At 35.4% G+C, this 288,358-nt stretch overlaps 1 protein-coding gene and 1 long non-coding RNA gene across 2 annotated transcripts; both read left to right on the forward strand.

Moving 5' to 3' along the window:
* The first annotated feature begins 47,799 nt into the window (after positions 1 to 47,799).
* On the forward strand, positions 47,800 to 211,485 carry LOC145662819 (uncharacterized). Its single transcript, XM_081728715.1, has 2 exons — positions 47,800 to 47,903; positions 207,325 to 211,485. The coding sequence occupies exons 1-2, from the start codon at positions 47,868 to 47,870 to the stop codon at positions 209,818 to 209,820; spliced, it is 2,532 nt and encodes an 843-aa protein (XP_081584841.1). The 5' UTR covers positions 47,800 to 47,867; the 3' UTR covers positions 209,821 to 211,485.
* A 9,024-nt stretch (positions 211,486 to 220,509) lies between these two features.
* LOC145662106 (uncharacterized) lies at positions 220,510 to 260,764 on the forward strand. The gene is made up of 3 exons (XR_014126983.1): positions 220,510 to 220,652; positions 247,829 to 247,991; positions 260,262 to 260,764. It is a non-coding gene; the product is annotated as an uncharacterized LOC145662106 (long non-coding RNA).
* The last annotated feature ends 27,594 nt before the right edge of the window (positions 260,765 to 288,358 follow it).

Genomic DNA, 288,358 nt, shown 5'->3' on the forward strand with positions numbered 1-288,358 from the left:
GAGATGAGCGCGAGCCCGAGTGAGTGCAAGCCCAGATAAGATTAGTGAGTGCGAGCGCGAGTGAGCGCGAGCCCAGTTGGGAGAAGTGATCGCGAGCGCTAGTGATCGCGAGTCCAGTTGAGACTGGTGAGCGCGAGAGCGAGTGAGTGCGAGCCCAGTCCAGAGAGATGAGCGCGAGCCCGAGTGAGTGCGAGCTCAGTTGAGAGGAGTGAGCGCGAGCGCGAGTGAGAGCGAGCCCAGCTGAGACAGGTGAGCGCGAGCCCGAGCGAGCCCAGTGGAAAATGGCCACCTTTGGTAAATAGTGCTATTAAGGCTGTGTCCAACACTTGGAATGCGTTGAGATTTTCCTATATAATAACATTGCATATTTCTTTCCAAAATATTATGAAAACTATTTACTTGATACATTTCAAAATTCGCTCAAATATTTGTTAGTATTAATATTGCAGTTCACTTTTTACTTTTTCTTGCTATGGTAATATTAGAGCGCGCTAATTAAAAAAATAATTTTCTTCCATTTAAAAGCTGTTTAAAATACGGCTCTACATTTGGCAACAATGCAGAACAGCAGATAGGAGGCTAACCAGGTAGGTATCTTTCATTCTTTGCCTCCCGCTAGGTCACGTGCGCGAACTTCGGGTTGTATCCGGAGATAAAGAAGCCGATGGAATGCAAATTGACACCAAATAAGAGCAAAGTGTTTCTTCTTTCTTCATAGATCTTTAAGATTTCATTGATTCAACATCTTCGCGAATAATTACCTGTAGGGGCATATTGGAGCTAACGATGTACAATAGTTTCACAAAATCTGTCTATGTTGCTTTCAAGTGAGGGAAGTGTTTATCTTATAAAAGTAGTTTCGAATTGTATAGTGTGCAGTAAACTAGCTTGTTTGTCTCATCAACTGACAAACGTTTACATAGAGTTCAAAAATGATGTTATGTTGTATGGCGAACTGCAAAAGAGTTAATATATGTGTAAGAAAAAAAGACCTAGAACTGGGTTTCAATATATATCGTATCGTTTTTATCAATTTGTAGTTTTTTTATATATGAATCATGTAACACTAAAACAGTGTTTGAGATCAAGATAAAACAAAAAAAGGAGGAAAAGGAAAAAGAAAGAAAGAAAAAAGAAAGAAAGAAAAAAGAAAGAAAGAAAGCTCTGTAACATATGAGATGCATGGAATAAATCGTGAGTGGGAACCCTTCGCCCCTGGTGGGGGGGGGGATATTCATGAAGCTATAGGCTTATGTCTAATTATATTGGAATATATTATCCATTTCTTAATTTCGAACATAGTAGGTTCGATCGAAATGAGAAAACTTTTTATCGGACTTCTGAAAAAAAATTAAAATAAATACATGACCGTGTTTATTACATATAGAATTCCCAGTCACGACCCCCTTTTCAGTTTTATTAAAAATAGAAGAAGAAGAGAAGAGAAAATTGGGATAAAAGAGAAGAAAAATAGGGAAAGTAAGAGGATGAAAAAAAACACTGTTACTGGATAATTTTGAGAAATATGGTAAAGGAAAGTGAATAATTATGGAATTGGGATCATTTCCAATAGCTAGTGGGTGAATGTTTGGTATTAAGGTGATCAAAGGTAGACACATGTAACCCATACATCCCAGACCTAGATCCATTTAACCCCAACTACCGAATTATCCCAATCTAGCTCTGAGATAGATGAGAAGGTTTAATTTAACCGTTTATTCAATATTTCCAGAAGTTCTAGACTAATATCCAATATTTGAAAAATAAACGACGAAGTTGATGGCATGTTAGAATCGACCACAGAAAAAAAAAAATTAGAGCAACACACGTTTGTCGAAGATTCTGACTCTCCAAGTTCTCCCATAATGATCGTTCGTTCAGGTTACTTCAGTCCTTTTTGCTTCCTTCATAGAGCCAACTTAAATTAAGTTAGTATTGACTTTCAACGACTTTAATTGCCAACTACCATTAATTATAGTTGTCACACATATATGTAAAAAAAATTGGTGCACTTAATATTAACCTACATTTCACTCACACACACATTCATACAGTACAATGTATACTTCAGGTTGTATTTAGTTGAATTAAACTAACCTAACTACATTTCTATAGACATTTATTACATTTCAGTAAAAGAAAACTTAGTTTGACATAACAGGAAAAATTTGATACATGAAAAAAAAACGTTTCATAAGCATGCACAGAAATCTGCTACTTTCAACAATCTTCTATATATATAAAAGAGAACGTACAAATCCTTTGTCCGCTCATCACGCTAATACGGCTGAACCAATTTCTTTTATTTTTGGGGGGTTATTAGGATTTGGACCCTAGATGGTTTTTATCATATCACTTTAATTTTCAATTACCAGTGTCTTGAGATAATTGACCATTCAGGTGTCCATTACGTACAAATCCTTTGTTAGTTCATCATAGGTATAAAAATAAACGTATGTATATGCAACCCGCATGACCGTGTCACTCGGCGGGTTAACATAAATGACAGGCGTTATAATGGTTTTTATCATATCACTTGAAAGCGAAAAAGTAAAAATTATCTAAGTAACAAAGTTTATTGCGTTCGGGGGTGACCGCAGCGAAGCGGGGCGGGTTAACATAAATGACAGGCGATATAATGTTAACATTTACTGCAATCTTCTATGGTTTTTATCATATCACTTGAAAGCGAAAAAGTAAAAATTATCTAAGTAACAAAGTTTATTGCGTTCCGGGGTGACCGCAGCGAAGCGGGGTGAACGCTGCTAGTATCAAATAACACATTTCTCTTTCTAGAGATATTAAAAATTGGATTACATTAAAAAAATAATATTCGACAAAAGACGAAAGACAAAAAATTAAGGAAAAAAATTCAAAGGTCAACATATTTAAGATTCAGTGCAACGAATACATATCATTGTGAAAAAAAATATAATTGGTTAATAATTCTTTTTTTTTAAAAAAAGCACTTTAGTAGCATTTTATTGAGTCACTGTCCCAAGAGAAGAAATTTCGACAATTTTATGTCTTTGTTCTCACGTCGATAATAACTCCTTTTTCAACTCTCTTTATTCACTATGATTGGTGTCCATGAGAGTATTTAATCGTTTGTCTTAACGACAGACAAACATTTTAGTTCCTTCGTATTATATATATATATATATATATATATATATATATATATATATAAATTTCTCATTTCGTCACTTGACGCACTAGATATAAAATTTCAAAATTTATTAAGATTTAAAAAAAATATTATCGGATCCAGTCACAGACATTGAGAACTTATTTCCATTATACTATATCTAAATGGAGCTATGTCTTTGGACCTGTCTAGGTCCTGTATTCACATTACTAAATTATTAACCAAAATCAGTTCAACTTAAGATCACTAAATTTTTATTTCCAGTATAGATCGTGGAGTCAAGAGATTGTAGTCACTGAACTGACGAAAGCCAAATAGTTATGTTTCCAGTCGTAGGAGAGTATTTGTTTCATAGATTACTGATAGAAGGATTCGTTGGTGGGGCGCACTTTTTCGTAGTTTACTGATTTCACTATGATCTCGCAAAATAAATTTGGATTAGGATTAGGGTTATTTTTACTTTTCTTACGACCTGCTACTTGTCCTATTTACATGCAGTATTTAACATGATATTCAACTTTAATAGTCACAAACATTAATAACAACTCAATAAGGAGTCATTTATTACAATTTACGCGGTAATACTGTATATCACAAATAGTTAGTCAGTGTCGGGTGTCAAAAATCTATGGCAACCTAAAACAACCAGGGTAAATACCGAGCCCTTTACATACATACTCGTATATATATATATATATATATATATATATATATATATATATATATATTCATATTCCTCAATATAATCAATTTCACTCTAATATCAATCTCAGTATTTCGTCGACGTTTAAATTCTACATAACCTTTTTATATTCAATAAGTATTCACATTTTATTGGCTCAAAGACAAAACAAAAACCCTGACTAACAAAGTTCCTTTTCTTTTCATAAGGTTGCAACATTGAAATGTATATGAATAAACCCGATAATTAATAATAATTCTCAATTTACTAAGATCCGCGTATAAAGGAATGGTTGATATTATTTAGTAAGTTGACACAAGAGGTGGAAATACAACAAATAGAGCAGGCACGTAACCCTTTAAACTATGTAAGTACATATATAGATGTATATACAGAGAAAGAAAAAAATCAATGTTATTCGAAACTAATGGGCCCAAACTACTAATACATACACCATATAACCAATCAATAGAAAGAAAACCAGAAATCAGTAATCAGCGGGTATAAGTTGTACGATCAATGAATAACAAGTAAGTTTTTCGGAATCTGAAAGCATAGTGTACATTCTCGTCAGTTTCTCCCGTGGTGGGTTGAGTATCGTGAAAAACGGTAGTAGGTTGTTCTGAAATACCTCCACGAATTGTATCCCTCGATGTCTCAGTTAGTACATACGATCGAAATAAGTGATATGAACATTGGATGTTTTCATGAGTTTCAGAAACCGGTGGGGGGGGGAAGGTTGAAATTAAAAAAAAATCTCGAAGTAAGAAGGAAGAAAGAGACAAGAGAGAGAAAGCGGCGCCAACGAAAGCAGAAAGATTAAAGTACTACTCAGTACACAGAAGAGTGATCGAATTTAAATATATAACAACTCATAGCCAAAAATATTCACATATGCCGAAAGAGGGTGGTTTACTTAAATACGTAAACTAGGAGGGGGTCCTGCTGCCAAGGATGCAAGTCTGTGTCCATCAGATCCCAATCCCACAAGAGTTTGCTTGTAAGATTGAAATCCGAGCCCCGTATCCGGCCCAGACCAGCAGGATAAAAAGAGAGGGGGAAGGGACCAGGTAACTGCGTCCCCAATTTTGAAATCTCTAAGTAAAAAAATATTCGACCCCTCAGAAGAACTAAGAAGGTTCAAGGACAGTAAAGAAACTAGAGTAAAAGTAATAGCTAAGATATCCCTAACTAATGATTTGCCAAAAAAAATAAACTAAATTTTGGATCGGTGATTTCAATGACCAAACATCACCGATGGCTACCCTGCGCAGACATGCCAAAGTCTGGGACGTTGTTAATTTCCATCAACTAATTAAACTGAGAAAAGAAACGAAAGTACTTAAGAGGACTAGGGGTCGACATCCGGGTACGCGAATGACATAAATATTAATTTAGTAGCGGTTGATTTAATCGGATAGTCCGAACTAGGCTGTTAGCTATATGAACACTGCACAATAAATAAGGTAAGCAACGAAGAAGAAAAAAATCTCGGAGAGTCAATGAATGTTAAAGGTACAAATGACCGAACCTGTACTTTTCGATGATCACAGGATATAGCAGTTAGTTTTCTTAATTATCATTTCTGTCAACCTTTAGAAGTAATTCCCACATGATGCTACCCTATCTGATGAAAGGCTTAAGATCCAGGGCTGTTAGTATGAGGTACTTAAATGCGAAGTAACACACAATTCCCAACTACAATTTACTATCCAAGTAGCAAACTTGGTTGGATGAATGTACTGGTGTAGAAGTCAAAACGCGAGAGATTTTTTTTAGTAAACATATTCATATTCTCACTATATAATATACACTAGGCCTATCCATTTAAATATAGGTGTCATACCATCTCATTCATATTTTATATCATATTATTAATATATCATTACATTCATTCATTATTTACTCATTTTCGCGCGAAGTAATATTTTACAGACACCCTATTTCATACATTTTACACGCAGGCCATACACATATTTATATTACACACTAATAAATATACCAGGTGCGTCATTTATAATGTCAAACCTTGATGACGGAGAAACCAAAAGAGAGAGAGAAGCGAAACTTTGCACGAAGCAACTATACAAAGGGGCACATTGATAGACGTATTATTTGACATCACCGGATGAACAGTGTTGCCAACCCAATATAAAGTTATGATTTTTTAAATAGAACGACCTAAATTGTATTTCATAATTGAATTCAACATTAAAAAGGAAGACGAAAGATATGCCACCCGCAGGTCAGTGTTGCAAACTTCTCGAGAAATAACGTTAAATATGTGTCACATTTAAACGCCTTTTGCACACACAGGAAGTGAGGTATACACTAGTTTTGCACAATAATTTAAATATTGGCCAGAACGGTTTAAATTGACAGCAAGTTTAGATGGGTCCGTTAAACAGTGTTGACATAACAGAAAAGACAAAAGTCGAGTTTGGATATTGTGCAATAACTCGAAAAAGGCCATAAGTACATTACGGTTTAAAATTTATAGGACAATTTGTTATGTCATAATAAGCATTCTCAAGTTTATTTGAAGTCGATAAGTCAAGTACTTACCGAGATATTCGGAATTTTGTAAAAGCTGAGAATTTTGCGCTGTAGAAGTTGGTAACGCTGTCTCAAATTCCCACTTTTTCCCTCAACGTTGAGGAATTCGTAAAGAAGTGATCGAAACAAAATATAAACATTAATAAACACACACACGATGAAAATTAAACTTTTTCAGTACTTGAAATGACTAATTAAGCGTAATTTACTGGATATAAAAAAAACGTAAGGAAGTAATAGGACTTCATATGACAAGATAATACAAAGACGTAGAAGACATGTTGGTACCTAGTAGCTACTTTCGCACGATGAAAATATTTATCATCTTATAAGTTTGGGACACCAAAATCAAAACAATCCAATACTCGCACCACTAAACGATACGACAGGTCAAGCTGCTTTACTGTGACAAATCTGGATTGAGCTACGAAGGTATGTATCATATGTTTGAAAGATTTGCACATACTGATATGTAGGGTTACCAGACGTGTCCTTTTATGAGTACATGTACTCTTTTTCAAGGTATTCACTTTTCTACCCTCTCATTTTGAAGTGGAATATTCTTTTGTACTTTTTTTTTAAATAATGTGTGACTCCTAACATGCTGAATACTTTTTCCATGTATCTGTTAACAGGAATTGGTAACATGCTGGTAATGTACACAGTGAGTATTGGATTGTTTTGATATTGGTCCCAAACTTATAAGAGGATAAATATTTTCATCGTGCGAAAGTAGCTACTAGGTACCTACATGTCTTCTACGTCTTTGTATTATCTTGTCATATGAAGTCCTATTACTTCCTTACGTTTTTTTTTTCATATCCAGTAAATTACGCTTAATTAATCATTTCAAGTACTGAAAAAGTTTCATTTTCATCGTGTGTGTGTTTATTAATGTTTATATTTTCTTTCAACCACTTCTTTACGAATTCCTCAACGTTGAGGGAAAAAGTGGGAATTTGAGACAGCGTTACCAACTTCTACAGCGCAAAATTCTCAGCTTTTACAAAATTCCGAATATCTCGGTAAGTACTTGACTTATCGACTTCAAATAAACGTGAGAATGCTTATTATGACATAACAAATCGTCCTATAAATTTTAAACCGTAATGTACTTATGGCCTTTTTCGAGTTATTACACAATATCCAAACTCGATTTTTGTCTTTTCTGTTATGTCAACACTGTTTAACGGACCCATTTAAACTTGGTGTCAATTTAAACCGTTCTGGCCAATATTTAAATTATTGTGCAAAACTAGTGTGTACCTCACTTCCTGTGTGTGCAAAAGGCGTTTAAATGTGACACATATTTAACGTTATTTCTCGAGAAGTTTGCAACACTGACTTGCGGGTGGCATATCTTTCGTCTTCCTTTTGAATGTTGAATTCAATTATGAAATACAATTTAGGTCGTTCCATTTAAAAAATCATAACTTTATATTGGGTTTGGCAACACTGTTCATCCGGTGATGTCAAATAATACGTCTACCAATGTGCCCCTTTGTATAGTTGCTTCGTGCAAAGTTTCGCTTCTCTCTCTCTTTTGGTTTCTCCGTCATCAAGGTTTGACATTATAAATGACGCACCCGGTATAATTATCACAATCTATCACGCTCAAACTACTACACGATAACATTCATCGAACCACGGACTCTTTGTTTCGAAGCACCCAAATCGTATTTACTTCGCAGTTAAAAAAAATCATACGTGTATTTACTGAAAGTTAAATTGTCAACGATGAATTTATTTCTGATTTGCTGATAAAACTAAAGCAACAATGGAAATTTTCTACAGCCACGGGAAAAGAGAATTTAAAACTACATTTTGAAACAAACAGTAGCAGCATATGGACTTTACCTCTATTAAGAAAATAGGCATTCTTTATTTCAGTGGATATTTCGATTGCTACTTGACCTAGCAAGCTGTAATTTTCAGTACAGTAAGATCTCATGCTATCTTATATGAATGTATACTCATCTGAACCGAAAACCATGTCCACGGGATGTAATTTGAGAATGAATGGCCAAAATCAAACAATCTAGATCACTAAGTCATGCGACATCGTAATGTCAACAAACAATTGACTACCGAAAACGGACACGATGGCGCTGTAGTGGAGGCATAATTTACCGTGTACGGAAATATATACTTGTACTTATTAATCAGAAATCTAATATTTACTCTCGTTTAGTGTGCTTTGAGTTAGACAAATGGTATTAAACTAATGCATGTGAACTAAACTGTCCTAATAGTAGAAATCACGCACTCACACAGAACTACTAACTACACACACCACTATAAATACTACACATAAAAACTATTAACTAAACAAGCATCATTTAATTACATGCATATTAAAGGCAAGCACCTTTAAACATATTACTCCTTGTCGGTATATAGAGTTGGCTCTATTAAACTTTAAGGGACAAAATGAGAAGAGTTAAACCTAGGTCAAATTGACCTGACCAACTGTTTAGAACATATTTACTAGAATTTGAAGCCCTGGGGGGCACCTTGACGAGGTTTATTGAGGGACCCTTCCCCTGAGAGGGGAAAAGGCCCTAAAACAAACAATAACTAACCCATCCTCCCGCTAGAAATGGTTCAATTTGGAAAGAGAAATAGGAGCCCCTTTTTGCTAAATTAAGCTGCCATTCCGAAAGTTAACATTGCAACTATGAAACCTACTGTGCACATGCAATTACTGATTAGAAAAAAAAAGAAATCACATTTACAATATACACTATAAAATGTACGAAACCAGGCCGTATTTCCCTAATCCCTAACTGAATTTTACTGTTTGAAAGAAAAGGAAAGTAAAATCACTCTTATAAACTGTCTATGCTTCGGCTTGGATGATGAGAAATATGGCGTCTGTAAAGCTGGTTCCTATTTCTCCTTTATTTTACAGTTCACTTAACGAAAAATGGAAGTTTGTCAGCTCCTAAATCATTGTCAGTCTTTAACTATTAAATTACATTAAATTTTACCTGGATTTAATGAAAATGTCCGTCCTTTTAAGCGGAAATTGAACAATGGATGAACAGTGGTGTTCCTCTTAATGTGTCTTCAATTATTATCATAACATTGCGCCGAAAGCGACAAGGGTTGGAAAATTCCACCAATCAGGACGAAACCTTTATCCGCGGAAATTACAAAACAAATAGAAATTTGGCAAATCCAGATATAACCGGATCTGAAAGTGACTATGGACTAGTGAGAGGGGGTGAGGGAAAGATTAGGTACCTGACTGAATTCTACATTGGTCTGAAATTAAGAAAATTTATATCCAATGACGGAATTATTTTTTGGTATGACGTCGAACTGATAAACCTTGTTACTATTCAACTTGTATATGCGAAAATGGGATTTACACTTAATCAAAATATAAATAAATATATTATTCAGTGGGAATATGGTTACTAATGCAACCTTTCGATTCATTACATTTAATTTGAAGTAAAAAGAGTAAATAAATTGTGTATATAAACCGAAATCGAATAATAAAAATTACTAGGTACAGGGTGCGTAAAAAAAAGTTGCCATTACTTTCAACTGTAATGGTACATTACAGTTTTCCCCGGCCCATTAACATAATTTTGTTAGAATAACAAAATTTTGCTAATTGGGAATACTAACTACTGATGCTTGTTAAGTTAACACACTCATTCATCCCATTCAAACGTTACCAGTCACACTAGGATAATATATTACATCTACTTGGGGTATTGTGCGAGTAATCCGCTACGTTTATCTTCTGTACAATTGAAAATCTTTAAATTTCGAAAATTGTGAGTTCACCTTTTAGGTCGCAGGAAAACACGAGGTAACCCGTTAGCAATGTTCCCATCGAAAGTGGGAAAACGTTCAATATCCCGGAGGGAAACTTTAGAGCTCATGCTATACGGGGCAGGAAAAGAATCTATTGGAATGAACGCGTTATCCTGACCGGTTGGGGTTGTCACCGGATTTGCCACCGACGGAGTGGTCACCGAACTGAACGCTCCCATATGACCAAGAGAGGTTTTATAATTACTGTTGACCATGTGAGGTTGGAACTTAGGACCCACCAAGGCAGTAACCGACGGTCCGGCACATCTTTCTCCCCTTCCAGGCAGCACGCTGTAAGATTGTACCATTCCAACGGTAGAGTGAGCATTTACGCTAGTGACTGTTGTAGTCACAACACTCGACTGCATCGGTACATCGAAATTACTCAACCATGATTTCGAGGTTGGCTGATGCGGGGGACAATACATTGCTGTGTCCCGTGCATCAGGAACACTTGACATTTTCCCGGTGGGACGTTACTTGTTTCTGGGAAAATTTTCCCTGGAGAATCGCTATCAGGAAACGGATAGGAGATATCAGACTTGACGAGTTCCAATTTAGTAATATTCCCCTTAAGACTGCCTACTTCGGTTTGAATTTGACTAATTCTTTGATCAACCGACTCTAGTTTAGTTTCTATTGATAGGTTGGATATTTCAACATTTAATTTACTTATTTCAGCCTGCTGCTGTTCAACCTTTTGTTCGATGTTACAGAATCTTGTGTTCATGCTCTCGAACCTTACATCTATTTCATTTAATTTTTCATTTGTTTCGTCTCTGAGCTGCTCGGTAGAATATATTATTCAGTGGGAATATGGTTACTAATGAAACCTTTCGATTCATTACATTTAATTTGAAGTAAAGAGAGTAAATAAATTGTGTAATTAAACCGAAATCGAATAAAAAAAATTTACTAGGTACAGGGTGCGTAAAAAAAATGTGCCATTACTTTCAACTGTAATGGTACATTACAAAGACGGGTGAATTAGTATGCGCGAATGTGGATATATAGACCAATGCAGGCTTTCTCGTCTCGAAAACGAGACAATAATTGTTTTTCTTGCCTCGTCTCGAATTTAGAAATGTACTTCTCGTGTGGTTTTCGAGATTTTAAGCATGAAAAGACGAGAAATTTCTGATCTCGTGGACAAGACTACGTTCAGAATAGAACAGCTGGTGGACTTGCGCGGGGGTGCGTTTATAGGGAGCAGGTGCGTTAGCAACGGTGAGTATGCGCGTAAACTAGAAATTTATCCAATCATTATGTGAACTAGAAATTTAAAAATAAATACGTTTCGAATTGCTAAAATTTAAATACATCACGAATTTCGATCAATATCCAGTTTTTGTTTTTCTTACGCCACAGTGAAATATTTTCCAGTATAAACTGCCAAGGCTCTTGTAGAGATTTAAGTTTCAAGTGCAAATTAACAAGTATCTCTGACACTTTCATTGAAGAGCTCAATCCTATAGAAGTTCGTTCGACAATACGACTTCAGTTACTAACATTTTTTTTTATTTCTGTGATAATTCAGGTTTGAACTTCCTATAAAGTATTTCTGCTTATAATATCGATTGAAACGTTATCAATACCAATGGCGTATTTAGGATCTTGTTTTGGAGGAAGAGGCTTGAGATCCAGTAAGAAGCATTTCTGTTCTACGTATAATGTGAAAAAAGTAATAATAAAGTTTTTCGGGAGGGCTTGAGTCCAATAGCCTCCTAATTGCACCACAATCAAAACATATTTGTAATTATTAGAGCATAAATGTAATTACCCTTCAAAATATTACTAAATACTTATGTTCATTGCATTGTTCACATAGAGCAATGTCATGCTGATGGAGCAAACTTTCCAGTGCTGTATCTCAGTTACATAAGTTACACGTTATTTTCCTACATAAATAAGCTCTTCCTTTCTGAGTTAACAAATTTTACCCGTAAATCCCCCCCCCCAAGAAACAAGTCGCACCTCATTCTAGCTCTGCATCTCTATTTAATTAAATTATATGTTGAGTATGAACTGTGAAGAAATGTTTTCGACGCAAGTGTTATATTAATAAGCCGCGAACTAACTGCTTATCTATCTTTCTTTTCCTCTTTTAAAAATTAATAAAATCACTCATTATGTTTTGTCTTGTCATATATTTATAACAATAATTTTTTTAAGTGTTCAGTGAATAAGATAAATATATATTTTAAACATTCTATACAGAAGAAATCGCTAATCCAAGGTTTGGTAACGCGAGATTTTAGATAGCTACGTTTTATCCCGCGAGGTTTTAGCCAGGCTAGATTTCGTCCAGCAAGACTGTCTTGTCTCGATCCTCGAAGGCTTCTTTCGCTCTTGCATCGAAACTTTATTCTTCCGTTTTGTTAATTTATGTAAAAAAAAAAATAAATAAATAAATAAAAAAATGCCCTAATTGTTTTTCTTAATTTCAACTGGAAGTTATCACAACCTTTCTGCATCACGATTGATCCACGAATAGTGTGATATAACAACATTTAAACCATACTTATTATTGGAGTAAATTGTGTAACGACTTGTATATTTTAAACGTAGATAAATGCTTTTTTTTTTTTTTTTTTTTTTTTTTTTACATATGAATGATGTGACACTAAAATAGTGTTTGAGATCCAGGACTTGGGTGAATTAATGTTGCCCACAGGACTCGAGGAATTTCTCGTCTCAAAAATGAGACTTTAATTGTGTTTCTTGCCTCGTCTCGAATTTAAAAAGGTAAAAAGATACAATATCCAGTTTTTGTTTTCTTGCGCCACAGTGAAATATTTTCCAGTATAAACTGCCAATGCACTTGTAGAGATGTTAGTGTCAAATGCAAATTAACAAGTATCTCTGACATTTTCATTCAAGAGATCAACCCTTTGAAACTTCGTTCGACAATACGACTACAGTTATTAAGATCTTACGTGTTCTTATTTCTGTGATAATTCAGGTTTGAACTTCCTATATAGTATTACTGCTTATAATACCAATTCAAATATTATCAAAACCGGTGGCAAATTTAGGATCTTGTTTCGGCGGAGTTGGGACTCGAGAATCAGTAAGATGTATTTGGGTTGTGCAAAAAATAATAATGAAATTATTTCGGGGGGGGGGGAGCTTCGAGTTCGATAGTCTACCTAAATATGCCACTGATCAGAATATATTTGTTATAATTATTAGTGCATAAATGTAAATTAACCTTCATAATATTACTAAATACTTATGTTCATTGCATTGTTCACATAGAACAATATCATGGTGATGGGGCAAACTGTTTAGCGCTGTATCTCAGTCGCTGAGTTATATGTTATTCGCCTACATATATAAATTCTTCGTTTCTGAATTAACAGATTTTACACGTAAATTTTCCAATAAATAAATAAATAAATAAATAAATAAATAAAATGGTACTCCATTCTTGTTCTGCACTTTTATCTAATTAAATTATATGATGAGCGAACTGTGAAAATCTCTCTTCGACGCAAGTGTTATATTAATAAGCCAAGAACTAACTGCTTAAATATCTTTCCTTTCCTCTTTCAAAATTAATGAAATCACTTATTATATTCTGTCTTGTCCTTTATTTATTATAAATATTATTATTTTCCAAGTGTATAGTGAATATTTTATGGGATAACTGGGAAAGGATATAACAAAGTTTGTCCTCTAAAAGTTGCATGACATTTAACGTCCTTTCGAACGATTCCAACAGTTATAGCTACCACTTTCTATTTCAAATTTTGAAGTTGTCCCCCGTTGAAGGTCTTCACGAGACGCCACTTGTCTCGCTACTATTTTCATTGCATTCTGCACATACGATTTGGTAATGCAATTTTTTGTTTGAAGGCTCTACGTGCAGTATTAGCTGCGATATAGGCCTGGTACGTTCTTATTGAAGTACCCCGTATATATATCATATGAGCGTCGAAAGAGTTCAAGTTTGAAACAACAGCATATTCAGTATGCTTTTTTTTTTTTTAATCTTGAATTCTTTCAGCAATTCAGCTCACATGATTGTTATTATTGTTTTCTGTAATCCTGTAACCAACTCACGCGGTTTTAAAATTAGAGTTATCCTTGTTTTCCCCCGAACTTTTCAATCAATTCTGTAAATAAGGTTTTCAGTCAAAGTCAAGTGAAAAAATATTTCACTTGCTTATCCTTGGAATGCCAATGTCGGGTCCAAATGATCTAGATCCGCAGAAATATTGTAATATTTATTTATTTATTTTGTATATTACTCTTAGGCACACGCCTGAAATTCCGTGATTTGTTTTCATCTTCCCAGATATTTCTTTTAAAGTTATAAGTTTTATTTTTTGAAGTTACATTCCTTATTTTGGAAAGCAAAATATTGATAATAATACTTTTAGTTTTGGGTTTCTTCTGTTGTGTCATCGTTTTCACCGCGCAAAAATCAAGATAAATGGTCGAAAAATGAAAATAGAGAAAGTGCATCCTGTTTGACAAGGCTTGTCATAAAATACAAGTAAAAAGATGTGTAGGCAGATAAGGTTGTCTCATTTCTGACAGCAGCCAGTCTTGTCTTCCGCAACCCTTTCTTCTTCCGAACCATATGATCAGATTGTCAACTAACATACCTTCGAAGATATACACTCTCGACATTATTAGATGAACAATCTTGTCTCATTTCATAACTTGTTACCCTCCCCTACCAACTTTTTGAAGATCAGGGAGGAACAATGGTGTAAATGAATGAGGAGAGATTGTATCTGTAACTTCACGAGCAGGAAAAGAAAGCCTGGTGATTCTCCAATACCTGAATTTGTGTTTATTTTTATATTATTTCCAGCGTTGTCAGATTTATTTTTAGAATGTAATATTAATGAACTATAAGAGCTAGATTAAAAATAAAAAAGTGAACATGTAGTATTGGGGTAGGTTAACATCTAGAGAAAGTTTGAACTGCATAAGACAAATAGTTTTCATAATATTTTGGAAAGAAGTTCACCATGTTATTATATAGGGATTGATGATCTTAGCTCAAAACGTTAGACACGGCCTTAAGGCGAGTGTACATTTTTGAACAGTCTGTATAACATGTTCAGGATGTCTCATCGATGCCATGTGGGGAACAGTACCACCTAGAATCATTTTCTTCTTGTCTAGTACAACCTTGAGCCAGTGTTCTTAAGCGCATTTGCAGCAATGCAGTTCTATTGTCCTCATACAAAATCATGACTCTCTAAAAGAAGTCTTATGATGACACTATTGATTTGATTACAAATTTCGAGTATATCGTTTTCCTTCTTCTGTATTCTTAATGAAGTGGTGTATACTGCCCACCTTTACGTCTTTAATTTCGCATATGCTTTTGAACTTGTCCATTAGCATTCCACTTCCTTTGCTACTCCCATTTACTTACTTTTCCTTTTTAATACCTAAAGTATAAAATTCATTCTTGCTATCAGCCGGCTCCTCAATGTATTCTTTCCATCTTTCTCAAGTTGTAATTCCCTCATTAAAAGTTCGTTTCTAACTTTAGTTTTTATAAAGGTAATCAAGAAAGTTCTGTCGCTTTTTGTGGAGGTCTGTGTTCAATTGGATCTCACACAGTGAATTGAATGCGAATGGAAATAAGGCAAAGGTCAGTTGTTGGTATGGGTATATCCTACATACTACCTGGTTGTGGCAGTTCAGTTTCAGAGTAGAAATGGGACCCCGTGGGCGTATAGTCTGTAAGGGCATGCTGTACAAGTTCAAACTGGGGTCAAACGCTGCTCCAGCGGGGCGCAAGATATGCCAGGCCTTTGGTGAGGGTGTCGTGACTATGTGGACAAAGCAGCGGTGGTTTAACAAGTTTAAGAACAGTGACGAAATGCTCGAAGACACACCACGTGCCGGAAGACCAATACATGTACAAAATTAAGATCTTCAGGCAGCAATTGAGGCGAACATGGCCAGACATGTGAGGAACTGAGACTACAATTCGGTGTGAGTGGAGAAACCATTCGGCAGCACTTCCATCAATTTGGGAAGTAACACAAGTTGGGTCGATGGGTCCCACATGATTTGACTGTGGGGCAGAAGGCTATGCGAGCAGACACCTGTGTGTCTTTGCTGTATCGTTTGAGGAAGGTGTTATATCTGATCAGAGTGTTGAACTGTGATGGGTCCTGTACGAAGCTCCATTGTGCCATCATCATTAGTTAGCATCCCATAAACCGGTTCCGAAACAACCGAAACTAGCACTGCACTGGAAGAAGGTCCTCGTGTGTATTTGGTGGGTTGCTCGTGGCCTCGTTCATCGGGAACTTCTACCAGCTGGTCAGAGCATCAATGTAACTGTTTACTGTCAGCAGTTGAAACGTGTTCAAGAAAACCTTAAAACTCTGGATCCAGCACTTCTGAATCGCAAAGGGGTCCTACTGTTACAGGGCAACGCTAAGCCCCAAGTGGCTAATATGACCCGGGATACCATTCCACGCCTTGGATGAGAAACACTATTGCACCCCCTATACTCTCCGGCATTGTACCGTCCGATTATCACCTTTTTCATTCCTTGGGCAATCATCTTGAAGGACCCAAGTTCAAATCCTATTAGAGGTGCAAAATTGCACTTGATACTTTCTTCGCTTAATATTTGTCCTGTATACGGACGATCTCTACTCTCACCTATCAGTTAATCCTAGTGGCCTTTTGCTTTTTGCTGACGATTGCAAATTATATAGACAAATATCATGTTTCCATGACACAATTGCCCTACAGGAAGACATAAATTATCTTGTAGACTGGTGTGAAATATGGCAATTGAAACTTAACAGTAAGAAATGTGACGCTATTACAATTACTCTGAAAAAGTCTCCTGTTCCCTCCAAATACCATATTAACGATTCCCCTATAACACATTCTGCCAGTCATAATGATCTTTGTGTCATCTTTGATTCGAAACTCTCGTTCTCTGACCACATCTCCTCAATAGTTAAGAAATCAATGCGTATGCTGGGGCTTCTTTACCGATTCACTGAACTAAGTACTGTGGCATCATTAACAACATTCTATAAAACACTAATAGCACCCAAGATCGAATACTGCTCTCCCATATGGGCCATGGCCGCACCTACACATCTTTCTAGACTTGAATCTGTTCTCAATTTCTTTATTGCAATAGTACGTTTTCGTGTTCCCGCACTTCGAATATTACCTAAGGACGAAATTTTGCGATATCTTAATATCCAGACGCCGGAAGTACGCAGAAATAACTCTGATTTGAAGTTTCTTCATAAGATTGTAAATGGGAACCTAAGATCAGAAACCCTAATTCAACAACTATCCTTACATGCCCCTTCCCGCAAAACCCGGAATACCCACTTATTCCATCTTGCACGCCCTAGGTTGACAATTATACAGAGGTCTCTTTTTCACCGAGTACCCAACTATTATAATAATCTAACAAGTGAGGTGGACATTTTTTCGAGCTACCCGGTGTTTGAAAGAGCAATAAAACGCGTGCTGGCTAAATAATATTACTTGTGCACTCTTTGTTAATACTATTAATGTTATTGTTGTTGTTTATTTTTAAAATTCTTTTTCTTTTCTTTCACGCTTGTTGACATTTCCCTGTGTAAAATGGCACAATTATGCTGTATCTGGGAATTTGTTCAGTTAATAAATAAATAAATAAATATAGTCCACCAAGTTCTACTGCGATGGAATCCATGGCCTTCCAGAACATTGGCAGAAGGTCGTCGATGCTGATGGGGACTGTTTTTGATATTCCAGGTACGACTTAGGTTCAAAGGTGGTGGGTGGAAAAGTGACAGAAATTTCTTGGGTACCTTTATATACTGTCATAATTTTTCCTTGCTACCTTCTATTTCCATGAAATTTACCTTCATATACATTATTAAAATTTCTCTAACTTTTAAATTCTCCTTGTCATCTTTACTTCTATTTTACATTTCTCTGTCTTTGTAGATTTTTTTTCTTAATTCGCAGATCAAATTTATATTTTCTTCTCTGGTAGTTTTTGTCAGAAAATCCAATCGTTACTAGTTAAGCAATGACAAAAGTGTATGGTTGAAGCCGAGACTACTTTCACAAACCAAGAGATGTAGCTGTATATATATTTCCTTGAAAGAGACACACATCATATCTAAATTTCAATCACACCAACCTAATATTTAACAACACACATAAATTCATTTGTTCTACCTTTGTAATTCTTCCATATAGTTCAGCATTAATCAATTTTATCTCGTCAACAAAATATTAGGGAGGACACGTCCTCCTCCCCCCAGAGACACCCGTGGCTAGACGTAATCTGTCCAATCAACACAAGGAGAAGAGTATAGGACAAGTCTGCAACTATTAGAACGGTTCTCCACGGAAGGAAAATGCTTTCTGCACCGCACTGTCAAGGGTGACGAAACATAAATCCCTATTACACCCCCAGCAGTAATTGGTAATCATAGAAATGGAAACACTCGTCCTCTCCAAAGACAAAGAAGTTTAAGGTGACGCCATCTGCTGGGAAGATGATAGCCACAATATTTTGGGACAGCGCCGGTGTCACACTCGTGGAGTTTTTGGAAAGAGAGCACACAGTGACTGCTGACCGATACTGTGAGACCTTGACACGATTGCGCGAAGCAATCAGGAGGAAAGGGCCAGGACTTCTCACTAAGGGCATCATCTTTTACGACAACGTGTGCACACATACAGCCCAGAAGACCCCACGCTATTGAAGCAGTTTCGCTGGGGCGTCACCCGACCACCCTCCCTACAGCTAGAACCTCGCTAAAAGCGACTTTGATCTGTTCCTGCACTTGAAGGAGCACCTAGGAAGTAGAGACCTGCACGGGCCAAATTTTTCGGCCCGAGCCCAATCCAGCCCGAACGTACCTAGGCCCGGCCCAGCCCGGGCCCGAAAAGTTTTGGAGATTTTCGGCCCGAGCCCGGCCCGGCCCGATAAGTATTTTAAAATTCTTGGCCCAAGCCCGGCCCGATAAATTTTAAAAGTTTTTGGCCCGACCCCGGCCCAATAATTTTTTAAAAAAATATTAGCTCGAGCCCCAATCTTTCTCAAAATTTAGTACTAAATTTGACCTAACCTCAGAAACATTTACTAAACTCTGGTTTACAACCTGGCGCTTGCAACCTGGTACCATTGCCTCCTAGAACTTTGCCTGTCATCGAGAGAACAAAAACTCCACTCCCTGTAACAAAAATCTAACTTAATTGATTTTTAGCATAAAGTGAAGATGGCAATATTGTTTAGCGACAGGCAAAACATTCCCACCCCTTCTTGTTATATTTTGAGTTCAGTGAAGGTCAAGGTCAGAGCTCAATTTACCGCATAATGCCTGCAATCCTCTATAGTGAAAGTGGAGCAACACAAACTGTAAATAGCTATTGCATTCTTTGTAACATTTTTCACGGACACACTTCTTCAACGTTTGGTTTTATTCCAATTATCGTTTAACGAGAGTCAATAATTATTAAAGAATTGCAATTGATCGGCCCCAGCCCGGCCCGACCTGAAGAGAAATCAGTGTCGGCCAGCCCGGCCCGGCCCAAAGAAATAACAGTGTCGGCCCGCCCAAGCCCGGCCCGGCCCAAAGAAATAACAGAGTCGGCCCGCCCAAGCCCGGCCCGCGGGCTTCGGGCCTCGGGCCAGGCCCGGCCCGTGCAGGTCTCTACTAGGAAGTCGTCGCTTCGCTTCAGACGAGGAGGTGAAACATTTCGTAACAACGTGGCTGAACACACAAGGACAGGATTTTTACCAGAAGGGAATCTTCAAATTTATCCCACGATGCGACAAGTGTCTCAACCGATATTGAGACTATATCGAAAAATAACCTGATGTATGTACTATATGATACCTGTAATAATGTATACACAATGAAATAAACACGTTATAGGAAATAATGTATACACGTTTCACTGCAGGCTTTGTAACCTTACTTTCTGATCAAACCTCGTATTATTTCATTACATACTGCATATGAGAAAAAAGAAAAAACACATCATAGTGAATTTAAAAAAATGAAATAAACTGAAAATATCAAATCTTTAACAAATTAAAGGAAATAAGTTTATAAATCTTTGTCTCATTTCATTGTCTTACTTCAATTCACAGCCATATCCCCCATTGAAATATCTCTTCGCTTCGCCAGGGGAGAAAATCTTGCTTTTCACACTGAGTATGAGTTAAAATTGAAGCATGTTTAATACTTCAAAACTTCGGAACTGGAATCCGGACTTCCTGCTGAGATTTGCAATGCATTAACCACTCAAGTATGCTAATCATTAGGGGAAGTTTACACCAAAATTGTTGGCTAGCTTAAATCCCTATATGTATGCCTAGACGACTCACTAAGAACCATTGTAAACCTGCTCCCCCCACCTCTCGGTAAAAACGATTTGCGCATATCAATAAAAAGTACCGGTTTGTACTGCAAATATTTTTGTTTATACAGCACTGCAGTATGAGAAATTAAGAAAAAAGTGGGGACCAGATTCATGCAGCCCCCCCCACAATATCTTAATCGATTTAATTGGCTCGTTTGAAAGAGTTTTGTTTGTACCGGATTGTGCCGTAATTTATTTTGTTTTTACCGCCTTAGATTATGAGCAATTAACGGAACAAAATGGGGGTCCACTTCAAGCAGGCCCTCAAATCAGGACTTAATGCACCGGGTACGCATGACTTTTGTGTTATATGAAAGTACTTGGTTAGCATTTGATTGTACCGCAATGAGTTTTAGTTTAACTATAATAGATTATGAGAAATTACGAGAACAAAATTGGGGGGGCTGCGTGAACCTAGCTCACCCGCCTCCCGGTACAGTCTTATTCGCAAACGTTTCTTTGCAGTCCTACAATCTTATTTCTTGGTAAATTATTTACTACAGCTGCAACTTTGATTACTTTGGTCATGACATTTATCTGCGTCATACCCGAGTCCTGGACTGCTTTTCAGTTCCAGTCTTACTAGGAGTTCGGGTAATCCAAATAAACCTAGCTATTCGTACAGCCCCAATGGACTGGAAGTAACCGAAATATCAAGTCTACAGCATTTATAGTATTAGTGATGTCCACAATTCTAGCTCGAATACTCACATGTTTGAATTCCGGTGTGACGTTCCTTAACCTACCAAGTCTCCTCTATTTCAAATATAATTATACGTTTATTGGCTTCTTATACTAAAAGTTTTGCAGCGGTTCTGGACACACATTTCACAAGAAGATTTAACAAAACACTGTTTAATCTGAGTGGTATCTCTTGTATTCTAGACGACATGTTTTACGGGCTTCCTTGATTAACCTTTGACGATCCTTTACAAGAAAGTAATATAACTTGTCTTTTCTGTTCACGGGTTTATACTCTTATAGATCTTGTTGTCCTTCAGTTATAGTTTTATATATAAGTGCAATGTTTTGACACATACAGACTAACACATCAAGAGAAAAAGACAATTACATATGTAGTGTGAAGGGCAAGGGAGGGCGGAAGCGTGTTTCCTAGAGTAATGTTTAAAAAAGAAATTAACGTTAATGAAAAATTAGTTTAACTTCCCACGGTTAAGCATTTTAGGCTAGGGATTCTCAACTTGGGGGTCACGACCCCTAGGGAGATAGCGAGATGGTTTCATGGGGGCCACGGAGATAAGGGGAAGACATAAATATAATTAGAATCTAATAGCGGAAAATATTTTTAAACATTATTTTGAATTTTGTTCTGGAAGGCCTATTTTTATTTTTATACATATTCTTAAGAACATTAAAAATATGTCTACTAAACATTTTCAACAGGTGCAGAGAGTTGTTTAATAAGCAATTTAAATGAAAGAGGTACGATATGAAACTCATGAGAACTACATACTGAAATACAAGTACCAGAAAAATACAAATGCAACAAAACTTGCATATTGAAATTAAATTAAAATTGAAAGTTAATGAGATACCTGAGTAATTGTGATTTCACTAGTGCAGCAACGTTCGGTTCAATCTTCGTCACGCACATTATCAAGTATTAATACTCAAAAACTTTTTAAATAACTGCTCAAGTTTTTAAACCAAAATTAGAATCATTTTATTTGTTTATTATATGATCCAAAGTTAAAAGAATTATGAAGTTCTAAAATTTTCAAATGGCTTCCATTTTGAAACAGTATGACGGATCGGATTCGATATTTGTAATGCGAATGAACGGACCAAATTTTGTTTTAATTCATTCGCTTTTAGGGAAGTTAGTGTATCCACAATATACAAGAAATGGATTCTACTATTATAGAAATAAGATGGATATCGTGAAATCTCCGCAATAGGTATATTAAAAATCCCACGCAAACATATTACAAACGAGAAATTATAAGAGGATCACTGGCAAGAGGAAGTGATAAAATAGGGGGTCGTGATAGAAATTAGGTTGAGAACCACTGCTTTAGGGTAAAGAAAACGTATGATTAATGAAAGTAAGTGCTAGTTACAATAAACTTTTAGTGATCTAACGAGAATCAAACCCGTGATTTTAAACATAAAGGGCGCACGCGCCAGCCTTTAGACCAGCAGGAAGGGTTAGAACAGCGTTAACAGTGTCATAGGAATTCTCCACGTGTATGACGATGTATCGTCATCTCCAGGTCTCTTTGGGTCATTCCAGGTCACAGATATGACTGCTTCTAGGTCACAAAATTTGAAACCACCGTCATTACTGCTTCCCAACACCAAGTATAACATATGTTTGTTCCAACCCGAACTGACTGTAGTCAGATACTTCTTTCGATACACGGAGTTCAATCTTAAGCTGAGTTCATGTAGTTCAGATCCTAAGTTAAGCTGTATATCCATGTCCCATATAGTCTCGCTGCTGAACGGAACGCTAAGCTAAATTCAATGACAACAACTGATAACAGAAATGTTGACATTACTTGTTCTTCCTGAAATATATGTCAAGAAAACATATACAGTATTTTGACCTAAATTCCGGCATGTAGTCGGATTCTTAGATTATTATTTTTTTTTTTTTTACTTTAACGTTTTTGACTCTGCACCAAAGATAGCTATATCAAAAGCATGGAATATCTGTCACATTCAAAGCCAACCAAACCTCTGGCTAGTATTGGAACGGGTAACTAACTTCGTGAATCACAACTTGACCCGGAAGCAGTTAGACCAATAGCCACCAGAATTACTAAAAAGAAAAGCTATATATTTTTTCTTATAAGAACTCATCAAAATTTAATGAAGTAATGAGCCCAAACATTGTTTGTAAAATCTTTTTGTATAGTCTGTGTTCAAAATCACTGTTATTTTTCAGCGTGGGACGGCAAATAAACATTAAATTATATCAGAATTAGTTAATGTATGGCATCTTGATTAAGAAATGTCACAGCGCGAGTCAAACGAATCAATATTCGAGCTCGAGTAGGGGACTCTTTAATCTAACATAAAATTCTGCAGTAATGCTATAGAACTGATATTTCGCCTGACTGTTCAAAGTGACTATTTAAATCGTTGTGTGTGTTCGGGTCACCAAGCCTATATGGATCGCTGGGTCCTCTCGCTCATCGGTTCAAACCAGGGTGAGAAGCGACACTCGGACCCAGTGCATAGGCAAAAGTCGATATCGAAGTGATTCAGGTGATCTATTATGACTATCACCATCACTGGTACATACATCAATAATAACATTTTAATCTTAACATATCCTATTCTACCAATTCCCTTCTCTGGAAGACTTTCCTACTAAGAGTTGCTGGTATGATGGCTCCTAATGATATGATAACGTTCAACCAATCTTCTAAATGGTAAAGTAACAAGTAATTTTTTTCATTGGCCAAAATCTAAATATTTCTGTAAACATTATGTAGACATTCGCCTCAGAAAGGACTTTATTATTAGTCATTGGAAGACAATATTGAAACTCTATTAACTTAATAAATGTGTACGTTAATTTATTGTTCCGAAGTACATCCAAAAGAATTAACCATTTTATATTAATTTTATCTTCTATTTATTATAAATGCTTTTATCTGGAAAGTAATAAAGAAAAAAATAGGTCATATTCCTTGTTTACAAAACTAAATGTATATATGAATTTGATTTCCTATTGTTGTTAGCAGCCACTGATATGCATGAATGCTAAGTAACGTCTTACTTTATTTTCACATTGATTGGGAAGTAAGGAAGCACATTTTTCCAAAGGTTATTTGGTTTATTATGGATATGTAACTTTCTCTTAATTGGATCATAAGACAATCATATGACAATTTAATATGTCAAAACATAATATGTTGTATATTATGGATTTCCAGCCAGAGCACACATAATTTTTGTTTTGCGAAACCTTGGTTGTTCTCTGCCGTAATTGAGGTGTTACATGGTTTAAGTTTAGGGCCTGACAGCTGGCTCGAATCATTTACAAATACGAGAGGCAATGAGATCAGGACCTTAAAAGCCATTGCAAGCTATAAATTTTATGTTTGATTTTCGTAATACATGCAAACTCCAGAACAGGATCAACACATCTTTTAGTGAATGGTCTTCAAGCAGCAGTCAACAATGACACAGATAGAAGGGGTTCTTGCTTCAGTGCAAGCTATCTAGTCTCATAGACTCCATTTTGGTTTTGAGTACAGTTTCATAGTTTATGTTGAAATACATATGCATTTTTCAACACCATTGCCTAGGGACAACAGAGAGAAGACGCCGTTTTGATAAACTAGTCTTTGGATTAGATAACTCTACTCTTGTTTGATTTGGCTTTTGTCTCCTTAGCACTTTTAGGAGATGAAATTGTTAAAGTATTCCATAGGCTATATTTTGGCTTCCGTCTCCTCGGCTTATCCAGGAAGATGAAATTCTTAGTGCAGATGGTGGTCATTGCGGCAGTCACGGAGGTCGGAGGTGGTGGGGGCTGTTGCTCCATTTAATCTTTTTAAAATCTGTCTTCACAGTATCAGTTACAAGAATAACACCGAAGAGAGCGAGTGCCCCGTGGAAGCTCAACATCTCATATTTATTATTTCAATCCACATTTCTACAATAGATTAACACGTGTCCAATCTTCAGTTCTGATGGTGGGTATTGAAGAGGCCAGAATGGTGAAAGGAACTGGTACTAAGTACGCAGCTTTGCGTCTTTTCCATGAAACATCAATTCAGATTATATGTTTCAATTATGATCCAGCTATATATCGTGAGGGAAGAAAGTTGCAACTATCTCTTCGACTAATGGTTGTTAGTCATGGATGAATTTATTATTTGATTTATTTGTACTTGTCTATTTATTGTGTTTTCTATTAGTTTTCATATTATTTGATTCAATATTATATATATTGATTTGTATGTATTTCGGTATCCGTTTTAATAAATGCAACTCTATATTATTTATTTTCTTCATTACAAAAGGAAATACAACTTAGCTTTATAAGAAATGATCCAGTTGAAAATTAGAGATTAAATAAATATGAAAAAGAGAGGTTATTCTACTAAATTGTGTTAAGTGAAACAAGCATTTCTGGGAAAATTTTATGAAATATAATTTTGTAAACTTAGGATAATATTAAGAGTACATCTTAGGAAATTCCTCTGAGATGAATAATAAGTTACAATTAAACTCCCTAACATGTTCTGAGAATATTAGAAGTCTTTATAGGGCAGGTGCGTTAAAATTCGTAACGAGTGAGTTAGAGAAATACAGGATGAACCTAGTAGGAGTTCAGGAAGTTAGGTGGGAAGGAAATGGATCTGTGAATTCCCGAAATTTTACGTTCTTTTACAGGTAAGGAAATAAAACTCACCAGTTAGAAACAGGGTTTTTCATTCACAAACGAATATTACCAGTAATTAAACGGGTTGAATTTGTTACTGACAGACTTTCTTTTATTACCCTTAAAGGACGGTGGTGTGATATTATTGTTTTAAATGTACATGGCCCAACTGAAGCTAAAGATGATAATATAAAAAACAGTTTTTACGAAGATGTGGAACGGATATTTGACCAACTCCCGCGATACCATATGAAAATTCTATTAGGGGATTTCAATGCGAAGGTAGGACGAGAGGATATTTTCACACCGATTATAGGGAACGAAAGTCTGCATAAGGAAAGTAATGACAACGGTATTAGACTCGCGAATTTTGCAACATCCAAAAACCTTATCGTGAAGAGTACAAAATTCCCACATCGCGACGTTCATAAATACACTTGGACATCACCAGACGGAAAAACACATAATAAAATTGATCACGTTTTAGCAGATAGAAAAAGGCAATCTAGCATAATTTATGACCGGTCGTTTAGAGGGGCTGATTGTGACACTGATCACTACCTGGTAGCAGCGATAACACGAGAGAGATTATCGTTGAATAAAGGTAATATTCATTGTCCGAAAACAGAGAGATTCAATTAAAAAAAAAATTAGAAGAGAGCCAGGTAAGAGAAAATACCAGATTGAAGTTTCGAATAGATTCTCGGCTTTAGAAGATTCGGAGTGCACTAGTGTTCAGGATACCTGGATTGAAATTAGAGATAGCATTAAAATTTCAGCAATAGAAAAACTGGGACACGCGGAAATACATAAGAACAAACCATGGTTCGACCAGGAAGGCATGAAACCAGAAAGAAAGGAAAACAGGAAAAATTACGTTGACTACAAAATCCGAATGAAAAACTACACAAAATTTCTTAGACATTAGGCGGGAAGCTTCCAAAATTTTTAGAACAAAAAAACGCGATTTTTTTAAAGCTAAAATTAAGGAACTTGAAGATAATAGTAAAAATAAAAGCATCCGGGACATGTATAAGGGGATCAGCGAATTTAAGAAAGGCTATCATCCTCGTTCTCATATGAAAGAAATCTGACGGTACAGTTCTTACTGATATGGGTAGCATCTTAAATAGATGGAAAGATTTCTTTGATTATTTGCTTAACACGCAGCCCAAAATTAGTGTGCGTAAAGAAAAGGAGATACACACCGAAGAACCGTATATTCCAGAACCCAACCGAATAGAAGTAGAAACCGATATAAAGAAATTAAAGAAGCACAAATCTCCGGGTGTAGATGAAATTCCGGCTGAGTTAATTTTAGCTGGAGGCGAAAAATTGTGGAAGAAGGTACACAAAAACATTCTCCTTATCTGGAACAAGGAAGAATTGCCAAAAGAGTGGAAAGAATTAGTCATTGTTCCAATTCACAAGAAAGGCGACAAAACTGACTGTAATAATTATCGAGGCATTTCTCTTCTGTCAACATCCTATAAAATCCTTTCAAATATTCTATTAGCAAGATTGACCCAATACGCAGATGAAATTATTGGAGATTATCAGTGCGGATTTAGACGAAATCGATCAACTATCGACCAAATATTTACCATTCGCCAAATACTAGAAAAAAGTGAGAATACAATACCCCGGTACATCAACTATTTATTAATTTTAGAAAGGCGTACGACTCGGTCAGGAGAGAAACATTATACAACGTTCTTACATAACTTGGAATACCGAGAAAGCTAATTAGATTAATTAAGATATGTTTAAATGAATCCCAAAATAAAGTGCGGGTAGGAAAATTTTTGTCCACGAGCTTTCACGTCGAAAATGGCCTGAAACAAGGATATGCGTTGTCGCCATTATTATTTAACTTTGTTCTGGAATACGCTATAAGGAAAATCAAAGATAGCAATCAGGGCCTAGAGTTGAACGGTATTCACCAGGTTATGGCATATGTTGACGATGTAAATTTAATAGGGGTGGTTAAAGTTATAGGTTAATAAATTTAAAGAATATATAACACGAGGTGCTACTCAAAATATCCGAGAATGTCATTGTAAAAGTCACGAAACTATACTTACGTCCTAATGCCATCCATGCAATGATTCAGCGTTGTTCCCACATTTGGAAGCACTTTTGGAAGTCCTGAGGGTGAAGGGTGTTCAGGATCCTTTTCGATCCCACTTGGATGTCGTCAACCCTTTCGGATCCAGGTCATTTTTTTTCCGTTTTCCTACATTTTCAGTTAGTGACTTATTGCTCAAAAACTGTTAACCCGATTAATATGGTTAAGGTATTGCTTTTAAGAAGAGGGATGTGGCTATTTTATGGTGTAAATTACATTACAGTGTTACCAACGGAATGGAAATTATTGAGGGAAATGTAGGGGTAAAAATTTACAAAAAATTCCCTAACCGAAATTCAAGACTTTTTTAGCTGGCACCACTATTGTTACATGCGCCCAAGCAACCTAAAAAATCTTTGGTGTGTTGTCAAGGTACAGTGGAAACCTAAAGTGGCTGCCGTACAAAGAGAGAAAGAAAAATCTCTTTCATCACATACATGAAATTTTGTGAAATAATGAAGTGTGACAGTTTCGCCAACTAACTGTCACACAGTTATTTTATAAATAAACGTTGTTTTGCTCAGCGATTTGTATTTGTAATCTTAAGTTATTCAAGATAGCAAAGCTAGTATGAATGAGTTAGTTAATGAATTTTTGACACTTTTTACGTCTCACAAGCAAGAATCAACAGATATGCCGGGGCTAGAGCTTCTCTAATTATCGTATTGAAAATTTTTATGGTGCGTTCTGTAGGCTAAAGAGGAGGCTTTTAGATAATGGTACGTTTGTTCGATTGTAATTGAAAAAAGAAAATTTTATAAAAATTCCCCTTAAAATTAGGAATTTTCTCTAGCTTGCAACAGTGTTGTTACCAGACAGACACAAACTATCTTAAGATAAACATTGGTACACCACTAATATATCCTACAAGTATCATGGCGATATTTAAAAAACAAAGATTCTAATTACAAAAAAAAATAGATTACGGTAAACAGAAGAGTATGGAAAAACTAGAAAAATCATGGGTTAGAACCTAAATACGAAATTTTCGTGCGCCACATAATTACCCCGTTGCAACGGCCTGTACTCAATATTCGACTGGCGTAAGTTGATTTGCGCTCTGACTTATAGGTACGGATTTATAAACAAAAATTTCGAACTTTTTGGCCGAAATTTAGGGAAATTTTAATTTCCCTAGTTGCCAACACTGCTCGCAGGCTGGTCCAATTGATGTCTGCAATTAGGTATAGATTTGAAGTATCTACCTGACAAGTCTTAAAGAGATCTCTCTACAATGAAGGAAGCTACAAGGAAAACAGAAAAAAAAATCGAAATTCGAAAATTCTCGAATTTTTTACTTTGGGCTGAAATTTGAGAAAGCAATTCGACACCCAGAAGAAAAGGAAACTAATAATAGAAACTAGTCTAACCATATTTGGTCCAAAACTTTTAGAACAAAGCAACGCCATTTTTTCAAAGCTAAAATTAAGGAACTTGAAGATAATAGTAAAAATAAAAACATTCGGGACATGTATAAAGGGATCAACGAATTTGAAATGAAATGAAATCTTTGAGTTTTACGTCCCACGGTTATGCCGGTTAGGCTAAAGGAGACGGTGATAATGAGAGATGAGTGAAATGGTGGAATGAAGAAAATGGTAGGAAACGGGAGTACCCCGAGAAAACCCACGAGCACGGTGTTTGTCCACCACAAAGTTCACTTGGCGAAGGCTGGGATCGAACCCGGGACCCCAAGCACCAGAGGTGAACGCTCTACCACTGAGCCACCGCGCCCCCCTGATCATCGAATTTAAGAAAGGCCTACCTCGTGCTTATATTAAAGAAAGCTGATGAAACAGTTCTCCCTGACACAGATAGCATTTTAAATAGATGGAAAGACTTCTTTGATGATTTGCTTAACACGCAGCCCAAAACTAGTGTGCGTGGAGAAAGGGCGATACACACTGCAGAACCATATATTCCAGAACCCAACCGAATAAAAGTAGAAATCGATATAAAAAAAAAAAATTAAAGAAACACGAATCTCCGGGCATAGACGAAACTCCGGCTGAGTTAATTTTAGCTGGAGGCGAAAAATTGTGGAAGAAGATACACAAACTCATCCTCCTTATCTGGTACAAGGAAGAATTGCTACAAGAGTGGAAAGAATCAAACATTGTTCCAATCCACAAGAAAGGCGACAAAACTGATATCGAGGCATGTTGAAGCTTCTGTCAACATCCTACAAAATCCTTTCAAACATTCTATTAGCAAGATTGACCCCATAAGCAGATGAAATTATTCGGGATTATTAGTGCGGATTTAGACGAAATTGATCAACTATCGACCAAATATTTATCATTCGCCAAATACTCGAAAAGAAGTGGAAATACAATACCCCGGTACATCAACTATTTATTGATTTTAGAAAGTCGTACCATTCGGTTAGAAGAGAAATATTGTACAACGTTCTTACAGAATTTGAAATACCCAAAAAGATAATTAGATTAATTAAGGCATGTTTGAATGAATCCCAAAGTAAATTCCGGTTAGGAAAATTTTTGTCCACGAGCTTTCACGTCGAAAATGACCTGAAACAAGGAGATGCGTTGTCGCCATTATTATTCAACTTTGTTCTGGAATATGCTATAAGGAAAATCAAAGATAGCAATCAGGGCCTAGAGTTGAACGGTGTTCACCATGTTATGTCGTACGCTGATGATGTATATTTAATACGGTATGATAGGAGAACAATAGAAAGAAATGCAGAGATCTTATTAAGCACTTGCAGGGACATGGGTTTAGAAGTAAATGCAGAGAAAACTAAATACATGGAATTGCGTCGGGACCGTAATACGGCAAATTATGAATGCGTTAAAATATTAAATAATACTTTTGATAAAGTGGATACTTTCAAATATCTAGGATCAATATTAACAAACGAAAATCATATTCAAAAAGAAATTAAATGTCTACTAAAAGCAGGGAATTCGTGTTATTATTCAGTTCAAAATCTCTTGTTGTCGCGAATTCTGTCGAGAAATTTGAAGCTTAAAATATATAAAACGATAATCATGCCTGTTGTTCTGTGTTCGTTGCGAAACATGGTCGCTTACTCTGAGGGAAGAACATAGACTGAAAGTATTTGAGAACAAGGTTCTGAGACGAATATTCGGACCCAAGAGGAACGAGAATGGGGAATGGCGGAAACTTCATAACGAGGAACTACATAATTTATACTTTTTACCCAACATTGTTAGGGTCATAAAGTCTAGGAGGCTGAGGTGGGCAGGTCATGTAGCTAGAATGAAAGAAAGTAGAAATGCTATCAAAGTTTTAAGTGGAAGACCAATCGGAAAACGACCATTAGGAAGACCAAGACACAGATGAAAGGGTAACATTAAGATGGATCTCGCAGAAATTGGAATCCAAAGTAGAAACTGGATCCAGTTGGCTAAGGATAGAAGTTAGTGGAGAGCCTTTGTGAACGTTGCATTGAACTTCCGGGTTCAATAGGCCATATAGTTAATTAGCTTACGAATCATGAGTAGATGCCTATGCTGCACTTTTAGTGAAAAGACGGATTCTACTGACATTGGGTAGTCTATGTACTCTTCGTATGCTAGGGCCTAGGGGAGAGGAGGAGATAACATTTCACATGAGGTTACGTCACACACACTTGGACGCCTTCATTTTCATTTTCATTAGAAATGGAAAAGCCAAGAGAAACCAATTTCATCTATCTTTCCTTTGTGGCAGTCGGACACAAATCATCACATTTATCTGCAAAAAGCACTTTTCAAATCAGATTATTGGGAGAGCCTTCAGTTCCAATGTTGGGGGCACATATGGAAGGATATGGAATTTGTGCCCGTACCTACAGCTGAGACAACTTTCCAGCATGAGGAGAGGGGCATATCCTCCTCTGGCATTTCTTGCAATTTGTGACCAAGTAGCGGAAGTGGAATTAATACATATTGATGAGACTACTAAACGCACTACAGCACGAAGTTCAGTTTGAAATACTTCAGAATACGATTCTTTTTAAAAGATGGTAAAGAAAAGAGAAATCAATTTCATCTTACATTCCTTTGTGACAGTCGGACACAAATTATCACACTTATCCCAAAAAGCACTTTTCACGTCAGATTATTGGGGGGGACAGTCCCCCCAGGTACAAGATTGGGGGGACATGTCCTCCTCGTCCCCTGGGATTTGCGCCATTGCTTCTTAATATAAAAACGTGGTTTCAGTAAATACGCCAATACAGAAGGCGATGAGCTCAAGTATCTACTTTCTTAATGTAAAAACGTGGTTTCAATAAATACGGCAATGCAGAAGGCGACCACCACTAGAAACTACCTTCTTAATATAAAAAGTTTTTTCAACAAATGCGCCAGCATAAGTATCTAACTTCTTAATATGAAAGGATGGTTTGAATATACACGGCGATTAAAGGGGTGACCAGAACCAGAAATGACCCATTTCATATAGAAACGTGGTTTCAATGCGTTTGCCGATACAAGAGGAGATCAATGAAACAAAGTGTTACTTAATGAAATAATGTGGTTTGAATAAACACGCAGATATAGAGGGCGACCAGCACAATAGATGATCAATTTAATGTGAAAATATCGTTTCATAAACTCATCGATTCTCGTGACGATTAGCGCAAAAATTGACACACTTAAGGTGAAAACTTTTTTGAATGTATTTTAGAGAAGAAATCCCTTTTGAAAAGTGATTTTTATTTGTGAATTGATTTTGCTAAGTTCTTTCAAAACTAAAATAAAAATATAAAAATTGGAATTTTTAATGTCTTTTCTGCAACTTTACTACTACATTCCATAGCGAATTCGTGAAAAAAAAAATATTTCGGACGGAAGTATGTTTCGAGCATCCACACTCAAATTCCACTGAAATCAAGCTGAAAGCATATATCTAAGTGATGGATATTTAAGGGTTTGAGGAGGAAATGTTTGTTAGTACTAGTCTAGCAGAAATTGGTCAAATTTGGGCCGCACCTTGCATGGAGGTTTGCCCATTTATTATTATTATTATTATTATTATTATTATTATTATTATTATTATTATTATTATTATTATTATTATTATTATTATTATTATTATTTGCGTTTTCTGATAGTTAAAAAGTTCATAGAATCGAAATTCGGAAGGTGCCCGCTCAGTAGTGTTGGGCATTTTGATTTACGCCATCTTTTCCAATATGGCTACCTGCGCATCATATTTGTTATGGAAAGTTCATACTTGCTAACGTAACTCACTTACTATTCAGGCAATTGCAGTGATTGTTTGCATCTAAGTTAAGATTGACTAAATAAAGTTTTATACCACATTATTATCATCCTGATACAAGAAGTAGACAATATTTTCAACCTAAAATCTTGTAAAAAAAAATCGAGTTTTGTAAAGTTGAATCATAATCCAAGGTAATGCTAAAACAGGATATTGTCAAAATTGTCTACTACATTTGGTTTATTTCTTACACAAAAATCAAAATATGTATAACATCACTCAGTGCAGTTAAGTTGGAATACGGACAAAATCTCGCGGCCGAAACATCGCCGCCCAAAATCTCGCGTGGCCAAAACCTCGCCGCCCAAAACCTCGCTACCCAAAACCTCGCCGCCCAAAACCTCGCGGGACAAAATCTCGCCAGGCCAAAACCTCGCCGGACCAAAACCTCGCCACCCAAAACATCGCGTGGCCAAAACTTCGCCGCCCAAAACCTCGCGGGACAAAATCTCGCGTGCACCTTAATAAAAATGCAGTGTAGTATAACAATATCTGCTGCTTTTCTTATAAGTAAAAAGAAAAAAAGAAAGGAAGAGTTTGGTGTGGTGAGAGTAGGGGCGCCGAATTCTACTTCTCCCCGGGCGCCGAAATCTCTAGCTACGGCTCTGTATATATATATATATATATATATATATATATATATATATATATATATATATATCCCACTCCCTTTTGTTGTACCGACAAAGTGAAATTATAAAAGACATCCTAGGCTCGAACATCATCTATGCTGAAAATTTGATTGAGATCGGTAGGATGGCTCAAGAGGTATAATGTAACAAACATAGTCATTTAATTTTTATATATATAGATTTCCAAAGCATGCATTAGAATTTTTCTTGTCATTATTTTAATGTAATTATGTGCTATTACTAAATATATACATATAGTAATATATAGAACTCTACATTGAAGAAATCGTCGTGAAGAGGTTTTATCCTGACGACATTTCTTCCCAGGCGACACTACGTCTCGCTTAATTTAGACCAGGCGAGAATCTGTGTCGCGAGATCATTACAACAAGGTCAGGCAAGATTTTGGGTATGGCGATATTTTGGGGCGCGAGGTTTTGGCAAGGCGAGGTTTTGGCCCGGCGAGATTTTGGCCCGCGAGGTTTTGGGTGGCGAGGTTTTGGCCAGGCGAGGTTATGGCCCCGCGAGATTTTGGCCCGCGACGTTTTGAGCGGCGAGGTTTTGGCCGGGCGAGATTTTGTCCCGCGAGGTTTTGGGCGGCGAGGTTTTGGCCAGGCGATGTTTCGGCCCGGCGAGATTTTGGGCCGCGAGGTTTTGGGAGGCGAGGTTTTGGCCAGGCGAGGTTTTGGTCCGTGAAGTTGTCGCTGCGAGGTTCTGGCCGCGAGGTTTCCAGGCTGCTCTGCCCATTTTAAATAACGTTCACATACTAATTATTATACCTATAAACTGAACTCAATATAAATTTGAGTATAAATTAAAAGCTCCTTGACAAATAAGAAAGCTCTATCCTTTTCATAAAATGGGTTCATTTTTCGTCAGTTAAGTATTATTTAGTCTATAGAGTAGCCTTCGTCAGTTAGAATGAGTAAGAGTTAACAACACTAAAAAAGACAGTTCATTCTCATTGAAGATGTAGTCCTTATCAGTGACAAAACTAGAGAGGAATAGGAGGATGACGTCTCATCCCCGCAAACAAATTGTGTTATGCTATAGGTAAAGTAATATAAAATTGTCGTTTTCGTATATAAAAATTTGCTGCTCCCAATTGTTTTCTGTCCTTCCGCTTACCACCACCCGATTAATTAAAACTCGCGTCATCACTGTTAATTATCTTTCAATGAGTTCCTGTATTAATTTCACCCGAGTTTGAAACACTTTTCACTGAATATTTTGTAGGTTAAGAAAAAGTTACACGGTAGTTACTTATTCAATGAAGCAATCGATGCGATTTAGTTCACAGTGTTGACTACGTAGTTCTTGTAGAAATGACATTGAAACACCTATTTAATCGTAATGTGAAATATCCTAATAGGAAGGGTGCTCAATACATATCCTCACATACACTTTATCAAATATGAATTGAAGTAACTCGTGTTATCGTTCACACTATCCTGCCACTACATTTTTCTTTTTTCTTTTTTTTCACCTGGCTATAAACCTCTTTCCTCAGTTATTGTAGAATTATTTGCCCCGTTCCTCCACCAATAGAAAATTGTTTGAACTGTTTCTTTTCGAAAATACGATTAATAATGCTAAAAGACTCACACTTCGAATTTAGTTCGTACCTTTAGCATTTCTTACAATCAACCTGCAACTGTAGTTCTCAGTCTTTCAAAAATTATGAGCCCCATAGATCTCTTGTTCCTTAAAAATAATATCAACAATAATACAAGGTATTAAAAACTATTTCAACAGTGACCCATCGACAAACTGTAAGCAGCCGCTGAAAAATAAAATGAAATATTTCAGTGTTACGATCCATGATTATGCTCCTTAGGCTACGAGAGACAGTGATTAAGGCAAGTGAATGATGATGAAAATATGGTGGAATTAGAATGTGCAAAGAAATTGGAGTATCCCGAGAAAACTCAGAGACGATACGATGGTGTCCATCACAAAGTTACTTCGCTGGGGTTCGAACCAGAGGCCCCACGTACCAGAGGTAAGCTGTTTACAACTGAGTCACCATGTCCCCCACAATACCTGAGAGACGCAGGCAACCAGTTAAGAATAACACTTAGAAAAATGTACTTACCGTTTCTGAATAAAGGAAACTCTACGAATTCCATATTCTGACCGTTTGTAGGCCTACTTCTTGTATATTGGTTTATCATGCACAATGGGTCAGAATCATAGTGCCCCAAAGTAGGGGCATGGTGGCTAACTGATAGAGCGCTTACTTATGTTGCGGGATGGACCTCGTCCGATCCCAGAATATAAAAGTCCTTGATGGATACCATCGTACCCGTGGGTTTTCCCTGGACTATCCTGTTTTCTCCTACATTTTCATTGTACGAATTATTTTCCAATAATCAGCTTCCATCTATTGTCTGTTTCCATTATTGGATCGAATTTGAGTTTAGCATTCCTTTGGTAGCAAAGTTACATCAAACACGAAGCTACCGATTAATGTGAGATCCGTACCGCTTGCGCTCCCGCAAGGAATTGGAGCCGCTTCTCTTATGCCAAAATCGCGTAGGCTACCCACATAGCCATGAGCGATCTCTGTCTTCATTAGCCCAGAAGACATAACATTTAAATGTTATGGACTTCATATAATTTCAGTTCTTCCTCGATAGGCAATTCTAGACTGAGACAAAGGAGATCGATCAAATATGTGTATCTTTCCTTTTTCGAATTCTAACGATGTTCTTGTAACTTGGACCACATTCTAACTAGTAAAACTTTTGTTAGTTGAAATATTGTATTTAATTGTAGTTAATATGTCTCAGTCAAAGTTTCATAAAATATTCCAGGAATTTTTAAATTTCGTTGGGGACTCTTGCGCCGCCCCTGTACCACATCGTGTTGTGCATTAAAGGAAGCTACGGCTAAAAATAATAGACATTCCCTTTCCCCGTTCTTTAATCCGAATTTTGTTCTCGAGTTATGGCTGTTTTTTTTTTTTTTTTTTTGTGCATTTTTCCGACAGATTTTCGGCTGGTCATAGCGCCGAAAGGAAGCATTTGTGCACCCAGATTGGTCTACACTATTTGTCCTATCTTGCTGTCAGGAATCAGCTCCCAAACATTGTCGGTGTCGTTTTGAAATACCTTGTATATTTCTATCCTGTTTCTGATTAGCCCCTGTCTGCCAATCACCCTCCAGTATTCCTAAAACAAGCCAAAAGTGAACTAAATTCACTAAATCGCCTTTCCCCTTGTGCTTTCTTGTTGTGTAGTGCTTGTTATATATTTGTATTGTGTTATATATTTGCGTTGTAGTATATATACGCCCGTCATGTTTTGTTACGTTGGTACGTCTTTCTGAGTCTACAAAAACGGGTAGAATACAACAGAAAGAGTTTCACTTCGAGGGGGGGGTTAGTGTGTACCTAAAATATATTTGTACTAGGAGAGTACTCTTGCAGACTAGGGGGTAATTTCTCAACGCATTCGAAAAGAAACTTTTACTCGTGGGAATATACCCCTGTATAGGGTTGCCATATTTCAAAATTGAACATCCGGGATGCTACTAAATTACGAGAATCTTTGAAATGCTTAAAATGAACAGAGGTGTTATAGACACTATACTAATTTACTTTCTTCCATTAGATGGAGTTGTTCAAGTATTACGCAATCGCATTATTAGTCATTTTAGTAGACCTTCTCCTCCCTGTAAGCATTTTTTTAAAAAAAATTCTCAGGACCTGTTATGTTTCATGCAGGGACGGCACTAAGGGTGGGCGGGGGTGGGCAACCGCCCACTCGATGAATGGCCTTGCCCACCCATCCGCCCACCCCAACAGAAGTAGAATAATGAAGGTGACATCGTGTACTTCAAAAGCAATAGGTATTACTATTGATTGTAATGTAATAGGTTCTAGGACCCTGTTTAACTCTGCAATGAACAGTGATTTTATTTACAAACATAATTCCAGAGATACAGCTGAACGCCAATTTACACTGGAATAAGCAGTCTTCACCCTAAAAGTGAACATTTCCTCTCATTTGAGAAAATTGAACCACTTGCACGTCATTATGGATGTGATGTCGATAGTGTAGAGGTGGAAATGAAACTTCTCCCGAAAGTTTTGAAATGTTATGAGGAGGAAAAGCAATGCAAAATTACCTCCGTTTCTCAGTTTACTGAAGTGATGGATCGTTTCAAAATTGCTTTTCATGAAATTCACAAATTAGCCGTAATTGCTGTCACCATTCCTGTATCTAGTTCACCATGTGAACGTTCTTTTTCGTGTCTTAGACGAGTTAAAACATATCTAAGAAATCGAATGGCAAACTGTAGCCTAAGCGATCTTTGTTTCCTTTCAGTAGAAAGAAAACTTGTAATGACTATTGCTGTAGAGAATGTGGTAAAATTATTCGATGTTGGACATAACAATCAACGCAATGTACTCCATTAAAGTGCAGGTATAAAAGTTTATTGTAAGCTTATTCGTACCATGTGATCAGCGCTTCATAGTTTAAAATACGTTGTTGTTTCTGTGGATTATGATGAAGTTTTGTTAATTGCTATTTACTTCTTTATCCAATTTATAATTGTTTTATTTTTTTTTTTTTCAACTTGAGTATCAATTTCAAAGATTTCTGTGTAAGGTATGATCAAACAATTATGCTGTCGAATTTCCCTATTCTTTTAGTACCATAGATCTTTGCTGTTGCATATAGAGATCACGTCAAAAAATCTAATGTGCACAAATTAAAAATATACGAGAGAAAATATAAATGATTTATATTTTTTTTCCCTTGCTTTTTTGTAAAAAATGCTTCAATGATAAAAATGTTTGCAATAGCCTATTTTATTCTTGTTTTACTTTACTTACTTATTGTGTCTTTTATGTTATTAACGAAAGGTAGAGTATTATATGTTAGTCTGTGTTGTTTGAACCTTCTTTTATTTCTATGCATTCATGTGCATTCTTGGAGGGATAGAAGGTAAAGCTGTCTTGAACTTCATCGACTACACAGTACACACCGTTATTATTGTTAAAAAAAACTGGAAGTAGAGGTAGTATGTCTGCTACGCGGAATTCGGTAGGTCGAGCATATAGCCGCGAACTCCCGCAGCCCATCCTAAGTCCTGCATTTCTTCAGTCCTACCAGGCGAATGCCGGAATTGTACCTTCTATAAGGCCAAGACAGCTGTTTTCTACATCCTTGTCCCTCCCCTATTTCGGTCTGAGCCTTAGCTAACTAAAGAGTTTAAAGATTGAAACTTAATTATTGTCCAAAAAAATGTCTACATTGCCCAGTTCTTATTTTCATTGTCCGCCCACCCAGCAACTAGATCCGCCCTTTTTCGCCCACCTCATCAAACTTTTCTGGCGCCGTCCCTGGTTTCATGGCTTTCAAAGTCTGTTTTAGCTCATTCAAGATACAAACGCCTTGTTCAATATCAAAGTAGTTAAATCGTGAATTAAATTCATGTTTTACGTATTCAAGTGCTTTTTTTCAACTTTTGAATAGCCATACTCAGAAGTTGAAAAGAATAATTACCATATATACATAATCCTATTAAAAAAAGAAGAAAAAAGCAAACTAATATTCCCTTCCTTTCTTCTTCGCTGAAATCCAGGACATTTAACCGTACCGAGAAATATTTTCGGGACGTTCACCTCGATTCCGTGGCGGTCCCGGGTTTTCGGAGACGAATGATAACCCTACTCCTGTACCATTGGCGTATTTAGTGGGGCTATCGGGCTCAAGGTCCTCCGAAATAAATTTCTTAGTTTTTTGCATCCCACTTATCTACGACAATAATCCTTCTTAATATTTCTAAAAATTTCATTGACTTTTACTATTCTTATGTTCTTTGTTCAGAAATGATGCTGAATTTGTCTAATTTCATTCCATGTAAGAACTGCGTTCTTTTATCTTTCTTTCGTGAATTTTACTCTTCTCTTTCTTTTTCTTAGTTGTTACTTTCTTTCGTTTCTCTTCATAATTTCGACCGTTGTTAGTTGTGATTCAAGTCGGCCGTCGTCAGTAACACCAAAACTAAGAGGAGCTGACATGCGAAACTGGTGTTCCACACCAACTTGCATGGATATCAACATAATGAGACTTTAGTTTTTATAGCAAAGGAATATTTACATCCTTTAGTTATAAAGAAAGGTAAATATTTGAATTAAAGAAAGTCAAGAGCGGGGAAATAAGTAAGCCAAGAGAATGTTTCCTTTTCTGCTATGAATAGAATAAAAGGTTAGATTCACTGCTAAATTTTTGTATCATATCACATAAGATTCACCAATCTGCAATTCTCGCCATTAAAACTGCAATCAGTATATTTCAGCTTCAACTTGTCTCAACATTTTCTTTCAGGTAAAAATGTACATATATAAAAATGAATATTTCCATTAAAAAAAAAATAAAATCAGTTGAAATGAGATTACAAATATTCAACGTGTGTTTGCAGGAACTTGATTTCAGATTTGCCTGGGGAGGGGGTAGATGCTCCACTGACATACGAGTTTCACATTTTTTTCTTAGTACATACATTAGTAGACAATCGATTAAAATATAATTCTTATTTAATTCTCAAACTCAGATGGGCAATTGCGCCCGAAACAAAATCTTAAATAGCCTATGCCACTGCCCTGTACAAAATGGAAAAGGTTATGATTTCTCAGTTCATAGTATTTTTCTCACAAAAGACTTGAAAAATCAGTTTTTCTAATGTACATAGCGTATAAAGGTGTTTCGTTATCCTCTGTGAGATCGTTTCCATAAAGTATGTTCATAATTGTAATTTTGTAATTGTAATTGTAATTTTGTACTCTGTCTTCTCGGAGTATATTTCATTTTGACACAGATTTCTTATTAATAAGTTGAAAATTGATTATTTGTTATTTGTTTATACATTTAATTTTTGTAACTACACATGAAAGTTTGATGTTATTACGAAGTCCCCCCTCCCCTAGAAAGTACAAAGGGAACGATGTTCCGGGGAAGTGTTCAGAGATGTCCGAGAATTTCCCCCTTTCCCTCCTTCAATTACCACACTGTCTTTGCTCCACGTTTTAGTTATTGGAGGGATCGGTATGAAGTCATTAGGGAGACAAGGCCCAAGAAATGATAATGATACACGTGAAATGTGAAGATAGAAATTAATTATTAACATACTACCTAATTATCATACATCCGATCGCTTCTACTCTCCACACCCACACTTCTCAATTAATAAAATTAATTAATGTCTCTTTTGCATTATTTTTCTTATTTACATGTTTTCTCCCTTCAATAGACGTGAACTTTAAACTTATATATTGTTCAACTCAGTAAAACAAAAACAAAAAATAAATAAATAAAGTAAAATGTAGAACATTTTAATATAAGTGACGAGTATGAGTATTATTTTCTTTCTTTTTTTGAGATTTACTAACCACCTCCTTAACCTGCACTGGGTAGCATCCTTTTAGACCTGGCATCACTTAGTCTCCGTCTGCACTACATTTCAGCTCGATTGGTTGAGTACTTTCTTTTCCTGAAGCAAACCACTATTGTTATATTTGTTGTCGCTTTATGAGTTACGTGTCAATATGAATTTACCCGAAATCTTGCAATAATTTTGCTACAATCCAGTACATTGAAAGCAGTGACGATGTTAGAGGTGAGCAAGAGGCGAATGCACCCCAAATCGCATCATCCGTCCCCCGACTGCTCTGAAATTGGGTGTTCGATTTGGTTTCAATAAACCATGCCAGACATTATACTTTTTTCCTGTGAAGAATCATATTTTTTAAATATGTTACTCATGTCTCCTGAAAATATAAGGAAGATATTCATAACTGAACAGATGAAACCTTTTGAGTTGGTACATCACTTAAAATTCACTTTACCACTCTATGTCAATAACAAGTCCGCCACATTCCAGTGAAGCTGTGAAGTGCCTTTTAGCACAGAGTATACATCTGTTTGCCCTTGTCACTACTCCTCCTCCTCTACAACTTTGGATACTTTTGGTTTGTTACTGGAGGAAGAGAGAATAGTATTGACAAGACATTCTGAATGATTCATCTTGCAATTAAGAGGGTTGAGTTTAGTCTAATTGCACTCCATTACAAATTGAACCGTCGTGTTACCAGGAAATTTAATTACTAATTTATCATAACTGTAGTTCCAAATATGTCTATGAATCCATCTTGTACTGACACGGAACAACGGCAATAAGTTTAATGTATTTCCGCCAGTTCATATATTAAAGGTCCAGTTCCTACATATGATATTAAAGGAAACTATTGCGGGTTTGAATCCTAAGGGTCTTAAGGAGTGTTTAGAGCTCATCTTTCCATTCGGATTCCATTTCATTTCGTTGCATAATCTTCCAGTACAATCAAGATGGTAATTGATTTAAACACAGCGACTGGGATTAATATGAACAATATTATAATGAATACCGTATTTTTTTCTGTTTACATTCTTTCACTGACGTCATTGTTAATAGGAAATGTTTTTGTCATTGTTATTATCTGTTAGAGAACAAAGATTTCAATTTGCAGTAAATAAAAACTAGGAAGATTTAGATTTCCATAGTTCTATTGGTTTGTTAGAAAATCATAATCGGAATGTGTTAGTTAGTTTCATCCTCTACCCAGATGAAATAAAAAATTAACTGGCTAACTTTAAACTACTTTAAAATTATGACAACTACGACGTATTATAGAATGGCTATATATCTATTCCGGAATTAGAGTTGCCAACTCTGAACTACCGGCAGCCGCTCATAATCCTCGAAACAGACGAAGAATACTTGTATCTTATACGTTAAAATATATAGTTGATCCTGATAAATTACCAGTCAGCCGGTATAATACCGGTCAGTTGGTAAGCCTAGTTGTAACGAACTGGCAGAAATTTTTAATTAGTACTATGAGTTCTTACAATATTTCGTAAGTGAGTATTACTATATGATTGAACATACCGCATATTTCTGAATTCAAGACGATTCTGAATCCAAGATTATCTCCCGTTCTTTTTTACAAAGAATTTTAAAAGCTGCAGGATATTGGGTACGTTTTCGGAACTTACAATAAAACTATAGTAAAAATCAAGTAAATACAGGACTCTTCTTTTCTTTTCTTTTCTTTTTTTTCTTTTTCTTTTTTTTTTTTTTTTAAACTAAGCGTCCACTGAATCTTTAGTGTCACTGCTCTCAGTCCTACATTATACGTCACAAAACCAGGAAGATTCCATACTTCAAGGCACGAAATTGCGGGGGAAAAAGTCTTGGATTCGGAAATATACGGTATTATAAAAATATATAAAATAAAAACCTTTTCGCTCGTCTTCAAAGAGAAAAGATTATTGAAATGACACGAAGTGCTTCTGCTTTCCTCAAGTATTTATTAATGCTATATGTTAATACCGTCGATGATGTATGGGAAATTTATTGCATATTCCAAGATGAAGGACGTACTTTTAACAGCAGCAATATTCTTTAGTTATTTGTATTTCAGTAGCTAAATGGGAGTCGTTTTAAATTGTTATGAATATAAATCATACTTCTCATTAATCGGTCGGTTATTAATAATAAGCGGCTTTATTGCAGCAGTGAAGTTTGAGACTATTGTTTCCTTATTATCTACTGAAGAGTTCCGAGTGCAGGAGTAAAATAAACATATCCTTATGCTGATGCTTCATTAGAAAAGGAGACGAAGAAAGAAAAAAAACATGAAATGAAACAGTAGTAATTGGGGAACTCCAGATATGATGTCATGTTGGTATCCACATTTTTTTTTTTTAATTTACGTCATTTATCAGCTACCTTCATTATCCTAGTGAGTCACCGAAAATCTGAACGCATAAATCAGGAGGCTAACCCACTAAAATTTAGTGCTCTACTGTAATATTCCATTTTGATACATCACGCAGTTACGAATTGAAGACAAAAAGCTTAATAATTATTATACAATTGGTTGATCACTTTCAGTCAGATGTTTGTGGTGAGAAATAAGAAAAGCAAATAAATGAGTTAATGAAGGGTTCCCGTTACAACTTAGGTGCGTAACTCACCCTTCCTAAGTTCTCCTTATACTATTATTATTATTTTGAAAGATTTCCGACAAATTCTAACATATCACACCACTAAAGTCTGTTTTAGGCAACCTGATAAGTAACTCCCCTTCCTCCCATTACTTGCACTACAGCAAGTCGTTGACTTTCACAGGGAGTGAAGCTTTTCTAATAAACACAATAGTGTAAACTCTAAATTCCTACATCAATTCGCTCACATCTGATGTTGAGAAAGCACCGTTGTTCCTTTTGGCTATCAACACCAAGTAAGAAACCATTACTGTATATAATATTTGTTTGTAAGAAAAGTATTGCTTATTATTTATGTACTAAAGTTTACCCTATTGTAAAACATTTTATTGTCTTAACAAATATTGAAGACATTAAAATAAATAAGAGCTCAATTCGTTCATTATTTTGTATGATTATGGAAGTTGATCCCTAAAACGAATATAAGAACGGGAACTGCAGGGTTTCGAAAATAAAATGTTGATAAAAATATTTGGAGCAAAAGAGACAAACATTCAAGTGAATTAGAAAGCTATACAAGCTTTTATTTCACAACAACTACAGGTCACCGAGTATTATAGAAATAGTAAAGTTAATACCTATAAGATAAGCATGACACGTTGCTTGTATAGGAAATACGCACTAATTGGAAGTAACCAAGTCCTATTGAAAAAGTCTAGGAGAAAGAGACTATTAGGTGGGCAAAGGAGAAGGCTTCCGGACAATGTAAAGCAGGATCTTTGAAGGATGGTTGATAACAATCATGGTATATTTACTTTTCACTAATGGAAAAAAATTGTTTCTGCTGCGATGAGCCTTTGAGCTCTATAAGCCAAAGCGTTTGTTATTTTTGAATAATTGAACAAACTCGTATTTATCTTTACTATTTCTTTCTTGTACAGTAATCAACTCTTGTTACAACATTAGACTACCCTGCAGACCATAAAAGTCTCTCTCTTGCAAGTTAATTACTGCAAATGATTATTAATATTGATGGAGACCGATAATCTTTCTAAGACAATAAAAAGTAATTTTTGCCTTTCTTCTGCAAGAGAGGCTCAGTAAACAAACACTATTATCAGTATATAGGGTCTATAGTTCTTTTTATTCTTGTTCCTTTTAATATAAGAAATCTTTTTCAACAGAGGAAACGAGCTGAAATTCACTATATTAACTTTTTATTAAAAATAAACAGAACCTGTCCTGGCATTTATTTAAAATTCTCTTTTATTTGGGAGGGGTGACTTTCCCTATATGGGAAATTAGTAGTGGTTTGATTTGTAAAAATAATCGAAAACGATCGATATTAGTTGAGAAACAAATTCAGAAACAATTATTAATTGAGAAACAAAAATACAGTGCTTCGTTTTATATATTCAATGTTTTCTATTTTAATAATTGCTGAAGCTTGTGTTTATTAAATGGAGCGTCCAGAGCACAAAGCAATCAATCCATAAAGCTGTGAGAAAAAAATGGACAAGATTTGTACTGTAAGCTTAATTACATGGAAAATTTTACAGTTTTTCCCTTTACACTGGTCCACTTACCTCGATTTGGGACTTTCAAATTTCATCCTTTTTCTACTGTAAAGTATCGGTAATTCAACAAGGAAATCATTATACCATGATGATTTAATTGAAATTCATCGTAATTTGGACGGTGACAAATATTTTTCCATTTTATATCGTAAAGGTCAGATACACCATTATTGTATCAGAGCGGTGCTTGAGCGATTGACCGCAGAAATTAAAAACTCTGATTAGTGAGAATTTCACAGCCTTGTTTTATTACAAGTTTTAATTCTTTAGTCAATGGAGAGGAGGGCATGGATCATGGATCAGAACTGATGATGTTCGGTTTTGGTGGGTCAGAGTGGGTCATGGTGGATGGTGGGTCAGATTGGGTCGTGATGGGTCGTGGATTTTGTGAACATACTTTTGTACCAAAACAAAACAAAGAAATGGTTTAATATCTGTTTATTGGTTCAAGGAACTTTTACTTGCCTTTTACTTCCAGACACTTCATTAAATGCTTAGGCAACTAAAACTCCACCTGTGATATGTTGGAAATGAATTTTTCCTGTTTTACGTCCCACGATTAGGCTAAAGGAGACGGTGGTGATGAGAAATGAATAAAATGGTGGAATGAAAAAAGTGGGAGGAAACGAGAGAACCCCGAGAAAACCCACGAGCACGGTGTTTGTCCACCACACAGTCCACACGCCATTAGCTGGAATCGAACCAGGGACCCGAAGCAGCGGAGGTGAACGTTCTACCACTGAGCCACCGAACCGCCCTTCTGTGATATGTTAGACTGAATAAGTTGCACTTGCTGATAGGGAATGCCAGTTTGAAAACCAATCAAGACAGCCAATCCTGTACTGAACAGAAAACTTCCAAGTACTGAATACTGTAAACGCGCTTTCTTAACTATAGAATCCTCCACAGGAAAAAAGTGCTAATTGAATTTTAAAAGATCATAAAACAATCACCCGAAAACGCAAAAAAAAAAAAAAAAAAAAAACTTCCTCTCTCCCTCCTCTGAAGCCAGCTTTTTATATAAAAAGCCTCCAATTTCAAAAAATCCTGCTTCTTTGTACAGGGTGTCTATCGATCACGAAAGTCACGAAAGTCATGAAAAAGTCACGAAATCAGAAAACGGTCATAAAAGTCAAGAAAAAGTCACGAAATTTAGCTTTCGGGTCACGATTTTTTTATCTGTACAATTATAAGTATATACTGGAAAATTTTGTTCTATAAAACGTCAAAATTCACCACCAAAAATGTGTATGATCAGCTTTAAACGACACCAAATCGCAAGCAAAGCACGCTTATAGCGCATGCATGAAAATACGGCCTAATCCGCACCCAAATTTTCTCTTGTGAATGTTGTGGAATTTTGTTGTTTGGTAAAGTAAAGGTTACGAAAAAGTCACGAAATTTCATTTTGGAAATATAGTAGACACTCTCTTGTAACTCTTCCTCGTATAAGTTATAAGGGATCATGGTACATCAGGTTGTATGGTAGTGCAATCTCCAAATTTTTAACACAAACATTTTATATTAGAATAGTGTTTGTAACAGAATTCGTCGAATCGATTAATACTTTTGTCAGTTCGTTTTATTTTCGTTATTGATAGTTGGCTGATACGTTCTGTCGATGATTTCTGTATTGTATCACAGTGTGATATCCTGTTTACTATAGTATTACTATTTACACTCTATAAATTACTTTGTTGAATTGTATAATTCAGAAATAATTCCTGTATACTACAGTATTTACAAAAGTAAATTAAGTATTTTTGTTTATAGTATTTTTCTCAAATTGCGTTTGTGAAAATTTGTTTACTACGCTCTGTATTTCTTTAATCTGTTTGTGAAAAAAAATGAAGGTAGAGTTGACTTACATATAACCTAATAAGCACGCTTTTATGTACACCTTATGAACAACGCCCTGAACATTACCGTCAACAAAGACAACTGCACTGAAGCGTGGTGACCCCAAGAGGTCAGTCCAAGCAACTTCAATTGCAGACATTGTAAGGAAGATCGTGTATCTTACGGGAATATATGTATATGTGAATATGTGTGTGGTACAGAATTGATGCTGGTTGGAACGTCGCCACGAGAAAGTCTGCGACTCCTTCTATCCTTTACCTCCTCACCTCACGAGTTCCCTCCTTCCTCTCTACCGATTCCCCCCCACCCTTCTCTCTTAGATGAAATGTCTTCAGCCGGGAGTCACCTCTTTTACTTACTCTCTTGCTTCTCCCACTTGCTTTAGATATATAAATGTATGCAAGAGGGAAAGTTGATCCTTGTTTCTTAAGTAACCACTTGTTTGATGAACCATGTGAAAAATAGTGTAACATTAAAAATGGTAAGTACAAGGCTAATTTTTAAGTATCAATTTTAATTGCCATAGTTTTATTACGGTCATCTGAATAATTAATTAAACCTATGACACTTCCACTATGGTTTCATACGAAGGCAAAGGAAGCGGACTGGCCTTTAATTTGAGATACCATGTAATACTTCCCTGGTCGGACGGACTACATATATGAAATTCTGCTGAAATTAGTTTTAGACATGCAGAATCAGTAAGACTTATCTACTTATTCATGCAAGTATATCTTACATGATCAATGGTACAATTGCTTTTAAAGAAGTTTGGAGCTAATGTGATACACCGGTTACTTCTTATGCGAAGGGTCTATGGTTCCAAGCCAGGTCATGTAAGTTTGCTGTAGACAACGTCATTTTCACAAATATTTTTGGATTCTTCTCTTTCCTTTCAGGATTTTCATTCTATCAATTCATTCATCATCATTTACTTTCATTCGTCATTTATCACATATAGTCTGCAGGGGTGACTGTCATAATGAACATGTTTCACTATAGGCTAACTGCTTGTTTGATTAGTTTATGTTCAGCATTTAGGCTAGGGAAGTTGATGAGCATTAGATTTCGACGTACAACTTGATACCACATGCATTACAGTGAAGTTCACTAAATATTTGAATTCAAACAATCTTAATAGGGCTTCAATATTATGATTGATTTTGTTTAAATAAAAGAAACCAACAGGAGGAGATAAATGAGATGACACAGTGAAAAGTGTTATGTTGAACGCCAGACAAAGAAGCACTGTAAAGTGCAGTAAGAGGGACAATTAATATTAACTCCTCTCTGGTCTACCGGGTAGGGTGCTCTTCTCTGGTACAGTCAGCGACAAAACTTCTTTCCTCTTGGTAAAATATACTTTGGGAATGACGGCAGTTTCACCGAGTTTCAAGGCTGGAAAGTACAATTACATTCTTTTTAATTTACTAAAAACTGAATTCAAATTGTCCTCCCATTTTGAAGTTATTTAGGAAACTAATTTCATCAAACGGAAAGAAGTTTTGTCGCTGACTGTACAAGAATCCTGAATTCGAATCCTGGTGAAAGAATATTGAAATTTGAACGCATTTGACTGGGATTGCACCTTAACTGTAGATCCTAATCTCCTGAAAGAGGATACTACACTTGGACAACAACACAGAGTTTCAATTGCTTCGAATAATTTAATTAAATATAATTTGTCTTTAGAAGCACGTTCGTTACATAATTTATTGATTCTATATGATTCTATACTTGGAGTTACTATTTGCAGACGATTTCAGTTTAAAAAATTATAATAACCTAACCTTATTTCATATATGAAATATCCTAAATTTTATAGTCCTTAAAGAATATCACGTGCATATTGGACAAATTGTGCAAATTGTGGCACTTAACTATGTTAGGATTTACCTAGTATAGGATGATCAGATTTAGAAAATGATAAAGCCGGAAACTCGGCAAACGCATATTAGGAAAAAAACACTACTGAGGAGAAAATAAGCTTCGATTATCCGTGGAAAGTTATGGAGAAAAGATGGAGTTTACTACCCAGTGATCTATTCGAAAAATATGAAACTGTTTCACAGGACTTTCAAATCTTTCTGAAACTCAATTAGGGAGTTTAAGCATGTTAAACTTATAGTACGTAACTATGAGCCAGAAAAGAGAGATATTTTTAAAATAATAAAAAAAAATATCTTACGCCCCTTTTCATTTTTTGGGGGGCTTATTGGGGACACTTGAAGACTTGCTGAAAGAAGAGACAATTCAATTAAAAATGGGATGTTTGATCGCCCTAACATAGTAGTCATACTGAGGATCTTAACTAATATCCCTATCTTTTTTTTTTTTTTTTTTTTGTTTATTTCAGTTTTGTTTCTTTTCCTTTGGTTTTGTAAATAGTTGAATAACAACAGAGAATGTGAAGAGAAGTGAATGTGAATCATTTAATAATTGCAAACTCCAATTATTAAATTTACGTTTTCAAGGTTTCGCATAATACAGAAGTTCGAGAGCCCGACAATTACATCATAAACTATTCACCCAGATAAGATATTGAAAGCTATTACCAATTCACAGTTCTATAGCATTATGAAAATATTACCTGGTCAATATTTAAGTAGTTTGGTTTACAAAAATTTATTTATATATACAGGGTGGTCCTGTAAAACCTCCCACATTTTAAAGGTTAATAAAACAAAAACTATTGGAGATAGACACTTGTTCATTCAAAAATATAACATGTTATTGAAAATACAGTAGTTCATAATTAGTTTGTTCTGTTGTGTGTTGAAGTTAGACAGCAATTGACAACACAATTATTGTAAATAACACTCAATAAAACCATCCACTTTTTGATCGTCTGTAGCGCTTTCAGTGGAGGGGTAAACAGAATAGGAGACAATCGCTTCCGCTCACCTCTCCTGCCATTTTCAGTTTCCATTATAGTTTGGCTAAGAGGTCAGTCTAGGTATTTTTCAAAAACAGCAATTCTGTGATATACAGATTCCTATATATAGGGAATGAAAGTACTACTGTGAAAATATTAGTAGTCCAAGTTGAGCACGATTGGAGCTCCGGGGACTATTATTATTATTATTATTATTATTATTATTATTATTATTATTATTATTATTATTATTATTATTATTATTATTATTATTATTATTATTATTATTATGTTAAATGTATGTATGACTCTTCAATTTGATGTTTTAGTTCAGCACATCTATTTGTGTTTCCCTTTGATCGCGATTCGTTTTTGTACCTACCAATTTCCTGTGAAGGTCGTTATTCTCTCTAACTATTATATGAGGACTTATGTTCCCTTTCCATACTAAAGAGTGGGTGTGTTTGTTTAGTCAGCTGCTATGTGAGTGCGAGGTAATAATACACCAAGGTAATGGAGCTAATGCTTTCAGTCTCGAAGATTTTCGACATGAAACCAACAAGCCCGTGCTTGATTTTCCACGTGCTCACGAAGAGTATGTCACAATTGACTTCTTTCTTTCACAATACTGAATGACACTGATCATGATGCTGCAATGAATTATTTTAAACCATTGCTTAGTGATCTGATGTTCAGTGGCGGCTTTATCAGCTAGACCGGGTATTCACGGGCCTATCTAAAAATTTTGAAAAATATACATATAAACGCTTAAAGATATAATAAAGAGTAAATATATTTTCCACTATTTATATTGATGGTAAATAATTATTTCACAAATAGCATCAACCACTACTGTAAAAATAATTTCCTACTGTCATTAATCAATCAAATGTGCATATGTATCCATAAGAGAGGGAGCGACCTACCCAAAATTAAAATTCTAAAGCCACTTCTGCTGATCTTCTCAGAACTTTAAAGTTTTATTGTGTAATTCTCTTTCTAACATGCTTCACTCAACTTTATACCTCCTTTCCCTCTTTTCCCACAGTTTTCCAAGGTTCTCCATTTTACAGAGATTGAGTGAGACATTGAACCATATTGGAATGAGATTAAAACGAGAACAATTCCCGAACGGGGATCGAGTCCGGGTCGTCCAGTTCATAGGTTCACTCACTATCGTTACCAACGTTCTCATAACGTCAGGTATGCTATTTATATTTTGGGAGTTCGAGTAAAAATTAATTAAAATACTTAAAATAATAATTTAAAACTTTGCATTTGAAAAGTCTACAATTTATACATGTGAATCAACTTTTAACCTAGTGGAGGACTGAGAAAAATTGAATGTTCGATCCGCTGGGTACATAAAACCGATATTGACATGTTTGTGTGAAGCGTTCCGGAGAATTTAATGGGAACAGAACATGGACTATGAGAAAAGTAATGAGACCATGAGGCACCCTATCAAGGGACCATTGACTATGAAAGGTGTCATGACACTGTTAGATACCCCTAATCAATGTATATCTGAAACAAATTCAATTTTAAAAATCATTTGTCTGTAGAAAAGTAACATATTTAACGAGTATATTTCTTTCGACAAATAACCTGGTAATAGCTTCTAAAACGGAATAATTCTTGTAATGCATAGATTATGCTATCCCCACCATATGCAATGTATTTTTAAGGATAGATAGCATTATCCTGATTAATGAAATAAAATACTGCTATATTATTTTAAATGGTATCTTTAGTGCCTTTTCCAAAAATTATTATTTCTGGCGACTACACAGAGATACTTTCATTCAAGCATAATTTTTCATATTTAATACGACATTCTCTCAGAACACTATCTGACATATCACACTGTCCACAATGTAGCAAATGAGTTATAGAAAATAGTATCAGTGTTTGTCTACATGATTTACTATCATTTTTATCTACTTAGCAAGTAAAATTAAGCCAGAAATTTATTATACTAGTATGAATACTTTCTTTTATAAATAAATTTCTATAAGTACATTTCTATAGTTCTTTTTTTCTTAGATGATTTTGATATTTGTACGTGAGATACGTCCACTGAAAGCTGAATTATTTGCTAACTGCCATTTCCCAAATTATACACACATTAAAATCATGATTAAAATCATTAGTAGTAAGTACTACTACTACTACTACTACTACTACTACTACTACTACTACTACTACTACTAATAATAATAATAATAATAATAATAACAAAAATAATAATAATAGACTAATAAATTTATAGTAACTAAATTTACAAAAAATCTTTCTATATAAAAGAAGTCCTGACTGACTTGTGGAATCTGGGCATAATGTTTGTGACGTAAGGTATCACTAAGAAAGAATTTGGGGGGCGCTGTGGCTCAGTGGTAGAGCGTTCGTCTCCGGTGCTTGGAGTCCCTGGTTCGATCCCAGCTCGCGCCGTGTAAATTTTGTGGTGGACAAACACCTTGCTCGTGGGTTTTCTTGGGGTTCTCCCGTTTCCTCTCACTTTCTTCATTCCACAATTTCACATACCTCTCATCATCACCGTCTGCTTTAGCCTAACCGTCATAACCGTGGGACGTAAAACTTAACGATTTCATTTCATTTTTAAGGAAGAATTTTTGAAAATTTGACAGGAGAGGGAGGAATATTGGTGGCATTATTATATTAAAATGCCCATATATCTAAGTTCCTAAAATTAAAGATGTGGAATTTTGTATATTGGCTTTTTATTTAAAGTAACAAGAGACGTGTTTGGACGTCTTTTTTAATATTTGACCTAGAAGGTTAGAAAAGTGGAGGAGAGGGAAAATGCGGTGGGGTTACAATTATTGTGAACCATTTATCTTCATACTCCCATGTAACTTTTAAATTAATAAACAAAAGTGACTTAAATTTTATACAACGCAAATATTGGCATGTGGACATTGTTTGATTATTCTGTGATACTCCAAGATTAACAGTGTTCCCAACCCAAAATAAAGATATATTTTTCAAATAGCTTTATTTCAAGTTATTGCATATTTTAAAACTACATTTATTCAGTGTAACAAACTAAGTATCCTACAGTACCACGAACATCCACATTTTTGTTGCCTCTATAGCAGTAACAATGCATGTGATACACGAGCCAACGCAGATCCGAAGTACATTCTCGTTTAATATTATGATCATAATATGATGGTATTCAAATGAATAGGAACAAAGATAGAAGGAATTGAAAATTTAACATTTTTTTTTTCAAAATTCTTTATTTCTGAAAACTCTTTTGATAAATACCTCATTCAATTTCATTTATATAGCTTTCAATAGATGTGAAAATCATTATGCTGTTTACAGTTACTTCAAGTTTCAAATCATTCTAGAGATAAGGCAAATACTGGTAAAGTTTGAACGCTGATTAAAATTACGTAACCGAGAAGCATACTTGTAATGCCATAAACGCATAGTAAATCAGAAAGTGTATTTTTTTTTTAATTCAAACAAATTTTCCACTTTAAGCAATATATCAAATTAACCAATTTTCCATTTACTCAGAATGATTTGAATTATCAGATTGCAGTAAATTTCTTTATAATAATTATACTGAACTGGATGTGATACTTTTTAAAAATCTTTTTCGCAGTAAGTTTAACTACTTTAAAAAAATCACAAATTTTCAGTTCCTTGAACTTTTGTTTCTACTTATTCGAAATACATCATGTAGTGACTGTAATATTCGTCTCTAAGTACTTTAGACATGTATTACTCCTTCCGTGTCATTTGCGCAATTACTATTACAGAACCCTCCCAAATTTTGTTGTTTTTCGACGACTCTGATACTGCAGCGTCCTCAGTTTGCAACACTATCAACGTTTCTTTTTTTATTTATTTTCCTTTTCTTGTTTTAGATTTTCGTTTTTGTGTAACGATTTGCGAAACAACTTTAAATTTACATCGCCATTTCTAAATGGAATTTATTTATTTATTTTAGTGTTTTACGTGAATATGAGGTAATGACAATAAACAATTTTAGTATATAACAAACGTGTATGAAAATGAAAACGAAAGCAGAGGAAATGTAATGGAAATATAATTAAATGCTAAATTTTTCATTCTACAGATTCCCAAAAATGTGGGCCTATCTGGTTTAGAATGTTCGCATGAAACTTTTTATTACGTGCTGAAACTGTAATGTCGTCAAGAAACAAAGAATTGACGTTACGCAGTGCACGTAGTGTGTCTATATTTTTATGACAAATACGAAATAACTTAATTTCGCAAAAATATTAATTTTCTAATCCATATTGTAGCCAAATGATGGCTGGATCAACTTTGCTTCTTCTATATTTAAAAATAATAATAATAATAAATCGAACACTACATTTTTCATCAATTCATTGAAAATAAGAATACGTAACAAAAGAATGATTTTGGGTCAATGCTATGAAATAACTAGCAGGTGTGTGATTTATAAACATTTTACTAAAGAGTTTGAAACAACAGGACAGAAAAGGAAGTACTGCTAAAATCTTGTATTTTCGCTAGTTATTTAATTTACGAAAAGTGACCTGAAATCTTGCATTTCGAAAGAACATTGAGGCATTTTTTTTTCCATGTGCAAAAAATGTCGAAGTGCATATGATTTCTTTATTGTTAATTTCTACGGCTAGCTCTCCAGTGATATATACGAGGTACACACCAAAACTACGTGCTAATTCGTCCTAATTTCCAACAACAATGGAATACAGAAGAATAATCTGTGTCTATTTCTCAACAAACTCTACCTCTTTATTGATTCACAGTTACCATCGCTCCGCCCATTTTATGGCATAATCATGTTTTGTGACATAAACATATGACATAGTTATCTTTGGGGGTATGTTTTAGAAACCGGAAAATAGCACTTCCCAGGGATGATCTGCTGCAAATTAACGTCTACAAAGAGAATCCATGAGGTTTGGAAGCAACTAGAAGTAACTCAGCTAATTCTAGTGAGTAAGGTGGGAGTGGCGGAAGTTCAATATCGTGGTCAGCCAAGATGAGGTCACAGTGTTAGTACGGTGTGGCAGCGCATTGTCCACGTGGAGGACAAAATTACCATTTGTAATCGTTTCTCAGTCAATTCTGGCAGAAATTCTGTATCCAAAAGTGTACGAGAATACTCGCCTGTAATCGAAAAAAATGAAATCTTTCTCTTTAAATTATACGATTATGCAATTTAGGCTAAGGAAGGCAGATGATTAGGGTAAGTGAGCTATGATACAATTGGTGAAATGAGAGTATGGGAGTACCCCGGGAGTGAAACGGGACTAACCCGAGAAAACGCACAAACACGATGTTTTCCATCCCAAATTTACTTGGACGGGGATCGAACCAGTGACCTCACGCACTAGAGTTAAAGCGCTCTACCACTGACTCACTGTGCCCACCTCTCACGTAGTTATATGACTTTTCGGAACAGAGTGGAATTAAAATCACTCCACGGGTCTCTCAGTTGATAGTGTACAGCACCTTCTCATTGGATGCTGCTTGATGAAATTTCTGATGGGCTGATGAATCTGTGTGTTTCCACTGCATCGACTACCTTTTTGTTTCTAGGTTGAATAATAGAATATGTGATTCATCCATTGTCACAATACTTTCCAAGAAATTGCGTCCCTCTGTTCTGAAGTGTGTCAAATTTGCAATCCTTGTCTCTTTTAGATCATCGTTAAGCATTCTTGGAACCCAGCGAGAAGAAACTTTTCTTATAGCCAGTTCGTTTGTAATTACTTGTTCTACTGCTCGAATTATTAGCCCCAGTGTATCGCAAATTTCCTTCATGGTGACCCGGCTACTTTATACGAAGAAATGATCAACATAGGCAGTGTTAGCATTCGTTAATGCTGTTTATTAACCTCCAGACCTCTACTCAACTTTCACACTTGTTCACCATGCTTTGAGCTTACGCACAATCTTTCTAACAGTGTTTTCTGCAAGAGCACTATCACCACACACACCCTGCAATTGGTGATGATGACTACTGGCTGCACAACGTCCAGCTGCGGTGAGAAATTTCACAATTATCCGTTGATCTTCAATCGAAAGTTCTAAATTAAGCTCAAGATTTCATTGCAATATCGGCCTGGAGGGTCAGAGAGAATGGATGAGAGATGGGGATGAGAAGGCAGTGGCATGTAAAAATTATAAGAAAACACCGATAGTGTCTACGCCATAGTTTTCGGAGTCACTGAGATGAATAGTGACACCCCAGATGTCATTTAAGACTAAATTCATCTCCTATCGGTATGGGAATGAGAAGGGTTGAGAGGTGATGTTGGGAAGAAGTGACTTACGGATTTTTATTATTACACTTTCATTGAAATGCGTATCCTTAAAGGAAAAAAGTATTTGAACTTTCCATAAACTTTTCTTCCCGTGCGAGAAATGTGCACTTCAGCTAGTTCCCAATAAATACAAATTAAAAGTCCAGAATCTAATGAACGAGTTATTTCTTTCCTAGTTTTCTGTTTAATATCTTTTTAATTTTTCTTCTTAGTTAGCAAGGAAATATTTTATTTTCCTTTAGAGAATGAAATCTTTCAGTTTTACGTCCCACGATTATGCCGGCTAGGCTAAAGGAGACGGTGATGATGAGAAATGAATTAAATGGTGGAATGAAGAAAGTAGAAGGAAACGGGAGAACCGCGGGAAAACCTATGAACACGATGTTTGTCCACTACAAAGCCCACTTGGCTCGAGCTGCGATCGAATCAAGGACCCCATGCACCAGAGTTGAATGCTCTACCATTAAGCCACCGGGGTCCTATTTTCCTTTTATTGATTCATTTATTTATTCCTTGCTTTCAACGATTTCAAGAAACGTGCAAGAAGAAATGTAACTGCACTAATGCATAAAAGTGGCACAGTTATAAAAAAAAAAGATGAAAATCATTTTGTCAGTTTTAGGATAAGAATTTGAGGATGAATTATTTTTCAATTACTGTAATCGTGTTTCGTGAAGACAGAAGCGCTAGTCACTCTTTGAACAATAGTCTTGAGGAGAAAATGTATGATTATATCAGGGAATAGTTCAGATAATAGATTTTTTGTTTTACTTTGTGGCACAATTTAACTTTATCAACATTAGAGGTAAATATACACACAAACATAAAGTAATTTACTATTAATTTGGACGTAGTACTAATTCCTATTTTAATTAGAAGAAGATAGAAAGGAATTGTTAAGAATCACTTTGAAAGTTTCCGACATTGTGTTTAGAATGTAAAGAAACAAAAAAAAAAAAAAAAAAGTATTAATGCTTGCGAATAATATACGCTGTACGTCAAGTGTAATGCAGAGCTACAACTTTGTTGTGTTCACGTAATGGACAATCGATGTACCTACAGCTGCTGGCAACCTTGTAAAGCGAGAAGTGTCAAAATCTGAAGAAAGAAGAGGGGCAGATAAAAAGGCACGTTTCTTGTTTATCTTCTCTGAATTGTGTAATCCTTTGTACAGTACGTGTAGATACAAAGACAAATTGTCCAATCATTGAAGAGAAAGCAGAACTGTTCTGTGTTGAAGGTGACAGCAGTTATTTGTCAGTGGATCTTCTCTTAAATTAAAAATCATTGCGTCAGTTGACAAAGAGTTTCGCGGTGTAAAGTAAAATAAACTTGGATGGGCACACTTCAGGACGTCGAGGAGAGAGAAAAATATCTCTTACTTGTAGTCAGTCAATCTTGGTAAATTCTCTTAAAAACATTTAGCATATCACTTTTGCTTATTTCTCACCCGTTTTAGTGCCGAGGTTTGGCATATGAGAAGTGGAATATGTTTGCATATTCAATTTAACCTGGAAAACACATATGCTAAGCACTAGCTTACACAAGACAATGATACAAAATACTTACTGTATTAACGACTATATAGGAATAATCCAGTTCTTAACGTTTCACAAATATACGGTATTTTGTAGGGGCATTATGGCTCAGTGGTAGGGTGTTCAGTTCTAAAGAAAAAAGCTCCTGGTTCGATCAATGGTCATGTAAGGTTTTGTAAACAACATTATGTTCCTGAGTTTTCTCGACATTCTCCCGCTTTCTCCAATATACTCATTCCATTAGTTATCTCATAACCAATCATTTCCTTTAATTATCCCTCTCCTTTAGCCTACAGAGCTACTACAAATTTCATTTATTTTTTTTCTACGACAATAGTATTCCTATAATCCTAGTGACAACTTTTTTGTTAACATATTGCTTATTTCATTCAAATGAACTTCGTTACGTAATATAAATATGTTCTATATTTTAATTTCCGAGTGATACAAGTTCGTAAATTCATTCAAATGAATGCGATATTTGTATTTTTTTGTTGCAAATGTCCATTTGTGCCTGTTTGACCACGATACATTTCAGAAGTTTTCATTCTCCCCTGTGTCAGCATATTAAATTCTCCCCAGGATTGGAAATTTCCATATTCGTCTAACTGAATATGATATTCATATTTTCTGTGTCATAAGTTATCATATCCCACATCCACCTTCTTTACGTGCAATAATTAAGAAAAACGTATAATAATAGTTACATCTTAGGCCTACAGTTCCTCAAACCTATCGGGGTGGAATTTAGGCTCTATTCTTGCAAATTCGATACCTCTGTTCTGTGTGTCAAAACGCACCACATAGAAATTCCGTGCCTCTATTTCAAATAGTTCTTAAAAAACGAATCTCTTCATCTGCATCATATCAACTCCCAAATTTCAGGAAGAAATATCTGAAATTCGTGTGTTGAATGGGGTATTTGAATTTTTCGAAAAGCCTACATATACTAAATCTTGTTCCTTTATATCTAAGTGATCAGGAAAAGCTTAGCCCTCCTCCCTACTTTACCATATCCGTTTGTTTCTTTTGTCATATCTGTTCGGGGCAAAATTTCTAAAATTCAATTAAGTAAATGTGATGTTCGTTCATCTTAAAGATGCATTTATGCGGTACGAAATTTCGTATCTATGCATTGAGCGACTGAGAAAAAACCCCCATGTTGCTTCTGTGTCTTCCATATATAATTCTCTACGTTTTATGTTCCAAACAGGGGCGTTATTTCATGGAAGACAGATACAATTGCTTCGGGGTAGGGATATATATATATATATATATATATATATATATATATATATATATATATATATATATAAGTATATTAATTTAAAGGTGACCCTACTCAATACCTTGGCGCTCCTGAGGCATAATCTGAAGTTACGTTGCTGAATCAAAAGATATTATATTAATATTTCCTGCATTTATGTTCAAAGATGTGAAAGATATAGCCTACTCAATAATAGTACAAGTTAGTATGCTTTGTTTTGTTTTATACTATTGCTTCGTTTCATGGAGTCGAAACATAATACATAACTTACACCCATTCTGAGATTTCAATGAAGCCATTGTAATAATCTTGGTTACATTCAGCTTAGTATTGAGCCATTGATTGCTAAACAAACATACATAGATTCACGTATACAATTACACTCCCTACCCATCAAAATGTTATTATATTAATACACACTACGAATCGACAATCTTATTAATTTTGGTTTATATTTATCATCATCTGACAATAGTATAGACTAATTTATTAAAGAAAATTATATGGCTAAATACTATTTTATACATTTATTAGAAGATAAGCTATAGTGCCTCCAAAAATAATTCAACATAATTAAATAGTGATATTCTTCCTGTGAATAAACACGGATAATTGACTAAAAATTTATTTTGTTCAGCGGTGGCATTTCCAACGTTTTTGAATTAAAATTCACATTTTTGCGTAACGCGAAGGGTGATGCATACGTTCTTCTAAAATGTCAATTTAATCACCAATTACCTCTAGACTCTAGTACTGGACAAAGATTTGTTCCAAGTAACGATGAACAGTTTTTTTGTTTTTTTTCGTTAGCTTCTCATTTGTTTTTCAAAATAACGAATATACGTATAAAGTTTGCTGTAAGCAACTAAAATGAACGTATTGTATTAAATTTATATTACATACATCAAATGAAATTTATGGTGCCACAGAGTAGAAGAGAAGTGAGTAGAAAGATGGTTTTTTTGTGAATAGGTATTAACGAAAATGAAGAGTAGTAGGTAATAACGAGAAATAATACAAGCACACGGATGGACAAAGAATCTTAGAAAGAAGAAAAATTCTTCAGATGATACGTATGGAATACTTTGCGATATTCCTCAAAACATGTGGTCACTATATAAAAGCAATAAATGAAAAATTAGAAGGTATAGAAACTGCATGTAGTGAAGAACTGAAAAAAATAGTTATGCGAAACGGAAAACTAAACAGAAGGCATTGTGAACAGTAGAAGAAGAAAAGAATAAGTTATAATTAAAAGACCTTATTAGAATATTAAAAACAGTCGTATTCTGATGACCATGACAGGAGGTGAGTTGTAAGAAAAAAATGAATGAAACAGAAAAATTGCATATGGTATAATATATTAAAGGGAATTATTCTTCTTTCATTATGACATTGCGAACCCTAGTACGTAAAAAACTTCTCCGCTGCTCTGGTTGCTAGCACGCTCTCCTCAGAGTTTGATTCTTGGAATAACAGACTAGTAATTTGAGATCATTGTAGTGGTTTGGATTCCATTTTAAGCCTGAACTATACAGATCCTAGGATTGCAGCATTAATAATGCAGTATTAATGAAGGGCAGTTGAGACCAGAGCCATAGCCATTGGATTTGGGCGCCCGGGGTGAAGTAGAATTCGGCGCCCCCTACACTCACTTTACCAATCTTTTCCCTTTTTTTTTTTTTTTTTTTAACTTATAAGGGAAGTTAGGGATGGGCACGAGACAGTTCAAGCGAGTTTTCATTGACTCGGCTCGAAAAATTTCCTCCAACTCGACTCGAATACGGGTCGAGTTTTGATTCGAGTAGAGCCAAATCGAGCCAAATCCTGTATGTAGTTTCAAGAACTCTTTTCAAGTATCCTATATAAATAATAAAACTATAAATGATACATTATTATTATTATTATTATTATTATTATTATTATTATTATTATTATTATTATTATTATTATTATTATTATTATTATTATTATTATTTAACACTGTGTATAAACATGAAAGATAGGTGACTGGTATCTAAATACTAAAAGCTAGTTGACTGCCAGCCTCGGTCGTCGCGGAGTCTTCAGGAGGCAAAACATCGTTCACGAGGTTCTGGGATTGATTTTCGGTGGAGTAAGTATTCGGGATCGAGCCAAAAATTGTTAAAAATTATAGAGCGCCGGCCAACATGTTCAAAACTGCTCTGCCTGGGTTTAGGGTTGTTAATGGCTCGGCTCACAGCACAATCACTATCTAGCCGAACCGACAAGTGAGCCGAGCCAACATCTCACCCAACCGATCCAGCTGCAGCCGATGTCTCATCCCAACCGAGCCGAGCCGGTTGACATCACTACCAAGTTGGCTTCTTGTTTGGCTCAAATATTCGACCGTGCAGATCTCAGCCTTGATAGTAAGAACTACAGTGTATACTTATATTAATGTTCACGATATTTAAGGCTGTCTCGTTATAAAAATCTATTGTCTAATTATCGAGACCAGATGAGATGCGAGTAGTGTCCCCTCTCGTGAGCAACACTAAAAGTATTCCACATTACAGCTTACATTTTTCATGGCTTGCGATTTCCAGTCTAATCAGGTCATGATTTCAAAACGAGTTAAGATGAGCTGAACGAGGGAGCCATTTATCAAACTCGACTCGATTCGAAACTCGACTTCAAAAACAATGACTTTGCTCGGTACTCGACTCTAGAAAATTATGTTTGACTCGACTTCCCCGAGTCGAGTCGAGTTTTAGCTTGACCCGTGCCCATCCCTAGAGGGAGTAGCTTTTGTTGTTATGCTACGCTGAATTTTTATTAAGCTATTTGGGCAGACCATTGCAACAGCCAAAAGCGATCATGTATTCTTTTACAAATAGCTGTTTTTAAGAGGCTTATTTTGGACTTTTTGTTAAACTTGACAAAACTAACTTTGGTTCTATACAAATCCTCTTGGAGAACACTTATGGAAATTTACGTTTCATACTATCGATAAGAAATGAAATTTCAATACATTAGAAACTATGTGCTTTAAAATGTTCGAAATGGGTGACTGCATTAATTTCCAGTAATTATTGTAAACTTTTGTGATTTTACTCTGTATGTGACTACATAAAAAGCATTTTAATTTTGATTCTTTTACGGTAAAAAATATTTTGTGAAATGTAACGGAATTTCAGAAGAAGCGTTCTTTGCGAATTTCTCAATATTGATCGATGGAGGTGAAGAATATGTTTAATCATGTATTTAAAATCCAAAACAACTCCGATACTACATATTTGAAATTATATGAAATTATGGGGAAATAATTCCAATAAATTCATTCAAATTGAAAGCATTTCGTATGTCAATGGAATAAAAGAAATTGCTGTGATCAGTCTTTGAAAAAGACAGATTTCTTTGGGTTAAGCTCTGACTTAAGGCCCAGTTCTACAACTACTTGAACTTCGAAAATGTTATTACATTTGTTTACCTTCATTTTTAATATTCCCCGCAAACAGCAGCTTGCTTGTGTCTCTTCACTCCTGTCATTTTTCATACTTTCAGTCTCACCGTCGTCGTCATGATCAATCTGATTCGGCAAAAAAAAAAAAAAAAAAAAGCGTGATTAACTAACCAAACTCACCATCACAATTAAAACGCCGAACACTTACTTCAGACTTCGACCGTTTCTGATTTTGAAAACGCGTACACAATAAGTCATTACTTGACACCTTGTATCTCACATCGTCATTAACAAATAATATATAAAACTGTTTTTAAAGTAATAAGTAAAAACTTGTTGTGACTCTCATTGAAACGTCTGGGTTGTGAGCGGAGCGAGCAAGAAAATTTTTAAATCTCTTTCTTTGCAAACCGACAACAATATTGATTTAACCCTAGAATGGCAGGCATTCGTAAATTTTACGAAGGGCTTTAAACTTTTGGCGGGTACTAATTAATTGTTGCGTTGGCAACTCTGACAGTCCGGCTATTCCCGCCCCGTGCTGTCTCAAGGTCAGTGTGGTGGCGGCATCCGCTGGAGTCCGTTCCTTAACCCTGATCTGAGGGCGTAGTCGTCAAAATTACGAATGCTTGCCAGTAGTGTTACTTTTTTCTTAACTAACTTTTTATTTTGTTTTGGTGGTTGTGCAGTGAAAACGTTTTAAATATCCCATATTTTTAGTCAGGACATGGCGTTAAGTTCATCTGAAATAGCCAAATTGTTAAACGATGAGTCTCTAATAACATCTAGTGATTAATCCGAGGAAAGTGGCAGTGAATTACATGATAACATTTTGTCTTATTCTTGGTCAGATGATTACGAACCGTCCTCAGATGAACTGATATCTGACGATGAGTTTGAAGACACTTGGCCAAAAAGGAAAAAAATAGAAAAAGACCAGCAAAAGTGCATGATGAATCATATGTGGGGTTGAAAATATCTATTTCTGATTTACTACATGTTATGGATGACCAGCAGCCAGTAAATTCAAAGTCATCACAAGGGTCATTCTCGTTATCATGTTTTCAGCAACAAAGCACTTCAGTTTCGTCCGTGCAGTTACAACGTTCATCTACAATTCAGCAGCTAAGCCCTTCAATTTTGTCCCAGCAGTTACAGCTTTCATCTTCAGATCAGAATCTTAACATTATGACAATGATAACCAATGTTCTGCGCCTTCCAGAAGAGGTCCCTGCTATTCCCTGGCAAGAAAACAAAAGGACAATATGCAAGATTTTTCCTTATCAAAAAAGACGCATGACTGCAAACTATTGTGATCAATGCCGACATCCGTTTTGCGCCGAGCATCGAGGTATGGTGTGTGTCGCATGCACGGAAGAAAGTTAAATTTCAAATGTAGACTTTGCGTACTCTGTTTCCAAGTTATATCACAAATTTATATGTAAGCTTTAGTATTATTACTCTACTTAGTAATTTTGAGCAAATTACGCTTATTTTGTCAAGTTAAACATATATTTAGTTTATATATATTTTCATTTACATTTTTCTTTATCATTATGCAATACCTTTTATATTGAAATATTTGTATAATGTATTCTTTTACTTAGGTCATATAGCAACGATATCTTATTGAGTACTAAATAAACTTTCAGAATATGTATAAAATATTTAGTTATTTTTTCATAATCTTACCCAAGTTTGACTTTATATTATAGTCGTAATATTTACTAATGCTTGCCAATAGTGCTTCTCTTAACATGCTTGCCATTCTAGGGTTAATAGGGCGCCAATACTTTTTCGGGGAGAATCGTTGTTTACTCATTTCCAACACTTTTCCTTTCTTCTTGCTCGTTCGGCGCCCCCTTCAATAGTATAGCCATTGCCCCCCTCCCACTAGGCTACGGCTTTGGTTGAGGCAATGGCTATACTATTGAATTGATTGTTTTCAATGCGGAGCGATAACGCGATAACCAAGCATTGAGAACTTGAGAATATTCAACACGTATGGGAACGTTAACAATGCGGCATTTGAAGTGTGTACGTGCACGAAGTAGAGAAAATTCACTAATATTGAATGGCGTGACCAAGGGTAGGTAGCAAAAGAGTTTAGTAGAAGAGGGAGGAAAAATTAGTTTTATGAAAAATACAATCCACGCGACTAGCATCACCATTGTTACATACGAAGTATTTCTCGAAACTTGGAAGCAGTAAGAAGCATGCTCCTGGTGTAAAGTTTAGTGTACTACTTGGCAAATATAAAATTGAAAAAGGGTCTAATTTAAGCTATTAAAAAGAGGCTTTGATACACTTGGAATACGGTGCATATTTAGCAACCTTATAATACGAAAAAAATAATGCCCACTTTCCGTGTTACTAACTCCGCGTTAACAGTGTCCGTATAGTCCAGGTCTTAAGCTGTAGGTTCGGGTCTAGTATAGCCTTGATTTTGGAATAGGACCTAAACTCCAACCGCCAATGACAGATTTTAAATTTACACGGTAAGTAACCTGTCGTGATGAGTGTTGATGATTAGTTGATGAGTGTTTTTATTTTTATTGCAAACAAACATTGATGCAGTTTAGATAAATCAGAGTCAGTCTTCGAAACAGGGACGATCACAGGATGTTTCCAAGGGAGGCAACAGATCGGTTCCAAATGGGACAAGAGACCAATATATAAGCACATTCGCGAATATACACACACTTTGAAGCACGAGTGCACATAATATAGGTACATCATATAAAACAATTATTTACGCACATATCGTTATTAAAGGCACTAAATAAAGTACTATAGCATTGAATGCAAATATATTTAGTACTCTAGTACTGTATGTGATAACAAATTAGTATATTTTGACATGCATTCCCAAGAACTGAACACCCCTCAAAAATCCTGGGGGCAGCTTCCCGCTTTCTCCCCGCTGCGGACGGTCATACTTTGAAAGAAAACTTATTATTTCTTAACAACTTAACTTTCAGTGTAATTGTTGAAATTTACAGAAGCATTCGATTAAATCAGGGCGCAAAACTTCCTGTCGCCAGGTCGCCATTGGTGACTAAAAATTTAGAGCTGGCGACCAGTATTCAGTGGGTCACTGGATGATTTGCTGACAATTTCTGTCAATGGCCCTTCACTTAAGGACTTTGATCCGAGAACTGCAATCGACAACTGGTACTTCACTGCAGAGATAGAGAGCGTTACACAAAGGTGAAGTCGTAAGGTAGTACGATATTTTTTTAACATGTATATGAATTGTCCAATTCAAAATTGATTATCCTGAATCTAATTGTCTGGTTTTGAAATTTCATGCCCTGATGTAATCACTTTGTCAAGCTAAGACCAGGGGGAAAATGCCATAATTTGTTCGTGAGAGATATTGGCGACCATCATTTTTGGATTGGCGAGTGCGTCTGAGTTTGAAATTTTGCGCCCTGGATTAAATTATATAATCACAGCACACTTTTTATTTCAACAACATAATATGCGTAACATCAAATAATATATACACTGAAATAATTTCTATGAATTAAGTTTTGTCTTGTCTGAGTATTCTACCAGAAAGTAGATCTACTCCATTTAAATAAAGTTGGTTGATTGGGTTAGGAGGCTAGAAGAGTAATGCTCAGTTTCTTTCCTTGTGGCTACTACTGAACGGATATATGATAAACTGGAAATTAGGAAGTTGGAGTCAAGAAAATATTGAGAATTAAGATTATGAATATTTCTGTACCCACTATATAATAACTGAATACAGTGGATTCTTTACACAGAAATTTACTTGTCTACTCAATATTTCTCCGAAACAAGATACGCTGACTTTTTTACGTGACATGAACCAATATACTATTAACATGGCTATGAATTATTACATGTTGCTTGAATTGGATTGATTTTAGTTTACCTCCTCTTTTCAGCACGGATGCCATATGAGTATAACTTTTTTTTTGATTGTGATCCGAATACCTACTTGGGTTTGCATTCTAAACAAATACCTCCACTAGGAATCGAAGTCAGGACCACGCGCACAGAAAGAATAAGTGTAAGCCACGTAACCACAGTGGTACACGTTTTAAACCTAAATTCAAAATGACGAATTTCAAGGTAGCTGCCATGATGTTACTAGATAAAATGAGGTATAGTTCTACTCCAGTACTTCTATCCAAGATATGGTGCTATTCCCTGCAGCCGTTTCTAAATTACAAGGGTGTATTCCAGATTTTTGCCATATACTTCAAAACTTCAAGTTGTTTAAGGCATATTTTAATATTATTCAATGAAGCTAAATTCCTTCATGGTTTACTTTGTCCTAATGTAGAACCATTTTATGAAGCACGTGTAAAAAAAAAAAAAAAAAAAAAAAACTTATTTTTCTAAATATAAATAAGGGTGAAACCCTAATAAGTATGTTCAAATGTTCAGCATTAAAAAAAAAAAAAGTGCCATCTCCGCCCTTAACTCTCTACTAAACCTTCAGCTGGTATAAATTTACTAATACTTTTCGTTTCAATACTGGTTCTCATAGAGTGTAAATGATAATACAGTGTGTCCGTAAAGTCGCGCAACCCAAAGTTTGATTGGGTATATCTTTTGATCTAAGAATGATAAAGACTTGATACTTGAAACAAATGTAAGCATGTTCTATATAGATATTTTCGAGATTATGACTAATGCTGGAACTTGTAACGTTTTTGTGTAGTAACAAAAGAAGTTACCGTAAGTGTAAAATTTAAAAAATGTGCAAAATGAAGAAAATCAATATTCAGTTGCAGAAATCTGATTTCCTGCGGGTTAATTCCTGGGTACGTGTACAGTATGCATCAACATTTATCCATTGGTGATATCGCAAATTTTTTAATAAAAATTCATTTTATCAATTATGTGCAAATTTTCATTGCTTATCATTAATTAACCTAAAACACACCTGTTGCAGTAATTTTACGACAACAGTGTTGCCAGGGGCCTCGTTTCTGTCCAAAATCTCCCATTTTACGGACTTGCATTAAATAGCCTGTTTATATGGCAATACTGCATCAACCTTGTCATATGTTCGCAACAATGGATAAATGTTGAAGCATACTGTACATATACACAGGAATTCACCTGCAGGAAATCAGTTTTCTGCAACTGATTATTGATTTTCTTCATGTTGCACATTCGTTATTTTACACTTACGGTAACTTCTTTTGTTACTACACAAAAATGTTACAAGTTCCTGCATTGGTCATGATCTTGAAAATATCTACATAGAACATGCTTACATTTGTTTCAAGTCTCAAGTCTATCATTCTTAGATCAAAAGGTTGTTCGACTTTACGGACACACTGTAGATAGCGTGGAAGTTATTTGGTATAAATTCATTGTCCTAGGAATAGATTCAATTTAGGCTTCAATACCTCTATTGAAACCTGAATTTGTAGACTATTTTTTCCAGACTCACTTCCTGAGAGCAGTGTTTCTTCCAGACCTTTTCTTGGAGGGCACTACCCCCGGGAGCTCTGACCTAATACATCTATCACAAGTTATAATAATAAATACAGTGTGTTCAGGAAGTAACTATGAAGTTCATAACTTGCCGTATTTTATTTTCCATAAACAACTTTAAACAACTGAAATTAAGTTGAAGCTAACTTTAATGTCATGGAAGTTATAAGAGATGCTGGAAGTGATCCCCTTGCACTCGAAGGCACAGTTGCACACGTTTCTGCATGTTCTTGAAGACGTTGTGCAGAACATCGGGAGTCATGTTCCGAATGTGACGTGTCAGTGCAGCTTGGAGTTCTTGCCTTCATGGGCCTTTCCCTTCAACGTACCCCATAGAAAGTAATCCGGTGGAATCAAGTCGGGTGAACACGAAGGCCAGAGTCCTCGAGAGATGATGCGGCCATCGAAGATGTCCTGTAAAAAGCTCATTGCCTTGTGGGTGGTATGTCCAGTCGCCCCATCCTGTTGGAACCAGAATTCTCAATTTCGTCCTCATTCAGTTCACCTAGGAAGAGCTCCAGAATGCAGGTGCAGTACCGTTCTGCATTATGGTTTCCTGAAAGAAGATGGGCCCACATGATGCGTTTACGAGTCACGGCGCACCAAACACCGACCTTTTGATCATACAGTGGGGACACATGAAATTCTTGCGGATTCTCCGTACTCCATTCACGACTATTCTGGCTATTCACGTATCCGGAGAGGTGAAACCGTGCTTCATCCGTGAAAAACGTTTTGTCAAGAATCCTCTTACCAATGTCCTGCAGGAAGGACAGAAACCAGTTGCAAAAGTTCACACGCGCCTGGCAATCGGTGTCTCTCAATTCATGCACGACCGTAATTTTGTACGGATACATGGACAGTGACTTCCGGAGAATCTTGTAAGCGGAACCCATGGACACGTGGGCCTGCTGAGCTAGTCATCTAACCGATTTCTTTGGACTTTGCAGCATCACGTCTTGCAACTCCACCACCTTCTCTGTGGATGTGGATGGCCTACCTGATTTTGGAGCATTATGAACGCTTCCGGTCTTTCGAAACTTAGTGATGAAGTTCAGTAAAGCATTGCGGTTAGGCATCTTCACTCCTGGGAACTTTGCTGCAAATGCAGTTTCTACTGCTGAGGTAAATTTGTCTCCACTGCGGAACGCATGCTCCACAAGAAACACTCTTTGTTCAATCGTCAGCATGATGACCTGGATCACAATGATGTCACACAAGACGTTGGTCTTCAATCAAACTGGACCTATGAACAAATACAAATACCTGGTCAAATAGGGTTCAAATATGGTTCAAATATGTTAAACAAATGGAAAATGTTGAATTACTAATTGCAATCATATCAGTCATCACTTAGCACACCAAACATAGTACTACATAGTTACTTTCTGAACACCCGGTAGAATAGTACCCCGTGAAAATAACATGTGTCCTTCCGAATACTGAGTGTGTCTTCCGGCACATTTTTCATAAAGAAACACTGCCCGAGAGGTTTCCCTTCCCCTCTTCCAGAGCTAAGATGAATATAATTGCGATCACATATCACTCTTGTATATATCACATTCTTTAGCAAAAAGTGTCCCAGTGCATCCAGTTTATTTTACATTTTGATCTTAACCAACTGGACATTTTCTTCTGGAAGATAGCCTGGTTGTAGAAATTTGTCGCTTCCGGATTCAATATTGAATATTCATAGAGCAAAAGCGGTAAGAAATAGCAGGGGCGGATCCAGGGCGGACTTTCGGCGGGCGGTGAGTTGTAATACTGCTACTTAGAGTTACTTTTAAGAGGAAAAACTCTGGGATGTGTTTTATTTATATATAAAATAAGAAAGGTTCCTCTTCTGGGGGGGGGGCGATCGTCCCGATCACCGCCCTGGATCCGCCCCTGAGAAATAGTGAGGTAGTCTTTTTTAAAAAATATATATGCTTCGAAAAATTGTTTGTTAATACAGCTTCATTACCCCAATAGCAGATTTCATTTCTTCCCTCATCCGTCCGTTAAAATTGAACTGACAAATGCATCTCTTCTGGTTTAAGCATTTCACGCCAACGCTTTCGAAGTCTACTATAGTTTCATAATATGAACCGAAACACATTTGTTTTAAACCATCAACCAAGAAACAATTTTTGAAAGAAAAAAGTTTGCTAAAATGGAAAAAAATAGAATCTGTCTATTTGCTACCCAAGCCATAACAAAACCCTCTATGAGATGGTGCTACGGTTGAATACCATTCCCCTATCACTTTCCCGCTGTCTGTCTATATACAGACAGAATCACTAGAGCGTTAAATAAATCTTTCAGTCAGTGATGATAAATTGAGAGAAAATCTTCATTGCGTAGCGAAAATTTAAGAGGAGAAAATAAGTGAATGTGCGTAATTTCATAAAAATGAGTGGGAAACGTAGAATATTTGTTTTATTTCTCCCCCTTCTGTTTAAGTGACTAGCGCTCGCGCCTTTTGTACATTTGGTCTTGGATTTGAATCCCAGTGCAAGAAGATTGATCGCATTACGATGGTTTGAATTCCACATTAAACAGTTGATTCACAGTAAGTCTCATAGAGTTTTCGCAATGAAAAAGGACGCTAAACTTCAACAAATATTATTTTTCTCCTTTGAAGTCGAAAGTAAAGGAAAATACACTAATAGTTCATATTCATTAAATGAGATTATAAGTCACTGTAGTTCTCAAAATGACCGTATTGTTCTTATTTGCTTTATTTTCGAAGTGTAAAGTTAGCTTATTAGGAAGAAGTAAGCAGGTCCATCAAAGAACTATCAAAGCCACAGGCAAGTTTGGTTTTACTGTTTGTGCAATAGAACACCTTTATTGCATTAGCATGTTCTGTTTAAAACCATTCGTGCAAGGCATCTAATGTATAGTAAACATCTTATTCCGATATGGTAGCTTGTTTTGAAGTCAAATAAAAGGCACCATCATTAATTCTCTACGTGAGATATCCTATGTTGGAAAAATTTACAGCTTAATTTTTCTTTGCTTTTCTCTTTATTCTTTCTTTTTGAATGAAAATAAATGGATCATAAACAGTAAGAAGACTAAAGTTAATTTCTTCATTATTGATTGTGTCCTAGTAGTACAAATTCTTAAATATGCAGTCTCAAAATAATAATAATAATAATAATAATAATAATAATAATAATAATAATAATAATAATAATAATAATAATAAGAAGAAGAAGAAGAAGAAGAAGAAGAATAAGAATAATAAACGTTTCTTTTGTTACATCAACGGATAAGAATTCAAGGATTTTTAAAAAGATATAAATAGACACTTTTTAATAAGATTATACATAAAAGAAAAAATGCAGTAGTTGGATAGCTACAGGTGAGTCATATTTTGGCTATCTGAATTATCGAGCGCTAAGTTCGTGGTATGTACTTATACTTATTTATAAATCTATATAGACCTATTTATTTTTAAGATACCTACATTCCATGTTTCTGCTCTTTACGCTAAAGGTCAATACATATGAATTTTTCCGTTAGAGTAATTAGTATATATTCCGTTATAATATATATAATTAGGCCTAGTAATAATACCAACATAATATACTTTACTTTGTTTTATGGAGAAGAAAGTTTATGCAATTATTTCGAACATTTTATGCGAGTCTTGGTTAGATAACGGGTGTTTCTAGTTTGAGTCCGGCATAACACAGAGTTAAGACACAATTGGGGAGGTACTTGAGCTAAGAACTAGCAAATTTGCGACCAGAAACGAAATATAATTGCGACAACTGATAATATTCTGCGTTCTAACCACATTCCAGCTAAACACAATCTGATCCTTGTTTGTCCTTCCTGGGGAATATGCCAAGAAGTGTTGTTTAAGTTTATAGGTACAGTAGAAAGACGTTTTATCTTGCCGCGAAACATCATCGAATATGTAATATTGCAGGTATAAACATGTCCCATGAAGTCTAGCTGAAGTGCCAATTTATTTTATGCGTTCTCAATCTAGTAGCTCTGCAGTCTTCAAATTTTCTGAGTTTGCAGCCATTTTCCTTAAAGAAACGTTTTCATCGAGTTCTTGGACTATGTGGAGTTTTTTTTAAGTCTTAAAATGGAGGTACAGTACTCTGAACTGCAATTCATAACACTGTGTATGTTATACGATCAAATTGAGAAAATTTCCTCTAACTAGACTATAATATTAGGGTAACTGGCTACAATGTCAGGGATATAAAACGCCGTTTGTTTTTCAATTGTTTATAGCACAGAAAATAAGCAGGTGGCAACACTCTGCAATGTGCCAATGCATGGGAGGCAAATCTATTGCTCTCGCGCACGAGTTGATTTCCTATTGTGTAACGTGTGTGTTGTGCAGTTTGTGATATCGACTCAACAAAGAAAATTGAAAACAGAAAACGTACGTAAAGTTTTTGAAGTCCTTTATATTAATATCACTACAGGCACGTAATGTGTAACAATTTAAATGTTTTTTTTTTCTTTTTTAAATAAAACACGATGGTCAATAACGAGTATGTCAACTGTGTTTAGATGAGTCAATGTATTTGTAGAGAGCAATGGAACGATGGTATGTTAATTGTGTTGTATGGTTGCAATAACGCCAAACGCAACGGATGCAATGGCGTTACTATCTGGATTAAAGCAGCCACACCTCAGAATGCAATATCTGCTTGCATTTTTGCCGATCCCAAACGTTTCAGCATTCTTGCCAATTTGATGTCGAGAACATAATCCAAACAACCCCTGCGGGGCTTCTAACCCGTTCCTACTACTACTACTACAACTACTACTACATTAGCTGTGGATCTATATAGTACAAGGGCAAACGTACTACTACTACTACTACATTTGCTGTGGATCTATATAGTACAAGGGCAAACTTATTTTAATGAAAGAGGTTTAATGATAATTTTAAAACAATGATTGTTAAATCACTTTTTGAATATTATTTTTAATCTTATTTTAACGAAAGAAGTGTTATAAACATTTTTAAAAGTAGTAAAAAAAACTGTCCATGGGCAGGATTCGAACCCTCGCCAAAAACATTTTCGTTACTAGCATGTTACGCTAGACCACTTTTTTTTTAATAGTCACTTTATTTTCCTATATACATGGTATTACAGAGTAGATTTACAATGGAGAACAAACATGTCTGATCAGCAAAGTGAAGAAATAAAGTGATGGTTTTATCCTACTTGTCCAATACCACCTTAAGAAAGTTTTCAAACGTTTTGTTTTCCTCCAAACACTGACACGTCTTCCATCTTGTTCTTCTCAAAAAATCCATGTAATCTTCCACTGTGAGGAAAGATCTATAGCTGCCAATATACCAAAGAGTATTGGCTATTAGCCATGATACAGCGTTATTTTTAGATTTCGGATAGTACTTGTAATCAGTGTAAATTATTATTTCAGGCAAGATAGCATTGGGGGATGTACGACATATTAACGCTAGCATCGTTACAAGTTGTATCCAAATGTCCTTAACGGTAGTACACGTTGTAAGTCTATGTATCAATGTATCATCATCTCCACATTTTGCACAGGCACTTGAATCGGAACGTTGTATCTCGGATAGGCGTTTGTTTGTCGGGAATAAATCATGTATAACCATATACCAAAAACTTTTCACCTGAGATGTCAAAAAGGTACAATGCAAATTAGACCATATTTGGGACCAATGTCTGCATGGATTTTTTGTGACTACTCTTGGTATATATTTGGTAGTAGATCTGTCCAAGAGAAACTTATATAAAATTTTTGAAGTCTGACATATTCCAGGCACTTCCGTGGGTAAATAACTCCATTCAAGTATAATTGTTTGCATATATTTTGGGCTATGTTTTATGTAATCATAATTTGGTGGATTTGGGGCAGGTAATTGTGGTGTCCAGCAACGTAGCCATTGACTTGTATGTGTATCATCAAGATGAAACAAGGTGTAGGTGCGCATGAGAAGTAAAGCTTTACATTTAAGATCTATATTATTTAGTTTTAATCCTCCTAGATTGTAATCATTCATCATAACTTCTTTTGCATTTCTAAAATAGCACCCTGTCCAAACAAACCAGTCGATTACTGACTGGAGTTTCTTAACATGTATCTGAAATTTGATAAATTTGTGCAGCATACCATAGCTTTGAACAGAGATACGTGTTCACGTACCAAATACGCTGAACAAGATTTAAATTTCGATACCGAACTATTGCACTATCATATCTAATTGCATTCACAATTGGAGTCCAAATTGCATTCTCTTGATCGTCTTCTCCACAAGTGAACGTAATTCCTAGAATTTTCAGTTTTTGTTCCGAATCATATTGCACAAGATTTGATGACATAGCTCTCCATGACCAATTATTAAATATCATGCATTTACTTTTGTTAAAATTTATTTTAGCGCCACTCGCAGAACAATATCTTGTTAAAGTACGTTGTACATGTATCATTTGTTCATTAGTAGTACATGTTACCGTGACATCATCTGCAAAGGCCACCACAGTTATAGTGCGGAAATCATGAAGATTGCCTTCCTTGTAGCAAATTAGTGTTCGTAATAATGGTTCTATTGCTAGTCCAAAAAGTAGCATAGACAAAGGACATCCTTGACGGATCCCTCTCTGAATTTTGATTGGTGTGCTTAAGTGGCAATTAATTTGTAACTGAGAGGTAGCGTTTGTATATAGATCTTGTATGTTTTTAATGAATCGTGGTGCGATGTTATAAGCAGCTAAAACGGCGTACAAATAATTATGTTCCAATAAGTCCAACGCATTTTGAAAATCTACAGAGAGTAAACATGCTGGCACTTTCCGAAAACGAAAATATGCAATAATGTCACGGATTGTACTTAGTGCATAATAAATATTCTTTTCTCGAGAGAAGGCTGTTTGATTGTCGCCTATTATTTTGTCGACAAAGAGGCTGATGCGACGTTTATAAATTTTAGTGATTATCTTGATGTCTGTGTTTAAAAGCGTAATAGGTCTAAAATTTTGAATGTGTCCAGACGTTCCCTTTTTGGGAATCATAATTATTACCCCGTTGTTTTGAAGTACATTGCCGTGTTCGAATATTTCGTTACTAATTTTTGTGAAGACGTCTCCAATGATATCCCAATATTTTTCGTAAAACATATAAATAATTCCATCTTTACCAGGGCTGGTATGCTTACTTGTAGATTTAATTTCAGTGAACAATTCTTCTTTTGAAATGGGTGCAATCAAACTGTTATTATCAATATCTGACAATGAACCTGTTAAGTTATCAAAAAGGAAAGGCCATTCATCATCTTTCGCCTGGTTGGCTGTAAAAAGATCTCTATAATATTCCTGAAATTGAGTCATAAGCTCCGAAAACGCTGTTATTTTTCTCCCATCAACTGTGGTTATATAGTCTATAAAATTATTGTTTTTCCGTTTGAGTGTTCGAACTACATGATAGAGTGTCATGCGTTCATTCGTCAATAAATCGACAGTTTGAATATTATGTTTATAGGTATCAAAGTATTGCCTTTGTTTTATTAAAATTTTTGCTTTTATTTCTTTTACACGCCAATAGTTCTGGGGAGTCGCATTAGCTTTCCACAAATCATTTAATACACTATATAAAAATTCTAAAGTATTTCTACTGTCCCGTTGTTTTTCGGCACTCATCCATTGAAAAAACTTCTAATTTTTTCTTTTGTATAGCGCACCCACCAAGCGTTTAATGTAGGAAAATATTTTTGTTGTGTACACCAATACTTCCATTTTTCATTAAATAGCAGCTTTGTATCGTCGGAAAACAAAAGCTGTTCATTCAGTTTCCAATACGAGCGTCCATATGTCTTACGTGTAATACCTTGAACTTTTAATATTAGGGAGACCGCTGCATGATCAGAAAAGGAGGTCGGAACAATTGAAAGTGAGCATACATTATGTAATATTTGTTGAGAGACATACATTCGATCAAGCCGTGATTTAACTGTCGAAGTTAGTACGTATATTCAATATGTGTATATTGAGTAATCCAAACATCGTGTAGCTTTAGTTGTCGCACTATATTGTCCAATGCATGACATTTATTAAAATGTCCTGTTGTATCTTCTTTTCTCAAGACACTGTTAAAATCGCCACATAACACAATATTGGTCGTTGTTGGTGGTATTAGGGGTATAAGGTCTTCATTAAAAAAGATTTCACGTTCAATCCGTTTCGTCGTTCCAGAAGGACTATATACATTAATATACAGGACATTATCACACACCACACTGATACCTCTCCCTGATATAATTCGATGCACTTGGTCTACCGATATTCCTTTTTTTATTACAAAAGCAGTACCTCTCCCATCTAACCCGATATTCACATATGCATTGTAATTTTGTAAAAATTCGAATTCCGAAAACACAACTTCCTGTAAACTCAGAATGTCGAAATCATGGATTTTAATAAAATCCACCAGTGCTCGTTTTCTTATAGGACTTGTAAAAGCATTGATATTTAATGTACCTATACGCCTGGCATTGGGAACTACAATATTCATTACTTCTTAGTTAGTAAATATAGCTGCATATATATGGGTGCATACATACGTTCAGATTTAATTTGACCTAGTAGATCCAGAAATATCAACACTTTTCATGTTTTCTGCGCATGTAAATGGACGGAAGTAGAAACGAACATTATAGATGCATGTCATGGAACCACAGTAAATATACAAAAGTAAGAAAAAACTATGTTGAAGGCTCGTTCATATTAAAATCATCCTGTACTTTTTCTGATTCTTTGCTCTGTAAGAGGTGTTGATTGCCAGTCTGACCTTGTCTTTGGCTGAGCTTCCTTTTCTTTTTCTTCGTTGAACATGATGACGGTGTACCGTTTTCTTCCCCATCCCGTAGCGTGGAGACAACACCAGTTTCGTTCATATTTCCCGCACTTATAGTCGCCTCGGGCACATTTGCTGACTTTGCGTCAGCTGAACCGGGTTGTTCCTGTGAAACTTTCTCGGCAAAAGCATCACTTTGATTGGAGACCTCAGTGTTAGAACAAACGGCAGTATGTACGTGTTTGGTCCTTGTGCTTGTACTCTGTTCATGTATTTGTTCTTGAAGGGTTAATGCTTGTTGGTTCGATAAGGTACTGAGCAAAGTCGGAAATTCAGTTTCAAACACTGAGTCAGCAAGGACAGGATCTTGATTTATTGGATGTGCCTGTGCTAGAGGAAGTCTATCTTTTTCGTTAGCACTAATGCAAGCACTTACAGAGCTGGATGCACCAGTCGGCTCTTTTTTGAAGGGTGTAATATTGCTTTTACTACTTGGTATCGTTTGCTCTGGTAATAAATCATGTAATGTCGTATTGTGGGACGGTTCCCTTTTTTGACGGTTTTTGTTCAATAAACAACTATGCACAAGATGTTGGTCTGAGCCACACAAAAAACATGTTGGTGGCTGGCCATAGTAAGATACTGTTGCACGATAACCATTGATTAAGAGTCGGGAGGGGATATGCTGTTTGATTTCCATGTAGACTAGTCTATTCCCATTATTTACAGGAAATAGAAATTTTTCTGACCACTGTTCTTCCACAATTTTTTTAATGTTTCCGTACTTACGTAATTCAGCACTGATTGATGGATTTTCAACTTCCATAGGCAAATTGACTATTTTAACTTTTGTTACATCCTCATTTGCACTCGTTATGAACACGTCACTTACAGTGCCGTCTTCATGCTTGAAAGGTAACTTATCCGGCAAAGTCCGTAAAATATTGTCCATGGCACTTTGGGATATAAAGTTGACATATATACAATACTCATCACTATTTAACTGCAAGCCCTCGATTTGATCAATATGTAACTTGACAACATCTGCTAACCAAACATGAACTTCAAAAGGTTTTGGTCGAACACTCATTGTCTGTCTATCAAATGAAAATTTAACTGTATTTTGCTTTACCTTTTTATTCATAACTGTGTTTCTCTTCTACTGGTGCAAAACAAGAGTTTATGCAAATAAACAGATTTTCTGTCGATATATCTATTAAAGAAGATAATGTGATATGTTTACAGCACGAAACTCACAGAAAAGCCTGCCCTATTGCACAGCGCGCAGAGGCATCCACACACTTCAGCAACCACACACAGACTGACCACTCGGCTACCACAGCCGACAGCAATACTCGTTTACTTTGTGCTATATGTAGATCATGTCATGTGATATCGCATCTGTATCGACCAATCAGATCAGAGGATATGCTGAAACGTTTGGGATCCGCAAATATGCTATCTGGTTTTGAAGCTACTGGCATATACCCATAGTGTTGCCAGACACGGCAAGCAAAATTACACACACCTTCTGTCCAAATTGCACAATTTTACACACAAGCTGGAAGACAGTGCACACAGCATTACACAATACATAACTACCTATCTATATGTATATTATGTCTAATAACATACATGCCTATACGTACACTCATGTCCAAAATGATTGTTGCATATCTATAACAGGCTTGTTGTGCGAATAAATTTGGATACTGATATCGCAGGGTACATTTAACACTCTTATTATGTGTATAATCGGCAGAGACATTATTATTATTATTATTATTATTATTATTATTATTATTATTATTATTATTATTATTATTATTATTATTATTATTATTATTATTATTATTATTGTAAAACCGTAACCTTCTCGCCCATTGTCACTTTCATTTTACTTTCAACTATGCGCGCTGACTACATGGGTACTCCAGGGCTTCGGTACCCTCATTAAAAATTATTGTGGGTACGGCGCACCCACAAGATTTTTAGCTTGAACCCGGGTTTGAACCAGTTTCTCTTGCGTTTAAATCAGTCGTGTTACCGACTGAGCCAGGGCAGCCCCAATTTATCCTTATAGTACCAATATATTTTACTTTCTCACAGCACAGGCCTTTATGACAATGCTCATAAAATATTTTAACTTAAAGTAAATCAATCAAACATCGAGACTTCCCTGAAAACATATAGGCTAATATGACCCGCCATTGGTATGCATCCACATAAATCTTGGAAAGTCTGCGCCCCACTCTGTCGTTCATCTGTTTGCAAAATGGCATTTTCTTAACAAGTGGTGAGAAGACAAGACTTCTTACCACCTCCGCCTCATGTTTTAGCCAACATTGAGGGTCAACATTCATTCACATTGCTTGCTTGAACAAAGCGTCTTTGCTTGGGGATGTCATGACACCCGCCTCTGAAAAACAAGATACCAAGGAGCGTACCAAGGTACCAAGGAGGAGGAGGTGAGGTACCAAGGAAGCAAGATAGGTTTTATCATAATGTAGAGAAAATAACAAGAGATTAACAATAATAACAAATAACTTGTTATTTTCTCTGTGGTTTTATTGCACTGGCCTGGAGTCAGGCGTTGGAGCTCGTAGTTTTTAGAAGGCGATTTTCAGAAAAAAATTTGGAAATAATTAATATTTGAATGAAAAGAACTTCGTAGAAATCATCAATGATCAAAATTTTTAATTGTGCCAAATTACACACAAAATGCACACAGATTGGCATTACACACAAAATGCACAAACAGGCCAAAATTGCACACATTTTGTGCAATTACACACACATTGGCAACGCTGCGACCCTACATTTAATCTTTTAGTACTCCCAGAAGCAACCTTTGTTCCAAATACCATGTCAAGTTTCCGACATAAGCTCCTACTGGAACTGCATTGGACAACAATAACTAGCCATCCGCTGAAGATATCAACAGTTCCCAGCTGTCAACATCATCTGCATGTATCCGTGATCCTGTAGCTAATGCTTCATCTCAGTCTTCTCATTCTACAGCTATTTCAACTCCAAAAATTAACAGATCTCTTCCTGATCAAAAAACGTCCAAGCAGTTATAGCGACTAGAAGACTGTTTAACGAACGTCCGTCCTAACATGAAGGATAAAGGGTCAACTTCGCAAGCGGGTGGACGAAAGAAAGAGAGTACTTATAAAAAAAATGGCGAGAGTAAAAGTTAAAAAAAAAATGTCATCGCAAAGACAGTTAGCTTCTACTATTGCGTTACTTGGAAAGGGCGCTAATACGACGATACTTGTAAAACTATTGCTTGGTTGTAATGTAGAGTCTGTATGGTATGGAATCGCGAAACTTGTGATGACATATTGCCTTTTACGGGACACTGCTCTTCTTGTTCCAACTAATTGTACTTGTTCCAGCGTATCTCAGTTAATTGGTTTCATGCTAATATGAATAATAACTTGGCGTTATTGTATCTAAAGTGTATGCAATACCGCCGTTTCACTTTGCGCGACATTTTTGTTTATTACTTGTACTTCATATATTTCTCCAGGTTGTTTGCACTTGTTGTAATCAGTGAACACCAAGCTGCAATATTTAGTTTTTTTCGTCAAATATTAAATGTGAAATCCTCGAAAAACTAACAATGGTGGCGTTATTATAGCCATTTATCCTAAGTTTCACTAGATTGTATTCGTTTACATAAATACAAGGCTTAAATGTATTCGTTTACATAAATACTTTCGTTGTAGGAACAATACTAAATCCCATTCAACACCTGAAATCGGCGATTTAAATGATGGATAAAGATAAACTCTGTAACTTGTAAATTAATCTGAAAGTTCAACAGGCTAGGTTAAAGTTATACTTTTTCTTCTGGACTGTTACACACATGATATTATTGCTTTTCATTTTGGTTTACATTTTTGCTTTGCTTTTCGTTTTCGTTCTTTTTTTTGTTTGTTTGTTTGTTTAAAGAATAAATAGCAATTGACATTTTCCACTCTCTTTTGAAGACACTGCTACACGTAAAGAACGAAAAAACAAAGCGCTGCATTTGGGATATCATACATTTAATTTGACACTAGTTAAAAATAAACATTCTGCTATAAACTTTTTGTGTTTTCAATTATTGTTTGTATTATGAAAGTAATTAACCCCCGTGACCTGAGCATTTATTGAGTATGCATTTATGTATTTTGCCTTGAAGGCGCAATTAGTTACCGAGTATACATTTTTTTTTATTCTTAAATTACATGTATCATTTTTCAACTTCAAAAGGAAGTCAGAGAGAGAAAGGTGGCTATTATTTTAATGTTGTTTTATTACAAACACTGGCTGAAGTAGCAATTGTTTGCATTTAATAACGGTCTAGAACCTTTAGGGTCTCCCACGCATGTTCTATAAATCAAACGTTGATAGTTACTTGTGTTTCTCAGTTGCCTATCTTCTGTTGATAACATTTTATCAAGTAGGGACTACATAGTAGTTAGAATCATGAGAATGCCATTATGAGCAAATAAATATATATATAATAGTAAGCTTCTTGATGTCGTACATTACCACTTTCACAGTTACAACATCCTTCTTATTTATTTATTTATTTATTTAGATATATGATTTTATCTCGATCGATTTTCCTATTTTGGAACTTTTAGAAAGAATTATTTTATCTGCTGAATGGTCGTATACAAAAAAACACAGACATTACAATGAAGTGAAAAACTGCATCTGGAGAAAAGTACTATTTCTGCTGTGTTTCAAAAAGGCGCATATCTATCTGAAATAGTTTTTGGCAATATGAAAAAAAAAATAACAGCCATTAAGTAATTTCATGCAAACTACAATTTTTCAGGTGGGAAAATTAAGGAACAATTATTTGTCTAGTCGAAATCGCGTTTTGTAATCGATAGAGATGCATACGGAAAACAATATTCTATTGAAATTTTAATTTTGAATTTTTAGTGATATCCAACTTTTTTTGCTTGGCACCTCCTCCTATACATTAGGACCAGGGCCGGATTAAGGGAGGGGCTTTGGGGGGCTATAGCCCCGGGCCTCTAAGTGGACAGTTCCCTCCACTTTTATCAAAATCTCAACTGGCTTTCTAAAAAGAATTATGAAGATACAATCATCATCATAAAATAAAATATGACACAAAAAAAAAAAAGAAACATATTCCCGTAACTTTCCTATTGTACTTTCAGAGAAATGTATTCGGGGAAGTCAGTAGGAGCCACATATTTTTTTCAGCCCCGGGCCTCCAGTTGGGTTAATCCAGTTGGTTAGGACTCCAAAAGATATGTTCGAATGATTTTTTATTAATATCCATTTTAAACAGTATAGTCAAAGCTCTTCATTCATAGTTTCGTGATTTTCCTTTTCAACATTCACGGAGGAAAAACTGTTGATCAATTTGTACAGCCACAGATAAAAATTTCACTACTCGTGGACCAAAACTATCTCAAAAGCACTGATTGTCACTCATGTGATTATTGATGTTTTACGGAAATAGACATCAATAAAACAGTTGTTACCGATTTACGTACGATGTACTACATTATTAAAAGGAAATTGTTCTTTTACTTATCGCCTGTTGATGCCGAATTCAAGTTTCGGCGAATACACGTGCCTCTTCATTCTTTGATAAAAATCACGTCTGTTTTGTGTTTTGGCAAAGACAAAGAAGAAGTGCTGGAGAAAACATCAGGGGAAGGACCATCAAAACAGAAGGAAATTTGGTGGTGGAACGATTAATTGCAAGTAGCAATAAAATATAAGGGATGAAGAAGGGATGAGATGAAACATGTAACACAGAAAAACAAAGAAGCATACAAAATAGCAAAAAAGAAAGCCAAAAGAGCTATAGCAATACCAAAAAATAGGACAATAGATTAGGCTTACTTAAAATTGAAAAAAAAAAAGACGGATGTAGGTGAATAATGAGAATAACCAAAGCAAGAGATAAAGCATTCAGACATCACATCAATCGAGCAGATAAATGGTGTCGAAGGTAAAGTGCTTACAAGACCAGAAGTTGATCAAGGACAGGGTGGAGCCTATTTTAAGAAGATACTGAATAAGGAGGACCAGAGGGAAACATGTGACAATGGAGTGGTAACAAAAAGAATGGTAGAAGAAATAAGCAGGATAGAGGTTGAATATGCAATTAGGAAAATGAAAAATGAGAAAGCAGTAGGTGCTGATCAGATGCCTAGCCTTGACATTCCTGGACAAAGAAGGGATAAATATGTTATGATTATCATGAAAAAAGAATAGTTCTGAAAGCAGGGTAAGATATTGAGTGAATGGAGGAAAAGTCTGCTAGTAAAAATTTATAAAGGTAAAGGTATGTGCGAGACTGGAAATCACAGGGGAACTAATGTCTCATATTTCCTTGTAATTCTACTATTATTTCCATGAAGATTTTGGAAATAATAATTGAAGGGAGGATGAGAATATAGACGACTATGGAGAGGAATAGTTTGATTTCATGCCAGAAAGAGGAACAACTGGCGCAATCTTTGCACTGAGATAGTTGGTGATCAATAAATCGAAATGGAAGCGGAGTTGCACCTCATTTTCATAGAATTGAAAAAGGCATATGACAGAGGGTCCAAACAAGAACTATGTCAGAGAGAATAGGGTTTCTGAAAAATGTGTCCGGCTGGCAAGGGACATGCAAATGAGCAAAGACCCAAGTGAAGAGTAGTATGGGCAGGATATAGGGTTCCCTGTGGAGGTTGGTCTCAATTCAGGATCAACTCTCAACCCATATTTGTTCAAATTGATAATGGATGTATTGACGAGGGAGCTAGAATGCAATGGAGTATGCTGTTTGCGGTTGATATCGTTATATGCCAAACACCTAAAGATAAGGCAGAGAAGAAACTGGAAGAATGGTGAAGGGTGTTGGAAAAAAGTTTCATGAGGATAAGTAGAAGAAAGACAGAATATATGTTACTCAACAAAGAAGACAGAAGTTTTCTACGACTACAAGGAGAAAGACTATTACCCATCTCGAAATTTAAGTATCTTGGATCGTTCCTCGATTAGAGAGGCGAATTATACAGGGTGATTTTAAAAAGAACTCACTTGGGTCTAGAATTTCTAACTGAAGTCCGATTTTTGTGCGGTTTGTGGCAAATGATCAGGGAGGAATGGGAGATTTACGGGACTATGTTTATTGGTTTAAATTCATCAGGGGTAATATAGACCGCGCCTCAAGAGAAACTGCAAATATTTTCGAGTCATTTTTTATATATTGAGAAAAAATACAAAGGGAAGAATTTTCTCGCTAAAAGCGGAATTTCTAGAAACGTTGTGGTATATCTCAATTTGTTTTGAATCAAATTCCTTATCCCTTATCGTTTCCAATTTTAAGGGTTTTCGAGATATGCCCATCTTATCATAATAATTGCACCCTCCATCTTGTTTTCCTACTTTTTCCTCCCCTTTTAAAGGAAACATCAAAAGACGCTGAAACATTTCTTTAATTATTTTAAACTAAAACCTTAACATCAATAATTCTCTCTCCAACCTTAAGAGATTTCTGAGATATGGGTGTCATCATATTATAACAATTGTAACTCTCATCCTTTTACTTCCCACTTCTTCTCGTCTCTTGTAAAGGAAATATATAAAAAAACACTGAAACACGTCTTTATTATTTTAAAAGAAAAGCTTAAATTCCAAATGTCATGTCTCGAGCCTTAAAGGATTTCGAGATATGTTCATCTTGTTATAACAATTTTAGCATTATTGTTTTTTCTTCCCTCTTGTAAGATATAAACGTTCAAATACGTATCTAATTATTTTATATGAAGCGTTCATATGTCAAATTTCATGTCTCTACGCTTCAGAAATGCAAAAATATGGACATTTCACTGTAATAATTGCAACTTCTGTTTCTCCCCTTCCTCCTCGAATTATCAAAAGTCCGTTCTTAGTGGTATTTTACGTCACAAATAATATGCATTGTAAAAAACTCGTTTATAGCTTAAGCTTTTGGTGTGGACGTTGATCAGTCAACCACTCATTCAATTGAAACTTCTTTTATATATCGAGACTAGCCTTTGGCTAGCTGGTAACTTCGCCCCCAGAACGCCGCGTTTGCTTGACCTATGACCTGTCACATTTCAGCGGAGTTTTGCACCCACAAGAATACGTTTATGGCATTTTTTCTGCGAAAAATTTAAACCCCTTTCCCCGTTAGAGTATCAATCAAAGTGAAATGGTAAAAGTCCATGTCATGCTAGTTGTGTTCAAAAATTATTTTCAAGTAGTTTCGTCTCTCTCCACTAATGATGAGGCTGACAACCTCGACGTTATTTTTATGTACTGAAAACAAAATAGAAATTGCCTTCTACTTCTGTCGTTAAAAGCGGAATTTTCGGAAACACTATGACATATGTCGACTTCTTTTGAACAAGCAGTTTATAATCAAGTTCCATATCACTAACATGTCTCTTAAAGAATTTCGAGATATGGCCATCCTATTATTACAATTGAACTCGACCATTTTTTTCTTCCTATCCTTTATCGTCCCTTCTAGAGGAACATCAAAAACCGATGAAACGTATGTCTAATTGTTTTAAATAGAATGTCCATATACGAAATTTCATTTTTCTACCCCGCAGGGACTCAGAGAGATGGGCATTTTACTATCATAATTAAGACCCTTATCTTCCCCTCTTGGTCGTTGAATTTCCAGAAGTCATTCCTTAGTGGTACCTTACGTCATAAATCCTATGCACATATCGTCCAAATTTGAAGTTCCTAGATTAAGCGATTTGGCCTGAATGTTGACCAGTTAGTCATTCAGGAATTCTTACAGATATATAGATTATTGTTATGAATGATCGAGTGTGTTCTTAGAGTTCATTCAGAGTTTCTCTATGAGCTGATTTCCTCAAGACAGCTTTGAACTATAATTACTAAACTTAAATGTTGATGGTGATCGTAATGTGGATAGCTTTGAAGCGAAATAGTGATGATCGATCACGTTTTTAAGATTTGTACCACATCAGCATAGATATCCTAAAGAGTGCTTGAGATGACTAACTTCTCACCTTGATAGTAGTCATAGTATACAATGTTTCAAAGCGAAATGGTTTTAATGGATCGTGTCCCTAAGGAACGTTGAACGAAAATTGTCGTATTATACTAAAAACATATCAGTTGTTTTCTGATCGAACTCTTCGACAATTGAAGTGACACTGATTAATTTTCGTACAGTGCTACTTGAAAGCGAACTTTGCTTACTTAGCTCAATTTTACATTATAAATATGTTTATAATCTTGATATTATGAGCAGAATCGGATTTAGATTTCATGAGACCTAAGCTATTGAAGGTAATGGGGCCCTTATATGTCCAGCTGTCCATTGGCCGTTGTCAATAACAAATTGTCTGCATGTTGCCATGCAACCAGTTCGTGAAGAATGTATTCACCCTAGGTACAGAAATGAGCAAACTAGTGATATGTTTGGAAGCAGGCTAGGAGGAGAGGCCTCATTACTTACATTATAGGTGCCTACTCAACACAAAATATTGCTGATGTATTCTATGTAAGTTTTATAACTTGCTTTATCCTATGTTTGGAAATGTACATAAATATTTATCTGTAAATATTTGGGGCCCCCAAGAAAGTAGGGCCCTAAGCTATAGCTTGTTTAGCTTATACGTAAATCCGGTACTGATTATAAATTCAATAGTACAAAATAGGGCCTATATGCACAAGAAAATCGTATTTTCTTTTCATTCACCTTGTATCCTTAGACTGGACTTTAATTAGCTTGTTTCTATCTTTGGAAGTCATAAGTCGTTAGTGAATACGGAATGTGTAATCATAATACATAACGTATAAAACGAACGTTTTCATTGATGAGAATAATTATTGATAGAACATTATTCTGACCGTCATGTTATAAAATATAGAAATTTCTGGAAGTGTCAGAAAAAGAAAGAAGTACAAAAAAACTATACTTCTGTGTAAATCACTTATATCCAAGTCGTATAAATGTATATTGACAGTAGTAAGTCTAAAAGGAATGTGTTACGTAAGTAAATCCTATAAGATACCCCATGATAAATATACACGCATTCATGATTTATTTTCTAAAGAAAATCTCATTCAAAAATTTAGTTACGTCGTATGCACGAAATAAATACAAAAAGAAAAATATAAATTAGCACGAAAGTACCGAATATTACTTTCTGCGTAGAACCTGAACAAGAATGCTGCCTCCACATTATGTCATAGTCTCGTGGCAAGTTTTCCGCATGAGATGAAAAACTTGTTTTGTGTTAACGACGAAAGCACCACACCATCAACTTGCACACCACACGACTGCCTTGCGTGCGTGATGTGATATTTATAATCACCCACATCAAGAACCAGTTGGATGAGCAGGAAGCCCAAAAGAGGACTGAATATTTGCACAGAAGTAAGGATTCCTCAGTAGGATTCCTAGCAACTTTTCTATAAGGATACTTAAGTGTATGAGCATAAATGTGAATTATGCGATGTTAGCTGGCTTCAGAGTCATCACATGTGCTGAAGGACGCAATTATGAACATCAGGAGCCTAAAAGACATATGCAAGGACTCGATACAGATGATAGCTTAAAGTTTTAAATGTAGACAATATAAGAAGGTTATAAATTTAGAAAATAGTTCCTACTTCTGAAGGAAAATATATATATATATATATATATATATATATATATATATATATATATATATATATATATATATATATATATATATATATATATAAAGTGTTGATTGATTTCAACATTCTAAAGCCCAGACACAAAATATCTATATATATAAAAGAGAACGCACAAATCCTTTGTGAACTCATCACGCTAATACGGCTGAACCAATTTCTTTCATTTTTGGGGGGTTATTAGGATTTGGACCCTAGATGGTTTTTATCATATCACTTTAATTTTTAATTACCAGTGTCTTGAGATAATTGACCATTCAAGTGTCCATACGTACAAATCCTTTGTTATTAGTTCATCATAGGTAAAAATAAACGTATTTATATGCAACCCGCATGACCATGTGACTCGGCGGGTTAACATAAATGACAGGCGATATAATGTTAACATTTACTGGAATCTACTATGGTTTTTATCATATCACTTGAAAGCGAAAAAGTAAAAATTATCTAATTAACAAGGTTTATTGCGTTCCGGGGTGACCGCAGCGAAGCGGGGTGAACGCTGCTAGTACTTTCTAAATATTGTTTATATTATAACTGCAAACAAAAGCAATTAGTCAGCGTTCGAAAAACCAGGCTTTGAAGAAAATAATATTGATTTGTTTAGAAGAAATAACACGTTTTATTTTTGTGTTTACATATAACATAATATTGGAACTACTTTAAAGGAAATAGATATAAGGAAGTCCGCGAGAAGATTTAAAACTTGAACAAGTATTATTATTATTATCATCATTATTAAGATTTGACAACGTACTCATGTATCACAAGAGATGCTAAAACTAATGTATTTCTTATTACGTGTGGGTATATTATCAAATATTTAATGTAATCTACAATGCAATTATTCTAATACAACTACGTTATTTGCTTGTGCTACTTCTCGCAGTCCACATTAAAAAAACTTCTAAAAAGAGTCAATACAGGAATAAAGACAATGCCAATTACAGCCAGGACCAAATCTAATAATAAAATTGAAGAGTTCGGGGGAAAACGATGATAATCCTCATTTTAAAACAAAGTGAGTTAGTTGCAGAAAAACAATGATAGCACTCATATGAGCTGAATTGCGGAAACAATTCAAGATGGTAAAAATAGCGCACTGAATATGCTGTTGTTTTAAACTTGAACTCTTTCAACAATCCAGCTCACATGAGTGTTATGGAGTTTTTTTTTTTTTTTTTTTTTTTTTTGTAACCAACTCACGTGGTTTTAAAATGAGGGTTATCATTGTTTTCCCCCGAATTCTTCAATTGACGAAAAGAATAGAACATATTTTGAGTTCTAATAGGCCTATGTTGGATAAAACAGGATGGGAAATGTGAGAACTATTAACCCACATAGGTTGTAAATGAAGTAGTACGCTGAGTACGCAACTAGCAATTAGCACTGCCGAGAACAAGACTATTCTTACAACGAACACTGATTGAATGATGCTCTTTTTGTATTTTTTTAATTTCCTGGTATTTTTCTTTTTATAATTTCTGATACGTGAGAATGCATAGAATTTTCGCTCAGTGCGCATTTAAATAGTTAGCCAGCAGATTACACAAATGTTCGCTTCGGTAAAATTAGTATGATACTTCAATTATTTATATTTGATTCTCCAAACCGTGAGAATAGTTAAGGAATAAGTAAAAATCTATTGAAAAGAAATTAAATGCTTTCTAAGGTGAAATAGTACATTAAGTAATAAACTTAATCATTTTATGGTGCATACATATTGAAATGAAATCTTTTAAGTTTTACATTCCACGATTATGCCGGCTATAGTAAAGGATACGGCGATGAGGAGAAATGAATGAAATTGTGGAATGACGGAAGTGGAAGAAAACGGGAAAGCTACGAGAAAACCCACGCACACGATGTTTGTCCACAACAAAGTTCACTTAGCGCAAGCTGGAATCGAATCAAGGACCCAAAGCACAAGAGGTGAAGCTCTACCACTGAGTCACTGCGGCCCCTATGCGTGCATATTGAATAAAGTTGTATTAATATATCACCAAACAAAATATAGCGGTACATAATCTGATATTGTGAAGTACTATCTTGATAATAACGTAGGTAGAAGGAGAAGCTTGCACGTATGTCTACTAAACTTGCTTTTGTTTATTTGTTTCTTTAATTTATTGTTTCACTTTATATGCATCCTTGGTGCTTAAGCGAGCTATGCAGAATAAACAGTAAAAACCACAACGTTAAATTTATGAAATGGGAATAATGCTATGTGTTTCGGGAAATTGTCTGAAGAAAACTTACCCACAAGAGTAAACTATTTTTAGTGATTTTTTTAAAAAGAAGCGACATAGTATCTTTATTAAATATTTACGAAATACGAATAAAATCGAATGAAGTGTACTCCAGAAAATGTTCAGTCCCCTTCTTACCCAAAGAAACGACTAAAGTGACCTTTGTGGATCGTTTCATAATAAAACGACTTAACCCATGTTACAGGGTTGTTAATGAAAATGTAGTAATGAAATGTGAAATCAAATCGCTGAATAACTTTTGAGAAAATTATCCAAAAGATTCTCCACCAAGAATCAACTATATCGTCTCGAATTTTCTAGAAAATTGATTTATATCATATTTTGAGAAAGTTATTGAATATTTACTTACGAAATATAAAAAAAAAATTGATATTTTTTTTTATTTTCAACTCTTATAAATTATTCTAATTTTGGGGGACAGGAAGAAAATTAAGACAAAAAAAGGATAGATAGATAGAGAAATAGACTGTTTAGGTTTAAATTTGATACAGATAAATTGGGTTGAACAGACATAAAGACTCCAAAAATTACTTTCTTTCTTAAATTAGGGACCATGAAAGGCATTAATCCGTTGAAATCTGGAATTCGACCTTGTCCCTTCGATCACCTAATTTCCTCTCTCCTACTGTTACTCGAAAGTAAAAATGATGTTCATAATCTTTGTGGCAGCACACGAGAAGAAAGCAAGCTAGACTTCTCAAGAAAGTGAAACCACTCACCCACAATTGGAGAATATGAAAGAAAGGTTTAGTTGATGAGTGGTTAGTGGAAATGGAATCCAAAGGTTGAGAAGTCAAGGGAGGTTCTTTACTTTGTGTCAGTTTCACATGGCAATGTTTGCAGTCTAGCTGGTTTTTTGCGGTTGACAAATGGGTAGAGTTGCCAGCAACGGAAGTGAAGAAAAAAAAATATTTCATAGAACATACAATATGAACATTTGGAATAACATGTCGCCTGTTTATTTCAAGAACGACATAACTCAAAAATCGCTCTTATTGACTTATTGGCAAAAAATGAAAGCCAATCTTAATGTCTACTTCTGGTAAAAATTTCACAGATGTGATTCCAAAATTGGGCGCTAGAGAGCACTTTGTGTCGTTCTTGCGCCCATTTGTTTTCATTGCGTTTCGAAATGTTAAACGCTTCTCCTGAAAAGTTAGGAATTCTGAATTATGTTGTTCTTGAAATAAACAGGCGATGTATACTTGTGTGCGGACAAGAAGTTAACCTAATTTTTAATACTGAATTTCATGAATCAATTAATTGTACTGAGGATCACTTTTATAATACAGTTCTTGATGTTTCTTTCTTAGAATTTAGATAAATTTATCTATAACGCAGTGTAATAATTGATCGTGGAGGTAAAGCAAACAGCTTATTATTTTGTGTAAAAAGGATTTTTAGTTTTAATCCACCATTTTGTTTTATCTATTCCTTACATTTTAAAACCAATTTGCTGCTTTTATCCTGAGGTCAATCAACTACAGTGTTGTACGATAATTGTTATTATATAAGATTATAACATTAAACAACAACAAAATAGATCATTTCAACGTTAAATCCTAGAAACTAAATTACTGAAAAGAAAAATAATACCTTAATTCAACTTTCAGTATGTTTCCGCAGCACATTATTTCAGAATCAGTCAATTTCAATCCCTTCTTATTAATCTTGTTGGTACTAACTTTATTTCAACCGTCTTCCTTATTAACTACAAGACATTGTTGTTAGGAACTTAAAAGCGTTTGTCTTAACCATAAATACCTATATAGGTATATATATGTTAAAAGTATGTTGACAAAGCCAGGGGTTAAACTTGAGTTAAAAATTTGAGATTTTTATTTTGGTAAAAATTAGGGAAAACATTTTCATAATTTTCGAACTAAGTTAATCAAAATAATTTTTATCATTGCGTAGTATTGCAAAGCATGTGTGTGTCACTGTTAGGAGTATATGTGTCACCACCCTTAGATATAATCTGATGCTGACCAATGTACCTTTTTCACATTTGCAGTAAGTAAATAAAGAAATAAAAACTGTACCAGCGGAGTAAATACTATGACTTACACAGCCACACAGAAAATAAACGTTCTGTACAGCGGACCCCAGGATATTGATTCGATGTATTTTATTATACAGAATTGAAATTTCGAATCTCCAGGACGATGACCGTGCATTTATTTTGTGGGTGAAACACTTGACGAATTTTAGATAGGAATGATACACGTAACACAGCCATATATATATATATATATATATATATATATATATATATATATATATATATATATATATATATATATATAAAACAAAAGTTCTGTGCAGCGGACTCCAGGGTATGGATTCGATGTATTTTGTTACACAGAACCCAAACTTCGAAACCCCAGGACGATTGACCATGCCAATTTTTTATGGGCGAAAAACTTGAGCGATTTTTTATAGTAATGACACACGTTTCTGGCCAATGAAACGAAATTGACCCAGTCAATTATCCTGGGGTTTCGAAATTTGGTTTCTGTGTATCCGTATCCTGGAGTCCGTTGCACAGATTTTTGTGTGTGTGTGTGTGTGTGTGTATGTATGGCAGTGTTATCATTGGCAACGAATGACGCATTTTAAACACCATTAAAATATGTTTCTCTCAATATTCTCCAAATCAATGCATGATATTATGTCCTCAGACATTTCATTTTGTTTAGTTCAATATAATTTAATGATTGATATTGGTCTTACGATCAAACAATATTATAGTTAATTATAAGTTAAAGCAGAGGAGTTAATGTTAGTTTTGTAGCACACTTCATTAGTCACACTGTATATTGCAGTTTTGCTAGAGTCATAATGAAAAAGAAAAGCCTGATCAGTGTATAACTTTTATGTAAGTTTTGCCTTAATAGCTGGTGTGGTTATTGTACAGTTTCAGTTTGTAGCTGGAGGACCAGAGACTAAGTTTACAAGACCGATATTTCCGGAGTTTCTTATGTTAGAGAAATGAGAAGTGTGCAGTAATTTTAATACATAGAGTTGGCAACTGTGCAGAGTTTCAGCCATCCACCATCTACGGCACTAATTGTACGTAAACACAAATGGCGACTCGTTTGGAAAACTGGCCTCGCGACGAAGTCCGCTCAGTTACTCTATTTCTGTGGGCGAGATATGTAACTACGCCTGAAATTCACCGGCGTCTGGTGGAGGTTTACCGAGAGACTGTAATGTCTCGTCAGCATGTCACAGGATAGTATCGAAAGTTTACGGCTGGTAGAGAAAACGTTACCGACGAAAAGCGTCCGCATAAAGCTGTTACGCTGTTAAAGCAGAGCCCCCCTCCGGGTACATCACCGACCACCCTCCGTACAGTCCGCACCTCGTTCCAAGCGACTTTCACTTGAAGAAGCACGTAGGAAGCCATCGCTTCGCTTCAGACGAGGAGGTGAAACACTTCGTGATAACGAGGCTGAACACGCAAGGATAGGATTTTTTTTTAAACCAGGAGGGAATTTTCAAACTCATCTCCCGATGCGACAAGTGTCTCCACCGCTATGGAGACTACGTAGGAAAATAACCTAATGTATGTACTATCTATTGGCTGTATTGGTTGTATGAAATAGTATATACACGTTTTACTACAGGCTTTGAAACGTTACTTTTTGATCATTCCTCGTGCAAAAGAAAATAGTTTTCTATATTTTTTTTCGAAAATTGCGCATGGGAATTTACATTCATCCATATCACTTTTTCTAGCTTAATAAGACCTATTGATTTGTGTATTTCTCATTTTTGGATATTGTTATTCTCGTTGTACATTAATAATGTTGTAAAATTATTATTTAAGAGAATTGAGTAACGTAGATATTGGGATGTTATGAGAAAATTAAACATATGGTTAAGTTGAATTATGCAAAAGAGAATCACTATACTATATATTTGGTACTAAATATTTACACTGCGACAGTGATAAATCTATTAAATGAAATTAAAAAGAAACATAATTTTTACTCAACATTTGTGTTATCAAGTGTAAATGTCGATGACTATATTTAGTATCCATTCATCAGATTATTTTTGGCTTACAGAGACCGGTTCATTTACATTGTCAAAGGTAAAACCTTTCTTAAAGATTACGAATATGATTACAACGTATTGAACCCTGCGGTTGAATCTAGCGACATTGCAGTAAAAATGTCTTGTGGTACATAAGTACAACTGCTTCGTGTCAACCGTGTAATTTATTGTTAACCAGAAAATGGACACAGTTGGTAATTGGAAATTTACAACCACAGATGGTACCTTGAGATGAAAATCCAGCTTTTGGTTCGTAATCACCTTATGACTTCTTGTCTTTCCAGCAGAGATGGTTCGACAGGCATCACAGAAAAGTGGTTGTGAAGCAGATCCCTTTCGCATATTAAACAAGATTTTCTTTTTATCGTTTTGTTTTAATGAGGACATGAACAAGGAAGCCTATTGCGAGAGAATGTCTGTGATCGTGATAACTTCATCTTTTCGTATTCTCTTGCCAGGATTAATACCTGAATTTATATCTTACTTTCTACTAGTGAGAGCAAGTTTATCTTGCTCCAGCGAATTAAAGCAAATCTTACTGATTTTAATTTAAAATGCAATAAATAATCCGACTGTACGAATATAGAATGCCTGTTCTTCGTACGGGAGAATACGCTTCATTTTGGACATAAAGGGCACCAATCAACTGTCTCCAATCAACTTAGGGACCCCCAAAACTATGAATTAGACACTAATATCAATCATAGCCAATTTTTACATGCCACCCCCCCTAAGGAGCACTAATAGGGACTGAATTTGGATTTAAACCGCATCGGAAGTGTCACTGTTCGTTTCAATAACCCCGAAAACCATGAATTCGACACTACTATTGGTAATTTTCCGATCATTTTTATATATATCTTCCCCTCCCCCTCCCAGAAATTGCACTTTCAAGTTAACTGATAGAAACCATCCCTGTTTTGAACTTCATCTATGCTGAAAATTTGATCGAAATTGGTCGGGTAGTTCAAGAGTTATTAAGTCACAAACATAGTCACTTTCATTTATATAGACTTATATATCCGGACCTTAAAGGCAGAGGGGAGTAAGTTATTTTTATTAAATTTTCAAGAGAGACAGAAAACAGTGACTTAGTTCTTTTTGTCTTTAAGTGGCTTCGGAGTTTCTCCAATTTTATTGTTGCTATTTGATAAAGTATTCATAATACAACTACAAGCTTTCTAAGAGATATCAGAACACGCGTTTCAAATCTGGCAATAACTCATTTTCAGAAAAAAAATGACTTACTCCCCTCTGCCTTTAAGGTCCGGATATAGATAGATTGTTGTGATTTTCTTTCGAGGTTAATGAGACTGTAATCACATGTAGTCCACATAGAGTTACATTTATTAAAGGTATATGCATATATTGAATCATTTATTTATTAGGATCAAACAAGAGAAGCTGATGTTAGTACATCTGTTACTTGAAAGGATAACTCTTAAACAGAAGTGCAATGTTTGGTGATGTATTTTAAGATAAATATCTAATCCGAGTATTGCGGTAGACTTTGTTAATGGATTCAATCCATTAACATCCTAACGGATGAAGATTACTTCCATCCGTCCGTTACTCAACACGATAATTCTTGACGAAAGCGACGTTTCTTGCAACAGATAGGTAGAATAATCACCTTGGTTGATTTTATCCCAGTCAATCCGTTACAATTTCATGGGTAACAGAGATTGTAACAGCCATATCTCATTTTCTCCGTAGGTAGTATTGAAACAAAATTGTATAATTCTAGAATGTTAGAAATTATACATCGTGCAGTTACGTGGCAGCTAACATATTGCCATATAATGGCATCTAGTGGACGATCTAGGTCTAATCATCTTTAGTCAGTTTATTTAGAGATACAATCGAAAATCCATTTTAAGCTGCAAACGTTATAAATAAGAACTCAGCAAGATATATGAGAAGAACTTTGTCCAAGAACTTAGATGCCATCACGATATTTGCGTTTATTTCATTTATTTATTTGATTATTTACACATATTTCTGGGTATTACTGGCGTTTATGGACTTTAACTCTGTCGCGTATGAGGAATGACGCCTTCGGGAGCACACTATCCGGGGAACGGGAAGGGAAGAAGGGAACGGGGAAGGAAGGATTCGGCCTAGGATCTGTATGTTAGATATCATCCTGGCATAAATGAGGAAAACCCAGAGAAAAAGTCACTCAGAATGTTTAATGTGATAAAACTTTTACACCTTTTCAACAGAGTACCCTCCACCTGAAATCGAGCCCGGTACTGCTCTCACCAAAGGTGAAAACATTAGGAACTATACTACACGAGGCCACTCTGGCGTTTACGTGACGAAAATGGTGAAAATCATTTTGAAACATCAGAAATATCAACTAAGATCTCCGCCATCTGATTTCAGCTCAGGACATTATAATAAATAGACAAGGTTTCTTCAAGTATACCTAATATAATAACATTAAAAATTAAATAATAATAATAATATTAATAATAACGATATTAAAATAATAATGTTAATTAATATTAAATAATTCGTGCCACTCGAAACAAATAGTCAAACGGTGAGTATGAATGGATAAATTATAATGAAAAGACAGCAAAATATAAACTAAACTTTATAATAATCTTGTTTGTCGATTTTACAGGTTATTTCAAATCGATTTGAATGACAAACCGATTCATGAGGTTTACAAAATTAGAAGCGATCGAAAAACCCAAGATGTACAAGCGAACACATCTTTAAAATTTTTTCAACATATCTAATAAATTTTAATTCTACCATCAGGTAGTAGAATAACTAGCAGTGCTAGGAAACATTTTGCGTCTAACAATTCCACGTTTAGTCCAGGAGCATATGTAATTCAGTGGAATTTTAAATAAAGGAAGTGTAGAAATGGTGAGGTGTGTTAGAAATAAAGCACACAGTAGTATACAACTAAGTCATTTTTTTGAATGAGGATTTCAAATAAAATTTGAAATTAATATTTAAACTCAAAATTAAATATAAAACATCGATTTAAAACGTCCATTGAAATATTACTTCAAATATTTTCCAACTCTTAAAGCACTGGCGTTGTTAGCTTTTTAAATCGGGGGGAAGGGGAAGAGGTTCGGATGTATCAAAATTAAAATCCTCTTTCCTATAAAAGATATATTCAAAGTATTATAGTTTCATTAAATATATTAGATTAAAATCTGGGGGGACGCGTTCCTCGATCCCCCTGCTAACGATGCCCATGCTTGGAGGTATCAAGGAAAGAAAATCCGCCCAAATTCTAAAAAAAAAAAAAAAAGCAATTGTATGGTTCCCTGCAAATGACTTCTGCTTGTGCTCAGCATAGATAGTGTGCGGAATTGGATAATTATATCTTTATTTCATGCTGTACACAGCGGACATTTATATAGTTAAGGAAGAAGGATTTCTGAAAACTGATTCATCGCAATACCGATCTAAAGAGGTATATTGACTTCCTTATTCACACCAAGAACCTCTCACAATGAGAAGGAATGAACTGAACATGGTTATCACGTTTCCACGTGGTCCTGGGTTCGAATCCTGGTGGAAGAGCACAAAATTTAATTTCATCATCATTCACTTAAATTAATCATCCTTTTCCTCTACACTAAAGGCATAACCATAAGACATTAAACTAGAAAGTTTCATTTTGGATTTTACGAAGAGATAAGTGAACTAGCTATATGTGTAGAATTTGTTCAAAGACAACCTCAAATATTTTATTATTTCATTATCTATTTTATTTATTTCGACAAACAGCTTTTCGGAATCAATTCAGCATCTCAAGTAAAAATACTATGTCCACCCATGTTAATGTACTAAAACTGCAAGTGGTAGAAATGTATTACTACTTTGGAAATGAAATGAAATGAAATCTTTAAGTTTTACGTCCCACGGTTATGCCGGTTAGGCTAAAGGAGACGGCGATAATGAGAGATGAGTGAAATGGTGGAATGAAGAAAGTGGGAGGAAACGGGAGAACCCCAAGAAAACCCACGAGCACGGTGTTTGTCCACCACAAAGTCCACACGGCGCGAGCTGGGATCGAACCAGGGACCCCAAGCACCGGAGGTGAACGCTCTACCACTGAGCCACCGCGCCCCCCTATTACTACTTTGGATTTCAATATTTATTTCCATAGTAAAACAGGCAAGAGATAACAACAAGCGGCTTCTTGAAATTGATTCAACGTTTCAAGAAAGGATACCACCTCTACCAATAATATTCTATTAAAACCGGAAATGGAAAAACATCTACTACTACTTATTTCAATACTGATCTCCATAGACTAAAAACGGTAAGAGATATCTAAAAACGTTGTCTTGGAATCGATTCATTATCCATGGAATAGGTTTCAACTCCTCTCTTAGTCATCTATTCAAACTGAAAGTGGTGAAAACCAACCATTTCCGGTTTCAGAATTGATCACCATAGAAGAAAAATGGTAATATATATCGACAAGTGTCTCTCTGAATCGATTAAGCGCCTCAAGCAGGGGTGCCCACAAAGGGGGGCTATGACGCAAACTGCGTCATTGAAATATTTGGGGGGGGGTTAAAAATCTATATAAATATGTTTGAGGGGGTGTAAAATTAATCGAAAAGATTTTTTTCATGGAAGAACACCTACGGATAGACAATTGAGGGGGGGTGCGTCATGGACATGGGGGGGCACCACTGGTCTCAAGAAAGTATATCATCTTTACCTGTATTTGTCTACTAAATCCGGAAGTGGTAAAATTTACTCGTATTTCCAGTTTTAACATTGATTGATATAACAAAAACGATAATTAATAGTGAGAAACTGTTTTTGGAATCGATTCAGAATATTAAGAAAAGATATCGTCTGCACTCATCTCTAAATGTTTGCTAGTACCTCTGGTTTTAATATTGATTTACATTACATACACAGTAATAAGCGTCTATCAGCGTGCTAAGTTTGGTTGAGATTGGCCAAACGGTCTAGGAGGAGGCGTTTTTCGGTGATTATTCCTCGATGGTACATCGGATTTTTGATTTCGACCTATGTTGTCACTCAGCACGACATACTTACTCTATCAGCGTGCTAAGTTTGGTTGAGATGGGCCAAACAGTCTAGGAGGAGTTCGCGGACAACCAAACGGCTAACCCGAGTATAAGAGCTTCGCTTCGCTCAGCTCAATCAATAATAATAATAATAATAATAATAATAATAATAATAATAATAATAATAATAATAATAATAATAATAATAATAATAATAATAATAATAAAGAAAACAGTTGTACATTTGAATGAAATCGTAAATTGTAACAATATTTGATCGTTTCATTTTGAAAAATAAAATTAAAAATATGTAACAATTACAACTTATTATAATAATGTACAATTTTACAAATTAGTAGAAATCGTATGATGAACGCAGTCAGTGCATTTAAATCATTAAGATAAAATATAATAAATAAAACATGAAAGGAGTACTTCCCAAAATAATGCTATTTAATTACAAATATCTACGTGAAAATGATGTGGAACATATAATTTTCTGTAAGTTCGCTTAGTACCCTATATTCGAGAAAGCCACGGAAAGAGAAATAGTATTATTTACCGACAATATATTTTAAAACTCCTGAACATAGATTTTAAACACCGACTTAGATGTCCAGTTAAATAGATACAATTCACTGAAGCTTGCAACATTGATACTCTGAAAGGTGTTCGTGGGATATAATGTTAGGAAAGCTGCTTGTCAGGTACATCGTTTTCATATTGAATCCTCCTACCAAAATAAAATAAAACAAACGACAAAAAGTTAATAAAAAAAAGACGACAATAAATGCCATTTCACAATCCGACAGTCAGTCGTACACCACCATTTGACTCCTTCAGAACATCGACAATAGGACCTCTCATTGGTGGAGTATTCAGAAAACGCAGCCTATTGTAGTCTGCTAACAAAGTGTGAAGTAGAAAGTGAATAAATTGATGAGGAAGGTAGGAATGAGGTCAGAAGGAGACCAAAAAGAGAATCATGATAAAAGAAAAGAACATTTTTTTCTCACGTTAATGTGTTGTGGAAAGGGCACAACTGGAGAACCATGATTCAACTCATGGCAGGAACACAAGCATTAGATTCAATCACATTTCGCTCTCTTCTATTCATGAAAGGGATGAGTTACATCTAATACACAAAAGGAGGAGAAAGAGAAATGGATGAAAGGAATCAACTACATAAGCTCAGAATGGATAGTCTTCTATAATTTCACTGAAAGGTGAATCAAAATAGAAATGCATATTTATAAAAATTGAATTTGTTAAAGCATGCGGTAAAAGCGGGCAGTATGCTTCAACAAACACAATTGATTCTAAGGGGCCGCGGTGACTCAGTGGTAGAGCGTTCACCTCTGGTGTATGGGGCCCCGGCTTCAAACCATGCTCCCACCAACTTTGTGGTGTGCTCTAACTTTGTGGTGCACAAACACCGTATGCGTGGGTTTCCTCGGGGTTCTTCCGTTTTCTTCCACTTTCTTAATTCCACCATTTCATTCATTTCTCATCATCACCGTCTCCTTTAGCCTAGGCGGCATAACCGTGGAACGTAAAACTCAAAAGTTTCATTTCAGTTCATTTACAATCGATTCTAGAACTTCGTTCCCAGGTCTTTTGTGGATAAATTCTAATGCATAAGTTTCGAGAAAATCGTAAAAACGAACTTTTATGGCACTTAAAGATATATCGTTTGTTGCCCTTAATAATTGACAGTATTTATTTTGCTGGAAGAAATTGTTATTTAGTTATGTACAATACAGCGAAATTCAGTCAACTATCAAATTGTGGTTAGTTATTTCATAACGGTGAAATATTCATACTATTTACTATATATACAACTTTTACAGTTTGACTTAGATTTTACTTTAGTCTTTGTTTTTTACAATTTGATTTTAAAACAATTTATTCTAAATTTTTGGTAGAAATGTTAAATTGACTTATGATGCTTTAAGGTAAACAAACAAATGATTGGTTTCTACAACCTACTTTTGTTGTTACTATTCTAATTACTTTTTTCAATACTTTAACTTAAAAAAAAATTACTAAGGATTTCTGGGTACTTTTTGTTTGGCAAGGATATGTTCTGATATAGAATTGTCGATCCGTTAATGTATTTTAAAAGTGGATTAACACGATTAAGGACACTGTTTAGCTTAATGGAATACTACTTATTTGTACACTAAGAAGTGTAAACTCATTGAATTGCATAAAGCAGCAGTTTTTGAACTTCATTATTTCGAGGACCCCGTAAATATGATGTGTATTTTGTGAAATCTTAACCATGCTTTACCACCGAGGTTAGTGTAATACTTGACGTTGTTGCTCCTCACTCGAAATGTTCCCAGCTCGTATCCCTGGCTGGATATCATGATTAATCTATTTTTCTTCAGATAAATCAAGAAATGTTGGGACAGTACTTCAAGTATGTAGACCTTGATGTACTTTCTTCTATATTTTTTCTCTTAGTTATTGTTAATTATTAATGATTCTAATCTGAAACGACCATATACAGGTGATATCTCAAAGCTTAAATGCGCACACACATATACAGAGATATACAAACTGGTAATGTATTCGTCGCAAATTACATCAGACGATTTCTTTAAGAAATCACGCATAAGTACTTTTATATTATTCATAATACAAGCGCTTGCGGATGAAACTTTCTGAAAGCAAGATGTTCACTTGGACAGTAAAATTGCTCTCTTGTCAGCTACTTCTCATTCTTGCTTCCCAGCAGTTCTTCCTTAAGTAGTCAACATTTTAACTCAACGCCTTCGTGGTGTCACGGACGGTGATTCCAGATGACAAGTCGTAAAGAGTGACTAAAACATAGATATAAACCTTGCATAGCTGAGTTATAACCGCAGAAGAGCTTTTAACAGAGTATCATTCGACCTTTTCTCTATTTCTTTAATTAAAACGCACTTATTTTGAATTTTATATGCATTAACATACATTTATAATGTTAATATTTTTAGAAATAGTATCTTCTTTTTATTTTACATCCTTCAACCTGAAGGACATAAAAGGTTTAACGGGAGATGTAGTTCAGGGTTTATAATTACATATATATGATGTTCTAGGACTAAAATGGAATGCTTTTGGAACAACCAGCTTCCTGTTAATTGCAGTAGCAGTGTGCATACAAAGCCTAAATTCAATAATAAACATTCTAACACTCTACGATGAAAAAAAAACACGTTCCATACAAAGAAAAAGTGGAAAATAGACAAATGTATAAAATGTTAATGAAAGAATGAATCGCATTATGTAAAACTCAAATACAAATCGTACATATACGTAATAGGCCTACAATTGTAAAAAATAAAAAAAAATAATAATAAAACTGTAAACCATTCAAGGAAATAGAGAACAGCTAAGAATAAGTGAATATTTTCTGGATACAAACATCCAGATACAAACCCAGACAATGATTCTTGAACAGAATTAATTAGTGATCTGTAAACTGTCAGTCATTGAATATTATCAGATATTATTTGGTAATTAACTCTCACTTGGATATTATCTGTAATCTAATATCTTTAGGTAGAAATATCTATATGCATGCCTACTTTGAATACAAACTACAAATGTACTTAAATTACAAGAATATCCTCAAAAGGTATTTTGATGCATATATTAAGGTGGACTTCAAGATACAAAATAAATAAGTAAATAAAATAAAATAGCAACTAAAATTCTTATACATACAAGAACATGATTGGAACATTATCGTACCTGGGTAAAGGTGCTGGAATAAGGATTGCAATGTATACGTTTAAGAGTACATATTTCTTTCGTGATGGGCTTGTCAATTGAGTATAGGATGCTATAGGAATTATAGAATACCTCGTGCTCTTTGAAATCAGTAGGTATATTATGAATTATACTCGGATATAATTATACAAAGTACACGAACCAGGCTATATATTTTATGAGCTTGGTGCGAATGAAATGTCCATCTTTGCCTTCTCGGGACCAGTTCCATAATGATTTGCGTCAGTGCAACATAAAATTTGCACTTTAGTTTGCAATAATGAGTATGACAATTATAATTGATTTATGCAAGTTTTGCGAAGACCGGCAAAGAATTCCGCCACTGGTGGGAACTTCATGTAAGCAATACAACACAGGAATCGATTAAGGTCACGTGTCTAACGTTATAAAATTAATACACTTCCAGCAAAGAGGTTAGGGTATCCAGATAGTCAGGAGCAAATGCAATGTTGAACACACTCATACGGAAGTGCACAATGAAGAACACACAATTGCAAGAGATTCTTCTTTATGACTTCAAACTGAAACATTCAGCACAGCATTTTTCAAATTTCGTTCCGGTGATTCGGATGAGCTTCTTAGGAACACCGTTATAGCAAATTCTAGAAAAAGTGTTCCATTTACTGCGTCATCCCAAAAAAGTTATGCGTACACCACACCATGTCGTTCCGGGTCCCTGTCCAATTGGAAGATGAAAAGATTGAACTCATGAGTGTCACATGACCTGATATCGGCTAACAAAGATTATTGATGGTGTTAAGTTCTCTGATTTACGGAATAACCAGGAAAGTTTCTTGTCATTTCTGGTAAAAAGTAGGTTTGGTATGTCAATCGTAAACAGTCAGGACAATGGTTGAGCTGTGTTCAACGTCCGGAACATTTTTCGAAACCAGAAGAATGATTTGTTGAGTGTCTGGTGGTCTATGATAGGCATAACCCATTATCTCCCTCTTCGTAGAGGTGAAACTATCACTGTACATAGCTACAGCGCTGAACTCAATGAAATGCACCGCAAACTTGTACTCAAGCATCCAGCAATGATCAACAGATATTGTATCCTCATGTTACACAAAAAGGCATACTCACATGTCGCTCAAGGACGGCGCACTCTCTCCAGGCGTTGCATTATGAAGTCTTCCTCACCCACCGTGTTTTCCCTATATATATGTTTTTCCCTACCATCTCTTCTGACATCTCGATCATTTCTTGCGTGGAAGACGTTCCCTAATAATTATAATCAGGCGATGTAATGTACTGTTGAGGATTTCTTCCGATGCCCGACTCAGAACTCTTTCGCTACAGAATCCAATTGTTGCCGAGCGATGACAAAACTATTTAGATGCATATGACAACTAATTTGATCAACTACAATTTCACTTTTTCCTTTGCAAATGACCCACCTATTTGTAAATTTCATTCGCACCATCTTAATATGAATACACAAACTTTAAAGTTCACGTGTATAATTGACTTACTAACCCATCAATTAACTTGCAAAATAACTCCCAGCAAAGAAAGAAACAGATTGTGGTGTATCATCAACAATGAGAAGAATCAAGTATAAGTTATAATAGTCTCATTTTTCTATATGAACAAAAGGTTCGTACCTCATTATCTCAAAACTGAATTTACCTTAGTTAAGTCAAACACAAATTCATTAAGTCATTTGTCCGTCGTAAGTTCCAGCGATTGATAATAGAATCTCTTCAATGACAAAGATTATTATTATTATTATTATTATTATTATTATTATTATTATTATTATTATTATTATTATTATTATTATTATTATTATTATTATTATTATTATTATCGTACAGGCAATACTAGATACTATACTGAAACTAAATAATTCGTGAGCCAATAAAATCAGACAAGACACGTCCCGAATGAAATTAAATGAAATTTCTAGTTTGAGATCAATGTTAAAGAAGACAGATGATTAATAAAACTGGAAAATTATGAAATGATTAGCAGAATGGTAATAAGGGAAGAAAAAAACTGGGAGAAAATGCAAGTACGCAATGTCGTTCTCAACAAGCTCATTGGTTTTTGATAGAAATACGGACTTCTCGCATCCGAGATGAGCGCTGCACCACTTTTAAATTACTTCAACCAGGACTAGGGATGCTCACGAGACAAGATTTGAGGCTGTCTCGTCTCGAAAATGTACTGTAAAAGTGATGTCTCGACTCGAAAAATGTATATTTTTCTATTGGAGGAGCTGTGTCTCGACTCGAATTTTCTCAGGAAAATTCTGTCTCGACTCGTCTCGTGCGCATCCCTAACCAGGACACTTGTCTTCATGATCTTTAAAGAATCCAACACAACACAACAGAAACAAACACAGAAACTTCAGGAATAAGTGAAATGTCCATTCACTTCAACGTGACTCGAACTAATGACGGATTGTGGCTTTGAAAAAAAATAAACAAATAAAACATTTATTATACCTAAGAACCAATTACAAGAAATGTTTCTTAAGGAACATTTCGGCAAAGCATAGAAGGAGACAGCATAGAACTATATTTTTCATTTGTTCCTCATGATGCGAAGCCAAACGCCGGAATCTACTCGGCCATTACCTTGCTAACCACTAAACCACAGTAATCCTCAAGGCTAGAGATGCAAAAAAGCCGGCTTTTTTGAATCGATGGTTTTTTCACATAAAAAACCGGCTTTTTTGGGAAAAAACGAGAATTTTGGAAATTTTGGCTTTTTTCAACTTCATGATTTTTCTATCTAAATAGCTTTCTTATAGTATATTCTATAGTTAGATAAGAATTTCATGACCTGAATGTGATATTTCGCTCTGAAATTCACCATCAAGATGGATGGAGCACATGTTTTACGAATTAAAGCTAACATGAAGAATGTAGTATTTGAGGGTAATTTTAGAGGCTATTTAACTTTATTTTAACTTTTGAGTTATCGACATTTTTTTTTCTTCTTTAGTTTGTCATCCGTGTTTCATTTCTAAGAGCTTTTAGTACTCTAGCTTCTAGCGCAAAAGCTAAACTTGCCCGTTTTCCTATTTATCCGTCAAAGCGTACGTTTTTCAATATATCCGTCAAACCGTACTTCCACATATCTGTTATACTGTAGCTGTGAAGTGATTTAGCAATAATTTTCCGGACACAACCTTGAATACCAATTTATACAAATAATCAGTAGCGGATTTAGAAAAGTACTTTAGGAGGGGTTTTTCTGATTGTTTCGTTTCCTAAAAAAGTCCTAATTTTATTTGGGAAGTGCTTGAAGTTTATGAGTACAGGCATAACTAATATTTCGTTTCGTTTATATGTTTAGCAATAATCTTCCGGATACAACTTTAAAAATCATTTTATACTGAGAATCAGTGGCGGATTTAGAAAAGTATTTTGGGAAGGGTTTCTTACTAATGTTTAGTTTTTTTTAAACATTCGTAATTTTTATTTGACGGGAGCTTAAAGTTTATGAGTAAAGGCATAAATAATAGATATTTCGTTTGTTGCAGACATTCCGTAACTTTGGGGAACGGGCTTCAGTCCGAAAGACCGCCCCCCTAACCTTCGCAAAACCGTCACTGCTGGTAATTAGTAATAATAACTATTTAAAAACAATAAGAAAGGAAGTCGGCCAACTCACAGTATACGCACTATTTCTACATTCATAGATGGAACAAAGAAAAGCTTTGTCAGAATGGTCGAATGCTGGTTGAATCCCGGACTTCCCGATAGAAGCTCAAAAGCTAATCACTCAGTCATGTTTGTTGTGCAGTTGTATTTAGCTTAACTTAAATATATTCCGTAGTCTTTTTTTTGGGGGGGGAGGGGGGAGTTCCGTAATGATATGTTGAATCCCTCTTGTTAAAAATTCAGAAAACTTGAGGATTGGGTAAACTGTGATGGTGGTTCTATAAAACTTAACTGTAGAATTTCAAGAATATACAGAACCAAAAGCTCTAGATGTGCAGCCTTTAAGTGTATCATATAAATCTAAGTATTTCTCTTATGTTTTATTTTAATTTTATTTTGTTTCAAAAAGAGGGTATGGAATATTTTGAAGTAAAAATACTACATACTATTTTGCTAGTTATTTGTGTTCTTTAAAAAGAAGTGTTTACTTTTAGGGTTGGTTGGTTTACATCAACTTTTTTTTTTTTTAATAACTGGTTTAAACCACAAAAATAAAAAAGAATGAAAAATACGAATCGTGTGAACTTCATGGTGACGTTTCCAGATATCAAACCACCTGCAATAGTTTTATTTCCCTTTCACCTTTTAATCAAGGTGTCCCATGTTCAATTCTCGGTCGACCCACAAACCTTCTTTCATGCGTAACCCAAGTAGCGGTTCGGATGTGAGTTTAAGCGAAAGTCTTCTCCTTGATAACCTCGGTATTTCGTAAGGATGTTAAGCCTAAATATACGAAACAAACCAAATTGTATATTTCTGCATGCCTAAATGCGTGTTGTTTTATAAAGAAGCCAATATTGCTTAAATATATTGATAGAAATTGGCAAAATTTATCGATGGCCTACGTAGCTTCCAACATTAGCTTGGATTGGACTTTCAATTATATCTACGTACCGGTACTAAATTTGTAATTTAATACCTCAGTTTTAGCGTACTGATTATGGTACGTTGACCTTTAAATTTTACATGTAAAGCAATAACAGGATTTTCCCGTTATTGTCTTACATTTCAAGTAATGACGGCATTTTCCCAATGGCTAGGGCGGGAGATTCTCAACTTAAGAAATTTACTGACCGCACTTCTTTAAGCTTATGGGAGTTCTTCCGGCATAACCCCGCTGTTGCATAATAACATCAAGGCGAAACAAACTTATTTCTGTGAATATGTAATATAAATACATAAAGCAAAAAATCTAAGTCAAAAAAGCCTGGTTTAAACCAAAAAAGCCTTGTTTAAACATCCCCCAAAAAACGGGTTTTTGGCATTTTCAAAAACAACCACGGTTCTTGCCAACTCTGCTTACTTTTGTATATAGGAGGTTAAAAAATTCTTATTATATACATTGGTTAATCCTGTGGAATTCATAATGCAAAGAATGTTGAAGAAAAATTGTTTGAAATATTTTTTCGAAATTCACAGTTTATTTTCGATGTTTTATATTATTATCAGCATCAACCACTAATTAAATGATTTTTTGTGTTATAGAGAAGCGATACAAAGTCTGTTTTATCAATTTAAAGCAATATTTTGAAAAAAGCCCAAAATTTCCCAAGCAAAAAAGCAAAGCAGAAAAAACCGAGTTTTTTTCCAAAAAAGCCGGTTTTTTTCCGAGCCCTTGCATCTCTACTCAAGGCACATTCGGAGGAGATAGTTTAAGTCCCTTACGATTGTGCAGTATTTGCATTGAAAATGAAATCCATAATAAACTACGGTGTTTCCATAAAGTTAGCAAATGAAAAAAAATAAAGAAGGCGAAAAAATAAATAAAGAAAAGAACAGAACAGAAACAAAGAAAATTGAAGTACGTTTCATATCAGGCTAGTGAACTGTTTGTGTGTGAAACGAAACCGTAGAAAAAGAAAGATAAATGCAAATGAATGATAATGAAATGAAGACGTGAAAAGACTGGAAGTATCTTGAGAAAAACTCGTTTTCCATGTTGTTAGTGTTCCGCTGTAGTGTATGCGTGTGCAGAAGTCATTGTTAGAAGAAGGAAAAGCCACGCATTTAAACCATTTCGTTAAAAAAGAAACAAAGAAACAAAGAAAGAAAGAAAGAAAGATAGAAAGAAAGAAAGAAAGAGAGAGAGAGAGAGAGAGAGAGAGAGAGAGAGAATTTATTCTGTTTACAATTATGTTTTTTGATTCGGTTTTTGTGGGACATTTTAACAGTAGAAGGAAATTTACCTTTGGTACATAATATGCTAGGGCTGATTCTCTATGGAAGATCATCAAACCACTACACTGGCTCAGATCCCATTGGTTTAAACTGTCGGCCTCGTCCTATATAACTTCTCTACTGATAAAGATGGAAATACAAATCAATTAGTCAATCAATTGCTATACTGTAAGCACACATTCTGTAAAATGCAAAAAGAGTAATCTGGTGAACATAATCTTTGAAGACATTATGTTTCTAACCTATGTTTTCTCGTGCATATTGCAATCACATGAATAACTATGATTTTCAATTGCAATTAATAATATTTTAGCTTCCTTGAAAGTTAATTTTAAGAGTACGAAAATTGCAAACGTAGCTAAATACGGTATACGGTGTGTTTGAAAACAACTCCGACAACGATTGGAAGGTGATTCCTGACACCAAGATAAGACAAAAAGTGTAGACCAACCTGGGTGCACAAATGCTTCTTTTTGGAGTTATAGGCTGCTGCTGCCGAAAACATGAAAAAATGAACTTGAAATGTCCATACTAGCTTCAAAACTACGGTACCTACCGTAGTTGGGTCAAGACTTCACTTAGAAACTAATATGTGCCCTATCCAAAAATACATGTTTCAGAATCCTAACGTACTCACGCAACAAGTTTTATAGAGACAGTTTGGCTATGGGCATATAATTTGAAGTACTCACCTACTACCTCTATAAAAATTGTTGCAGAAGAAACGCAGGATTCTGAAAGATGGATATTTGGATAGGGCACGTATTAGTTCCTCAGTGAAGTTTTACTACGGTAGGTCCCATAGTATTGGAATTATGGGCCTTTAAAATTCATTTTTCATTCACTTTTATGTTCAGTTCGGTTCTGTGAAGTTCAGTTTTCGGCAGCATATAACTCCGAAAGGAAGCATTTGTGCACCTAGGTTGGTCTATACTTTTCGTCTTATCTTGGTGTCAGAAATCACCTTCAAAACGTTATCGGTGTTGTTTTGAAATACCTTGTGTATGCGAGACATCATATTTTCTATAACCAGTATATACTAGATTTTTCGAGGAAAGGAAACATACCATTTTTTCGTAAATAATGTTCAATTCCAAGAAGTCCCCGTACCCCTAGGTATTACAGAAAACGTCACTGTACTTTTAGTAGTTGCATTGGCAACACTGATTTTGTGATTACAAACAGCACTGTCTGGTAACTCTGCGTTTAAGTTCACGTGTATTTAATTTGTTAACTCATGGCTGAAGTCAATGGTTCTAATTCAAATAAGAGTTTACTTCAATCTTCTACGGTTAGACTATGTCATTTAAGCTAAGGAAGATGGATGATTAATAAAAATGAATGATTGTGTGATTAAATTTTTGTACTCCAACAACGAGAATCGAACTTGGAACGACAGTAGCCACTAGACCATAGTTTCTCAATCTTGGTACGCGTACCACTGGTAGTACTCGAGCCACTGCTGGAGGTACGTACAACTTATGGTGGTATTAATAATTAATATGTTTTGATGGTTCATCACTGGAAAATATTGATAGCACCTGCACTACACCAGCGCAGCGAGGAGGGCTATGAGTGGTTGTAGTTAGATAGTTCATTATGATTATTGGTTGTATGCAGGTGCACAAACGAAGATTGGATGTAGCAACACCATACTTAGTGTGAGGAACAATCAAGTCACGTATCTATCTCTCACCCTCTGTACAGTTCAGATGTAGAAGAAGAGTGGAGAAAGGTGTATGAACGAACATTCATCAAATGCTTCACAAAATGTCAAGCAAGACATGGAGCACACAGATCCATATGCAAGTACTCAGCTATAGTATGTGCTAAATGAATATACTAAAATTACAGTGACATTGCTCTCAAATTTATGCAAATCTACGCGGATACAGTGACTTCTCGGAAACTCCGTACAGTTCTCTTTTATACATGGTTATTTGAGGGTTTCACTCTTCAATGCATTAACAGCTCTATTAAAAGAAAAAATCAATATTCCTGTAAGTCCACTCTATGCATTAAGACAACGTAAATATACAGCAGAATACGAGAAAATTAATAATACACTCTTATGAGGAAAATGTACTTTTTCGTTTATTATGAGGTTCAATTTTGCTGGCAAAGATTTAGCTCACACGTGCTGGAGTGAAGTGCATGAATTTCGATTTGATTGCGTTTTGGAACGAGTGAATGTGGAATGAAGATAAGCAGTTAGCGTACAAGGTTCTTGTGGCAAACCATTTTGTTTCTCGTAAATAACTCAATAAGGATTCACGTAAAATAATTACAATTTGTATAGTTTTATAAGGAATTTAATGATCTCTAATACATAATAAACTGAAGTTTCAGTAATTCTCAGGAAGCAAATAGTAAACAGTGAAGTAAGATAAAAGGATGTGATTGTGGAATGGTAGAGGGGTATGAAGTAGTACCTAGGTTGTTCCCACTATTATATTGATAGTTTCTGTTTGCCAGCTTCCACTGAACCAATTTTCGCACCATATAAACTACAACTATTAACAAAAATATATACCGTATACATAAGTGTACTTCTCATTACCAGAACACTCTCCTTTAAACCACATATTACACGAATGATTCTATTCATGTTTCATCAGAACACATCAGAATATTTATTGCCGCAGAAAATTCATCCTTTTATTTCGATATTAAGTAATTGAGAATACTCTAACATACATTGCGTCTTCTACTTACATTTTACTGAATCTTCTACTTATTGAATGACTATATTAAACCAGAGGAATATATTAAAGGTATATATATTTTAGATATATAAATGCACTAAGAGATGTAATGGTATGTAAACTATTTAACATAATGATATGTAAATAACAGCAGTAAAATGGTTAGTAAACTAAAGGAAAAATGCAAATAAAAATAAAGCAAAAATGAATATGTAAAGTAAATCATACTTTCTGTAAGTATTTTTAACTATAACACACTATATTAATTATTAACATGTTTAATTACTCAAGTGACATTATGTTACAAAATTTTAAAATAATTGCCAACTATTAACATATTGCTTAAATAATACTTGTCGAAGGCACATGTAAAAGTTTGCCCAATAAACTAAAACTTGTAATAGACAAAAATAATTTGCAAAAACAACTTACTATTTTTTTGCAATAAAAAATATTTAAAATTCATGTATTTAAAAACGATATTTAGAATTATTATTCTAACTAATCTAACCCGAACTTACTACAAATGTTATTATAATTAAAAACAAATTAAAATATATATTTTTTTAAAAAAAAAATAACATAAATCCAGGCTAGCTCTCAAGCTTCCAAAAAGATACGTTAATGCGAAAATCTTAAATAAAAATAATTACCATTATTTTTAATTTTATATTATAACTTTTACCATTATTTAATAAATGTTAACTATTTCCACCTTATACTAAGTACGAATACACATATACACATAATGCAATAATATATAACCTAGGTCCACTTCAGGGGCGGATCTAGAAGGTAAAAGCTGGAGGCCAGCCAGAACCCAGAATATGATAGGTATATCATAAGTTTAGTATAAACTTTCAAAAATATATAAATAATAGCTTAAATTATTTTTCACTGAAAGAACTGGGGGGCCTAGATCGGCCACTGGTCTACTTTGCCTTTTAAATAAATGCTTTCATGTTTACATTTTGAGAGACACTAAGACCCTATGGGATCTACAGTTGGCCTGCGTTGATCCCGTTGGACGTACATGTCTATTCCGTATCGTTACTTCGTTAGGAAGCCGTTGGTCCAATCTTGGTGAACCGACATGGCCCCTTTAAAAGATTTAGTGCTAATTGCCCAGTAAAATTACACTTTTTAATCTTTTTTAATTTAAAAAGTTATTAGCGGTCCAATGGGGAAAAAACTCAAAATTCTCACTCAGTAAAAAAGTTTTATTTTAAGAATGTCTCTCAATTTCGTTAAACAAATTATGGAAGCAAGCTTTCCTTTACATTTAAATTTCCACCCATAATTTTATACTGTATTAAAAACATAAAGTTTTCTTTTTTTAAAAAAAATCAAGAAATACCGATCATGATACTAATAAAAAGTGTGCATGCTTGAATAAATTTCTAATTCTTTTCATCCTACTTTGAGGATAATGAAATTCACTAAAACTATTTTCAAATATATTCATCCATAGAGTCACGAGGAAAATGATCTTAAATTTGTACTGCCACTTATGCCCATAGTAAAAATGCTCACGTTTGAATTTCTAATTACACTTTTTACACTACTTTGAGGATGCTGAATATAGTTAAAATATTTTGAAATATATTCGTCCATGGTGTGCAAGAAGGGTGGCCTCGAAGTTGGGATCTTGGAAATACTGCTTATTCCAATGGTAAAAGTGCACTTACTTAGCTACATTTCAACTTGTGCTTTTTATACTACTTTACAGATACTGAATCCTATGAAACTATTTTTCCACACACACAATATATATATATATATATATATATATATATATATATATATATATATATATATATATATATATATATATGCGTGTGTGTGTGTGTGTGTGGAATAATGATGGGGAAAACAACCTAGTAATTTAAGGATGCTGAATACAATGGAACTGTTTTTAAGTATACGTGTCTATAGGGCCCAGAAAAGTAATCTTAACTTTGAGATATAGAGCTAAATAAATATGGCATATTGTAAATATTAAAATTTTGAGGTGATTTTCTCGTAATTTCATGGATGGATATGTTTGAAAGTATTTCCGTCGGATTCAAAATCCTCACATTAGTTTTAGAAAACGCAATTAGAAAGGTATTGAAGCGTGGACACTTTTACTATTGATAGAAACGGTGAATGAAAGATTTCAACTTTGAGAAACACATAGGCAGATATGTTCAAAAATGGTTTAATTGAATTCAACACTCTGAAATTAGAATGAAAAGTGAAATTAGCGATATATTTAAGCGTAGGCACCTTTTACTAGTGGTGTGATCATTAGTTCTTTATAGGGTATACAACTGAAATTGTAAAATCGTGAAGTCATTGAATCAATGGGGTTATGGACCAGCGAAATGAAGTATTCCATAATTCTGTTCCACAGATTTAAAAAAAATCGTGTTCGAATAGATAATATTCAACAAGAACATGAACAGTCAATTGATTAACTAAGACGTTTAATGTAAAATATGTTCAAATATCTTAAATAATTTCCAGTGAAAATTTCTATTACGTTCACAATTGTTTTTTATACTACAGTTTTTGTTTTTCACAACTCGAATAGTCTCTCCAAGTTTTGTGTGGTCTTCATAGATATTGTCTTAATGGTCTTCATCTCCATAAGAATATAACTCAAAGGAGAGCAAATATGTATTATTTTTCTATTACGCACTCCCTTCCTTTACTAGTAAAAAAAAAATAAATTTCAGAACGACATATTGATTTAAAACAAAAATGAAATACGCAGTATTGAGAATACTCAATTGAGAATTACGTGACCATATAGGTTACGGGAGCCTTATTAGAAAGTATTCAGGAAATAAATAAATTATAAAATTAGCTGACATTTCTTTACATAAATAACTACACATTTATCATGTTTCAAGAACTATCGTATACGTTATGTAGGTAGAAAGATAGCTTGAATGTAAAATACAGAGAAATGATCACATATCTTCTGTACGAACACTGCACAGCATGTATGTATATGACAATAGGCTAACACGGAAACGAGACAATCAGTTAGTTCCCCAATGTTTACTCATTGCACGCAACGTCATGTGCATGGACGCATGAAAAAGGTTCGTTGATTCTTAATGAATTGGTCGCTAACAGCAGTTATGAACTTTTTTCTTTATTTTGCACGAAGCTAATACTACAGGAATGATATATGTGCGGTTTGCTCTCTATGGAATGTGCGGTTGCCATTAAATGACAGTTGAATAGATGCGGACGTAATCACCACTCACCGTGAACCGTGAGAGGGTGATGAATTAGCATTTTTCAAAGCCTTAAAAATAACATAGTCGCGTCTCTCTCCCCTCATCCTGTATGGGCAATTTTCTATAATTGCATTACTTGCTAAACGAATAAAGTAAATGCACTTTAATGGCAATTTGAGGTAGGTCTCCCGTTTAAAAACTTAATATAAGCTTATTACATTGTATAAAGCTATATCCATCCTGTATTCGTTTTGAATATTTTACTAAATAACTTAATGCTCTATCTATTGAGTATTAAATGACTGAGCATAAACCGCTTGTCTCTTCAAAGTTTAACATCATAATAAATTGCATTTCCGCTCTAATCTAAAACTGACATTGAGATAAATCCTGTCTGATTTAATAGTTCTGCAGGCTGGGAGCAGCATTAAGAAAAACTGCTTTAGAAAATTATGAAAATTAGGTAGGAGAGAACGAAATCTTTAATTTAACGTTCAATGACAATATCCTTTAGGCCAAAGAGGAGGGATGACTAATGAAAGTGAATGATTATGAAAAAACGGTCGAATGATAATGCGGGGAGAAACTGGAGAATTACGGACACAAACTCACACGGATGAGATCAAACCAATAACCCATCGCACTGAGGTGAGTGCGTTATCACTTGATATACGTACATATCGCGTGTCCTATAAGTCCGTGTACATAGGCCATGTTGGTAACTATTAAAGATACGAAAAAGTTATAAGATAGCAATGTTGTTTGAAAGTATTTGTTTTCAATCTAAAATGCTGGAATTTTTGGAGTTGGACCAGCCGTTTGGACTCCACACTGGAATAGCGCCCAATGGTAAAGGGAATGCAACATGGTCAAGTCTTTGTTGGACAACAATGAAGGAAAGAATATGTACTTTGAAGTATCCTGCACCAAGAAGAATGAAAGGGAGGCCACAGTGAAGGATATGAAGAAGGATCCCACGCGACGTCAATCTAAGGCAGTGACGTTAACATCAGAAGGAGAAAAGGTACGAAAAAGAAATTGAATTGAATTTATTCACGCAAACTAGTATTGATGGCTTAGTGAGGTCCGCGAGACAAGAGAAGAGGACAATTGGATAAAATTAGAAAGTTCCTAAGTGCCAAAACTCAAAAACCAGAGAAAATAACCTGCCTCCCTTCCGATTCTGACGCCACTGCCTTGGATTGATGTTGGGTGTGATCCTTCTTTATATCCTTTATTGTGACTATCCCTTCTACTTGATCCAACAAAGACGTGGCAGCGTTGTATTTTTCTTTACTATTGGGCGCTATATCAGTGTAGAGTCCAAACGGTTTGTCCAATTCCGAATATTCCAACATATTGAAAATACTGTATATACTTTCCAATAACATTGCTCTCTTATCATTTTTTCGTATCTTGAATAGTTACCGAGATGGACTACTAAACTGACTTATGGGACACCCTATAGTAATAGAATAGAAATATTAATGGCAACTACATGTAATTGTATGCATTTGCAAGGTTTAATAAGCAAGCATAAACATACAATGAAGTATATTCCAATTTAAAGGAAATTTGATACAGAATGCAAATTAAGGCGTTACCTATATCTGCAACAATGGGTGATGCACAGGAAAATGTGATAACCATTGTTTACGGAAGTAAAATTTAGGTTTGTACAAAAAATGACTACTTGAGATCATTCAATATCCACGCAATTTGATAACTAGATTGCACAGTTGCCGCAAGGAGTTCACTAAGTTTTGCAGTGTCTCTAATTGCGTCCTCCAATGAACTGACTTATTATTTGGATCTCCTTCAAGATCCTTCATAACTTTGCAAATACCTTTCCGAAAATATAATTTTAGTCTGAAGAATCATTTTGTATGTGTATGCATTAACAAGACCATAACAAATATAGATTCTACCGACCCTACTAGAAGAAAAACATTCCTAAATAATGACACTTGTAGGATATTTCGAGGTTTTATCAGTAAGCGCAGGACTAAATATTTCACCAGAGATGCCACGCACCCTGGCACGTGAACCATTTCCATAAATGCTGACTTTTGCCTCATCACTGAACAGTGCTTTGCATCATTGTTTACCAGTTCAATTCCTGCGAACCTTGGCCCACTGCACACGCGTTGTAAGTTGTTTTTGTGCAAGGCGTGGCTTCTTGACAGATTTATGTGAAATCCATGGATTTCAAATTGTTTCTTACTGTACATCTACAAACACTGATCAAATGTTTCCTACTAACTAGTTGCTAGGTCTTGTGATGACTGAAATCTGTCTGTAAGACATAACCCCGCAGTGCGCTGTTCTGTCTAGAAGAGAGAGCCGTATCTAGAGATTCCGGCGCCCGGGGCGAAGTAGAATTCGGCGCCCCCTTACACTCAGCGCAAAAACCTTTTCTTTCTTCCTTTTATTTTTCATATAAGAGAAGAAGTTTTTGTTATGCTATGTTGTTTCTTTTTATCAAGCTGCTTGGACTGACCATCGCAACAAAAGCGATTATTATGTATTCTTTTACAAATAAGAGCTGTTTTCAAGAGGCGTACTTTGGACTTTTTTGTTAAACTTGACAAAACTACCTTTGGTTGGTAACAGATTCACTTGCAGATCAGTTATGGAAATTTAGAATACAACTATTTGTAATGTTCCATACTATCGCTAAGAAATGAAATTTCAATACATTAGAAACTACGTGCTTTTAAAATGTTCGAAATGTGTGACAACATTAATTTCCAGTAATAATTGTAAACTTTTGTAATTTTATTCTGTATGTAAGCACACAAATAGCACTTTAATTTCGATTCTTCTAATATCAGGAATTAAAAGGGTTGAATTTGTTAATGAAAGACTTTCTTTAAATACTTTTAAGGGTCGGTGGTGTGATATTATTGTTTTAAATGCAGATGCTCCAACAAAAGATAAGGATGACGATACAAAAGACTTTTTAAGAAGTATCACGGGTATTCGACCAAGTCTCGCGATACCACATGAAAATTCTATTAGAGGATTTCAGTGCGAAGGTAAAGCGATAGAATATTTTCAAACCGATTAAAAAGAAAGAAAGTCTGCATAAGAAAGGTAATGACAATGGCGTTAGCTTTGTGAACTTCAGAATATCTAAAAAAAACTTATTGTGAAGAGTACAAAATTACCACATCGCAACGTTCATAAATACACATGGACCTCGCCAGATGGGAGAAAGCACAATCAAAGTGATCATGTTTTAGTAGATAGAAGAAGATAGTCTAGCATAATTGATGTTCGCTCGTTCAGAGGGCCAGACCGTGACATTGATCACTATCTGGTAGTAGCAATAACAAGAGGGTGAGATTATCGTTGAGTATAGAGAATATTCAACATCTGAAAACGGAGAGGTTTAGTTTAAAGAAACTAGAGAAGAACCAGGCTAAAGGTGAATACCAGATTAAAGTATAATAGATTCTCGTTTTTAGAATGTTTTGAGAACACTAATGTTGAGGATACTTCTGTTCAAATTAGGGATAGCATTGAAATTTCAGCAAGAGAAAAATTGGGGCACGCGGAAATACGTAGGAACAAATCATGGTTCGACCAGGAATACACCAAACTAACGGAGAAGAGAAAATAGGCGAAACTGCGTTGGCTACAAAATCCTAACGATCTAAATTTCATTGAGATCAGGCGGGAAACTTCCAAAATGTTCAGAAGAGAGAAACGCGATTTTTTGAAAGCTTAAATTAATGAACTTGAAGATAATAGTAAAAGAAAACAATCCAAAACATGTAAAGGGCATCAACGAATTTAAGAAAGGGTATCGACCTTGCGCGTATATATTAAAGAGAGACGAGGGAACAATTCTTACTGATATAGATAGCATCTTGAATAGATGGAAATATATCTTTGACGATTTGCTTAAAACGCAGCTAAAAACTGATGTTCATGGGGAAAGGGAAATGCATAGCAAAACCATAAACCTGAGAGCCTAGCCGAGCAGAAGTGGAAATTGCTATAAAGAAATGAAACAAATACGAATCTCCTGGTATAGACGAAAATCCGACTGAATTAATTTTAGCTAGAGGGGCAAATTGTAGAACAAAATACACAGACTCATTCTCCTTATCTGGAACAAGGAGGAATTGCCACAAGAGTGGAAAGAATTAATCAATCTTCTAATTCACAAGAAAGGCGACAAAGCGGATTGTAATAATTATCAAGGTATTGTGTCAACATCCTATAAAATCTCAAACATTTTATTAGCAAGATTGATCCCATACGCGGATGAAATTGTTGGAGATTACTCAATGTGGATGTGGACGAAATCAATCAACCATGGACCAGATATTTATCATTCGACAAATACTCAAAAAGAAATAAGAATACAATATCCTGGTAAATCAATTACTTATTGATTTTGGAATGGCTTACGATTCTATTAGAAGATAAATATTATACAATATTCTTACATAATTTGGAATACCGATAAAGCTAGTTAGATTAACTAAGATGTGTTTAAACGAATCCCAAAGTAAAGTCTGAGTAGGAAAATTCTTGTCCACGAGCTTCGTCGAGAATGGACTGAAACAAAGAAATGCGTTGTCGACATTATTATTCAACCTTATTCTGGAGTTATTATTATTCAACTTTATTCTGGAGTTATTATTATTCAACTTTATACTGATGATGTAAATCTGATAGGAGATGATTGGAGAACAATAGAAAGACATGTAGAGACATTATTAAATGTTTGCAGGTTTAGAAATAAATGCAGAACAAACTACATACATGGAAGTTCACAGGGATCGTAATACTACAAACGTTATGGATGCATCAAAGTTTCAAGTGATATTTTCGATATAAAGTGGATATTTTGAATTAGGATCAATATTAACAGACCAAAATCATGTCCACAAAGAAATTAAATGTTTACTGAAAGCAGGGAATTCGTGTTATTATTAAGTTCAAAATCTTTTGTCTTTGTCGACGAATTTGAAGCTCAAAATTTATAAAACGATCATCATGTCTGTTCTGTATTATTGCGAAGCATAGTCGCGCACTTTAAGGGAAGAACGCAAACTGAAAATATTTGCGAATAAAGTCCTGAGACGAATATTGGGACCCAAGAGGAACGGCAATCGGGAATGGCGGACACTTCATAATGAGGAACTACATAATTTACACCCTTCACCAAACATTGTTAGAATCATCAAATCTAGGAGGCTCGTTTGGGTACGTCATGTAGCGAGAATGAAAGGAAGTAGGAACCTTCCAAAGTTTTGACTGGAAATCCAGCAGGAAAACGTCCATTTGGAAGACCTACACGCAGATGGAAAGACAATATTAAGATGAATCTAGCAGAAATAGGAATACAAAGTAGAAACTGGGTTCAGTATTGTAAGGACAGAAGTCATTGGAGAGGTCATTGGAGAGGTGGTCAAACGTGGCATTGACCCTCCGGGTTCTATAAGCCATAGAGTTAGTCCTTCTACGTTTTTTTTTAAAGGAAATTCAGAAGGTTTATGTTTTGTCTGTATGTAGATAGATAAAACAGAGCACAACTGATACATATGCATAGATAACATATCCTGACGATATAGTTAGTTGATGGAGAAATGATCCCAATAAATTCCTTTAAATTGGAAACATTTCGTATGTCAATAGAATTAAAAAAAAATCACCGGTACTAATTAGTCTTTGAAAAAGACGAAATTCGTTAAGTTCTGACCCGTTCATACCCTACTACGATTTCGAATATGTTATTATTTCCCTTGTTTACCTTTATTTTTAATATTCCCGCGCAAATAGCAGCTTGCGTATGTCTCTACACTCTTCTCATTTTCATACCTTCGTTCTCACCGTCGTGATTAATCCGATTGGGTAGAGAAGCGGGATTAACTAAGCAAATTCATCACCACCACAACCTGAACATGTATTTCAGACTGACTGTTCCCGATTTTGAAAATGATTCTGCGTACACTATAAGGCACTACTTGATACCTTGTATATCACATCATCATTAACAAATCGTATATTATAACTTTCTTAAGTAATAAGTAGTAACTTGTTGTGACTCTTATTGAAAATTTTGGGTTGCGAGCGGGCAACAAAATTTTTAACAAATGTATTTCTTTGCGTACTGACGACAATATTAATTTAATAGGGCGCCAATTCTTTCACGGAGCGCCGCATCGTTTACTCTTTTTTGACACCTTTATTTTCTTCTTGCTCGTTCGGCGCTCCCTTGCTATCAGCACTCGGAGCGACCGCCCCGTTTTAGCCCCCTCTTTTAGCTACAGCTCTGCTAGGAGAGGACGCACTTTCCGACTACATCTATCAATTCTACTTTTTTATGCACCCTGCTTCCTGAATCTTAACCAACTGTGTACTTACTGTGCTTTTATGCACTTTCATAATCCGCGTAATTTCAGCATTGGTATTGAAACATTCACTTAATGTTCGAATTTTACTGACTTTTGTTAGTGTTATTTCCCTGTTCTATGTCGGATGTCAATGGATTACACGACTTTTCTTCTAAAATGCACTCACTTGTCAGTATAAACATTTACACAAGAAAAACACAATCTTTAGGCCATAAATTTGAATTTCAGAGCAAGTTTCAGTAGACGTCTCACAACTTCAACATTACATCTGCGTAATTTTAAACAGCTGTGCAACAAAAATGAACAGAAGAATGGTATTGCTCGATTGAAGGGATGCTTCAATAGTCGCACGGACCTCACACGTAACCTAGACCGAGTCGACCATGAAATGAACATTCGAAAACGATTATTTGTTTCATTTACGTCACGTTCTGTCCAGGGGCGGATCCAGAGAAGGGGCGATTGCCCCTCCCAGAAGAGGAAACTTTCTTATTATATATATATATATATATATATATATATATATATATAAAACCCATCCCAAAGTTTGGAGCCCTTAAAAATAGCAGTATGACAACCCACCGCTCCCCCAGAAGTCGATCCTAGATCCGCCCCTGGTTCTGTCAAGTATCATCCATTACTGTAGATAAAGGTAATTTCAGTAACTTAATTTTCATTCTGCATAAAACTTTCTTTAAATTGATGTATATTTCATTATATATTTATGCTTAATTATGTAAAAACTTCTTACTAAACCTTGTGAACGCATAAAATTGTATACAGTTGATATTAATTTTACATATATTTTATATCATAATGGTTTCAGATCAGATCAAAGTAGTAACCCACGAAAAAAAATTAGATCATTGGATAACATTACAGGGTGCATAAGCGATCTCAAGTTTTGAAAGCATTAACGGTATATAATATGAGGCAAAGGCACCTTGTAAGTTTGACAAGATAATTCAGTAAACAACAATTAATTATGAAGGTAATAATTATTAAATGATTATAGATTAGTTGAAAATAATGCCAGATGTGTATTTATACTGAAAGCCTACCCCTTAACTATGTTAGATGCTTCCTTCCGTTTTAAAAAAAAATGGACCTGAAACTAAGATGGCGGATTTCGAGATGGCCACTATGATCATAGCACCTCGTAGACTACTACACAGTAATATACTATACAGTTCTGTTTCCATTACTCCTAGTCACTAGTCAAGATATAGTGTCATACCCTCTAGCCGTTCCAAATGATTCCATGTCATAAGGGCCCAGTCAAAAGGGCTCAAGTCAAAATGACACACGTAAAAATGCCTGAGTCAAAAAGATGCCGTGTCAAAAGGTTAAAATTAGTTTTAGTCAGGGGTGTAGCCAAGGGGGGACCCATCGGGGCCTGGCCCCCCAAATGGTTTCCTGGCCCCCCCAAATGACCAGCTTTTAAAACATCATAGTAAAATTATCTCGCTTCATTCATTTAAAAGTAACAAAGTTTATTGACAATTAATAATTTATGGTAAAATAGTATGGGGAAATAATGTTTTTCCATACCGATCGAAAAATAGTATAGTACTATCTCTTCCTTATACCGATCGAAAAATAGGATACTTTTTGTGACAGCAGATTACACAATTTACTGCGATTTATATTTGACAGTTTGAAGACAAACGTTTTAACAAGGTACTGCCAGTTGTGGATGTGCTGCCAAATGGTTTCACCACATACTGAATTGTAGTCCCAGTTCCTCTTTGTACATGTGTTGGTCTTCTGGCACGTGGTATTTTCGGGAGTTTCGTCATCGTCCTTAAACTTGTTAAACCATCGCTGCAATATCCGCGTCGTCACGACACCCTCACCAAAGGCCTGGCATATCTTCCACCCCGCTGCAGCGGCGTTTGACCTCCATTTGAACTCGTTCAGCATACATGCTCGTATGACGCTCTATGGATGTCCTATGTTCCCTCTGTCTTTACGCAAGTTCACGGTGTGTATGAATTGCCACAACCAGGTAGTATGTTGGATATACCCACACCAACAACTGACGTTCGCCTTATCTTCACTCGCATTCAACTCACAGTGTAAGGTCCAATTGAACACAGACCTCCACGAAAAGGGACAGAACTTTCTTGGTTACCTTTATAGTTATGCACGAAAGTATAGCGTCTGGTCCCGGGCAGTAGTTCTTGATTAAGCATAATAAAAACTATCTTGAATATAATTTATGGATATTAATAATAATAATAATAATAATAATAATAATAATAATAATAATAATAATAATAATAATAATAATAATAATAATAATAATAATAATAATAATAATAAGCTAAAGTAGTGTTTTTAGTCTTCCAGAAGGAAACCAAAATTTTCCTTTCAGGCCTCAAAAACACTAGCAGCAAAACACTATTTTGGGGTTTGTACATTGTAGCTGGCCCCCCCGTCAAAAACGACGGGCCCCCTACACAAACCTGCTGGCTACACCCCTGGTTTTAGTTGACACATGGAGACGAACCTAACGAGAAATAAAATGTAAATATTAAATATATGAAATAGAATAAATTAAATAAATAATATATTTAATTTTGATTTAAAAGCAGAAAATAAAATAATTTTTAGAAACATGCTTTCCTGAAAATATAATTATTTTCTAATTTTAGTAAAATCTGTTCTATTAAAAAAAAACTTTTCTAACAATTTGTTTTATTTTTTAAAGAAAACATTTTTTACCATTTTTTATTTTATTTCATTCTTGGAATTTAAGATATTTAGAAATAAGGAACAAATATTTTGAAAGCTATTTTACTACTAAAAACTGTTAGTGTCTCGAAGTGAGACATCACTATCATTAATACCAAAAAGTAAAAAGTTGAAGCGAAATAATTTGTTTATGCTAGATATTAAATTCTCACTTACATTATACCAATAGGCCCCGCAAATCGACGGGATAGTCTTGCATTCTGTAGATATATCCCATATGCAAGTAATGTGTCTCGATCATGTAACATATATTGATCTAAAGATTTATAATAATTACATTGGGTGGTTACTACTTAGTATTGTCCACGTCAAGTAATTTTTCCATTGACCTTCGTTAGTCAATTTTTGCTCCACTCATCATTAAAATTGACACTCAGCTGGAGTTGTGGTGGCTCAGTGCTTAATGTGTGGTGTCCCTGGTTTGATACCAGCTCATGTCAAATGGTGGATAAATATCGTGTGTGGGTGGGGTTTCCTCCGTTTGCTCCCCTTTCTTCATTCCACCATTCCATTCATTGTCATAAATACATCTTCTTTAGCCTACATGGGACATGGGACATAAAACTAACATAAAAGATTTCTTCTCTCTCTCTCTCAAATATTACGTACCCAGGGTTATAGAAGGGTTCATATACACATTATTTCAGCTGATAGCAGGTTCCGGGCAAATGGCAATGGCTTTATTCTTTGAAAATGTTAAATATCGTTGATACTGCACACACTTTAATTTTGTTAAAAGTAAAAGTTGTGAATTACGAAAAAATGCAGTACGGCAGTGCATGCCAACAAAAGTAGAATTCTAGGAAAGTGAGGCTGGCTTTTTAGCATGACTTTTTCCGCCTTATGTTGTTTTGTACTTTAATAAGATGGTAGAAAACCATACATAAAACTTTGTTTAACAGTCATTTTAATAGTTATCAGATAATAGTACATATACAATTAACAGGAAAGTGACAATTTAATTGCTACTTCTTAAGAAACAGCCGAAGACAACTTGTAGAATCAGGCATCATATTTCGACCTTCACACTAACCAAACATCACTAATAAAGTATACAGTATGTTTCGTGTTCTTACAGTGAAAACTAAAGCCATTTTTCCTTCAATATTACGACATTGACAAGCTTTTCGAAACCCGATTGGATCATAAGAACGTGGTTGTCGGTAGAACATACGTAATATGATATATCCTCATTTGAGGACTTGTTTTTGTGTCACCTACAAGATTCGATCTTGTGGCAAAAGAGACGCTGTGACGCACTCATATGTTCTGAAAGAAACAGATGTGCTCAGAGTAAATACCTTTTTTTTCCTATCTTGTTTGTCCTACATACCAATACTGAAAATTTATGATCGACACCTTAGGTCTGGATTTGCCCAGATTCACGTAAGAACAAGAAGAGGTCATTCGATGGCGCAAAAGTTACAGACAGAGGAAACTTCATGTGGTTATGTGTGAGAGACTGGGATAGGATATTTGGCAAGAAAAATTCTTAAGAACACACAGCGTGAAATTATTTAAAAAGAAAAAGAAAAAAAGTACTGCAGACATACGTGACTAGGTATTTACACTTACGAAACAACCTCCAATAAAAGCTGAACAAAATGACGGCTTGTGAGGGATTATTCTTTGTTGGTTGAGGAAAATAGCTATTAAAATGCTTTATATGGGATGTAAATCAAAGAAATGGAAAGATAAAGAAGTTCTTACTAGGGCGAGGTCATTGTTTTGTTTGTTTGTCTGTCCGTGACCCACCTATTTTCTTTTAATAAACATCCATGATTTTTTTCTTTAAAAAGGACTTAGATAATCCCACAGACTTAGAGAAACCAAATTTGGTGTTTTTGTATTTCAATAGGTTTTCACAATGGAAATGAAATGAAATGAAATCTTAAGTTTTACGTCCCACGATTATGCCGGCTAGGTTAAAGAAGACGGTAATGATGAGAGATGAGTGAAATGGTGGAATGAAGAAAGTGGGAGGAAACGGGACAACCCCTAGAAAACCCACGCACACGGTGCTTGTCCATCACAAAGTTCACTTGACTTGAGCGAGAATCGAATCAGGGACCCCACGCACCAGAGGTGAACGCTCTCCCACTGAGCCACCGCGGCTCCGTTTCCACAATAGGAATACAGTGAAACCCCTACTAACGGACACCTCTATAAAGCGGACACCTTCCTTAACGGACATATTTTATAATCCCCAAACACTGGAATAGGAAAAAACATATTGGCAAACCTCTCTAAAGCGGACACTCTCTAGTACGGCCACGGACAGTCTTTTCTGTCTTTTATAGGTGTTATTTTTCTCCGTATTACGGACACTTTCTCTAGAAATAAGTTGAAAAGACTGACCAAATTGTAGTAAAAATACATTTTTAGTAATTCACCAAGGAAGCATTGTGACAACATTTTGCCTCCTCAACTGTCTGCTCAGCAACCTAGATGAAGCGTCTCTGATTAACAACACTCTTATGTACTTTGCTTGCTTCCCACTCCCACCCAAGCTGTTTTAGACACAAAAGTGATTTGACAGTTGCCCGCTGTTAGGGATGACACGTTATGCTATTGTTCCGTTGGAGTCTAACCCACCACAAGACAAGTTTAGTACTTTTTATCCTCAGGTATGTATATTGCCTCAAAAAGGACATTTCAGGACTGCAATTACCCCACAAATTAAAGCGCCATACTGAAAACGAAGGAAGTACTGATAAGTGTAAAGTGCAGAGAGCTATAACATGTTATTTCCATGTTGTGCATCGAACATAGAGTATTGGATGACAGAGGATAATGCATGCATTATTCGTAAATACGTGATTCATGCAAAAATATTTCTTTTTTTCTAATTGTATATTACCTTGCTCACTAATTTACATAACAAAATACTGAAACCTCTTGAAGGCGGACACCTCTCTATAGCGGACAATTTGATTCCCCACGGCTGTCCACTTTAGAGGGTTTCACTGTAAAATATTTTGTAATGTTTTAGAAAGCTGAATTCAGTTTAAGAAGTTAGAAAAATAAATAGAAATAATGTAATTAATGATGTTTGATTTAAAAAGTGTGAAAGAAACAAATAGTATGTGTTTGTTAGTTTTTCTTCCTAAAACTGAGCAGTATGGTACCGGTAAAGTACTCTACCGCAATGAAGAATATGGTGCTCTTATTTTCGAATGTTAAGTATTAATCACTTAAAGAGATTTTCATTAAACGATATTTTTCTTTGTCTCTAAATTGAACAAAGTGATTTCACCTTTATGTTTGTAATATCGATATTTTAAGTTAAGTATTCAGAAATTTGTAGCGTTCTTTTATAGATGTTTCGTATTCACCCAAGCAGAATATACATATTTCCATCAGTCGATATTTCTCGTTCGATTAAAATTGAGTATAAACATTGATAATTTCCCCAATGCGTTCATAATACCCTGTTCTTCTCTTCTGCTTCATAAATAATACAGTGCAACAATAATACTTTTGTGTATTAATTAGTAATTTTGACAAATGGGCTAAAGTTACCCCAATCATGAAAAATCTTGCATAGCGTAAAAAAGCTAGAATTATAATCGTCATTTTTGGTCACACTGAGTGTTTACTGCTTTCAAAAGAAAGCCAACAGATTGCATTTTAAAGAGGAGAAATATCATTAAATTACCCCCCCCCCCTAATCTTAGGAGATTAGAATGGGAATTTCGAAAATTGAAAAAAAAGGGGCCAAAGTATACTCAGTTTACGGTATTTTATTCTTTTATTGGGTGTCAGATGACAATGTTTGATTCAGCAGTGTCATTCCAGATTTTGTTTAGGAGTTGGGGAGGGAAGCAATATTCTCCATCTAAATAAGAGTTACACGTATTTTATTAGTAGTATATAAAATTGATTATTAGTAGTATATATATTTCTCAAAATCAGAGGGAATATCACTATCTGGATGCACACAGCTTCAGTACTGAAAGACACGTTATAAAATAGATAACTGCAAGACAATGGATTTGTTTTAGCAATATTGGAGTCTTGTAGCAACGAAAACGATTGTCTGACTGATAAATCACCTTTTAAAATCTTGACATAAATAAATACCATCTTGTGAACACATCGTCTTGAGAAGGTAACTCTATAGTGCATTCTCAACATTGAACTCAGTAAGTTAAGGATCATGGCCGACCAGTTTTCCAGCGTTCATTAATCAACATAACCATTTGCAAGCATGACCTGATTTGACTATAAGCTGTCTTTAAAATGCAACGTTGTCATAACGTTCCTTTTCCATCAATTGTTTTTGGTTAGAAAAATTCAAAATTAAAATTTCAGATTAAGGCATACAATTTGAAATACAATTAAGAAATATAGTTGCTCAGTTTTCCAGCGTTCATTAATCAACATAACCATTTGCAAGCATGACCTGATTTGACTATAATCTGTCTTTAAAATGCAACGTTGTCATAACGTTCCTTTTCCATCAATTGTTTTTGGTTAGAAAAATTCAAAATTAAAATTTCAGATTAAGGCATACAATTTGAAATACAATTAAGAAATATAATTGGGCTGACGATCGGAAGGTGTAACCTATCAAGGTTCATGACCCCCTTAAGACAACATTTCCTGTCCTGTCCCTGTTGAGTATGAGTAGGGGGGATTAATGGGGACGTCAGCCTGTCCCTGTCGAGTCTATTAGAAGTTTAACTGTGTGCTTAGTCCTAACTTACTTATTTAAGTTGTTTGGTTAAGATGTTTGTTCAGTGTAATTTGTTAGATAAAAGAAGAAGAAGCAAGTCGAGTGGTTACTTGTTGAAACTGTGTAGTAGTAGTGTGTGAATGTGTGCGTACCCTATAGCTGCATCATCATAATGTTCGATGTGCATTTTATTTTAACTGTGGAATTGTAAGAATCATTCATTGTATTATTAAACCAAACTATTAAGAACGAACTAGCGTTTGTATTATACAGTCCATCACTGAGTAAGAAAAAGTTGAATAAGTTTAAAAACGAAAGTAGTCAAGTATTCATATATTGAGCTGTGGATCCCTGGTTAAATGCTTGCTCATTTGAGCTTTTGGCAATCAACATTGTGTTTATGTTTTTCTTGGAGTTTCATTTTTCTTTCTGTTTCTCTTTCTATTTTTTTTTCAAATTTCAATCGTCGTATACTTGCACTTATTACATATTTCCTTTAGATTACAGATCAAAATCATCGGAAGTTTTTAGTTAATAATTTCAAAATATAACTATGGTTTCTAAAAAGATCCTAACAAAAGCTTCATTAATATTATATTCAGTTTTTGTCAGGCAGTCATATTTAATAACTAAATCTACAATATGTAAAATGTATCCTCAATAAATAACTTTTACAAAGACATTTTCATATGTCGGTATCCAAAGGATACGGAACCTCCGAAGTATCTTTGCTATCTATAAGAATTATTTCTAGCGAGCTTCTTTTTCCTGTTTTAGCCAAATTTCAAAACTGGAGGTAGACAGGAAACTGTGGTACCTTGTGAGTTGCTTGCAAATACTCTCGATTGACATGTTTCTGTAAGTTAGTTTTTCTTAATTTTCCTTTTTTAATAAGGTCTAAAGAACTTTGACCAATCAGGAGTATTTTTTTCCCAGGAAGATTAGTAAGGAAAAATAGGACAATACACAAGAGGTAGAAACTATTATGTCTGAACCTTTTCTCTCCATTTGAAAATAAATATCCTTTGGATCAAAAACATATTCAATAATATTCTATGCGATGTCTTTTTTCTATCGTGTTCCTAATAATTTCCATTCACGTATGTTTGTCATGAAGTCGACTTCGTAATTATCTTTCATATATATTCGATGTTATTTTCCAGTGGTTTTCTTCAATAAGCATTGATGTTCCTGAATATGTGTTGCTTACATAGCCACTTGTTTGGGTTAGTATTGCCTTCATTGTAAACAGACTTTCTTTCAGAAGAATCTTTCTGGGAGGGAAGTATTTTTACATTCGTTGCAAGCTTGGTTAGTATTGCACATTTTTTCTGGTCTTGAAGAATATTCTGGGACGCAAATCTTAGAGCTAATATCCCGATCATCTCTAAAAGAAACACTGCTATTTTTAATATAACAATAGTTTAAAATGGAGTGCACATTTTTAATATAGCTTTAAAGTGTTTAGGAATGTTCTCGTCCCGTTAAATATAATAAATGGACCTGTGTTGAGATGTTCACCTAATTTTGAACTGATCTCACCAAATCAATATCTATTTTGCATCAGTAGTACTTTCATAATGTGCAATCTCTATTTAGAAATAGAAACACGTTATTATTTTATAGACAGGTGGGATGAGCTAATTGTATTAATTGTATATGAATAATAATTTATTCCACATAAAGTCCCCAGATCTCATTATTTATTTATTCAACAACTTTCGGACACAGCTGATACACACCCAGTAATCAGTCACAATCAGCAACAGCAGCAAGGAAAGAAGCAGATTTAAAGATGCCATCCCTGCATTTAAGTAAGGAACTTTACTGGAATTGAGGGAAATCTGGAAATGTGTTAGGATAGCTCAAGACATTTTGAATCCATTTACAAAGGCAAATTTCTCTCTCTAATCACAAGCTACTTGAAGGATCGTAAACAGAGTTGTTCTTTCAGGGGCGACTTCTAACCCCCAACCCGTGATCTCAGGGGTGCCTCAGCAGGGGTGGACTGGCTATGTAAAATGGGCGCGGTCACATACTCTGGGAGGGCGCCGTCCATCTGAGGTTTTCGCTTGTATGGAATACCCCCTCCTAATAAACGAAAGTACCGGGGGGCTTCCCTCGGAAAATTAGTACACAAAAAACAACAAAAGATTAAACAGCTATTGCAGTTAATCACGATAGAATTATACAAATTCAATATTTTCATAAACAAACAAAGAGACTTTGAGTACTAAATACGAGGCGTTTTTTAAGTAAGGTCCGTTTTGTTGTAGACACTAGTAGTTCGTGCGCATACCGCAACTAGCGTGTGCGTCGTGTACCGGCATGCCTCGGGAACAACTGTGCTCAGTTTCAACTCTGTAGCTGACCTGTACGGTTGTGTTCTGTGCTTTCACAATGTTTAAGACTATCAAGTCGCCCGCTGCGTCTGAGGTTCGCACAGTGATACAGCTTTTGTCAATAAGTAACCTGTCTGCTGCAGAAATTCATCGAGAGATTTGCGAAGTGTACGGTGATACTGTTATGAGTGCAAGCAAAGTGCGTAAGTGGGTACGAGAATTCAAAAATGGCCGTGACAACGTCCATGATGAGGACCGCTCCGGTGGCCCTTCTTCGATTACAGACGATTTGGTGGCTTCAGTTGAAGCGAGAGTTCGTGAGAACAGGCGCTTCACAATAACAGGTCTCTCAAACGAATTTCCTGACGTGTCGAGATCAGTGCTTTACAAAATTGTTTCCCAACACATAAAGTTTAGGAAGCTGTGCTCCTGTTGGATCCCGAAACTCCTAAAGAGAACCACAAAAACCTAAGATTTGAGTGTGCCATGAAGTTCTTGACTCATTATCACGAAGAAAGTGACGGCTTCTTGAGTCAGATCGTAACTGGAGACGAAACATGGGTTTCGCATATCACGCCCGAATCGAAGCAATAGAGCATGGAATGGAGACACACACACTCGCCTGTAAAGGTGAAGGCCAAAGAGACTTTGTCCCAGCGCAAAATCACGGCGTCGGTGTTTTGCAATAGGCATGGAGTTTTGTTGGTCGACGTCATGCAACGAAACCATTATCAATGCAGAGGCATCCTGCCAAACCCTGTGAAAGCTACGCAGAGCGATTGAAAACAAACGACGCGTCATGCTGACAAAGGAAGGGCATTGTTCTCCATGACAATGCAAGACCTCACACTGCAGGTCAGACCAGCGATTTGTTGGACAGTTTTGGCTGTGAAGTTTAGACCACCCACCCTACAGTCCTGACCTTGCGCCGAGCGATTATCATCTGTTCCTCCACCTCAAACAACACCTCAGTGGCAACCGTTACAATGATGTGAAAACGGCAGTGAACTCTTGGTTATCGGAGCAGGCGGCAAGTTTTTATGAAGAGGGTATTTTGAAATTGGTTGAGAGGTATGATAAGTGTTTGAACAAACTTGGCAACTATGTCGAAAAATAGAGTAAAGTATGTGCTTTCTGAAAATACATTTACTTTTTTGAAATAACTTTCGTTGTGTACTTATGTTCAAACGGCCTTACTTAAAAGACACGCCTCGTGTATTAGGCCTATATAAATCTGCACACTTTAACTGAGACTACAAAAATCACACCAGTTGTTTAAATTCTTCGGCTACATTTGTTAACAGCCTAATTATAACTGAAGATTTGAGTTAAGTTTGGGGCTTATGCTATTTTTCATACTTCTGTCCTTTTAAAGCTATGTTCATCATAACATTAACTTGTCTTTCATCTATTTTTAAAACCGTTAATAAAAAGTATACATGAAACATTTACTACAAATTAACAAAAGTAAATGCAGAATTATGTACCTACCTAGCGAAAAAAAAAAAAGAAATTCAAAAACAAAACTGGAAAATGAAAGTAAAGTCACTGCTTTAAGCTTGAAGAAGCCTTCGATTCTCCCTGCTTTTCTCATAAATTTTGTCAATAATAAGATTGTTGCCTATTTTGGTCGGAATGTCTCTTTCTGAGTTCATCAAGAACAATGATTCCAGATGTTCATCTGTAAGTCTTGAACGGAGTCTTGTTTTTATGTAGCGCCTCTAGCGGCGGTAGTGGGAGGGAGAGACATGTAAAAATGATCCAAAATGACCGAGATTAGAGTCAAATCAATATATTTCGAAGTCGCTGAGATCATTAATAGTACCACCAGAGCCTAAAACAGAAGGGCAAGCCCGTAGGCCGAGTAAAGACGGGATCTGGGGGCGGAGAAGTGGGGGTGGGAGGGTTGGTATATAAAAATCACCCAAATGACCGATATTAGAGTCAAATCTATAAATTTCAGGGTCCCTAAGATCATTATAATGACATTCCCAAAGCCAAAAACCGAAAGAGCGAGGCCGCAGGCCGAGCAAATACTGGGATTTGGGGCGGAGCGTGGGGTTGGTAAGGGTGATATGTAAAAATCGTCCAAAATGACCGATATTAGAGTCAAATCTATATATTTAGGGGTAAATCTAATATCATTAATACCATTCCCACGCCGAAAACAGAAAGAGCGAGGCCGCAGGCCGAGCAAATATCTTGGTCTGAAGTGGAGCCCTAGCTGGCCAAAGGCTAACGAATTTATAAAATAATTATGTAGCTTTTTTTAAAAAAAAAAATGTGTTCAGAGAGGAAACTGTGCGCCTTCCCGAGGCTAAGACGGGTCTTAGCCCCTCCCGAGGAGGGCGCAAAGGCACTGATGTGAGGAGGGCGCAGCGGCCATCGGGCCGGTACTTGATTATGGCCAGTCCACCTCTGTGCCTCAGGGGAGTGTACTTGGGCCTCTGATGTTTGTCCTGTATATGGATGATCTCTACACGCACTTATCAGCTCAACCCAGTGGCCTTCTGCTTTTTGCTGACGATTGTAAGTTATACAGAGAAATATCGTGTCTCCATGACACAATTGCTCTACAGGAAGACATAAATTACCTTACAGGCTGGTGTGAAACGTGGCACTTGAATCTCAACAGTATGAAATGTGACAGTATTACTATTACTTTGAAAAAGTCTCCCGTTCCCCCCACATACCATATCAACGATTCCCCTATCACACATTCTGCTAGTCATAACGATCTTGGTGTCATCTTTGATTCAAAACTCACCTTCTCTGACCACATCTCCTCAATACTAAAGAATTCAATGCGCATGTTGGGACTTCTTTATCGATTCACCGAACTACGCACTGTTTCTTCATTAGCAACTTTTTATAAGACTTTAATAGCGCCCAAGATCGAATACTGCTCTCCCATATGGGCCATGGCAGCACCTACACATCTCTCCAGATTTGATTCTGTTCTCAATTTCTTCCTCGCTATAGTCCGTTTTCGTGTTCCTGCACTCGACATCTTAATATTCAAGACTCCCGAAGTACGCAGAATTATCTCTGACCTGAAATATCTACATAAAATAGTTAATGGAAGCTTAAGATCGGAAATATTACTTCAGGAACTATCCTTATGTGTCCCTTCCCGTATCACCCGGAATACCCACCTATTCCATCTTGCCCCTTCCTAGGTTGGCTGTTATACAGAGGTCTCTTTTTTATAGAATACCAAACTGTTATAATCAAGTAACAACTAATGTGGACATTTTTTCGAGCTACCCAGTGTTTGAAAGAGCAATTAGACGATCTTTGAGGGAATAGTTTTACTTTTACACTCTTTTTTTCTATGTTGTTGTTATTGTAGTCTTGTTTTTTTTCTTTCTTTTGTTAGCATGTCCCTGTGTAAAATGGCAAAGTTATGCTGCATCTGGGAATTTGTTCAATAAATAAATAAATAAAAGCAAGAATGCTAACAACTGGCCTGTACACAGTAAAACTTTCATTTTAGCTGCTTGAATATGTGCTTTGTAATTATACATCCGCTACCAAGCTTAGACCATTCTGGTACTGTTAAGTTTAAGAACATAGTTTATCATTAGATAATCACCTTTCGGAGATTTTGTTTCTTCCTATCATAAATAGCTTTTTTCTTTTTCTTCTTTCTTATGCACAATTTCTATTCTTGGAGTCATTTTGTACTCACGACATTTACGTTCTAATGTATTCTAATGCAGTATAAGGATTAATATTTCTCTTTGCTACTCGTGATCCCGATTTTGAAGCCAATGTGGTATTAAAGTTTCTATTGTTATCGTGTCCTGATACTTTCCAAACATTGAAATCCAAAATCAAACTCAAGAGCAGCAAAATTTTCCTTCAGGATACAATAGACAACAGTTTGACTAGTGACATCGAAATGTCCGAACTACTTGATGTCATCCAATAACATTTTTAAAAAGATCCTGTTACAAGTTTTAATACATTCTTGTGACATTGCTCCGAAAACAATATTCTCGTTAGTTGCTAAGTTGTTTAAGATATCTCTTAATTTTTAATCTCTTAGTTGCGTCCTGAACTCGAGATGGAAAAGGAGGGCCCATCGAATCTTTAATGCCCTCTTTTGCAAGTAAGATACTGATGAAGCAGTTTAGTTTATGAGCATGAACGTCGAACAGAGTGACTGCATGCTTTCTCGAAATTTTCGAGACGAACAAAGTACTCTTGTTCCTAAGTTCAAACTGTGTTTGTTTTATAATGAATTAACTGAAAGTAAAAATAATTGTAGGAATTCGCTACATGTCCTTCTAATGTTGGAGGTAGCGCAACTCTCCGTCAACTGTCACTGTAAAACGGTACATTACATTGCGTATAGTTTGGACCTAGTAACATCGGTAAAAGACAATCCATTGAAGATCAATTCTTTGTTGGAGGATAGGTAAGAATGCGCTGCTACTGAACTAACATGCTGGACCATTCTTTCCGTGGTCTGATGTAACAAGTTAAATGAAATGACGGGAGCTCAAAATAGGCTTCATACAGACCTTTTCTTTCTCTCCTTCTACTTTACATATCTTTCCGCTCAACTACTACTATTACCACTATTTCTTCTTCTTCTTCTTCTTCTTCTTATTATTATTATTATTATTATTATTATTATTATTTACTCATACCAACATCTCTTTCTTAATTCGCTAAATTGTTACTACAAATAACTATCTCTAGCGAGATGATCCGAGATCCCCTGAAACCAGTTTCTAAATACATGCCTGCTTACACCGTTTTCACTAACTTTGATCTAAAAGCATATAATAAAAAAACATTTTCATTTGGAGCTGAGGTCTTTTGAGAAACATATTGCAGAAAATAAAACAGCATTAACAAAGATCCTCATACTGGAATAAAATGTTTTCATGTTTTACACCAGGTTTTTCAATATACCGATACACGATCACGTCGGAATAATTTGTCGTCAAACACTACCATATTCCATCCACCTACACACCAATAGTCAATTAGTATGCAGAATCTCTTTCGCTGCGTATGAAAACCAATTGTGTTGCACTAATAGTTGTTGCTTCTGAATGTTAAATTAGATCCGTTGGAATTTTTATATTGCATTTTCTTGCTAGGTAATTTTTGGTCATTTTCAGCACCCTGCTGCCTTCGGTTGCTCAGCCAAACACAAAGGAAAAGAGAAAAAGAAAGCAAAACAAGGATAGAAAAAACGGAACCGGTTAGCATGATCAAGAGGATAGGACAAAACAGACAGACTGCACATCAGAACGTGATACGAAAACTTAACAAAGATTCACATTGAAGATACGGGCTATGAAAAATGCTATTTGTGTAGTATGGTGTTGGCGCATTTGTTTTCCTCGTACATAAAATTTTCAACTAGACTTTTTCTCTTCCAGTCAAACTACTCCAATGCACTGAAAAAAAAATGTAATTAAATTGCCAAACATCAATGTAAAATCATTTACCCTTTATTTTGTAAGTTGATATACATTTCCTTAGAATAAATTACAAAATTTGCTGGGTTATTTTACAAATTTACAGTGAATTTATAAGAAAGTATGATATTTTTATTGATTAAAATGTAATTTTACACAATTTCATATTAATAATTTTACTATATAGGTGTAAATTGATTTACACACAGTAGTGATAAACAGGTTGCCACCGTTTTTTGTAAATTTACCTATGAAATTTTTTACAGTGTGGTTGTATTTTCATACTAATCGTACCTGCGTATTAACAAATTAGGGTTGCCATGTTACCCGACTTTAGCGGGTACCACCCAATTTTCAGGTCCTATATTCGTTCTCCGCCATATCATCTCTTAATCACGGAAAAACACCCGCTTTTTTGGATATATAAATTTATTGGAAATGAACGATATTAGCGCCGAATCCATAGATTTCGGGGTCTCTGAGACGAACAGTGGCACTTCTGATGCCGTTTAAATCCAAATTCAGGCCTACAATTTGGGGAAGAGGAGGCGAGAGAAATATAAAAGTCATCGAAAATGACCGATATCAGAGAGCGCTTTAGTAATAGTAAAGTGTGACTGACTAAAGAAATGTGTTATTATTTTTTTTTAAGTTTAACCCATCGAACTGGGTAATTGATGCTAGTAATTCATATTCACAAGTGAGATTTCAAATAACTTGGATGCCCTAATTTTGTATTTCTAATACAGGTCAAAAGTATTTATATAAATTGAGTTTACACAAAAGACATAGACAGTTGAGTCGTTTCCAGTTTTCACCCAAATTATTCTAAAATACTAAAAGTTTGGATTATAATCATTATTATTTTAATTCTCTCTCTCTTTTTTGGTCAATATTGGTGAACATACCATCATCATCATCATCATAGCTATTCTGCTATTATTGGTAGGTTATTTGCTGCAGTTGAGAAGCTTCGACGTACGGTGGTCCTCAGCTAGTCTCTTCGTCTTGACGTAGCAATTTTCTGTTTTAATGCCTTCCTTCAACTACTATCTGCTTCGCTCTACTCCTCTCTTTCCTTCCACAATACCCTCTAGCACGTCCCGCATAATTCAGTCTCTCCTCAGCCAATATCCAACCAGTTTCTGTTCCTTCTCTTAACAATATCGAAAATTCTTCTTTTTCCCCCTACTATTAATATTTGTAACACTTCATTCGTTTTCCGTTCAACACAGCTAACTCTCTCCTTTTTTTCTCCATGCCCATGTTTCGAAAGCCTGCAATTTTTTCATCGCTTTTGTGTAATGGCAATGTTTCTGTCCCACAGAGTACATATTGGAATCAGTAAAGAAAATCAGAATATTTAATTGGAAGTTTAATATAAGGATTAGCTAATCGCGGTTGAAAAGAAAACTCTGACTCCTTTAGAGTGTAAAAATAATTTTGCAATTCATGGTATTTCAATAATCTGTGCAGTCTTGATTTTTTTTTTTTTTTTTTTTGAGTCTCAGGGGTAGCCTCCCCAGTTTGAGTGTTGGATCTGTTAAAAATATAAACAGATTATGAAACGTTGTGATTTATCTTGAAAGTAGTGAAGCGTAGGCACTAAAAAAATAAATAAATAAAAATAAAAACCATCACCTTTGTGGTACAGTACCATCATACTTACACGAAGGTAAAACTATATTACATTTAGAAACATACATTGTATTTCCGTTACTATTGGCGCATTCTAGAGTTTATTATCCCTTATATCCAGAGTAAAATTTACCAATGAAAAGCTTGAGATTTTTTAAACGCAAGACTTGCAAGACCAAGACCAAGACCAAGACTGAGTGTGCAAGACCAAGACCAAGGTTTCCAGTGCAAGACCAAGACCAAGACCACGACCGCCCCGGTCTTGGTCTTGGTCTTGCATTTGCTCATCACTACACTCATCATCATGAGTACTCTATGATCTAACAGGCCACATGAAATGTGAAAGTTCTATGTTATATGATCGTCAGCTAACTTTTCTGTCTTGACTTATGAGTTATCTATAGAAGGCTGTGCGGATATAAAATATCACAGTCACATGGATGTTGTATCCGCAACATTTCAATCAGTACCTGCATCCGAATCCGTATCTACAGACTGTGACTTAATAGACATACACAGTATATTTACTTTAAAACGATTGTAATCTCAAGAATAGTTTCTAACGTATAATTGTTATTACCTTTGTTTAAGAAATAGTATGGTATTATGTAATATCCTGAAATTAAAGCAAATTGCAAATGAAAACAGAAATTACAAGATTAATGAAAAATACTCGTAAGGTCCTTCCGAGTGCAGATCTCTGAGAAAATGATGATATTGTATGTATCAAACAATTTGAAAGAAAACATTTTAAAATCTCGTTACTGATGCTGTAAGTGTCTGAGTTCAGAACACAAAAATGAAATGCTCCTTGAGAAAGAATAATTCAACTCAAACGAATTGGCATGCAATCAGAATACCACTTTATTTGTATTGAAAAGCAAAGACAAAAGAAAAAAAATCAACAATACATAATTTTGGTGTGAAGACCATTTACCTCAAATAAGTAGTAATAGAAAAATTCAATAATTACTAGTCCTTCAAAGACTGATCACGAAAATTATTCTCTTTTCATTTATATCCAGCAATTTTTAAAGGAAATAAAAGTATATTGTCAAAAGGCTTTATTAATACAGATAATCGCGAATAAGAGCAACCGCACAGACCAGTATTTCACTGCTTTAAAATTATTGATTAAGTATAGTTTCCTTTTCCCTCCTGCTCTTTTTCTGCAGCTACACCACGTCCGTTTAGACAGCCCCTTACCTCTTCCTAATTTCACCAAAATAGTGTCAAACGTTTGTGCATGTTTCTGCAAGTAAAACTGGCATTTGTTCACAAAGCAATTTTAAAGTATTCAAAAATTAATGTAAATAGTTACCTATTTTACCTTCTAATCTTAAATTGTGAAAGGAGTAACAAATTAGATTGCCGTGAGAGACCACTGAATTCTTTAAGGTGGTTTGGACTCAAATTGTAGGTTTATGTCTCGGGGTTGAAAAGGGACACTAAAGTACAACAGACGAAACAAATAATCTAATTTCGAACTTCTGCAGTTTCGGTCACATTATATGGTGGGTGTGGCCATATTGATTTGGCGATACTTCGAGTGCATAGTTGTCAATTCGATTGTAGGCAATGTCTTATAGAACTGAAGTAGTTAAAACATTTTCTTAGGATGCTCTATCTCTCTGTCATTTCATTAGATTGTTTTCTACGTTTATCATTACCTCCATTGATTTATAGGACTTGAGACTGAGAGTTAAATAGAAGAGTTTTAAATCATTCCACGAAATCTTTCCGTTCAATATAAAAGCTTAAACCTGTCCCATACTTTTCAATTAATCAAACTAGGAGTGATATTGCAAAACTTGTTTTTTTCTCTTTCAAGTGCTAAAGATGTCTTCTACTACAGTTCACCTGAAATAGATTTCCATTTTTTCTTAATTTCTTTCTTCTAACAGAACAGGATGAAAAAGTTTAGCCGAAGTTTCGAATTATTTCGTGAACAGAATAAGCCGAGAACCAGATTTCCCTTTTTCTCATTCTTTTACCTTGGTTTCTTTTCTTCTTATCTCTTTTCTCCTTCTGGAGCTCTTCGTAGAGATTGTGCTCTATTGAGATATCGTTCGTTTTCTTCTCTACAGATGGCTGCGTAACTTTACTTTGCTGAATAAAGCCTTATTCCTTACAGAAGAAGAGCTTAGGATACAAGCTGTGTAAAATAAAAGATTTCTGTCAAATCGTTTCAAATGATTCCTCTTGCTGTTCTATTTGTCTACAAGTCAAAAATAGGATTTCTCCATGTATCCGTGGTCCGTGTTTGATTCCTATTGAAGGTATACCATTTCAGATATTGACTCAGTATCGTAAGTCAATTGGGAGAATACTTAGAGCAAAAGTATAGCAATCTCTGATCTATAAAACTAGAAATAAAGGGTCAGCACATCAATATGTTACTATATAATACCATACGAAAAGTAATCTTGTGTGTCGTTGCCAACCCTGGGTTGTTTATCCATAGAAAAAAAATGAACACAGTAAATGCTCTTTCTGTGAATAAAATATACTGTACACATTCAAAAATGAAGTCAAACACAGAAACAATACGGTATCTATGTATAAATTTCATAATGCGTTACATTTCATATTCACGTTGCTTGTCAGAGAGTATGTTAAATGCTAATAGGTGGGATCATATTTCAAAGTAGAACCATGTGTTTTATATATTTGCAAAGAAAATGCATACTTGCAATTTATTTATTTCTCCTCCTCCTCCCATCATACTTTTAGTCTAGTTTCATAACGCAATCAACTTCATTTGCCATAATATGTTCTTTTTGGTCATAATATAAATGCCTTATCAGGGGCGTAAATAAGGGCCCTCAGACCCCGTATTGTTGGGGCCCAAGCCATCAAGGGGCCCCTAAATTGTGAAGTGGGACGTAGAGAAGGGATCCCACTCCACGCTGTCTGCGGGAAGGCCCCTAAGCCTTTAGTTACGCCATTGTTCGTTATATTAAACTAACTTTCTACTTATTTACACGAGTAATTTTGAAACATACGGAGTAGACTATTTATTTTGAAATGCTTTTTTAACTTTAAACTAATAAATAAAAAGCGCTGCCATTTTGTACGTCCCAAATATCGATAGGGAGACATCTTCTGACATAGTCTGCAATACTACCAGACTAAGTGTGTTGTCAACCTAACTAAGACATTTTTTGCACTACGTCAAATTATTACATATTTCAAATCTACATATTAAACGAAAATTTATTCAATATTACAAACTAAAGATGCCATAGTATTACAAATAAAAATTTTTTAAGACCTAAACAAAAACGGACGAGCGGTGCAATGCATATCCAAAATTCTTTAGTGTCAAATAATATGGTCATTTATAATCTGATCTACAATAAATAGGAAGAAAGGTACAAGGCATTCAAAATTTGAATTTTTTCTTTTCTTTTTCTTTCTCTTTTCCTTTCTTTTTCTTTCCTTTTCTTTTCTTTTTTTTAAAACAAAAAGCTTTATTTCGCAAAAGTGCTGAGATAAGAATCACATTCGATCGTGTAGATGGTTTCCAATAGGTGTAAAGATCATAATGTCGTTCAAAGTAATTTGATAAACTGTTCCAGGAAATCCTATTAGTAATGCAAGTGATTTTTATGGAGAAAATCCAGGAAAGTTAGATTATTGTTCTGGACAATTTGGTCTTTTCGAAATAGTTTCTTAAAAATGACCCAGAAGAATTTGTTCTTATTTATAAATAGTTATTTCAATAACAACCCTACAATAAGACATTTTTTATTGTAAGGTATAAAATATATTGTATATATTGTAGGATAGGTAAATGATTTTTATAGGGTAGGTGTATCTAGGTATATTGTAGGGTAGGTAAGTGAGTTTTCATGAAAGAATCCACGAAAGGTAGTTTACGTTGGGAGGTGAGTTTTCTTTAGACAATATTCTCAAGTAAAACTAAACTATTTTTTATATCTAAATCAATATTTAATTGATGGTTCTAATGTTATTTTTCAAAATAATTCCACAAGAGGCACTGCGTTCAAGAAGGTGAGTATTCTTGTGTAACTGCATGATGTTTTATTTAATTTAATATATGGGAGCCAAGCAAATTCAGTGCATTGGGATGTTTCTGTTATTACGTAACTTTCCTCCTGTGTGTGTTTGTATTTTGTAAACACGCAATTAAAGAATTCGTATATTTACTACACTATATTTAAATCTATGCAAGGAATGTATTATGTCCTATGGTTATTAGGGTGGAGTGTTTTGCACTTTTGTTGGAATTCGATGACGGCTAGTACGGAAAAGGTGCCATTAGTGGTACCGACCTTACTGGCTTTTTTTTTTTGGACAACCCCTTATCCTGTCCCAACGGACTTAAAGTTTTTAAGTGTTTGGTTAGACAACACGCACAACACCAATGACAGAAGAGCTACTTGTGGTCGTTTATAGTTACCTGATGGTTTAAAAAAAAAAAATTGTAGCAATGCCAGTAATTAATTTGAAAATGTTTATGAGTCAAAGTACAGCCATATTAGCTCAGTTGTTGGAATTAATGTCCCGATTTTGTTTGGAATGCCACGTTAACGGTGATTATAGGCATAGCCCTTGATATAACACGATTTTCTTTGGGCAGCTCTTCGCTTATTTTGCTCTGTACGCAAAATACCCCAGACCACACCACGGGGAAATGGTTGGACATCGAGTTTCACCCACCCACCCACCCAGTAGGCATACGTTGACATTTGACCTTAGGTCAAGTAATTCTTCTTGGTCTCGAAGCGGGACATTCTTGTTCTAGACTTCAGTTTGGCTCTAACGTAGATATCTCTTGCGTTCTGGCCGCACATTTTCGACACTTTCTCAGATACCAGCTTCACTGTGCATTCCACAGCTTGACTATGTGAAGGGAATGTTATTGTTAGAGTAGCTGAAGTTCGGATGTTTTCTTCAAGCTGCTGATCAGTTATATTCCGCGTGATTGACGGTTTTGTTAGACATTTAGGCCAATTAATCATGTCGTAGTAATTTTCAGCTGTAAATTTAATTTCGGAACAATGAATTCACGTGGGCGACTTGATGTCGGAGTCTTCTGGCAGCTGCACTTTTTTATCCTTCTCCAGCCTAACGTTCGAATATGCGGATTTTCATCTGCTGTCATCGCTATCAGCACGTTTTCATGATGAGCGTAGTATCCGTTTGTTTGTAGAACAGAATGAACATGTGTTGTAGATTTTCTGGCAGAAAACGTGATAGCTTAACTATGCTAAACAGATGCATGGCGCCCATTTCGCAGTATCGAAAACCAGATGCGAGCGTATACTTTAACAATGTACTGGCAAAGTAGACACAAACTTGAACTAGGTTTACCAATACTGATGTAGTGGTGAAGCATCCTACAGGCCAATGTAAGCTGTGAACGTGATAATGGGCCTGGTTTTCTGTTTGCTAGATCGGTAGTACACATTCCTTTAGCAACAGCCTTACAAATTTCAAAGATATAATTCTGGTCGCTGCTTAAACCATTTGATTTTTCCATTTCAGACATTCAACGTGAATGGGTATAAGGAGACGATCGGTGAACGTCCACAATCCTTTAATTTCTTTCCGATTGGGCCAGAAAAATCGTTGGGTCCCGTCGTCCCACCATCCAATTCGGTAACCAGGTGTCGAAATGGCAGCTCGTTGGTATGAAGAAGGCAAATGAGATGCAGTTCCTTTCCTAGGGATCTTTGTGTCTGACTTATCACGTCGTTATCCCATCCTGTGTTCGTGGCTTCACCATCACTGCCGACTGCCTCAAGACTTGACACGTCATACTGGTTCTTCTCTAAAAGCTCCAACATAGAGTCAGCAATATCCTTGCCAGTGCCTGACTTAGGTGTGGCATGACCCAAGTATTCTGAACCGAGCTCCGATAGAACTGTGATATGCTTTTCTGTAACCTCTCGTTTTCGTAGTTTGCTGTTAATTTTTCTTGCACAAGAGTTGCATCATTTTTTCCGTCGAAGTAGATACTTTTAATCGTCCGGCCTAGGTGAACCTTTTCTTTCTGGATCTTCTCACCCAGTTTATCTTTTCCTCTTCGTACCTTAGATCTGCCAATAAACAAGATTTTTGTCCTCTGGCAGTATGAGTCGCGCGTCCTGATGTACGGTAGAAGTGATCAAAGCAGTTGTCTGAAGAGATCTGTCTGAAGCTCCAGTTCTAAACGCTGCCTTCGCTGTATTTTGAAGATAGATGCGCTTTAGGCTATGTTTCCTTCTTGGTCGCGCCTCGAAGTCAGATCCCGATGTGCTTCCCAATTCATCAGCTTCGCTGGATTTCCCTGACGACGCCAGTATCTTTGATCTGAGCCTATGCCTAATTCCACTAGTTGATGGACTTGCTTCAACACTTCTAGCGTCTTTCTTGGTTGTCTGTCCTTAAATCTGCTCACTTTACGGGAAAACATCTTTGACAGAGATTTGCTTTTTCAGACGTCAATGTTACCAATGCTCATTTTCCGTGATGTTCTCTGGTCCAAAAGAAACTTGAATTCTCGTTTTGGAATTCTGCGTGTCCTCTTACAGTTGCAATCTTCGGCGGTTTTGCATTTGCAAGACGCAATATCATAAAGAGACTTTTCCGCGTGTGCAACAAAACCTGCACGAAGTGTTGCTTCTTGTCCTTGTCGACTGAAATGTTTTCCCTTGGTGCAACACTTATTATAAAATGTTTTCAGCATGTCAAAACTCTCTTTTCTGAAACCACAGGAATGTTTTATTTACACCAAATATTTACAACTCTTTGTCCAACTAGTTTACAAATGTTAGTCACTGGTAATTTAGTTACACTTGCGTCCCCACTTAAACCATTATGAAACCAATGATGGTGTCGCATAACGTCAGGTACGTGGATAACTGCACTTCACTCATTTCACTTGGAGTGCCAAATAAGCCTCGTTTCACACTTTCCCGCATTGGTCTGCTATGAGGCTTTTTCTTCATCTTGCTTTCCATTGCTTCCGAACTTGGAATCCAAAGTACATAAAATGTCTCTGAATTGTATCGTACTAAGAAGCCTGTAACTTTAGGAACAATGCACAAACTCTGTCTTAACAGAAACAGTAGCGAACTAAAACCGTTAACGCTTAAGCTGCAATAAACTGGTCTCTTGGATTGGTTGGTCGAAGTACGCAAAATTTATACCACCACCGAACTTCGAACGAGAATATTCTAGAAACGTCGGCGTAGATTCTGGAGCCAACGAGGCGAGCGGGAGGTGCTCGGATCTTCTGGATGGAGCAGGACGTTGCGACGACGCTCGAAGAGTGTGGCCTACGTATCAACCACGAAGTTGTGTAGTTTGCCGCTAGATGGCATTTGCTGTCGGTGTACATAACAAGCCAAGACTTGCCAAAAAGAAATCTTGTTATATCAAGAGCTATGCCTATAATCATCGTTAACGTGGCATTCCAAACAAAATCTGGACATTAATTCCAATAACTGAGCTAATATGGCTGTACTTTGACTCATAAACATTTTAAAATTATTTACTGGCATTGCTACAAGTTTCTTTTAATAAAATAATTATATTATAGCTATCAGGTAACTCTAAAAACGGCCACAAGTAGCTTTTCTGTCATTGGTGTTGTGCGTGTTGCCTAAAGGGGTTGTCCAAATAAATCAATAAGGTCGGTGCCACTAATGGCACTTTTTCCGCACTAGCTGTCATCGAATTTGCAACAAAAGTACAAAATACTCCAGTCTAATGGTTTTGTCCATTGAACTAAAAGAGATGGATAATCAATTAAAGTGAATCATAATGAAATAATTGGTGGAATAAAAATGAGAGGAAAAGGTAGAACTGGGAAAAAAAATCCACAAACACAGTACAAATTCATTTGCACTGAAGTCTAACTACAGTCCCTAGAACCAAAGGTGAGCGCTCTACCACTGAGTCTCCGTACCCTCACAAAAGAAAAATACTTATAGTAATGGTAATTAATAAAAACACATCAAAATGCAGATGAAAATAAGTTAAATTTCAAACGTAACGATTTATTGAAATGTATTTTTATATTAAACTTTATAGCGAAATATTACACCGTTTAATGAAGGTAACGTGAACTAACAAAGAAGGTATTTGTAAACTATGTCTTCTTTTCCCCTCTTCATTAAATTTATTCAACTTGTTCTACAGAAAACGTTACTTGTATCCGATATGGTGAAACAAATTTAACAACAAGTTAAATACCTTATTTAACATAAGAAATCTCTTTTTAAATTATTCAGAAAGTTTTTATACAAAAAGAGAGTCTCATTCTTTTAAATTTCCAAGAACTTTGAAAGTAATTTAAGTTCAGGAAAAGAGACAACTTCCATTACGGTAATGGTATGTGGAATTGTCTTCTAAAACAGTTTAAAAATCTGCATATTTAAGAGAACGTATCTGAAGGCAATTCTACGCTATTGTTAGGCAGCTATAATTTACTTATAATAAATATTTTTAATATTTCAAAATAAAACAAAGATTCAACACAAGAGATTCTGACAGTCATATGGTGTTAATGAACTTTAGTTATACATTCAAATAAGTTATTAAACACACACACACACACACACACATATATATATATATATATATATATTTCATGGAAAACAAGTTTCGATATAAGCCTACTGAAATTTTCTTACAAGAAATACAATTCTATTATATTATAAATTTGCAAATTACACTAGTCAGCAAAAAATATCTTTTTGACATGTTCATAGATTAAGGATGGTAATCCGCACTAATTTGGGTTACTGATTGCCAGAATGTAACTAGTTTCTCCCTATACATTACTCTCTCTCTCTGGATATATATATATATATATATATATATATATATATATATATATATATATATATATATATATATATATATATATAGTGAAATAGTAAATTCGTACTTGAGCTCTAACAGTTCATACTTCATACCTAACAGTTCAAGACTTACTTCATACCATAAAAACATTACTACTACATGTGGCCTAACATTGATTTATACAATAATATACCCAACATTCATTTACTGGACGATGGTGCAGCGGTAAGTCTCTTCGACGATGATTATCTCCTATCGGATATAGAACTTTCTCGCTTTAAAAACAAGCAAGAAATATTTATTATTATTATTATTATTATTATTATTATTATTATTATTATTTTTATTATTATTATTATTATTATTATTATTATTATTATTATTATTATTATTATTATTATTATTATTATTATTATTATTATTGGCTTTCCGTAATAACGACTTTCAACTCGATTTGTTATGAAGGGACCTTTTCGCATGCTCGTCACAAATAAGATAAAATTTTTGCTTGGTAGGTATAAATTACGAACTTGATAATTCTACTCCATTTGTGTTACCAAATGTGATTTTACATTGGAAAACCTTTTTATTATTTTTTAAGTTTAGTGTTTAGTTTCAAATTACATTGTTTTTCCACTTGAAATTTGAACGCATTACGGTCGTTAGGATATCGCCTTAAATTATGAGTTCACGTCTCATATAGCCTCGGAGTTGAAGGGGAGAGCCTAAAATTATTAAACAAGCAAACAAACTAGCGGAATGACTTCCTAGATGGATAGGGCTGTGCGTACTGAGAATTGTTCTCTAGGGGGTAGATCTATTGCTGATGAGAGATTGAGGATCTCAATATTCTTCATATTCTTGTTCGAAAAGCCGGTAACATTGTTCAATCAAACGTAGCAATCGTGAACGTTGTTTCCGGATTAAGGGCAGATCATTGGTATGCCAAATATACACTCGTTTTTACTTTTTAACTTACAGCAAATAGCACAATTTTTATAGCACGTAATTTTTAATCCTTACGAGATAGGCCGATTCCACATCTAGCTTCCCCTTTTGGTATATTTAATTTAGCTTACACTTTCTGAGTACCAAAACAAGGGTTGACTGGTGTTATTTTTCGTAAATATGATTTGTACACAGATATATTATCTTTGGAAAACAAATTTTCATTCGAATTACACAGGGCACACCAATATATCTACGAATTTGTTTAGCATCTGGAATGGCCACATCTTCCTCTAATGCAGAGAAAAGTTTCAGTTTTATTCTGTTAGACGACTCTTGAAAAATCTTCTTTTGTACATGTTTGTACCACCACATAAGCATTTCTCTCTCTAGTGAGCTCCTTTCTGGCTAAGTGTGATACCCCACTTTGACGTGTGAGACCCGGGTTCAATTCCCAGCGGGAGCTCAAATGGTTCGGATTCCACGTTAACCAGTAAGTCCCGTTTCATATAGCCCCGCTGATGAAAGGGACGTTAAACTTAAAATCAACAACAACATTCTTTCTCTAGTTTGGTATTTTAAAATCTCTGAACAACTATAAGATACCTAGGATTACACTTGAACTTCATGGCGGTAATCACTTAGTTAAAAGATGGAAAAGGGAGTGTGACAACGCACTTTTTTACGTGATTCTATGCTATTTTATGAAGGTTTTTAATCGTCGAGGACACAGTAGGCACTAGACTACATTTGGTATATGAGACCACTGGTATGCAGAATACGAATATATCATCAATAAATTTTATGAAAGCAATACGTCGGACACAGAATGCTGATAGACATATGAGTTAAAACTTAGTAAATTGCAATTTTTCGATACACAGTATACGAAGATTATATATATTGAACTACACCAATTTTAGAAATTCCGTTCTTAAGGGGTGAGAAGCAAACTTAATATAGCGTAGTGGACATAGAAGAGTGAAGAAGACATTTTCTCAATATTTGGGCATGAAGGATGAACATTTGACATAGGGAGCTTCCTCATGAACAGTTATTGAATATCATTCATTGCATAAATTTCGGAAATTGCACTCGGAAGGGATAAGAGATATATTCAGTACGTTAGAAAAAGTAGAATAATACTACGTGAAATAAATACACATTTACTTGCATAAATTTAATAAAATTTCTCCAAGGGAGTGAGGAAATGGAGAATCCCATCAATACCACCACCGCTACTACTACTATTACTACTATAATATACAGCTACGTATTAAAGACTAAAATAATAATTCTGAACAAGGCACCACAGTTTTAAAACTTGTATTTACCAACTATGTTATAGTTTCAGTATTGTAACAATACTTTAATACTTTTATCAGACGTATATCACCTTTCATCTTAATATTTACGTTATCTTCCTCCCATCCCAATATTTGATTTCTCTTCCTGGTATAGTATTCTCTTTCAAAAACTGACTTTTAAAAAATGAGATTCTCAATTTGAATCTGCCTTGTTCAGAGTTGATTATCAATGAGCTTAAAAAGTTCGTTACTGAATTCTGTCTGTGTGTGTGTGTGTGTGTGTTTTATTTGGGAATTTTTCAATTTGAGCCCTCCATTCGATAGAGCATCAAAAACTATGTGAAAGAAGTGATGGGATTTTTCGTATCACTCTTACCGTTCCTGAGATATTGGCTAAAAATGTTCCGATTTTGGCAGTTGTAAGGAGACATATCTCGGGAACCGTAAATCATAGAGAAATCACATTGGTATTGATCAGTATCTAAGAGGATGGTGAATAATTTGGTAGCAAATAGTAACCGGTAGCCACTGGCCAACTGGCCACCGTTCCAGAGATATTGGCCAAAAAACTTTCCGATTATTGGAGATTTAAGGAACCATATCTCGGGAACCGTAAGTCATAGAGAGGACATTTTGTGAATTTTTAAATTTTGAGTTCTCCATTTTGAGCATGTGTCTTCGTAAAATAACATATCTTCCCCTTGTTAGAACGATTTAATAGAACTCTTATTCCAAACATGTGTAAAAAAATATAGTATTCAAGGAAATTATAAATGGATAGATATATTAATAGAATTGTATAATGAGTATAATAAAAAATACATAGAGCAACTGGTATAAAGACTGTAGAAGTTAATAAGATTATTTTCCTTTTTTAAGTTCGTTCCGGCAATGCTTTTGGAGCATTCTCAATTGGTTGTATTTTACTTTCTGAGCAGTCAAAAATTCTAACAATGAAGTTTCATTCCCCCTCCTTTTTTTAAAAATTGTAGACATAAAGGCACAGAATTTGAAATATAGAATTTGCTGATAGGACAAATACAGAATTACATACATTTTGGAAATGCCAAAGGAAAAGGCAAGGAAAGAGGAAATTAACCACTATTATTTGTTTCCTTTCAGGTTTGGGATTAGTTTTTAGATTTCTGGGCTTTCAGCATCTAAGGTCATTTAGCCCGTCACGTTTGAGGGATGATGTCCCTCTGCGAGCATACTATCAGGAGAAGGGGAAGGAAGGAAGCGGCCTGGGAAATATAAGTTATGTATCACTCAGGCATTTGCCTGGTGTGATTGAGGAAAAGCCAGGAAAACCTCATTCAGGGTAGCTGGTCTGAAAAAGCGTTTTACACTTTTTCGACCGAGTGCCCCCACTGGTAATCGAGTCCGGGACTTGTTTCCTTTCAACCGTTGCACGTAAAGAAAATAGATGATTGGAACAATTGACAGTTATATCATCAGAAATGAAATAACGCAAGCTATTCAACTGAAATTATTTTCCTCAAGTTGAATGAGAAGGGAATACCTGAACAACAGGCATTAAGGAATGTTGGTTCATCATCATCAAATAAAATGTGTATGCCACTAATATCGGAAAGCCGAAATTTTTGCCGTTTTTATTATTCCTTATATCTTCGTAACCACTGGAGATATAGCATCCGATTTTTTAAATATCTTGTTTGTATTATTGTCTCCTATAATTTAATATTAGTGCATTTTTTAGCTTCAACACAATGGTTTCCTTGTTATTTTCTTTTTTATTCAGTATTGGTTGTGCGTGACGTCAGTTCTTTTAGCCATGGATTCTTTACAAAATCAAATTCGGAAAACTGTTTCCTGTAAACTTTTTTTTTTTTTTTTCATTTTATGCTCTTTCAAAAAATGTATACTTATATTAGTGCAGGACTAATAGTGCCTGAGTTATAAGCTACCGTACTTTATTCTCTGCGAAACTGACCACGGCACGTCCAAAAAGTTACCTTCCCAGAAACGGTAGATATTAGCAGCTGATGATGATTAATATATATCTGCCTGCAAGTATATATTTTCCCGATGATTGAGTCTGTCTATATCTAACTAAAAATATTCATTTTAATATCAGTTGAGGGGTTCTTTGGAAAATAATATTTGTTAAAACACAAAATTTCTCTGAAGAATGAAAGGAGAGCTTTCCCTAGTACGCTTTAAGAAGCTCTGCGAATCTGTTTCTTTATACGTGTCTCTGATGCCTTCTAAAACATACATAAACATGCAGCTTTCTATTCATTTTTCTGAAAAAATCTTGTTTTGACAAGGACTGTTTTTCATACAAGTCCTTCGGTTTATGTACTACAATGGTACTGATCGAAATAGAGCAGGAATCAGATTTCAAAATTTCCTTCAAGAGAGAATCATGAACAATTTCCAATGTACTTTATATATATATATATATATATATATATATATATATATATATATATATATAGAGAGAGAGAGAGAGAGAGAGAGAGAGAGAGATCATATATAAGATATGCCTAACATGTTTTAAATTTTATTCAAATTTTGTACATACATATGTTGTGGTACTCAAACATAACACATTTGTGAAATGTTACAACTCTATCTCAAAGGAAACTGCTGTAGGAACCATTCGAAATTTGGGAGTTTTCTGCAAAAAAACACCTAAGTCCGCCTTCGACTTAAAGTACTGAAGCCGCTAGAAGTCTGGAGATACTTAAGCTATTTGAAAATGGTTTTTACTAAAATATTCTTAGAATTTGTAGCACTTAAAATATTGTAGTAATAAACTGCCCAAGTGGGGTTAAGTACATGAATTTCATCATCAAAGCGAAAAATGAAGAAAAAATAATGTCAAATTTTTAAAATTATTTCTGAAAAAGACACACCTAACATCAACCTCAAATTTTCAAAATAAGTTGCTCTGGTATTCCTGTTTATCATATAAAAGAAAATAGGAGGGTGTTTTTTGATATGTTGAAGAAAAAAAGAATAATTCAAGTATCATATTATTTAATTTCCTAGTAATACGACTAGCATGGCTAAGTATGTTCCTCTACATTGCTTGATGATTCTTAGGAAAATATAATAATAATAAAAGAAGTAGAAACTCTTCTTTAAATGTAATTTATAAAGTTATTTTAAAACAATATGTGCCTATTACGCAGCCTATATAGTGCTATTTGATTTAATAAAAGAAACTCTGAAGAATAGTGAACTATCGTTATATAATACACAAATAACATTTATATGTGTGGTCGATTGTAAGCAATTTGAAATATGGAGCTTAAGATCTCTTATCACCAATTTTAGAGGTCTTATCAGTAGTTCGAATTTCTTCTTCAGAAATGCTGTAATTTCTGTCAGTACCAGTTGAAATACTGGGTACTCCAATATCAATGATGCTGTTTTCGTATGGAATCCAGCATGTCAGGTGTTTTTGGCAAAAAAAAAAAAAATATATATATGTTCGTGGGTCCATGGGGATGAAGGAAATTCACATTAGTCACGATGTTCCTGTGAATTCTCAACTATTTTTCCAATCCACCATTTCTCTTCAGAAATGCACGCAATAAATTGCTCACATGAAAAGATTAATGTCTTTCGATTCCGCTCAAGTACTTAGAGTGAATGTTGTCTTCGAAGAAGATACACGACTGACTTCAAGTTTCAATAGGCTGATGTGTTCATAATGATGGATTTCACACGTCCCTTGCAATGTTATGGATTTTCCAGTCTCTTTTGAAGCATTGGACAAAGGTCTCCAACACATTCCAGCATAAAAAAGCGTTTTGTTATAGTTGGTTATAGTTTGAGTATTGGTTATAGTTTGGCATTGATTGTAGTTGGAGAAAATTCGAAGAAATCGGCAACGGTAACAATCCGGTCATCCAGTGGCTTCTGTAAATTAGCATGTCTCGCTAGACATTTCAGCGTCTCAACTATGTAATGGCAAACACTTTTGCCGTGACTTATGGCAAAATACTTCCACTCACAAGTGAGTCCAAAATCACTCATGCAGGTATAAGTTTTTTTTATAGTCTTTATATCAATGTAGTCTCCAAAGTAGATACCGTGTTTAATTTGAAGAAAAACAACGTTAACATACTTCAGAACAATAACTTGGAAAACATAAAATGTAACTGTATCGTGCTTTAACATATCACTGACACAACATAATGAAACATTTGATAACAGAAGTTACAGGATCTCTTAGGATGTTGCATTTAAAAAGATTAGAATGTTGCATAGTTGAGTAGAATGTTGGTCCAGTGCTACTCTTAACCTTCATCATTAATAATACGTGAGTTTTTTTAAAGCAAAATCAACTATAATTAAGTATGATTTGTCATCCAGTCTCTATTGTGTGTATTTGAAGTAGTTGTTCTGGGATTTGGCTACGAAGTGATGCTGCGCTAATTTGTCATTTTATTCCTACCAAAATCTCAATGAAGTCGTCTGTATCTTTAATCCCTGTCTCCATTTGGGTTCTGTCAGTTTGAATCCATTGTTTGTACTTATATCTTATGAGTGATCCAGTTCTTTTAATGCACGAACAAGATACTCGATTGTTTGAAATGTTTCAACAAGTTTCATAGTCGTCCATGATTTTGGAACTAATGACAGAATCCCCTTCAGCAATGGTACTTGAAGTTTCAAATTTATGGCAAATTCAATTATTCAATCCTCTCAGTCTTGACAATTACAAACATTTTCAACACGGAAAATTGGAAACAGACATTAGAAATTTACGGGTTTTGTGCAAAAAGTGTTCAAATCCGTCCTCAACTTGCATTATGTCATAATTTGTTTTTCTTGAACATACGAAAAAACACTCTCCTATTATTTTTTTTTAAAAGAGTAACATCAGAGCTACTTATTTTGAAAATTTGAGGTTAACGTTAGGTGGACCTTTTTCAGAAATACTTGCCAAATTTTGACATTATTTTTCTTCTTTTTTTTTCTTTGAAGGTGAAGTTCATATGCTTAACCCCACTTGGGCAGTTCATTACTACAATGTTTTAAATGCTACAAACTCTAAGAACATTTTAGTGAAAAGCATTTTTAAATAGCTTGAGTATCTCCAGAGATCTACCGGTTTCAGTACTTTAAGTCGAAGGCGGACTTAGGTGGGTTTTTTTTTTTTTTTTGTATTCTTACATTTGTATTTCAAACTTATAACTCAAGTTTCTGACAGCTAGACATAGTAATCTCTAAACAAGCCTTGGGAATATCTTCGAGTGTTTTCAAAACTGGCTTCAGAATTCAGTCCTCCAAGTACCATCCGGAGTCTTCTGGCCTTGGTAGATCGATCTCAGATTTATCATCGTTTCCCAAATTGCTGTTTGGTAATGGGATCTCTTTTTGTGTTGTTTCAGAGCATCGCTAGTAAGAAGTAATCTCTCCAGGCTACATTTTCCTAACCTAACCTAATCGTCAGGATTATATACTTGCAGGCAGATATATATTAATCATCATCAGCTGCTAATATCTACCATTTGTGAGAAGGTGATCAGTTTCGCACATGACAGAAAAAAGTCGCTTATAACTCAGGCACTAATAGTCCTACACTAATATAAGCTCATTTTTTGAAAGAGCATAAAATGAAGAAAAACTTTTAGAGGAAATATTTTTCCGAATTCGATCTTGAAAAGAATCTGTGGCTAAAATACTAACATGACGCGCAACCAATACTGAGGAAAAATGAAGATGATAACCAAACCATTATATTTAGCTCAAAAACGCACTAATATTAAATTATAGAAGACAGACAAACAAAATACACAAAATTCGGATGCTATATCCCCAGTGGTTACGGAGATATAGGAAATAATAGAAACGGCTAAAATGTCGGCATTCCCCTTCTCTCCCTCCCTACCCGTGAGGTGTTTTTTCTGGCATCCGGCATTTTTGTGATCAGTGATGAGTATATATATATATATATTGAAACAATATCGGATGCCAAAACTTGAAAAGGAGAGCGCTTTTGTCAAGCTGATGCCTAGACTATAGTGAGTCTAGTAGATGGAGAAAGGAGCGAAACAGCAGAGTGTATGGAGAAGGATAGAAAGAACAATTTGTACAAGGGAAGGAAGTTCTATGATTGTAGAAAAATTAACCAGGAAAAGCATTTCAAAAGGAAGAGGAAGAGAGAAAGAGAGAGAGAGAGAGAGAGAGAGAGAGAGAGAGAGAGAGAGAGAGATGAGAACAGATTTCGCTAAGTAAGAGGGCAAAAGATAGGTGCAAGTAAATGCTGCTCTGGAATAGCAGAACGGAAGGAAAGAGATATAAGGTTACAGTCATTAGAGGATGAGTCAAAAGTTTAGAAGAGAGTTCGTAAGAAGAAAAAAAATAAGTTTCAGTAGAACAAGAGGAAACAAGAGTTTTATATTTTTACTAAGAAAGCCAAAGAGCTTGCTGTGAAGTGTTAATAACAAGGACCTTGATGATTAATGATGAAGTAAAAATTGAAGTAAAAAGACACACACAGCAACTTGTTGAGAGGTTGCGACAGACATGTAATAATATGATGTAAGTTTGCTATTGCGTTGGAAAATCAAGCCATAGCGTTAGGGATTTACTTGGAATCTGAGGACGGTCAAGAAAAAGCCAAGATGAATATTTGCAGAAGTTGCGTTTTGTGTATACATAGTGCATCTTATTCGATGTGTTACTAATACCTTAAAACTTTCTCTCCAATGAGCATGAAGTCCTAGTGATGTAACTTTGAAGAAAGTTCATAGCAACTCACGACAAAGATCAGACTTGCTTATTAAATTGACTTTAGTTGCAACTTCCTTAATGCCGTATTCCATAGGTATTCTCAAAAAGAGACATCCGACCCTTTAAGATTCAGAGAGTGATCGTATAATGACAAACGTATAAATAGCAACCTATATGCCTAGTCGAATGTCACCCTACTCTATCCGGACTAAAATCAATGATCTTCTGTGCATGATTTTAACTTGTTACTAGCTTTAGCATACATAAAACACTTTAAAAAGTTTGCAATACAGACTAAACATAATTACTGACAATATTACTCCTTGTTTTAGTTGTTTTGGAGTTGGTTTTCAGTCTTGAGACTATATGAGAATTGGATCTACAGTTTAAGATGGTATCTCAACCATAGTAATGAATTTAAATTTCAACGGGAATCTAATCTCAGATTCTGTGCTAGACACTAGGCTAGTGGGAAAGGCTACCGTTGCTTCTGAATCTAATTCAAGCAAGATTAATCTGTTGCTGGGTTAGTGTTATGTACGATCTGTGACAGAAGTAAATAAATCTAATTATATATGCTGTTCGTATTTGAAACATGCTATTTTCTTTCGCGGGTGGCTGTACTGCTTTGTAAGTGTAGAGCAACCCAAAAGCATAAAAAGCAATTTAGACATATGGTTGGTACCTTGAACATGGTTGTGGTTATTTAAGGGTTTAGAAGAAACTAATTTTAAAAGCATAATTTTAGAAAATAAAGCATAAAGCATAATTTAAATTATATAGCATAATTCTTGGAAAGTTCTGTATAACTGCAAGTTTAATATATTTTTTTAACTATGTAATTATTTAATTATGACCATAAATAATAATAATTACATACCGTCGCATGAGAACCAGAGGATCGTAACTCCATTTTCGTAGGTTTACATTCGAGAGGACAAAAATATTATTTTCTTAGAAAAATATGTTTTTAATAAGATGGTAATTGAGCTACATTACAACAGATGATCGACAAGGAGAACAGATGGCGTTACGTTTCATTTACACCAAGATTTCAAAATTATGTCCAAACATGAAGAACACGAAAACTGAATTTTTGGTGTTATGTTCCTCTGGTTCTCAAACGACAATATGTAAAGGTAAGTTATTCAAATTTCTTTAATCTTATGTTAGAGTGTAATACTTTTCAAAGATTGCAGCATTCATTATAAGAACAAAAATTCTTTTAAGTACTAATATTTTTTGTTCCTACACTTGCGTCCTCATTAAACATTTTCTATTCAATTCTATACCTAGAAATGCACTTTATTACTGTGTATACACACGCCATCCTTGGAGATAACCCCTGTTTTCCGATATTTGATGAAAGCTATGCTTTTAAGAATAACTAGTCAAAGGTTAATACCGGTAAAACTTTTAGTTTGTCATTCCGTAGCATATAGATTAAACGAGAATATAAGAATGTTTATAATTAGTAGAGCAACCCAAAAGCATAAAAAGCAATTTAGACATATGGTTGGTACCTTGAACATGGTTGTGGTTATTTAAGGGTTTAGAAGAAACTAATTTTAAAAGCATAATTTTAGAAAATAAAGCATAAAGCATAATTTAAATTATATAGCATAATTCTTGGAAAGTTCTGTATAACTGCAAGTTTAATATATTTTTTTAAAACCAATATTTACAAAGCAAAATCGTTGAGAACATAACAATGCAACAATGAAAAGCTAGTTTTTATTTCTGTAAACTTTTCGGTGTAATTCTTTGATGTGGAGAAAAAGAAGGAAATGAAAAGCTTTCCGCCAGCAATGAATAGTACACAAGAACTCCACACTATATTGTTATGTGTACCTCTTGAACTTGAGCACTTTCTGTATTTTTTGGTGATATCTTTTACTTTCCTTTTCTGTATATATGCACCTCTAAGGCGCACACAAGTGAAACAAAAACTGACTCGAATAAAGCATATCTTTTAACAATGCATTAAGCAGAAATTTCATTAAATATGAAAGAAACTGCTTGCATAAAATATTAATAAATAGATCAAGATATTTAGAATATTTAATGTAGAGTAAATATTTTACATTATACACGATTAATATACTGTAGAACATTGACTGAAATTAACAATAAAGCATAATAAAGCATAATTTGGAAAGAATAAAGCATAATTACACAAAAAATAAAGCATAATGTGGGTTGCTCTAATAATTAGACATAAAATAATTTCTAGAAGGTCAGAACAATAAGCAATGAAAGACTTCTGAAAAGTCTAGGTACATACGCAACACTTTTCTGTTTAATGAAGTATCGTATAAATTAGTTCAGAGTTTGTGGTGAACAACATCATGTTCGTGGGTTTTCTCCGGGGTGTTTCCGTTTTCTTCCATATTCTTATTCTACAACCTTTTTAAAATCATTAGTCACCTTCAATAATCAACCGCATCCTTTACCATAAGAAGCGTAACTGTGGGTCGGAAAATCAGAAATTTCTTTAATGTTATCTCATTTCTACAAATTAGTTAAGAATGGTCAGCGTCTTTCCAAACATCTCGCGGTTAGGAACTACATGTTAGGAACTTCATTAAATGATTTAGAGGTAGAACCGTATAATATTATCTTAACGTAAACGATCTTGAAGATATTTAGAGTTAGTTCGTTCGTAATTATTAGTGGGGACTGGTATTTTCAAATATCTGCAAGAATTGTTCCCGAATATAAGAAAGTTCCGCAGACATCACATCTCAGTAACGTCACTTGGATCAACAATGAAGATAGCCAATTTTGGCACTAAATTATTCAATTGCAAAAAGATAAGTTATTGTCTATCTTATATTTTAATATTTGTTGGTGTGTCTGTAACGACATGATTAGATAATCGTATCATATTATATGAAATACTATACAAAATTCATTAACAAACTGCTTGAGAAACCGGCTAACCAAAGCAAGCTAACACACAAACAAAAGTATCTTTATTTCTTTCTCTTCTTCGTTTGTCTTGTTAATATATTGCCTGTTACGCAACGGTACCATTTTTGAATATTTTCTTTTCTTGTAGGCAAAATAGGAATACAGAATGAAATGGTTTCGTGGAAAAACAACGGGTCTGAAACGTAATAATAATAATAAGAAAAATGGTCTTTTCACACATTGTATGTAATTTAGTGATTAAACGATGTAAGAAAAATGCAGAAGATAAACTTGTTTGATTTGGAAATCTACCGAAAAACATACACGCTTTCGTGAGTTAGATGTTTTTAGTCTGTGATGTTACGATAATCTAGACGTGACTGGATCAGCCCTTTCCCCAGGGCATAGTCATAAATTTCACTTTCTGTTATTAGTGGAAGTGGGTAACCAGTGAAGAGTGTAGGGCAAGCAGCACGAGAACTGGAACAACGGAAGAATCACTTATGAAGTTCTGATAGCTTAAGTCTAACCTTCATTATTGGTTTGATGATGTTGAATACATAATACCAAGGGTGAAAATATTCTGGAATCTATTACAGAAAGCGGTTCATCAATACGCTATTCTTGACTTACTCTCTAAAACAGTCGCAATTTTTTTTTTTTACATATATAGACGTATATAGGATTCTATTTGTATAAGTAAAAAGAAAGCTTCTCTGTATTTTCTATAACAAATTGTGTTTATTCATGTAACAATTAAACTTATTTTTACTAAATTTTCATAACATGGTTGAAAATTCTACATTGCTATTACCGTTCAATGGTAGAAAGTTGTCTAAAGAGGAGACATATATCAATCCATACAACTTATTAATCTGAAAAAATTATATATGTTAGGATAAAAGCTCTTATGTTGTTCTCTAGAAACTCCATTAAAATACATTATTTTGTAAATTTAAAAATTGACGTTGAACGAAAAGCGCGTCACCTATTAAGATGAGCCCAATAATAAAGGATATCCTCATGAGATCTTTATTATAATAGACATACTAACAAGGCGGCAGTAAGTAGGAAGTAACAATTTCTAAGGTTTTTCAAGTATTTCCTCTAATTTCAGTAAGCAAAGATTGAGGTCCGAGCTTTAAGTAGAAACCCATGCCGACTTAACTTCCATTGCTATAATAATAATAATAATAATAATAATAATAATAATAATAATAATAATAATAATAATAATAATAACAATAATAATAACAATAATAAACATATAGGTCCTTATGCAGAGTCGTTCTGACACGTGGTTAGAGCCATACTAAAGAGTTCGACTAACATATGTTTCTTGCAGTAATCAGGCCTTTAGTATGACGCTAATGATACATCAAAACGACTCTGCATAAAGCGAATAAAATCTAATTTAACACCGACGATTATGACTTTTGAGCTACAGGAAACTGATGAGTAATGAAATTTAATGAATATGAAACAATTAGTTGAATGAAAATGTAAGAGAAAATGCAAAAACCTCAAGAAAACACATGGATACGATTTTGTCTTCCATAAACTCATATGACCTGGAATCGAATCAGGGACAACATATATCAGAGATGAGAGTAGAACTACTGAGCCACCGTGCCCTCTTATTGGAGGTGGTTAGTTGCTACAGAGTACATAGACAGTATCCCTACCTTTGTTAAATGGAATAAATATATAAATAATTAAACACTTTATGCAGGTTAAATAGTGACACCATTTTTGCATTCATCATCGTCATAGGTATTCTGCCACTATTGACCAGGTCACTTGCCACAACTGGGAAGTTTCCATGCTCCACGAACTTCCGCTAACCTCTTCGTCTTCACGTACGATTTTTCTATTTTGATATCGTTCATTAATTGTAATTTCCTTCACCCCCTCCCTCTCTTTCCTGCCATCATACTCTCTAGCACGTCCCTTGATACAGTTCCTTCTTAGCCAATGTCCCAACCAGCAGTTCCTCTTCTTAACAATATCTAAAATTGTTCGTTTCTCCTCCACCATTTCTAAGGCCTTTTCATTTGTTTTCCACTCGACACAGCTAATTCCCTCCATCCTTCTCCACATCCACATTTTTGTGTAATGTTCATGTTTCTGTCCCATACACTACAATACTCCACACGAAGCATTTTATGAGTCTTTTTTTCTCAACTCTTTATTCAAGGTCCCACAAATTCTTGTACTTTTGTGCTCTAATTTGATTACAACATTGTTAGACATTGACGTTCACTCATTTTAAGAACTTTTTAAAAGATAATGTAATTGTATTTATTTATTTTCAATGAATCATTTCTAATTTAATTAATGGCAAAAGATGATAATTAGCAGCTTTAGTATCGTAAAAGTTACTCAATTTGTATTTACTAGAAGGGTGTTGATTGTACAAGAAAATTCAATACGAATAATATTATTGCTATCACTTTAAACAACTACTCCAATTTTCGTTATAACAGAAGCAGGCAATTATTTTTTTATTAAAACTTTCATTATTATTAAATTGGGTGATATTTGGGTGATATATATTTGGTCTAGGAATTAATTAGTGCGGTTAGTACGCACACATTGAAGCTGTAGTACAAACACAAAATACATAAATACCTTAAGAAAAATATTGTCCATCGCTAGCCACCACTTTCGCCCATCTGTCAGGCAATGTACGGATTCCGTGGCGAAAGAAGTCATCATCCTTGGAAGCGATCCAGTCAGAGACCCATGTTTCGATATCTTCTGAAGAAGTAAACCGCTGTCCAATCAAATCGTTGTTCATGCAATCGAACAAGTAGTAGTCCGAAGGAGCAACGTCTGGTGAATACGGCGGGTGGGGTAAAACTTCCCATCCGACATTTTCTAAATAGGTTTTGACCGGTTTTGCGACATGTGGGCGAGCGTTATCATGTTGAACAATAAGTTTATCATGTCTGTTCTCCCATTCTGGTCGTGTTCTGGCCAGAGCTTGCTTCAAACGCATTAACTGTCGTCGATAACGTTCTCCATTCATAGTTTCACCCGGTTGCAGCAGCTCATAGTACACCACACCTTTCATATCCCACCATATGCACAGCATAACCTTTGCACAGTGAATATCTCGTTTTGGTTGTGATGGACCTGGTTCACCTGGTTTCACCCAGGCCTTTTTTCGTTTAGGGTTCTCGTAATGGATCCACTTCTCATCACCCGTAATAATTCGATGCAGAAACCCCTTTCTGCTCTGTCGTTGAAGCAGCAATTCGCAAATGGTTTTTCGTCTTTCAACGTCTCTGTCTTTCAATTCATGTGGAACCCAATGTGACATCTTTTGAATCATTCCCATGGCTTTCAAGCGTTTGGAGACTGTTGTTTGATCAACGCCTAATGCTGCTGCAAGTTGTTCCTGCGTTTGACACGAATCCTGCTCGAGCAATGCTGTCAATTCTTCGTCTTGAAATTTTTTTGGCTGTCCAGCTCGCTCTTGGTCTGCCAAGCCGAAATCACCACTTCTAAACCGTGCAAACCACTTCTGACACGTTCGCTCAGCTAGAGCATGGTCACCATACACTTCCACCAAAATACGATGACTTTCAGTCGCACTTTTCTGCATGTTAAAGTAATGCAGCAGGACACCCCGCAAAAACACTTTATCAGGCACAAATTGGGCCATGTTCACTTAACTACAAACTGGTGTTGTTGACGTTTTAATCCACTGCCCTATACTACGAACGATACGCGATGACAGGGGTTTGCAACACATGTGTGGATACACAGAACTGTGGGACGCTCCGTTCGTTGCGCCATCTCTTGTCCACCCGCACGAATTAATTCCTAGACCAAATATATATATAGTACAACCCCTCAAATCCGAACTAATTGGGGCTGAAGCCTGTTCGGATTTCGGGGGGTTCGGATTACCCGGGAAATAATATTACGTTCTTATTTCGTCACTGAATTGGCGGTAAAACAGCGACTGAGGTTAGATAGGCTGGCCCAGTGGTCGAAAGAGCAGTGACCTTTACTGGCGGGTGTACACTCATGTCCAAAATGATTGTCGCATATCTATTACTGTCTTCATGTAAGAATATAATTAGATAATGATTTAGAATAAGCATTAAGTCTAAAAATGTTAAAACCTTAAAAAAACTAAATTTGTGTGATTAAATCTATTTTTTTCCAGCTGTATTTTTTCCCCCCTGAGAACGTGTTCGGATTTGCCGGGTTTTCGGATTTCCGGGGTTCGGATTTGAGCGGTTGTACTATATATATATATATATATATATATATATATATATATATATAATTTATTACCGTAAACAAATTTTAAATTTAATGATGCGGTAAGTGAAATACTATATTGTCGTCCTAAAGTAAACGTAATTATTAACTTGGGTTGACTTATTGGCACTTACCGTATTGAAAAAAAAAAAAACTGTTTTGTGGATATTGTTTCTTCAACGATATTTAACAACAGTTTATTTCACAGAATTCAGTTTAAAAGAAAAATTCACAATATTCCAGCACAGTGTTAGAGGGAACGAAACTCAATTTGAAAAAGGTAAAAAAAAAAAAATAAATAAATAAAATAAAATAAAATAAAAAAATAAAACTAAATATCTACACCTGTGTAAATGCAAAGTTGGGTGGGAAAATAATGGGCAAAAGTGAGAGATATAAGATGTTTTACTGAAAAAGAAGAACACAATAGTGTGGGGTGCTTTTAGTAAGAGCCTGAAAGAGGAGTAATGAAATTGAAATTGATTAATGATGGGATTATAATGCTAAGACTTACAGGAAGAGAGAAGGATATATTAGTAGTACAGACCCCGTTTCAAACAACTGAAGAAGCAGACAAAATGTATGATAAAATGGATAAATGAGAGAAGATGGGAGCATGTGGAACTCTAATGGGAAGTTTCGATGCTGGTAGAGGGAGGATATGAAGGTAGTGTAGTAGACAAATATGGTTTGGATGAAAGAAATGACAAAGGAAAGACCTTGAGCCTATTTCTCAAAACTACTAGTGTTGTAATATTAGTTTAACACTTCTCAAAATCAAACATTTTGCAAATGCATATACCATTTATTTAGTATTTAAAAATGTAAGTATTTAGTATTTAAAAATGACATTTGTTAATATTCTAGTGTTCTTGCTTCATTTGAGGCCATACATTTTCCGCTTAGGATGAGTATCACGTGGTCTCATCAGTACTGTAAGGGTTAAAGTGGTTCTTGTAAAACAACAGGTACCGGTACTAACTTCATTTTTTAAACTTTATTTTTAGTAATTTGTGCATTTACTTTCCCCTGATGATGTGTAGAACATTTAGGTAGCATATTTGGTTGTGGTTTGGAAACAATATACAGGGTGATGCAAAATTCACTTTTGTAGTACACAAAATATAACTTGGTTTTCAAATAATAAAAAAAGTTCAGCAATTAACGAATGGGTACCTAAGGTCCCCCAGATTATTATTATTTGAAATTATTTTATGTGTTATTTTCTTAGAGCATTGTTTCTTTAGCTATGTTAATATTTTCGAAGTATGCATATGTTCATGTGATGGTCATTCCCATGAAGATCCTGGTTTATTTGTTATAAGTTTTGGAAGGGGGGGATAAAGTCCCCCACTGTATATCTTCACGTTGCCTAAAATTTTGTCTTCACTTTCGGTTATAGTGGGGGACCCTAGGTAACCAATGAATATTAATGATCTTTATGAAGATTTATTAAGCTATTGATAAAATGGCTTATTTACATTACGAAGTACCATGATTGCAGTCAGTTTCACAGTTTCTGTCAGAAGGTTTTCATAAAGGATCTTGGCAAAAAATTAACTCTTCCATATGTTGTTTATCGCTTACAAGTGACTCCAAATTTGACAGGGTAAGGTTTTATATTTTTTTTATTACAAGTTTACTTTTCAAGTTATGTGAATATTATAATAATTTCTTTTAAAAAAATATTGATGTTTCTATATAATCAGTAGGAAGTGCATGATCGCGCTTCTATAATCGGGGAGTTCAAGGTTCGAATTCCAGGATCGGCCATCATTACTGAGACTTTCCTTCTTGTCTTCAGTCTCACACAATAAATGCCAAGAAGGAATCTTTCATTAGAATTAGCAGTATATCTTTAGGCCCACAAAATAACTAAGCAGTGTTGACTGATTTTAGCTGTACGACAGAGATATACAAACATGTAGTAAGTAGATATATGACCAAACCACATGGCACAACAGCCCTAAAGGTTTAAGGCCTGATACGCGGCTTTTTGTGGGTGGAGCGTGGTCTGCGTACCGCAATTCCCACCTGCTTCATGAATACTAGGTTGGCCCCAGGGTTGCCTCCGGTACTCATTTCTGAAGGTTTCTTCTATTTACCCGTCGGGAAACGAACCCAGGTCGCTGTATAACCAGTCGGACGTTCTACCGACCTCACTACAGGCCAGCTCAGATAGTTAAATAGAAGGATGGATGGATGGATGGGCGGAAGGACGTATAAATAGATAGGAAGATAGATCGATGAATTCAAATCATGAATTGTTTGCATACAATATATAAACATGGAGTAGTATAGAAATAGTGTGGAATAATGGAATATATATTACGAGATATATATACCTTTCCTGAGGCTCCTAAAATGTGTGTTTGATAATGAAACAAACAAAAACACAGAAGGAAGTGAAACGAGGATGGTGTTTCAAATGCGACAGTAAAAGCAGGATACAAAGTCAAAGGTTAAATGCGAAACCTCTAAGCGATGGATATGTGGGAGTCACAGAAAGACTGTAACAGTTGTGAATTCTAACAACTGTGCATAAAATCTGAATGAAAAAGGGATAAATAGCGAAAAAAGTATGTAGTGAGACATATAGTATAGATAGGAACACAAAAAAATCTGTTACTAAAACTTTGTTGTGAAAGCAATGTTGGGAGTTGCTTGTATATTTTAACAGAATGTTATCAAAATAGACATATGGACACTGTAACAGGAGTTGTGTAAAGAAAAAAGGGCAATAAAATCAAAATTTAATAGAATTTCTAATGGGGTCACTTAGGTCTTCCACTTCATCGTTTATGTCATGATTTTGAGCTTGGCTGTGCGAATGTTAAGAAATAGACTCCAAGTCTCTTTTGGTATTTTCTTTTTGTATTTTGTACTTTCTCGTAATTTAGGATACTTTGCTCAACTAGTAGTAGCCTACGCACGGAAATTCTCAGTAGAAGACTGAGATAACAAGTAAATGATTCAGAAACTATTTCGGAGTAGTTTAATGAGCCCCAAAATTCTCCCCAGGAATGAAAGTTCATTGCATCACTGGATGTGAAATTTTACATATTTTAAACTATGACTATGTTATAGATTGATGGATAATGTTTCTTTAATTACAAATTTGGAAATGGTAACCAAACCTGAGGAGAAAACGTTTGATTTTTCATATTTTCAACTGAATAGTACTTTACCTACAAGTCGTTATGTGACATTGAAAATATTTCTTCATTATTTATATTTATTGATTCATAACAAAACCAATGTAAGTTGAACCTGTTGTACCTGAAATTTTGATAAAATAAATAAATACAAAAAGCTTTTCAATCATACATAATCTGCTTAAAAATATTTCCTCAGGTTTTGTTTATTTAGAAGTCAGTCAGTTATTTAATTTAGACTTACTTTTAAACGAAGATTTACTGTAGGACAAAGTCGCAAGAGTAAGGGTTTAAATTGTGTATAACATGAATTTGGATAGCTTTTACTTCTCATGTGAGACTCAAATACTGGCTTCGCATCTTATATTTCCTTATACATTCTTAATACTGGAAAACATCGCGCTATCTACTGATGCCATCTAGAGGCAGCTTCAGGTACTTCATGAACTTTTTACGGCAGATTGTGAATTTCCTTCTAAGCTCTCGTCACGTGACGTTAGATGTTTTTCTTCAACGAGAAAGTCATCCTTTCCTTCTGTTTTCATCTTTGTCATTAGATGCATGCAAAAGCACTAGCAAGGGAAAGAAAAAAGAGACAGATGTTCCGGGGCTAAACTGATTTTCTTTTAGGTTTTAGTTCCAAAATCCTTCCAAAAGTGACTAGAATGTCGAATGATGGCTCAAGATTATTATTATTATTATTATTATTATTATGTTATTATTATTATTATTATTATTATTATTATTATTAGTAGTAGTAGTAGTAGTAGTAGTAGTAGTAGTAGTAGTAGTAGTAGTAGTAGTAGTTGTTGTTGTTGTTGTTGTAGTAAAATATTCGGGTCAGAATCCCTTTCGATATTAACTGAAACACTGTTGAGCGGCAGTATTCAGGTATGCGAATTATAGTAACTTTTCATCCTATTATTTCTTTTAATGGGCCATTAGGCCTACTGCTACTAATTCAAGCATTTATTATCATCCGTGAGGAAAACTCCCATAACTTTTGGTGAAAGGTTTCCAACAATATACTAGAAAATCAACACTAAAATTTCACGTTCGACTCTACCGCACTCAGCTTTTTAACGCAACTGATTATCGAACTCAAAGCGAGAAGTAAACGATGCCTTAGCACACATTCTAAAAAAAAATAAATACGTAAGATATAAAAGGCAAATTCATTAAGCTAGTTTGTTAACGCAAATTTACGAACTATGAACTTAAATCTCATAGTTCTACAAAACAATAAGATCGTAGAACCTTCAAGCTCAACACAAACCAATGTCAGAATTAAGAATTACAACTTGTGGTAAGTAATCTATATTATAAAATTGAAAGTCATTATGTTTGTGACTCTTAATCTCTTGAACCGCCTGACCGAACTCGATCAAATTTTCATTGTAGATGCGGTTCTGCCTTGGAGTGGTTTTAGCTATTTATTTTGACGGCAGAACTTAGGGAAGGGGAAGGAGGGGGACATAGAAAAAAATAAATAAAATTTAATGAACCACCCGACCGATCTTGATCAAATTTTCAATGTAGATGAGGTTCGAGAATGAGGTGATTTTTATCATTTCACTCTGACGGAGAAACGTAGGGGAGGGGGTGAAGGGGGAAACATACAAAAATTAATAAATATAAAAATATAAGTGACTTGTTCGTGAATTAATTACTTTTGAACCACCCGATCGATCTTAATCAGATTTCTAACATATATGAAGTTCAAACGTGGCAAGTTTTTTTATCATTTCGTTTTGACAGTAGACGTTAGGGGAGGGAGAGCGGAGGAGGGAAAATATAAGAAAATGAACAAAACTTAATAACTCTTTAACCACCCGACTGATTTCTATCAAACTTTCAACATAGATAAGGTTCGGGCTTGGGATGTTTTCTTCACTTCATTTCTACAGTGCAACGAAGGGGAGCAGGAGGAGGAGATATCGTCGTCAAGATCACGAAAGGGCGTAACTCAGTTTTCGCACTTTTTTCAGTAAAGCACGAGAAAGTTTTTGCGGTGATTCAAAAGTTTGTCATTAATTGCTTATCACACTTTTTTCGTCCAAAATTGACTTGGAGGCTTAAGAAGTGATCCTCTAAGTATTGCAATATACGTTGTGATTATAACTGTGCCGCTCTTGGAAGAAATGGCGGTTATTTGAGATACGCCCTTTTGTAATCTGAACTCAGTTCACGTATTATCAAGTTACACCTAAGTAATGCACGGAGTTTCCATAGAATACATTTACTTAAGAGACAGTATATACCTAATTTTTTGTGTTTATGTAGCATAAGATAATGAAGAATACGCAAGATTATCTAACTTTGCTTACAGAAATCAACGCCAATTTTTATTTCAGATTTTTTAAATTTAGAATTTAATCTTTTAAAGCCACTACAAACTTCTGTTAGGCTGGATGGATAATGAGATGATTGGTGGCATGAGCACAGTGAAAGGAAAAGGAAGAACCCCGGGAAGCCACACGTATGCGGTGTTTTTCCACCACAAAGTTTCATATTATTATTATTATTATTATTATTATTATTATTATTATTATTATTATTATTATTATTATTATTATTATTATTATTATTATTATTATTATTATTACTGTAATCTATAATTTCACACTATAGAAATTCAAAAGTACAGTTTTGATAATGCTTTTTAGTACAAACATTTAACACAAAGAAAATTTGCTTTAGCTATATACTTTACTTATGAAAATAAAAAGCTATACTCTAATGTTACGAAAGAAAGTATCTCAATATATTATAATTTATAAAGGATATAAAAACCTCAATCATATCTCCAACTAATTTTCTAATGATGAAGAAACAGGTAAAATGCTACAAATTCTGGTTACGTGATAATAGGCACTAAACCCGAACATAGTGAAAGTAAGTGTTGGTATTTTGCTTCTGATATCTTCGGAGCTTCATTATTAAGATGTTGGAAATTGATGCTACTGCCTTGATCTGAAACCTGTCTGTGTTTCAAAGTCAGTTTTCTGTAAGACTCCTGCATTGGACTGTTCTTCAAAAAACATTCTGTCAGATTTCTCCTTACGAAAATGCAATTCCGCCATTTTAGCCTCTTTGTTCGTTGTCCTTCCTACTCTTTAGGATTCACATATCTTTGGACAAGCGCTTGAAGTCCATGTAATCGTTATACTCTAGAGATTTAACATTGTATGGCTCTTTTACATCTAGACAGTCTGAAGATAGGGACAAGCTGTGAAGGTACAAAGAGATCGCCCGATTTTTTAATAGTCATTGAAATAGCACTGTGTGCTGAATCTCCCACGTTCTGTCCCCCAAAAAATGAAGAGAAATTTCCTGCACATTGGTGAAATTTTGCAATGCGTAGATAAATATTCCAGCGACAATTGATTTTTTTTATTTTATCCACTGCATTCGTTCACAAAACGAGAAAATAAAAGCGATTACTTTTCCATTTGCCATTATGTTTCATGTTTTGCTGTCTTCTGTTTGGGATTAGAAGAAGAAACATGTCTAGTGATGTATTTCTTTTGAAGTTGGAGATTCCTCAGACCCTAAAATGATGTATTTCCTCCATTTCTTCATTACTGAAAGCAGAACATCATCTCCCACCTCTCTGGTAAAATGTTCAATGTATCGTGTACCAACGAGGCACTAAATTCATTGTATTAACTTTATGTATGGTTTCCCAGTTAAACGGAATTGCTTAGCAGTTAATTCCTTATTTGCTATCTTCTTGTTCAGTTCTCAAACTGGTTTTTTGTCCACACAACGTAGTTCTGAAGAATGAACTACATTTTTTCTCGGGGTGCCCCTACAACGTAGTATTCCTTCTAAATGTTAACAGCTGATATTTCAGAAAAAGTTGATTCTAATGATTCTGTGCTCTTCTTAGATACCTTTCCTTGTTTGTACTAGAATATCAATCTTAACACTTCAACGAACGGAACAAAATGAACTACAAACATTGGGTTAATCACGGCAATTTTGAAAGAGGACTTCCAACAACTTAGCGAACAAAGTTTCGAACAATTGAGGAGTTTGATGTAATAAGGACGTAAGCGAATTTAAACCCTTTTTGTATCAAACGCATTTGTGGCTTTTGCTATGCTTGTTTAGCCTCCTGATAACATTTCAATTCAATATCGGAATAAAATGCTGCATATTAAATTGTTTTATGTAAGAAAAAAATACTACTTAAATTTTCAACATCGTTTTTCTCCAACGGCATATTTCAGACTTACGCCCTTATTACATCAAGCTCCTCAATTACATGCGACGTGGTTTGAACCAAGATGCAAACGTACAGAAAAAGTCTATTGTTGAATAAGCAAACCTTCCTTTGTCCTGGTACCGGCACAAACAAACTTAAAACTCTTTATTGATGGAAAAATAAAATTAAAAAATCCGATAGGCGTAAATCAACTCACGATGTCTTGGGGAAAAAATCACGATCACAAATAGGCGTAACTTAATTCACGCCTCTTTGTGATCTGAAGGCAGACTTCTTTATGAGATACGTTTTTCTGTTTTTTACTTATAATTTCGACACTAATAGGAATTGAGCCATGCCGATTTGAGAGCAACAAGATACCGCCGTTACCAATGCTCCAATGGACTTATCTCAAAAATGTATTTTTTTAGTTACGCTGTTTCGTGATCTTGACGACGATATATATGTATGTCAAAAAAGTAAAAATAAAAATGACTGTTATTGTGACTTCATCACGTTTAAACCATCCGACCGATCTTAACCAAATTTTCAACATAGATGGGGCTCACACATGAGATGGTTTTTATCATATCACTTTAACTGTAGATCTTAGGGGAGGAAGAGGAGAGAGGAGAAATCTATAAAAACAAATAAAACTTAATAACTCTTGAACCACCCGATCGATCTCGATCAAACTTTCAACATAGATAAGGTTCGGGCCTGGGATGTTTTCTTCATTTCACTTTTACAGTGTAACGAAGGGGAGGGGAGATATATGTCAAAAAAGTAAAAATAAAAGTGACTGTCTTTGTGACTTCATCACGCTTTAACCACAGGACAGATCTTAATCAAATGTTCAATATGGATGAAGTTCGGACCTGGGGAGCTTTTATCATATCTCTTTGACAGTAGAACTTAGGGGAGGGGAGAAATTATAAAAATAAATAAAACTTAATAACTCTTCAACCACCAAACCGATCATGATCAAACTTTCAACATAAATAAGGTTCGGGATGTTTTCGTTATTTCAGTTTTACGGTTCAACCTAGGGGAGAAGGAGGGAGAGAGATATGTAAAAATAATAAAAATAAAAGTGACTGTCTTTGTGACTTCATCACGCTTTAACCACAGGACAGATCTTAATCAAATGTTCAATATGGATGAAGTTCGGACCTGGGGAGCTTTTGTCATATCACTTTGACAGTAGAACTTAGGAGAGGGGACAGATATATAAAAATAAATAAAACTTAATAACTCTTGAACCACCTAACCGATCTCGATCAAATTTTCAACATAGATGACGTTTGGGCTTGGGATAATTTTTATAATTTAACTTTGACGGTACATTGTAGGGGAGGGGGAGGAGGAGATATATATGTAAAAATATAAAAATGAAAGTGACTGTCTATGTGACTTCATTCTTGAACCAAATGGCCGATCTCGATCAAATTTTCAACCTAGATGAAGTTCGAACATGAGATGATTTTTGTCATATCACTTTGACGACATAACTTAAAAGAGACGAAAAACATTTACAAAGGATCGAGAATGATCGATATTAGTATCGAATCTATAGTTTTTGAAATCACTGAGATGAACAGTGACATTTCTGATGCCATTAAAATCCAAATTTAGCCCCGCAAGAACTGTGGTATATATATATATATATATATAACCAAAATGACCAATATCAAGGAACGCTTAGTAATAGTAAAAAGTGACTGACTAACGAAACATATTACTATTTTTTTTTCTTAATTTAACCCAACGAAGCGGATAATTGACGCTAGTAATATGTCATTTATTGCACATTGAATTAGAAAGATAAAATCATTTTGATTTCTCTATTATTATTATTATTATTATTATTATTATTATTATTATTATTATTATTATTATTATTATTATTATTATTATTATTATTATTATTACAGTCTAATGGCAAAAATACAGCAACTTATCAGACACAAATTAAACACATATATAAATATACATTTTAGCTGGCACTTTTAAACTCAGACCGTTGTTTGAAAATGAAACCTATTAATGAATAATAATAATAATAATAATAATAATAATAATAATAATAATAATAATAATAATAATAATAATAATAATAATAATAATTTGTTCACAAAATACTAGGATAGCAAAGTATGCAGACGATTTTTTTTATTCTCAAAATGCAGACAAATCCGCATAAACATTGAACTATGATATGTCATATGTCATTAAAGATTTGAGATCAAAGAATCTATTTAACAGTTTTAATCAAGATCATTGCTAGCTTACAAGGAAAGGGTCGGGATTTTCAATCTGGTGGTAAGGGACCACAGGTGGATCTCGAAAGGAGGTGAAAAAGATAATTGTAATTAGAATCTAGGGGTTAAGTTTAGAGTTACCCCTCCGCTTTTTATAAAAATCTGGAAAATTTACAGGAGAAATGAGGTAAGAAATGATAATTTGAAGTTGATATTTGATGTTTAGGAATGGAAATTCGGCAGGAGAGTTATGTTTAATACGAGAAAAGATATATGGAAGTTAGTACTATTTGCCGGATGCGAAAGCATTCGCGGAAGGTTTCAGCAGCATGGTAGTTGTAAGATATGGCGAATATGGCGAACAGGTGTAACTGATGCACAAAAATAATGAAGTAAACCTTTTAAAATTGTGTGAAGCCCACGGAGTACTGAAGTTAAGTGAAATATAACAATTTTTAACACTTTAAGCACTGTTTTTTGTATGTTGCAAAGTCCAAGGGCAACTCTGTACTGGAGGGGCAACTCTAAACTTAAGCCGAATCTAGTAACGGAAAAATATTGTAAGTATGATCTTGAATTTCGTATTTTCACACACTTATTTTTATTTCGACACTTACCTTCAAATACAGCAAAGAACATTAAACAGCATTTTAAACAAATACAGACTCGTTTTATAATGAACAGCAGTACTCAACAAGTTTATTACAAACCGGAAATTACTTACGGGGGTCACTAACAAGGGGAAAGGGCAGTGGCGGATCAAGAAAGTAAAAAGTAGGGGGAGGGGGGGCGGTCAGAACCCAAACTATGATAGGTATCATGAGTCCAGTTTTTTAATTGGTCCTGCAAAAGTTTCTAACTTAATTCATTCTCTCTCGATGGATATTATTGCTAGGTTCGACGTTGACATTGTGGACTTCAAGTATTACTTTACACATTGTGTAATAGAAAAACAACTCCTGAAATTATATCTAAGGTTTCAAAAATTTTCCAGTAAGGAGAAAAAGGCAACGCATACTATAGAAGTTTTAATTATTGGAGTTTCAAGAAGTGTCACTCAAAAAACTAGGAAGCTTAGACCCGCTGGACTCGGGCTAGATTCATCACTGAGATAGGACTATAATAAAGGAGTTCGTGATCTGAAATAGGTTCAGAAAGCATGGGAAAGGATGTTAGAGTTCAGAAATGCGGGCTTTGATTCTTGGGATTAGAATGTCAGAACAATTTACACGCAATGTATCTTAGACCACAAGGAAATGGATCCCAGATTTTATAATATTTGGCCCCATTCTGTTAAACGATATAGAAAATGGCAGTAAATTTTAGTATTAACAGATGTCTCATATTCGATTTTGGATATACGAATAATGATAAGTCAGAAGTTCGCTGTAACCAAATCGCGTATTTCTACTATTTGAATGTTTCTATCACTCTTGAATCCCTTCTTTCTTTCTTGTTTCTTCTTGGCATGTGCGTGCTTGTTTAAAATAAGCGACCTACTTGAACTTACAAGAGGTAAATGATATGGAAACACTGTTTAGTGGGTGTGGATAAGTTAGTGGAAAAGCGTTTAATCTCAATTTGATTACGTGATCGTGAATTAGTGACTATTATACAAATCATCATTCGTTTATCGCTTTGTTCAATCCTGCATCTTTTAATTTTATCGTCAATGGAAGCAAAAGTAGGCCACGAATTGAGCAAATGAACTTTTCGCACGACAGAGAGAAATACCAGATGACTGTTCGTGTCTTTCTGCATCCATTATCAACGTGCACTCTAATAAGGAGATACAATTCTTGGCCTCTTATCTAATTTTCGTACAACAATTTTCTTCAACTGTTTCCAAATTAGCATAAATACATTTTCAGAATAATTAATGTTCTGAGTTGTAAAGTTCTCAGCTCAGCATATAGCAATATGATATTGAATTATTTCAGTATTTAACTTGATTCTTGAGTGTGCGCCTACATACACATTACTTGGCCTATGTAAATCTAATATTTATACCGGATACCTACTGTATGTAAGTGAGATTGTAAATCTAATAATACAGTACGTTTATATTCCAAAAGTAATAATGTATTTTATTTATTTATTTAGCTATATATATATATATATATATATATATATATATATATATATATATATATATATATATATATATATATATATATATATATATATAAGTCGACGACCGGATTTATTATTATTATTTTTTAAATTTTCCGGGAAAGTTGCTTGTTTGGTTGGTTGATATTCAGCGTCCCCTCTTCACACCAAAGTTTTATGACAAATGGACCTACAGTTTAAGGTGGAATACGAAGCAGCATAATGCATTTAAAGTTTTAAGTCATTATCACCGGAATCGAACCCAGAACCTTGTACACCGAAGCACACATGCTAACCACTAGACAAGCAGGGAGGGCGCTCCGGAGAAAGTCAATTGTCTGGGTTTTAAATAGAAATAGTTATTATCTGGGAAAATAACAACAGTAATGAAGGCAAATATAGACAAAACAATCCCATGTCCGGTTATAAGGTAATTATGAAAATTCTATGGAATTGTTAGGAACAGTGCTGTTGTGAAAGTTAGCTTCAGAATCAATCGATTATACGTAGTTCTCTACTTTCTTACATTGTTGTCAACAAATTGGGTGCAATTGCTGTATATGTTTAACATATTTTGGGTTTCTCTATTCAAATATATCGGGTGTTCAAAAATGGTGCCCATGAACCACAGAGCACTATTCTACGAGTCAAAATAAACCTATTTATCTCTCTCTCTCTCTCTCTCTCTCTCTCTATATATATATATATATATATATATATGTGTGTGTGTATGTGTGTGTGTGTGTGTGTGCTTCATGTACTATTGCTAGCTTGCAGGCGAGGTTGCTGGTTTAATTGTGAATTGCCTATTTTTTGAAGCATTAAAGTAGTGTGTGGGGGAGGGAAAATATATTTACTTTTCATCAGAAGATAATTCTAATACACATTTTAAGAATTCCTGTGTAAAAACAGAACGAAAGAGGGTAGTTGGTGTCTACGGTTGCTTGAGTTTACAACAGCATTTACTAACATTAGGCGTATGGCAGAAAGTGTCTATTTTCTACCACGGAAAAGTGTATTTACACCTACACCATTCTTGTTTTTTTCGTATTGTAGAGATGTTGCAACTGTCAGTCATACTCTTGTAATAGTTACGAATTCTTTTACGTAAGTGTCTTTGACTTAAATATCTCTTGTGACGATGATAATGGGTTCCAAGAATTTGGAAGAGAGAGCAAAACTATTAACAAAACTAAAACTAATTTCGCAAAATGAAAGATTATGCGTATGATGAAGTGCATAGAATTGAATTCAAGTTATTTTTATCAGAACGTACAGACGTATAGGGAGAGAGAGAGAGTGAGTACTAATCCGACAAATGAACCGATGCAATCATATACTTCGCACTGTAGTACCTATATGTTACCTTTCATCTAGGGGTTAACAACACGTGTGTTGAAGTTCTATACAGAGACAACTTTTATGTTGAAAGTGATGGACATTTGAAAATAATGAATATATATCAGACGCTCAACCAGAAATTTTTTATTGGGAGGAGTCCAATACCACAATATACTACGTCCGTGCAGTATTGAACCACTGTTACTCTGCACTTGAAAATACGGTACATAATTGTTCAATACAGCCACCCATATTTTCGGGAAAAGATATAGAACAACATTTTGTCCGTGCGTTCCGTTTCCTTCCACATTCTCATTCTATCACCTGTGGGACGTTAAACTGAAAGCTTCATTTCATTTTCATTTCAAAAAAATATAGACCTAAAAGTAGATTATTTTTATAAGAAAAGAAAGAGAACAAATGAAGTGTAAGATAAAATCTTTAGACTACAACAATCATATCTCTTCTAAACAGATGTAGTTTATTAAGAAAATGTAAAAATGTATGGTAAGTTAGGATTTATGGGGGGAGTATGGATCCGGTGGACACCCTTCGTGGGTGCGCCATTGGTGTATACCTAAATGAATAAGTGCAGGACTAGAGAAAGTTAGTTTCTTCCTGTTCGTATTTTTTAAATGTTGAAGTAATATTCAAGGACATTGAACACATTTGTATGTACACAGTGTTATTTTGCAACTACTGCATACTTCAACAGTGCTCCAACTGCTACTACTAATTTGATTGTTATTTACTTAAGGAACTTGACCTTCAAATATTTATATTCTACACATAAGATGAAACATTTCTTGACATGTTATTTTTTACTGATTGTTTCAGTATACATTTGCAAACTTGTTGCCTGTCATGTGGTCTCCCGTCAATAATTTTGAGACGTACAATCAATTTGAGTAGACATTTGCTTACATAGAATCTAATTCCCTGTGTTTGAATTTTCTAATTGGGCAACATGTTTTCAAGTTTTACGGATTATTTATAACGCTTGGGAGGTGAATCTACTCATAAAAGCAAGAAAAAAGAATCAAGAAACATTTCCTCGGAATCGCTTAATTTCAGTTATAGGCTGCCGAGAACGTAGGAAACTAAACTTTGGAGGTGAATCTCTCCAAAACTGTTAGCCATTTTGCTGAGCCAGCATGTGATCGTTTTAGACTTGTAGTCTAGCTATGCATAAATGCATTAGTCAGAATCTTTTAGTGACGGCGCAAGGGATTTCCCCACATGGAGTAAAGAATTCCCGGATATTCTGTTAGGGAAGATCGATCCGATTCATGACAAGCGGGACAAAGTCCCCGCAAGTAACAAGAATTCGTTGGCAGAACAGAACCAGACGGCGAAGGATTTTTGATGTTTTCTTTGTGATTGCATAACTACAGCACATAATTAGTGGATAAAATAAAATCTTCAGTTTAATAACCATAATCTTGCCCTCTCGGCTAAGGAGGCATGTAGTTAATGGCATTTAATGCTTTTGGAAGAATTGGTCCAATAACGACTTGCAAGGTAACAGAAGTATCCCCCCCCAAAAAAAAAAAAAACAAGAACACGCTGTTCTCCCAACATACACTCATTTGGTTTGGGATTAAAAGTGGGTTTCCTTACAGTGAAGGTGAATGCTCTACCATTGAGTCATCACGGACCCTTTTGAGATAGCTTCCGAAAGATTGTTGAGAGCGAATGGGGGATGATAACACATAAAACTAGGGGGAACCAGAATGGGCCAAGTTCTGCATATATATATATATATATATATATATATATATATATATATATATATATATATATATATATATATATATACTATGTAATCAAAAGTATCCGGACATCTGGCTGAAAATGACTTACACGTTCGTGGAGCCCTCCATCGGTACTGCTGAAATTCAATATGGTGTTGGCCCACCCTTAGCCTTAATGACAGCTTCCACTCTCGCAGGCATACTTTCAATCAGGTGCTGGAAGGTATCTTGGGGAATGGCAGTCCATTCTTCACGAAGTGAGTGCTGAATTGAGGAGAGGTATCGATGTAGGTCGGTGAGGCCTGGCACGAAGCCGGCGTTCCAAAACATCCCAAAGGTGTTCTATAGGATTCATGTCAGGATTCTGTGCAGGCCAGTCCATTACAGGGATGTTATGGTCGTGTAACCACTCCGCCACAGGCCGTGCAATATTAACAGGTGCTAGATCGTGTTAAAAGATGCAATCGCCATCCCCGAATTGCTCTCCAACAGTGGGAAGCAAGAAGGTGCTTCAAACATCAATGTAGGCCTGCGCTGTGAGAGTGCCACTCAAAACAACGAGGGGTTCAAGCCCTCTCCAATAAAAAACACGACCACACCATAACACCACCACCTCCGGAATATTACTGTTGGCACTACACACGCTGACAGATGACTTTCACCGGGCATTCGCAATACCCATACTCTGCCATCGGATTGCACATTGTGTACCGTGATTCATCGCTCCACACAACGTTTTTCCACTGTTCAATCGTCCAATGTTTACGCTCCTTACACCAAGCAAGGCGTCGTTTGGCATTTACCTGCGTGATGTGTGCCTTATGAGCAGCTGCTCGACCATGAAATACCAAGTTTTTTCACCTCACACCTAACTGTCATAGTACTTGGAGTGGATCCTGATGCAGTTTGGAATTCCTGTATGTCTGCCTATTACACTTTACGACCTTCTTCAACTGTCGGTTGTCTCTGTTAGTCAACAGACGAGGTCGGCCTGTACGCTTTTGTGCTGTACGTGTCCCTTCACGTTTCCACTTCACTATCACATCAGACACAGTGGACCTAGGGATGTTTGGAAGTGTGGAAATCTCGCGTACAGACTTCTGACACAAGTGATACCCAATCACCTGACCACGTTCGAAGTCCGTGAGTTCCGCGGAGCGCCCCATTCCGCTTTCTCACGATGTCTAATGACTACTGAGGTCGCTGATAATGAGCACTGGCAGTAGGTGACAGCACAATGTACCTAATAAGAAAAACGTATGTTTTGGGAGGTGTCTGGATACTTTTAATCACATAGTGTATATATATAGTGTCAAAAGTCTCCTGACATAGGGTAACTCTGTTATTATCAGAGTTATAACAAAATGGAAGAGGGAAAACCGTCTCCAAATATTGTTTTTGATCTAAAGTGAAGGAATTTTTTAAATCGGATGAGCCGTTCGGGCTGTACAGTCTTTATGCGCCGAACGTTAAATAAAAATGCAACGTTGCCATTTACCTGAACCACAACATAATGTGAATGGGGGCATGTTTGAAATGGGGGTTGGCCATTGACACGTTAGCGTAAAAGACAGTAACTTCATTCATTTATATTGTGAGTCCAGGTAAATGACAATGGCGTAAAGAGTGTACAGCACAAACGACTCATCCAATTTATAAAATTCCTTCACTTTAGATTGAAAACATTATATTTGGAAACGGTTTGCCCTCTTACATTTTGTTATAACTCTGATAATAACAGAGTTGTTCTATGTCAGGGGACTTTTGAGATATCCTGTATATATGCCTAGCTTCGTTATACTCTGAAAGAAAAAAATATTTTGAATATACTAAAGTTTGGTAGATAGTTTGTAGCTTTCCATATTCCAAAATTTAAGTAAAGAAATGGACTGAAAATAAGTCGTATTTTTAAGGAATAAAAGAATAAAGGGGATCATTTTGCACTTCACACAAATTTCTTGTTGTTGTTGTCCCCTCGTTACTTCTGCTCTATAAATAAAAAAGTAACGAGTCAAATATTAAAGTGTTCAGCTGCAATGTTTCTTTAAGGCATACAATCTGAGTAGATCCTCCGTTTTTGACCAATTCCTCTCTCCCTCGCAGTAGCTAAGGTAAATTAAACTGCGATTACAAGTCACTCTAGTGTAGAATAAGTCCTTTAGCAACTACTAGTGCAGACCTCTCACACTTTGATTTTGCCCCGGACAAAATTTTCTGGAAGCAAGTATGTTCAGCTGCTTTCAGGGAATGATTTTAGCTGCATGTTCCTGCTAAAACGGGAGCGACACTAGAGATTTTGAATGTTTCTTCATAATGTACTGACTTACTTCTTTTTTTAATAACTTTCGCTCTACAGTCTGTTGAAAGATTTGTATAGAAAAATAATTGAATTTAAAGTAGCAGAACTTTTATGTTTTAAATACGTATCTCTATGGCCAATCAGGAAAGGTTTATGTCCATTTTTGGACCAGGAATAACGCCATCAAAAAAACTGTTTTGGATAATTCTTATATTTTTCCAGTAGGTTTATTTCACTTTATTCTTGCGCAAAGGGATGGTAAGTTAAGAGAGGGCGAAAAATATTACGCGCTGTAACACTTTGGATATTATCTAGTTTATTTGTACTAACAATAGACTGAGAGCAGTATTGGTCTAATATATTGACACAAAAAACTTACAGCTCGTTAAAATAATGCAAAAGAGTTATATTTCTATTAATAAGAGAGGGGGCGCGACCCTTGTAGGCCACTGTCTCATGGAACGGTTATATGCCTTTATTCTTGCTAAAGAGGATGGAAGGCTTGGAGGGGCGCAAAAATATTATCTATAAAATACATTCACATTTTTTCATTTTGTCTGATTATGCAAAAGAGGTATATCTTCCTTACAGGAAGCGCACCTTTCTAGATCCGTCACTACATTAAAAACAACAAATCTGGTTATGTAAATAAAAAGTGGAAAAGAGATACCTTAAGGAGGTAGGCATATCGAAACGTGTGAGAAAGAGAACTTTCAAGATGAATAATGGCAAAATCGACAATACAATAGTACGGACTAGGTATGTGAACACCTATGCGACCTTCTGAACAATCTGTTTCACTGCTGTTCGGTTCGCTTCCGTCCACTTCTTATTCATAAATTCAACTTCCAGTGTAGCGTTCTACAACACCACAACACCATTTTGTAGTAGAACAAGAACAGGGAAGCATGGGCGTACAGTATCTTAATCAGCACACTTTAGATTGCTCACAAATGGGATATCGAGTGGAAGTTTGATAGTCAGTTTGCCAATTCTGCACGTTAAAGACTTAATTACGAATATCACTGTGCGATTATTGTATAAATATTTGTGGAACTGCATTAACATACTTTCACATTCAAATAAACTTGTTGAAGGTTCAAAGACTAAATAACACATTACTTACCAATATGGAGATCATATTAATATAGAAAACTTCCTCAACAAAGATAACAAACCGTTTATTTTCGGGAAGATTTCCTATTTCAGTTGGAGGATTTTACAGCTACTTCATGAGATAGCAGATCATGCTATGTGGTGCGGAAAAGGTTAGGCAATTCTTAAACAGCTTAATATATATTTAACATAATAATTCAACTAATATACATAGTTACTTCTCTATTCATTGATAGTGAGAGATAATAATTAGATCTAGTAAACAATATTTCTGTCAATCTTTAGATTACTGATATGATGATAGATTTGTTGACTTACAATTGTAGCTGAATTTTTTTTAAAGGTGGAAAACAGTGTCTTCCCGTTCGGCCTAAAGACCCTCCAGCACTTTGTAGAAAAGTATTTGAAATAATCTATCTTAAGCAGAACGGGAATTTCCGTTCTGTCTAATCTTTCAAGATGGGAAATTCTGTGTAGGCAGGAATTTTATCTAGGGAATTTTTCTTTAGATTTTAACAGATTCTGTAAGAAGAATAACTATTTCTTCAAGTATCGTCATAAATTTTAGATATTCTTGTAACATAGGCTATACAAACGAAAAACAGTTACATTAAAAAGAAAAGAAAATCTTATGATAATTGTAAATGCACAAATCAGTCCCATTATTTGATTTAAAAACACTTTGCTTAAAAACTGAAATTACTCAAAATCCACTTCTGTTTTTCCAACACTACACTACCCAGACACACACACAAATGAAAAAGAACTGCATTAAAAAGATCTGGAAACTTCCGAATTCTTCTTGTGTGGGTTATCTGATTGAGTATGTGACATATAGCATGATTATCTCATGTTACGCAAAGATCATTAATCTTTTTTTTTTTTTTTTTTTTTTTTTTTTTTTTTTTTTTTTTTTTACACGTTATTGTGATAAGCCTCGCAACAGCATCCTCAAACCTTCGCCGAGATTACAGACAAAAGATCTCCTCCAGTTCCTTACCAGTGGGTAGCGTTCCCAAAACTGATGCAACGTTCCCTCTTTGTACTGCCATGCTGATGCGTTGCAGTAGAAAAGAGGTTGCTCTAGCATCTGACGATAAAGAAATGCGGTGACCAACTTTTTTTTTATAAAATTAAGGCCTTCGGGACCCCATGAACCACCCGATTCAATAGCTATAGCGACAAAATGATATTTGTCGAGTAAATTGCTATACTTCCTGCGTTTTTCTGTTTCTCGGCGAGCAGCCACGTTGCCAGCTTGTGCTGAGGAAGAATGTAAATTTGAAGGGGCGAAGGTGTCGGAACAAGTAAAATCCCATAGAAGTGCTTTTCCTTTCTTCCACGGTATTAGGGTCATACCATCTGGCCTCTTGCCGTCTGCACGACTGCATCCCAATGGTTCACATATAGAAGGAACGCCTGCTGAAATTAGTGCCCTCATGATAATGTCGTTGACGCTGGAGTGGCGTGAATGTAATTGTTTTTCTCAGAAAAATGACGAGGATATTGTTCTGTTATTAGCAGTGTTATTCACATCTATTTTCGTAAAGATGAATGTGATTTTAAAATACTTACAGGGAAATGTAAAATTGATTGACTCAGTTGCAAGAAAGCTGTTTAACATTTTAATTGAAACGAACATAAAACAAACTTACTTCGTTCTAATACCAAGTCATTTCACAACAAAATTTTATTTGGGTTTCTAGTAGTTTATCTCCAGAATGGTGAGACTTATAAAGAAAAAAGATACAGTACTTAAAAGTGCAGCAGTTGACATCAAGACATGTTTAGCTATATATTAAACAAACAATGGAAGAGGATGCATAGGGAGGCCCTTTTGAAAGAAGAGCCTTTGTCTTCTACATCACAACTCCTTTTTCGCCATCACCTGATCAGGTGATTTGTCTTCTATACATAATTCTAGCTTGTATAATATAATACATGCAATATGTTATATATACTTACATTGTTAATGTACCTAGATAAAAACCAGTAATACTAAATACTACTGATCATCAATATAGCAAATACAATTTAAAACATCTCACCATCACTGTTCTAAACGTAAACAGTATGCAAAAGCATCTACATAAGCCACGTGATTCCAGCCTTCTTCTCAATGATTTGATTTTCTGTTCAACTCACCTATATTTAAGATTTCGTTCCTTCGGCTTATTTGGTGATACGGAAAGGTGTTGTGATGTAGAAGACTAAGGTTCTTTCTTAGAGGCCGCCTTATGCATTCTCTTGCATTGTTTGTTTAATAGACTGCCAAATGTCTTGAGGATATGAACTGTGGCACCTTTTACGTACTGCGAAACTTATCATGCTGGAGATGAAATACTGGAAAAGTGAATAAAATTTTGTTGTGAAATGACTTGCTTTATGTTCGTTTTTTTTTTTCAGTTACAATGTGAAACGTCTTTTTTGCAACTCAATCAATCAATTTTCGATTTCCTTGCACGTATTAAAAAGTAGCATTCGTCTTTACTAAAGTAGACTGAATAACACTGCTAATAAGAGAACTGTATCCTAGTCAGTTTTCCGAGAAGGACAAGTAGAATAACGTCTAAAAGTTATGATGAAACTTGAAGAAGTAGTTATTCTCCTTAGAGAATCTGTTTGAATTACTAAACAAATTATTACGAACGCAGGACAAAATCCAGGAGGACAAAACCCTAGGAAAATTCTGACAAAACGGGCAAAATTCAAGGAACAAAATCACAGACACAGCCTAATAAAAGGATGGTTATTTTGTTTTCTTCAACTATCATGCATGTACAATATTTTCTATAATTCTTCAATTTATTGAAATAACATTTTTTTTAAATACTGAAAACTCAATAAAACACGGTAAGATTGTTATTGTGAGTATATATTTCACATTTTGATCCTTAAAAAAAATTATCAAATTACAACATTAAAATAAATAAATATTTATACAAGACTCAAAATAAACGACTGACATATATTACCTCATAAAGTTGATTTAAAAAAATCAAATAACATCATAGTTACTCTTCGTAATTAAAATGAATGATCTTACAGTAATATGCTGAAGCATTTCAAATGTGTTAAATGTATAATAAATAGGAGTACCCAGAGCTTTGCATATGGTTGTGTGTGAAAGTGATTAAAGCTAATCTGCCATTTTATCATAACATTTTTACATTTTATTGGGTTTTCAGTATTTTCTTTAAAAAAAATATTTCAGTAAATTGAAAAGCTACTATAACATTTTGGAATATACGCCAATTGAAGGAGAAAATAATCATGTAGGATGTGCACTGGTACATTCAATATATACTCCTATGAGTCTTTCCGTTGAATTTTACTGTCTCATCAGAATTTTCCTTAGATTTTGACAGCTTGGATTTTGTCTCCGCCCTCGTCATTACAGCCATTATATACATGAGTTCCGATCTGCATAAAAACACGCTAGAAATCAAGCATTCCGGTGCTGCATTTCTCTTTAAAAAAATCCCTCTTATTATAAAATATCCTGTCTCCAAAGATTAGACAGAACGAGAATTCCCGTTCTGCCTAAAGATAAGATCATTGAAAATATTTTCTACAAAGTGCTAGACTGCCTTACGCAGAACGGGAATAAATCGTGGAAAACATATCCATCGAGAAATAATTTTGTAGATTAAGACTTGGGGGGTGGCTATATATAATATCGAAATTCATGAGTAATCAAAAGAAAAACTACATAAGCTCTTAACGGTTAAAATATTGAATAAAAATTTTAGATATTGAATTTTACATCTTAAAAAAGTCTTCTTTACCATTTTAATTCTTACAACCAAATATATTTAAATAAGGACTTAAGGAGAAAAGAGAAACCTAGTGTTTGCGCAAGAAATTACATAAGATATAAAATTTTATAACTATTTTAATAACTATAGGACTACATTGAAAATTCTAAAATGCACAATCCACTGTCGGTCTTTTCTCATATCACGTAAGTAGAACAAATATAAATACATTTAATGAAATATACAATTAATAGCATGCCCAGATTATGTTTATAATGCAAAAACATATCAATCTGTGACTAACGATAATATGCAAACCTCAAACAATGTAAGACCTACGTGATGCATAAACATCTAGGCGAAAATATTTGGATATTTTGAATTCTTATTATAAAAGCAAGATCCTTGAGACTGTCAGTCATACTAATATCTAATAGTTCATAGTCAGGCTAATAGTTGTCGCTTTCTGCATTGCCACTAAGAGATGGCGCTAGCGTGCAGGAACTTTGCAAACAAGCCAAAAACATGGGAGTACAATTACTTTTCATAAATGTGACATACAAATAATTAGTCGTTAAAGAACAGATAATAAACATTCGTAGTCTCTAACGTTGTTGTCTTTGTTGTGAGTGGACCCGGGTTCGATTCCTGCTGGGGATACTTGGTTATAAAAGTATAAAAGGTTTTTCATACCAGCCATCCTGAGTAAGGCTTGCCTGTGTTTTTTTTTTCTTATTCACAGCAGGCAAATGCCGGAAATGTACCTAACATACAGATCCCAAGCTGTTGGCTTCCTTTGCCAGTTCTTTCTTACTTCCCTGTCCGCGGATAGTGTGATCACTGAGAGACATCATCCCTCATACGAGACAGGCTGAGATGGTTATAGATGCCGAAAGCCCAGAAATCTAATTCCTAATACTAATAATAAACACTTATGTAAACATGATTACAAAAGATAATTAATATCGACCAAGAACCTAATTTGGTATGCTTAAATAGCATTAAATACACAACTTCCTTATCGATAATTACTTAAACTTCTTTATGCTTCTGTAAAAGTTTTGCAGAGACAAATTCTTTCATCAGTACCAAAAATGGAAACGAAAGGTTAACAGCAGATATGGACCGCACTATCATATATAATATATTCCTATTTTATACACAAGGCAAGTTTTTGTTTTGGCTGCATAATATCTGAAGAAATAAGTATCGAACAGAAAAGTGGTTGAAATATAAACTTAATATTATGGAGGAGGAATTTATCTGTGACGGAATTTGCTCAATCGCCCCCTGGAGATGGGTAGAGGAAACTCTGAAAACTTAAATGAGACGTTCATTTTTTAAAATTGCGATTCAGATTCTACGGGGTGAAAATAAGTAAATTTTAATCGAAACATTTATTTCGATTCTTGATAGGCAGCGTTGTAATTTATTAGTTTCACTAAGTTTTTTTTTTTCATTTTGGAGCCTCCACAATAAATCTACAACAATGTGTCAATTTTATTTGTTTTAAACGTTTTCTCGGCTCGTGATACCTGATGTAAAAGATTGCTTTGCATTTGGTATGAATTCAGAAAATTCAAATGTGGTAGTGCAATTATAGGTACAGCGTTTTGTGGTAATCGTATACCCGTTTGTGCTCTACGCCTAAGGTACCTTACGGGCTATCCGATATATCATTTTTTTAACAATATTTGTCTATACTTCTTTAATTCAGAAAAATATTAATCCTATTGTTATTCAAGAAGTTTGTTCATCAGTTGCTTTATACATTTATATTGTACTACTTTTGAAGTGTATTTTATTTCACTTCTTGGGTACTACTAATACCACATTCAATTGGGCATCTTTACTACATTCGTTGAGTTGCTTCATTTATTTTGAACTGCATTCATTTATTGTACTTGAATTACTTTACGTAGATTAATGACTACGGAGAGATGCAACGAATAAAATAGGTACGAGCAAGAGAAAAGATTGGTAGCTTTTATCTTGAATTTATTTTTTAATCCTAGATTTATTCTAAAATGAAATGTGGGAGCTTCATTTTGAACAAATCTTACTGTTAGTAAAACTAGTTTTTACTGATTACAGTATCACTTATTACGAGTAGAAAAATATGTTTCGAATAAAATTTACTTATTTTTTCCGTAGAATCAGAATCTGCAAAACAAGTGAGGGGGTCTCATTTAAGTTTCTAAAATGTCCTTCACCCTACTTCCAGGGGGACGATGGGGCTAATTTTATCACAGCTGTATTTTCCCCTTCAAAATATTGACTTTTAACTTTGAACATTTATTTTCGCCGGATGTTTATTTGCAGTCTCAATTTTAAAAAACTCACCCTGTATGTGAAATGTTGACAACTCTTATTTTTTATCAATTTCAATATATATAATTTTCTATGAGAACGCAATGTTTAATATATTTATTTTTATAATTATGTAATTATTATAATTAGAATTATTTATATAATTATTTTTAAAATATACATTGCATTGTATTATTATTATAATAAACAGAACATTTATGTGCAAGCTTTGCCTCCAGGTTTTTTGTGAATAAATGAAAAATGAGTGAGAAATTGAAAAATATCAGAGGCGTTAACATTTCATATTATTATGTGCAAACTGAGAAAGCATACCTTCTGGCACTTTGCTCTGTAACTTTTAGGAACACCATTATTTACGCCGCACTTATGGCTAGAAATTAGCATATAGATAATCAGAAAGCACAGTGCTCTTTCATTATGGTGTTATACAAAGTCCAGTGTAGACAATTTGGCTCCAAGCACTTTAGCTTTATATTCAGTTATACATAAAATTACCTCCCTCTAGGAAAGAAGCAATAAAACTCTATGCGCGGAATGAAGAACAAACATGTGATACAGTAGACCAAGGCATTATTGTGGTTAAATGCAAATTTGCATGAGCTGCATTCTGTGTGTACTTCGATTATGCTACACGGAAACTAAAAACGAAAGAAAGTTTTATAAAACGATACGTGACCTACGTTGAGATAAGTCAAATGCAGCTATATAGTGATGCGCTAATAATATTTCCTAAAATGAAGAAAGAGGATATGAAATAACGTGAGGAAGAATAAACCTTATTGTAGATTACCTATTTCTTATTATGGTTATTTAATTTATTGTAAGTAAAATTCAGATGACTGGTAGAGATTTTTTCTCTGATGCTAGGAGGATCTAGTTAGCTTCCAGGTCATGTGAGGATGTGTCGCAATATTCTGTGTGTTTCTTTCTCATTTCTTCATTCAACCGGTTTCTTTATATTAATAATCATTTAGATTTATCCTCTCATTCAATCGAAAAAAAAAAAACGAAAAGGTATTCAAGTGACTTATTATTATAAATTTTAAAATTCTTGTGATATATTGTATTCATTTCTGTACTCGGGTCCGAATTAGAGAGAATTCAGAATACTGCTATTTATAATGTTACTTAAAAAAATCAACAACTTATAGCTTTCTAAGGAAGTATTGGTATTAAGAATGAAATCTAACGAATTTACCCATTGGTTGTAACTTTTGAAAACTCTCGAAGATGCTGTATGGACGTGTTTGAATTAAGGCTCATATGTATGAGTTTGAGTCTAAAAACAACAAGACAAGTAAAAGGAACCATTTTTTGAGTTAGAGTGGACCAAAAGACTAGTTGTAGGCTCACGTCTCTTGTAGCCTTGGTACTGAAAAGAAACCTTAATTTTTTTTTTTTTAGAAATTTTCAAGATTTAACACCTGAAATTCCATTTCTTCGACCTTTTCCGGCTGTAAAGTGGCACACTGCATGTAAACTGAAAGTCAAAAATTGTAAAAGTACACTAATACATATTAAAGGTGGTAAGCAAGTTGCATATTATTCCAACGCAAACAAAGGTAATAATCATTTGGAGTTCTTTTAATTGTGCTTACATGAACTATTTATAAATTATACAAGAACGTTTACAAATACGATTGAATCTTTGAGTTCGAAAATCAGTCATCTCCATCGAAACTAATTTTAAAGGACAAAAAAGAAAACCTAAATTAGTCAATGTGCATCTAACATATAGGGCTGTTTTCATTTTTTGGACCTTACAATATGACAGGTCTACGATCCAAAAATGAAAGCAACCCTATATCAGATGCACATTGACTAATTTAGTTTTGTTTGTCCCTTTGAAATTAATTTTGATGAGATGACTGGTTTTCGAACTCAACGATTCAATTATTTTCACCATTCCACTTGCAGCTTAATATGTTTTACGTAATTTAAATCACAATGAAAAGGCTTTAAATTGGTGTATGGTTGATGTTCACAGTGTTTAATACAGGGAAGTAATGGAAGGGAATTTTTGGAATCTTAACTCTAAAAATTTCCTCCTTTTGGAATTATTGCTGTTATTATTTCATAAAAGGCAACACTACATGGAAACAAGATCAAAAGATTTTAAATATACACTGATACGAATATAATTTTATCATTTCAGTTTAACACCAATTACAATGTTCAAGGTAGTCGATCTGTCACCTTATGGTAATATAAGAAAGAGAAAATGAAATGTCGATTAAAATGGGTTTAGGTCATTTTTTGATTTTTCGAAAGTTTGAAAGATTTTATTATACCGCTTTCTAAATGTCTTACATGAGAACTATGAAACAAAAATGGGCAAATTTAAGAAAAACTAGAATATAACCAATCTTGACTGCACAAAATGTTATGACAAAACGGATACAGAATATGGATTAGTTCATGTTATAAGTTAGCCGGATGTATTTTGAAGAGTTTCTCATTAACACATCATCGAAGATTTCGCTTCTACTGTGCTGTCTTTAGAACACTATGGTGTAGAAGATTTCAGGGGATAGATACCAAGTTTTGTTGCTGTTAAAGAATGTAGTAATAGATAACCAAGTTCTTAGCAGGTTACAAAATATAGTGGTTAGGCTGGTACTTTTACGTAAAGTACAGTTGTTCTACGGTTGTTGCATTAGACAAGATATCGAAAACCATATTTATGTAATTGGTGGTGATAATTTACTTTACTCTACGATATGCCTCCGACTAACAACTTATGAGAATATTTTTCAAAGCTATATTATTACATAAAATCACATTATGGAAGGACATGTACGATCATGTTTGATGAATATCTAACGAATCCCACCCTAAAGAGTTGTGAACAACAAAGGAGAACTGCTAAGAGAAAATTTACTATCATGCATACCAAATCAATTTACTATCATGCATACTCTTCACCATCGATTATATAAACTCATTTCCTTGCGAACTACAGCAACAAGAAACAATTTATAGATATGCTATCAAGTCACTTCCGAGACTAAAATATGGATATTTATCAAGATGAATTTGATGCAAACATTATCGTTGTTTCAGTAACATAGGTGAAGCAAACGCTAAGTCAAGTATCATTGTGGTTCGTCAGGATATCGAACTGCTTTTTCTTCTCATAGAAAAGTTATTTCTGTCCGACAAAATATATTTCTTCAGACAAATTTTAAAGTATGGAAAAGAGACATTGATGAACATTCCAGACCAAGAGGCTCTTCTGAGTGAGGTCTGTGATGTTTTTATTGCTCATGTTGTTTCTGTATGTGATACCTCCCATTGTCTCCATAACAAAGGCAAAATAGAAGTTCTAAACATTCTTAATAAAGGTTCTGAACTTCAGTTGACTACCAAGGTTTTCAATCTGGCTTCGGCTTCGAAAGATAAAATTCCTTCTACAGGAGAAAAATTTCTTTTTCCTTTGTATGAACGTTAGAAAAGCGGAAACTCGACGACTTGATGTATTATAGAAACAGTAATGTAACGGCAAAACAACACGTATGTCGAGCCATTGATCTTGCTTTACGTCTTCCAACCAGTGATTCGGGTTCACATCACTCATAAAAATTCTATTTGCAAGTGTCACATTGGATGGCGAACATACAGAACCCAATATTATGGAGCTAGATGACCAAGAGTAAATTTCTAGTTCCCCTGGTTTCTTTAAACCAGCTAGCACCACTGAAACTGTTTAAGCTAGTGTTCTGTGTATGCATGCTATTATGATCTAACAAATATTGTGAATATATAAACTCTGGACCTACTTGTTCACCAATGTGTGCCACATGCCAACGAATATTTTATGACAATCGTACAGAAGTCTGTGATGATGTCTTGAAGACAACTAAATTGGGAGTTTCTAGAAAATAATCGGGCTAATATGTGATATTGACCAATCAATGTTAAGTAGTCATATCTTGACAACAGTTTGTGAAATTAAAATTGCTTGAATATATATATAAGCTTGTATATCTGTATCTACATTTTGTTTTGTAGTTATCATAAATGTAGAAACTTGTATTTTCAGTTGATTCATTAAATCATGAGGTTCATTTTTAAGATTTTCTCCTTGCTCGATGTTAGTGATGATGGCAGTGCTGCAGAATATATCAAATTGTAACTATCCTATCAGTAATTCGTGCTGCACTATTTGTGATTTTGCTGAGGCTAATCATTTTTTTCATGGTATAAAGTATGGAGAGTCAAGTTCAAAAGAAGGTAATCTGCGACCTGCTCTCCTGTACGAGTTCAACAACGTTCTAGTACCACAGAAGTATCCACACAAATCTGTACAGTTCACGAAGAGGATCCTATTGCTGAAAAGACCACCCTAAAATAGTTTTACAGGTTTCGTAGTGAAAATTTTGACCTGAGCAATGTTCCACGTTCTGGTTCCCTATCCCACTTTGATGTAAATTATTTGAACGACTTATCCATCGTGATCCACGTCAAAGCACCCAAGAATTGGTCATGGATATGAACCGTGGACAAGCAATTGTTGAGCGGCACCTTCAATTTAAGGGAAGGTTCAAAAAACTGGGTTCGTGAGCACCTCATTCACTCAGTGCAGACAAGAACCAGTGTTTTGCAATATGTGGTTCGTTGCTTGTTCGCCATGGTGATTCTTGTCTCAAACATCCGTTCTTTAACTTATTCTTTCCTAAGATGATAAATGATGCCTGTGCGTGAATGTTAAGCAGTAGGAGGAATAGGTCAGCCAAAACAGAAAGACAACGCCTCGTCGCAAACAGGATTGCATCCCAAGAAAACAATGTTGTGTGTCTGGTTTGACAAAGGGTTATCCACAGTGTAACTGCTACTATGTAATCTTAGCATCACTGTTGCCGTATGACTCATCTTCAAGAAATAAGATCAATTATCCATCCACAACGATATCCATCATTCTTCACATGGACAACCTAGAGACACTGAGCAGTTTCAATGGAGGTTCACTCTCCCGGCACATACCCAAGTGTGGATTCTGCAGATTGTATTTTCCATTTCATATCGGATGCACTCCGTGACATATTCTTCAAAAACGATAATGAGTCCAAAATTTCATTCATGAATTCTGCGCATACAAGCCTTCATGTTTGTTTTTTTTTTTTTTTTTTCGCAAAGGTATCCAATAGTGACCTGAACGTTGGGAACAGGCTGTGAACAATACGGGGGTATATATCAGTAAATCATTAATTACTTCATTAACTCAAGGCTCAAACTAGAAATGTATCCATTGGATTCAAATGAAACTAACTAATAAATTAAACCAATAATAAAGTATTTCAAATGTTTGAAATAAAAGTCAGAAACGACCTAAAGTTGTCTTGATTCTATTTCATTTTCTCTTTCGTATATCATGGTACGGTGACAACTCGACTACTTTGAACATCCTAATTGTTGTTGGACTGGCATGATAGAATTGGGTGATCTTGTTTCGTGTAGTGTTTCCATTCTATAACCAATAATTCGAGAAAGAGGAAATTTTTAGAGTGAAGTTTAAAAAAAATCCTCTATTACTTCCTTATATTAAACACTATGTAGCATGCACCAATTCTATGTCTGTTTTATGTGAAGAATACAGAGTGTAAAACTCATATTACAATTTCAAACGGAATAGAGAAAACAATTCTATTTGTGGACAATCTTGTATAATTGTATAAGTAGTTAATATAAGCACAATTATAAGGAGTGCAAACTATTATTCCCTCTGCTTTCGTTGAGGTGATTTGTTTTAGTGTAGCTTTACAATTTTTGGGGTTTGGTTTGTATACAGTGCTGTAACATTATAGCCAAAAACAATGGAAGAAATGGAATTTTAGGAGTTAAATCTTAGAAATTTCGAGGCATTATTTTCCTTTACAAAGTATTACAAATAATAGCTATACATCATATGAAATCTTATTTTATTATGAATTCAAGAAGGATAATTTCTACCAACTTGTTAATTAGTATGTTGCCTATATATGTTTAAACTCAAACCTGTGGCTTTCTTCGAAACCTTCACGAGGTAAGCCATTTTCCAAGCTGTTTTGAACACAACTTTTATTTTTGGAGAACATAAATAATTTGAACGTGAAAGCTCTGTACATGAATGTGAAACTGTCTTACTTGTATGATTTATCACCTAAAATTTCGTATAATGAATGTACTGTAATGTCAGCCGGTATCGAGAGGTCTGAAGCGTTAGTAAGGCGAAACTTATTGATATTAGTATCCTTCTGGAGAGCATGAGCGTTATTGAAAATGAAATGAAATTTCTAAGTTTTATGTCCCACGTTCATGCTGGCTAGGTTGAAGGAGACGGTGATGATGATAAATGAATGAAATGGTGGAATGAAGAAAGTGCGAGGAAACGGGAGAACCACAAGGAAACCTCCACACATAGTGTTTGTTCACTACAAAGCTCACGTGGCGAGAGCTGGAATCGAACCAAGATCCCTATGCACTAGAGGTGAACGCTCTACTACTGAGCCACCGCAGCACAGTGAGCGTTATTAGCTACACTCGACGTTTTGTGTTCCTTTTTCTGAAACATTTAATTAAGTAGAATATTAAATAAGATTAATTAGAAGATCATGGAAACAAATGTCCTGATCGCGGAATTAAAAAGTGGCTAGCTAATTCATACGCCTTTTGTACATGTTTCCCCGGGTTCGAATCCGAATGAGAAAGCATTAAAAAATATTGACTCCATCTTAAACTATGGTTTCACATCTCATACAACTTTGGTGCTGATAAGGAAAACCAAACTTCAAGAAACTAACAAGACAATTAAACGTCATTTTTTAATTAAATTCCAATATTCACTTCGACAATTGTACAAATATTGGCATATATGACATTCTGTTTTTGAATTCTCTCTCACTGAAAGTAGGAAAGTATGTAAAGACACTTCAATGAGAAAGAACGAAATACAATTTACTCTATAAGACGCTAACACCGTGTAGGTGTTGATTCTTTTTGTTATCTTCTTCAACAGAAATCTTTCCTTCCTGTTAAATACTACAAGCTACGCTAATTAAACTGGATATATATTACAGGCTAAATATAGTTTCAGTTTCTTCGGAAAGCCTCGGACGTCATCTTGATTTTATCCTTAGATGCTACTTGCACCTTCATATTAAATGGTTCATTAACTCTAAGCTTTGAGTTCAGTTTCAATTATTGGATTATCCAAGACTGCAATTAGGTAACGCCTGAGATTTTCACAACAGAAAGAAAACTCCTAAATTGAGCCTTGACTCATGTACGCGAAGCAATTAAGATTTCCTTTGAAGACTAACCACGTTCGGAGTGAAGATCATATACCAGTGGGTGTCCCCGTGATTAACTAAGAATACTCTTATAATGCTTTGCAATGAATATTTGAAGCTTCTTCAATATATTTAAAAATATGAACAGTGGATGAATGAAATTATACATGCAATTATTAGAGGAATATAATTACGATTTCAAAAGTGCATGGTGAGTAAAAAAGGTATAATACGATCTTCTTCTATTTTATAAACAATTAGTGGAATATATAAATACAACTTCTACTAGTAGTTCCTTGGTATTAGATTATTACCTACATACATTTTTAACTATAATGTAGATTATTAAACTTATCAAATATGATTAAATTTATATCGTAAATTCATTACAGCTTTTATTTCAAACAATCTTGTATTAATTTTGGATTTGTTGAAGATTACGATAGAGATAATCACACTTCGGAAGAGTCACCATTAATTATAATTTTTAAATTGATGAGTATATATTCAAAGTAGCTACACTCGTGCATTTGTTACATATTTTCACGCTTTTTTTTACGTCTCTAGATTTTTTCCCAATTAAAAATCCTATTAAAATTCAAGAATGTCATTATAAAACGACGGAAATTCTAACTATGTATCCTAGGATATCTTTAATAACAGTACGTATTTATCTAAAACCAATTTCGCTAATTTGTATTAAAAGACATATTGGTATTTATTAATTAATGCGTTTATCTACTTTGTTTTTAAGAAGTACAATATATCCTGAAACAATAAAGGTATTCAGAAACTGTAAAGAGAATTAATTTCTGACAATCTTACTTAAACTTTATTAAAATCTTAATCTATAATGAAGATAATCTTCAATTAAGATGAAAATGGTTATTCGCTTCAGAAGATAAAGACGTATGTACATTATGTACTGCTACCTGTTTGATTTCCATTTAAATTCTATTTATAAACGACAAATTTTTCAATGCTTCATGCTAATTTCTGCTATAACAAGTCGTGATAATAAATTCCGCTTTCTGTTCTATCACTTGCTTATCTGATGCTAATAATTGTGCCTATCTATTCTATCGCTTGTCTGTCTGACGTTAATAGATGTTATTATCTGTTCTATCGCTTGCCTGTCTGACGCTAATAGATTTTACTATCTGTTCTATCACTTTCCTGTTTGACGCTAATAGATTTTACTATCGGTTCTATCGCTTTCCTCTTTGACGCTATTATATTTTACTATCTCTCCTATCGCTTTCCTGTTTGACTCTAATAAATGTCACTATTTGTTGTATTGCGTGTCTGACTGACGCTAATAGATATTGCTAGCATGCAGGCACTTTACCTATTAGAAACTGTTATGACATTTTAATCGCAACTTAAACTGTATAGTTTCAATTTAATTATTTGAAAATGGATAGTGATAATACCGAACATGAACGCGCATTGCTGTTTATTAACATTATTAACATGCATTGAACAATAGACTCTGGCAGAACAAGTAGTAGTTTCGACGTGAAAGGTATGCTACGATTTTTGTTTGACTCTGCATGTATGGGAAGTTTAATAAACAGGTTAAATTTGGCAAATTCTACTATAAGAGTGTTTTCTGAGCTTCTCCTTGCAAACGCCTCGTTTTGAGATACTCGCTGTCTAAATTTTTATACTTAAAATATAGGACTTTATAATATTCGATATTATAATATATCAACTTAACTGCATATTCTCCAAGAAATAATTAATTTTCGTTATCAGCCGTGTTCCATTACAATAAAAACATACAATAATATGTTTTTTAAAGATGAAAAGTAATAGTTATCATATTGTTCGTAGTAGTTTTTGATAGTGACTAAGAAAAGAAAAAGTTACGGTGTGAAAACTAAGATTTGCAAAGGTTATGTATCTTAAAATAAGTTTTTTTCGTGATATTATCCTTGCTCTCCTCTTTCTCGGTGGTAATGTGAGGGGATTAAAGAAATTTGGTTTAATTACATGGAATGGGAATTCATAAAATGAGAACAAATCCCTTATAGTGTAATGCGTAACTCTCTCTATATATATATAAACATTTTAATCACTTACTTTACTTTTTTATATATATATTATGAACATAACAAGGATCTACGGCTTTAAACCCGCCACATATGCAGTGCAATGAAGTGGAAGATCAGCGCCTGGAGCGAGAGTATACGGCGGCGCCCCATACGTATATTCCAAGTATTTTTTCCTACCTTTTTCCTCGAATTTTGAGGCATCTTACTTCGACGACTGGGGTCGCCGCCCCGCTCGGCCTCTTCCCACGGCACGTACGGCACATACGAAAAATGACGTCCGTCGACAAACACACTATCCGAAGAAGTGGAGAAGGAAGAAAGGATTGAAGAAGTAAGGAAACAACCTGGGAACTAGATGTTCGGTTTCATCTCGTCATTTGCCTGATGTGAATGACAAAAATCTAGGAAAAAACATCACTGAAGATGGTTGGCCTGGAAAAGGTGTTACACATTTCCGTCTGAGTGTCCCAACCTGGAATTGAACTCGGAACCGCTCGAATCAAAGGTGAGAGCGATAGCGACTACACTACGCTAAGCCACATCTTATTAATCGTCACTGATGTCAACATTGTTTGAAACATAGAGACAATACACACGCACAGGCAAATAAAGAGAGAGAAAGAAATATATATATATATATAAAATTTAGTAGGACTACGCAAGTGTGACTTACAAGGTTGTCTTATCGCTGACACTCTCGTCTTTGGTGCGAGTAGTCCCGGTTCCTACTTCTGGTGGGAACACTCGGTCGGAAAAAGTGTAAAAGTCTTGGCAAGCTGGCCATCCTAAGTGACGTTTTCCTTAATTTTTCTTACTCATACTATCAAATGCCGCGATGATAACCCAACATACGTATGGGTCCCAGGTCGCTTCCTTCCTTCCCTTTTCTTGAATATTGTGATCACCGAAGGACGTCATCTCTCATAAATGTCGGGCTAACATGGCCATAGATGCTGAAAGCCCAAGAATCTAAATTCCTAATCCTACTTCTATAAGGTTGTCTTGTTAGTACGTCTGTACGTACGTCCACTATACTTCACATGATAACTATTGAACGTAAGCAAATTTTTATTTATTTACTTTGTAGCAGATTGCTAGAGCAATTAACTCGACCTAATTTGTTAATGGATTAACATTTAATGGGTAACAATGACCTTAACGCTGGTTATTTGTACACCGTAGCTCTTGAGTTAAATAAATTTTTTGAATTCTGATTTTTGCAATAGATAGCTTCAGCAGTTATCTCTTACAATTTCGTCAATGAAGTCAATCTTTTAACATCTTAATGGGTAACGGTTCCAGGGATCTGAGATACCAATTTGAATAGTGATTGTTATCCACTTTAAATGGATAGTTGGATACTAGTTGGAAGCTAGGTACGCCAGTCTCACATTTGTAATTAAAAATATAATATATGATACTGAGAAATAAAAAGGTGTACGGACCTACCATGATAGATGTTCAAAATAATGGTAATAATTCTTGTGATACAGAGGAGGGAAACGCCATGTCAGCAACAAAAGCCGATATGATTCGACAACTAGGACAACAATTGAACTCGATGATACAAAAGTTAGAACAGAATGATGCCCGGATTGAACACATGACTCAGCAATTATCAGAATAGATAATCCAGCAAGTAACAGAACGAGTGAATGCCCGAATAGAACAAATGACCTAACATATGACAGAACAGTTAAATAAAAAAAGTAGAGCGAACAGGTACTAAAATGGATTTGATCCTTCAAAAGTTATGCAAGGTTCAGTCAACATGATACACATTCAAGCTAATAACAATTCAAGTCAAATCAATAAGCTCCAAGAAGAAGTGCAAATACTTAAAGAAAATTGAAACGACTGAGGGTAGTCCCATCCCAGTAGTTAACGCAGCAGATTTGCTACCTCAAGTGCCTGAGATCCAGTTAAATGAAGAGGACTGTCATCTCTCATAATACATACATACAACCCAGAATCCGTTTCCAATTCTCAGAGAGAAGTAGAAGAAAGAGAATTTATACAAAATATGAATCCTCATCTTCAGATGCAGAAGGATATCTCGCAACTTAAAATAGGACTCTAAGCACATGAACTGCTAATCGGAGTCGAACAATAGTCCCTTTGCCAAACACCTGTACATTAGTCATATAACAATGAGTAACCTCTGCGAGGTATACGGAAAAAAGAATTACACAAAAGCAGGGAATGACATGTTATATAAACATCCATTCTAATGAAACAGCTCGAATTCGCTATTTTGTATTTTACTCACCAGCCAGCGTCTCACACAATTCGACTATACACGTTGCAGGTTTCTGAGAATTGAGAAAGCAGCACACAATGACTTTATCCGTAAACTTACCCCTTGGAGGATATGAATACGTAAAAAAATATTTGTCGTAATCTTCTTGACATAACATTCCGAGTTAGTTGAAACACTTGCGTTTCTGGATTCCCCGGACAGCTGTATTCTCCGGGATGGCGAACGCGTTAGTTGGTAGCTGTGAGCAGATGCCATGACTCCAGGGAGTGCTTTCCTTATGGACAGAGGGATTTTCTTTAAAAAAAAAAAAAAAAAAAAAAAAAGTATATACCTTATAGGTTTGGTCTTTGAGGCAAAGAAGCCAAAACTTGGTTTTCAATCTTAATTTTATTACTTATAATACGTTTTTGAAATGCCTAAGATCCATATTTTACCCTGCTAATTGAAAAGTAATAGAATGAAGGCTATATATATGATACATAAGCATATACACAAATTTCAATACAGAATAACATATAAGAACTAATTTTAAAAACATCCCATTACACCCCTTAGCAAGAGGATCTCTTTTTCATTAACACAAATATTTCGAAGATAATTACAATGAAGGTTATAACAACGCTTAACTTAATTGCAGTGGAATAAAAATTTAAAGAGTGAATTAAAGTATTAAATAGGTAAGTGTCCATAAGGAAAGTGACTTCGGTAGAAATAGATAGAAAGTAACTTCATTTGTCCATTTGATGTAAAATTTCTCATTCACTTTTTCGTTTTTAGAAGCTTTTCCGAATGAAACATTCAATCAAAAGTATCGATTTCCGTTGTAAAGTGCGAAAAGTGGTGCAAGTTTTAGAACTATTTTGTAAGAGTTGAATCGTATCCAAAACCTTCCGGCATGTAAAGCAGTGCAACACAACCTCTGTTGTTGAGCCATGTCTGCTCCTGACTAAGATCGGCTGACAAGTATAGCAATTTTTATCCCTGAGGTGGTGGGCTGCTTGCCCACCACATTTGGTCCAGATTCGCCCAGTAGCTACAGAGAAATAAAGTACCACATACAAATCGACCAATTCTGAACATAGCAGCGCCGAGCCGAATGTGCTCTGAGGAAACCCGGTCAACAGATATAGCAATCTTTATTCCTTAGGCCATGGGATATTACCCAACCAAATTTGGTTAAAATTCGGCCAGTAATTACCAAGAAATAGAGTACTACATATATATCGAGCCTGGCCGATTCTATTCCTGGCTGGGCTAGACCATCAAATATTGTGAACTTTATTCCTTGCATATTGGGCTACTTTGACCACTAATTTTTTGTTCAGATCCAGCCAGTAGTTACCGAAAAATAAAGTACCATGTGCAAGGAGTCGAGCCCGTCCATGATCAAGCCTGGCCACAAAATATAGCAGTCTTTGTTTCCTAGGCCATGGACTACTTATTCAGTAAATTTGGTTCAGATTAGTTCAATAGTTACTGAGACATGCACATACACACACATATACAGAGGAGTGTGGTTATGCAGGTAGCAAAAAAAAAAAATCTTATTTAAATAATAATAAAAAAAGAAATCTAAAACATGTTCCTGATCTTCTGGACCAACCTGAAGTCAGATGGCAATGTTCTCTCATACTTTAGTTTTATCACAAATTAGCCTGGACAAATATTTGTAGGTTATCACATCTCTAGGAGATACACTTCTTATTACGTATTCGTATCCGAAAGTAGAACAACGTATAATGGATAATACTGTCGTAACACTACCATTGAAGAAACACCTATAAAATAACATTTAAATTTGAAATCTAAAAACTTAATTATATTTAAAAGGAATATTCAGGTTTAATTTATTGGTATCTTATATTATTGGTGATCCTATGTATTGAACCAAAAAGGATAATGCATGCTCTCTGTGCGCGCAGTCTATGGTTCGATTCACAGCGAGACTACGTATGATTCCTATGATAAGCTATAAATCCTCATAGGAATTCTTTGAGATGAAAAGTGAAGTAAAATTTTACTCAAATAAAAAGATGTAATATTACTTATGTCAAATCAAAATATTTAGTGAGTATTGAAACTCTTATGTATATTTATGAATTTGTAAATACATGTGTGTAGTAAGTTTTAAGCTGGTACTTAAAGTATTTAAGTTTACCGCATACTTAAGTTAGCTTTATTTTTAAAGAACATGTGTTTTCTCATAAGACAATCATTAATTGGCCTCCTATGTATCTTGTAACCTGCTGCATTGAGGCAATGTTACTCGTATGCTATTAATGTTAAATTCACCTTTCTCGTATATTGAACATCTAGCTCAAAACGGCTTCTCCAATTTATGTTTTAGAAGGATAATAAATACAGGGCGGAAAAGACGAGAAATATTTAGTTTAAATTGGCTTTTTTTTTTTTTTTTTTTTTTTTTTAGAAATACAGGTAGCGATTCTACTGTTTATTGGTTAATTGAATGTATGTTTTGTCAATCAAGTAAATGTATACTTGTCTGTTAGTTTTTCATCAAAGCAGATTATATGGAGAATACGATGAATAAATCAGTCACTCGTTTCGTGTGAAGAGATAAATGCACGTCTGAAGAGGGACAGAAGTTGTAAATACAAATTTGGCATAGTAGAGAAAAACCAACCTAAAAGAGATACGAATAAAACCTATGTAATATGGAAAATGTCGTAAAAGATTCTAATAGTGCCGTAGATTGGAATTAGCTATAAAGTCGTCAATGCCAAGAGCTTCATGGCGAAGTGGTCTTCGTGTAATGATTAAGACAACTGACTCCTAATCCAAAGAACAACAGTTCGAATCCATAAAAGGAATTCCATTTCTCTTTATAATTTTTGTGGTGCTTCACAGACGATTACATTTGTATGATGAAAATTAAGTTTGTATGAGCACGAATATGATAATGTTTAATTTAATCTCTTGTCGAGCGGAATTCTCTCAAAACATTTCGAATCGATTCCTCCAAACACTAGCATGACTGATTTTTATATTTTACGTTTTTTTTTACACTAAGGCTATATGAACAAGGAACCTACAGTTTAATCTGGCTATCGAACCGTTCGTCTCCAGCGAAAATTGAACCCGGGACGAAGCGTGCCAACTCTGGCATGGAAACGGGATGCAAAATAAGATTTTCTTCCAAATTTAAGGAACCGCTTTGTATAAACTACTTGAAAGATCAAACACTGTTTTACGCAGCTTGAATGTCAATGAGTTATGATAACTTCTTAAATTTAATTTCAAAATTTTCCTGAATATCAGATGGGTATCATACTTTACAGAGGAACATACAGGTAGTCTAAAGTGAAACGCAAATTACCTGCAGACACGAGACAAATATACAGTAGATTATGCTTGCTGACTAATTCATGTAAAGATTCACAGTTTTCTGTACTTTTTAATCGATACCAGGTAACTTACAATGCAGATGAGGATTACTTTTATCAAAAATAAGAAAGTGTGTAGTTTGAATCTCACGAATCCAAAACATTATCACTTTCGTAATGTGCTCGGCTGACACATATTTGTTTTCTACTTCGTGTATTTGTCGTGGTCATGTAGACAGCATACGTTCCTGTGGTATGGGAGACTCGGGACGATTCCCGGTGAGAGCTCGTGTGCTTCAGATCCCACGTTAAGCTGTAGATCTGCGTCTCATATAGCCTCCCTGCTAAAGGGGACGCTAAACTCAAATCTAATTCAGTCGTGTATTTCAAGTGATTATACTTCGGGAATTGTATCTCGTAACTTGTTGTGTCGTGCACATATAAAAGACATCATATATTTAAATACTTGAAAAGATACTGTACACCACCTTCACATGACGGATCATTTCGGTTTAAAATTCCAGATTGGTTCTTTCCCTTATGAGAACTACTTTCTTGGAACAGAGAATGCAAAACGGAACAGTCATAGTTTCTATTCAAGACGAAGAAATGAGCTATTTCGTGCCAGTAAAATTGTATCTGTTCTTGTGAATAGCACAAAAGCCGAACACAACATAGCACAACATAGCACAAAAGTCGAACTGAAGAAACACTTACTGCCTGAAGCTACTGTAATGGGTTATTTGGAGTCGTTCTCGGCCACATCTATTAGTAGGACGAATGGAAAATAAGACAAGCTTTAGTTAAATTAAAAATAAGAGAAGCTTACAACAGAATCGAATCCTCAACCTTCAAGTTAATAGACCAACGCAGCGACCACTTACGCCAAGGAGACCAACTCGCTACCCACTTTTAGTTGGGCTCGTTTGCGTGTCATAAAAATTGTAATTGTTTAGTTCTTCGTTCTGATTTTCAATAAAGTAACTTTTACAAGAATTAAGTTATGATATTATATTACAATTATGATATGAAAATGATTAAAATGCATATCCTACGGGGGACTGGGGTGTCATAATTTATGCGTAAAATTGAGTGCTGACATATAAAGATATTCAAAAAGACCTGTATTAGTATCCAATCTAAGGCTTTTGAGATTGGTAAGATGAAACCTGACACTTTCCATGCCGTTTCTTATTACACTAACAATTTTTTGTCAATGTGAGGGTAAATTCATATACTTACCTTTGTGACATACATGTTAGGTAGGCTCGTGATTGATGTTCATATAATGTAGTAGGGAAAACTACATGATTAGTTATGTTCATATGACGTAGTGAGGGAAACTCGGGGGTGGAACATGTACACTAGTGCTTTAGAATAAAAAAAAGAACTAGGTTTGAATTGTTTTCTGGATAACATATGTCTCATTGTTAGTCTATAATTTCAACTCATAGGCATGAGGGTGATGGGTAAAAATGGACTGATATTATGTATTTTTATAACACCTTCATTCTGATCATGAAAGAGTAAAGTTGAAATGTCTTGCATAAACGTATTCTCTGTGTTCAAAAATGGGACATATCAGCTAATTAGGTATAAAAATGAAATTCATACAATAGTTTGCGAAAAGAACCATGACAAACAAAACGAACGAGCAGTATACATATTAATCATTTTCTTCTCTGGTAGAGTAGTGAGTAGAACACAAACGGAATGAGTAGAACATGAAAATAAATTGAAGCTTCTAACAGCGGAACGAGAACTCCGTTCCATTCACATATGCAGCGTTGTTGCTGTAATAATTATGTAGTGGAGAAACGTAACCCTACAAAACGAGCGTAAAATGAAAAAAAAAATAAATAAAACAATCATTTAGTTTAACGCTCCACGCTTGCTCAATTAATTCTAAAGAAGACAATGATAAACGCAAGTGACTATTGACTGATGAGAGTGGCAGAATGATGAATTGGGAGGAAACGGGAGAATATCGAGAAAACCCATTGTCATAATATTAGGCAACCATCCAACTGACCTGGATGCCCATTGTACTTCCTACAAATAATGATGACAATAGAGATACAGACAAAAAAAAAACATTGCTATTAAAGGTTTAATCAACACGTGCTGCAATTACGGTACGCAGTTATTCCAATATATTTGCAATGAGTGCAGAAAACTGATCACGGTTATTGCAATAGTACTTCCATACTTCTAGAATATGGACTTTTAGAATCACCTGGTTTGTATCCTCTCGCCCTTCCTTTCATCCCTGTACCATTAAACTACATATAGATGTTTATTGAGTTGAGGTTAGGAGACCGTGGAGGACACTCAGTTGCGGAAAATGACCTGCCAATAATGGTAGATTACATATGATGATGACACCTTTGTGGACTGTCGCGAGGCGGAAGGATTCTGGTAACTTCGAGATGATATTAAGAAGAAAATCAGAGTATAAAGTTTGCACATCAATTAACAAAACAACTAAAAAAAAAAAAAAAAAACACGAGAAAGAGTTCCTGAAGTTTCGAGAGGAGATTAAGATTAGACAAAACTAAGAGACGAGTCGTAAAAACCTCATTTCTCGTCTCATCTAATCTCTTGGGAAACACTAATTACAAAGCATATAAAGAAAAGAAAGCAAATATAGCAGCGCAATTTCTTGTTTCGTCCCTCAGCTTGGTCGTCAATACCTTTTAATAGGATGAATGTAACTATTTGTAAATCCACAACTAATAGCTGCTTTTGATATTCGTTGCTGGAAGGGATAAAACAGCATAAATATTTCGAGAATTTTCTTGATCTGATCGTCTTATCTACATTTATCATGATGGTAGGAGAAAGAGTACTAGGTGGTGCATAAATTGATGGATTTTTTGTTTCGCATGTTGGCACATCGGTTGCTATGGGTTCGCTTATCGCTTGTCATGCTTGTTTCGAAGTTCATTATTGTGCTTCATTTTACATATCGAATTTGTAATTTTTGCAGATAGTAACTTGAGCCGTGGACGCAAGAAAATAAAATGTTCAGTGGGGAAAGTTGAACATTTCCAAAATATTCTTTTCCTTGAGTTCAATAGGAGGGCAGAAACAGCGGAAGCAGACCGAAATATTTGTGTTGTCAGTGTCATATATATACTGTATTGTTTAAATGAGTACTGTTTCGACACTAGTGACACTCCACGTTCAGGAAGATCTTGGGGGTTTGATAAGGACCATTTAAACACATCAATACACAATGAATCAAGTCATTGTACCTGAGATCTGGCAAATGTGATGAGCTTTGCCCATGCTACCATCGTGCTACATTTGCATTCAAAGGGCACGATAATATGGGTACCGCATACTTTAAACCAAAAGCCGAAAAATCAGCCGTTGATAATATGTGTTTCGTTGCTTGCTGGTTATCGAATGGCTTGCGAATAATATCGACAACTTCTATCCAATGTTGTTACTAGTGATATATTCATGCTAACATAAAGAAAAGAAAGGAACGGTTGAGCCCAAACAAAAAGCAATTCCCCGTACAAACGCCAGCGTACATCCATAAAAGATAATGCATACGTCGGGAAAGTTCCACTTTCTCCAGTTGACGCTCCATTTTCTAGTGTCCATGGGTCAAGTCACTGTCTGCAAAAGTAAAAAAAAAAAAAAAAAAAAAAAAAAAAAAATTCAATATGTAAAAAGAAGCACAAGAAATAAACTTCAAAAGAAAAATAGCAATCGTTAACCCGTAGCAACCTGAATACGAACACGCGAAATAAAACACTACGAATTAACGCAAAATCCCAATAAAAAAATGTTGATAATGAGTAAGTTCAAATTATAAAAGTTAAATTACAATGTAAAAATAGCAAATTTAATAGTTATTCATTACATGCGATTTTTATGTTGCAGACATAATTTTACTATATATTACTTTCAAGATAGAAATTTACTATTTAGTCACTATACAGTAGAGCGCCGATTATCCGAAGTAATTGGGGGACATGAGTATTCGGAAAACTGGTTTGTTCGGATAATCGAACTGTACTGTACTGCATTGTACTGGACTGTACTTCTACAGCCAGTGCCAAACCGACAGAAGTGTGCTGATTGTTGAAACACAGCGACTGGCGGCTTGGCCGGTCAGCAGCGCCTTATGAAGGCCCCATTAGAAGCAATGTTCCGCCAGTGGTGGCTCAGTGCGGCGACTACTGTGGGAAACTTGGTTTGGGAGTGAGGGGGATGATGGACGGTAGGGTGGGAGAGTAACAGGTGAGAGCGAGTACACAGTTCGGTTAAGCGGTCGTTCGGTTGACCGACGTTTGGATAATCGACGCTCTACTGTACTAGAAATATGCATAATACAATTTAAAATAGTTTTGTTTTATAGATAGTAATTTTCTGTGAGTGTCCCACTGTCTAAGTTTGCTACTTTTCAACTGAGCTGGTAGTGGTTAACACAAACGAATTTAGCTTTACTTATGAAAGAAACTGAGTCCAAACAAGCAGTGGCGTCGTACACATCAAATTTGTCAAGGGGCACTTCAAGTTTCCAAATTTGTATAATTCCTGGTGTTACAATGCATATCCTAGTATAGTAAATGTTTATTTTCGTATCGTATTTTTTATTATTGTATATCTTATTCAAGGAGAATTAGTGCCCCAAACTCCCCTTTGCATACGGCACTGTTTGTAAGAATAGTAAGGTTTCAGTTAAATTTTTTAAAGTTCAATACAGAAATACGTAGTATTGTATACATCATACATGAAAAAATATTGTAGTACCGATACCAAGATAAATGTAATTTTCTGTATTATTATAGGAATTGACGTAGCAATGATTTGTCATTAAAATTAATCCGCCTTATGCAGAATCGTTTTGACGTACGATTAGCGCCATACTAAAAGCCTGACTACTGTAGGAAATATACGTTAGTCGAACTCTTTAATATGGCACTAATCATTCATCAAAATGACTCTGCATAAGGCCCAATTTATTTTATAACTTTATACCATTTTACTCAATATTATTTTAAAAATCTTAATTAAATAATTCTTTATTTCGTTCTCTTTTCAGATTCTTCTCCCTATAATTGTGCTTGTTTATCAACGTGTGCTTGTAGAGAGTACTAGTTACAATCCAGTGGCTTCTTCAGATCTTCATGCAGCAGCAAACACTCAACAATCTGGATATGTGTATCCAAGACCTAGCGAAGTATTTCCGAGATTTGATATAGAAGATGTTAGGGCAAGAGGTTCAGACGCACCATTATCAGCAGCTAGCAGCAGAATATCATCGAAAATTCAAAATGACATGTGTAAACATCCTTCCAACAGGTTCCTTTGTAGACAGCGTGCGCAATCAGGAAGTCTTCTTCTAAGTCAAGCGCAAGCAGCTCCAATTGATCGCGTTGAACTGACGGAAAATCAACGTCAAAATGACAACAACGCGAATCATCAGCAACTAATTCCTCAAGCTGCAGAGACACAGTCAGTTGTAACCCCTAACCAGGAGCATTATAAAGGCGTTGATAAATGTAAACATGCTTTTCATAGCTTTCTCTGTGGTTCGCAAAGTAAAAATTTACCAGAAAAGCTTCCTCCCAAACCTGATAGTAATATTAAAGGAGAAAGTTCTTTCATTAGACAATCAAGTCTTCTTTTACCAGCATTTCAAACAACGCAGCAACCATCAAAATTGAATAGTCACTATCAATTTACTCAAACAATAAGTACACCATCCAAAATTTCTGCAACTCCACCACCGTTTGTGCAGAACTCAAAATTAGAACCACAAGCAGCTCAACAACCAGAAATAGTACTTCAACAAGCGCAAGCACCGCAACATTATAAAGGTGTTGACAAATGTCAACATGCATTTCATAGTTTCCTTTGCAATCAACCTCGTCGAAGACCTCCTGAAAGGAAGCCATCTGTGGTACCAACAATACCTGTCCTAGCTGGGGACAATTCGTTTATAAGAGAATCGAGTTTGTTACTTCCCGCATATCAAACTACATCGAAGCCACCCATTTTGAGTAAACAAGCACCTCTGCAATCTAGTACGGTAAAAAGTACTATCTCAACTACTCCATCGCCTTCGCAGTCTTCTCCACGGCCAAGTTCTTCAAACACAGTTTCTAGATTGATTCTGCCTAGTGCACAAGCTGCTCAACAATTGCCTGTGATAGCAAAGGAAAACGAACATTACAAAGGTGTTGATAAATGCAAGCATGCGTTCCACAGCTTTCTGTGTGGTCCTATTAAAAGTAGGCGGTTACCAGTTTCAACAAAACAAATTCCTCAAGTTCTTCCTTTACCCGATAGCTCATTTATCAGAGAATCCAGTTTATTACTGCCAACATATCAAAAATCATTAACTTCAACAGTTCCTCCATCAACAGCAGCGAAGCAAATTTCAGAGCCAATTTTAGCTCCTCAAGCAGCACAAGAGCAACCCGTTGTAATTCAACGTGCGGATGAAGACACTAGAATCGACAAATGTAAACATTCGTTCCACAGTTTTCTTTGCAATTCTGGACGGCCCAAACCTACAACTCCCAAACCCGAAGATTCCATACTAAGGGGTGATAGTTCATTTATTCGTCAGTCGGGGCTTCTTTTACCAACATTTCAGCAAGTAACCTCTCAGTCGGCACCATCAACTCTTCCAACAACTACCTACAGGCCACCACAAACAACAACTCGAAGACCATCTACAATACAAGAATTTCCAGTTTTCGTGAGTACAACAACTTTACCTCCAAGAGTTGAGCTGGTACCTCAGGCTGCTCAACAACCTCAGGCTACTATAGAACGGAATGAACATTACAAAGGCGTAGACAAGTGTAAACATGCGTTTCATAGTTTTCTCTGTAATCCTCCACGGCGACGTACACAAGGTACAACGAAAGTTCCTTCTCGTGCACAACAGCAGAGTAACATAAATGCTGCTCCTTCAAACGTAAAACAATCGCAATTACTTCTACCTGTTTACCAAACTACTCAATCCGAAAGTAGACAAAACATATTTTCAGTATCCACTGCCACCCCAATACCTCCACAATCCACGACCGTAAATGTGGGATATTCACCTCCAATACCATCTCAACAAGCTTTATTTCCTGTAGCAGCACAACTATCCCCACAGAGATCACCTGTCACTGAACATTACAAGGGAGTTGACAAATGTAAGCATGCATTTCACAGTTTCTTGTGCAATAGAGCACCAAAATCTTCGGCTTCTCCAGTGCCTCAGCCATCTTCTGTTTCACAGATTTCAGCAGTACAACAACTTCCTTTACCCGCCAGTTCTAAGATCAGGGAATCAAGCCTTTTGTTGCCAACATATCAGCGTTCTAGTACAGAGAGGCAGTCACCTAAGCCAGCCAACAAACCATCCCCATCAACATCAGGCTCCATTGCTTCGCCCATAGAATCAGCTGCAACTCTTAACACGTCCCGACTACAACCGAATAATTGTAATCACCCGTTCCATAGTTTTCTTTGTGGGCGTAATAGAACAAAGCGAAGAATAAGAATTTCCACTGAACTGGAGGAAAATTCAAAGTGAGATGAAGTATGATAAACATATGTTCACAAACTGTATTTCAGAGCATAATTTGCATATTAGATAAGTGCACGTGTTTATGTACTTGGATGTGTCAGTGAACGAATGACTTTAAGGGGAAAATATTTCAGGAATATCTGAAGAATTATACCGTAATATAAGGTACAAACAAAAGTGATTTGTAAGTAAAGTAAAGGATAGGTACCAAATATTTGACGTTCTGCAAATGTTTGAATTTAGAAAACAGAAAAAGAAAAGTTACCAATGGAAGAAAGTTTCAGATATGTTAACTCACTTCAATTCACTTTCTCGTCGTATATCCTCTCCGTAACACAACTGTAAAATAAAATTTGAAATGTTTGGAATCATTTCAGACCATAGAAAGTGCTATGGAATAGATGAACAAATTATATTGTCTGAGAAGTATTCAATGAGCATATGACACGATAGGATAATCCTGGCAAAATTTACATCTGTGAATATGTTCAAGATTAGTACTATCATCTTTCGAAGTACTTTTTAAATGTTTACTTAGAAAGTATCTATTCTCTTCCTTCTAGTTCCCTTGAGAAAAGTAAAGTACAAAATAACTAATAAGTAGAGACCGGATGTTAGGCAAAATGCCTATTTTTAAATATTAAGGATATGATCAAAATTAACATTTTAAATTTTATATGGGAGGTTATAGTTTCAGTTTAAGCCAATTTTATTTTGCCTGTTTTGTCTATTTCGTTCACCCCTGTTTAAATAATTCATTTAGTGCCTAACATTGCCTATTCTATGCATTTTCTTAAAAACAAGACTTCATTGGCGAAAAATATATAATTTAGTATTTCAAGAATGGATTCTGCCTGTTTCGAGAAATATAAGTGTTGTTTTAGTGATAAGATATCGTAAAACTGTGGACCGTTGTGGGTACTAATGAGTGTATAAAATTTGATCTGTTATGTGTAGGGGTAAAGTGCTGTTGCATTTACCATGGAATACATGTCAAACTTCATTTCTATATACAGTAAAAGAAGATATTAACAAACAGGTATGTTTCGATATTCTTTGAACATTATCTATGACTTGAATTTATTTCTTAAAATTGTATTGAGTATTTATCTTCACTATTTAGAGTTACATTTTAGGTGCCTCAATGCCTATTTTATTGCCTATTTTTAAATTTTAAGCGCCTATTTGCCTCCCTATTTTGCAGGTTTTTAGTGCCTAAACATCTGGTCTCTACTAATAAGTTATATCTTCGACAACATACAAAACGGACATTTTTTTTTGAAAATCACATTTAATTAGTTAACATTTTCAAAAATACTATGATTTGTAATATTTTGCAATGAAATATTAACTTTTAAACTTTTTTTATTATAACTACTTATATTATAAAGAATAAAAATAAGCACTTATGTTTTCATTTTGTATGTGTCTGTTTGTGATGATACCATACTTATGTGCGTAGTTATTTAAATCAAGAACTATTATATTTTATACAATATGTTTATCTTAGCAGAATGTACTTGTATTGCATTCATTGAATCTGAATTGTTCTTTTTTGAACACATGTACTCGTATTTGTCATATATATCTATTAAAATAAAACTTTAACTTTATAAAATGATTCAAAATGCATTAAATTTAGATATAGATATTACATATTTTTCTTATATTAGTGTAGTGACATTGATACACTTTGGAAATTCAAAATATTCTTGCTTTTACATTTGTAGTTTTACTGCTTTGTTCTATCATCACTTAAAGTGGCATGTCCTCAGCAATAATAAAATATATTCATATTAAAAGCCCGTTACCACCCCTTATAAAATGCAAGGGAATGTAGGTAACCAGTATTGGCAATTGTAGGGATACATTAGGTCGAGGGGAGGTGCGTGTCAGGTGAACGGCTGCCATCTTACTATGAAACCTGCTTACACCATTGAGTTTCTCTTAAAATTCTATCCCTGTTTCATACATTGCATGATGTCCTTCCCATTTAAACTTTTTGGGAGAGATTCAAAATGGTGGACAGGCAGCCGTCCACCTGACACGCACCATAAATTTTCTTCCTTGGCCTAACGTGATCCCAGAATTACCAATTCCGGCTATCTTCATTCGTTTCATTTCATGAGGGGTGGTAAGGACTTTGGCTTATCCTATATATATATATATATATATATATATATATATATATATATATAGGGTGAACCGGAACACATGTGATGTGAATCTACTCATAGAAACAAGAAAACCTCCCTTAAATATTTGCTCAGAATCACTTAATTTTAGAGTTAGAGGCTGCCAAAAGAGTGCGAAAATGAACTTCAGAGGTGACATCTCCAAAACTACTAGCCATAGAGTTGAGGCAGCATTTTATCGTCTTAGACTTATAATATGCTCTACCCAAAAATGCATTATTCAGAATGTTTTATTAATGGCGCAAGGAATTCTCCCACAAAAAAGTAAGGATTTCCGGAATATTTTATTCAGAAATGTGGGCCAATTCAAGATGTATTTAACGATGTGCAAGTAACAAATATTCGTTCACAGAACGATGATATCTTAAACAGAATAAAGTTGGCGAAGTATTTTTGGATTGTTTTGCATAACTACAATTGGGAAAGACTGCAGCGGGTTAAATTAAATCAAATGAAATATCCACAATCTGCCCTAGGGTTAAGGGTTAATAAAAGTTATTTATTATGGAAGAAATTGTTGAATAAGAATATGAAAGGAAACAGGTGTCGGGGACGCGGTGTTTCAGCGGTAGCTTTCACCTGTAATGTGTAGGGTCCCTGCTTCGATCTGGTGAACAACACCGTGTGTGTTTTCTCGTAGTTATCTTGTTACCTCTCACTTCCTTCATTCCACCAATATCACCCATCTCATCATCATATCTTCCGTAGCCTCAGTACATAATCGAGAGACGTTAATAAAAACCGGAGTTTCCCCTTACCCCAACCTCCGCCAATTTCATGAATATGACGCTATCCACCAAAAGCTCACTTTTTGTGGTTTCGAAATCGTGTTGCCGTTGTAGTAAAAGTGAACTCTGTATCACTGAGATACCGTGTTTTCTAACTCCTTCTCATAGCTGATAAAATGTTGTTGAGCACGTATGGGAGGCATTGGCATATGCGAAAAACAAAACAGGACATTTGACAAGAAGTCAGAAACGGCTGTTTTAAGAAGGCTAAAATCCCGGAAACCATAGTTACATGAACCCTGGAGACGGATTATGTTAAAAATGACAATACTATAGAAGTGTGGTGTCGGGCGGTGAAGAAAGTGTCACAACAAGAACTATTCAAATATGCAAATATTGAATGTGTAAAATGAGTCTCACCGCATCACCATGGTATTACAAAGTTGCTTACCTATATGAGATAGAGGAAATGAGAAACGCCTTACAGATAGTATTCAAGCTCTCCCACATTAACCCCATCCAACAGTGTGGCATTGACGATTTTTTTTCTGGCTTGGCACACCAACAGAAATAAATCCAATATAACTAAGTCGGATGGGCGTGGTGGCCAAGGCACATTATCAATACTGCCAATCCAAAAATTTGATTGCGGAAGTCTCTGGTATTCATGGTAAAATATGCAGGTGCGCCATTGTTTCGAAACTACAGTCGCTGCCTAATTGCTAATGGCAAATTGTCTTATAGTTTCATTATTGGAAATGTAACTGTCATCACAGAGGTGGGTAGAGAAAAATACAAAACAATATGCTTGTCCTGTACTTCACCACAATATAAATTTATTTAAAAATTGCGCTGAAAGCGCTGCAGAAGAGTAGCATGCAATTCTTTAACATAGCAAACAATTATTGTGCTTGTTGAACACGTTTGTTCCAGTAAATGTTGCCTCCTTCGTCCGCAAAAACCAGGGATAGAATGTCCGGTATAGAAATAATTTGCTGGAGAAACTATTGGAAAAATGTTGATGGCGACCAAACTCTTCCTGTGACGATAAACTGTGCACCATACATACTGTTAATAGGCGCATCCCTTCTTCACTCATGACGCATCACACAATGAGATGGTGAATGTTTAGAATCTGGCTATTGTGTGTGTTCTGGTAGCAGGATATATTCTTATCGATGTAAGTATTTTTCTTTCTGAGCTGATCCTTACTGAAAGTACCAGGTCATATTTTCTCATCTTGACAGCAAAACAGATCCTGTCTATCGAAGGCAAATATCTAGTAATAGAAAAAACAGCTGAGACGGTAATTACGATGTTAGAACCGTTAACCTTACATACGCTTTGCTTTCCCACTACTACTTAGTACTTCTCCATAATCGAGGTGCATATCTGATAGAGGAGTAGTCCACCATCCAAACTACTGTACGTATTAGTATTTTACAATAATAGATCCTCGGATGTACACTCATGTCCAAAATGATTGTCGCATATGTATAACTGTCTTCTTGTAAGAATATACGGTAATATGATAATGATTTTGCAGGGAACTTTTAATACTGATACTATGTGTATAATCGGGAAATGTATAGTTGTCGTAAATTTCATAGGAAAAGAATTACAATACGAAAATTAGAACGAGTAAAACAAAATGTTGCTAAATGGACAAGAAAGTTTAATTTTTGTTTTATTGTTCTTATTTACTGCTCTTTTGACATGAAATTTGCTACATACATGTCTTTGCCGATTATACACATACTAACTTTATAAGAAATACCGGACAAATTCGTTATCAAATATATTCTTACAAGAACACATTTATAGACATACGACAGTAATTTTGGACGTGAGTGTACGTCACTACCTCAATTAACAGGGATCACAGGCCACATTAGCGTTATTCAATTCTGACAAATCACACTATTTAAGAAACATCTGTTGCGCAGACATGATCTTCAAGCAGAAAACTTCAGGAAACTACTCGTATTTTGTTCCCACTTGCAACCTACACAGCAAAGTGCACCTAGTAGGAGAGTCATTTTACACGCCCAAACTTTGCGTATTTGGACCATCCATGTACTTTCGCACTTGTGGTCCAAATACAATTGCAGTTCTGTAATATGGTCCTCTTGTAAAAACAAAAATAATAATAATAATAAAAATAAATGAAATCTTTTAGTTTTTCGTTCCACGGTTTACGAAGTACTATTGGTAACTTACAAAGATGATTAAAAATTACCGATATTAATGCTAAATCCATAGTTTTTGAGGTCGGAAAAGCGGCTTACTCGTTTGAAATAACTTTTGGAACATAGTATCTACTTAAAGCTGGATTTTTATCATGTCACTTCTATTAAAGTTTGTATTCTCTAGGAATAGAATGTTTCAAAATGTATGCCAAACATAGAGTATATTATGGATTATTATCATTCCAGTTTCGCTGGAATGCATATTCTAATGGGGAAGGGGATTCAAAAATTTCTCATACACTTATTCTTCCCGTGCGAAGAACGGGCATTTTAGGTAGTTAAAGATAAAAATATTGTGCAGATTGACAAAATAGGGTAACCACTAAAAACCCCTTTGCTTTCCACGTATGCTAATGGATTCAGAAGTTGTATTCGGTCGCCACACCAACAAGTTCTTACCATTTCTCATCTGTTACAGACAGATTAACAAGTGCGCAGTATAAAACCAATAATTAAACGCATATTATGTTATGCGCAAAATATGTTAGAAACTCGCATTGGAAGATTCCTATGTTTACTAGGTATCCCTATAGGAGGGAATATTTCATAACCTATCGGAAGGAGAGTAGCCCTCAGGTTTAGGACACCGATGACACTTCTGCAAATGCTATTTACAAATAATGTTATTTAACTTCTTAGCCTTTAAAAGTAACATAGAGAAATGATTGCGAGCGATGGCACGTAATTGATAAGAGCGTTAGGGCACTGAAGGTACTGAGGGGGGCGCTATTTACAGAGAATGTGGTACAAAATTACTCTGGAAACTCTATATTGTATCAGGTTTTTAGAGAGTTCGTGTTGTGTATAACTGCTTCATGTATGATGAATTACAAACCAATGACACTTACTTTATTTGTGCTATTGCTTTAGTTACAAGTATACTGATTGGGTTATTTCTACCATATTGCGCTAATAGTTAAGTTGCTTAGACATTACTCTTTCTTTGTAAAGCTGTGTATTTTAACCGTAAATTTTCTTAACAGTGTTTCCATATACTGAATCTGCACCGGAAGTTAATACTTACAAGGATGACATGGAAAAAATAGTAGTGAAGTTGGACAATATGAGGACCAAAATGAATAAAATTTGTAATAAAGTCTATTACATCACTATGAAGTATCATATATATATATACTGAATTACTATTACTATTTTATAATCTACCATAAATGGAGCTCTGTGCCCTGTATACACACTCTAATACTTACGTACACTTTACTGTAACGTTCTAAGCCACAGCAATTGAACAGCGTAACTGTTGGTTGCCATATGCTTTTGTTGGTGCACACCTGCCTTGTCTCCTTCATATCTCCCGTTGCGAAAATGATTACTCAGACGAAGAAACAACTATAACCAGTATAAATAAAGAAAAATTTCTAATATAATAAGAATTTTATGAAAATTAAGAGACGGTTTATTAAAAGAAAGAAAAAATCGTATTATGCATTGTAATGGCTCTCATACGTATTGTTCAACTACATACAAAGGATTATTTGTTCATAATCGTTTCTCAGTAATTGCAAAAATTTGATTATTTAAATTAAGAAAAATTTGGTAATGGAATAGAAAGAAAACTTTTGACCAATTCTTTTTGGTCAGCTGTCAAAAACTGTAAAATATGATAATTTGTATATTACAGTCTATGACATAGATCAAGTACCAGGCAATATACCAGCTTTGAAAGGGTATATTTTCGCCAGCCTATAGCTCCGAAAGGAAGCATATGTGCACCAGTTTGGCCTATACTATCTGTCTTATCTCAGTGTCAGAAATCACCTCCCAAACGTTGCCGTTGCTGTTGTTCTGAAACACAGAGTGAAAAAGAGCCTACATAATACAGATGTCATTTCGGTTGTAGGTAACCCTAACATCACAAGATGTGCTAGGCATGTGTCATTTAGGTGTCCCAGCTACTTTTTAGGTATCCGACACTTGGCACATATGATATTCATGTGCTAAGTATGTACTTCAGCTACCTACAGTTTTAGGTACTTGCTACACCTAATGGATATTTGCAACTATGTAATACAAATATAGCATATATACACCTTGCTCCGTTTCGCACGGGCCAATCCTACCATCTTCTGATATCTGTCTGATATAAATATCCTCCTGACATCTTTCCGATAAGTGTTCTACAATGTCCTGATAACAATTAGGTAGCTGATAAACCTTATCAGCTGGTTGGTACTTTGACAGGAAGTTCAATTGCCTGTTAACAGCTATCAGCTACTTGTTAGTTGTCGTGTAGTGAATCATGGACGAAATCGAAGAATTGTTGATGCTGTCAGAGGACGATGAGGAGATTGTTCAATATATAGAGAGTCCTAGAAAACCATTTTAGTCCGAATATATGCCAATTTATAACGATAAGTAGTACCCGTTGGCTACAAGTGCCCGCACATAAGTGCCATGTAATTTGTGTAGTTAGAAAATGAATAAATATATTCTATATAAAAATATAGAGTTTGATTATTGAAATTGAATATGTAAAAACATATCTAAATTATTAATCTAATTTACATATTTTTAGAGGTGGAATATCAAATAAATGAATTAATTAAAAGCTCAGATTGTGTTGTCACGTGTAGTATTATAAAATGGAGTGTAATATATAACGAAATTAACGTTATAAATTTTAGTATTGCTTCTTAGGTTATAAGGACGAACAGCAATATTTCTATGTATATGGTACCAATGCATATATAAGTGTAGCCTAAAAAGTGTTTATTACTTAAGTTTGTGTTTGCCTTTACGATAGTGTACCCCTAGACTATAACGTGCATAACAAAAAATACCGGTACTCATTTCTGTTTCCCATGTTTTCAATAGGATAATTTAAACAAGCACACTGAAAACGCACTTGACGTTTCAATTGTTTTCAGTATGAGCAACAGAAAACCAACCAATCAAATGGTCCGTTAGAACCTTGCTTCGGGTTAACTATCTGACAGAGTATATATCAGGCACAGTACATTGTAGAACGAACCACGGGTTAAAGTAACTGACAACTTCCTGATATCTAATTCTGACTGATAGTAATCAGAAAGAATATCAGGATATTGTAGGACTGGCCTTAAGAGTAATTTGTTTGTGTGTCGTCACTTGGGACATATATCTGTTATGTTGTAGGTACGTTCTTTAGGTACATATTGCTTCAGATACCCTAAAAGCACAAGATCTGCTACACATTCGCTATTTAGGTTTTCTAAATTCACATTCCACATTTGGTGCATTTGGTGCTTCTCTTTCTAAGCGATTGTGTAATAGAAGCAGTAAATGCATCAACTTTATTAGATGGCAACTGTCGCCGATCATTTGAAAGTGAATATGGAAGAACCATGAAATAAAGTAAATAGACACTCGGCAATTTGTTATAAAATTACATGGAGAGCAGATTTTATCTGATCCCAATCGGTTATAATCGAATATATGTGGCTAAAAGAGCATTCTGACTAGTGGAATGCAAAATACCTCAATAATTTATTCCTCTACAAGCGACGTTCTGTTCGCCTCTGTGGCCAAGTCGGAAGTGCACACGGCTAGTAATCCAAAGGTTGTTGGTTCGAGCCCACCCTAGGGCAGTCCTACAATTTTTTACTTGTTTAAAGTGATATTTAGATTCACCTTAATGTAAACACATTACGCATTTAGTCGATTTAACATATTTTGGGGGAGTAATTTTGTGGCTCATTGACACTTACGGCATGGGGAACATACCTAGAACATACTAGTGACGTTCCCCAGGTACATGTCAGACATGTGCCTAGGGGCGGACATAGACTGTAACTATCACTTGTCATCCATGTGATTTCTTTCTCAGAAGTATATAAGACACATACTGGATAGGTTCCCATGTACCTGAGGGAACACGATAGGCATATGCCTGCTATTTAATTGTGCTGTTAGGGAAATTGATTAGATGTACACGGTTTTCAGATAATATGTGGCGTTTGTTGGGAAATATGAGAAGAAAATCAATAAAATGTTAGAAAACTTGAGGAAGTGCTGTGAAGAATATGGGATGAAAATAAATGTTTTAGCATATGTCTAAATGTTTTTGGAGTTTCACTATTCAATTTTGTTTCCAGCAAGCAAGTGAAATGTGTAGTTACTAACTATTAAAACTGTATACAGCAATGACACAATTTTATTTCACACCGTGTTTATATATGGTGGTCGCCCAAAGGAGCGTATTGTCTCTGCCCAATCAAGAAACATTCTTGTAGCTCTGTGTGTAGATCTTCTGGGCATTAATAACCTGATTCTCTGCGAACGCTTACCAATCGTGTTACTGCATGTAATTAAGGTTCGTATTTATAAATCTTCCCTAAATGCCTCACCTACCCACAAATCCCAAGAATATACTGTACCTAGAACATTGCAAGAATATTTCAATATCCTGGAATTTTCTAGGTATATTCCTGGAATTTGTGGATAAGGGAAGCATTTAGGAGAGATTTATAAATGCGGGCCTAAGTCATTATTTTAGGGAACATGTATCTTGTGGTACAAATATTATTTTTGGGCAATAATTTCCAGGGTTATAATGTGCTCATTCACGCAACTGGAGATATTGCGTGGTGTTTGAAAGAATATTGAGGTGGTTCTTAAACAAACTTCTCTGGCCCACCTAATCAACGGATCTGAACATTATTGAATATTTGCAGTCTGTTTCGGAGACATGAGTCTGGCACAGATTTCTACTTCCATCCTGTCTTACTGAACTAAGTGATGGGATGTAAGCGAAAAGGTGTAATATTCCACTTGATAACAATCAGCAAGTCTATGACTCTTTTCTACATCGCATCGGAGTTATTCTGAGGAAGACAAGTGGTCCAACGCCATATTAATCTGGTGAGGTGCACTATTTTATCGAGTTTCCTCTAAGTTGATTACGAACACCACTCACTCCAGCTTTGGAATTTCTTGTATAAATTAAAAGACAAATTCTGATCAAAGCATATATTAAATAATAAATAATAGCGTTACAGTTTCGGCAAATTAACTTTGCCTTCATCAGACACATTATCTAATGTGTGTGATGGAGGCAAAGTTAATTTGCTTAAACTGTAACGCTATTATTTATTAGTTAATATATGTTTTGGTCACAATTTGTCTTTTAATTTATAAGTTGATTATATGTATATATATCAAAAACTTCAAATTATAATTTGAAATTTTGGATTTAGTACTCTTTTATGTATAAAGAAAGAAGAAAAGAAGGGAAATAGTTTGAAAACGCCAAATTTGTAGGATTTTCCATAGCTTCTTACTTATGTAACGATCAGCTTCATCTTGTATTCTAGGGGAGAACTGTGACCTAGTCCGCCCCAGTTTCCTTAGTTACTTCTAAGCTTATATGAATCTGAAAATTAACATTTTGCTGTACAACTCTGACTGATAACTATGATGAACACAACCTAGCCTACTTGCATGTTGAAACTTCCACTACATGAACGACGCTGATAACATTCAGAGGAGTAATTCCGGGACACATAAGAGAATCTGCAAGGAAGAAAAACATATGATCCCTGAAAGAGGCTAGTTTGACTAGATGCTTTGTTGCTGTTCAGCAATGTTACCTATTCTTCCTCTAATTATTATTTTAGCATTACAAAAGCCATCGATTGGTTTATCAGTTTACATTCCAGAAGTAAAACCATGTATGTATAATAATCAAAGTAATTCATTTATAAATATCATATTTCTGTAGCAAACACAAGAAAATATAGAATATTTGTGCAAGAAGTTTGGTACAGTTTTACAATAGCCCTTCATAAAATGTGAATAGTTAATATCAGTGAGTGTATATGAAAGGATGACTATATAGGACAGTAATTTCCGCCGGCAGAGTAGGCCTACTTCTGCACAATAAGAGAATCTGTATTTTATATTTACGAGAGTAGGGTTACTAGTGTGAAACAGTTACATGTCCTATAGGAAGTCGTATACTCGTTATTAATTGTGAGAATTTATAACAGTGTTCATAACAGACAGATTGATTCTGTCATGAAACTTATTTCCAATATACTACACATGTTGAAATACTGCAAAAACCATGAAGATAATTGTAAAGACAATGTACAAGGATGATCGAACTGCACTACTAACCCGCCTTCACTCACTGACGCTTGTTTGGCAATACTAAGTAATATCTGCCTAGCCCAAAGTAAACAGTTACCCCCGAGGCTTACCAGTTTCGTCTTTCCCTGACTCGGAATAGATATAATTCTTACTTGTAGTGGTCACCTAGCACAGATTGTTGTGCGTTTTTCCGCAAAAATACAGTGAAACCTCTCTAAAGCGGTCAAGCGTGGGGAAATCAAAAATTGTCCGCTATAGAGAGGTTTCATAGTTTTCTCACGTAAATTAGTAAACAAAGAAATATGCAATTAAAAAAAATATTTTTGCATGAATTTGCATGCACGAATATTACCAAAACGTTCTCTACCTGTATTATCCTCCGCCAACCAATACTGTGTGTCCGAGGCACAATATGGAAATAAGATGTTACAGTTCTCTGCACTTACACTTATCACTACTTACTATGTTTTCAGTATGTCGCTTTAATTTGTGGGTTAATTGTAGTCTAGTAATGTCTTTTTTGAAACAATATGGGTACTCGCGGGCAAAAATACCAAATTTGTCTTCTGCTTGCTTAGAGATTCCAGCGGGACAGTAGAATAACGTGTCACCCCTAACGGCGGGCAACTGCCAATCGCTTTTGTGCCTAGAACAGCTTGGGGGGAGTGGGATGCAAACAAAGGACATGAGAGTGTTGTTAAACAGAGACGCTTCGTCTTGGTTGCTGAGCAGACACACTGAGGAGGCAAATAGTTGTCACAATTCTTCCTTGGTGGTATGAATTATTAATAATGTATTTTTCCTATACATTTAAACTTGATTCTAGAGAAAGTGTTCGTAATACGGTGGTAAATAATACCTACAAAAGACAGAAAGGACTGTCCGTGTCCGTACTAGAGAGTGTCCGCATTAGAGGGATTTCTCAATATGTTTTTTTCCTTTTACAGTGTTTGGGGATTACGAAATATGTCCGTTACGGGAGGTGTCCGCCTTATAGAGGTGTCCGTTAGTAGATGTTTCACTGTAATAGTTTTAATCTATAGGTTTACTTTTGGCTCACCACTAGAAATAATTATAATTCTTTCACTAATTTCCTTCTCATTCTCCCCTAAAAGGTTTCCACTGGGCGATATGAAAATATCTCGTTTAGCGTAGATAAAATTCAAGGGGCTTCTGGAAGTAATTCTTGAAAAATTACAATCCCTTTACGATTTGCATATAAATACGGCTTCCGGATGTAGCATAAAAATACACGCAAAAACACAAAAACTGTACCAGTTGGCCACTAAAGAACATGAATGCTTTCTAATCGAGCTAGGGCAGGGCGAAGTTGCTAGGTCCGCTCTATAGCGCGGGGTGCGTCCGAAGGGAGCATACACATCAGCGGTGGCGGCTATGTGCGCAAGCGAGGGTAGTGAAAAGAAATGGATTTTGGCAATGATACGAGTTTCAATAGCAGTTGTTTCATATGAGTTTCGTATTAGTAACGCTCCACTTGCAAACATAAAATACAGCTTCTGTATAGTGTGCAGAAATATGCTGTCGGCGGAAAATAGCATCTAATAGGGCCATCTTTTATATGAACTCACTTATGTTATCCGTCGTAAAGCACTTGCAATGATTTTACACTAGCAACCCTAAACTTGTAAACCCAAATTATAGCTGTATTTTATTAAACACTTTGTATTTAATGATGATGCCTGCAGACATTTATTCCTTATAAACATATGGTTTTATGTAAAGTATTGAAATTTACCTGTAAATATCCAAAATGTGTTGCGCCAAATTAACTCCTGCTCCGTTTTAATGGCACAACAGTACGTGTGAATATAATCAATTTGAACGCAGTATTTGGGCATTCGTCAAGAAAATAAATTCAGAAATTCTTAAGGAATCATTTAAAGAAAGAAAAGTGAAGTTTTTTAAAAAAATAATTTGAAGAAACATTGTTTGGCTAGTCGTATTGAAATTTAGCGTTGTCTTTAACATTAAGGCTATATGAGACGTAGATTTCCAGCTTAACGTGGTATCAGAACCACATGAACACTACCAGGAATCGCACCCGGATTTCTCACGACTGAGGCGCGTACGCTAACTATATAGCCTCAAGTTATCTCCGTAATGGCCTATTGTACATTTCGTCTGCTATTCTTGAAAGTCATAATGAAAGAAAATGCATTGACCAACAAGAACATTATGCCCACCTTCCTAATATCTGGTGTGTCCATCTTTGACTCGCAGGACAGCAACAATATGGTTTATCGAGGGAGCAGTGGGGCTTTTGTAGATGACTGAAGATATGGATAATTACATCTACGTACCGGACCCAAGTAACTTAATTCATGTACATTTCGCTTAGGGGTCGAAGAGCTCGGACCTGACGTTAAATGACTTCATAAAGGAGTTCAATTGGGTTAAGAACGGTCGAGTTTAGGGGGCATCGCAGCGATTAAAATTCACAACCATGCTCCCAGAACCCCAAGAGTACAACGTTGGACTTGAGACAAGGAGTGCTGTTCTGCCATTCTTATCTGGAAATATGATCGACATGAATAAATGAGTTTATGTTTTCAGTAATGACCTGCCGATAGCTAGGATTCGTCGTGGTGCCCTCCACACGAAATACCCGTAAATGAATAACCATGTGAAGGTTATCCAAACTATAATGGATCACAACTGGTCTCTTGCCATTATACTTTGCACCCCTCCATCAGCTCCTTCAATGGAAGACAATGAATTTTGACCTTGTCATCGATGTAAATGAAGCAATATCATGATTCATTAGAGCATGCAACATTCTGCTAATACTCTACGTTCCAATGATGGTGGACATGTGCTTATTCCAGTCTTTATGGATGAGGCCACGCTTTTAACATTGGTACAAGTGTGGAACGTTGGCTGGGGAGATCCATCATAAGGGTATACGTTGAACTGTGTGTTCAGATCCACTCATGCATTGTCCACTATTAAAGTCTGTTTCTGATTTTCTTACAATGCTGTTGTACCAACTTCTACAGTCAAGGACGTCCAATATCTTTAATGAGGTATGGTGCTTCTTTCACCATCCTTTTCCCAACTTCGAAAGACGCGAACCAAGGTACTTTCCAAACACTCGACAAGTCGCACTGTTTCATCTATAGTCTTGTGGCCATATCAATCTGGCCCCTACCAAATTATGATATATCGTCGATCTTCCCCAATCTACGCAGGGGGTAGTAATCTGTACTTCGTGAGTGCCCGTCATATTTCATAGTGACGTGTCTGAGCGTACCAAATAGCACTTGCCTTTATTCCCTGTCCTTTCTCCTGCGTACTTTGCTTCTGTTTTTTATACAATAATTATAAAGGATTGTTTCTTTTTCGTAATTTAATTTAATTTATATTAAACTATAACAGACTGTATTATAAAAGACTGTGTGCAATGTATCAAATTTAATTTCTAAAATAAATATGAAAGTGGATAAAAAGAAAACATATTATATAACAAGTCAATGAAGGTATTACAAATTAACTTGTTAAAAGTAAGTAAAGATTGAATACAAGTTAGAACGATTACATGCACCAGAAAATAAACACAGTGTTGGTATCTCCAGACGAACACTCTTTATATTGTTTGGAAAACAGTATAGTGCAGCCATTCGAGAATATGTCATGTTTTAGGTCATCCAATGTTCAAGTCTTCTGGCATTACTGAACCCGCTTTGCGGCATTTGTGCTACTGATCAAAGGCTTCGGTATAGCAATCCTGCCAAGGTGTTTGCCTTATGCAGTTATCGATGGACTGTCTTCTTGCACACAGATTCTGTAATGTGTGTATTCACTTCTGCTCAGATTGCCGATGCAGTGTTTTCGAGCAATAATCCTAGCATTAGCATTGGTCCTGACGTCCCTTCCATCAACTTCCGTTTTCCTCCGCAGTTGTTCCACCTGGATGTTGTTTGTCCTTGTTTTTCATGTGCACACATCACCCTGGATACTGTAGGTCATGATATGCTACAAAGTATTGCACGTTTGAACACAGATGAACCCGCTAGACGCGCCCCGATGATCTGCTCTCTTTCGAAGTCGGATATGTCACCCATTTTACCGCTCTACACACACAATTTGAGGTTCACTGACGAACATTATCTACTGGAGTGACTACTTAGGACCCGCTCATATGTTGCATTGCCCAAAAGTACGAGCTCTGCGAACGTTTTATGATATTTGCGGGAGTGTATCACTTTGAATGTCTAATACCTGTATATATTCTGGTTCTTCCTCATTTCACCATATAGATCAAGTAGTACATGTGACAATTGTATAATACTTTGTTGGAATGGCAGTAGATTTCTCTAGTCTCATGAGAAAGGAACTTCTCTTCAACTCGAGATGTCTCGTATATCCAAAACACTTTTCAATTTATGGACACAATTTTCTGTCACATGCAATTTCATCACATCAAACCAATTATTTGTCAGTTTAAAAGTTTCAGAACTTTCTGGTTGATAGGTAGCAAATTTTCTAAAGCTGCATTTGCTTTTATGAAAAACTACTGACTTACATTTACGACTCATTGTGTTTCGCGGAATGAACTAAAACATATCTGAAAAGAAGAAAGGCAAGTGCAGTGCAACGTAACCTTTGTATAAAATAAATTCAACATGCCCAGATTTTGTTTGATGGAACGATGGGATCCGCATAATCAGAGTTTAAGGAAATTAAATTATTTCCAAAATCAAACACAACATCTCCTAGAAGCACTCCAGTATATGAACAAAAACCCAGAGGTGCAAAAAGTGCAGCCAAGTTCGTCAGCCTCAAAAAGTGTTGAAATGAAGATGGATGAGCCAAGTTCCTTGGCCACTGCATCTGAAACAAGCACGGGAACTTGGCGCGAGATGTCTAACATATTCGAATACATTAAGATGTCTGTTCCTAGTTTCATGGCCGGGACATTTCAGCCCTAAGGCTAGTGGTGACCCCCAAATCCACCACGCTCACAAAACACCATCCCTAAGGCTCGCTAACATCATTTACCTTGACACTTCGTGGAGGAATATGTTTTCCTCGTCTGGCTTTCGAAGCACCCATCTTACTGCAGTATACTGTATATGTGCCTTAGCGCCTTAGCAAAGTTGATATTCCTAAGGTTGGTGGTGGTTCCAAACCCACCACCACTATCCCTAAGGTTCCTTAACATCATTTTCCTTGACATCTCGCACCAAGTTCCAGTGTTCGTTTCAGATGCAGTGGCCAAGGAACTTGGATCATCCATCCTCATCTCAACACTTTTTGAGGCTGACGAACTTGGCTGCACTTTTTGCACCTCTGGTGTTTTTGTTCATATTTCACTTCTTTTTGTAGTTCACCATGTCAATATCGTATATTGGGATTCTCAATTGTGGCATATGCTGGATTTAAATTTAAAATTGTACATTTTAAAAGGAGTCATAATGTGTCACATGCAATATTAGTTCCCAAGGGCTTTCCCACCGGGAATCGAACCCAAGACCCTGTACAAGAAAGGCGCACATGCTAGCCACTAGAACAGCGGGGAGGATTTATTCTATTAAATATATGTCAGAGAGTTATGTCCAAACGAGATTCTACTTCATTTATCCGAAGTACAAAATCACGATCGCTAATATCTCATTTTTCATTACCTAAATACGAAGAGTATCAACAGAGCCCAAAATCCTTGATGCTGAATCCTCGCTGCTACATCACTAGAAATGGCTGGCGTTTCAATATACTTAGTTGTTCCCTACCCTTCCACATTGCGAAATTACATGACGCGCATGTTGCGTAGTCTCATACTGCCTCGGGGTTTTCTTCCAATGATATACACCTTTCAAATACCCTGTAATCTTAGTTATATTTGCCATCAACATATCCTAACTGTATATAAAAGTACATGAACTGGCAGAAATTAAAAGGGTGCTTCCGGTTGACGTGGAAAGTTGAAATGATGAAGGGGGATGAAGAATTCACCTTGCTTTTTAAATGGGTCTTTTTTTGGACCTATAATCTCATGTTTTAGGAACTTGGAATTGCAATAAAAAATTGAAATTCGGTATGCTTGTACGTTTTCGTTAGTATTACCTAAGTAAATCAGTAGAAATAAACAATTCCAAATTTAGAGTGGTTTTTTGGGGAACTGAAAAATCTTTCCCATGGTATTTATATGGGACACAATTTACACCCCAAAAATATAGGGCACTTCCTGTAGGGCTACAAAGATTACATTTGACATGATTGTAGCTTTTCGGAAGTAACCGACAGTAAAGTTGCCAAGAGTGAATATTTTTAATTTTTAGGGAGTCTAAAGGCGGAATGAAGAAATTCCCATGTTATTTAAATGGGCCTTTTTCTGACTTATAATCTCATATTTTAGGTACTTGAAAATGGAATACAATCGTGAAATTCAGTATGCTTGAACGTTTTCTTTAGTATTACCTAAGTAAGACAGTAAAAATAAAAATTTCCAACTTTAGAGTGGTTTTATGGGAATAGAAAAACCTTTTCCATGTTATTTATATTGGACGTCTTCTACACCCCAAAATGTTTAGGCACTTCTGGCAGGATTAGAATGATGAAATTTGGCACGATTGTAGCCTCCCGGGACTAACCTACAGGAAAATTGCTCAAAGTGAATATTTTTAATTTTTAAGGAGTCTAAAGGGAGATGAAGAAATCCCCATGTTATTTAAATAGGCGTTTTCCTGGAATACAAAATTTTATATTTTAGATAGTTGAAATACAGGGTTTTCATAAAGTCTGGACGGATTTATTTCGCTTATAATTTACATAAAAATGCTCATATTGAAATCAAATAAAGTGCAAACGTTAGCGGAAGGATTAGATGTTTACCTGTAATCTGCACCAGCTCAGTTCATTCACCGCCACACCTCCAACTGGGCGCCATTTACGTCCACACATTCGCGTATGCGGCGCTGGAGTCCACTCACAGCGTTCCGCCGTGTTTGATCCGAAATGCCAGCCACAGACGCCCTGATTTTGTCCTTTAAGTTCTCCAAAATACTTGGCTTCTTTGCATAAACTTCCGTTTTCACATGACCCCAAAGCCAGAAGTCGCAGAAGGTAAGGTCGGGTGATCTTGGTGGCCAAGTGGTCGGGCCACCGCGGCCAATCCATCGGTTAGGGAATTTCTCGTCAAGGAACTGTCTCACCTTGATCGCATAGTGAGGGGGTGCCCCGTCCTGTTGGAACACGATGTCGTTCTGAATTCCACGTGCCTCCAGTTCCGGAATGAGGTATTTCTGCAACATATCCAGGTACGAATCTCCATTCACGGTCTCCTCTTCAAAAAAGAACGGTCCAATCAGATGATCATAGGACACAGCGCACCAAACGTTCACTTTAGGGCTATCTCTCTCATGTGTCTCAAATTCCTTTGGGTTTTCCGTGCCCCAAACGCGACAGTTGTGTCGGTTAACCTTCCCGGAGACATGGAAGGTTGCCTCATCTGAGAACATGATGGCTGAAAGGAGAACGTCGCCATGTTCCAACTGCTTGAGCATGGCGTCACAGAAGTTGAACCGAATGTCCAAATCTTCATCATGCAGATCCTGGACTATCTTGATTTTGTAACCTTTGGCCTTGATCGTCTCCTTGGCTATCTTAAACACGGTTGTCTGTGGAATTCCGAGTTCCATGGACCGTCTAGGAATCGACTTCTGTGGGCTGTTGATGATGCTTTCCCTTACCCTGCTCACTGTTGCAGGCGATGTTGGCGGCCTCCCACTTCGAGGACGGTCCAGGACGCTGCCTGTCTCCAAGAACTTAGCATGCCACTTTCGGATTGCACTCTCAGTCGGCTTTTTGAACTCTTTGGTGAACTTTCGACACACCAGAATTGGTGAATTTAGCTCTGCGTACCACAGCACACATTGCGCTTCCTCTTTTACCGACGCCATCTTTGATACGGTAAAAAAAATAGTCTTCTCAGAAGAGTTTTTCATTTATTTATTTCTTTAAAAGACACACACACCAATACAGCTTACAACTTACTTTTAACAGTCAACCTTGAAACAACAATGAAAACAACAATGGATGGAATTTGGTAAGAAACTGACCCTTGCCCTCCCTCTCCCCCTCTCAACGTGTTCAGAGTTGCCGCTTATCTAACAGTGTTGCCAACTAAAAATTTAATCCTTCCGCTACCGTTTGCACTTTATTTGATTTCATTATGAGCATTTTTATGAAAATTATAAGCAAATTAAATCCGTCCAGACTTTATGAAATCCCTGTAGGAAAAGGAACTTGTAATTCGGGAATTGTGAGCTTAAGAGGTGTGAGGAAGTAGGCCGAGCAAAGGCGAGGGTGTGGGGGCGAACCCCCAGGAGGGCAAATTCAGGAAATATGAAGAGCAAAGTCACGAAATTCACTGTTGATGAAAAGGCTGAAACGTAAGAAAGTCGCACACTGTTGACAGACAGAGACACGAAGCATCAAGAACATTTTTACATAACGACTGTGGTAACCATAATATAACTCGTGGTACCAATATATTTACGAAATGGGTTACATTTTGTTGCTACTCTCACATAAATTCGAACAACTGGATTTCTCATTTCTTCGAAAACTTCATTAATTTTAAATATTCTCACCTTTACATTATCTTACTTATCAAATTAATTTCAATATCTATTTAATACCAATTACTGCAATAAAGGAAAAATATTCACCGGAAAAAGAAAAAAATATTGGTTTTTCTTGTCTGAGTTTCCAACCAAGAAATTTACGGCAGTATGTACGTGTCTTAGCCCACGTTTTTAAAAGTTAACTGATTCACAGAACGTGCCTCATTAACTTGCTTTACTACTCATTACTAGCTTTCACTTGTTTTACTCGCACACTGAGAAAAAATGTGTGTATCGAACGTAAAAACGTAGGTCACATGTGTTAATCGTGTAGTGTTTTGACTTAACGTGCACTAAACGTATAACTGAAAAAGTATATTTTATACAGACTTTCTGTATAAGTGTTCCAATTAAACGTACTTTCCGAACGAACGAAACAACTGTATATAGGCGGTCAGGATCTCACATACAGATGGCCGTATGTAACTTATAGCTGACGTACGTAATATACGGAAGACTGTTAGATGTCAGACATCCTGCAACGATATTGTGTAACATCTAAGCGGGAAAGAGGGCAGTACGTATGTAGCATATGGATAACGTATGTTAAGTATTGATTTCTGTAGTAAACATAAGGATTCCGTATATTTGTACACTATACCGCTGTCCGGATAACGGATTTTTCTCAGTGACCTTAGCTCGTTTTTCTATTAACCTAGAACGACAGGGACACGAACACAGAAACATGGAGGAGAGTAAAGATTTCAAAGGTTCTTCCACCGGGAATCGAACCCAGGATCCCATACACCAAAGGCGCACGTGGTAGCCAATAGACCAGCGAGGAGGGTACCAACTCGACCACTCGGACGATTGACACAACTATGCAGTATTATCACTATGCACATGATGTGTTCAATAACGGAATCGTTCCCGATTTCTGATTGTAAGGACAGTTTTTGCCAGTGAAAAATTTTCCATAGCAAATTCCTCAAATTTCATTCTCAATCCGTTATAGGGTACCTTCATAGAGAGTTTCGCATCTTTATCTCATTAAGAAGTACCTAATGGCTATGGACAGTTTTTCGCCCATAAAAGTTCCCATAGTACATTCCTTAAATTTGGAGCCTTTTACTTTCACAAGTCATTACGTAAGGTAGGTACAATTATGCAGAGTTTCAATTCTCTGTCTCATTTGGAAGCACCTAATCAATGATGAGTGAGTAAATGAACCGATCTCTGTTTGAGTAAGGACAGTTTTTCGCCCATAGAAAATTCCATAGCACATTCCTTAAATTTCGGATATTTTTCATATTCAAGCCATTATAAGCTACCTTCGTGTAGATATTCACATCCTCATCTCATTGGGAAGTACCTAATGGCTACGGACAATTTTTCGCCTATAAAAATTTCCCATAGCACATTCTTCACATTTCGGACTTTTCCATACTCAAGTTATTATAAGATACCTTTATGTATAGTTTCACGTCTTATGTCATTGGGAAGTACGAAATCAATGTGATGAGTGAGTGAACCGATTTCTGCTTGACTAAGGACAGTTTTCACCCATAAAAATTTTCCATAGCATTTCCTTAATTTTTGGACACTTTCCATACTCAAATCATTATAAGGTACCTTTATGCAGAGATTCATCCATCTATCTCATTGGGAAGTACCTAATCAATGCTATGAGTGAGTCAGTCAGTGAGTGAAACGATTTTGCTTGGCTAAGGACAGTTTTCACCCATAAAGAATTTCCTTTAGTACATTACTTAAATTTCAGAAATTATAAGGTACCAATATACAGACTTTTACGTCATTGTTTCATAAACAAGTATGTAATCAATGTGACGAGTGAATGAATGAACCGATTTCTGCTCAGCTTAAAACAGTTTTTCACCCATAAAAAATTCCCATTGCACATTTTTCACATTTTGGACGTTTTTCACACTCAACTCATTATAAGGTACCTTTATGCAGAGTTTCATGTCTCTATCTCATTGGAAACTAGCAAATCAATGTGATGGGTGAATGAATGAACCGATTACTACTTTGCTATGGGCAGTTTTTCGCCCATGAAAAATTTCCCATAGCACATTCCTCACATTCTGAATTTGTTCACACTTAAGTCATTATAAGGTATCTTTATGAAGAGTTTCACATTTCTATCTCATTGGGAAGTACCTAATCAATTTGATGAATGAGATAATGAACCGATTTGTGTTTGATTAAGCACAGCTTTTCGCCTATAAAAAACTCCCATAGCACATTCCTCAGATCTCGGACCTTTTTTCATATTCAAGTGATTATAATGTACCTTTGTGCAGAGTTTCACGTCTCTGACTCTTAGGGAGGTACCTGATCAATTTGATGATAGGGTAAGTAAAAAGATTTTTTCCTGGCTAAGGACAGTTTTTTGCCCATAAAAACTTTCCCATAACACATTCCTCAGATTCCGAACCTTGTCCATACTCAAGTCATTATAGGGTACTTCTATGCAACGTTTCACGTTTCTATCTCATTGGGAAGTACCGAATCAATTTGATGAATGAGAGAATGAACCGATTTGTGTTTTACTAAAGAGAGTTTTTTGCCTATAAAAACTTTCGAATAGCACATTCCTCAAATATCGGACTTTTTCCATACTCATGTCATTATAAAGTACCTTTGTGCAGAGTTTCACGTCTCTGTCTCCTTTGGAAGTACCTAATCAATTTGATTAGTGAGTGAATGAAACGATTTTTTTTCTGGCTAAGGAGAGTTTTTGGTCCATAAAAATTTCCCACAGCACATTCCTCAAATTTCGGACCTTTATGCAAAGTTTCACTTTTCTATCTCATTAGGAAGTACATAATCAATTTGATGAGTGAGTGAGTGAATCGATTTCTTGCTTGGCTAAGGACAATTTTTTGCCTATAAAAACTTCCCCATAGGACATTCCTCAAATTTCGGACTTTGTCCATACTCAAGTCATTATAAGGTACCTTTGTGCAGACTTTTACGTCTCTGTATCATTGGAAACAGAGATGGCGTGGGTCAGTGGGTCAAGTGGCTCAAGTTTTCTGAGTCGGTCAGTGGGTCGTGGGTCAACAGCATTGGACCCACCGTGACCCACTGCGACCCACCGATTCAATATGATATACCGACTCACTCTGCTCACTAAATTGTTCACATTATCTTCTGAAGACGGGTAAATTTGTCTTCGTTTTACTTTCAAGACCTTCATTTCCCTTCCTTTTCCATTTGTTTCTGTCTACTTACCTAAGGTGAGTAAATCTAACCAAGTGAAAAAAGAACTTCAGGCACTTTTGGATATTGATATTGATTTTTTTGAATTATAATAATAGCAATAGGACTTATACCACTACTTGGCTTTCGAGACCTGTGAGTTTCTTGAGGAGCTAACTACTGGAAAAAAATACATTTTTGAATCACTTAATATATAAATTATTAAAAAAAATGAATTTGACTATATGTGCCTGATCATCACTTTTGGTATATAGTTATGCCTTTTTTTTCCAAACTGGGATGTTTTATTGCTTTCATTATAATGCATAATATCCTAAGGAGGTAATGAGAATCCGAATTTTTGCGAAAAAAAATTAGTATCTCGCAAGCCGTTAAACTTGCGGAGCTGAAGTTCAGTGTATTAACTCTTTATTGAAAATAAACATCCTAACATTTTTTTAAATTCTTCTTTATGGAAGGGGGGGGGGGACTTTCTACATATGGAAAATTGGTAGTGAGTTGGTTTGTAAAAAGGATCGAAAACGATGGATGTTATATAAGAAAAAATCAGAAACAAAAAATACAGTGCTTGGCTTCATATATCCATTGCTTTCTACTATAATAATTGCTGAAGCTTATGTTTATTATATGGAGCGCTTACAGCCCAGGGCAATCAACCCATAAAGTTGTGAGAAAAATAGGCATAAAATTTATACTGTAAGCTTAATTACACGGAAATTTTAAGTTTGGATTGTACGCATAATTATATGGAAAATTTTACACTTTTTTCCTTTTACGTTGCTCTACTTACCTTGATTTGAAAGTTTCAAATCTCACCCTTTCTTCCACTGAAAAGTATCGATAATTCAACAAGGAAATAAATATACTATGATAATTTAATTGAAATTCATAGTAATTTGGCACATGGCAAACAGCAGTGTGGTAATTGAAGGGGAAGAAGGAGGGAAATTTCCATTCACTTCTGAACACTTTCCAGGAACCTCGCTCCCTTTCGCTTTCTAGACGGGGGAGGAAACTTGGTAATGGCATCAAACCTTCATGTATAATTACATCACAAATAAATAAGAAATCATCAGTTTATCAGGCTTTAATTGATAATTTATTCACAATATTCCCTATCGAAGGCGTGGTAGATGAAGTTTCTGTTCTCCATGAGTCGACATTGCCAACTGACATGGTCGATATGGAAAAGATGTATGGTGATAGGGAGATGATACTTCTTGCTGAGTATTTCAAAACTGACCAAGAAAAATCGCTATCAGACTAAAGTATTGTCGATGAGGAGTTGCAGAAATCGGATAGAAGTATTATCAATTTCCACGACAGAGTGCGAACGGGGATTTCAGATAACTGATATTAGAAATAGACTAAGTGCTCAAACATTGTCTAACTTGTTGTTCATCAATGTTAGTGGCCCACCCCTAGATAAGCTCAAAGTAGACGAGCTAGTTATTTCTTGGCTGAAGGATGGACTTCATTCCGCTGCGGATGATTTACCACGAAAAAGTTACCAACAGGAAATAAACCCGATTTCAGATGTGTTTTAAGGTGGAAAATTACTAGTTATGGAAAATGTATACTTGTATTACTAATGGCTTATTTGTGTTATTTAACTTTGTACCTAATTTTTAGTAAGTCTCTTCTTTGCTTTAGGTAAACAACTTTGAATAATAATTGCAAATATGTATATTTGTAACTTAAATTTAACATAGTGTTTTAGTGATTACACAAATTACAATTATGAGCATACTTTATGGAGATGCTCTCACATAGGGTACCCGAGCACCTTTATACGCTATGAAAAACTGATTTTTCAAGTCTTTTGTAAGAAAAATACTATGAACTGACAAACCATAACCATATTGTACAGGGGTATTTTCCTGCGAATAGAAGTTTCTTTTGGAATGCGTTCAGAAATTAACAGTTGCAAGAATACTCTCTTAGTACAAGTATATTTTAGGCACACACTAATTTCCCCCCACTTCGAACTGTTTTAATTTCCTCACTGACAAACACTTTACCATTTTATATCGTAAAGGTCAGATCCACCGTTATTGTAACAGAGTGTTGCTTGAGCGATTGTCTAGAAATTCAAACTCCGATTAGTGACAATTTCAGTCTTGTTTTATTACAAGTGTAAAATCTTTAGTCAGTGCAGAAGAGGCCGTGGATCAGAGTAGATCACAGTAGATGAGAGTGGTGGGTCACGGTGGGTGGTGGGTCAGAGTGCGTCACGGTGGGTGGTGGGTCAGAGTGGGTCGTGGGTCACGGTGGGTGGTGGGTCGTGGGTCAAGTTTTCATTGACCCACGCCAACTCTGATTGGAAAGTACCTAATCAATTTGGTGAGTGAGTGAAACGATTTTTTTCCTGGCTAAGGATAGTTTTTAATATGACCTTATAATGACTTGAGTATGGAAAAAGGCCGAAATTTGAGGAATGTCCTATCGGAAAGTTATTACAGGCAAAAAACTGTCCTTGGCCAAGCAAGAAATCATTTCACTCACTCACTCATCAAATTAATTAAGTACTTCCCAATAAGATAGAGACGTGAAACTTTGCATAAGAGTATCTTATAACGACTTGAGTATGGGAAAAGTCGGAAATCTGAAGAATCTGATATGGAAAATTTTTTATGGGCCAAAAACTGTCCTTAGCCAGGAAAAAATCGTTTCACTTACTCACTCATCAAATGGATTAGGTACTTCCCAATGAGACAGAGACGTGAAACTCGCACAAAGGCATCTTATAATGATTTGAGTACGGAAAAATCCGAAATTTGAGAAATGTCCGAAGGGAAAGTTGTTATAGGCAAAAAAATTGTCCTTAGCCAAGCAAGAAATCGATTCACTCACACACTCATCAAATTGATTAAGTATAGACGTGAAACTTTGCAAAAGGGTACCCTATAACGACTTGAGTATGGAAAAAGGTCCGAAATCTGAGGAATGTGCTAAGGGCAGTTTTTTGCCCATAAAAAATTTTCTATAGCACATCTTTCAGATTTCGGACTATTTCCATACTCAAGTTGTTATAGGGTACCCTTATGCAAAGTTTCACGTCTCTATCTCATTGGGAAGTACCTAATCATTTTGATGAGTGAGTCAGTGAGTCAGTGAGCCTGAAAACTGCATATTTTAGAGGTCCAGTACTCGAATATGGTTGGAGGTAGGAATGTGAGATTTGGCATATGAGTACATCTCTCGGATATCTCCTCAAATTCTAAATTTCATGTTTCTACCCTTAATTGAATCGTTTTTACAAAGCCTTGAAAGCGGTGTTTTACCCAAAACTCTTGTTCCTGTATAATATGCTTACGGCAGTGCAGGCCAGTTTTCATTTTCTTCGCGGAACTTGGTTGCCATGCACTGTCATGCATGTTGATATATATAATCATTAATGAAACAAAACTGACCAAGGCACCAAATATATAAGTATTAATAACACGTGTATAACAGTTTTGGCAATGTAACCCAATAAAACATTTACATTTTGCACATAATAAAAAGTACTTTTTGTAAAGATGGCTGTAAAAATGAAGACAAAACTTGATTGGCTCTGCAGAGTGAGAGCGTATTCTCCTTTCAGTTTCTGAGGATATATAAGTTTTTATTCTTTTATTGAATATTTAAGCAAGCACTGGGGTCGTTAGCTTTTTAAATCTGGGGGGGGAGGCGTTCAGATGAATCAAAATCAAAATCCTCTTTCCGACAAAAGTTAGATATATATACAAAGTAGTATAGTTTCTTTAAATATGTTTGACTAAAATCTGGATGACGCGTCCCTCCGCCCCCCCCCCGCTAGGGACTCCCATGAAGCTAGGACGAAATTGCTTTATTTAAGCAATCCCTTCTGAAACAAGATCCTAAATACGCCACTGGTGTTGATAACATTTGAATCGATATTATAAGTAGAAATACTTTATAAGAAGTTCTAACCTGAATTATCACAGAAATAAGTACACGTAAGATGTTAGTAACTGTAGTCGTATTGTCGAAGGAACTTCCAGTGTTGACCTCTTGAATGAAAATGTCAGAGATACTTGTTAATTTGCATTTGAAACTAACATCTTTACAAGCACCTTGGGAGTTTATACTAGAAAATATTTATCTATGGCGTAAGAAAAAAAGAAACTGGATATTGGTCGATATTCGTGATGTACTTAAATTTTACTATTTCGAAACGTATATTTTTTATTTATAGTTCACATAATGATTGGATAAACTTCTAGTTTACGCGCATACTCACCGTTGCTAACGCGCCTGCTCCCTACAGACGCATCCTCGTGCAAGTCCACTAGTTCGTCCTATCCTGAACGTAGTGTTGTCCACGAGACTAGAAATTTCTCGTCTTGTCCTGAATATAATCTCGAATACGGCACGAGAAGTACCTTTCTAAATTTGAGACGAGGCAAGAAACACGACAGGTCTCGTTTCCGAGACAAGAAATTTCTCGATTCTCGTGGGCAACACTAATTCTCCCAAGTCTTGGGACTCAAACACTGTTTTAGTGTTACATGATTCATATGTAAAATACTACAAATCGATAAAATAATGGTATGAAAGCAATGAAGAGCATTTATCTATCTTAACCTCTTCATGGAGCTTGACACATGTGTTGCCATTAATCTGAATGCTATTTTAATGGCCCAGAAAATGGTCCTCATCTGCTAAACTCTCACGATTGTTACCTTTGACATTATATTTTCCTCCTGTACTTGTTTTTATTTTCCAGTTTGCACTTGATTTGCTGTTACAAACAATAGACCACGAGAGGGTGCAGCGGAGAGTTTCTGTATAAAAGTTACTTACTCTTTGTCTTCTAGTGATTGTTGTTGGTGTTTTTTTTCTTTTGTGGCTAGAATTTTTAATAACATCAAACACAGTGCTTTATTCTAGTTTAAACTATTGTGTGTCCAACATCGTGTTTACGTGCGTTGCAAGCGATATGTTTTGAAACGTACGCATTTGTATACAAAGTGCATCAGGAGAACCTATCTTGTCCCATATACAGTGAATAGCATTTTGTGTGAAATGATGCTGGTACATCTTCAATCATTAGTTTCTCTCGGGATTTTTGTTGTTGGAAAAGTGTCCACAAGAAGGCTAGGGGAGAAAGATATTATAGAAATTATAAACTGAGTAGATCTTAATAGCTCTTATTTGTATTTGATTGCAAGTGATGAAGGGAGTGAACCAGAAACTCTGATGGAACATTTGGATGATGATAACTACAATGATATAAGTGAAATAGTGAATTCTTTCATAGCAAGTAGCAATCAACCTGGAACTTCAAAGGTAGTAGTGTCCCAGACTGTCTCCAACAGTGGTGAACATCAATGTACACACACACACACACACACACACACACACACACACCATAGGGCTTGAGAAAGGCTTCTGGATATTCCCATCATTCTACCGATCTGTTCTCGATACAAACCTCGAGAGAGGATTCTGTAGATTCTCATCAGTCTAGTGATCTTTCTGCTCCACAAACATTTGTGAAAGATGGTGAATATTATACAGGGACAGTACAACGGACTTCATCAAGTAATGGAAGGAAACCAATATGGTATGCAAATAAGGACAACGATTTTGCAGAGAACCGCCCTCCTTTCAGAGGCACTACTAACATCAACTTTACCCAGATGGAGAATCCAGAAACACCTTATTCATTTTATCGGAATTTATTTCCGGAAGATATTGTAGAGCTAATTGTTCGAGAAACTACGCGATTTGCTGTTCAAAATGACGAACATAATTTCTCCACGACAGTGAACTAAATACATACATGTTTGGCTGTCAATATTCTAATGACCTAAATACAAAGTTTGAAAAAGATTTATATTGTACTAAATTTTTGAATGGAATTAATAGCTGGTAACCACGGCAAACTTAATAAAACATATAGTTTGCAACACTGTAATTTCAAGTGGACTCTTTCTCCAGGAAGATATAAAAAGTAAAGCCGGTATAGAGCCATTATTGAACAAGTGTTTTGGAAGTTCTCCATATTTTGTTATTTCTTTCCGTATATTGTGAATTTCAATATGTTACATATCCGCAACAAGTACATATTTGTGACCATTTGAGAACGGCCTTGTGATTGGCTAGAATTTGGCACTAGCGAAAAAAAACTTTTTTATGTTTAAGATAAATGCCAATAACCAAAATATAAGAATATGAAAGAAATTCACATCTTTAAAAAGTTCGTCCCTGAAGAGGTTAAAATATGCAAGTCATTACACAAGTTACTCCAATAAGAAATATGGTTTAAATGTTGTTATATCATATCATTCGTGGACCAATCGTGACATGGAACTTTTGTGATAACTTTCAGGTAAAATTAAGAAGAAAATTATGTCATGATTTTTTTTACACAAGTTAACAAAACGGAACAATAAAATTTTAAAACAAGAGTAAAAGAAGTGTTCGAGAATAGAGACGAGACGAGACCTATGAAATTTAGGAGACGAGACTAGAAAACCTTACTTGTTGTCTCATGGAGAACACTATAAGAACGAAATAGATAGAATTATTGCTTGTACCTGGCATATGTTGGGTATCAATCATATTATCAATCTGTTCGCTATTATTGGGGCATTAACCAAGACTAGAACAGTGTAGAATGCATTAGTTTATTATTTAGAAATGAAATGAAATCTTTGTGATTTATGTCTCACCGTTATGGCAGCTAGGATAAAGGAGACGGTGATGATGAGAATGAATGAAATTGTGGAATGAAGAAAAAGGAGGGGAACGGAAGAACGCAGAGAAAACCTGCGCAGTGGACTTTGTACACCGTAAAGTATAGACTTGGCTTTGATCGAATCGGGGACTGCACAAACCAGAGGTGAGCACTCTACCACTGAGCCACAGGGGTACCCGTTATTCTTTAGGGCATAACTGATGTAAAAGCATTCTTGAAATTCTCATATTCTTAATCTGCACGAAAATAGATTTTATGAATAATATTTCTACCTCCTAGGTTTATTAAACTTCCAAAATATGCTATGCATAAATATCGGAAGTCTAATAGAACGGCTATGTCCGTCTGTCTGTTAACAGGCATCAGACCAAAAGCGGTAAGAGATATCAAGAAGGGTTTTCTGAAATCGATTTAGCATTCTAAGAATAGGTTCATCTTCTCCGTCAATCTTCTTTTTTAAATCGCAGGTGATAGAGATCGACCACTTACGAGCTATAATTCAAAAAATGGAATGGCTAGCAACAAGCGTTTTTAGGGAATTGATTCAACATCGCTAGAAAACATACCATATCCATCCGTATCTTTCTATTAAAACCAGAACTGGTAGAAATTTACTACTACTTCCGGTTACAATATTGATTTCCATAGAGTAAAAACGATAAAATACACCGAGAAGCAGTTCTCGGTCATTTTCTTCTTCCACATATATTAACAATTTTGCAGTTTGCTATTGTAACGTTCCTATTTAGATAAGAGGTCGTTACTCGACACGGGCCTCCCACTTGTGAAGACCCGCCACATTAGAGAATCAATATATACATATTTTTAATTTATGTGTGGTTGCCAGTAATCCTAAGGGCCACAATATGTTTAGCTTAAATATGGATACTATACAACGTTCCTAGAAATTAGGTTAATACCAAAAACCATAAACAGGTCAAGGTTTTAATATTAGGATCGTTAAATAATAAGTTAATGATTTAGTAATCTCATCTTTAAAAAAAATCAATCGACTTTACAAATTTCCTTCCAAGCCATTAAACTCACTGCTACTAATTGGACACATTAAATCCAATGCAAGTGAATTTAATATTAGTCTCAATAAATCTCAACTTAATCATATACCACAACGACCTGAAATGAATTGAATAATTGTACCGAATTCTCAAACATATATATCAAATATAGGAAGTTATAAGTATGGTTAATACAAAATGTCTATATCCCATTTAATCACACAGTTAAGTCTCCATTAGAACATATATGAATCCGATTTAAATTTATGAAAATTATTAAACAACTCACTAGATTATTAAGTAAATAACAGTCCACACTTTAGAATATTGAATTGAATTCACTTGTTATATACACACAACTCTTTAATAGAATAATTCACCAACTTGCGATAGATAGAGCTTACTATTACAAGGTTTTATCGAGTACATTTCCAGCACACATCAATTCAGGATAACTCAAGTGCTGGGTGAAGTAACAGCAGTCACCCCTAGAGGCGCCATATTCAAAAAGTTGACAAACGAAACTATTTTATCGAAGACTCCAAATAGAATGAATTTAATAATTATAATAACTGTTACAACCTCTTTTTTTTTTTTTTTTTTTTTTTTGGAAAATTATTAAACAACTCACTAGATCATTAAGTAAATAACAGTCCACATTTTAGAATATTGAATTGACATGTTACACAGAGTGACATGTTACACTATCCCATCACAACAAGGTAAATCCTCTTTGATCACTATGTAAACTTTTGTCGGTTGATGCGACAAATAAGTGAGTTTACTCTGCATTATACAGTTCGAAACTACTATATAAGATGAACACTTCCCTCACTTAAATGCAACATAGACAGATTTTCTGAAACTTTCGTACGTCTTTAGCTCCAATATGCCTCTACAGGTAACTATTGGCGGAGATGTTTACGTAGAATCAATGAAATCTTTACGATCTATGAAGAGAGAGAGAAAACCGACTCTGCTCTTATCTGCTGTTAATCTGCATTCCATCGGTTTCTTTGTCTCCAGAGACAATCGTAAGTTCACGCACGTGACCTAACGGAGAGGAAACGTACCTGGTTAGCCTCCTTTCTGCTGTTTTGTGCTGTTGCAAAATTTAGGGCCATATTTTAAGCAGTTTTTCAATGGAAAAAAATCAATTTTTAATTAGCTCAATCTAATATCACCCTAGCAAGAAAAAGTAAAACTGAACATGCAATATTAATACAAACAAACATTTGGACGAATGTCGAAATGTATTAATTAAATAGTTTTCATAATATTTTGGAAATAAATGTCATGTTATTGTAAAGGGAAATCCCATTGCATTCCGAGTGTTGGACACAGCCTTAAGTTAGATAGAATTTTATTGGTTCCTGTATTAATAGGACTTTGCCATGTTCTGAATGCTCTTAACACTTTCGCCATCTAAACGTCACTGACCTTATATTTCAATCATCAAGTTAAATCAACACGTAGTCGAAATCAACACCAAAATCAACGTCATTTCGAAGATATCTTCAATTTCACTAAAATCGTATATGGTTTTATCGAGTGAGTGAACGGTAATCATCTCATGGGGTAGCTTGTATCAAACATTAATCTTTTCAAATATGGCGCCTTTTCAATGAAATCTTAAGACGTTTCCTGTCGCCTTCTAGAATTGAAGGAACCGATCTCTGACCACTCACCAACAGTTGTCTGCTTGCAATAACTTCATTTTCCAGTTAGTTATTTGTTCTAACTCGTTACAGAATAAACAAATTTGATACACATATTGATTTTCGTGCTGCTGACAGCGTACTCATTGCTGTACTCACTGTCAGAGATTTTTATTTCATGTATATCAACATCGACTCAAGGTTCTAAGCCGATTCGGTGTATGCTATTTTTCCCTTGCCCAGTCACCATCTGTTCATTGTGTATACTTCGGGCTGAAGTCTTTTTGGCAGCAAATCTAATTCAATTTTACAATCGAGCCACTTCTGTTGATTATCGGATATCTCAATGAGCATCATCGTCTATGGAAATCTATCGGAACTTCCGAATGTGACCATCAAGTTAAGGTTACGGAATTTCTCATTAGCGTAGAACGTTTGTCCTTAGCGATAATAGCCCTAGTCATTTTTCTACTGAATCCAGCACCAACTCATGCATTGGTCTCTAGCATTATAGTCCTTGTAACTTTTCTGCAATGCAGAGTGGACCTAGATTTCTGTGACAGTGGTCATTTTCCAGTGATGACGAAGTCAGGCTATTACTAATTAATGCTAATCTTCAATATTTCGACTAGAAGCGTGCTGATTGGTAAACTTATTGGAAGATTAGTGAGTTTCATTCATTCTCCTAAAAATTGCTCGTTTAACCTGTTGTAGATCTTTTTGAGCAGATTGTGATTGATGCTTCCTGTAGTTCTATACAAGAGCGCGGAGGCGGTGGTTCACGATTGAAAGTTCTATGGTTGTCTGCTGAAATCTGTGAGATTACCATGGCTCATCCACATGCCTTGCGAACTTGAATGACATCCAACAATCAATAATCTTTACAAATTTTGTAATGTTTTTTACCCGTTATAGATAACTGATAAAATGTTCAAAGCGCAAACATTGGAAAGATTACATATTGTCTCTAAGTTGTGGAACCCCTTTGACTACTGTTTGGCAGTTATTTGATTAATTGATTGATTTGTTGAGATTTAATAGGGACGTCAGCATCGAGGATATTTAGCACAGTCACGATCAACAAGACTCCCATTTAAAAACAAACATAGTCAAATATAACCAACAGCTGCTATAAAGGAGAAATAAAAATCTGTAAGAAGAGACAAAATAATAAATTTATAAGAATAACATATATAGAACAATAACAAGAAATAGTAAAAATATATTAATAATGATAAATAGAAAAGCTAACATTTCAGAAATTAACTCTTCAGGCGAATCTTTCCAGGAGACCAAACATAGTGCACTCACTTTCCATTAATCTGCCCTCCATCATGTCAGATATTAAAGAAACCGGGTGGCTTACGAATAGATATAGATTTCGGTCTTTTCGAGGAAGAAACCATATCATTGAGTTGTCGTATATACTAGCTATATTTTAAGCCGGCCATATAAATTGAATTGCAATGAGCTGGTGTTAACTGAAGACCACAGTAGTAGAAACACTTGGTGTTTTGGGGGGGGTTCATTATTCGATGTAGCAGGGTCGGAAGTTCTGAACTTTCTTGGGAACAACATCAGTTTGGGTGGAAATCTCGGAAGCCAGGGTTGACACAGACTTACAAGCACTGGCTGCAACAGTGGCAAAGGGCACAGAAAGCGAGGAAAGAATGCTTTCTTTTAAGCCACAATTTTCATCAGCAAGATCTTCTCAACAAACATTCGCTCTCGGATACGTTTCTCACATAGAAAGCCTGAGCAGTCCCGGGATCCAGCAGAATGTACGCCCTCTCTATTGATACGAAGAGCTTGGTTGTTAGTCGCTGTATAGGGTTCTGCATCATGACTACCCTTTCCACAATTCGCACAAAGAGCAACACTCGCATTATAAGACGTACTAGTGTGTCCGAAGTGCTGATATTTCAAACAACACAGGGGAATGGGAATGTAGGGGTGAATCTTAAATCGATAATAACCAACCTTCACGTAGTTCGGAAGTGTAGACAAACTGAAAGTAAGAATCAGTGACTGAGTAACAACGAGTTCAACATGTTGGTTAGCCAGTTCCGATTTAATCTCCTCCTCGGTGGCATCTAGAAGGTCCCAACTTGACATTAAATTGTTTTATTCGCTGATTGAAAGAAACACGGTTTCGATTTTCTCGCCAAAAAGAACTTATTGTGTACATTTCTGCTACCAGCGAATTTGTATTTGTTGATTCGGAATTATATCTGGATGGTATTCGTCTAGCATTCGTTCACACATTCCAATTAATGAGTTTGACCTTTGACCACCACTTAACGTGAGCACTACACACTCGTAATCTTAAGAACTCTTTCCGTGCGCTCTAAATTTGCTTTGTGCACTATCGCTCCATATATATGGTGCTTATCATATTATTCTGTTTAGTTTATATCATAATCTAGTCCGGTACAAGTTGGAATACATTTGTGTTGCTTATTCTTATGGCCGATCCTCTATACTGAAGTAACTTGAAAAGGTTCATCACCTGAATTTTAGGCTAGCTACTAGTGTATTGTTAACCTTTATACAGAATTAAACAAACCTTCCTTAGGCTGTTGTCATGATACACTGCTCAGAAGTCCGTATGAGTTGTATTTCTGACCACTACTGCCAATTTCTGTTGCGCGGTAGCCAGATTTATGACCGATATGCAGCACGACAATGTTACATTTGTGCTTATGATGGTCTCACTGCAGACGAATTTGTAGGATCATTTTCTTCTTTGATATATTGGTGCTGTTCTACCTGGAGTAAATACTCCATTAGTAGTATAGTTTTGACACTATACATCTCAAGTAACCATTAATTTCTGCAAAAGTGCGAAACGTTGCTAGAACAGTAGTCTTATTTTAACGTGTTTTAAACGGGCAGTTCGCACAGCGGGAATTCTGTGCTTCCATCACAGAGGAAAAAGTTAGGAACTCAGTATACATGATTTGTGGTCAATATTCATTGCTGAAATAGCAGAATCTAGACTTGATCATGTTAACATGATTCAGCTTTCGCTCTGCATCATGTGCTTATCTTCACTGATTCACGAAGAGTTATGATAAGTCTACATAATGTCTTTAGTAAACAGCTGCTAGTATAAGACATTGATGCAACTACAACATAATTATGTCGTTTATTTTAGCTGGGTACCGGGTACACGTTGTATTCGGGGAAATGTATGCTGGCACAGTAACCAGAAAACAGCATTAGCAAGTGTTACAATGAAACACTGTCCCCTATGCTCGGACCTTCCCATCTATTTTGTTCAACGAATACGCTCTCACTAACAAGAAGATTGGACCCAGGTCAATGAATATTGGTTCTATTTTGTGAAACGTATTTTGGGCAATTGATAGATGTCGTCGCGTACTAGTTACGAGATGAAGTGAATCTGGCTCAACTGCACATCAAATACACTCTCATCTCACACATTCCTATCTAGTATGAGGCGCTAACCGTCCGTATTGAGAAGAATCTATCGTCCCACTGAGAGTTCGGCACATTCTTTAACCTCCGAATCTTACTGAGCGGTCTTAAGTGAACGTGATCTAATTTTGTTCATGAGATCGAACTTGTTAACGTGATCTGTTGTTATCTTCATAGATTTCTCCCGTTATATTTCTACTATTGCTATTAGTGACTTATTTTCAAGTTATATGTATATTTTGTGTTTCATTGTTTTTTAGCCTTTATGTGACCCTTTGTTTTAATGTTCATACCTTTGTTTTATTTGTTCTTAATTTTAGAACGTACGACAACTACATCTTTTTGATATGTTATTTTGAATTCGTTATAATACGCAGCATATATTGGCCATTGGCATTATCGTAAGGGAGACTATGTCCTCAATAAACTGTAACAACCAATTAAGTTTTAATTGTCTTTACTCATTCCCTTGTTTGAGGCAATTCTCTACGTGGAAGCTCGTAACAAGCATTTTCTCACTCGGACCAAGAGCGCCTACTTTCCAAAATTTATGTGGGTGCATATCAATAGCGAGACGTGTTATATGTTTTCAGAAGTGTCTCGATAGTTTTGATTGATTTTTTTTAGTTAAAATCTTTTATGAATACTGTCATTGGAGACTGTCCTTGATTAGGCCAGAGACAGCCATGGAAGGGGTAATGGGTTGCTTTGTTGCCTTTGCACAAACACATTTGAAACAAACAATTATGTTTTACAGGTTAGAAATTTTAACTTCCATCTCCATGTTTTAATTGTTTATTATTTTTTCATAGTGGCAAATGAGAAATATGTATTTTATTTTGTTTCTATCAAACTAAAAATCTTGTGCGTGCGCCGCACCCACAAGATTATTTGTGTAGGTGCTGGAGCCCCGGAGCACCCACGTAGTCGGCGCGCATGACTCGGACTTTATTTTGGCTTTCACATAGCATCCTTATCAATCTAAAATGTATTCTATTGTGTCAAATTTGTTTTGCAGTATTTTTATCCTAATCGAGTTGTGGGCTTTTCTGAAATCAATAAATAGAGGATTTGTTAAACAAGATAGATACATTCCCTTTTTTTTTTTAAGTATTAGACGAATAGCAAATATCTGGTCGGTAGTTGATCAATTTCGCTGAAATCTGCACTGATAATCTTCAATAGTTTCATCTGTGCATGGAGTCAATCGTGTTAACTGAATGTTTAAGATGATTTTACGCAATGTTGACAAAAGAAAGATACCTGGATAATTATTATGATCAGTTTTGTCGCCATGCTTGTGCATTTTTAGAGTGATTGCTTCTTTCCCCTCTTGTAGCAATCTCTTTCTGTTCCGTATGAGAAGAATCAGTATGTGTAAGTCGTTCTACAATTTTCTCCTCCAGCTAAAATTAACTCAGCGAGAATTGTGTGTACTTCTGAAGAATTGCGTTTTTTATTTATTTTTTTATTGCAATTTCAATTTCTGTTCGGTTAGGCGTAGAATTATACAGTTCTGTTGTATGAGTTTATATTCTTCATGAACATTATTTTTGATTGTGTTACCAAATGGTCGAATAAATCATTTTACCTACTACTTTACCTTCAAAATACTATCCACATCAGTGAGAATTGTTCCGTCCCTTTCCTTGATATATAAACACAAGGTTGAAAGCTTTCTTACATTTGTTGATACTTTTACATGTACTGAATACTTAAGCTTTTACTGATACCTTCTGGTTCAATAACTTTAACTTTCAAATAACTGCGTTTGTTTGTGCTAACAGTTTCTCGCCTGATTAAGTTTTCAATTTATCCTTTCATATGTGCTGTCATTTGATAATGAAGATGCTCTATTTCTTAAGAAATTTTAATTTCGTCTCATTTCATTTCTACTATTTATATAATCCAGAATAAGCCACATCATCACCCCTTTTTAATTTGCAAGTAGTAATGACATTTTAAAAAGAATCCTATGTTACTGAACATAGACTAAAATACAGTACTTTAACATAGTGAACAAAATAAAATGTGTATTAACGGTCTTCTGTGTATTAAATACAAGATCTAAAATAAACGGTCTTCTGAAATATTTTGTAGCCTCTCCGGACTTCTGTTATTGGCCAGTAAATGGTAATTTTTACGCGGTTGGAGATACCTGGTTGATAGAGAGAACCAGAGAAATATGTAAGCAAGCCACCTGTGTTTATAAACGACGAAACCCAAGAAGCCGTCGTAGGCATCTTGCCATTATTATTGACAGGTAAGTCAGATGTGTGTTGCAAATACATAATATTTAACTATATTAATTTCTATTCAAACATAACATCAATTTCTAGTAGTTTATAATTTCAGGTGTTGCTTTGTAACGGTGAGGGCTCTCCATGAATGTAGATAGTTCCACATTTCGTTAGTATATTACCTACTATTCTATTGATTAAAATGTATATAATCAAACTATGGTGAGGCAATTGTCCATTCTGACCCCATTAAATAATGCGCTTACTTGCTTCTTTAGTCACATTTTCTTAAATTATAAGACGGAAAACAAAACTTGAGCAACGGTTATAACAAGCAACCACACTAGTAAAATTATCATCTAAGAGAATTGAATTACTGCGAGATCAGGAAGAGTTTATTGATTCAACAGAAGATGTATAGCTCAACATGTTCAACAAAAATCACTACTATTCGTACAATAGTAGTGATTTCTATAAGATTAACAAGTACAAGCGCTATTACGATGACCAGTACAGTTACGAAAGAAAGTATTGTTCAATTGACAAAATTTCTTTTCCTAATGACTCAACAACAAATTAACCTATTAGAGTACTGATTTAGGCAAGTTATCAAGTTATGACTATTCCAAGGATAGCAACAAAAAGATTCAAATTAATTCATTTGTTCCCGAGTTATTGGTAAATGAAAATTTGTCAACTATCAAATACTTTCTTTCTCGTGCCAAATACTTTCTCTAATACGTATCAACCTTATAATCAGTTTTTATCAGGTCATTTTGATTAAAATCTGTGATCAAATCGGGGTGTGGGGGGTGAAAATTTACACCCAAAATGGCGTAATTCAGAACCACTCAAGTCGGAGACATGAAACTCTGTATTACTCTTTTTCATTAATTATAGACTGATATGTGTCGCAACTTTTTTTTAAAATTTCACTTTTAGGGGAGAAAGGTATAATTTCTATAATTTTTCTGCATATTTAAATTTACGACTCTTGTCTCATCATTACGAAAAAGAAGCAGCTGGAGCGTTTGAAATAATATTTTGAACAACGCTTTTGCATCCACCTATATTTTTCTTTTATGTATACTTTTACTTTGATTTAAATGCGTATCTTAAGTCAGAAAAGGTGTTCAAATTGTTAGCTAAGAATAACAGCTTCAACGTGTGGAATCCATTTTTGAGCACAGTTAGCACTTGAATCAATCTGAGTTATGTTTATTTCACTTTGATGCAAATAAGCACCGTAAGGAGGAAAGAGGTTTTCTTCCTCTGGGAAGAACGAGCATTTAAGCTAATATACAAGTTACGAGAGCGAGAAATAATTGTAGGAATAAATTGAATTTAAACTTATCCTTAATTAATTATGATTGTTATGTTAACGAACGTTTTCTGTAATTGTGATGATATTCCAGTACTTCTAGTAACCTTGTTTGCATGAAACTTCCGTACATTTCTATAATATCATAAGAAATATAGTCGTACCTTTTTTCTCTAATGAAATACAGAAGGTTTGCAAGTACATTTCAAACTTGAGTTAGTCATTGAGAGAAACCCAATAAGACCAGTTAGATCAAGAAAATATTCTGAGTTGAGATAAGGACACCTAAACATTTTAAAGATTCTCGTTAAAAGAATAATGTTAAAAGAGTTCATAAAGGATTTTTCGATTAATTCAAATGTTGGAAAGTCTAATCGGACTCATCACCTGGACGAAAGAATTATATTTGACTTATAAATCAAATACGACCTAAGCTCGTTTAAAAAAAATGTTGCCCCACAAAAATACTAAACTATAAGTAAGTCTTTCTTCAAAGGGAGCTTATCCTAATTTTATTCGGAATCAAACAAATTTAAATTAGGTAAGTTCTCATCTAATGCTTATTGATAATAGCCTATATATGAAAAGCATATTAGAAAATAATATAGAATTTAGTAATCTCAAGTTATCACTATTCTCTTTTTATTTCGAACTAGAGTTAGAGAAGGAGGCTTAAAGTTCATTAATTCAGCTTTCTGTTCAGTTCGCCTTCAAAATTTGCTATTTTTGCTAACTCAGAATAATATTTTGTGTTTTTAAAGGTATTTTAAACCAAAAAAGAATAGTATAAGTTTTAAAAGAAATGGTAATTTTTCTCGGAAGTTTCATTATTCTACCAAAACTATAGTTGGGTTCAATATGAATCAGTGAATTTCGAGACAAACTAAGATCATGGCCGAAGTTCACACAAGATGTGTAAGGATGAAACTTAATTTTAATTTTAAATTTTAAAAATATCATTCCACACACTTCGACTAATTTTGCTCCTTGAGTCCCGCAACGGAAGAGGGTCTTACAAAATGTATTATTCAAAATTTCGTAAGGAGCAAGATTTCGTCAGAAGGGATTCCTTGTGATTTCCACTTTTGTATCCGTAACTTTTATTTCCTATCGCACTACACCAGTTGGTATACCAATTACGTCTATATTGTATTAATCCTGAAAAAATATAGGGGAAGGCGTTGTACCTGTGAACACTTTTAGAGTCTTCGAAATTTTGGTGCTAGTATTAAGCACTTTTTCCCCAATTTTTGTCGTACATTTGAAGGATCAGATAGGATGATTTTTTAACGTGTTACATAATTACAATAGCTTTTATCAGATAAAATAAGAACAAATCCGTTTCGTTCACAGATACATTATGGTCGTATACCATTGAACAGACCCTCTTGTATCTTTGAACAGTGATAATTACAATGTTTCTGCGGCAATAATATAAAACGAAGCCACAAATATTAACAGTTATAAATTGCAATAAAAGGTTTAGCTATAAAAAGCTCCCCAGAATTAAAATTTTGTTAATTAAATTAAAAATTGAAGAGAAGTTCTAACAAAAACTTGTGAACAATAAATTGAGCATATACATCTCTTAAAGTTATTTATATAATAAGCGAACATATAGAAACTACTTAAAATTATAATTAATAACTTTATATCCTAACATAACCTATATAAAATATATCAATTGTTTTAACTACTTACATTGCGTAGCTTTAAACAGTATTATTTATCGTTCAAAGGTACACGATGCATTTATGTTCATAGGTACAAGAAGGTCACCATTACGAAAAAAAAGTTCTCCACTAGCTTAAATATTGAACAGAAGTTAAAACTAAAAATATTACTGTATTCACCAATGATTCTACCCCAAGTTTGGACAAATAAATATCACAAGTTGCGAAAACCTAACAGGACAAAACTCAAAAGGTAACTACAAAAAATCTTCGTTTTGGGGGTGTAAAAATTAAAAGGAACATTACTCGGCGCAACACTCAGTAAAGAACAGCCAAACGGGTTTGTAGTGCTTTTTTTTATTTAATCTTTCAAATGAATTTTAATCACTGCACCTAGATAGCTCTGAATTCGAGAAAAGCACAGGTGTTCAAAGGTACATTGTTTCAAAGGTACAACGCCTTTCCCTAAGCTATGTAATCTGATAAAACAATAAGAAGCTCTTAAAGTATGAAATTATAAGAAATTTCTTTCTTTAGTCATCAGCAACAGCTTAAGCCCACTTTGGATCCCAAACATAGCACTATTATTGTTCTCTCGGCCTTCACCTAGACAGGACAACGTATCTCCAGTAGTTCTATGCGTACTTCTTTCTAATTGTGAAAACAAGTTGTTTGTCGAACAGACGAAACAAAGAAAAACAAACATGTCAGTTCCTGTAAAAATGTATTTCAGAAAGGACAAAATCCTTATTATAAGATCAAAATACCTCAGTATGAGTTACATCTAATAGTTCACAGTCAGATTAATAGTTTCCGCTAGCTTTGCTCCCAACGACCTGACGCAAAGAAATGGCGTTTAATGTAGGCAATTTACAGACGATCCAATGGTTTAGGGGTGCAACTAGTTAGTTTTAGTCCAAATACATATCTGTAGTAAGATGTAGATCAGCATATACCATGTTATCTTCCCGAAACTTAACGAAGAACTGATCTAGAAAGCTGAAAATCATTTATTATACAAGTCTGGTATCTTTGCTCGGAAAAAGGATCTCGACGACTTCTGGTCTTAATAAACTACGCAGAGTTTTATTTGCTTCTTGACAGTCGAAAAATATACAACGCAATGAGCTTCCTATTTACATAAAAGACTATGCAGAATGATATTGCATTACGACAATATAGGACTAATGAATATAGAGAAAGACTGGTTTTTTAGTGTCAATTAATTGTGAGGGTTGATTGAACACCTCTTTTCTAATAGGTCTTAATGAAACGCATGCGCTTTGTGATGATTTTATTCATTTTATCCAATAATTTCACACTAAAGAAAAATCATGATTTACTCTTCGGTTGTCACTCCTTTGGGTTGGCGACGAGAGTGGAAAAGACCAAAGTACGTGTCAGCCCAAGCAATTCACATTCTCATGTTTCACTTCTGCCCGTACTAGACATTAAGCCAATTAAACTGATTTCTACCAATCGGGACCCGAGCACTTGCCTTGTAAGATACTTAGAACAGGGTATTTGCCAGAAATTTTCTTCAGGGGGGGTATAATGAATTGTAGAGGGGTGTAGATTCTAATGATACGTACGTAAAAAGAATCTTAAGCATATCTTTTCTTAATACTATACACACATTACAAATTTAGCGTAACCTTGGCAAAGGATTGCATTATTTGGATTAGTTATGAAAGGGAGAAAAGAAAACTACTCTCCTTTCACTTTTATTTGTATTATATAAACACATTTTGTTATTCTTACTCTCATGCGCACACAGAAATATATTTGCCCTCATACATATCTTTTGTACTACCAAAACCAAAGTAGAATCACGTTTATTCATTCTTCACGTATCTTTATGCATAGTAGTTATCTACACATTTCTGTGAGGTTGCTTTAACCAGATGTTGCAAGTTTTATCTATCAGTTCATTTAGCCTTTTGTTCTTCTTCTTCAGGACCGGAGCGAATTTAACTAATATAGGGGCCTTCTGTACATATTTTCCAACGATTTTAGAAACTAGAGGATCTGCCCTTGCAACAAAATCTTGAAGCCATACGTCATAGTTTCGTCACCCCTACTCTGCCCACTCCGACCAATAAGATCGCAATGTTTTGAGCCAACAAACATGGCGGAAACGAAAGTAGCTAATCAGACGATGGCAGAAACGAGAGTAGCCAATCAAACTTGCCGATGTTCGGTTGTATTTTGGCTTCATTAATTTAATAGGATGACGATACGTATAGGCAGATTCTCTATTTTATAACATCCTTGATATTTTCATTAAATCGTTTACATGTTCACAACTATGTCGACATTGTTCTGAACAGAACACTCTGTTTATTGTAGAAAATGAACGCTCTACTTCTATTGTACCCAAAGCAAGTAATAGAAGAATACTTGCTACTTCGGACAGAGTTGGGAACAATTCTCCATAGGCAAGATCCAAGAGTTTCTGGTGGATGCTGATGTTAGGATCCACAGGAACTCTTTTGTAAATTTTATATTCTAGTTTGAGTCCAGGTTTATTAACATTACGAACGCTGGCCACTTCAGTTAAGTCCGCTGAGTCGGGGGTGTTTTTGAGCACATCATAGAAGTGGGACAGCTGTTTGAGAGGACCACCAAATCTTTCCTTCATGTTTCTGATAATTTTTGATTTGTAATTAGAGAGAAGAACTTTGAGTTCTTGGGGTTTCATGTTTTCTTCCATTCTCACACCCTAAGATTTTGCCTCTCCTACAACATTTTCAGCATGCTCTGATCTCTTCAAAAGTGATATCTTCCAAATGTGCAATGACACTTTCTACCAACTTCAGCGCTGTAACCATATCATTTACAGACTTTTGCTTAGCTTTGCAAAACTGTATTTAAGAGTAGACCTACTAGTGCGAAAGTTGTGGATGTCTTTCTTAGTTGCAGCAGTAGTCCATCAGCATCTGATGACATGTCTCCTGGATCAACATATTGCAGCATAATGTTTGATTATCATATGAAAGCCACCTAGTAGTAGCAGCTTGCACCAATTTGTAAGAAGTAGCGCCTATTGAAGATTTCACTTCCTGCAGAACTTTCAGCCGCTTGTGACTCCCATGAAATGTTGTGTACAGTTTGTTCATTACATTTACAACCCTTTTGATGTATTTTGGAGTTCCACACGCCCTTATCAAAGGTAGTTGCGAAAGATGGCGTCAGCAATGAATGAAAATCAATCTAGGCTAATCTTCTTTCAGACGTGCCTGAACTCCGAATTTTTCACCGTTGAAATTTGAAGCATCATCAAAAGCCACAACAGTCAGTTTTGCAGTACTAAGCCCTACTTTATGTGTCTCTTTGATGCATTTTGCCTTAGTAGACTGAACTTGAACAGCACAAATGAAGGTCATCTTCACTTTGCAAGTCTCTATATAATGTATACAAATACCCAGAATTTCTGTTCCATTTATATCTGTGCAATCGTCTGCCATGAGAAAATTTACTAATTCTAGAGAACTTGGCTATTGTAGATTCAATGATGGCAACACCAAATGATTATAGAATAGAAGTAATAGAGTAATGCGATAAGTGATGTGCATTCTCTGGTGAGTTTCTTATATGCTGCTTTATTGTTCCTGAATGTTCTAGCGATGCCACTGTACTCCATTTGGATGCATGTGGTATTTCTTTGGAAAATAGGAAATACGTGATTTTGAACAAATCTTTATTTCCACCGATATATCTTCACGCTTATTGTTAAACTGCTGATGGACTTGAGTAGCGACACTGTAACTTTGCAATCAGGCCTGTACCGCACATATACGTTCTTTACTTTTGTCATGTTTTCTTGCCTTTTCTAAAGTTCATGTTTTCAAGCCGCGACAACCATTAACAGTGCATTTGTATAAGGAGTATAGAATAACTACAACATTCATTGTTAGTCTGTTAAATTTCTTTCCGGGAACATAACATTGCAAAGTAAGGCTCGTGGGCTTCGACCAACATCGTGTTCAAACGTGTTGGTGCCATTGTAGACGAGTTAGTCATACATCATATTATTGTCCTTCGGTGTCTCAATCGATGTCTCTATATATGTTTTATAAATGTTATTTAATCTGTTGCTTATATTGTTTACAGCTAGAGAAATGGGTCCGAAGATCTCGATTTCCAATCTAGTAAACAAAGTTTGATTCAACTGAATGGGAAATTAACAGGTGGAAGATAAGAACATTCAATCAAATTATATCGCTTGTGTCACATGACGGATGTGATTGGAGAGTTCAAAATAATGGAATTTGTGGGTGATTGTGAAAGTAGTAATGGTAAATTAATTTCGAAGATAACGATGATATAAAAATGGCTTGAACTTCACAGCCGTCGCAAGCTCCATAAACATCACAAATTTCTTCATCGAGGTCTCACTGAGACCTCTTTGAATGAGCAAAAGAACTGTTCTGAACGACAAATAGAAACAGACAGCGTTCCTTTACAGGAATATCAATTCAAGTGGAAGGATTCTCGAAAAGATGAAGTTGGAAAAGACTATTATGATCTAATACATGTTGGTGAAAATTATGAAAATGTTGTATGAATATGTTAAGGTTCATAACAAATAAGCAGCAAAGATCAAAGAAATTTGAGGAAATGATTAAAAAGTGCCATGTAATCCATGATATTAAACTGCATTTGTTGGCCTTACAAATGAAAGCAACATAAAATATGGGTTTCCTACATTGTTGAAAAAACTCCGGTGTGAAAATATATATCTTAGATAGTTCTCTTTCACATATAATCAGTCATTTTAATCGTAAATTTTAAAAACAGTGGCTCCCATATTGCTTTGATGAGAAATGGCAATGCCGGCCGTTGTACGCAGAATCATCATGGAAGGCCTTTCTTCCTTTGAAAATATGTAGTAGTGATTCACGAACCTGAAGTGTTATAAACCAATGTTCTGACGCCTAGCTTTTCCCTGCCCAGCGCAGTAACTTAGATTTTTTTCTGAGGGGCAAGCATTAATACACATATTTGGGTCCACTAGCAAAGTTGTTTTTCTAATTCTTGGGCCCCGTCTATCCATCTTTCTCTTACTCTTTATGGGCCCCCGGAGCCTATGGGTCCTTCCGCATGGCAAGATCTGCGGGGCCGTTAGTTACGGCCCTAGGTCCGTTCCATAAGGGACAATATTGATAAATCTCAAAGCCATACGAATAAATATTACTTCTAGGGCCCCCAATAATAGACATTTTTTTTTACTGGAATCGGCCCACGACCCATTTTTGTTTGATTTAGCTTTTGTGTGCTGTTTTGTTTATGTAATGTAGTGAACTTGTTCGATGCTTCATTTATAATTCCATGTTAGTATCGTATATGGAGTAAGAAAATTTTGTCTTAAAATGGACCCCCTCAAACGGCGGGAAGCTTCCATTGGGGACCGATGCCCCTGCCCCCCACAAGTTACCGCCCTGCTCCTGTCAATCACTTACATGTATATACCATTACAACTTAAGTGGTTCATAGTTGTGCAAGAATAGTTATGGATCAATGACAGTAAGGGTTTCATTTGTCCAAATTGCATTTCCATGCTACTCGCTCTAGCAGAAGTGATTAGCTCTCTTACGATTAAACACATGCTTGTACGTACATATCGTATTTTTTATGTGAACGCATCGAGTGAACGCATATATATATATTGCTACACCTCTGTTCACTCAAAGTTGGCGAAGTTCTGATTAATAATCTATTATTAAAACCAATAATTAAGAATCGTCTGGTTTAGTTAAATTCTTTTAGAAAGTTGTTGCATTCTTACTTTTACTTGTTTGGAAGTTTAACCCGAACATCACACTATACGTCTTGTCCTTGAAGTAGCCTTTGTTTATCAATCTCAGATGATATACTATGTTGTTTGTTTTTCGCAATTACAGTGAGTGCTTTCTAGAAAAATAGCAAAATAGCAAATGAAAATGAAATGTTTCAGTTTAACGTCCCAAACTTATGTCAGCTAAGGGTAAAGAAGACGGTGATAATGAGAAATGAATGAAATGGTGGAATGAAGAAAGTGGTAGGAAACGGGAGAATTCCGAAAAAATCCACGCGCAAAGTTGCAAAATAAGTATTTCAAGTAAACGTTACATGCTTTCAGTCATGTCTGCATGCAATGATATTCTGTTTAAATATATAACTGTTGTTATGGACAATGGTTCGGTACCGAAGATATCATTTTCTTTTATGGCCAGATCTATACATTTACCTTGTTAAATTTTTTGACCACACAGATTTTTCCATGCAGTTAAGAGATAATACATATAGGACACCATATGAACGGATGTAGATTCAATTTATAAAGAAGAAATTTTGTGAAAATATAAGATAAATGTTGAAAAATATTCTAAAATACATAAGTTTAAATTTATTTTATTCTGAGTTATCATTGAACATTCATGGAGTAAATTACGTCTTAAGCAGTTCAATAATCCTTTTTGACGTACTTACGGCAAATACGTAACTAACTGTGCAGAATAATTGAAGTTAGTAACAGGGCCGTGCCGTATGGGGGGGCGAGCGGGGCGACAGCCCCGGGCGCCAAAGTAAGGGGCGAAAAATTCGGGAAAAAAAGGAAAAGATAGGAAAAATGCTTGGAATAAATGGATGGGGTCGCCGTCGTATGCTCTCGTCCCGGGCGCTGATTTTCCACGCCACGGCCCTGGTTAGTAATATAAATGATACCATTCAATAAAAATAGGGGTTTCCTGTTTTGAAGTTTAACATTTTTCGTTTAAGGAGTGGGGAAAATTTCGTTTCAATATATTTGAATATATCTCTTTAAAATATTGGACATATATTTTTATAATATCTTAATTGCAAATGTATTCTCGTGATATTGTATTATCCTAACCTTTTTTTAACGCCCAGTATATTTAAGGAAATCGGTGGTAAATCAGGTCACATGACCTAAAAATTAAAACAAAATTTCTCAACGCACTGTATATACTGGGCGTAGAAAAATTAAAGTTGGGGATGAATTTACCACTTTTATACCCTTACGGTTCATCGATTTCCACCTCTAGCAACTTAACTGGAAAGCTCTGAGAAATATATAAACCGAATTGCTTCAAAATATATTATTACTTAAGAAATGTTAAATATATCTAGGAGAAATTTGCTTAACACGCTCTTTTCGTTTATAAGGATAAAATCACTTCTTTGCCTCTGGTTAATTTCAACCATAAACAATACATAGAGGTAAATCTTTAATCCCAAACGAAGCACAAGGTGTGTTTCAAAAATTTGCATACTTTTACAAGATTTATTGTGCAGTATATTTAGAAAAAGAATAAATGTTATCATTTAGAACTACTAGAATTTGAGTCAGGATAACTTCCAGAAAACTACATGTTTCCCGTTAAAGATAACTGTGTTTTCACAGTAAAGGAGTTAATTGTCTTCATGCTTTTAAAAACAAATCTTTGCTTTCTTGGATTGTATCAACAATTATCGGACGAAAGTGAGCAATAAAAATAATCAAGTCTAAATAACTGTCTTGTAATTCTCTGGAAACCTTCTATGTCAACTTTATCTGGATACTGACTGCGTATAAGACTCTCTTATGCTAAACTGTCGTAAAAGATTAAAAATCCTCAAGCACTTATTGAATGCCCAATAATCAGAGACTTCCTTTCCTCTCAAGAAGTGATTCAGATGAAGCAAGAGGTGATAATCAGTGAGAAAGTTACCGGGGAAATACGATAAGTGATTACAGGTTTCATACTACTATTCATGGAATCCTGCAGCTTCCTCTGCATGACAGCATTATCATGTGAAAAGTGGACTTCATGATTGTTGAACATTGCTTGATGTTTGCGGGCAAATTTGCGATGCATTTCATGAAGTTCAGCACTTTAATGATCTACATTGATAGTTTTATCTCGCCTGAAAAAGATATATGTCAACACCCCAGAGATTACCGGGCCAGCAATAACATCTTCTGTGCTTGAAGAAGTGTTTTACAAAAATAACTAAGATATTGATCATGATCCAGCCATTCTAGAGACAATTTAAGATTTGTCGTAGCAGATCTGTTCTTCTTACAAGTTACAATGGGATACATGAAACATCTCTGGTTATTATTTACACTCAGAGAGCTATATATCCTTAGAGAACGATTCTTAGTGAATAGTGTCAACTCATGAACAACCTTTTCAGCTTATGGATTACACGAAACCACAAAATGACACTGATGTAACGTGGACTTCATACCTGTTGAACACTGCTTGATGCTTGCGGACAAATTTGTGTTGCATTTCATGTGAAGTTCAGCACTTTAACGATCGACAATGATAGTTTTACCTCGCCTGAGAAAGATGATATGTCAACACTCCAGAGATTACACTGTGTATGACTAACTCGCCTGCAATAGCACAAACAATTTTACAAGGATCTGTCTCCGCATGTTCCTGAAGAGCTCATACCAATATGACGTTGATCGGTACCCATGGCGAACGGTGAGTTCATTCGACAATCCTGGCGCAAATGTGTCGCTAAAATTTCTTGTGGCTTGCTATGCAGAATATCTCAGTTTGAAGTCTTAAAAAAACTCGCAATTCTCTTCTCCATGTAGTGCACTTTCATATGACTCTGTTCAACAACATAATGTTTATTGACTGTTTGGGAACCTCGATCTGTTTGCTGAACGCATACTGTACTGAGTTTGTGATATTAGATGCGCAACCTTAGTCTATTCTTGTGCTGCGTTGCTTAGGCGAGGCCACTAGGCAGGAAAGTGTGCATTTCACTTGCACCAATTGAATAAAAATTAAATGACAATCATAAAATCTTTTTGAGAATATTATTGTTACGGAAATGTACTCAATTGTGAAAGAAGAGGGGTTCATATGAAGAAATGGGACTAAGCATTGAAATTTCTTTCTGAATTTGAGGACTAAAATTTATTTTACTGATACTAGGAAAATGCTTTGACGAATGATTTTGGTGTTCTTTATTTTTACCTCCTTAAATAGTATTTTCTTCTCTCCGGTGTAGCATATTTTCTTTTAGTGCATTTAGTATTTTCTTCTCTCCGGTGTAGCATATTTAGTGCATTTTCTGCTAAAGAGTTATGTATTTCTATATATTTTTAAAACTTTTATTACCATTATTATTAATAATAATTTACAGTTACTGTATTATTGATATTGCTAATAGCTTAACAGTTATGTCCTGATTGGAGCTAGTAAGTGAAGATTTAATATTTCAACTGTACTGGAAGTTGATATATTTACTATCTTGTTTCTAAACAAATATTATGTATTATTTCTTTGCAGATGTTTCAAGTAAATTGAAAGCAGGTTTAACGGCAGTGTGTAAATTTTGAAACGGTACGTTTTAGTGGAAGTTGAATACATGTATAAAATAATGTGATCGCTTACACGTTAAGAAGAGATCAATTACAGGCAGAAAATGCTAATAGTGTGGAAATGAAATAAACATGTACTGGATAAATATTAGTATTTTGACTGCGTTGTATTAGGTTTACAGTTTACGTTATGCGTTGGTCTGGAAGAATATTAGTGTTAATAAATCTGTATTAAAAGAAATTAAATAAAACGCATTGAACTACAACATATTTCTACAAGTATTATGGTATATTAATAAAATCTTCTGTGTTTGGAGTGTAATGTTAAAACTATGCTCATTATATATTATCATAATATTTTTATATGAATGTTAATGACTTCCATCTGATGTTATCTGAGAAACACATATAATGTGATGTAGAATGTAATTTTACAATAGTAAACAAATTGTTGGCCTGATAATAAAAGAGCTAGTTTCTAAGAATTAAATCCACTATTGTTTCACAACACAGGTTGTCTTAAGATCAAATCTTTTAGTGAAGCTATGTTATTAAAAGCTGTTATATTTTCCCTATGTGAATCTATAAATTTTTAGAATTTTGGAGAATATTCATGAAACGGTGTTAAGATTTTCACAATTATTTGCTTGGATTTTGGTAATGTTCCAACACAGTTCTAATACTGAAAAGCTCATCAGAAATATATTTGACCATACTGGAAGAGTAATGTCTCTTTTAGAGAGAATTAACTGAAATCAGAAACCACTAAAATGTAAGTCAGGTCACTTCGTACAACATTTACTTTAAATTAGAGTTTGCTAAACTATGAAAAATTCTAGGAGAACCGGTCCGTTGGCGTAGATTAAGTATTTTATGTACGAGAAAGGTTCGTTTATATGCGAAATTTTAATTTTGTAACTTAAGTGCCCACAATATGAGGTATCAAAAACATAAGATAGTCTAAAAGTTATTGAAAAATTTTGCACGACATGACGGTAGTGAAGTAAAGCTCAAGGTACTAGTCACACACAGTTAGTCAGGGATTATGGCCATTTGACAGCTGACAGTTTACCTGGTAGATATGCAGAACATAATCCTGAATGTTAGAATTCTTATAATCAAACATAAGATATTGTACCGTGAAAATGCTGAAGTTTTCACAAAACTGCAATTGATTTTACAATTTCATTCCGATAAAGATGTCAATACTGCGGAGGAAAATGATTAAATTTGTGCTATTTATTGCAAAGATGAGTTATTATAAAGCAATAATAAAAAATATGGTTCAGTCTCTTATATTCTGGAAACTTCGATGTCTATAATACTACTCAAAGAAAGAATGCTAGGTGGATGATGTTCTGCCAATAAATGATCAAAATTTTCGCATAGGTAGCCATGATATCGCAATTGACTTAAACACACCCATCATCAAGCAGTTATAAAGTATTTGGAGAAAGCTAGCTACAAAAGAAGCTGTATGTTTGAGTGTCACATTATTTGTCTCAAAAAATTTACTCGATCGAATTTGTATCTAAAAATCTCTACTGAAAAGTAACACTCTCGTGTGCTTATTCAAGTGGTTACTAACGAATGATGCAAAATGCATAACCTGTAACAGAGTGTGAAAAAATAGTAATCGAAGTGAGAACAAGCTCTACAGTCTGTGCCAAAGCCTGTACTGACGTCCAGAAGGTTATTCTGTGCGTTTGGTAATTTTAGAAGATAACTATGTGTCACGAACTGCTGCTGTTGGCAGAAAGGTAGGTTCGGATCTCTAATTTCTACAACGAGCGCGAATGCACCTAGCAGTTCAAAAAAAAACGGTCGAGCAGGTCAACAGAAATGGTGTCGTATCTGACAACACCAGATCGCATATATCTTAAACAACGTGACAGAAGTAGTGAGAACTTGGTCGATAGACTTCAATGCACCCATTGTATACATCAGACGTGGCACCGAAAGACTATTATTTGTACCAGTCTCTGCGGAATTCTTACAATAGTGTTTTTAATTTGAAATGAGGGAGGGAAGAATCAGCTGCCACAAGTTTTTGACCATAAACAAATGAAATTTTATAGCGACGGGAATTTTGTTGCTGGAACAAAGGCAAATCATCGAACAAAATAGCGCATTTGTGTTTTCATAATGTTATTTTTAAATGATAATGAATATCTTCTCAATTTTCACCTCCAAGTACTCAATACATTTTTAGACATCCTGATGTTACTAAATCTTATGTTTCGTATACTCGATATTATTCGTATTTTTCTACTATGCACGATGCCATATTTGTTACTATGTTAAGTAGATTGATTAATAAATTAATACATTAGGATTTAATGTCTATTTGAAATATTATTTTTTATATACTAGAGGAGTTTAAAGTGTAATACCAAACAATACTCGTGTTTTAATTCGAGTTAAGCATCAACCTTCCGCGTTGTAATATGAACAATGTTAATATTTCTTCATTCATTTCTACCGAAGTCAGGCTTTTGCTATTTCGAAATACACAAGAAACAAATGAACTATTGTATTTGTTAAAAATATATTGAGGAATCACTTTATATTACGACTAAGAGTATAATAGTTAGTTAATTAGAGTTTTGAATCCCTTTCAGCAGTGGATCTATATGAGACATTGTCCTACAATTCAACGAAGGATCCAAATCACATTAGCTCCTGTCGAAAATCGAACTTTTGATCATCGTGCTCAAAAAATAATAATAGGATCGTTAACATGTTTTCAGCTATGGCAATTTACTTTCATAAATAGTATAATATTAATTTCTAATTAAATTAGAAAAGTAAAGTTACTCAAAGAAATATTCTGTCTCCGGGTAGATTAGGAGAAAAAGAACATAAAAATTAAACTATTTCAGGCTTTAAATACACGAACAGTGATTAACCATCTATTTACCCCAACCACTCGACTATATCGTAATCCACCTTAAGATTGTTTTGTGTAAAGTAGTTCTCTGTTCTACACTAGGTTCTGCTTACTGTCAAATACAACTAAGTTTGCGGTAAATGATAGGAAATCACACCTGTATCAAACCTCTTTCAAGCCATAAACTTATTTTTCGCAAAACTCACATTTTGTTTTAGGATTTTAAATTGCTAATAGTTTTTGTGTGAACTCAAGAAACTGATTAGCATAGATGAGTGATTAACCTATTAGAGTTCTAATGCGAATATCCGGGTTCGTATCCCATTAGATACGAACTTTCTAACATGCTTCAATTTTGATCCTACTCAGTGTAAGCAAGATCTGTGGAGAAGGAACGAAACTTTGGAATGATAGGGAATGGAAATAGGACAATGAATGGTGACAAAAAAATTTACAAACTTATACTCTTCAATTGTTCCAGATTTGATATTTTCAGTTTATTTCTACAACTTTCTCATTCATGGAAGATCAGTGATTTTTTCTTCACATATATAGTATATAGTGAAACAATACATTATACCCAGGAGTTATGGTGTCTTTAGATACATGGCACTCAGTGGACATTTTTCTCCAAATATAATAGACATTAATCTGAAAGTGGAGTCATTTTTTCTTGTATCAATTGCATAACAAGAGCCTGTTTCAGTGCTTCAGAGGCGTACCAACTGCTTTAAATGCTACATATAAGTTGAATTGCATCTGCCCAGGAATTTGTGATACCAGCAAAGATGCCAGACTAGCTCCGACCTAAGTTAGTTATGGAAGTAACAGATGCTGGTAGGCCTACTTGTGTCTCTTAACTCTACGATTAGGTCTCTGTCTACTTACTTTGGCGCTGTTATTTTGTCTCGTTTTTGGTATTGGATTTGAATGGCGAGGAGTGTATATAAATTCTTATATTAGTAATTAAAATTTTGCGTTTAGGACTTAAGATATTGCATTGTTATCATGTCCGTGCATTTGTTCTTTACTCGTTGCGATAACTCTTGAGCGAAAATGACTTATTGAATATTGTTATCTGCTATAGACAGCTAGAGCAATACTCCCAACCCACTTAGTTCACTGAGTGAATTCGTTAACTTAAGGGGTAATAAAGGCTCTAACTTTGGCTATCCATAGCCCATATATAGAAATATACATTTTTTTGCGGAGAATACAATTTTTGAGGTTGAGAGATAAAATATTTTTTGAGGGTAAAACTTTTCTTTACGTTAAATGTTAAAGGTTAAATGTATTTTGGTTAAATCTCAAGAAATAATTGTGGGGCTAAATCCTCGCGTATTTAGGACATGGGAAGGTATAATAAAACTTGGAATAAACTATTGTTGCTGCTTATTGAACTTTTCACAATTATTATTACTGACCGGCACAACTAACAGCAAACACTTTTCATAAATGTAGGTTTTGGGTAATCTTCTTATCTTCGTACCTTGTGTAGGTTTCTTCAGAGTTCATTATTCTTTTCTTTCTCATTAACACCTTTCGGCAAAGATAGAGGGAACGATATTGTATTAGAACTTATTATTATAGATACTGACAATGAATGGTGTAGCAGATGCAAAATGTCGTGAAAATTGAATATATATTTCGTTGTATTTGAAAATTGTTTAAACCGGAATCCTCGGGAAGAAATTCCGAAAATGATCCGCATTGAAATTGCTCGATTTCATTTTCAACAGCATAAACGTGAATAAGAAACATAATCATGTAAGCTTCCTCTGTGACAAAAGAATGTAGCCGTGCTTTTTTGCAGTTCAAATTTGAATAAAGTAGCGCCAAGAAATAATCACCGGAAGCACGCTGCTAATATAGCCCTATTTCATTAGGAATAAAATGTAAAGCAAAGGACGTTGGCCTTATAGAGAGTTTTAAATGGATTCCACTGTATTTCGATTTGGAAACTAACGCTGCCGATAATCCCGTAAAACCGATTACGGACGAAACAAAAAGTGAGATTCTAATTTTAAAAATGTTTGAGTCTCAGTACTGAAAATAATATTCCAAGCAAATAATTTTGCGAGCGCGAAACCGAAATGATTTTTTTTTAAAAAAGAAAATGGGTTCTCCGTTCTGAAATCTGAAAATATATATTGAAGTAGAAGAGAAAATACTGAGAAAAGGGAAATTGTGCTTTGTAATAAAACTGCTGTATGTGTTATCCTTGAGTTATTATTTCAAAATTATTGCGATTCTGTTGCGGAGGCCGCAGTGGTTCAGTGGTAGACCCTCACCTCTAGTACGTGGGATTAAGTTGGATCTGAGCTCTTGCGAAGTCTGCTTTTTAGCTATTCGTGGTTTCAGTCTCGTTTCTTTTTTCCTCTCACTTTCTCAATTCTATCAGTACTAGTATCTTTCATCTCATTATGACTGTCTCCTTTAGAAACCCTGCCAGGAACTCCCGCCGACTCCCAAATGGGGACTAACGCTTCCCATTGGGTCTGGTAGTGTACGTGGTACCTCAATACGGTGAAAAGTGAGATAGTCCTTCGGACGGCCCAACTGGGGGAGAGCAATGGCCATGGTCCTTCTCCCAAATGGCGACTTACACGTGTTATTGGGTCTGGGAAGAGATACCGAGTATCTCAACATGTTGGGGGTACCCCAACACACTAAAGAGAGGTAGTCACTTATTGTTTTGACGATCCTACCGGGAGGGGAGTTTCGGATTCTTGCCTGCGAGAGGACTGACCGGAAGTGGGGAGGGGCCAATCCCAGGAACCTGGCTAACCGATGATCTTGCGTAAGGGAGGAAACTCTGTAGGATATAGGCCGGCATCAAACTCAAAGGTGACATAACAGGTACCATTGGATCCGGGAAGAGATGCAGAAGCATCTCGACTTGTGCGTGGTACCTCTACACGCGAAGGCAGTTGCCAGTTAAACGATAGAGGTAGGCAGGGCCGCGACGCGAGCCCCGTCGGGTATTGCCTGAGGTTCCTGGATTGGGTTGGACTCACCCGGGCTGTGGTCATACCGTAGGATTCGGTAGCAAGTGGGAGTTAATCACAGGAACCTGGGTAACGGTGAATATGTGCGGAAGGTAAGCTTGCTTTGAAACGCTCGGGCCCATGCCCGCAGAGCACGGTAGGGCCTGACTCGCTAGCAGGACCGCCTTCACCAGTTGGTTAACTAGTAGGCACTCACGACTTCGGTCTGGCCGCGCAGTGGGCGTATCCCATTCCCTCAGAGAATTGGGGTTACATCGCTTATGCGAGCTACGATTAGGGGACAAATCCTGGTGGTGTACTTCGTGCATGATGACTCAGGTCCAGTATGCAGCAACTACGGGGGGTGCGTTGTTTCGTGGAACCCGTCCATTAAAGAGACCAAAGGGTCGCGGTTATGCTCTCCATGTATGCAATTAAGCGTGGAATAATAGACCACTAGCATCAATGTCTCCTTTTGTTTAGATGCATATTCATAGGATGTAAAACTCTGAAAACGAAAACATCGATTACACCTTGTAACGATCTTGAGCTAACAACGGTGAGCGTGTGGGCAGGTGAGCTTGCCTTGAAACGCTCGGGCGCCATATCTGCAGAGTATGGTAGGACTGGCTCGCAAGCAGTCCGTCTCTATCAGTAGGTAACTGGTTTGTGGGGCTTTGGGTCTGCCGCGTGGTTGACGTATCTCACTCCCTCAGAGATAGGGTTACACGCTATGGCGTAAAGGTTAGGGGACAAATCTTGATTGTGCACACCGTGCAAGAGGCCTAAAGTTCAGATTGAGGAAAGCGGATAGGATGCATGAGAGCGGAACCGCTTCCCTCAAATAGGCCGAGAGGCCACAGAACGTCTTACCAACGTGCGATAAAGCCTTGAGGTAGACCACTAGCTCTAATGTCTTCTTTAGTCTAGATGCATAATCGTGGAACGTAAAACTCAGAAAACTAAAAATTCGATTACACCTTATAACGATCTTGAGCTAATGATGTTCATATGTTACGTTCGGCTCTTCTTCTCGAAACACCCCGAATAATAGTTTCTAACTTGCTGAACAGAACCAATGTGCCGCAATGTATTTCAGTTCTGTTATCGAAGACTGTCAAATTGCAATTATCGGTTTCATAAAGAGAATCGGTGGCGAAATTATTTCGGTTTTGACACATTAATTAAAAATGTTTATTTAGGTTCCAGAATAGAAACCCGAAACATGTTCGGTTCCGTTAACTTCAGTAACACTTGTTCCAAGTCTTTAGGTATTTGGAAGAAGTAAGGTGGCACCATACTCTTACTATTTTTACTCGCCTAGATTTCTGTAGGTTCCCATTTTCAAGGTATGAAGCATATTTAATCTAGAATAGATCGAGGGTAAAAAGTCAATTGAGGGTATAATCATCCATAGAGGGTATCATCCACAAATCGAACGAAGAACGTCCGGTTGACAGATGCTTACCTTCCGACTACGTCATGGAAGCTCTAAATAAAGAAACCGACGTATTAGTATCCATAGGTCGAAATGGATATTCAGAAAATATACGAACTTTTCCAAGAAAAAGTTAACAACTGTGGACCTGGTTGCAAAAGTGATTTAATCATCCTCACAATGATTTTTGAATATTTTATAGATTTTAAATGTCACCATATCACTATATTTTTAGGTAGTAAAGATTCTTTTACAGTTTGAAAATATAAACTTAATACATGGGAATAGAATAGTAATGTACATAATTTCATTTGCAGCTAACCAAATCAATGCAGGTAATCTAAGTCGAACAGGTGCAATCATGTAGAATGATTTTCAATGTGTATATATATATATATATATATATATATATATATATATATATATATATATATATATATATATATATATATATATATATATATAATGAAAACACCTGTAATATTCTTGGTCAAGTCTCATCCAAGCCTCATGCTACGAGAACATATAACACTACATCCAGTCATTATTCAGACAAAAGATTTCTTATGCGAGATTTCAACTGATCTGCAATTAATGTCATCTATTAGCAGCTACTACAATACAACATTTCTTGTGTCCGTAGAATAGAAATTAGTTTTGGAAGATCAATCTCTATTCTACTTATCTTTTGTGAAAGCGAAAGAGGCTTTTTTCACAACTTCAATTTTAACGATAGTATGTGATTGCAAGAGTGTTATTCAAGATCACTTCAAGTTGTTTTGAACCATGCTGATTTACAAGTAAACTCAAAATACATAATCGAAATTAATAATCGGATTTCATTTTTAAATGCTTGTGCAAACTGCATAACTCCTAGAATCAGACCAATTTTAACTAAGTATACATTAATTACATTTTTTTTATAAATTCGTAGATCGTTTAGTGCATCAATTGCTTTCGTGAACGAACACGACAAGCAAATTATTGAATTTGGCATATCAGCAAAAAGCATAACGGCTTTGGAAAATTGTGTTCGCAGAACAAAACAAAAAAGCTTCTCCCTATTCCTAATGCTGAAAATTCTATTTTTTATTGTTTACAATGAAAATCCAAAATGTTTTCCCAATATTAAGACTGTAGGCACCCGTTTTTCGGTGATCATTCCTCAATAGTTTGTCCGACCAGGACATGTGTCTCCTTACGTCACTCAGCAATCACTCTCGAATCACCATATGAAATCCTTTTAAAAATGGTTAAGGTATATCAGAGATTCAGGTTTTCGGTAATTATTCCTCAACGATATCTTCGATCGGGATATGGGACCATTTACAAAATCATCTCTTGAATCACCATGTCAAATTTGGTTAAAAATGACCCAGGCATCTAAGAGGAGTATCTAGATAAAGGAACGCTTAAGTTGAGTAAAGAAGGGCTTCGCTCACTACGCTTGCTTTGCTTTGAAAAATTGTGTTCCCTGAACAAACCGTAAATGACGTCGTCCAATTTCTAATCCTGAAAATTCTATTTTCCATTCTTTACAATGAGAATTCTCGTACCAAATATTTTTGCGAGGTTAAGACTATGGTCATTCCGTTTTTAGGTGACTATTTCTCAACGGTGTATCCGTTCGGAACATGCTACTCGTTACAACATTCATCGTGTTCTCAATCATCATGTCAAATTTGGATACGAACGATTGACGTACCTCGGAGATTCAGTTCTTCGGTAATTATTCCTCAATGGTACATTCGATCAAGACATGCAACCTCTTACGACACTATTAGCGCTTTCTTGAATCACCATGTCAAATTTGGATAAGAACGGTTCACGTATCTCGGAGATTCAGTTCTAAGGTAATTATTCTTCAATGGTACATTTGATCAAGACATGCAACCTCTTACGACACTAAGAGCGCTTTCTTGAATCACCATGTCAAATTTGGATAAGAACGGTTCACGTATCTCGGAGATTCAGTTCTTTGGTAATTATTCTTCAATGGTACATTTGATCAAGACATGCAACCTCTTACGACACTAGGAGCGCTTTCTTGAATCACCATGTCAAATTTGGATACGAACGGTTGACGTACCTCGGAGATTCAGTTCTTAGGTAATTATTCCTCAATGGTACATTCGATCAAGACATGCAACCTCTTACGACACTATTAGCGCTTTCTTGAATCACCATGTCAAATTTGGATAAGAATGGTTCACGTATCTCGGAGATTCAGTTCTTAGGTAATTATTCTTCAATGGTACATTTGATCAAGACATGCAACCTCTTACGACACTAAGAGCGCTTTCTTGAATCACCATGTCAAATTTGGATATGAACGGTTCACGTATCTCGGAGATTCAGTTCTTAGGTAATTATTCTTCAATGGTACATTTGATCAAGACATGCAACCTCTTACGACACTAGGAGCGCTTTCTTGAATCACCATGTCAAATTTGGATAAGAACGGTTCACGTATCTCGGAGATTCAGTTCTTAGGTAATTATTCTTCAATTGTACATTTGATCAAGACATGCAGCCTCTTACGACACTAGGAGCGCTTTCTTGAATCACCATGTCAAATTTGGATACGAATGGTTGACGTACCTCGGAGATTCAGTTCTTAGGTAATTATTCCTCAATGGTACATTCGATCAAGACATGCAACCTCTTACGACACTAGGAGCGCTTTTTTGAATCACCATGTCAATTTTGGATAAGAACGGTTCACGTATCTGGGAGATTCAGTTCTTAGGTAATTATTCTTCAATGGTACATTTGATCAAGACATGCAACCTCTTACGACACTAGGAGTGCTTTCTTGAATCACCATGTCAAATTTGGATAAGAACAGTTCACGTATCTCGGAGATTCAGTTCTTAGGTAATTATTCCTCAATGGTACATTCAATCAAGTCATGCGACCTCTTACGATACTAGGAACTCTTTCTTGAATCACCATCTCAAATTTTGTTTGAGTAAAGAGGAGCTTCGCTTTAAATGTCCAAACCAGAATTTGAATTTTATTTAATACATTTTCAATGAAATGAATTAAATTCTCATAATCTCTTTCCATTCAAATTAAATTAAATATTTAATGCAGCCGTGAGAACTGCTGAAATTCTTTTGTAACACTAGTATTGATAATTGTAAACATAATTACTAGTATTAAAATATTTACAAATCCTGTTCCAGCTGATAAAACTATGGACAAAATGATTAAACAATAATAGAAACATTTTAAAGTTCTGTATTTTTTCGGTTTCTTTAACGATTTCTCTCATTCTTTTATTGTCGATTTTAATAGTTGACTCAATCTTTCCCTTGGAATATCATCAAATATTTATGTTTATTTAAAAGGTTAGGGTCTTGGAATCTCTCAGTATTTCTCTTACTTTCTGCATTCCAATTATATGCCATAACATATAGTTAGATCTAAAATTAAAAATATATTTTATATATGTTCTAGCATTAACAGTTTCTTTTTGTTTTCTTTTGATACAATTAATTACAAACATTAGTCTATATTCTATAAGCTCTTCAGAGCTGAAAAAGTTATTTGTATTTTCATACACAAATCTCTTGTATGCTATATGTGCCTGACACATAATTATCTACAAGGTGCATGCCAAAAAAAATAGCCTATATTAGGGGGGTCAAAAATATATGAATTTTCGTTTTTGAATATCTACACTATGCTAAGAAGTTACTTCAACTTCCATTCCATTCCAAGTTATTTCAATGGAAGCTATTTCAATGGATAGTTAGCTGCATGTTCGTGTTGGGTTCTGTTTGTTCGAAATAGCATAGATTAAATTTTAATGTAACCTTTCGCTGTGAGTAACCTTCATGTCAACACGGTAATATTATTTCTATAGGTTCGACATGCTACAACAACATACACTACTAGAAAATGAATAAATGGGTACAATACGATGTGGGATATTTACAACACTCAGTATTACTTTCACATAAAGTAAAGCATTAACAATACTTACGAAAACAGACGTGGATGGACGACCTTCACGAAATTCATCCCTGTGAAATTTGCAATCATGCTGGAAATCGAAAGAAACAACTGTACACAGTTCTATTGGATGGTGATTCATTCCCAAAAGCCAAATAAAGTGATTTGGATGCATTGTTTTGGTTTTAAGCCACATTTTCAATTGTTAAAAAAATAATTGTTTGAAATGTTCGCGAGAAATTTTTATTTCTCTCAGAAAAGTGCTTGTTCAAACTAATATGAAAGATATACGAATCGGCTTAAACAAACAAAAATAATTTAAATATAGAGAGCTCTATTCTTTCGAATTTCCCTAATAGCACAAGAAGTGCTAGGCATGTGCCATTTAGGTGTCCCAGCTACTTTTTAGGTACCCGATACTTGGAACATATAGTATTCATATGCTAAGTATGTACTTCTCCTCCCTACATTTTTCGGTAATTGTTACACCTAATTGATATTGGAACTATGTACCACAAATATAGCATTTATATACCTGGCTCAGTTTCGCACTCTGACAGTTATTTGTTTTTATGTCGTCACTTGGGACATATATCTGTCATGTTCTAGGTACATCCTTTAGGTACATACTGTTTCAGACACCCTAACAGGTACAAGATGTGCTACGCATCCACCATTTAGGTGTTCTAAATTCATTTCCCACATTTGATGCATTTGTTGCTTCTTCTTTAAGCGATTGTGTACTAGAAGCAACAAACGCATCAAGTTTGTTAGATGACAACTGTCGCCGATCATTTGAAAGTGAATATGGAAGAAAGTAGATAGACACTCGCCAGTTTGTTATAAAATTACATGGCAAGCAGATTTTATCTGATCCCAAGCGGTTATCGTCGTATATACGCGGTTAAAGGAGCACTTTGATTAGCCAAATTCAAAAGACATCAACAATTTATCTCTCGACAAGTGACGTTCTTTTCATCACCTCCGTCGCCAAGTCGCAAGAGCACGCGGCTAGTAATCCAAAGGTTGGTTTTTCACGCCCACCCTGGGGTACATTTTTTTACTTATTGAAAGTACTTTTAGACTCACTTGGGAAAGTAATTTTGTGGTTCATTAACGCTTACAGAATGGAGAGCATACCTAGAACATACTAGGCACGTTCCCCAGGTACATGTCAGGCATATGCCTAGGGGCGGACATAGACTGAGACTACCACTTGCCATTCATGTGATTTCTCTCTCAGACGTACATAGGGCACATACTGGATACATTCACATATACCTGAGACAACATGATAGGCATATGCCTTCTATGTAATTGTGCTGTTAGGGTTCATATTGGCGGAATATTAGCATCACTGTAAGTAGTAGTTTGCAAAAACTTTCTCAGTAGCCCTCGTATAAATTTCGCATTTATTGTCGAATTTCTTCTTTAATATATACCTTGTGCTTCTCCTTAATGTACCTAAGAAAAATATTTATGTGTGTAATATGTGATACTCAGCAAAATATTCCTTCTCTGGAGGTCGAAGAATTCTCAAATAACCACTTGGAAGGAGACAGTCTATCGTGCTACATTTTTGTTTTCAAACCAATCTACTGCATTTTTAGGTCAATCATGCTCATCTCATAACTATTTTTACATTATATTCTGAGTGCATCTACTCTATATTCAACATATTTTGTATCATTCCATTTAAATCACTGACATGGAACCATGAGATTGTAGTTTGCAAGACTTGGAACCATGAGATCATAGTTTGCAATTATTATAAATCTGGAAAATTCAAATCTGATTGGTATTATTTTAAAAATAATATCAAAACCTATCTGGTTTATCTCTTCGAACACATTCATATGACGTGATGTTCTTGCTGAAACGTACTCATAGCCAGAGGTCAAATCAATTTTCTCTTTTGCCCTTAGAGTGCCTTACTGCATTATCTAACCTCAACAGAATAAGTGCCTTGGCTTTGGAAATGTTAAAATAATTCCAACTGGAAAAGGGTAAGTCCTAAACTGGGAACACTTCTGTGCATATGTACACCACCATGATTATAGTATTACACTTACATTGCCCTATCTTTTCTTTTATGTTGTTACTGCTGTATAGGCCGCAAATATGTGGATGTTTGTGGTACTGTAGCGTCCTTAGTTTGCAACACTCAATAATAAATTCAGCATGGTAAGTTTTCGTTTAACTTGTAAATTTGAAGTATATAATAATCTGACGTAGTGCCATTTAAAAAGGTTTTTAAAAATGTTGGGTTGGCAACATTTTTACTTTGGTATATCATATTTTAAAGTTTTAGCTTTTTTGTCAATTAGTTAAAAAGTCACAAGGACGTGTATACATAATTGATCTACTTTGCACAATATATACAGCCTAAAAGGAAACTGAAACTTTACGAGCTCGGGTTTACATTCTCTCCACTACAACAATTTTCTCAAATCCAAATAGTTTATCACGGATTTGCAGTACCAGCAGCCACTCCAAAGATATATTAAAGTTGAATAAGGACCTTCCCACTGGTACCAATGACTGTCCACTCACTATTGTTGAGTTTAGTTTCCACCATATCAGATTGTACAGTAGATGGTTTGCGAATGGAAGGAGATTTCAATTTCTTCTGAGAAAGGACAGGTTCACTCAATCATTGAATATGCTGACTAAGTTTTATGCATGTCTTATATATGAAGCAAAAATAAGATGGAGTTTGCTGTGAAGTGCACTATCAACAAAATATGTAGGGTTTCGAGGGTTCAGTAGTTGAAGTTAAATCTGGGCTTTTCGGTAGAACTCATTTCGGTAACAAGGTCAGTTTGGATGGAAACGTCAGAGCCATGAGTCTCAACAGACTTCCGAGAGTTAGCAGTTACAGTGGCAAATGAGTGGAAGAAACGTTGGAACACTTTCTGTTTGGTACAACTTAGCTTCGGTAGCAGAAATCTTTCGACGATCATTAGTTATACGACACGTCTCGCTCTCTCTCTCTCTCTCTCTCTCTCTCTCTCTGAGAGACTGAAAATCCCTAGATCTAACAGAATAATGTCACTTGCAGTTGACCAAAAGGACTTGATCACCGTACAGGATTTCGACCATGACTCACCTGGTCACAACTGGCATAAATAGCAAATATTGCGAAACACCGGTCTGTCCAAAATGCTAACATTTGATACGTCGGTGGGAGCTAGGAGTGTGCGGGAAAACTTTTAGACAACGATAAACAAATAATAGCCTTGATATTCGCGAGAGTAGGTAAACTAAAAGTAATAATCAGTAAATGAGTATCGATTCTACAAATGTTGGTCATTTGATCAGCTAAGTTCAATTTTATCCCTTCCGTTTAGGGATGCGCATGAGTCGAGACATGTCTCGAATCTCGACTCGACTCGACTCGAATTCGAGTCGAATTCGAGTCGAGATTCGAGTCGAGACACACTTTGTAAAATTCGAGACGAGCCGAGACGAACGTATTTCTCGACTCGAATTCTCGAGTCGAGACACGAGTCGAGTCGAGACAGCTCGTAAAAATCTCGACTCGACTCGAATGTCTCGAAAATCTTTCTATAATGTTTAATATTATTTTGAAGAAAGTACTCATTCAGAAACACTCGCCACGAGAATTTCGAAAACTGCAGGACTTGTCAGGTGTTCGAGGAGTGCTGGGGTGAGTGTCTTCAACAAGTGGCGAAACCAAGGGGAAACGACGTCCAAACGTCGAGGTTTTGGGCGCCCCCCACCTCATTACAGATGTCGGACGTTGTAGGCTGAGCAGACTGGTAAAACAGGACAGGCAGTGAACTGCGTCGGAACTAACATCAGAGTTTATTGCTGAGCTAAGTACAAGTGTGTCTGAACTAGTGTTAGGGATGCACGCGAGACGCGAGACGAGACGCTAGACGAGACTCGGTTAAGTCTCGAATGAGAAGTCTCGCGAGACTTCTCGCAGTCTCGCAACATTATGAATTACATTTAATTGTATATTTAGTGATTTTACATTTATTGAGTTTTCTAAGTTGAGCGTTAATGCCTCCAAGAACAAAAAAGTGATTGGGGCAATAGGCATTTTATGAGATTTATTATTATTCAAAGTTGATTTTCAGAATTAAACTCTTCTTTAGTTTCTAAACATCATTAAAAAAGAAAAACTTTGTAATTTGGAAATTTATTACAGCATCGATTTAGGACTTTATTTTGCGACGCAAACACATAGACGCAAGCGCGCACAAATACATGAACTTCTGTTTTTGGTCTGAAAAGCGAATAAGACTCCCCATTTGCTTCGAAATGTGATATTTCTGTTGTTTCTGTCTTTTTCACATTACTACTAGCGATTAATGTTGGGGGATGGCGCGGAAATCCCCTGTCGTTAAAGTTTATTCCCAGCCCGGCTTGCAGAAATAACATGATATTTTTACATGGAATAAGTATTTTCTTTCCATATATTTATCAAAAACATCTCCTCTAGTTCGGAAGTTTAATTCAAACACTGGTTTGGTAGGATGGCCCTATAGGTTTGGTGGTAGATGGTATTAATAACCCTTTATCTGTCAGTAAATTTATTTTCTAGATCTGGCAACACTATATAAGTTGAAAGCGAAAGTTGATAAAATGCGAATTCTGGCAATACTGCAGTTAGTTCAACTGTATAATCTGGAAATTGATCCAGAAAGCTTTTTTCGTATCAAGTATAGTTTCCTGGATATTTGGATTCTCGCAATTGTTAACATATTGTGTTTTCTACAAGTCCGTTGGCACAAGTAATGTTATTCCTTGGTGATTGGTGTGAAGGGAGATAGGCGGCAATAGATGGCAGCACCGTTCTACACAAGTAACGTATTTTTATATTTTCTCTGCTGCTTCCACAAATTTAATGTTAGAGAGTTTAAACTTTCTGAAAAGAAAGTTCAAACCTATTCTAAGGGAGCAATCCGTGTCAATTTTGGATATTGTGACGTTATAGCATTCCTCGGACTAGAAGCAGGCAAAGACAAGGTTGAAATCCGATTAAGTAATGACGAACCAATTTACATATAGACCCCGAAGAAAGGGCGCAACCCCTTACATATAGATATAGTAAAGGGATCCAGGTTTGGTTCAATGAGTTCAGAAAAACATATACGGAAACGTTATATTCTTTATATCCTAATTACATTGGCGAGTTTTTTTCGGGGCAAAAATGTGCCCACATGGCATACAGGAAAATATTGCTGGAGACCTCTTAGCTGGAAAGCAATGTTGGATCCAGTATGCTGGTTTTGCTGTAAATTATGCTATTAATTTGAGGAAAATTAATGGTCCAGCAATCAAATTCCAGCACAACCTTTCTTTTAATTTCGAGCGGAGGGGATACAAGTTCGGATACCATGTTGAACTATAGGTTCCGTCTCCTTAGGATGTCATGAACATTCGTCCCATGGAAAGCAATGTCAAACCACCATGGATTCACCTTGCCAAGAGACTTTTAGGTCAAATACCTGCCTTCGGACAGAATATCACCACATCATCATTCATTAACAGCCATAGAATAGCACATTGCAAAATTTTGACCCAGAATATATGCGAGACTGCGAGACCATGCGAGAAAGTCTCGCGCGAGACGCGAGATGAGACTCAAGATTTTATGCGAGACGAGAGACGATACTTCACATTTGCGAGACGATACCAACATTTGAGGCTGGGAGACGAGACGAGACATTTTCATCTCTTGTCTCGTCTCGTCTCGCGTGAATACTTACTAGTGTTCTAAAATTTCCGGAAATTTTGAACTTGTTGGTAAAAAAAAATTAGCTTTTTTCGATTTCTTTCCGAAAAAACTGGAAACATTGAAAAAAAAATTTTAAAAATGTTTGTATTAGGTTAATTTTACTAGTAATGATATCCTTTTTTATTTTTTGAAACACGTTAAAAATATAAGGTCAAAATTTTCAATATTGCGAATATTAAAATATAGCTATTCCTATAAATTAAAATAAAACTATTCCAATTATTATCTGTATTAAAATACTAGATTTACGCGTATATGCTTGTCCCCACAGAAAAGTTTATATGTTTGTCTCCAGTCCTTCCGACAATGAGATATTGAAGCCACAAGGCTAGAAACGTGCCGTTTTCATTTGTCGATTCCAAATTTTGTGTAAATTGTCAAGTTCTAATGAATAGTAAAAAAAAAAAAAAAAAAAAAAAAACATGGCCATTAGTTCTTTATTAAATTTTTAGGGGTACACTGGAAGTACTGAAATTTTAAAACTTAAGCTTCATACCCTATGAGTTATATATTCCAACATCACATAGTTGCATATAGGGGTTGTATATCTCTCAGTTGTTTGTTTCATGATAATGGCCAAATGATAAGAAAACGAACGATAACTATTTCTAAAGTCTAAGGTGAATCTTCATTATTTGGAGAGTTTTTTTTAATGAACTCTGTATATAACTGACATAATTAATTGTGTGTCTAATTTATTTACTTATTACATAATGCATGCATAAAGAAAGAAAACACTGGTCATATATGAATTGGAAATTTCAACCACAAGTCGGCTCAAATCTTGCAAACGGTGCGAGATATTGAAAAAAATAGTCAAAAAAATTTCCCCTTTATGATACCTCTTGCCGATTTTTATGAAAGCGTTCTTCAGGGACATGTACAGATATGAGGAATGACAAGGAGATTCATGCGCATATGTGAATGATGCGTTGTGTAGAGAGCGCAGGTTCAGCTAGTTGAAAATTAATAGGGTTCACTTATTTCTGTTATGTTCTTTATTCGTGGATGTGCAATAATTACAGAAGTTACAGTTACAGTTACATACAGGTATATGCATTAATTACAGTTACATACAAGCCTACCAACATGAAGTTTCTATTGCAACAAATAAATCCCTTGAATAAAACTGAGTTCTCAATATGCTCTTTGGTCTGGTGAAGTTTTGTTAATTTTAACCAAATTACTTCTTAAGAGAAAGAGCAGTAGCCAAATTTCACTAATACTAATGCACTAAAACATATAATTACTATTATTTAATATTTTAATATAGACACTTATATAAACTTTTTGTACAAAATCCTGTATGTAAACAAATACATGTTTTCTATTGCGACAGATTATCTATTACAATCAAAATGAAAGTGACTATGTTTCTAACTTAATAACTCTTGAATCATCAGACCGACCTCGATAAATCTTTCAACATAGATGAGGTTCGGGATTTTTTAATTTTTTATTTTTATTTTGACGGTGCAACTTGAGGGAAGGAGAGAGGGGGAAATGACATATTAGGGTCGACTCCACAATTTTTGAGGTCGCTGTAATGAACAATGGCACTTCCGATGCCATTTAAATCAAAATTCAGCCACACAACTTGGAGAAGATATATAAAAAATATCGAAAATGACCGTTATTAGTGTCGAATCGATAGTTTTCGCGGTCGCTGAGATGAACAGTGACACTTCCGGCCGTTTAAATCCAAATTCAGTCCCATTAGTACTCTAACGGGGAACGGTGACATGTAAAGATAATTGAAAATTACGGATATTAATGTCGAATTCATAGTTTTGGGGCTTCATAAGTTTATTGGTGCCAGTTTTAGTGTCCTTCGTGTCCAAAATGAAACGTATTTTCGCCGTGTGAAAAACGGGTATTCTGCTAGTCTGTAATAATAACGAACGGAAGTTTCACATACTCAACCCTTTAATATATTTCTCACTGCTCAAATTTACTCACTTAGCGGTATATGTGTGTGTATATATAAATAAGATCATGTCTCTTTTTGAGTTATTCAAAAAATATACAAAGAGAGGATTTTACGAGAAATCAGAAAAATAAAAAGTAGAATTAAATCTTGTTGCTTTAAGTATTTTTTCCGTTAGCGAAATACATTGTATATACAGTAGGACGTCAATAATCCGAACGCGGTCCCTAGAAGCTTTTTACATTTTGTCTTAACATAACGCTAGCGATAAACAAACAGTAGTGTGTCCGTCCACGTGTGAAGTCAGTATTTTTACAAAAGTTCATTCATACGTAATTGTTTCTCATACATATTTTTATGTTTTATTTTCTATTAGGCCTATAAATTTTAAGTGTGACTTACAAGATCAGTGTAATTTAGTGTACGAGCAAGTTCTTCAGAAACATTAAATGTAAGTAGCCTTTCGTATGGTATTGTAATTACTGTATGTACTGAATAACCACTGTATCCATACCGTATAACATACCGTACAGTATATGTAAGCCTAAATGGTATTTTCTTGGTCATTTTCGAAAATCCGAGGTCCCAATTAGTTCGGATTTTCGATTTCCTACTGTATATGCTGCAGACATGTTACAACAAGTAAGATGACTAGCACCAGGCCAAGAAATAGTTTTTAAATTATATTTTCCTGTTTTTGCCAATATTTCCGGACAAATTATTTTTGTAATGGATTCAAAATTTCCGGAAATTTTACATAGAACAAGGAAGACATCTCTATAAAATATATGTTTGATTTAACATATTAACTAAAATTCTGGCCCTGTTATTTTAACACTTCCCTGCCATTAAGGGGAAACTTCATAAGGTTGCTAAAGATAATTTTAATGCGTCTATACTAATCAAGCTAACTAGGATTATATTTTCTTTTCTTTTGTAGCCATAACTCCATTCTATCACGGTGCTAACTTTGAAGTGTTTGGATGAGTTGTGCACAAAATTTCCCTATTCTAATACAAGCAACATAAGTACTCAATTATCTTAACTCTAAACCAGTAAATACAATATAGTTTTAATTTTGAAAGCATAATATAGTAAAATGTTTGAAAATTTCAATTTTACCCAAATTTTCCGTTTTTTTAAGTTCGGGAAAACAGCAAAAAAAAGGTTTTTACCCAAAATTTCCGTTTTTTCCCAGGCCTTCACAACATTAGTCTGAACACATAGTGCACCGAACACTCCTAACAATGAGCCTCCGCAGCCGACGACCCATTCATGTGCGAATGTTAACACCACGATATCGGCAACTACGACTGAAATGAATACGTGACCATCGCCACTGGATCTTGGTATAGTGGCAGGGCGTTGCATTGTCTGATGAATTTCGATAACTTCTTCATCATGATGATGGGAGGGTGTGAATCCCTCGTATTCCAAGGGTACAGATCCTTGACATCTGAACTGCGGGACGTAGACAAGCTGGCTGCGGCTTAATTATTATCTTTGGAACATTCACGTGAGCATCCATGTGTCTAGTGGAGCTCGAGCAAGGCACCATGGCGGCCGAAGCGTATCGCACACTGCTTGCAGACTACGCACACCCCTTCATGACGACCATGTTTCCCAACGGTAATAGCATCTTTCGACAAGATAATGCACCATGTCACAAGGCCAGGAGTGTAATGGGGTGGTTCGAGGAGAGCAGAAGTGAGTTCCAAGTGATGTTCTGTCCCCCCAACTCGCCGGATCTGAACCCAATCGAACACATCTGGAATGTGATTGAACGTGACGTCAGGGCGCACCGCCTCCTCCCCGGAATTTATGGAAATTAGGTGAGCTGTGTGTGCATATGTGGTGTCAACTCTCTCCAGCGACCTACCAAGGATCATTGCGTGCATGCCAAGACGTGTCGTCCTTGTTATCCGTGCCAAAGGTCGACAATACTGACAATTAGGTAGGTAGTCACAATGGTCTGGCTGATGTGTGAGTATATTTTAACTCGTATATTTTGTCTCGACTCGAATTCGAGTCGAGTCGAGACAGAGACTGTCGAGTCGAGACACAAGTCGATACAGAAACATATTTTCGAGTCGAGACACGAGTCGAGACAGGCTTAAATCTCGACTCGACTCGACTCGTGCGTATCCCTACTTCCGTTGTGTTTCCATATGCTCCAAATATACACTTAAGTAAAGCAATGAAAAGACAAAACCGTAAAAGTTTTATTTTCTCGTAAACCGTCCCTGCAAATTTGTGTAAAGTAAGACAAGTTATTTTATCGTTTGTGTAAAGTCGGGTAAATTCAATTCAAGTAGATTTCTAAATTAACGCCTAAATACCGAAATAACTTTAAGGTTGGTGAGATGTAGATACAAATTGTTATTCTGGGTGTTCTATGTTTTTCAGCCATTTACATCAACATTCAGCTCCCAAGTTTGAGGGGATGGGGGTAGAATATATTGTTTATTAGGTGTTGTCTATTTTCCAACAACTTTAATCAACATTCAGTGCCAAAGTTCTAAGGGATCGACTAATTCAAGAACTCAATATTATAAAGGTATTTTCGAAACTATATATAAGCCCATACTTCTTTCTTTGTTTACCTTTGGAAAGTTCGTAAGCTTGTTTCTAATTGAGACTCAAGACCAAAACTGAACAATGTCTAATGCTTTGAATTATTGGGAAATGAGGAGATACTTTAAGCTAGAGGGTTTACTAGTATATATAACGAGATGTTAGTTAAATACCTTCCCTTGGGAAATAGATTGCTGTCAAACTTCCAAAATTATGAAATTATGTGATAAGGCAAGGAGAATATTAAATATTACTTATTGTGCATGTAGAGTATTATTATAAACTGGATTTTAACTTCCCAAAGTTTATAAAATCTACATTAATATCTTAAATCATTTCGTGAATGTAAAGAAAACAAAAACGTTCACTAAGGAAACGCATATCTAGACCGGATCAAGAGTAATTACACCAAAAGACAGAAAGAACAATATATTTTGTGTATGGACAGGAGCAAATAGTGCATTTTTGTTTACAGAATTCACAACATTGACAGATCATTTTTGTGGTGATGAGAAACAATTTAATAGAGTGATTAAATAGCAATTTACTCGCATATTCTAGTGTTATATTTCGCATGTATGACACATTAAGCTGTATCTTGGTTTCTGTTCAATTTGAATTTGCTGTTAACGAACAGAGAGCGGAAGAAACCAGCCCCAAAAAATGAGCACTATAATGGAACATTTTCTTGTTCAAGGATAGTAAGGTATTCCTGTGTAGCTTATAACATAGATTTAAGTTTTTATTAAAATTAAAGCAGAATTTTAAGCTTATGTTCTAACTCTTGAATTCTAACCCTATAACATGTTATTATTTTGTTTTCTGTTCTTTCTAAGTAGGAGTAATTTGAAAATATAATAAATTTTATAACTCAAGCAGAGAGAAATGTAATACATTTTAAAGCCCAACCAGAAAGAAAAATACAAAAGTAACATAAATAACATAAGTTTTCTTTTCCTCTTTTCTGTTTTGGCAATTTTATATTGTGCTCTTTATATTTTAAGTTTTTTTTTGATTGTTTGTCTTGAGATACAATTTTCTTATTTGATATCGTATAGGCTATACTATTATATAATGATTTAGAACTAAAACATATATAAGAATAAATATATTAGATCAGTAGTTATTCGTATATATATATATATATATATATATATATATATATATATATATATATATACGTTTCAGTTAATAAGCATATACAAAATATAGTGTTCTGAGAAAGACCAATAAACGTAAGGCATGTCTATTCGTATTATCTCCTTGTTCCTTTGATATGATTTCTTTTCTTTCTAATATTTGGTGGTAAGTATCATATCTTCATATCATAATTTGAAATCCTTTTATCCCTGTATCCCAATCAACTAGCACCAAGGTTTATAGAAACATATTATATATATATATATATATATATATATAGGATGTGAGGAAACTCCACCAACAAAATTCGGTAGGTAATTCCCGACACCGAAACAAGAAAAAAAATCCTTTTGCACTTTTCTCTAGGACACATAGTTTCGGAGCTACATGATGCCGGAAACGTGGCAAAATACACTTTAGAGCGCTATATCTTCTCTATTTCGAATGATAGAGGCAAGGCAGCATTGTCACTTCAAAGGAACGAAACCTGCTCTATTCAAAGATGGGTATGTCGCAATCGTGAAAGCAGTGCACAAGGGATTCCATAAAAGAGCGTAGGGACTCCCGGACAAACTGTCAGGTAAAGATACGTCAAAATAGGCGTGAATGGATAGGTTTACCACCTGGTAAACATAATTAGTTGTAACCATGTCAAGATCTCAAACAGAAACGAATTGATGGACGCGTCATATTAGGTATGTATGGTTGCATAACCACAAGGTACTGATGGTGACCAATAATGAAGTTGTGGATATGAAATGTGGGTGAATGAATATACTTCGGGAGGTGACTCCACAACTGGAAACAAGGAAACAAGTCATGAACAGAAGTCGAAAGAGGCGACGTGTTCCAGCAGAAACCGAGCAAAAGATCGCCCACACACCGTGGGTAAAGTAGAATATCTCCCAAACGAATTGAGATAGTGACGTCGATCCACAAAATTATCAAGAAAATCATATTCAACGGGAACTGATGGTGCAAACTGAATGGAGCAGATGGAACTGCGCAATGGGACCCCATACAGGAAGCAGGGAATTCCGCAAAGCAGACATGGTAGGGGCAGTGAAAAGTGAAACAGACGTACCTATGTACTATGACGTGTTACGTATGGCTTACGTACGCGCTGTGGGGTGAGAGCTGGAAAAGTGGGGATTCCCCATTGCAGCGTCGTTGACCAATTCAAGAGAACACCGCCAGACATGGGTGTTGGTGCAGCGGTTCCGCAACAAGCAGAGTACGCGGACATTGCAGGGCCAAGAATCGCTGTAGGCCCTACCGAGTAGACAACTGAGGCATGGAAGACATGGACAAAAGTAAGCATTCGTACTGGCAAACTTGGACTGTATTTTCAAGGATGATACACTACAGCTCGTACTGGTGTCAGTGATGAATAAGTATCACAAAGAATGACACTAAAGGTTTCAGAAGTCTTACAACAGTCTTACCTTTGGCAACATTAAGAAGATGCTCAAAATGACGTCCACCACTCTGAAGACAGGCATTCAGACGTCGTCGCACAGAACGTGTCTGGTTCTTCCTGCAAAGCGTCACAAGCGGTTCGGACGCGTTGTTCCAACGTTTGGATATTAGGTACCGGAGTAGCATAAACAACAGTTTTGAGATGCCCCCATAAATAGAAATCCATAGGGTTTAAATCCGGTGACCGGGCAGGCCATGACATAGGACCGCTACGGCCGATCCACTTGCCTGGGAAAACAGTGTTCAAATAATCACGCACGGAGCGACAGAAATGCGCCGGGGCACCATCGTGCATATACCACATACGTTCTCGTAAGACCAACGGCACATCCTCCAGAACTGTAGAAAGTATCTCGCACAAGAAGTTCAAATAGATAGGCCCAGTGAGTTGTTGTGGAAGAACAACTGGTCCAATAAGATGATCACCCAGAATCCCTGCCCAAACGTTGATACGAAACTGGTGCTGGTGGTGGGCCTGTACCATTCCACGTGGATTATCCACAGACCACAGATGACTATTATGAAAATTCTGGATACCATCCCTTCCAAATTGGGCTTCACCTGTGAACAAAATGGAGGAGAGAAAATCGACAGTTGTTGCCACCAAATGGAGAACCTGATTACAAAAGTCCAGCCTGGGAAGAAAATCCCGTGTCCATAGACCCTGTACCCGTTGCAAATGATAGGGGTAAAAATTGTTGGCATGAAGGATGGACAACACCCTCTCATGACTGACATTATGCTGACGGGCAAGCTCCCCGGAACTTACACTCGGGTCATCGAGCACATGTCGTAAAATACGTTCTTCGGCATGCACAGTGCGTTCCTCACGTGGTCTTCCCGTGTCATATATGGCAGGGTGAAACGTTCCGGTCTCACACAAACGACGAAACATCGTTGCAAATGTTGTATGATGCGGTTGGCGTCTATTGGGATATCGATCGTTGTATCGTCGGGCTACCTGCCTACCATTTCCATGTGCTTCTCCATACACAAAAATCATCTCGGCCTGTTCCTGATTCGTGTAATGGGCCATTGTCACAACACACTACACTATGAACGTGATTCACAACACACAACGTAGTAGGTGCCCACTTCAACTTCACGGATGACTTTGACAGACAAGGTAGGTCTGCTCAATGGTGATGTTTGTTGGTTGTGCACTCAGTGTTTCTTCAGTGTTAATTCCTTGTGCTTCGGAATGACCTGGACTGGCAACTTGGGGGTCCTCTCGAGGCAAATCAACGAAGTACGTATGTAGTGTGGTTTAGCCGTATGGTAGCTATGGCTCTCTGTTTGTGACCGTGCAATGTTCCCGAAAATAGTTAACGTTTTGCTGTCAGCAGTGTTCGAATAAACGAGGGGGTGCAGGGGAAATCACCCTCAGATAAAAGCTTATCCCCGGCTTATATCATGAAAATAACATAGTATCCCTGGCAGGAATAGTTAATACCACTGCATTGTTGGTTACCATCAGCACGTGGTGGTTATGGATCTTCACCAAAGCGAAATGGAACTACCGGTAATTTAATTTTTTTTTATATCTTGAAAACAAATAACATTATTGGAAAAACAAAAACATAGTGCTCTAGATAATATTCTGCATGTGATACCGTTATCACAACTCACCTATCTTCTTTGGATGTGCCGCTATTTACAAAACCCGCAAAAAATGCTAAATCTTTCGGCAGTTGCAAATGGAAAGCAGATAAGTGAGTTGTGATGACGGTATCACATGCAGAATCATAATATCTAGCGCACTATGTTTTTGCTTTCCCAATATATTTGTATTTATTTACATCATATTACAGAAAAACTATAAAATTAGCGGTAGTTTAATTTTCGCTGTGGTGAAGACCCTTATGCAATCACACGTAGTGAATATGACGTGTACACCATTTCGTCTCTGAGACTCGGCATGGTACATCTAATTATGGTTACCAGGTGGGAAACCTATCAATTCACGCATATTTTGACGTATCTTTACCTGACAGTTTATCCGGGAGTCCCTTGTGCACTAATTTCACGATTGCGACATGCCCATCTTTGAATAGAGCAGGTTTCGTTCCTTTGAGGTGACAATGCCGCCTTACCTCTATATTTCGAAATAGACTAGATATAGCGCTCTAAAGTGTATTTTGCCCCATTTTCGGCATCAGTAGCGCCGAAACTATATGTCCTAGAGGAAAGTGCAAAAGGAGTTTTTTTTTCTTGTTTCGGTGTCGGGAATCACCTCCCGAATTTTGTCGGTGGAGTTTCCTACCACCCTATATATATATATATATTATCATAGTCTATTCCCTCATGGTGTGAGGTCAACTGGAGTGATTAGTCTATCACTTACGTGCATTCCTAAATTTATATAGATTATCCCACTTATATTTCAACCGATGGTACTCTACTGCAAGAATGGGGAAATCATTTACAGTATATTGTAGTTCCTCAAGGTACAAAGCATTTAGTTTTCGCCCCTCATTTTGAAATGAAGTTTCTAAATCAACACACCTTACTCAACGCCCACAACATCACAACACATTTGCTTGAATTTTTATTAACAATATTAAAAACTGTAATTAATTTATTATTAATAAGATATGTGTAAGACTATAAGTTTCTATAAAATAGTCCCTCTATGTTGTACTCAGCATTGTTGTAGCCACTACATTGTTTCAGAAATAGTTTAAACACATTATTAAACGCTTGATGATTTTTAATACTAAAATTTCGCCACACACTCTATAGTACAAGTGACACACCGGTTGAGAACCACTGCATTAGAAGTTAAAGGAGACATCGGAATAACGAAAATCAATTGCTGGACGAAAACAGATACGAAAACAAAAACTGGCGAATAAAATGCTCGTTTCCACTAGAAACACGCATCATCTGTGATTGAACCAGGGACCCCTTACTTCTCATTTTTTACAATAATTATACAATCCAAAATATTTACATTTTCTTCCAAATTCAAAATTTCAGGCCTCCTTTTAGTCTTCAGATAGGAAGAGTATTCTAATGTGTGAAACTACAAAAGTGTGCAACAGCATTATGTAGGTCTATATGTAATTGGATTTAAAAGACAATTGACAAGTATATTCATAGTAATTAAAAGACTGAGAGAATCTATGAATGAAAAGAAATCCAACAATACTGAATTGCCACCTACGCTTGTATAACAGTAAATGGAATTGCATTACAGAAACGAAACACGTAGATTCTATGTTAAGGTTTCTCGTTGCGTGGGTCCGAACTCAAAGACGAAACTCAACGAATTTTGTTAGAAAAGTTTGCTGCCACACAAAAGGGTTCTGGTTTTTAAGATGCACAGTCACATTCAGTCGAATCTCCCTTTCGGTCTACTTTCATCTACAGTTGCCAATGTTTGGCTTCCAGACATCTTTTCATGCCTTCCTGACAAACAGAAAATATACAATATAGAACTATAATAATATGTTTGTTGTTATACATCCTGCCAATTCCTTCGAATAAACTAAATTTACTTACAAAATATATAAGGTTAAACGTATATACCTATATCATTACTTGTTTCTTAATCCATTGATTTATATAGGGAAGTGTTTTCTGTTTTCTCTGAAACCGACTGACATTTTAATGGTTTCATTTCACTGAATTCTTAAGTTCAGTTTATTTTGAGTTCAACTTCCCTTTCAGTAGCGAGCCTATGTGAGACAGGGCATACTGTTTAGTGTGGAATCCGAATCATCTAAGCTCCCGCCGGGAATCGAACCCGGGTCTCCCGCGTCAAAGGTGCTTTCGCTTACTGAACTTTTCTTCCAATCTCTTAAAATGTCTCTTGCTTTCTGAAAATTTGATATTGTGATATAAAATTGTAATACTTAAATAATCAAATTTAATTTAAATAACATTAAAATTTTATAT

Source organism: Thermobia domestica, chromosome 10 (genome assembly GCF_964235325.1).
Source record: "Thermobia domestica chromosome 10, izTheDome1.hap1.1, whole genome shotgun sequence".
In the NCBI taxonomy this organism is placed as follows: Eukaryota; Metazoa; Arthropoda; class Insecta; order Zygentoma; family Lepismatidae; genus Thermobia; species Thermobia domestica.

Bases quoted from the DNA above. Each gene is read 5' to 3' on its own strand.
- LOC145662819 (XM_081728715.1), top strand. From the start codon at position 47,868: ATGAACCATGTGAAAAATAGTGTAACATTAAAAATG. The intron at 47,904-207,324 runs GTAAGTACAAGG...TTCTCTTTTCAG, and splicing joins ATAGTGTAACATTAAAAATG to ATTCTTCTCCCTATAATTGT.